Raw genomic sequence first — 254,518 nt, 5'->3', positions numbered from 1 at the left:
GACTATTTTTATTACTATTGTTGCCTTGGTCAATTGCTACCATAATTTTTTAGAGAAATCACTACTATCTCTTAAATTATCTATGGCGGGGACAGTCCTTTATTAAATCATTAAACAATTGAACTAACCACCTTTCTGAATACTGAAATCTGATTATCATCAAAGGTTAAGGTCATGTTTCACTCATATTTATTGTGATGAAAGATTATTTTTCATATGAATGAAATAAAAAGATGTGGTTAAGAAACTTGAAATGACAAAACCCAAAAAGGTTACTATTTTAAAAACATTATATTACCCCGAATCCAAGGAGGGGTAGAGGTTAAACATGTTTATTTTGATTAACCATCTATCCAAAACACATTTTTATACGCCCGTCGTCTTTTAGACGGGACGTATTATGGTATACCGTTGTCCGTCCGTCCGTCTGTCTGTCGTACCGTCCGTCTGTCCGTCCGTCGTCCACACTTCGGACAATAACTCAAAAACACTTTTACCAATTTCCATGAAACTTAAGTGAATTGTTTATATCTATTGACGTAAGCTCCCTTTCGTTTTTTTTTAATTTCAGATTTTAAGTTTTGGATTTATGGGGCTTTATTCATAAAAAAGGGGGGATTTTCAACACTTCGGACAATAACTCAAAAAGGCTTTCACCAATGTACATGAAACTTTGGTGAATTGTTTATATCTATTGATGTAAGCTCCCTTTCAATTTTTATAAATTTCAGATTTTAAGTTTTGGATTTATGGGGCTTTATTCATAAAAAAGGGGGATTTTCAACACTTCGGACAATAACTCAAAAAGGCTTTCACCAATGTCCATGAAACTTTGGTGAATTGTTTAAATCTATTGATGTAAGCTCCCTTTCAATTTTTATAAATTTCAGATTTTAAGTTTTGGATTTATGGGGCTTTATTCATAAAAAAAAGGGGGATTTTCAACACTTCGGACAATAACTCAAAAAGGCTTTCACCAATGTCCATGAAACTTTGGTGAATTGTTTATATTTATTGATGTAAGTTCCCTTTCAATTTTTATGCTTAAAAAAGGGGGGATTTTCCAATTTTGGGACAATAACTTAAATTTTATGCAACTTTGATAAATTGTTTATATTTATTGACATAAGCTCCCTTTCTATTTTTATAAATTTTAGATTTTACGTTTTCTTAAGTAATGAATTTTTATACTTAAAAAAGGGGGATTTTATGAAACTTTGGTGAATATATTAATGTAACATCCCTTTTGATTTGTATATATATTTCTAGTTGATCATATAAATTCATTTAAAGCATAAAAGACGCGTTGAAAGAGCAACGGGCATATCATGCGCTAAAGCGCAGCCCTTTATTGTTGTATGTCTCTCAGCAACTACAAGTCAAAGCTTCTTGATTTATGACACTCTCTAATATGGTTATGTCTTAAAACATGTTATACGTTTTCAGTTCTTTCCATAGAATTTCTATGTTTGCCAAAATGTATATATTATAAGTAAGATTGCCAATGAGACAACCGTTTGTCACCATTTTGATATCATGCACATTTTTTATGATTGAGAAATGGTATAATTAGTGTGCTATTAGCTCATAGCGCATCTTGTTATTACAATTTATGTTGATTTAAGAGTGTTTCACTTTTAGCAGAAGAAATATTTTCAGGTTTATGTGCCCTGTAATTTCAATAGCATTATACAAATTTACCAGTATGTGTATACCATCAATTACCACAATTTAAAGTATATGATTAAAGGCTTTAAACAATATAAATATTAGCTTAAAGTTAACTGTGCTATTTTAAAAGTGAAATCAATGTGCCAAAAGTTTAGATGTTAAAAAAACCCATTTTGTAAAAATTACTGTGTTAAACTTTTTAGATATAAAGAAAGCTTATCATCTTTATTATTTCTAAGCATTTACATCACTTTAATAATCAAATTACAATGATTTGCTTTAATAGATCGATTATTATTATATTTTCATTTATTTTCATAGTAACATTTTTGTCTTGCTTTCAAGACATAGGGATGACTTTACAGCAGCAGCAGTGTAAACAATTGCTGAACATTTCTGTACTCTAACTTTTAGTTTAGTTTGCCTCAATCCGGGGCAGTAAATGTTATGAATCTTATACACATTAACATGCTTACTTATATAACCAAAAAGGTTAGTTCAAATAAGAAATTGGGTAGCGTCACTTTTACAATTCTTGAGTTTTGTCCCATTATAACTTTATATGCAAGAGGGGTGTTGGAATAAATGTAAGGTGTACGTATTTGTCTGGCAGGTATTGTTCAACTCAAAATGACCTCATTTTCATGGTACATGGGTCAATGTTAAGTTTTGTGTTTTGGTCTATTTTTCAATAACCATAAGCAGCAGAACAACTAGATTTGGTGTATGGAATAATTGTAAGATGAACATGTCTGTCGGACAGGATTTATCTGACCTTGACCTCATTGTTGTTGATATTATTTAAAATGTTAAGTTTATGCGATACTTGAGGTAAAGCCTCAAACTTTTAAGACTTTCAACATAAAATCAATGGACAGTAATGGAGAGGAGATATATGTGTGTGCACTATTGTTATGTAATTGAATTCAAATTTTATTACTCTATAAATTGTGAAATAATTTCTTAAGTCCATTTTAAACTCATATCGACTCCAAATTAAAGTACATCCTTTTAGATTAAGAGAGTTATGGATAGGGAAATTATGGAATTCGAATACTTTGTTATTGGAAAATCATATTTTTAAATACCTTCATTTGAATCTCATAGTCTTTTCATTTTTACAGATGACCATGAAATAGATTCATCATTTGTAGCAAAATCATAAATCGTGGTTGTAACTACTTAATTGCTAAATGTAGTAAGGTATAATTTATTGTTTTCATATAATTTGAGTTAATACAGGTATTGAAATCTCAGTTGGATTTGAGTAGATACACATGTAAATCAAGCAGCGTTAACCAATAAATTGTAAATCAAGAGAATCAATACCCCTTGATGCAATTGGAGTAAATTTTTTGAAAAGATATTTAATAGTAGATTATAGATGATGATTGAAACGTGTTTTGAAGTTTTGCATGTTGTACAGATAGATTAATCTAAAATATGGTAATTAGCCAAACTACATGTATAAACATTACTAAGATACTGTTTGAGTGCATTTCTTGTTTATATTGTCAATCCCACTTCAATTTCTGTAGGTTATTGTATGTGTTGAATGTATATTTTGTAAAAGTAAACTGTGGAGGCATATAACTACAAGAAAAAAGATTATCCCATTAAATATTATAGTCAGTTCTTGATATGCTACTGAAAACGTGCAGAAAACTATCTTTAGAACCATGTATGATTAAGGTGTAACTTGAATACATTTCCTCTAAGGTACACCTCATCTTTGGTATAAAGGAAGTGCATGGAGGGTTCAGATATTTATAAAAGTTTACCTTTTAAAACCAATTCAGCCTTTAAGTATTACCGAAAGTCGTATGGGGTTACATGGGTTGTTGAATTTTTTTCCCCAAAAAATTAGTTTACAGCAAGTCCAGGTAAATTATCAAAAGGATTAAAAAAAGGTTCAAACATTATTATGTGATAAGTCTAGGTTATATTGTTATAACATTATTATGTGATAAGTCTAGGTTATATTGTTATAACATTATTACAGCCAGGTCAATGTATTTGACACCACAAAGCCATGACATGCAATTTTGTGAAAACCTGAGCAGAGTGAAGTCTGAGAATGAAGTAGACAGCTGAGAGATTGATAATCAAAGTTTCAAAGTGTCTGCTTTAAGGAGCATTGAGTACTGGCTAATAAAATGTAATACAGTAATTGATGTCTCTGTTGTTAGACAAATAATAATGGAATTATTTTTTATATGTACAATGTGATGCCATCATGGTATGTAAAATTATTATTTGATAAGTCATCCAAACTGAAAAATAACCACTGATATTGACCTTTAACTGAATAACCTTATATTAGTCCGGTCGATTTGTGAAACAATTGCTCAGAAGGTGGTAAAAGCAGTAAACTTTGCAGAGTTTTAGTTTAGGTCATAATAAACATTTATAGCTATGGACCCATTTCTAAAAAACAAAATGGCGGCTCTGGGCGGCCATTTTAAAATGGCTACCTGAAAATTAATAATAAAATATGAATAAAATTTATTAAAAAAAAATGACTTTACCTATTGTTATATAACTTGGTATATTTATAACTTATGATAAGGACTATAATCTGAGGACATCAGGTATTGAATTAATGGCGGCCATTTTGAATGGTGGCCATTTTGAAATCAAAAATTTCAAATAATATAATTTTTTCCTGTTGTATTTTATTTTATCATTTGCATTTAAACTAATGAACTGATATATATTCAAATTTAGTTTATCAAATCATTCTTATAGGACTGTTGCTATTTGTATTTGGTATTCACCATGTGGTCAAATAAGCACTATTGCACTATTAACGAAATGAAGGTATCTAATACATAATTTCTTGTAATTACAGATTTGCCTAAATAACATTTGACAACAGAATATAACATATAGATATATGACAACAGCTACTACTACGCTTCAACTTCTTGCATAGCATTTACTCATTCACTAACCTTACATTATAATCATCTCATTAATGTATGCAACATTTGGTAGCCTACAAGACACATAAGGAAATCTTCGAAGTATTAAACTATGCATGTATCTAATATTTCTGATTTGCAGATGGCTTAATCATGTACGTCAGGAGATAGAAGATGATGACACAGATAACAAGGTCAAGAATGTGACATGGTCTGCATTTCATGCAAATCTTTCTCAGACTCATGCAGTTGAAGTACCACTTTAAGACATTAGTTAAGTTTTACCATTGTTTCAAGAGGAAGCAAAATCTACTGCAATGATTCGCCACTCGATGACAATTGTTAAAGAGTGTGTGTCTTTTTTTAACCCAGGACAAATACCAGTCATGGCCTGTAATCAACCTCTTTACGCCCTTGCTAAAAACATTCAGTGGAATTGGCCTGCAAGATACGGGGAAAATCATATTGTAATAATGTTTGGTGGTCTACATATTGAGATTGCTGCTTTGAGAACAATTGGAGATTGGCTACAAAATAGTGGATGGGTGAATGCTTTGAACCAGTCAAACGTTGCATCTGCTGGAACAGCAGAATCATTCCTCAAAGCATTCCATTTGACCCGAACTCAACATGCCCATCAAGTGACTGCTTGTTCCTTACATATGCTAATGCATAAAGTTGAGAGCCCTTTGTTTCATTTCTGGTCACTTACATTGAAGCTGGAACTGATCATTCTTATATTTGTTCGATCTCTCCGTCAAGAGAATTTCAACCTCTACAAAAACTCTCACTATGTTGATACCTTGATTTTTCGCTTTAGATCACCCTAATTACGCTCGATGGCTTCCTATTCATGTTCGGGATATGTTTGCATTGGACACAATAGCACCCAGTATTGCTACAGAATTTGAGAGCAGAAATTTCTTTGTTCGCATTCGCTGCCATAGTTATTGATCATGCTCATGAACAGAACAACAAACTAGTAAAGGGCGAAGGTGGAGTTATTGGACTAACGGAGAATACATCTCCACTTCTTCGATGGATGGTGTGTGGCCCAGAAATGGCACGTGCGGTCAATGAATTCGAGTTATCACAAGAATTGATTAAGCATGAACAAAGTAAAGGTCCAGATGTTAGACACAATGAACATGTTGAAAGTAAGCAGAAGGCTTTTGTGAAATAAGTTATAGCATTGACAGCTACAATAGAGGAAAAGGGAAATCCGGTTTTGGCGGAATCAGAAGATCTTTTACTATTGGACACACGTGACATAGTAGATCCAAAAGTTGCAAACACAGTATGAAATATCGAACAAATAGGGAATGATAAGTACCATGAGTACGTGAGTGAACGTCTTGACAAGAGGAAAACACCACTATCCGATCCAATTACACAAAATAAATTACACCTCTTCAGTCGCCAGGAATTGAGAAGTGAACCAAAGGAAAACAAGACAAATTAGCTCCTTAAAGCAGAATTGCTCTTTATTTTCTCAGCTGTATGTGTCTTGCCAGGTTCGTGATAGTGATCTTGATGAGTTTTTTCGTCATGAGAACCACGCTTACCTACCTTCACTGTCCCAGTTTGGTCAGTTGAGACTTGGTTCCAAGTCTGATTTGTTAGCGCCATTAGAGAAAAGTGCGCAACTGTTACTGAGATTTCTGATGTAGATGACATTATTTTGGACCGAGCTTATTAATAACATACTGAAGCCTAGGTTTTGCAAAACCTTTGAGGATTACTCTAAGTAAGTTTTCCTTCCTCATACTACTAGTAATAATTATTTGAAGTCATGCAGTCGGATAGATGTTATATGGGATGAATACCGTCAGGACAGCTTGAAGACATCAACTTGTGGTAAGCGTGGAAAAGGTATTAGAAGACGTGTGCAGGCAGATTCTACTAATCCTGTTTATTGGGAGTCATTTCTAAGAATTGACGACAACAAGACAGAGTTATTTGCCTATCTAGCGGAACAGATATTGACGCTTACTCTAAGTATTCAGACGACAGTAGTTTCAACAAAGGTAAGCGAAGTTGTTTGCAACAAACCATATAAGAATAACGGCAACCTATCACCGTGCAATCATGAAGAGGCGGACACTCGTATAGTGTTACATGTTGCAGATGCGGTGAAAATTGGAATGCAGAAAATTACAGTGGCGGATCCAGAAATTTTAATAAGTGGGGGCCCACTGACTGACCTAAGAGGGGGCCCGCTCCAGTCACGCTTCAATGATTCCCTATATAAGCAACCAAATTTTTTCCCAAAAAGGGGGGGGCCCGGGCCCCCTGCCCCCCCCCTAAATCCGCCTCTGAATTATGATTAGAACAGTTGACCCCGACGTTGTTGTAATTGTAGTGTCAGCAGTGCACAAGTTGAATATAACGTCCTTATGGATGGAATTTGGAGTTGGAAAAAACTTCAGGTACATCCCTGTTCATGACATGGCTCTATTTATGGGGCCTTCTAAGTCCAATGCACTACTGTTCTTCCACGCATTTAGTGGTTGTGACCAAGTTTCATCGTTTTCGAATCGTGGAAAGAAAACTGCATGGGACACATGGTTATCCTTTGATTCAATGACTGAAAATTTCAAACTATTGAGTGATAAACCAAATGAAGACTGTGTTATTGAAGCTGATTTAAACATTGAGCGTTTTCTCGTCTTAATGTATGACAGGACCAGCGAGTGCTTGGGTGTAGATGCGGCAAGAAAAAATCTATTCACGAGAAAAGGACGATCTATTGAAATCATTCAATCATTCCCCCAAGCTCTGCCGCATTACACCAACACATAAAGAGAGCTGCTTACCAAGCAGGATTTTGCTGGGGACAAGCTTTTGTTCAACTCCAAGAAACACCATCACCTTCCATCTGGGGTTGGAAGCGGAAAAAGAAGGGCTATGGGAACCATTCTGGACATCGCTACAGCAAGCGTCAGAGTCTTGTGCTGAACTTATAAAATGTGGATGTAAAAGTGAAAACGGTTGCAGAGGACGATGTAAATGTGTAAAGGCATCATTAAGTTGTACTGCTCTGTGTAAATGTGGCGGACAATGTGATAGGGATTTTTGGACACCGCTATTATATCATTTGACAAAACTTGTACTACTCATTTATTTTGTGATTTTTATGATGTCATTGAGAACATATGAGCAGTTGATTTTGTTATAACATTCATTATTGTATGATATGGTACTAATTATGCTCATAATGCCCATGGAGGTTTTTTGAAAGTTTTTCTCAGATAAACAATAATAATCAAATGTTTATTTTCATCAATTTCAATTTTGAAGGTCGACCTATTTTGGCTTAAAAAAATTAAGATTTTTTTTTCAAATTGGACACAATACAATAGGCGTGTAACTAATTTTTATCAACAAAATTGAATGTTGTTCTACTCAGATACGTATTATCACTTTATTTACCAAGTTTAAAGACAATAACTTTAGTAATAAAATTTTCATGATTTTTAAAGTTTTTTTTTCAAATCCAACGTCCGCCATTTTAAAATGGCCGCCACTCCCGCAAATTTCAATTTCTAAAGTGGGTCCATAGCTAAAAATGTTGTCCATCACCTATACTACTACTATGCAAAATTTAATGCTTTTACCACAATCTGAGCAATTTTGCTTAAAATCTGCACAAATCGACTGGACTATATGTACTGTAGATCCAAGAAACTATTTGTAATAATTAAATGGAATTATGCTAAAACTACAACTGACTGAGCAAAATAAATATTCTTTAAAAAAAGTGTAAATTCAAAATGTCTATTTGCTTTGCTCATAAACTCTAATGCAATACAATCCCCGAATCAGTATAGTATCCCACAGTAGAGAATATTTGAATATGTTTACTTACATTCAACAATATGTAATAGTACTTATTAGCTTGTACATAAAAGAATGTTAATCAACAGTCTTGACTTGATAATTTGAAGTTATATTTTTCCTAACAAAATTTACATAAAAATACAAACTTTCATCAAGTACAATTTTCCAGGTTTCCAATTCCACATTATTTTTTTTATCTAATTAGTAATTACTAAAGCATTACAAAAAGTTCTCTTTCATGTAAGAGTTTTTGATATGCACTGTGCACCAAAAGTTAATTATTGCATTTCCTTTCCATGAGTCTATGTTTTGATTAGATTGACAAGCCAATTACAGAGCATCAAACCCACTGATCAAAGACTAATGTTTTATCCCTATCCTTTATTAGGTAATGTTCAATTCGATAGCATCAGTTGCCAAATGATTCCAGTAAATGAAGCCATCTTTAATAGCTGTGACATAAGGATCACTTAATTCTTGAAAGGCAATGATTGTTTGGGATATAAATTCTTTTTTTTAATGGTCTTTTCTTTTGTTGATGTTGTTTGCATCTTTTTTCCTCTTAACTTCTTTTTGTTTTTAAATCATCTTCTCAAAAGCCCAACAAACTTATTATTTTTCATGGAGGACTTATATCTGTAAATTAAGTCAGTTCTGGTAAACCACAAATGTAAATAATCAGAGAAGGATGAATTTTTGATAGCCTTATGAAGTACAAATTTTTTCAAATTCAAGAAATCAAAGCAATAATAAGTAAAAAAAAAAATCGAATTTTTATGATTTTGTAAATATTGCTTATATTCTTTTTATGCCAGGAAAACCCTAATTTGTATTTATGAACCCTAAATTTAATTTATCAAAAGTTCAAATGCTGTCTTACTTTCTGTAGCAGAAAAAAACGGTTCATGGAAAATTGAGATTCAAAAGATAATTGCTTAGTACATGTACATGCATACAAATTTCTTCCATTTATGTTAAATTAAATGATTGATTTTAGAATAACTTTTAATAATGATTTCATAATGGTTTTATTAAAATTTCTGATAAATTGAGGACCTTTATTTGTGTTTGGTGTCAGTTTCTCACTTTATTATGTTTAGCAGACAATATAGACATAAATTGTACTTTTTACAAGAATAATGGCTTATTATATTTATGAAATGCACTTAAATTGAAGGAGTGTTGATTTTTGATATCTTGTTAATGGTACTTAATTGCATTGCATAGAGAAATGTCAGTATACATACTTGATATTGAGTCATTTGCAGATGTAGTGTTGAATCTGTTAATAAAGATTTATAAGATAAAGAATGTCGATACATGATCAATGGCAAGTACCTCATCATAAGTTTCATCAAAATTTTCCTTGACATAGACTTTTGACTAATCAAATGACTTTGATAAAGAGAACAAAGACGTTGATTCATTCTTTAGAATATTGTGGGCCTTACTCTTGAGGGGCAGAAAATCCTTTTTCTGGATGTTGGGATTGTGCTTTTTTTTTTGCAGGAATCCAGGATTTTAACACTTATTGAGACTCACGAATTGATCAGTAATTTTTCAGGTTTCAGGAAAGAATGCTTTATTTTTTTTACAGGAATTGTTGATTCAGAATGTTTTAATAAAGATCATTCATTATAATCATAGGATTCCAAGTTTTGGGTGATATAGGGAAACTACAAATTCAAATACTAAAAGAAACTAAAGAAAATTTAAAACTTTGTTATCAATTTTCTGTGTTTGAAAAAAAGAAGCTTTTTGAGGGATAAATGATTTTGTCGTTTCAATAATTCACTGCTATTCAAGTTATTAAATTTCTTTATTTCTTGTAGTAAAATATAACATAAAATTTAACCAATTTAATGAAAATACTGCACATTTATGTGAGAGAAGAATACACAAGGATAGTCAAACTCTTATGTGTTTAAAAAAAACCAATTTGACAATGCCAGGACAAAAAACAAACAAAAAAAACCCAAAAGACTCATGTTAAACAACATTCTAAAACACAATAAATGAACAAAGAAACCTATAGACTGAGTAAGATGAATCCCAGGGGTTTTCTCGAGTGATCCTGCCTCACATATGGCAACTGTCATGTCTGATAGAATAAGAGTTAGATAATTCAATCCTTATTTTATTGGAAATTTCAGTTAAATTTATTAATGAATGGATAAAATATTACACATTGAGTAAATGTTTTTGAAAGCTAGATACAATCAATATGTTAAAGTTAAATAACAAGTTTGGTGCTGTTCTTCATCTTGAGGATTGTTTTCCTATATAGATATAGAAAGATGTGGTATGATTGCCAATGAGACAACTCTCCATCCAAGTCACAACTTATAAAGATAAACAATTATCAAGGTATGGACTTCTACAAGGAGCCTTGGCTCACACTGAACAGCAAGCTATAAAGCCAGGCCCCAAAAAATTACTAGTGTAAAACCATGCATTCAAATGGGAAAACCAACAGTCGAGAAAAAAACAACAATATATATATTAAAGAGGTGCTATCAAGTACAGTAATGATACATATTACAGAAATTCAACATCATTGACACACATTTCTGATAATAATTAGGTTTCTGAAATAGTAACTGTCTGAGACTGTGAAGAGGAAAAAGATGTACCTTATAGTTTTAATGGTTTGATACTGTTTTCAAAGCTTTCCATTGATTTAGATTGAGTCACTATGTTTATTATTGTAACTTTCATATGTTCAGCTTTAATTTGATTAATATTGCAGAAGTAAAACACGAGAATTGATGGTAAACAAGTTTGTAGATTAGCGTGAGAATTGGATTTTTCTGAGGTTATAAATAGTATTGATTAGATTGATTCTCTTGGTCAATATAGCGATTCAATGTTCTTTGACGAGTTATTACATGATTTGCATAATGGATTAATGTCAGAGACCTTTGGTAGAACAATCATTGGCGATACATTTGAAGGTATATAATATTTATATTGCCTATTGGTTATGTATCAGATATTTATAACAGTTCATGAAGACATTTAATAAACGTGCTCTCTGCTATTATCTATTAACAGGAATTGATCTATAAGACAAATGATGTTAGAACACTGGTTGTGAAAAGAATAATAGATGAAAACAGATGATAACCAAGACTTCAAGATCAATAGAACTTGCATTATTTAAGAGCAGAAATGTGAAAAAGATGTGAATCGCCAAACACAGGACATTTCATTTTGAATTATGTTAAGGAATCTGGAGCCAATCAATACTTGGTGAGATTGGATTGTTTGCCGCAGCATGGATCATGTAAGTATTCGACCATAAATTATATGTTAGATTTATAGGCATAAGGTCGTTATGTTCTTGTAGTTGTCTTTGATATTCCAGATTATTAAGTTTGGCTTCCATTAGAAATTCAATATGGCTTCTTGGATAGAAACCTCATCTGTATCCTCAACATGTCACTTATTAATATAACCTTCAACAGTTAATGTCAGAATAGTAGTATTACTACTGCTATTATGTTAACTTCCTGCCTTTTTATTTCTATGGGATTTCTAACAATTGCTATTGCTAAATTTCCATTAAATGTAGTGTAGGCAAATTGTTGGTACTAAGTGCATTTTGTTCCATATATAGTATAGACCACCAGCGGGAAACATTTAATCAAATTGTTATTGAATGTGATTAAAATATTTTAAGTTTGGAATGAACATTAGTTGAATGGTTCTGATATAATTTCACTCTGCATGCTAAATTAATTTTCCACTTACTGCAAAGTATGCAACACAAAAGTAAAAATATTAAATCACTTTGACAAAATGAAAAATCTGTTTTATTAAATTATTAGGAAGCTGCATTGTTGTTGTCAAATATATCTCCAATTTCAATATCAACAATTTTACAATGAAAAAAATATAAGAGAAATATTTGTTTCTTCTGTTTGCCCCTGAATTGCAATGGTTGTCCTCTCTCAATGATATAATTTAATATTTTTTATTATGATCAATTACTGACTTGTTGAAGATTACTAAAATAGAACCCGTTAACTGTTTGTCTTTTAGCATAAAGTCACATATACTTTGTATCTTTACATTGTTCCAAGAATTTCAAGAAAACATCCTCAAACAATATTTTCTGTCACCATATATGGTAATACATTTATACATTTATACCAATATTCCAAATACCAAATAGTCCTTTAATATATGTTTTAAGATAGAATTCAAATACTAGCAACACCATACCTGCCAACTTTTCAAAATGCCCATGGGGGTTTTACGTGCAAAATGGCTCTATAATAGTCTTCAACTGTTCAAAGGGCCTTCAAATATATTTTAATGTTGTTTTTTGGCTTCTTCATACTTTTACAAGCCTATAGCCATTGTAAAATTATTGCTTTGTATAAAATTGTGGACAAATTTGCTCTTTTTAAAAATTTGCATGTGTGAGCCTCCATTTGGGAAATCCCTCGCAAATAGTGACAGTTTGCAGGTATGCAACACAAGACTATACAGGTATATCAATGCTCTACACTGAGTACATATGTCTTTAAAGTAACCTCTATTATAGACACTGAAAATATATGTCTTAAATGCAGTCAAATGGTTAACTTTCTAGATTTTACAACTTACTGAAAAAGAAGGAGAATTTTTATTTGAAGAACCCAAACTAAGTATAAGATAGTATGCATAATTACCACAATTCTGGTAAATCTTTTCCCCTGTAGGAGATATGAAACATGTTGTTTGAAATAGAACAATTTATTTGATATTGACATCAGAAACTTGTGATATGACCATATTTTTTTGAATATGGCCACATTTATATGAATCATCTAACATCACAAATGAAATTGATTACGTGTATTTTTATTAACTTTTTTTTTACATAATAATTCCAAATATTGTTGAGTTTGGTTTTTTATGATTTTTTTTTGTCAGTAATCTCTTAACTGCCCACGTATGTCTGTTTCTCATTTATATTTAACCATTAAGCAGGAAAACGGGGGACATAAGAGATCATATTGTAATTGTAAAGAGAAAGCGGAGATTAATAATGCACTGACATTTCAGAGTATCATGCAGTATATTACTTTTCTCATTTTAAGTTATACGTAGAAGTAATATAACTTTATACCAAAAATGAAACCTACATCCTTAAAAAGAAATTTCATCTATAAAATGTCTATATAGGTTAATTGTAATAATAAATAAAAAAGTTGAAAATGTTCAAATGTTAAATATCTAAGTTAAAGGTCAACAATTTTTTTTACAAATAAAAAGAAGAAAATATCCTTAGAAACATAAAATTGTTTAGATTTACATTAGCCAGAGTTATAGAAAAACGCACAGAAGTTTGAAGCTCTGCTCTTGATTGTCATATTAAAGCTACTGTGTGAGGTTTGGTTGCTATCTCATTGACTTCTACACCAGGGTCATCAGTTATACAACTTAACTCCATATTCTGTGTACAAAATTTGTGCTCGTAACACTAAGTCGATAATTTTGATTGGTTGATTTCTGAGTCTTGAGTATGATGAAAGTTCCTGCATGGCAAATAACTACCTTCATTCCTATTTGTTATTTCTATCACATGCTTTTGAATCCATTTTATTATCCTTTAGTCCCCAGAAGGTCACTAAAAGAACGGAACGTCCATCTATATATATATCTCTTCTGGTCTAATTCAAGAATAAAGAGGAGACATTTTTTGAGCTAGTAATAACAAGATTTTGAATTATTTAAAATATTATCTCAAAAGAAATTTGTCTTTCATGCCTGTTGCTGTTGTTCATCTTGAAATTCACCACCAAATCATCAATATTTCAACAGACATTTTACCAATATAAGAATCTCGATTTGTACTTTTGCTTTATGTCACTAGATCTTTGAATTAATGAAAGTCAATAAATATGGTTATTGGTTTTCTTTCAATATAAGGTTACATAACCAGAAAATTAATTCAGACAATTTTCTGATGGAAATTAGATTAAGAAGAAGGTTTTCATTAATCTTACAGTTAATTACTTATTTCTGAAAGCTGTAGTTTTGAATGTCATCTAATCTTCAGCATGATCAACTAATTTGAAAACAGTTTTTAAGAATTATACTGTGTAATTATTGAAAAGAATGAACTTTTATTTAATTATACATTTATTTTGGAGTGTGGTTATTGGAATATCAATCGATGTATAATAAAACATACAAAATATGCTATTTAGTTACTTTACATGTTGTTGGTTTGCTGTCTCATTGAGGTTTACACTACATGTCCTTGTATATGTAAAAAAAAAAAAAAAAAATTGTATTAAGTTAGAATCATATCTTCATTGAAATTAATTGATTTTATTGACTGGTTGATTCTACACACTAGAGCAATGTTACTGCCAGGACAAATTTTTATACGACCCCAAAAAAATGGTATGATGTCGCCGTCTGCGTCGTCTGCGTCGTTGTCCGAAAACACATTGGTTTCCGGATAATAACTTTAGTTTAAGTTAATAGATCTTTATGAAATTTTTTCAGAAGGTTCAATACCACAAAATGAAGATGGGATTAATTTTGGGGATGATGGTCCCAACCGTTTAGGAATTAGGGGCCCAAAACAAGCATTTTTCTAGTTTCAGGATAATAACTTGTGTACAAGTATTTCAATTGCTCTGAAATTATATCACAATGTTTAAAACCACAAGTAGAAGGTTTGGATTCATTTTCAGGGTTATGGGGCCAAGTTTAGGAATTAAGGGCCAAAAAGGGGCCAAAACAAGCATTTTTCTAGTTTCCAGACAATAACTTGTGTGTAATTGTATGGATCTCTCTGAAATTGTACCACAACGTACCATATAACAAAGGGGAGGCTGGGATTAAGTTTTGGGTTAATTGCCCAAAATATGTAGGATTTAGGGGCCTAAAAAGGGCCAAAAAGAAGCATGTTTCTAATTTCCAAACAATCATGACGATAACTTGTGTTTAAGTGTATGGATCTCTCTGAAATTGTACTGCAAGGTTCAATACTACAAAAGAAAGCATGGAATTGAGTTTAAGGGTTATTGCTCCAGTGGGGGTTTCAAAAAGTGGGGGAGGTGGGGATTTTTTGTTTACCATTTTTAAAGGGATTCCTTTTTTTTCAAAATTTTTCAAATTTCAAATTTTGAAAAGTTTCAAGAAGAAATATTCAATTGCACAGTATTGTGCAATAGATTTGTTAGATCTTTGACCACATTAATTTTGTGACAAAAACCCATATTATGTAAAAAATTTGATCACAATCCAAATTCAGACAGTATCAAGCTTGAATATTGTGACCAAATTTGCCCCCACTGTTCAGGGTTCGTCCACTGGGGTCGTATATAGCTGCGCCCTGCGGAGCACCTGGTTGAAAAAATATATAAATAAAAAAATCAACATTCCCAGTGTATGTTTTAGTCCAAATATTGAACCCTTTTAGGGAACCATGAAAAAATTGGTTTGATTTTAAATGTGACAAAAGAAGTTGGCACTTCCAGCCCAAAATATGGAAATGTTTTACTCCTTAAACAACATTTTAGATCTGAAAATCTCATTGCATTCCAATACATGCACAGGCACTTACTTGTCTATGAATTTTGTTTACCTATATTACATAATGTAATATTGGGATGTATAGCTAATTTTTTTTCTGAAACAAGTGCCTGTGCGAGAAATGGTATGAAATTATACAAGCTCAAAAGATTAACAACCCAAAACTTAAAAATATTTAAAATGAAAGAAGCGTTTTGGAGACAAGTTTTTTTTTTAAATAATTAGGTGGACAGATAAAACAAATATCTATGAATTTATTGTAAAATGTAGAGAGTTAATATAGGTATTGACTAATGTTAAGGGTTGTTGAAATAGATTTACCTGAATATTTCAAGTTTATGGTGTGTTATCAGTCTAAACAGAAACTTTACAATGAATGAAATTTATAGCAGACATACATTCCTCTTCACAGTGATTGCTGTATTTTCTTCTTGTAAATTATAATATATTTGTTTTCTGTGCAACCCTTGAGACAACTACATTACATTTAAGTCAACATACATTTGTTCCTTTTGAACTTAAAAAACAACATAGATTCCAAATCCAAAATTAATATTTTATGAAAAAGTTGTTTCTAAACAATTTGGGAATGCAGTTATAAAAAAATTCTTACAGAAAATGAAAGAACATTTATTAATTTGTGGCTATCATAAAAAAAATGTATCGCCATATAGTACATTGGAACATTAATGTAGAGAGATGAAAAGTTATAACATTTTAATTGCTTTCCTATATGTATCCAACATCTTTCTTTATCCCCCTTCTACCATCAAAATATTTTTTATATACCCTCACTGACAAAATATCCCCCCACCCCCCACCAACAAAATTATTTTGCTTTCCCCCCTGACAAAATGTGAATTTATGAACAAAGAAATACTGAAGTGTTCTGTCCATCCGTCTCATCTTCTAATACCTCTCACACCTACATATCATGTCAATTTTTTTTTTAATTAATGGGGAAGATTTATATAGCAGCAATGTCTGTGAGCCACAATATCTTGGACAACTTTAAAAATAAGTCCTGATCAATTGTTTTTTCAAGAGGTATGCCAGAACAATAACTAGGCCTTTTAAAAAAAATCAGTGTGAATAAGTTTTTTTTATCGAACTCTGTTAATCCCTTTGAAAATGTTAGGTCCAACATGCCTATGTCACTCTTACTTTACTATTGCATAAAATCACAACAGTGCAACTACTCTTTAATAGGGCTCCGATATTGATAAACTTTATAGTCATTGAATACTACCTGAGGATATGCATATAGGAATATATTTTCAGCATGGGAGAAAATCAAATGTATGGGGTGGGGCATTCTTTTGTTCGTTCCAGTTTGAACAAACATCCAAACATAGGGAGAGGATAGATATGACTACGGTATTGTTTATCATTTGTTTAATGCCTATTAAATATTCTTTTATCTGACAAAGTAAATGAAGCAGAATTATTGGTTGTATGTTGTGTCTGTTAATGTTTTACAGCATATCATACAGGTGTTTTAATTAATTTATACTCTGAAAAACATGCATGGTTACATTTTGAAACTAAATAATTTAAGAACTTCTTTCGATAACCTCATACACAATGTAACAAGACTAGCTGTTAAATTATTGACATGATCTTTGTAGGAATAGTTGATTTTGCACAACATATTGCGACAAGAATGCTTTCTTGAGTAGTAGATACTTAGTCAGCAGTATTGGTTGAGCTAGAGAAGTACATTGTTAGCTCAGTCGGTTAAAACACTGACTTGTAACACATGGGTCCTTAAGTTTGAGTTCCCTATGTGATTTTTTAGTAATAACCATGCTGGATGGTTAAATTTTGCACTTAGCTTAAAACCCATGTAGTTAGAGATGATTTCTAGCCAAGGTATGTTTTGTGAGAGTCATAATGGTAAGGTCACTCTTAAAGTACTGAAAGTGTCACTTTTAAATGTGACATGAATATATTCCATTGAGTAACAGATTCTTATTTAGCCGTAAAATAGAGCTTTGAAAGTACTTCTTTAGCACGCTTGGTTATTGCCCAAACTAATGTAAAACAAAAGTCCCTGGGTCTACTCCCTTGGAGACAGATTTTATTTTCTAATAGGAATCATACTCTCCAGTTACAAAATATGAGTGAGTCATTGAGACAGAAACCAAACAACACAATAAAAACAAACATTTCATATATCTTAATCCTTATTTTTTGTTTTGCTTCTCTCAGTCTATTATATTGCTAATTGATAATTACAGAAGTCCAAGCTCATCCTATATATGCACTGAATATTTGCCAATGGATGTTAAGCAAATAACAATCCAACCAATTAAAAGATTAAGGTGTAGATTTTTAAAATATTTACTTTATACATCCCTTGTGGAATCATTTATGATTAAAATGGCTGATTTCCTGTAATGTTATTATAAAGCATTGTTTGTACATGTTGGCGGAAAGTCTATAAAGATCTGGGTACAGATGCGCATTAGTTTTTCCATAGGCCGTAATGGTAACGTTTTCTTCTGTTGTTCAGTCCATATCGTTAACTTGGATATGTGTGATGGCTCGTTTCGAAGCTGAGACATTTTGACATATGTGGTTAAATTTTCGGGGTACGAAGTGAGATTACTTTTTCCGTAAATTAGCAAACCCCGAGTATCCTTTTGTGATGCGGCTCCTCATGGTAAATAATCCCATTTTTAACACAAAAAGTTCTTTGAAAATTTAATACTTTGAACACATTTAATAGCTCCATAGATTTTACACATTTATTCTGTGTTCCCCTATTTTCTAATTAACTCAAATGGTTAAGCTCAGTCACTTGTTTATCATAGAAAAGTGTCAAATATCACTACACAGAGAATTTTTGTTTACACGTGACTTTTGAGTTCCTCATTTCAAGGCGCATTAGGGATCTTGTCCCATCTAGTACATATAGTAGCTATAATTGTAGAATCTAAGAGTCCATTTCACTCATATGAACTCATATTTAAACAATAATGAGGAGGTGTGTTATATAATGGTCAATGAGACGTATATCCTCAATAGAGAAAAGGGACTTATATATTTATGGAAATATACATTTCTTTCCTTGAGCCTGTGTCCAATACTGCTATTAAAAAAGCCTATAAGTGGATTTTCATGAATTCTATAATAGACATCTTTCTCCAGGTTCTAATTCTCACTTTAAAATGAGTTAACAATCTTTTGGGTGTTTTACAACTTACAAGTTGGAAGTTGAAATTTTTAATGTGAAAATCTCTAAAGAAAATCTATCTTAATAAAAAAAATCATAGGTATTGATGATAATTCATAAAATATTTATCTTGACTCTTGACGGAATGTAATAAGTTTTAATTTTGCTTTTCCTATTCAAATAAACTTTCAAAATTAAATATGAACTTATCAAATTCTGAACTGTCTTCTCTATATTTCTCTTTTGTGATAAAATCTTTCTGATAATAAAACAATCTTGTTGAATAATGTGCAAATTACTGTACTGAAATTAAAGACTTGTAACGCAATTTAAGACGTCACAGCATCTCCGCTTGTCATAACTTAGATATAATCAATAATCTTTCCGGGAGATTGAAAATCAAAGTTTTTTGGTGCTTAAATATGCTTCATAATGGATAAACATCAATATGACAGTATTCCAAATTAAAAAACAACTATGTGTGACGGCAATTGATTACCAAAATATATAGGCAGCAATTACATCTGAATCGCACCAGATATTAATTAGATTAAAGTTTTCCACTACTTTATTTTAACATGGATTGCTCATTTATAGTTTTAATTGAATTATTTCATTTAACAATTTATTTGTTTTTTTTACAGATTTATGTGGAGAATTTAACTATGAGTTGATTGGTTGTAGTGAAATAGTCATCCATTAGAAATCACAGAGCACTTTTATAAAATCTTTATGTTATACTCCAGCACAAACAGTGCATCAATAGCAATGATATATCCTGAAGTGCCAGAAGTTAGGTGTAATCAATAATTTTCTCCGAACTCTGATTACATTTATGGAATAGACAACTATAGACTCTTGGTCGCACAACGATATGATTTTTTATGGTAATCATAACTACAGTTTTATTAAAAAGCTGTTACATCAAAGAGATTCCAAACTTTGTCTGGATTAGAATGATTTTTCATTACAGTTCAATTTTGTATTACTTCTTCCATTGGAAATCAAGAATGGCAATATTTGTCCAAAACTAGTTGATTGGAATGAGTTCTGAAAAGAGCAAAAATTACTTTGATATTCAACCAGTTCACTTTAAGAATATAATGTGAATTTCATAATGGCTCTGTTACAAGAAATAGTATCAGCTTTATTCTGCATTGCAGCACTAGTAATAAATGTCTGCACCGCAGGATTTGAAATTAAAGGATCAGAATTCGCATTTGTTAAGTTAGAAGAATGGAAACCCTGCAGAAATGGTTCAATACAAATGGAATTTAAAACCACTTTTGAAAACGTTTTATTATTTTACACTGATGATGGGGGTATTAACGATTATTTTGAAGTCAAACTTTTAAAAGGAAAGCTACATGTAGTCTTTGATTTAGGTAGTGGAAAGATGAGACTAGTTGCTGGTGAACAATTACATGACAATATTTGGCATAAAGTACTAATAATTCGTAAAGACTCTTACATATCTCTACATGTGGATGATTCTACACATCCTAGAAAATATCAAGGCAAAGATCAACTCTTTGGTATTCAGAATAAATTTAATAATTATGTTTTTGTTGGAGGAATAGCTAAAGATTATGAAGACAGAACTCAGGCCTTGACATTGCCTTCTGTTTTCTTTGAGACTAGATTTAATGGATATATTCGAAACATTCTCTACAGTAACTGTGGTGGTCCGCTTTTCAGACCAAAGATTTTGGACTCGTTAAACATGACAATGGGTACAAAGGAGTGTTTAACAAATAGTCCATGTTTACATGGTAGTGTGTGTGTTGAAGAAGACAATGGTGTGTCATGTGACTGTTCATCGACCAACTTCAGGGGAGATAAATGTGAAATAGGTAAGTTTACATTTATATGTAATATTAGGTATGCCAAAGCTGTTGTTTTCAGTAATACTGTTAAAATAAATTGGATGGCAGTTTTGGTTGATTTCATTGGCATATTAAAAGTATGATTGGAAGATGATGACAGCTATTTAAATTTAAAATTAAAAGCTTCAAAAAACTTACTATCCAAATAGCAACCAAGCAACGGTTAATACTATTGAAATCTTATTATCCTCAGAGATGCAGTGATTTTAAAATTTTGCTCAAAGAAGCAGTTATTTTGGCTAATCAGTTCACTGTTGCCAATTTTTTGAGAAAATAAGAAAAAGGTATGAAACTAAATACAAATTGGTAAATTCCAACAGTTTTTTTTTTACACAGTGGTGAAGAAATCATGTGAAGAAAGAAATAAGGGTAATATAACTACAGTCTTCATTTCTTTCAAAATATCACCGAAAAATTCCATATTAACCATGTGTATGTATACTGTAAATGTTAGAAAGTTATAAAGAAATAGAAATAGTTTAAGTGTAAACCGTCACTGTATTGACCAAGGACAAAAAGAGTTCAGCAAGTAACTTGCAAAGAAAGTCTAAAAAGTTTGTTCGAAATTAAAATAAATCATGGCACTAGGATAATGATACCACGAGGGACTAACAATTTATCTACAGTGGAATTGACCCAGAGATGGCAAGTAAAAAAAAAAGGAATAGGATAAAAAAATCATTTTTTTGTGATTTTGCCAGGAGAGATAACTTTTACACATAATTGATCCAAGGGGAGATAATTTATCTAGACATATATCTGAAAATTAAGTGAACTTTTTTTGTCTCTGGTATATATTTTTATCAATTTTAAAGGAGGAGAGAATTAAGGATTTTGTACTAAATTTACAGGATGAAAAGCAGAACTTTGTCAATTCAGACTAAATTGTTGTTTTGGTTATCACCAAAAATTAAGATGTTGTGTCAACTTTGTTTATTAGGCAACTATATTCCAAGATACAATATTTCCATGTTTAGAATGTTAATGTAAAAATATACATACAATAAGCCTTTATAATGTCAAAGTATGAATAATTTCAGAGGTAAACATGAACTGACTATTCACTCTATCTTGAAAAAAAATGATGTGATTTCCAAGAGTCATTTATCTATCAAAGACCAAAGCATAAGAAATTAATTAGGTTTTCTATAGAGCCTCCAAGAATGAGCAAACCCATACTGCATAGTAAGCCATATATATTGGATGACTTGACTCATCCAATCTGAACAAAGATCTAGAAGTACTCCTATTACTGAATGATGAATCAAATGCTAGTTTCAATCCCAACTGAAAATAATAAATAAAGCATGTTTTCCCAGACTAAAATATCTATTAGTACACATCCAGTTGATTTAGTGTAAAGACGTCATATGTTGTCTGAGAAAGCATGACTAAATATAGGTATTGACAGAATGTAAGACCATAAGTGTTATATTTATATATACAATTGGATTGCAATACATGTTTATTTATGTATTAAACTATTGAAAATGAAATCAAATTTAGTATCAATAAGACTAACCTATGTACAAATTCAGGACACAAGCAGGGTAAACACAACAAAAATATTGTTAATACATTAATAGTCCGTGCCCAAAGGTATTGCAGGGCATATGCTTTGTTAAGTTATTTCCTGAAAGTGAATGATCGGACCTATAAAAAAATAATCAATTTCTATTGATAAGGTTTGTTTGATACATCAGAAAATGTTTTTCCTATGTAATATTCAAACATTGTTGAATTATTTCTTGAAAGTAAGTATAAAAGCTCAAGAAAACAATAGAAAATTTTTTAATATACTAATATACAAATATTTTAGAATAACATTTGCGCCAAAAATAAAACATACTATTGCACCAATTAGAAGAAAAATGACTTCCCTCCTCCTTTATTTGGACTTGGAACAGCAGTTTACACGGCAAATGTTTCCTTTTCTGAAACATACTTTCTTCTTACTGCTGCTGCATGGGTACTTCCCAATTTAATGTATGTATTAGCTTGTAACTTCACTTTATTGTCCAAAAAGACAAACATTGAAGGATGAAATGGAGAAAACAGATCATAATAATGCGGAAGATAGAGTTTCAGCCCATAGGGATGGTGGGAACAAAGCACTGTGTCATCAATATACATGTATGTGGCTAAAACATAATCAGCAAAAGCTTCTATTTTCTTCTTTTGGCATATCTTGTATTAAATATTCAGCAAACCCAAATTAATAAGTTTTCTTCTCTATATGTAAGAGGACTGTCTAATGCATTTCAAGTCAATTCTCTCCAGATGCTCATCTTCATGGTGAAATATCTCCAAACATATGATACTTTTTTAGCCAAAAATAAGAATAAATATTAATCAAAGGACTGCTACCAAACAGACAATGTCAGACATATATATGTTCAAACAGTATGGAAATAAAAACCTTAACTTAATCTTATAATAAAGAAAATGTAAACAAACAAAACTCTATATCAATACGTATTAGAAAGAAGTTGTGAAGAGATATGTTTGCAATGGTTTTATGCACTGGATTGATATCTTTTATTTAGTCTGTTTCACTTTTCAATTAAACTTTAAAGCTAAAAGAAATATTTTTTTTGTGAGTGTTTTAGAAATTGTTTGCTTATTTTTAATTATTCACTTAAAAAAAAACATTTATGTAAGAAATCTTAGGTGGTAAGAGTTTAAATTGAGTAGAAACATTTGAAGAATTTTAAATACCTTTCTCATAATAAGAATTTGATTTCAAACAGAGAAAACCAGTGCAGACTTAGAAAATGACAAAATATCTTCATTTTGTATAATGTTCTCAGATTCATTTCAAGATTGGACTCAACAAATAAAAGATATATAAAAAAATTACTGTAGATTATTTTGCCAGGATTTGATGTCTCGGGAGAGTAATATTGCTATATATGACAACAAAGTATGATGATGTATGTCTCGGAGCCAATAAACAATTACTAAGATTTGATGAGATTTTATAAATTCAATGTTGAAATCCATCTTTTGATGCATTATAGCCTAAGTCTGTGTTGTCTTTGAAGTTACATTATGAAGATGATTTTTTTAATGATGTTTTCTCAAGAGTTGTTTCTAAAACACATGATGCCCATATTTGATACATGGTACAAAATGTATATGTTTATTTATAGGATCTTTATACTAAGATATTTAATTAAAATATTGCAATTGGAGATTCCTTGAATACATGTATATTTAGAAAGTATAACAAGTATTGACCAAAGAAAAATTCAAATGGTGTTACATGATTGTGACTAAAGAATACAGCTAAAGGGGTTATTTGGGCAAAGAAAAGGAACATGTGGTAAAGTTAAACTAGTTATTTTTCAGCACTCAACCCTCCCTGATTTTTACTTCGTTAAGGGAGAACCATTTGTTTTTAATAAAATTGAGAAAGGAAATGGGGAATGTGTCAAAGCAACAACAACCCGACCATAGAGCAGACAACAGCCGAAGGCCACCAATGGGTCTTCAATGTATTGTAAAGGGGATGGGGTTGAAAATCATTAATCTTGCACAAGACAGGATTCAAAGCAATATTCTGCAACACAAATGCAGGAAACAATTACTTTATTTAAAGGAAATTTTTACAGAATTTCAAATCAGTAAAAGTATAGAAACATTTTAATTATTTTAAGCCATATTAAACTAGTAAATCAAAAATTACCCAAAGACCCATTGATTAACAACAACACTTCCGTTGTAATCTTTATCAGTTGAAGAGAAACCATTTGCTGATACGCTTGTTAGAAAACATATAAAAGTTTTTATTTTAAATAATTTTATATTATTCAAAATTTTTGCTCTAGATTGTACATGAAAACCGCATCAAGTTACATGGTAATATGGACAAAAAATTCTTCCAGATTGGAAGAGGGTTAGCACTCAGATAAAGATATGAAGCTGTTGTTTAAAACATCAGATAAAGATATGAAGCTGTTGTTTAAAACATCAGATAAAGATATGAAGCTGTTGTTTAAAACATCAGATAAAGATATGAAGCTGTTGTTTAAAATATCAGATAAAGATATGAAGCTGTTGTTTAAAACATCAGATAAAGATATGAAGCTGTTGTTTAAAACATCAGATAAAGGTATGAAGCTGTTGTTTAAAACAGTCAACAACAAAATTCAGATCATTTTCATATGTAAGTTCAGTTTATGTGAAAATCGTGTGGGTGAGAACTGCCTTTGTGACACAATCTATACAGTAGTATTTTTTTTCCAGATCAAAACACATTATTTTGTCACAATTTGAATTTCTTTCCCACAATATCAAGTTATACTATTGATTCCATATGGTAGAATGTCTTTTGTTTTAAGCTAATTTCATTATTGCGCACACAATGCTAATTTATATGTGCAATAAACAGTCTCAACAATGAATAACAGACATTCTGACGAGTTTTAGCCTTTTTTTGCTTTATTTCCTTCTGTGAATTCCTTTAGATGTAGTTTATGTTCATATGTTCATAGAATTTGCTTTTGAAGGTTGATACTATTTTCAAAGCATAATCTGTTTATGCCCTGTTGATGTTATCCTTGTTTGTTTATACAACAGTCTGTCCGTACATCCACAATTAGTTTCCATTTCCTAACTTTTGTTTGCTTTGACCAAATTAAATGTTTATTAAACTTATAAAAAATGTTTTAACCACAAAACACAGATCAAGTTTGAATATGGATGGCATGACTGTTCTAGAGTTATGCCCCTTTACAAATGGAAAAATTCCTAAATTCTTCATTTCCTTTTCTCTAAATTAAGTTTGCTTCAACCAAATGTTATGAAACTTTTACATCCCAGCTCCTTTGTTCTAACAGGGGTGATCTGAGCCGGATCACCCCTACCAGATCACCCCAGTTTGAGTTTCTTTGTTATGCATGCTTTCCTTTGTTCTGTAACATTTTGGTGGGAATGTCAAATCCACTATAAAACTTGTAATTAAATATACAATTATACGGAAAAGACTATCTATCAAAATTCACATAGAAAAATGCAGTGTATATGCTGGGATTGGAACTCAAGACCTTTAGCATATCAAGCCACAACACAACAACTACACCAGGACAACTGGATACGAACTATCAGTAATTTAACATACTTAAAGGAAGCAAGATATTTTTATAAGAGGGGCAAGTTGACAGACCTTTGTTCAGTGAGGTTTAAACCCTTTTCGTTAATAAGAGAGTTGTCAGTGATTGTTCAGTTTGATTTTACACTTTTTCAAAAGTGGGGCAAGTCGGTAACAAGAGTGGGGCGATTTTTTTCATAAAGTGGCGATTTAGGTTGGGCTGATTGGCCAGTGGGGTGAGTTGACATTGTTTGATATCTACTCATCGTGTTCGGGGGTCAAAAAGGGTATAAATCATATAATAATGTATAAAGTATATTATAATGGTCGTGTGGCGTTCTAAACTAGATTTTATGAATTGTAAATGGTTTTTTCGTCTAATCTAAAACAGCTGGGATGTAAAATAGTTATCCCACTCGGACTTGGTGTGTCAGTGTTAGATCACCCTCTGGGCTCCGGCCATCGGGATGATCTTACACTGACACACCAAGTCCGAGTGGGATAACTATTAATTACACAATGCATATTACCACAAAACTCAGATCAAGTTTAAATATGGTGTTTCTTTGAGGGTTCTTTTAATACAGTTTGTGGCTTGAAATTAAATTTTTATAATGCTATATGCAAGAGTGGGCATCATCTGTGTCCCATGGACACATTCTAAAGTTATTTTAATAAACATTAAGATTAAAACTTTAAAATAGTTACTTGCTAACAGACTTTTTCTAACAGGCCTTCTTAAGTATTTTTTTTTTTTTTAACTTCACTACAAGAAAGCACTTCATCCTCATTAGAGTTGTGAAATAACTGCTCCCATAAGCATTTTTTTCAAAAAAGAAATGAATGTAAATGTTTCAAAAATAACTTTTCATGCATTGTGATATGAGTTACTTTCCTCTATGGTTAGCAAGTTAAATTTCAATCTGTCTCTGAGTCTCTGTCCTAAGCAATATTTATATGATATAAGATAGGGTAAAGTGTCCAGAACTATTATTACTATTTGTTGTAATGGATTTGATTGTTAGATTAATCTGTATCAGACTATGGTTTATTGAATCACAAACTAGACAGTTTCTATCCCTGTCAAGTAGCATTCAGGCTTTGTTGTCAGAAACCATTTATGAAATCTCGTTTTCTGCTTCAAATTGAACTCTTAAACTTGTTTTGATTAGAAATAGATCACATACATATATGTATATGTCTGATAGACAAAGATCTGGAGGAAATTATTGTACCAAATGTTTTACTTTATGTAAGTTTGTTAAAGAGTCCACTGTTTGATTAGAAAATTTCAGAAAAAAAGTTAAAAAATAAAAATATAGAAATCTTTAAAGTTCAATTTCTGAAAAAGATTCTGGGTCCACAAATATGGTAAGATTTAACATTGACTCTCAATGAGCCATTTTCCTCTGATTTTATTTTGCTCCAAGAAAAGTCCTTCAATACTTGCTAAAATTCACCGTATTCATAGATTTATTTTTGCACTTTGTGGTTTCAACAACATTTTGGTGCATTTCCGAAAATGTGTTCACATTATAATTGCTTAGAAATGTTTCTTTAATAAAAATTGAGTATATCACAGACTAAGTAATGACTGTATTATAACACAGTACTCTTGTTGTGTTTTTGAACTGGATTACTGATGTTATTTTGGGAGAATATTTATTTTTGCTTTTTTCTGTGGGATTTCATTTAGAAAATCTCAGTAGGTTTGAAAATAATGTAGTAATGAATTTTGAAATTGGTTTTTCACTTACACATGATTACAAGAAATTTTATCAAGAATTTTGTTTTGTAGATAATCCATTGATTTTGATAAATATAATCAAGGGACCTACAGAGTAGATGTAATGAAATAGAACTTGTATCAGAATAGTTTATATTTGTCCCCTGTGATCACTGGCTTAACCATTTATAATCTAAGGCTTAACATCTACAAGCCTACGATTATTAGATTGCCGATTCTGTACCAATTCTGTGCCTAGTTGATAAAAGTTTTACAAGTTCATGATGATGTGATTAATGATGTGTAATGTCCTTACATGTCATGACATAGTCATTACTGTCCCCTTGCCTCCACCATATTGTTCTCCTACTCAGGACTAGTAAGATATACAGGTCCTTGATGAATAACGTGTAATTGTAAGAGATAAATTTGTCCTGGTAAAATATGTCTGGGTGGACACATATAACTAGTAGAAAAAGTCCATGGTTACAAAATTTACTAGTATTTTTTGTCCGATGTTAGTAATTTATGTCCCCAGACTAATTTTCCTAGGAGTTGTAGTCCATGTCATTAATATTCCTAGGTAAAAACGTCCATGTCCTCTTTATAGGAAAAATATTAATGAATCAAATCATTTAAGTTTAAACAATGGAAACTTATAAGAGTTGTTTGTTTATATTTTTAATAAAATGTATGTCCCCAGACTAATTTTCCTAGGGAATTATGTCCATGTCATTAATATTCCTAGGTAAAATCGTCCATGCCCTTTATTTTGTAATGTTAAAAAAATGTTATATTTTGATATTGTTATATAGAGTTGTGTATCAATTCTTTTAATAAAGTTTATGTTCCCAGCCTAATTTTCCTAGGAAATTTTGTCCATGTCATTAATATTCCTAGGTAAAATCGTCCATGTCCTGTATTTTAAAAGGAACGTTTTAATGAAACAAATTATTTACATGGAAATGCAATTTTGATGATTTAAAATATTGTTCGGATCAAGAGCTCGGGCATTAAAAATTTAATGCCATGAATGTCCCTGGACTAATTTTCCTAGGAAATCATGTCCATGTCAATAATATTGCTACTGCCTAGGTAAAATGTCAGACCTTTTTTTCAAAAGATTAATAAAAATTTCATGTTTCAATATTCAGTTTTACAGTTGTATATGAATATGTCCTCAGACTTATTTTCTTAGGAAATCGTGTCCATGTCAATAACATTCCTAAGGTAAAATCGTCCATGCCCTTTATTTTAAAATATCAATATAAATGTTATGTTTCAATATTCAGTTATAGAGGTGTGTATTATATTTTAATAAAATATGTCCCTAGACTTATTTTCCTAGGACATCGTGTCCATGTCATTAACATTCCTAGGTTACAAAGTCACTTTTCTTTATTCTAAATGGGAAAAAATAGTGAAACTTTCAAATCTTAACTAAAAATATGATTCTGTTTTAATTTTCAATAATTGTTATAATATAATAAAAAAATACTAGTATAACATATTAGGACAACTTTTCCTAGGAAAATATGTGCCAGACATATTTTACTACCTATGGACTTATTTTCCGAGGAAAAATTGTCCTGGGACTTACATTCCTAGTAAAATAATGATCATGGACTTGTTTTCCTAGAGAAAAAAGTCTGGCGGACAGATTTTACTACCGGACTAAATTTACTGTTACATAATGTCCTTGCATGCCATGACATAATCATTACTGTCCCACAACTCTACAATATTGTTCTCCTACACAGGACTAGTAAGATATTCAGGTCCTTGATGTTATAATTAATGAAGTGTCATGTCCTTACATGTCATGACATAATCATTACTGTCCCAGGAGGCCAGAACTCTATGATATTGTTCTCCTACACAGGACTAGTGAGATATACAGGTCCTTGATGTTATAATTTATGACGTGTATTGTCCTTACATGCCATGACATAATCATTACTGTCCTGTGACTCCACGATATTGTTCTCCTACAAAGGACTAATAAGATATACAGGACCTTGATGTTATAATTAATGAAGTGTCATGTCCTTACATGTCATGACATAATCATTACTGTCCCAGGAGGCCAGGACTCTATGATATTGTTCTCCTACACAGGACTAGTGAGATATACAGGTCCTTGCTGTTATAATTAATGACGTGTATTGTCCTTACATGTCATGTCATAATCATTAGTGTCCCACGACTCAATGATATTGTTCTGCTGCACAGGACTAGTGAGATATACAGGTCCTTGATGTTATAATTAATGACGTGTATTGTCCTTACATGTCATGACATAATCATTAGTGTCCCTGGGGGCCAGAACTCTATGATATTGTTCTCCTACATAGAACTAGTAAGATATACAGGTCCTTGCTGTTATAATTAATGACGTGTAATGTCCTTACATGTCATGGCATAATCATTACTGTCCCAGGAGGCCAGGACTCTATGATATTGTTCTCCTACATAGAACTAGTAAGATATACAGGTCCTTGCTGTTATAATTAATGACGTGTATTGTCCTTACATGTCATGCCATAATCATTACTGTCCCACGACTCTACGATATTGTTCTCCTACACAGGACTAGTAAGATATACAGGTCCTTGATGTTATAATTAATGACGTGTAATGTCCTTACATGCCATGACATAATCATTACTGTCCTGTGACTCCACGATATTGTTCTCCTACAAAGGACTAATAAGATATACAGGTCCTTGATGTTATAATTAATGACGTGTAATGTCCTTACATGTCATGCCATAATCATTACTGTCCCACGACTCTACGATATTGTTCTCCTACACAGGACTAGTGAGATATACAGGTCCTTGATGTTATAATTAATGACGTGTATTGTCCTTACATGTCATGACATAATCATTAGTGTCCCGCAACTCCACGATATTGTTTTCCTACACAGGAGCATTAAGTTTTATAGCTTTAAACATTACAATTAGAAGTAAAACTATAGATGTAGTAGTTTATTATTCCTCAGCGATCAATTGATGTGAATGAACAAAAAGAGTGGCCAGGTTGGAGATTGTTTGTGATCATTTGTAGATGAAATCGATACTGTTCTTTTTATGGATTGACAGGACTCTAGGAATTGTTATTTTTCAGTTCACTGTGCAGAAAATATGGGTTTGTCACTGGTGGTGTGATGAGAAATGAGTTCTGCCATTCTATAGTATGGCGATGAAGACACAGATATAGATCATTTATTTATATCAGTTTAAATCGGTTCTGTCCTGGAATCAGTGGGTGGCTAACAAATAATGTTATTCTGTAATTGGTTGCTGAAATAATGAGTAAACATATTTACACATGCATGAAATTTCAATGATAGAAAAGGCGGTTTACTTTTCAGATTGATTTGTATCCATTTTTTTTATCCTCAAGTTTTTATCTCTCTCAAAGTATTTCATTCATAAGATTTAAAGATAATTATGTAATAATCCAGAATCAGATGACAGACAAAATACTTTTGTGATGATAGTTAGATGAATTTATACACTGTATACATGCTGCTGTAAATTTAAAACTTAGGAGTATATATTTTTTTCACTTTACTATATGATAGTTAGATGAATTATATACACTGTATACATATCTACATATCCTTCTTGAGTCTTGACTGTAAATTTAAAATTTTGATATTAAAATTAATTTTTTTGGCTTTTATATACTATAATGACATTTTATTATCAGAAACTGAAACCGAATCACAGTCTGTGGAAATAAATAAATTTGTTTTGCAACATTTTCACCGATTCCATTATCTGACTGACGATTTTTCATTAGAATCATTCTGCTCTGGATCAATAGATCATGTAATCTAATACTCATTCTCATTCCTATAGTTTCAGTGGGCAGGAGATCTACAACTAAACTCTCTATGTTGCCATTTTTGGTGGCAAATCAAATAGATTATTGACAAGTCAGCAGGTTTTAATAGAATTAATTGACAAAAATAAATGGTTCTGGAGGAGAATTTGTCTTACCAAACATTTATTCTACAATCTCATGACCACAAAGAAAGTATATTTATTGTCTGGACCATTTTGTATTGTAAGATTTATGTTATTGATCAGGCAATGTGTCAAATGTCATACAGAACGGATATATACAGACAAGTCCTCCCGTATTTTTATGTATAAGGTTGTTGAGCAGTCAGATGTAAAGCATGCTATTTAGATATTTGTATATTATGATGCATTGTGTAAATCCTTTTAAGAGCCATTGTCATGGGAAGTATAATGGGACGTCAAACCAGTCATATATAGTTATAGTTATGCCTTGTCTGATCTTAATGCTCTCAATCCTTTATTGCATGGAACTGTTGTCTATAATTGGGCATTTTTCATCAAGTTATCTCAAGCCAAGATTGTTAAGACTAAAAGTTAGAATTGACTTTCTACTGGACAAAGTAGATGATGTCAAAATAATATAGAAGAACTAAGAGGTATTGTCTATTTAATGACATTAATCATCAATATATTGTCAGATTAGTTACTGGAATCCATCAATACACACTGTCTGTGAAGGGGGTTGGATAGTACTCGACTTTCTATTACAATATACAAATGATTATTATAAAACTACTAACCACCCTCAAAAGGACCACTGAGAATAAGGTTGTCCATCAGTCTGGCTTATTAATTTTTCAACTCTTGGAGTTAAATCATGATCAGATGCTATGTCATCAGACACAGAAATCTATGTACATGTACAGAGATAATTTTGATATCTCTGTCTTGATATTCAGACTGTAAAAAAAAAACAGGATTAAACTCAATCCCTTCATTTTCATGTACCTTCCATATCAAATAATAATTTTGGCTGCTGACTTGTACACTACTCGACCGGGCCTTGACATTTTTTAGCATTCTAGATCCATATACATGTACTTAATTCATTCCAGGTGATATTTGTAACCACCTAGAGTGTTAATTTGATTTCAGGTAATGTGTGGTATATAAATGTGAGCCTATTAAGTGAGCATGCTTTATTAGAAATGTCACAATGTATGAAAAGACTTGATCAAGCTTGCTTAACTGTCCAAAGGTGGGGGAAAAGACCAGGAATAAAAGAATAAACAGATCATCAGGTTTCCTATGAATAGGTTGCATTTCTGTAAATATAGACAATGCAATTTCTCATAGGAACTGCCGTCGAGGCTAAAACTGTGACACTTTTAGGGACGACATCAAAAGTTCAATGTAGGATAAAAAACTTAATTCACATAGTTTTTTCACTGACCCTCCCCCCCCCCCACCCCCCCTTCCCCTCTTAACTTAATTTAGGAAAAATTGATTTACCAATAGGGATATATGTAAAAATCGATTTTAGATATACAAAACTTGCAGAATGTTAGAATTTAAACTTATACTAAAATTATGTACTACCCAATCCTTTACATTTTTCATCCCAATAATATGTTTTTATACTGGTAGCAGTCCCAAGTTATGTCTCTATGAGATGAAACATAGAGATCATATCTGGGAAGTGAGTGGGAACCATTATGTTAAGAAATCAAATTATCTATGAATATTATACATCTCCCCAAAAGAGGCGTGGTTTGAGAAACAGCTGTATTTACAAAGTGCAACCTATAGATATCATTAAATATCAGCTGTTCAACACACTGCAAAGGTTTTTCTTTGTTCACACACCAAAAAGCTTTACATATTGGCTGGTGGCTGATATTTTACGACATTTAAGTGTGTAAAAACCTGGATTATCTATACCCATTTGGTCATACTAGCATTAAGTCATGTCAGAACTCAGTCCTAATGAATTAAAAGCTGAGCTTTATTGACAAACAATATAAGTTGTCAATTGAAAAATTTTGTTTTTAGATGAACAATTCCAAATCAGTTAGACTGAAGAATGTTGTAAAACCAATATTTCTTGCTTAGTTTGCATGTAATTTTAAAAGATTTTTAAATCTGACCTGACAGGCCATTCAATAGTTATTTACTCAATCAAGCTTTAAATAACTGATCTCAGAGTCCTTGCAGCAATATCAGGAATTATACGTACCTTTATTATGATTACTTCAAAATTAAAAGGCCTTACTTTGCTGATCTAGATTTTGGATAGTGCCTGCAAGCTAAGTCTACATTAATATTTCATTAACACAGCAACTCATCAACCACATAATGAAACCAGAAAAAAAATCATTTTCTTTTTAGATTTACTCAAAATGAGAAGTTGCTTTGATTTTGGCATGATAAAAGCCCATTAATTCTTACCATCCCCCAAAAAAGACAATATAGTTAGTTTTATGGCTAACAACAAAGTCTGACAAATAATTCAACTCTTTTGGTCAAGTAAATTTACATTACAATTATTCTCCCCTGTTTAACAAAGCAGTGGACTTTAATGTAGAATATGTAAAAAATATCAAACTTCAATTTAGAAAAAAAATCATCTCCGTAGAGTTTATTTAAGGAGTGAATGTCATTATAGTAAATTCCAATAAAACTCAGCCAGTCAATTTCATAGTATTGAAAAGGAGTTGATGAGGCTGACAAATCATAGTTTGAATAGAAATTAATTCCAAACCCCAATATTGGTATTAAATCAACAGAGCCAACTTGTTATTTAATCACCTTTTATGCAAGGAAAAGTTAGCTCACCAGGCAAGACTGTTTGCACTTTGCATACACGACAATAGATATTCAATCAAAATTTTCTGCTTATTGAAAATTGTTTGATTGAAGATGATGGGTGATTAACTGTAATTTGGACTATATAGGTTTCATTATTTTTTCATGTAAAATCAATACATTTTATAAATTACAAGATTCTAATGCTAAATGGAAAAATGTAGTAGTAAGTTTGACATTCAGTTTTAAATGTCATTGGGATAAGCTTTCACATAAAGACATTTTAAATTAGAAGTAAAGAATTTTATTGTATATATGCTATTTATGAAGTAATAGTTGTGGAAGATGGTATTTAATAATGCTTTATAACAAATCGTCAAAATTTAGAAAATTGAAAAAAATGATATTAAAGTTCAGGTATTGACCTAGTGACATTTAGAAAATAGGGGCGTACTTCTCTCTCCTTACATGGAACTACATGTTTAGAAAATTTCTTTTGACTATGGCCTCTCAAATTTTGCAGTTATCAACACAAGTCAAAACAAATCGGTTGTTTTTTTCAATGAAATGTGAACTTGATGATTGAAACAAAATATTTATCTGTAAGTCAATGAAATTAAAACCTTGGAATTTATTGATTGCAATATTATTTTACTGTAGGAATTTAAACATGATATAATTTATGGAAAAAGTGTATGAAAATAATATTGCAGATTGATATTGAAAAGCAACCTATTAAGGTTCTATTTCTTTAGGCATCTATATTTTTTATGAAAACTAAACATTTAGTACTAGTAAAGGCAACATCTGAATGTTGAAAAAAAAAAGATACATGCAGGGTTTGAATTTCCAAAGATAAAATCAATAAAGAGTTTCTAACAAAAATCTTTAACTGTTTAAGTACCATAAAAGAATTATTTTGTTTTAGAAAATTTCTTCCTTGTAATTTTGTTTAGAAATGATCTGTTATTGGTGTAAACATTTCGTTTTAATGATAATAGGGATCATGAGTTAGGCTGCACTGTCTACATCAATTTCATTTGATGGTATGAGTGAAGAAGAATAACATGAAGATTACAATGTTGCAGTGTGACTCTGTCAGGATATTCTGCTTTTGTCCTATTTATGCTTACTCTACAACTCAAGACTTAGACCCTGTTTACACTGACAAAAAAATCAATCTTTTTAAGATCGGTCTTTGGTCCAGTGTAAACTGCTAAGATCGATCTTCAATCGGACTTAAAAAGTCTAACTCTAGAGGGGGTTTTAAAAAGATCGATCTTATTTGAATCGATCATTTTTGTGTAAACGCTTAGATCCATCTCGACCGATCTTTATTCATATGTTTGTTATATTTAGATAGGAAAATAAAGGTCAGACCGGTTCTTTTTATGTTGAAGTGTAAATGCACTGGATTAAATAAGATAGATCTCGATCGATCTTGCTTGTACAATGTAAACGCGAACTATTCTTTTTAAGATCGATTAAAAAAAAGATTGATTCAATTTCGTTGCCAGTGTAAACGGGGTCTTAACTTGAATTCTACTGATATATGGAGCTGGGGACACTATTTTAATATCAAAGCATTTTACAAGAAACTACCACTCAATACTGGAGAAAAATTAAGGAATAACAGTACTGTAGTTGAAGAGTTGCCACCGTCAATTGTAGATTTGACGGTTGCAAATGCAGTTTTACTGGCGACGCGTAGCGGAGACAATAAAACGGAGATTTGCGACCGTCAAATCAAAATTGACGGTGGCAACTCTTCAACTACAGTACTGTTATTCCGATTCTAATGCATTTCAAAAAGAAATAATATGATAAAAATTGGAAAAAATGTCTAAATTTGACAAATAAAAAAATCCGCGAAACTTCATGAATGATTGTGGCGCCAAGACGTCATGGGTAAACCTGACGTCATACAAATGAAAACTTACAAACTGGAGGTTATTACGTTACCTGTACGCTTCAAATTCGGATAAAATAACATTAAATAGGCGAATTCGAGGTAGGTGTTGTTTTATTTTCGATTATATAGTAGTAATCGAACATTTGTTGATTCAACAATTCAAAATGGCGGGTCCATCCTTAGTTACGCCTGGTCAACTGTGGATTTGACGGCAACTTTTAGCCAATGAAAATAATTGTTACATACAAATTGCATTAGAATTATATTTTTATATAACTTTTTCTGTACATTTATAGATATATATATCACAACTTTTTAATTGATTGTATCCCTAGAAGTGGAAATTTTTTCTTTTTTATCTTCAAATTTTAATGCATACACAATTTCATAAATATCTTAAAAACGAACCATATTTTGCTTTTATACACTTATTGGACTCAATAAGTGACTTTGTCATAAAAATGTTCCAGAATATAGACAGATTTAATAAGGAGATTGTAGCATTGATATATGCAATATTTCAGTGATATAATACTAAAGGTATCAACTGCTAAAGGTAGTCGATGCTCTCCTAATTGAAAACATATCCAAATGTACTCAAACACAAATGAATATAGACAATAACTGTTTAGTGTCTTTAAATATCAGCTGTATTTGTACTAGGCTAAGAAACAAGGTGTATGCAAGCTTTTAGCGAGCTACTACACCTGTTTTGAGCCGAGTACAAATACAGCTGATATTTAAAGACACTAAACAGTTATTGTCTTTATCCTGCAATTAGTTTTGTATAGTGTTTGTGTTTTGAAAGACAAAAAAACTAACATATTAAGCATTTATATTTGATTTGTAATCCCTTGAGGCCCGCATAGTAATATCAAAATCACACATTACGCTGAAGACGGGTTCGCAAAAAAGAATCTCGAATGGTCAACAATAATACATTGCTCAAGGTGAATAATTATATATTTTAACATAACAACTAATTTCAACAGTAAAACCAAATAACAAAACATTGTCAAATTTGAAACAGAAGTGTATGTGAGTTGTCCTATGCTTCAGACTTGACATTCACTAAACATGCATGCTGAAATTGACATGGTTGATTTTGTAACATAATCATACACATTCAAGTTTTGAAATCGACAATTGTCATCGTCATTGGAATACAACTGGAATACACATTTTGAGGTCACACAGGTTCAAACAATACTCAGTCCGGCAGTGGGCGGAGCTTTAAAGCGATATCTGTATAGTATACAGATACAGCATAGCGATATCTGTAGGGCTGTATCTGTATAGTAGGACACCCAATTGCAGGATAAATGTATGTAATTATGCAATGAAACTTTATATTACAATATAAGAGTGACGTTTACTAGCACATTGTATGTCTGACATATGGATTGAAATACATTAGTGATTAACCAGTTGAAGCAGGAAATGTAGGTCAGTGTGACTCAGATATTCCAGGATTGACTTTCACTTTACATTTGTACTGAAGTTGACAAATGTCAGATATATTATCACAACAGGTGGAAACGATGCAAAGTAATATATCCCAAACATTTAAAGTCACTAATCAAGTTAACTTAATTTGGTAAAAAATTGATAAGCATCATTGTGGATGCTGTGGATTTATCTATTTTCTTTGGTACCAATTTTCATGGTTGGAGGAAAACTTGCATATTTGTGAATATTCGTAGTTTTGGCAAAGTCTACATACATTCCTTTAGAAAATTTGTAATTCATTGAACATTTAAATTCCTGGTTCTCCTGTATCCACAAAATCCACGAAAATTGGTATCCAATGAATATTGATGAATCCACAGTATTAGACATCAAAGAAAAACTCAACTGAATCACACAGATGGAGGGAGATAAGTTGCAAATTTAAAAAAAATGCGCTGTTGACTTTCATGACAGTTATAATAATGATTGGTGTTGAAGTGATGCCTGCCTTGGAAACTCTCAGATATAGCTACCTGTTTTGGCTAAACTGTAATATACCGTAGAAGTAGTTCCTTACCCAATTACATATTCATACACTAGCAAGGATATGTATGAGACCTGTATCCAGCCAACATATTTTTTATTAAAAATTCTAAGAATCAAGAATTGATTTAGCTTTGAAATGAATTTGGTGGAAAAATGCACATATGGTTTTTGCTTTTTATCAAAAATTTATAACATATATCTTAACAAGTGTTCGATGAAAACAGTTAATTTTTTAATGTTTTTTTGTAGAAAAAACTCCCACAGAAGTAACATTGCTTGGAACCCAGTATCTCATGTATAATTTTGTGAAGGATAACAACACTGATGATGGTCTACAGAGTAACGAAGACGAGATTGATCTTTATTTCCGTACTCAGCAACCTGATGGATTACTGTTTTTTATAGGTAAGAAGCTTTATATGCATACTAATAGGTTAGATTAATCAACGACAATGTGGAGGATTTTCTCTACGGTGTTAATCCCCTGTTTTGGTTTGATAACGTCTGATCAGGTTCGCTGCAGTACAAAGAGCCTACTTATATTGAACAAAATAGATACAGCTCAAATTATAAAGCTAGTTCTGTTTTATTGATTTTTAACCAGGTTTCTATAAATTATTTGTCATGAATTAATTGGAAACAATTTTCAATATACATAAATCTTCCTCAAAGCATTAATGTCAATAAAAAATATAGTATTTTATATTGTTTTATAATTTGCATGTTGATTTTATTTGAATCTTGATTTTATAAGAGATACTTCTCTGTGAAATACTATCTGTTAAAATGCTGAGTAATTAAGTTAATGGAAACCTTTATAAAATATGTCATTTATTGTTATATTGTTTGACGTTAATTAACTTTGAAAGATATCACTCAGATTTATTGCTCTGAAACTATTTTCTTCCAATAAATACTCACTGTATCAGTTAAAGTTTTTTTTCTTCAAATCTGCATGTCCAATACAATTTTCTAAATGCATATTAAACTTAAAGTACAGATATGAATTAGTTTTTAAAGAGTCTTAATGTTATATTGTATTACCCCCTTATCATTGATGTCTCTGGAAGACTTTGTGAAGGTGAATAGGATGTTTTGCCACCTTGAATTCCAAATTCACAAATCTCTATAAATCTATCAAATTGCATTATTAAGACTTTAATATAACATTAGTCAATCAGATATCAGTTATAATATATTTTAATTTTGACTTTTATATCTGCTTTAGACTTTCAAAGTTCTTCCTGTTCAGGGAAATTGCCAAAATGCCAGTATTGTCTCATTTTGTGTTACATTGTTTCATCTAAGATGGTTGTGGCAAAATGCATGACATAACTTTGCAAATCTTGCAGTGTTGACAGTGATAACTTATTTTATGAAGGTAGTACTTTTAGATTGTAGAGGAGCTTGATATTCCATATTTTGTATACAGATGTATTATGGTACATATATGTATAAAGTTTTTCCAATACGTAGAGACCTTGATCTCAATTACTTTTATTAATAACAATTTAGCAAGCTTGGCATTTCAACATGTACTCTCTTTTAATTGGTATGAAAGCTTTGGGTATTGTTAAAAATGGATGTTACCAAAGATTGTTTTTACTTGTGTAATACAGTTTACAACTTTGTTGATTGCATTAAAATAAGCAAATTTTTATTGTCATTTGTTTAGGTGATATGACAGACCATATCATCATCACTCTAAGAAATGGAGGTGTGTTTGTTCGAGTCAACTTAGGATCTGGCCCATGGGAAGAACTTTTACCAGCAAATGGCTACAGATTTGATGATAACCAGTGGCACCATCTAGTGGTGAAAAGAAAATCAAGAGAGGTAACAAAAAAAGGAGTACACTTTATTCTTAAGATGCACATTTTATTACTACACTTTAAGTATTCATAGTGCTGATTCCAAGTATACCAGTAGTACAAATCTTTTGTAATAAAAAATTGCTAAACAGAATTACACACTGTAGCTTTAGTTATGTTTTCCTCTTTCTCATATAATGTTTAGTGCATGAGGTAAATTGTTTAAAAGACTTGATGGATACCTTTTAGCTGTAGAGCTCTTGGTTATTAACACTTTACTCAGTACTCATAGTATAAAACTTTTGCTTGAAATACCAAATCCTGAATTTTGATTGGTTGATTTCTGAGTCTGAGTACAATAATTGAAATTGAAAGTTCTATGACAAAATTAAAGGTCTTGACTGTTCTTTGAAAGAATTAAACTCTGCCGACCATTTCTTGCAATGATAAAACTCTCAAAAGTAAACTTAAAATGTGATGCAAGTAATTTAAAAGATCAATTGAAGTGCCCATTACAAGAATTTTGCTAAACTTATATTCCACATGCTATTGAAGCATAAAGTTCCATGTCAATGACTGCATTGATTTCCTCCGGAGGTACTGTAACAAGCATTCTAAAAGAAAAGTAATATGCATATATTATAATGATTGTTATATTGTGTCATTAACTGACAGATTTCCTGTATAGAAGAAATGACAGTACTGAAGAGACAGTTTTCAGACTTTTTAAGTTTTAGTCTTTTATAGGAGGCACTCCACTAAGTAAGCTTCCCATAAAGTTTAATGTTAAATAGCAAATTTTGAAAATGTTTCAAAATAGAAATGTTCCGAGTATTGCCATTATGCTCATCAAATTTTACATTTAGTAATTTACAATAGAAAAAAAAGTTTCTTCTATCAATTCATTACCTGAATAATTGAATTTCAAAAATTTGCCAGAAACGTAACCAGTTTTCAACCTGTTTGATGAGTCCAATTTTAAAACACAAAATTTTTATGTTCTGTAAGCAGTTATTATACCTTGTCTTTTTGCTCCTTCAGTACAAACTGGAAATATATATTGTTGTACGATGGTTGATCAATTTGTCTCATACAAATTACTAGCAACTATGAATTATTTAGGCAATACTTTCAACATTTATTGAAGTTGCTAAATGGTGGATTGCATCCCTCTATGGGAATGACCAAATGAGAGAAATGAGACTCACTGATGCAACTGACAGAATATATATTATCACCTTTAGATTTCATAAGTAAATTAATAAAGAGAAATAAATCTAATGGACTTGGGACGTTATGATAACTTTGTCAATTATACAGTCTACTATCAGAAATCTACACGTTTTTTTAATTGGACTGTATCTACTTTATAAGTGCAAGACCCCAAAAGTTATTATATTTGTCTGCAGGAAATTAATTCTCTCTAAATTCTGTCAGAGAAAATTAATATCCTTTAGAAGAAAATCAACATAAAAAGTGAAAAATATTGGCATATTCGTTGCAGATATGCTTTATGATTGCAGTGAAGTGAATTGATATTTTATATGATCTATTTGTTGATCGAAATGTTATCCAATTTTTGTACTATCAGTGGGAAAAAATCTTTTAATTTTTGTTCGTTCATTTCTGTTAGGGATAAACATTGGTCATTTGGAATCAGCACTGTGAAATATTTTTATCTACAAGCTTTATTAATTATTATTTTTTATATTTAATTTAATAGATTATATAATGTAATACTTACACCTATTTTTAATCAATATATCACACTATAGTAACAGTAGCAAAGATGTAAAGTGGCAAATTTTTGTAAGAGGTTTATTTTTTACTATTTCGCAATTTAAGATATAATTGCAAACAATAATCTGATGTAATTATTATTATGCCCACCAAGCGACATTATGTTTTTTGGTCTATGGGTCTATTTGATCTTTGTTAGTTTAAAATAAGATCAGAATCACAGACAAGAAAAATGGAAAAAGAGGCCAGGGAAGATTAAATTGGTCTGTAAAATTGTGAAATTAAAATGATACAATAAACACTCTTAATTATTAATGGGATGACTTAGTGTTGAATGCTTACTAGTAACAAAATTTTATGAAGGACAAGATTCATTATAGAGGGGGGTAACAAAATTTTATGAAGGACAAGATTCATTATAGAGGGGGGTAACAAAATTTTATGAAGGACAAGATTCATTATAGAGGGGGGATAGGAGGGGTCCTGGTCCCAAAATCCGAGACTTAAAAACATGAAATCCTGAGGTCCAGAATTTAAAGAAATTTAAATCCCGCCTTCCAGAAATTCGAAAAAAGAATTCCCAGGTACCGAAAGGACCAATCCCAAAATCCCGAGCTTAAAAACACCCAATCCCGAAGTCCCGATAAAGGTTCGAATCCCCCTCATTATATTTACTGCAATACATGCATTAAGTTGAGAGAAATACTAACCGACAGGTCACAATGTGTCATTGGACATACCAGCTGATACGGTAAACTGTCAGTAAAAAGTACCAATCAAATTTTTATAATACCATTGTGATATTCATGCTGACTTATGGTACCTTATCTTTTTGAGATATGTTGCTTTTAAATATTTATCCATTGTAGATTTATGTGACTGATATATACAAGGAAACTAGTTGGTGTGAAGCCCTGGAACTCACTATATACATTTTTAATGAGACTTGACAGTGAAATATATATCACTGATGTAAAAGTGAAATATTTGAGAAACTATAGAATTTGAATTTAATTATTAACACCATCATAGATGAAAATAATCTGTCTTAATATTTTACATTTTACCCTGAACTTTTATTAAAGGATTGGTCCCCATTAATAAAATCCAATAATTATAACACTAAACATTAATGCTAGGATTGTTCTAAGGATGTTAATGAGTTGTGTACTTATATTTCATATATAAAATTCTAGAGAAAAATAAAGTTGAATAAAAAATGTGTAAACAAAATAACTAAAAAAATATGGAAATTTAGATTTGAATGTAGATGTGATAAGTGACTCTAGCAGTTTTTTTATCCTAAATATTGCTTGCATGTTCAAATTATGGGCACCTCTTATTGCAATTGCTAAATATTGCACATATTTAATTTGAAACCACAGTAGTATTGTATAGTTGCATCATGTTTGAGTTTTTTACTTTTTTGCCGTCAGCTCACTACAGGGAATGCTAAAGCAGTAGTAAGTAAGCATGTCCCCCACAACACTGCACGCTTTGTCTTATGTTTGTGTGTAACCCTGCATGGTCATTAGCTAATTAAATTGTATTATATGTGATTGTCAAATCAAACAGTAGAAAACAGCAAAGATTTTTGTATTACTGTGACAGAAAGATGAGTTTTTGTTCTCAGAATCAATGAATTGAGTTGTAGGGTTGTGATCATACCATTTACAGAACTACTAATTAGCAGAAAAAAGGCTGTAATTTTATTGAACATATATATAATTAGATGAAAACTGAGTTAAAAGTCAGTTGAATGGGGATAAACAAGAGAAAATCTATATAACCTAAGTGAAGTTTTAATTAGTCTGTGATCATAATTTTTGGACAAGTAATTATGTTATGAATCCAATTATTATTCTTTTTTCCATTTTATTGTATTCTCTAAAATTATAGTCTAGTTGTTAATTGAAGTTTGTCACAAACTAAATTGACCTCTGTGTTCATTTTTGTCTTTGCTTATTTTCTGTTTATAAATGGTTAGATAAATCCATTGTGTTATTGAGTTAGTTATAAACCTCCATCTAACAAAAGTATGGAGAGCGCTATGTAATTTTGAAACATTTGTGAACACAAAAAAAAAAGTTCAATTATGGCTTATCTGAACAAATTTTGTCTTACAAACAGTATAACGAGTACTAATATCTTCATACATAATATATACAGTATAACCTGTGTTTTCCTACACACTGGGGGACCAGAAATTTTTTTCAGATTAAGCAGGGTGTTGGAATACTTAGGGTTTTTTCTGCAAGGATTGGGACCAGGAAAATGTGTCTGTTAAAGCAGGATGTTGGAATACTCAGGTGTCAGATTAGACAGGTTACACTGTATATATACTTTACATGTATACCAAACAGAATATGAATCTTAAATTTTACAGATAGTATTGTGTTATACAAAAACAACACCAAAACAGCATTTAGAAATATAATGAACATTTAGCATTAAAATATCAGATGAATGTTGGCCTATACAATGTTTTTCACGCAGGATGGTTATTTCTCGTAGTTGCTTTTAGATTTAATTGTTTTATCCATTAGTGTTGGCACCTATACTTGTCACTATACACTTCAACAGTATTTTCGGTCAGGCTGAAATTGAATCCCATTATTTACTCCTTGTGTGGAAAAAAGAAGATGTAATGAAGCAAAAGTCAGTAATTTCAAATCTCAACAGGAAACTTATTCTGATGCTGTGCCCATAGTTGAAGGTTGAATTCAGATAAAATAGACATTATAATTAGCCTCATTTGTTCAGGTTATGATCAGAAACACTCCTGGTATATCGTACAGCTATGGGTTAATTTGATTAGTTTTTACTTACACTTAAGGAAGAAAACAAAAAAAAAGATTTTAGTTGACTTAATTACATCATGCAAAATCAAGGATGGTAAAAAAAATCTAAGGTTCATTTATTTTTTAAAGAATTCTCATGTCAGTCATCTATCTTGATTAAGGGCATTGTCTTAATGTACATGGCTTTGAATTATTTAATCAAAGTGTGTTTCTTTCCTGTTTTACTCTCATTGATCCAAACAAGTGTATGCTAATTGAGATACATAGCCTTGCATAGTTAATAGCAGTGATTAGCAACCATTGCATGTTAGTTGTTTTGTCAGAAATATTGTGGAAATGTTTGTTCCTTCTGACTCTGTATTCTCTATGAGATATCTGATAGGACTATTGTTAAGGGTACCTTTCCTCAAAGTACTCATTACCCTTACTTAGTGTAAAATTATAGCATAAGGGTCCCTTGATGCTAAACATCCACCTTGAGCTTTATAAAATTATAGCATAAGGGTCCCTTGATGCGAAATATCCACCTTGAGCATTATAAAATTATAGCATAAGGGTCCCTTGATGCTAAACATCCACCTTGAGCAATATAAAATTATAGCATAAGGTTCCCTTGATGCTAAACATCCACCTTGAGCAGTATAAAATTATAGCATAAGGTTCCCTTGATGCTAAACATCCACCTTGAGCAGTATAAAATTATAGCATAAGGTTCCCTTGATGCTAAACATCCACCTTGAGCAATATAAAATTATAGCATTAGGTTCCCTTGATGCTAAACATCCACCTTGAGCAATATAAAATTATAGCATAAGGGTCCCTTGATGCTAAACATCCACCTTGAGCAATATAAAATTATAGCATAAGGTTCCCTTGATGCTAAACATCCACCTTGAGCAATATAAAATTATAGCATAAGGTTCCCTTGATGCTAAACATCCACCTTGAGCAATATAAAATTATAGCATAAGGGTCCCTTGATGCTAAACATCCACCTTGAGCATTATAAAATTATAGCATAAGGTTCCCTTGATGCTAAACATCCACCTTGAGCAATATAAAATTATAGCATAAGGGTTCCTTGATGCTAAACATCCACCTTGAGCATTATAAAATTATAGCATAAGGGTCCCTTGATGCTAAACATCCACCTTGAGCAATATAAAATTATAGCATAAGGGTCCCTTGATGCTAAACATCCACCTTGAGCATTATAAAATTATTGCCGTTCTTTATTGATATCTAAGAACTTTAAGGTAACAATTTGGCAGTGTACATTCTTCATTTGAAACTGGTATTATTATACTAATTTAATAGTTTAAAAGTCCCAGTTTGAAAACAAACACTAGTATTCAAATTCCTTTACACGTTTTCCTGGGGATTTATTTTTGCTTCTGTATGCTCTTATAGACTTAGCCTATGCATTTTGTTTCCTTAGAATAATTAATAAAGATATCATTTACATCCGAAAAAAAGCCTTTCCAGCGCCAAAATACTGAAATCATTAATCTATTCAATTATTTAACTTTTTATCTAGAAACATGATCAATTTGTTGCTTCTCTAACAAGAACCCATGTTGACACGCCTGTGTTCTCTGCCTTAAATTCTTAATATACTAGAACACTTACATATAAATATTGAATAGCTATAAAACAAGTGATATGGGTATACACTCAAAACCATAGTCCAGCTAAGTAATTATGATGATACATGTAATGGTATATTTAAAAAGAAAGCATTAGCTTGTACTGATATATATATATGTTTTACAATGATGACTATCAAGAAAAGGAAAACAGGTCTTTCATTTTTCAGCATTAAGATTGATGAGTTATATAGTATTTGAACAGTACCATTGGGGAAAACAAACAGTAATTTATCTATGTCTGACAATTATTTAATTGATTTAAAAGATCATTTTCTCTATTTCCTTCTAGCATTGTCTTTATCTGTCAGATGTACAAAAATCAATTAGGAAAGTATACTTTGTCCTGTTCAAAGCTGTGATATCGCCACATTTAATCCTATGAAAATAGAACTTTTTACAGGGGAATAGAGATGTTTGACACGTTTTAAATTTAGGAGATTTACAGACTTATACATCAATTGGAGCTTTCAGAGCTGGTAACAAATTTTCAAACACATCAATTCTAATTACTAAAATTTTCAGTTAAAACTAAAAAGGTGTTGTTAAAAAAGATTGTTATGCAGTGAGCCATTGATGCTGTATACTGGATCTAATATGAATCAGAACAACAACTACTTTCCTTGACCAGAAAATCCCTGGCATTAAATTCTTAATAATAAGTACAGTAATAAGTATATGTTTTACACTTCTGCACAGTTTTCTACCAACGTTTACCTTTACAAAACTAAAGCATTAAAATAATTTGTATTCTGTGGAACTAGGAGATAAAGCTTCAATTTGATGTTTCAATTGTTACTACTTTTATGTTATAGTATGTTTAGAAGAAATAAAGTGATACAAATAATCTTTATTTCTCTATTTTACCTTGTGGAGAAAGGTATGCCTATTCATACAATGTGGGCTGTTGCTCATTGTTTAAAACTGGACAGTCAACATAAGATTTTCACTTTTTTATTAAGATGAATAAGAGCATAAAGTATTAACGGTAGACCCAGCTTAAGAAGGCTCGCAATCTTTGGAGCATAACTTAAGACAAAACACACATGAGTGTTGCGATAAAATAAAAGATATGGTTGATTCATAATTATATATTTGTTGGGTACCAAGTTTCATTGATATCATGGGTAAAAATAAACCACAAATTTAAAAGTTTAAATTTCTTTTAGGTTTGTATTCAAACTTTTGCAAAGCCTAGAGATAATACATTTTTTCCTTAAAAAACAGCAGTCTGAATAACTTTTAGAAGAAGTAAACTATAAAGTAAATGATATTCCATTTACAAAAGAACTGTCAGTATGCAAGATGGAAAGATTTAATTATGTCATAAAGTTTTGATTTCTATTTCAGATCCATGTAGAGGTGGATGGTTCACATAGACTAGACGGGACTACTTTAGGGTCATATGTCATGTTACATATCATTACATTGTATGTTGGTGGAGGTCCTAGTCCACTTTACAAAAACAGGCCTACTCACAATTTTAAAGGATGTCTAAAAAAGGTAGAGTTAATTTGTCATAAGAGGCAGTTAAAAAGTGTAGATTTTCTAGTTCATACACTGAAAATCTAAATTAGTCACGATGACTATTCAGTTAGTCAAATATCAGCCGAAAGGTAGTCAAAAGCATATATGACTACCCATCAAGTCATTATGACTACCTGCATGGTCAATTGACTATGTTAGTGGTCACAGCACCACGTGGTGTAGAGTATCGGTTTTCACGCGTACTCTTTCGCGTTCCCTTTGTTCCATAGATTGTGTAGATGTAAACAAACCAGAAGGCACGGAAACTGTTATTTTGTCAAATAAACCAATTGTTTAAAGTAAGTATGATGTATATTTGTTTAAATTCTAACTTACAAAAATTGAATTTAAGAAAAAGAAGTGTATAAATGAAAGTAATATCGGCACATGTTGACGTAACGACAATAAAAAAGGGGGATATGTATACGGGATATCAATTTTGATACACATACAACGTATTGTCGATTGAAAAGAGTATTTAGCGATATCTTTTTTTCACCTGAGCAAAAACTGTTAAAAATAAACACTGCAATCGACATTCACAACAATGAATTAAAACTCAGGGTGGCTGTCAAGATCCTGGTGCTTACATTACAAAGCTGTGATATAGGATGGGTGGCTGTCAAGATCCTGGTGCTTATATTACAATGTTTTGTTATAAGATGGGTGGCTGTCAAGATCCCGGTGCTTATATCACAATGTTGTGGTATAAGATGGGTGGCTGGCAAGATCCCGGTGCTTACATTACAATGTTGTGGTATAAGATGGGTGGCTGGCAAGATACCGGTTCTTACATTACAATGTTGTGGTATAAGATGGGTGGCTGTCAAGATTCTGGTGCTGACATTAAAATGTTGTGGTATAAGATGGGTGGCTGTCAAGATCCTGGTGCTTACACTACAATGTTACAATGTTGTGATATAGGATGGGTGGCTGTCAAGATCCCGGTGCTTATATTACAAATTAATGGTATAACATGAGTGATTAAATCACTAGATCAAAGATTTTAAAATTTGTTTTTTCTTTAAACTTTTAACATGACTGATATACTTGTTTATTGTTATATTTTAGCTTCTAAAATGATACAATTATATTTTTCAGCAAATGAAGACATTGCTATTTGTATGAACACAGCTGAGAGATTTTTTACCATAGAGAATACCACACTGACACATGCAGAGTTGATACCGACAAATTATTTGAAATATACACTTCAAATTAACAATGAGTTTATAATAAAAAAAAATTCTTTATTTGATTTTTTGACTTTAATATATGTCAGTGAGTAATGGTTACACATGGAAACTTAAGATATAGGAAGGTTTTGAACATTGAGCACTTTGTGGTCCTATACTATTGTCATTGTTAGTATTGCTGCTGTGGTATTTTTAATGATATTATATTCCAGATGTATTTGTCAATCCTATGGAAGAGAAACAACAAAAAGTAGAATAACATAAGAAATGAACCATAACAGAACGAAACGGAATGAAACGCACACAAATTAAATGGTAGAACAAAAAACACAACACAAATTAAAATTACAGTCCAACAGTCGTGACTATTCACAGTAATCATGTTGACTAACCAACATGGTCACTTCCGACTATTTCAATCAGTCATATGGACTGCGTTCAATTGTCAAACTGACAAATGTGCATAGTCAGTTGCACAATCCAATTCGTCATTACGAGTATGACATGTATAGTCATTTTGACTTCCTAACATAGTCATAATGACCACCCACTCAGTCAAATGTGACTAACCATCTAGTCAAACGACTAAGAGCATAGTCAAAATGATTAAAGTGCATTGTCATCTAGAGGACAGTCAAAATGACTAATTAAATTGGTCAAATTGACTAATTTAGATTTTCAGTGTATCTTTTTGTGAACTGTGATTGTTAAATTCCAACATGCCTTAAATTTAAGGTTTATTATCCTAATGATTGGGAAACTCTTAATTTTAAAATGATAACTTGCTTTTTGCTCCATGTCATTAGGTTTTGACCTTATGATTTCTCCCTAAAAGGTAAAAAAACAAGTTGAAGGAAGAAATAATGACATTAAAAAAATTCACCTCTTGAGTTATGAGGAGAATAATACTAGATCAGAGACACAAAGATCAGAATGTTACTAATTCCCACAAGGAAAGCTTGTTAAAGCTTGTTATTCTGCAGAATAGTAAATGTAATCTATAGTACCTGTGTACTTTGCACTTCTCAGAACTGTCTTCGCTTCATTATACTGGATTTGAATTTTTTATGTTCTGCATCTATTTTTAAAGTTCCCATGTTTGTTTGCACTTTTATGAATTAACTTAGAACCACAACCACACAGGCAGACAAAATAGGCATCTAGACAAGTGAGCATCAGGTGTTTTATCTGAAAATTGTATTTTAAAGGTGATTGAATCCTTAGCTGGGTATTTACTTCTGTTTGAAATTTTATTTTGCTTGTGGATTTTTGATTTTATCTGTGAATGTTAGTCATTATTAAAACATTAGAAATTATTCTATTGACTGACTGCATTTTTTAATCAAGATGAAATGAAACCACAGCTTCCAATTAAACAGCATGTTATTCTAATTATTTTGAAATATGAAAATTAAAAAATTTTACTCTTCAAAAGAAGAAAAAGGTTATGAGTTTTGTAAGAAAGTAATGTGTATTAAATGAATTACATCATGTACTTTTCAAATTAGATATAAAAGAAAAATTCTCTTCAAAAATAAATCATTTTTAAAATAATGCCTTTTATCATAATTTTTTAAGCCATGTCCCATGATTTTGTCATCATGACAAACATTTAGGAATGCTGTTTATTCCTGTGGGCGTAGAGCCATTTGCATTTAAGTTTATAATGAGAATACTGCCCTTGAAATTTGTAAATGAAGCATTCTTTCATTTGTTTTTAAACTATTTATTTCACAGAGAATCATGTACAACATTAGGAATAGTAATAAGAAAAGACATGTCCCAAGGGAATATTTTCCCCGTAGAAAACAATTAATGCAAGACGGATCTTCAAAAAGTTCTAATCAAATATCATGGCACATTGGAAATCATTACATGCAAAAAACCTTCAGATAAATGAACATAATGAACTAATGAATACATGGGACTTACTTCACAGGCATGAAAAACCCTTTGAATTTATAATTTACATTATTATTTCATATGTTCAAGCAGTGTTTACTTGCATGATACTAACTTGGTACTCTATATTTTATCTTGTGAGGTTACACATTATGTACAAATTAGAGGGTCTACCGTCCACTCTTCCTGTTGAAATAAGTTTTTATGTTGATCATATGTTGCTTTGGTTGATTAGGTAAAATGCTTCATATTTTGGTCATTGATTTTGAACAAAGCTTGTTTTTGTTGATATTGTAAAACAGATCATTTACACACTGAAACACATACAAATCAATTAATAAATAATATTTAATGAATATCCTTATTGGCATTAAATGATTAAAAAGAATGTTGTTTTTGAAAAGTATCAGATGTTTCTAAGAGGGTAAATTACCTGATCAAAGTACATTAAAAGTGTTGTTTACAAAATGTCTGCCAGAGTAGACTTCTTTTAAATGTTTAATGCGTAAAAATGAGAAGATATGGTATGAATGCCAATTGAGACAACACTCCCCCAGAGACAAAATGACAAAAGAAGTTTATAAGTATAGGTCAATGTACAGCCTTCAACAGTGGGTAAAACTGATACTGCATAGTTAGCTGTAAACTGGCACTGAAATGATCAATGTAAAACAATTCATGTTCATATGAAGTCAATGTGTTTGCTACTATATTGTGGACAAAAAATTGTTAAAGTGCTTTTTAACTCACCTGGCCCAAAGGGCCAAGTGAGCTTTTCTCATCACTTGGCGTCCAGCGTCCATCGTCGTCGTCCGTCGTCGTTAACTTTTACAAAAATCTTCTTCTCTGAAACTACTGGACCAAATTAAACTAAACTTGGCCACAATCATCATTGGGGTATCTAGTTTAAAAAATGTGTGGCGTGACCCGGCTAACCAACCAAGATGGCCACCATGGCTAAAAATAGAACATAGGGGTAAAATGCAGTTTTTGGCTTATAACTCAAAAACCAAAGCATTTAGAGCAAATCTGACATGGGGTAAAATTGTTTATCAGGTCAAGATGAATCGGACAACCCGTTGATAGGTTGCTGCCCCTGAATTGGTAATTTTAAGGAAATTTTACTGTTTTTGGTTATTATCTTGAATATTATTATAGATAGAGATAAACTGTAAAGAGCAATAATGTTCAGCAAAGTAAGATTTATAAATAAGTCAACATGACCGAAATGGTCAGTTGACCCCTTTAGGAGTTATTGCCCTTTATAGTCAATTTTTAACCATTTTTCGTAAATTTTAGTAATCTTTTACAAAAATCTTCTCCTCTGAAACAACTGGGCCAAATTAATCCAAACTTGGCCACAATCATCTTTGGGATATCTAGTTTTTTAAAATGTGTCTGGTGACCGGGCTATTTAACCAAGATGGCCGCCACGGCTAAAAATAGAACATAGGGTTAAATTGCAGTTTTTGGCTTATAACTCAAAAACCAAAGCATTTAGATCAAATCTGACAGTAGTTAAATTGTTTATCAGGTCAAGATCTATCTGCCCTGAAATTTTCAGATGAATCGGACAACCCGTTGATAGGTTGCTGCCCCTAAATTAGTAATTTTAAGAAAATTTTAGTTTTTTGTTATTATTTTGAATATCATTATAGATAGAGATAAACTGTAAACAGCAACAATGTACAGCAAAGTAAGAGCTAAAAATAAGTCAACATGACCAAAATGGTCAATTGACCCCCTAAGGAATTATTTTTTTTTCCTTTATAGTCAATTTTTAACAATTTTCATAAAATTTGTAAATTTTTACTAACATTTTCCACTGAAACTACTGGGTCAAGTTCATTATAGATAGAGATAATTGTAAGCAGCAAGAATGTTCAGTAAAGTAAGATGTATAAACACATCACCATCACCAAAACACAATTTTGTCATGAATCTATCTGTGCCCTTTGTTTAATATTCAAATAGACGAAGGTGAGCGACACAGGCTCTTTAGAGCCTCTAGTTTTTTGATAAGGTAATTAGTTTTAGAAAACTTATGCTCTTTTAATTCCACTTCTACTTCCATTCAGTGGACAGAAGATAACTAAAACAGCAGACCAATATGGTTTAAGCTGTGATAGCTTCAACAAATTATATCTAAAAAAAAAAATATGTATTGCATGTGTTTATGGGTAAATGGGTGCTTATGAAACAATTTATTAGGGCAAACGAAAAAAATATTGGCATAAATTAACTCGATCAGTGCAATTGTAAAACACATGTTATTTAGCTGTTTAAACTACACTGCTTCCACTTTTACTTCTCACTCATACCTTTCTTCTACCTAATTGAATACTGCATACATTGTTTAAAGGTTTATTTAGCCTACAGATATACATTAATGAAGTAAAAAACGACATCTTGGAGGGAACATGTGGTCTTCATCAAAGGACAACTTTTAAACTGTCCTTTATAGTAAAGATCATTGATTGTTGCTTACTAAATGCCTCCTTTGTAAAGACAAACTATTAAATTTTCTACTAAAGATAAGCCATTAGAAACAAAATTGTGTAAGTATAATGTTTTAACCAGAATAAAATAACAAAAACAACCACTGCCAACAGTGTCAACTAGATTTCGTTTCTAAAATTTAGATTTTCTCATATGCCATTCTTTTTATCAAGCTCCAAAGGTACAACACAAAATGTACAGTAAGAATCAGTCTAGAAAAACACAACTCTATAAAACATTTTCCATTTTTAGATGGTGATGTTCCTACAATCTGTCGATACCTGTAACTTGGCATTGCACAAGGTCATGTTTTTCTCTGGCTGTTTATGACGTCTTTACACTAAATCCATTGGATGTTGGATGTGTACGGATTGATAGTTTAGTCTTAGTTGCATGATTTTTTTATTAGTTGTTAGTGGCTTTGAACTAGCTGTCAGATAACTGTGAGTACTCTCAGATCTGTTCATTGTGTCTTTTGGTGTCGGGATGTATAAGTACCAGGCCATGTCCACTTGTATTTTTGTTCATCTGATGAGTTAAGCTTTTTTCAACAGATTTTTATAGTTCGTTCTTATGTTGTACTGTTATACCACTGTCCCAGGTTAGGGGGAGGGTTGGGATCCCGCTAACATGTTTAATCCCGCCACATTATTTATGTATGTGCCTGTCCCAAGTCAGGAGCCTGTAATTCAGTGGTTGTCGTTTGTTTATGTGTTACATATTTGTTTTTTTCGTTAATTTTTTTTACATAAATAAGGCCGTTAGTTTTCTCGTTTGAATTGTTTTACATTGTCTTATCGGAGCCTTTTATAGCTGACTATGCGGTATGGGCTTTTCTCATTGTTGAAGGCCGTACGGTGAACTATAGTTGTTAATGTCTGTGTCATTTTGGTCTTTTGTGGATAGTTGGCAATCATACCAATCTTCTTTTTTTATATGAATCAGTATATATATGTAACAGATGACAAAATGTACTTTAGTATGGGAGAACATGATTTATTTATAAGATGTAATTTATTTTTACTTTCAGTAACTGCTAGTACTCTTATAAAAGTGCTTTGTGTCTATTATTTATTATGTGAGTTTTATTGTGCTTTATTCAGGTATATTGAGTCAAGCAATTTGTGCCTGATATTTTAAAGTTTGTAATGTACTTATGTTGGGCTTTTTCGCCACTGTCTTAGGATAGGGGGAAGGTTGAGAGCTCACAAACATGTTTTACTCTGTCACCTTCTATATGTATCTGTCCTTACTCAAGAACCTGTTATTCAGTTGTTGATGTCTGTCCTTTTTACTATTTTAAATTGTATTCTAAGAAATAAGACTGTTAGTTAATGTGTTTTCATATTTTTAAAGTCTGGACAATTTATTGCTGATTTTATGATACAGATTTATTTTCATTCTTGAATGCCATTCAGGGACCAACAATTGGTTATATCTCCATCATTTAAACTCTGGTGGATAGTTGTATCATTGGTAATGATTCAACATCTTCTTATCTCTATATCTTTTTGTACTTCATGTATTAGGTAGAAAAACAATCAAACTAAATAATACATTATCAAAGATTGCTTAATCCTGGGTGGCCTCTATTACAAGACCTACATTTTGTATATATTGTTGATTTGTTCCCTTCCTGAATATGTATTAGATATTTGACACTGGATTTTTTAAAAGCAACCAACAATCAATCAAAAAGTTGCTCAGAGTTATTGAACCCAAGTTCAAAGAACTTTAAAATCTAAAGAATTGCTTTAAAAAAGCAGTCAACTGCCACTACAAATATCAACTTTTCTGTTTCAGGTTGTATACAGTAGTAATAAAATATCAATGGATATCACAACAATGGCAATAGATGGTCAATTGACTGTATTTGGTGATGTGATCTTCAACCAATGTCAGGATATGGTAGAATCCCAGCCAGTAACATTTACAACACCTGATTCTTACATCGTGTTACCAAGGTGGGAAGTTGGTATACATGGTGGCAGTATCTCATTTACTTTTCAAACTAATGAGCTAAGCGGTGTTCTAATGTATAATTATGGTTTAACAAATTTAGACTTTTTTGCATTTGAAATTTTGGACGGTTATCTGAATTTCTTGATAAATTTAGGCTCGGGAACAGAAAAAGTGAAAATGAAGTATATTAGTGATGGGAAACCACATTCAGTCTCTTTACATCATGCTGGTAAAAAGGGTCATATTCTTCTAGACGGAAATAAAATTACTTATGCACTTGGAGGGGATAGAAATCATCTAGATCTGGATAGTAAGCTGTATGTTGGTGGTATTGACAGATCTATTCAACAACGAACAATGCCAACAGGAATATGGGCTGCCATTTTGAGTAACGGGTTTGTTGGTTGTTTACATGACTTAGTTATGAATGGGAATAAGATAGACCTGATCACAGCTGCCAGAAAACAAATGATCTCAACCATTAAGGATTTCTGTAAAGTAATGGAACCTCAGTGTAACCAGGGATCCTGTCTCCATCATGGTGTGTGTCATGAAGGATGGAATAGGTATTTGTGTGACTGTCGTGGGACTGATTACACTGGACCTATCTGTCAGAAAGGTAATCAGTTTTTAGCTAATGTTTCAATGTATATCAAAATAAACACAAAGTTGATATACATGTGACAAATTTCTGAATGCTGCTACACTAGACCTTTCCAATTAAGAAACAAATTGCCATAAAACTCTCACTGGACTTTAGATAACTATCAATTTATCAATCATTTACAAATTCAGAACATATATAACTACTCCATAGAATTCTGTCTGAAGCAGATAAAGACTAAGCCAAGTATACAGGACATGATTCAATAAAATTAATAACTCAATGTTGTGCAATATATGGTTAAAAAGCTTATGTACTAGTATTTAATCTCCTGCCCACTCAGAAATTCTATGAATATGAAAGTGTTATTTTTTTTCCTCTGCAGTTCATATTTTATTGCCCTTTTTGTGTGCCCTTATATGGATTTAGATATAAGAAGATGTGGTATGAGTGCCAATGAGACAACTCTCTTTCCAATTCACGATTTGCAAATGTAAAAATTTATTCTTGTTATGAAAATGTAAAAAAAGCATTACTTGAGCAGTAAATGGAGGACAAACAAAGTCTTTAACACATTTATTTCCTAAAACTTATGGATAAAAAAGCTAAAAATCTAAAAAATCAATTTCCTTCAGTTTAAACTTGTAAGACATTTATTATATTTCTTAACCCAGTTAAAATGCATATTTTGCTGTTTCAATTTGTCTGTAGACTAGCCCTTTGAGATTTGATATGTCCATTTAAAAACATACAAAACTGATTAAGGTTTAACTTTCTGTTAAGGTGCCACAACGCTTGAATTTAATGGGAACCAGTTCTTAAAGATTACAATGGATGACACATCAATAACAGAAGCCGAAGATATCTCATTACGATTCAGGACAACTCACAAAAATGGATTATTGTTTATTACATCGTCAGATGACTCCCCTGATAAGATGGAGCTGTATTTGGAATCTGGTTCCGTGAAGCTAGATATCAAGATAGGCCAAAGCTCCAAGGTATTGATAGCATATTGTTGTGAGAGATTGTATAGCTGTTTAATATAATTCCCATGTATGGGATGCCTAGAAGACAATTCTAATAAAGGATATAATTAAGGATAATGTTTCTCGTATTAGTAAATTTGTTGGTGAATAATTATTCTGTACTTTAGAATACTAGGTTAAGAGTTCAGAAGAATTCCGAGGGGAAAAAAACTTGAAAGGTGTGTTGAATATGTATTTCCTAATAATCACTGAATCAATAAACTCAGCGATGTTTGAATTTTACATGAGCAGCTATCGTAGTCGCGTGAAAAGAGGGTATAAAACATTATCACAACTACGATATTAATTAAAAAGTCCATTTCTAACATTAATTTGTAATAGATTGCTTATCATATCTCAGATTTCAGGTGGTTAAACATCAGCCATATCGATTTTTAATTGGTTAACTTACTGGACCATGACTAATTATACATTCTTGAATGTTAAACATCAAGTGACAAAATATTATGTAAATGAGTCAAATAAAGAATGGCTCACAATCACTGATCAATTACTATATTACTAAGGTTTCTGATAGTGTTACAATCTTCAATTACATCCTGAACAAATTTAAAGACCACCTCTGTGAAACTAACAGCATTAATAACTGAGTTAATAATTTCATGTTTCAGTGTCTAAGGAGTTGTGGGCGAGTCAATTGGTTGTTCACCAAAAATAAAAGCTCAATATTTCATTGGTTACATATCCATTTCTTAAAACATTGATTACGACATTGTTAACCAATTACAAATTTGCTAATTTACATTTGATTAGACAATATCCAGCTTGACATATTTTATAGACTTGTGTCTTTTCTTTGAAAAAACGTTTCTTTTTTATGATTTGAATGTACTGTAAACATATACCCATATCTCTTTTATATAGTTTGTCAATGCCTTATCACAAGTGGGAGCATACTTTGCAGAACATTGGTGCAACCCCATATAGTTGATTATCTTGTACTAATAAGCACAACTGACATCATTTTGCGTTATATAATGTTGTCTTATTTTTGCTTCACTTTTAAGTGTTATGTCCTGTTTTTGCAGTCTGAAAACAATTTTATGAAATTGCATTCATTTAATTAAACTGATCAATTGTATAAATGTTGACTTAGAAAAAAACTGAGTCAACCATCATTTCCTTTTAGCAATGGATAGATATTGCTTTTTTGTGTGTGTAGAGTAATCTTCTAAAAAGTTAGAGATACAAGTTTGACAATTAGAGATGAAAAGTGATTTTTTCATAGTTGACCATTTTTCACTGAATTTTCACCTTTATATGGACAATTATATATATTTCTAGACATTGTAGAGACTGGTTTTGCGGAAAAACTGTCAATTTGCTTGTTTGAATGTTGAAATAACATTGATTTTAACTACTTATTTTTCAGGCATTAAGTTTTCGTAGATTAGTAAATGATGATAGATGGCATACTGTTTACCTGAAGAGAAGAGGGGAGATAATCCAGCTGAAATTAGATGAAAACCCTTATATTGAAGGTATAACCATGGTACATGTATTAGATCTAAATGAATCTGAACAATGAACCAAAATGTATACAAAGATCTCTTGTTAAATAAGATGAAAACATTATATTGAAGGTATAACCATGGTATATCTATAATAAATGAATCAGGCTGGACAAAAATATATACAAAGGTCTCTTGTTAAATAAGGTAAAAACTCTTATATTGAAGGTATAACCTAGGTATATCTAAATGAGTCAGAATAAAGAACCAAAATGTGTACAAAGATATCTGGTTAAATTAGATGAAAATCATTATATAGAAGGTATAATACAGGGGTTTCATTATCTTTCATGTTGACTGGTACCTTCCCCATTTGTAGGTAGTGCTTTTCAATGAAGACCTTATATAAAAATTCCTACATTAGTACTTGTCAATAGCAAAGGAGTTAAAAATCACAGGTACAACCACCTTATGAAACTGCCTGGACTGTATAACCATGCTTTATATGGGGTCAGTAGCAAACCATATAACTTATAATAGAGGGTTAAAAAAATCCATAGGGGATGAGTAGTTTACTGTACAACAAATTTATTGCACACTTGTCTTTTTCTGCTGCAATTTGTTGAAAAATAAACAATGAAACACAACAGCAGTAAAAGATGACGTCACCATTAAAAGTAGACGTGACATCATGAAACCCCTATGAAATTAACTAACCCCCTAGGGTTCCATAGGAGGTCACCACGTGACGGCGTTAAACCAATCAGGGTGTGATAATTTACCTGCAGTTTGATAAAAGTTTATATCAGCACTATCTCAGAGAAGTTAAAAAAATCAGTGTTGATCAATTATTTTTAAAAGAGAGATGAAATGTTAGTGCTCTCATATGTGCAATTCTTGCCTGATTTTTATCGTTTTTATATCAAAGGTTTATTTTTTCAATGTTTCTGACAAATAGATTGGTTTTCAGCCTGCATTTCTTTAAGATAATATCTTAGTTATATAGTCCGCAGTTATGAGTTTTAAGTACAGTTAAATAACTTCATTAATTAATGAATAAATGATTTTTTTCAGAGAATCTTGTTGAAAAGACACTGAATATAAAACAGATAGTGTTGGGATCAGTCAGCCCTATGTTATCAGGTAATTATATTAATTGGACAGTGATGTTCTTTTGGTCTGTTTTTTTGTGTGTATTTACGTAATCTATATATACCTGGTAAATCATTAATTCAGGGATTCAGTTATCACAAATTACCTTAAACTTTACTGAATTCTTTCACAAATTATATACAAAGATTTGGTTTGGTAGACTGAGGAGTCAGGCCATTTCCAACTGAGTTTTACAGATTGTCAACATGCTGTGTTGTATATGTCCCAAGTCAGAAGCCTTAATTCAGTTGTTCTCGTTGGTTTCTGTCTGTCATATTTGTGTTTTGTTTATTGCTTTTTAAGCTAAATTAGATTTTTTATATGCCTTTTTAATTGTTTCACATTTTGTAATTCCAGAACCCTTTTTAGCTCACAATACAGTGTGGGTTTTACTCATTGTTGAATGCAGATCTGTGACTTATGGTTGTTTATATCCTTTTCCCTTAGTCTCTGGTACATATTTGTCTTATTTGCAAGCAAGCCATATTTCTTCTTATGTCCTTTTTATGGGCATAATGTTTTTCGGTCTGTGTGTCTGTTTGTCCATCCATCTGTTTCGCTTCAGGGTAAATTTTTTGGTCTTAGTTTATTAGTTTATTTATGAATTTGAAGTCAATTCAACTTGAAACTTATATTCCCTATGATATGTTCTGTGTAATTTTAATGCCCAATTAGAGTTTTGATACCAATTTCACGGTCCACTAAACATAGAAAATGGTAGTGCTAGTGGGCATCCATGTACTATGGACACATTCTTGTTTTTTTGTTAAACTTGCCAATTCATTGTCAGCTGCAACATCATTTTCTTCTCAACCTGTGTTTATGAGTGCACACAACATAGTACAATGAGCCAAGTGGGGGTGAACATCTTTTAGATCCTATCCATTACATATTGTCATATGGAAGTGAGGTTACATTTTTTCTTACAATCATTACTGATTGTCATTGAGGAAAAGAATTGTTTGTTGGCTACTTACAATGTTGTAGAATTAGGTTGGAATGGCACTGATTGTCTCATTGAAGTATGTCCCACATCTCCTTTTATTCATATTGTCAAATTTCATGGTTGATAAAAAGTTGTTTTTAGGATTTGTTTGGTCATTGTCATTTGTATAGTGAATATATGTTACATTTTAATTACAATTATTTACTCGTAAACACAGTATTTCATCGTAAAGATTAGGTTTACTGAGTTGTTTTTTTGTCATTGTTCAAAACCTTGCTGTAGATGCTATGATAAATGACATTGTTTTGTCTTCATTGATTTTCCTGCAGTGTCAGTGACTAGATCAAAAACAGACTGAGTTCATTTTCTAAAGCATTGATAGGTAATTAATGGTTATTTTGCTTAACAAAGTCATTTGGAATGCTTTATTGAAAACCAGAATTAAGTGTAATTTCAACAGATGAAGGGATTTGACAGAGTAATTTTATACTTTGTGTAATTTTACATGGTTTGATTGAAGTTATAATTGTTTTTTTTCCGATAGTGATGATTTTAAGGTTATTTACCAGGTCAAAGTTAAGGTTCCCTGTCCAGTAATCTGCAACTGGTACACTTTACTTAACAGGAGATTGTATACAAGGTTTTATGTAAATTAAGCTTCTGTTAATCTTAGCTGATACAGATAACTTTTGTTTTACAAATAAAGTATATTGATTTTCTTACTTGATACATTTCTGTATCACTTTGATGTCTCCTTGATTTAATGCACTGTGGTGCAATATATTGATGTAGTTTTGTAAATATTATCTTTGCTCAACGGTTGTTAATACACAAGTTCTGTTCTTTTGAAATTTGAATTTTTTTAATTGAGGAATTGATTTCACAATTAAATAATTTAAAGTGATATCATATGACTGAGTTAGAGTTTTTATATTTATTTTCTAATGGCATTATTTAACTAATATGGTTGTTTTTCAGGTTAATTTTATATCGGTTTATTGATTTGAGAATCCTGACATTTATCACAGAGCAGTAATCAGTTTGAATCTTATTTTAATTTAGATTGACATGTTAAATTGGAGCTAAAAGAGGAGATTTTCCTCATTTCCTGATTGACTTTCCTTACTCAATAGTCTTAATCTGTCAAACTCTCTGAGGCTAGATGACACATTTCATCAATTGTAACGTTTCTGCTATTATAAGGCATTGGTTAACCACAATATATTCGTCAATATAAGTATATATATCGTCTTCCCTAGCTTGTAGCCTCATAATTAAAACAATGGTTTTTGTAAAAGTTTTTAATTTAGATATCTGTAAGTCATCAAGTTCAATTACAAGGTTTGAATCCTATTATTTGATTGGCTTTTCTGTCTTATTGAGTATCAAGTTTTCAGCAACAGAGCTACAGAAGTACATGTTAACTTTTTCAAGGTTTCTATGTAAGATTCAAATGCATTTGCTAATACAATATAATTCCATTTTAATTAAGGCAATTAAGTGTATGAGAACTAAGTTGACGAAGAAAAAAATTGCAGTATAAGGTGCTTTTTATGTGATCTAAATTTAATTAAATTGAACTTACTTGTAAGGGATAACTTTAAAGCTGGAAAGCAATTGGACAAAAGAAAGGCTGTGAAACTTGATAGTGAAGAAATGTCTTTAGGACAGGCTGCTTAATTTATTTAAAGGTTCAACACTACTGGTACATTGTATTACCATTTTGTTTAATTCCAACTGAAACTACTCAAATTCTTTATATAAGTGCAAGTGACATAGCACATTTTGCATAAAGCAATATGAAGGTCATTTTGATTAAAATGTACCTCATCTCTTATTTTCTTATAGTCTAAAATTTACAAAATATGCATTTGATTCTTAAATACTGTATTTACAATAAAATAAGTTAGTACATGTGTATAGTAATTATGAATCAAAACTTATATATGGTAATATAGAATTAAGGAGATGTGATATGATTGCCAATGAGACAACTCTTCATCAAAGATCAAATGACAAAAAACAACTATAGTCACTTTACAGATTTCAACAATGATGAAAACCCATACTTAATGAGCAGCTAAAAAATAAGTCTTGTTCCATTCAGTGCATACAATAGTGGTAAATGATTCAAAAAAAGTAACCAGCTTTCATCCTATTATATTTATTCCTCGTTGAAGCACAGTCTACTATCATTGTTTTCTCCTTGCTACACTTTGATACAATGTATTTTTTTAGGTTTGTTGGAATAAAAAAATGTTCATATATTATGTTGAAATAAAGTATATTAACCAGTGTTTCTATGTTATATTTTAGATGAGTATATACACAGTGAGTCTGATTTCACCAAGTCAGAGATCACAAGAATGCAGCAGGAAGATAACATACTCAGACGTCACACAGGATATATAGGTGCTATGCAACAATTTATATTTAACAACAATCACTTTTTTGACTTAGCCAAATCAAGAAAAATGGAAAATATCGAAGTAACTGCCAAATTTGACACAGAAAACCCTGTATTAATAGATCCAGTGACATTCAAATCAAAGGATGCATATGTGATACTATCTCCGTTAAATGCAAATACGCCATTTTCTATTTATCTTAAATTCAAAACAACTGAAGCAGACGGATTAATACTGTTTAACGGAGGAAGACAGGATTTTTTAGCCCTTGAACTTCAGGATGGAAACTTGCATTATATTTATGATACTGGAAATGGCGCCAGGAGGATATTTGTCAACACACGGAAGAAACTCAACGACAATTTGTGGCATGATGTCTCATTAATAAGGACAAGCGTCGAACGACAACTAATCAGGGTAGATGATAATCCTCCTACAATGGAGGACATGAATGATTTAACATCTGTACACTTTAACCTTGACGATGACCTCTATATAGGTGGTGTAAAGAGGACAATGTTCAACACTTTACCAAGTCGTATATCATCTAGACATGGATTCCAAGGATGTCTAGCTTCAATTGATTTGAATGGATTCAGACCCAATCTGTACACTTTAGCTGGACAAAACAACAATGGTATAGCAAAAAACTGTCAAGGTTGGTGTAGAAGGTTACTTTTGTAAATAGTTTTAGGATGATGTTGTCTAAAAGGCAAAATAGAGCCTCAAGATAAGACAGTCTAACAAGACGAACTCCGAAATAGCTAGACTAACATTGAGTTCTTGATAGTGATTGATTATAATAATTATTATTTATCAGTTGCCTTCCAAAGCATAGAACATAATTTTATTAGAAACAGCACAATATTATAATATTAAGATAAATGAATTTTGCTAAACCAGAACCATTTGAAATATTAGGTTTTGTTCAGATTGGTCTGGTGATCAGATTTCTGTGCAAGTTCTTATACACTAAGACCATAAACAATTAAACACTTAAAAAGGTGTCCATTTTAAACATTTTGTACAACATTAATAATCTGATTTTGTATGTCAAATAACACAATAAAAAAAACATTGAGATGCCTTAGAGGTAAAGGCAAACAAATTTAACACAGAAAAATAAAAATAAACCATAGTAAAAAGTTGTATCATCTAAAGAAACATTTTTGAATTTTATTTATTGTTGTAAACCAATTTTATTTATGTTACTATTGATGCTTTTTAGGGCCTAGCAGTGGCTGTAAATCAGAGTCTTGTCAGAACCATGGAAGATGTGTACCTCACTGGAATTCTTATACATGTGACTGTGATATGACATCGTTTACTGGTCCTACTTGTGTTGATGGTAAGTAATCACACTTGGTTTAATGTTGTGATATGACATCATTTACTGGTCCTACTTGTGTTGATGGTAGGTAATCACACTTGGTTTAATGTTGTGATATGACATCATTTACTGGTCCTACTTGTGTTGATGCTAGGTAATCACACTTTGGTTTAATGTTGTGATATGACATCGTTTACTGGTCCTACTTGTGTTGATGGTAGGTAATCACACTTGGTTTAATGTTGTGATATGACATCATTTACTGGTCCTACTTGTGTTGATGGTATGTAGTCACACCTAGTCATATGTGACTGTGATATGACATCATTTACTGGTCCTACTTGTGTTGATGGTATGTAGTCACACTTAGTCACATGTGATTGTGATATGACATCATTTACTGGTCCTACTTGTGTTGATGGTATGTAGTCACACTTAGTCACATGTGACTGTGATATGACATCATTTACTGGTCCTACTTGTGTTGATGGTATGTAGTCTCACTTAGTCACATGTGACTGTGATATGACATCATTTACTGGTCCTACTTGTGTTGATGGTAGGTAATCACACTTGGTTTAGTGTTGTGATATGACATCTTTTACTGGTCCTACTTGTGTTGATGGTATGTAGTCACACTTAGTCACATGTGACTGTGATATGACATCATTTACTGGTCCTACTTGTGTTGATGGTATGTAGTCACACTTAGTCACATGTGACTGTGATATGACATCTTTTACTGGTCCTACTTGTGTTGATGGTATGTAGTCACACTTAGTCACATGTGACTGTGATATGACATCATTTACTGGTCCTACTTGTGTTGATGATAGGTAATCACACTTGGTTTAGTGTTGTGATATGACATCATTTACTGGTCCTACTTGTGTTGATGGTAGGTAATCACACTTGGTTTAATGTTGTGATATGACATCATTTACTGGTCCTACTTGTGTTGATGGTAGGTAATCACACTTGGTTTAATGTTGTGATATGACATCATTTACTGGTCCTACTTGTGTTGATGGTAGGTAATCACACTTGGTTTAGTGTTGTGATATGACATCATTTACTGGTCCTACTTGTGTTGATGGTAGGTAATCACACTTGGTTTAATATTCAACTTTGTACTAGTTTGGGTTTATAAATATTTTTGATTTGAGCGTCACTGATGAGTCTTATGTAGACGAAACGCGCGTCTGGCGTAATAAATTATAATCCTGGTACCTTTGATAACTATTAATGTTGTGATATGACATCGTTTACTGGTCCTACGTGTGTTGATGGTAGGTAATCACACTTGGTTTAATGTTGTGATATGACATCTTTTACTGGTCCTACGTGTGTTGATGGTAGGTAATCACACTTGGTTTAATGTTGTGATATGACATCATTTACTGGTCCTACTTGTGTTGATGGTAGGTAATCACACTTGGTTTAATGTTGTGATATGACATCATTTACTGGTCCTACTTGTGTTGATGGTAGGTTATCACACTTGGTTTAATGTTGTGATATGACATTATTTACTGGTCCTACTTGTGTTGATGGTAGGTAATCACACTTAGTCATATGTTGTTGTGTTGTGACATGGTCAATATTTGTGATAACCAGGCAGGTAACCAGGCAGGACTGGCTACTGTTGTATGAATATTATACAGTGCTTAAGCCGCTGTTTCATATAATGCAAGATTTTAGTACAGATAACTTTATAAATGTATTTAAACTTATTCACAATTTTATCTTACAAATTCCAAGAATTGTTAACCATGTCAATAGAAAAAGCTTGTGTTTGTTATACACACTCTAGAAGTGGGACTATATGGCACATCTTGTGTGTCCATTGGTTTGTCCAACACTAACAGCTATTTCCTGTTCAATTATATGTTCCCAGTACTACTGAACAGGGGGACTTCATATTTGGTCAAAAGCTTGTATTTAAACTTATTCATAATATTGTCATACATTATTTTCTGTAGTTTAAACAACAGCCACTGTACTTCAAAGTATGAATATTTGTTATTGTTTTTTTACAGAGAGTGTATCCTTTTCCTTTGGTCGTAGAGGAGGATTGATAACATATGAGAGACCTAAAGGGAAATACTATGACACCACTGAAGACCAGTTTGCATTAGGCTTTGCTACATCACAACTTAATGCCTGTCTTTTTAGAGTAGAAAGTGAAAATTCTAAAGACTTCATTGAGTTTTCATTGGTAAAACATCCTTTTTGACATAACACTAGTTTAAAATATGTCAATTTCTATATGAGTTTAAAGTGTTGTTATAAAATAGGCCAACAGATTTAGGAAAATTGAGGATTAGAACAAACTTATTCTTGTATTCAGCAGCCTGTCTCTTATAATAACTCTTGTAATATTTTGAGCAGAATTTTTGGTGTAACAAGTCAGGGGAACTGATTTGTCAAGAAAGTTTTGGCAATAATATTGTTTTTTTATTTCTTTAAAAGTGACTTGACTGTTAGTGTTGCTCTCCACCTTTTGCAACTTATTCAAAATTCTGACCAAATTGCAATTTGTTTTTAAAAACCAAACTGTTCAACTGGTCAGAAATTTGAACAAACTGCTGTAGAAAATCACAGTCAAGTCGTGAAAGTGCAAAGTGTTGAAATAAAACATACTTACAATCCTATCCTATTAGACTTTATCTCCCCTTGAATGATGTTGGGACAAAATCAGTCAATCAGTTTGTATAGGTATATTATAGTCATTACCATGCAAAAGGTGAAATGTTATTTTGAATTGCTATAAAAATGTCCAAACTAAGCTTTCATATAGTTTTTCTTTCGAAAAGTCTTCTATATTCACAAGAATCAGACATTATGTGAATTAAAACATTTTATATTCAGTAAAATATGTGTGAACATTTTTATAGCAATTCAAAATTTCATTTCACCTTTTGCATGGTAATGACTATAATATACCAATACAAACTGATTGACTAATTTTGTCCCAACATCAATCAAGTGGAGTTTAAGTCTAATAGGATTGTAAGTGTATTTTATTTTATCACCTTGCACTTTCACAATTTGACTGAACAGTTTGTTCAAAATTCAGACCAGTTGAACAGTTTGGTTTTATAAAACAAATTGCAATTTGGTCAGAATTTAGAATGAGTTGCAATAGTCAGATAGCAACACTAACAGTCAAAAAAATAATTCTAACTGTAAAATTTAACTTTGCTTAAAATTTTCTTTGTCACATTAGTATAACAAAAAAAAACATCAAACTAAAAATGCCACTTTTATTTATCATTGTAGAATATGGGCAATATTTTAATCTATTACAACATGGGAACTCAAAGAGAAATTCCTATTGGTGAAATGCTGAAAACATTCAATGACAGGAAGTATCATGTGGTCCGATTTAAACGGTCTGGATCTAACGCCACACTTACCATAGACGATGATAAACCTATTGTAAAGATACCAGACAGTAAGTTCCTTATAATTTGAAGAGAATTTTTGTTGTTTTGGTTATTTTCATTTAGCCATTTATACTGTTAAACTTTTATTAGGAAGTGGCTATTTTGCCGGCACGGGCAAAATAGCAAATATGTTTTTTTGCTGGCTTGAATTGAGTTATTTTAATTAGTGCCAGCAAAATAGCATATAACTATATTTACTATTTTGCAGGTGCCGAAATAATAGCCACTGCCATTTATCATTTGTTTTTTTGAATTCATCATTCATATATCTTTGTGAAATTTTGATTATGTAAAATTTTATGCTGTTTATTTTGACTATGAAGAAGAAAAATGCAGTTTCCTTGACTGTAACAATATTGGTTTCTAAGGAAAAAAAGTAATTTTTATGGAATTCAATTTTGTTTTTTGAATTCATTAAATGTGAACTGCAGTCATGGTTTGAAAATAAATTGCTATTTGATAGAATTCCTTGAGTTACTCAAAGCAACTTACATATCTTGTTCCTTTTTTCCCTAAAATCATTGCTGCTGCATTCAAGTCATTGAAATTAATTTTCTACAAGTAATAATGAATTGACAGGGTATATAAGTTTATATTATACATATCTCAATATTTTATTGTACTTTAACAAAATTTTCTTTTGTTTGCAACCGGGAATTATATATGTCAACTATTTTATATATTTCTATATTTGTTATACATATTTTTTTAACCCATACTTTGTATGGTTACTTGGTATATTCAGGTGAACATATGCAGCAATTTTAAAATTTCTTTAAGAACAAACAAGTTAACTGTAAAAAAGATTAAAGAGTTTGACCAAACAAGTCAAATTTGGCCTGTTGAAAATGGATTTCAAAACATTTTAACAATGGTAAAAATTTACAAATCCTATAACTGCCTTACATATTAAGTTGAAAAATTATTAAGGATTTTCTTTTCCCAAATGCTGTTATTTTAAACTATAAGATCATTTCTTTTCAAAACAGCTGATTCTCATGTATTTTTCTCTTCCATTTGATTGGGCATGTTAAATTGAATGCACATACAATACCCTTTTCAAAAAACTTTGCTTTTTTCAGTCAATTTGGTTGTAAAAAAATCTGAAATCTGAAATTATTGTCTATGCAAAAATCAAAATGCAAAGTATTTTGGAAATGCAGGTCATTTAAGTGGGAGATTTAACATGCTGTAAAAAAAAGTTCATACCATCACATTCATTTAATACACTAGACAATACCAGTCAATGTTAACAAATATTTACTGAAATTCATCAGCAAACATGTTTTTTTTATACCCCACCTACGATAGTAGAGGGACATTATGTTTTCTGGTCTGTGGCTCCATTCGTCCGTCGTACCGTCCCTCCGTCTGTGGTTCCGTTCGTCCGTCCAGGTTAAAGTTTTTGGTCAAGGAAGTTTTTAAGGAAGCTGAAGTCCAATCAACTTGAAACTTAGTACACTTGTTGCTTATGAGATGATCTTTCTAATTTTTAAGCCAAATTAGACTTTTGACCCCAATTTCACGGTCCACTGAACAAAGAAAATGAAAGTGGGAGTTTCAGGTTAAAGTTTTTGGTCAAGGTAGTTTTTGATGAAGCTGAAGTCCAATCAACTTGAAACTTAGTATACTTGTTGCTTATGATATGATCTTTCTAATTTTAATGCCAAATTAGATAATTACCGAATTTCACGGTCCATGGAACATGGAAAAGGATAGTGTGAGTGGGGCATCCGTGTACTTTGGACACATTCTTGTTTTAATATACCTTGAAGGTCACTTTAAATTGTTATTCCTAATTCTTAATTTTCTTAAAAATGGACACCCACTTTTCTTCTGATCTTATGATTGTACAAAAATGAAATACTCTGTGATAGCAAAGTAGAGAAATATTGCACCAATCAGATTTTTATGTTTGCCCCAAAAAATGTGGAAGCAAATAGTTATCTGTCCTTTTAATTTGTCTGTCCTCCTTTCATCCATGTATCTGATACTAATGATTTATGCATGATAACTTGATTGTCCTTTCTTGATTAAAATAAAACTTACACAAATGGAACATAAATAGAAAAGAATGACAATTATTGATTTTTGGAGACTATGGTCAAGGTCATCGTTATCAAAAATATAGAAATAGAACATTTTAGAAAATATTTTCAGGATGGTATTCTTCCTTTGCTTGATTGGAATGAAACTTTTTCTGATAGATATATAGGGAAAGGGATGAATTCATTGATTTTGGAGTCAACAGTTCAAAGGCCAAGGTCACTATTATCTATTTTGAAAGGGTTATAGGATGATTATTAGAGATTCACTTTTCTGATTGGCATAAAACATATTCAGATGTAAGATATAAGGGAGGGGATAAGCCTGTTAATTTTTGGGGTCAAATGTGGAAAAGGTCAAGGTCATTATAATTAACAAACTGAAAATAATTTACAAAAATGGTTTCCAGATGATACCCTGACTTTCTCATCAAGTCTTGCTTAATTGTTCTAGAAACTTATATAGATTTGAGATATAGGCAAGGGGAATAATCCTACTGATTTTTTGGGTCAATAGTTCTGAAATCACTGTTTCTAAAATGAATGTTTCTAAAAAGAATCAAAGAAGCTTTTGGGATAGTATCCTGCTATGAACCTATTTACAAAGATGAAAAATTCTAATACTTGTTTATTTATCCTTCTAAGCATAGTACACATATTTTAAACCCTTGAAATAACGATGGTTATTCTCAATAAATGTGCAGTTCTTAGAGCATCAGTTAGCAGTGCCAGCTTTTTACTTGTTTATTAAACAATCAACATTGTATAGAGGAGACTAGTCCATGCAAGTTTGATATAATGAAAGTGAGAGTGGTTAACTATTTGTCGAGCCTGCAACTTTTGTTGCAGAAAGCTCGACATAGGGATAGTGATCCGTCGGCGGCGGCGGTGTTAGCTAACTTCTTAAAAGCTTTATATTTTAGAAGGTGGAAGACCTGGATGCTTCATACTTTGTATATAGATGCCTCATGTTATGAACTTTCCGTCAGTCACATGTCCAATGTCCTTGACCTCATTTTTATGGTTCAGTGACCACTTGAAAAAAAAGTTCAGATTTTTTATTATGTTGAATTCTCTCTTATTATAAGTAATAGGATAACTATATTTGATATGTGCGTACCTTGCAAGGTCCTCATGTCTGTCAGACAGTTTTCACTTGACCTCGACCTCATTTCATGGATCAGTGAACAAGGTTAAGTTTTGGTGGTCAAGTCCGTATCTCAGATACTATAAGCAATAGGGCTTGTATATTCGGTGTATGGAAGGACTGTAAGGTGTACATGTCCAACTGGTAGGTGTCATCTGACCTTGACCTCATTTTCATGGTTCAGTGGTTATAGTTAAATTTTTGTGTTTTGGTCTGTTTTTTTCATACTATATGCAATAGGTCTACTGTATTTGTTGTATGGATTGATTGTAAGGTGTACATGTCTAGCGGGCAGATGTCATCTGACCTTGACCTCATTTTCATGGTTCATTGGTCTTTGTTTAGTTATCTTGGTTAATGTTAAGTTTATGAGACAGTTGTAATAAAGCTTTATACTTAGGACTATCAACATAATATCAATGATAAGTATAGAAGGCGAGACATTTCAGCGTGTGCACTCTTGTTTTCATGTTACATAGATTTATAGCATTTATTATGTATAACAGAAGTTGTTTTGAGTAGTAAAGCTATTGTATGACATCTGATTATTTAAAATTTTGTTTGAAATGGACAGCTTGTATTTTGAAGTGCTGCAAAGGTTCATTCTAGTTGTTTATGCATTATTTTTGAAATTTGATGCTTGTAATGACATTTTCTGTACAGATAAACTTAAATCAAATTAAAACCTCAACCAAGTTGACCAAAACATATCTTGAATTGACCATACTATATTAATTTTTAGCTCACCTGGCCCGAAGGGCCAAGTGAGCTTTTCCCATCACTTTGCGTCCGTCGTCCGTCGTCGTCGTCGTCCGTCGTCCGTCGTCGTTAACTTTTACAAAAATCTTCTCCTCTGAAACTACTGGGCCAAATTGAACCAAACTTGGCCACAATCATCATTGGGGTATCTAGTTTAAAAAATGTGTGGCGTGACCCGGTCAACCAACCAAGATGGCCGCCACGGCTAAAAATAGAACATAGGGGTAAAATGCAGTTTTTGGCTTATAACTCAAAAACCAAAGCATTTAGAGGAAATCTGACATGGACTAAATATGTTTATCAGGTCAAGATCTATCTGCCCTGAAATTTTCAGATGAATCGGTCAACCCGTTGTTGGGTTGCTGCCCCTGAATTGGTCATTTTGAGGAAATTTTGCTGTTTTTGGTTATTATCTTGAATATTATTATAGATAGAGATAAACTGTAAACAGCAATAATGTTCGGCAAAGTTAGATTTACAAATAAGTCAACATGACCGAAATGGTCAGTTGACCCCTTTAGGAGTTATTGCCCTTTATAGTCAATTTTTAACCATTTTTCATAAATATAAGTAATCTTTTACAAAAATCTTCTCCTCTGAAACTACTGGGCCAAATTAATTCAAACTTGGCCACAATCATCTTTGGGGTATCTAGTTGAAAAAATGTTTGGCGTGACCCGGTCAACCAACCAAGATGGCCGCCACGGCTAAAAATAGAACATAGGGGTAAAATGCAGTTTTTGGCTTATAACTCAAAAACCAAAGCATTTAGAGGAAATCTGACATGGACTAAATATGTTTATCAGGTCAAGATCTATCTGCCCTGAAATTTTCAGATGAATCGGTCAACCCGTTGTTGGGTTGCTGCCCCTGAATTGGTCATTTTGAGGAAATTTTGCTGTTTTTGGTTATTATCTTGAATATTATTATAGATAGAGATAAACTGTAAACAGCAATAATGTTCGGCAAAGTTAGATTTACAAATAAGTCAACATGACCGAAATGGTCAGTTGACCCCTTTAGGAGTTATTGCCCTTTATAGTCAATTTTTAACCATTTTTCATAAACATAAGTAATCTTTTACAAAAATCTTCTCCTCTGAAACTACTGGGCCAAATTAATTCAAACTTGGCCACAATCATCTTTGGGGTATCTAGTTTAAAAAATGTTTGGCGTGACCCGGTCAACCAACCAAGATGGCCGCCACGGCTAAAAATAGAACATAGGGGTAAAATGCAGTTTTTGGCTTATAACTCAAAAACCAAAGCATTTAGAGGAAATCTGATGGGGGGGGGGGGGGTAAAAATGTTTATCAGGTCAAGATCTATCTGCCCTGAAATTTTCAGATGAATCGGTCAACCTGTTGTTGGGTTGCTGCCCCTGAATTGGTAATTTTGAGGAAATTTTTGCCGTTTTTGGTTATTATCTTGAATATTATTATAGATAGCGATAAACTGTAAACAGGAATAATGTTCAGCAAAGTTAGATTTACAAATAAGTCAACATGACCGAAATGGTCAGTTGACCCCTTAAGGAGTTATTGCCCTTTATAGTCAATTTTTAACCATTTTTCGTAAATCTAAGTAATCTTTTACAAAAATCTTCTCCTCTGAAACTAATGGGCCAAATTAATCCAAAGTTGGCCACAATCATCTTTGGGGTATCTAGTTTAAAAAATGTTTGGCGTGACCCGGTCAACCAACCAAGATGGCCGCCACGGCTAAAAATAGAACATAGGGGTAAAATGCAGTTTTTGGCTGATAACTCAAAAACCAAAACATTTAGAGGAAATCTGACATGAAGTAAAAATGTTTATCAGGTCAAGATCTATCTGCCCTGAAATTTTCAGATGAATCGGTCAACCTGTTGTTGAGTTGCTGCCCCTGAATTGGTAATTTTGAGGAAATTTTGCTGTTTTTGGTTATTATCTTGAATATTATTATAGATAGAGATAAACTGTAAACAGCAATAATGTTCATCAAAGTAAGATTTACAAATAAGTCAACATGACTGAAATGGTGAGTTGACCCCTTTAGGAGTTATTGCCCTTTATAGTCAATTTTTAACCATTTTTCGTAAATCTTAGTTATCTTTTACAAAAATCTTCTCCTCTGAAACTACTGGGCCAAATTAATTCAAACTTGGCCACAATCATCTTTGAGGTACCTTGTTTGAAAAATGTGTCCGATGACCTGGCCATCCAACCAAGATGGCCACCACGGCTAAAAATAGAACAGGGGTAAAATGTAGTTTTTTCCTTATAACTCTGAAACCCAAATCATTTAGAGGAAATCTGACAAGGAGTTAAATTGTTAATCAAGTCAATATATATCTGCCCTGAAATATTCAAATGAATTGGACATCCGGTTGTTGGGTTGCTGCCCTCCAATTGGTAATTTTTAAAGAAATTTTGCTGTTTTTGGTTATTATCTTGAATACTATTATAGGTAGCAATAAACTGTAAACAGCGATAATGTTCATCAAAGTAAGATCTACAAATAAGTCCACATGACCTAAATGGTCAATTGACCCCTTAAGGAGTTATTGCCCTTTATAGTCAATTTTTAACAATTTTCATTAATTTGGTAAATTTATGTAAATTTTTACCAAATATTTTTCTGTTACTAATGGGCAAAGTTCATTATAGATATAATTGTAAGAAGCAAGAATGTTCAGTAAAGTAAGTACTTCAAACACATCACCATCACCAAAATACAATTTTGTCATGAATCCATTTGTGTCCTTTGTTTAATATGCACATAGACCAAGGTGAGCGACACAGGCTCTTTAGAGCCTCTAGTTTATGTATTTCCTGCCGTCCAACCAACTTAGCGTTTAAATTGAACATATAGGTATTGAAAAAGTTTCAATTGTAATAATTTTTGTGTTCTAACCATTTGTATTTTTAAAATTTATTATTTTGTTAAAGAACATTTTCTATGTTGATGTAAGAAAATGTGCAAATGAGAAAATTCTCCATCCAAGTCATAATTGGTGAAAAAAGTAAACCGTTATAAGTCAAAGTACGGTCTTCATCACAGAGCCTTGGCTCACATTGAACAGCAAGCTATAAAGGGCCTAAAAAATGACTAGTGTAAAACCATTCAAACAGGAAAACAAACAGTCTAATCTTTATAAAAAACAACAAACAAGAAACACTTATGAACCACATTAACAAAAACAACAACTGAACAACAGGTTCTTATGTCTATATCAGAGCTGCAACTCAAACCTGTAGCTGCTACAATTCTCAGCAGACATAAACTAGTTATTCTTGACATGTAAAAGTCAACCAAAATTAAAAGACTTATTTCTATCTTATGCACATTCTATTACAGAAGCCTACAGCTTCTTGGTTAAAGATGAATATCTTATTCTACAGGCTAGTAACGACCTTGTTTTACAGTTGAGTGATTTTAAATCATAATCACCTGTACAAATCCACTCATGCGTGCATATATAAACCCGTGCACACCTGTATTCTGTCTCATTTTATTCTAAGGCTAGAACGAGTAACGTAAAGTAAAAATAAAATTGCTGAATCAGCAGACACGACTCGTGTCTATACTTTATAATGTCTAGTACGGAAGACTCCGACTCGGGTCTTTCCCAATCAAGCCAAGTGGCGGCGGACATAATGTCCATTCTAGCTTCGGGTGACGAAGCTAGTTTCTCTGGGTTTTCTGCAGTGGCTGATGAGTCAGTACACTTTTCACCACCACCCAAAAAGAGACAATTAAAGTCGGTCGTGGTCCCCCCAGAAACTGTTAAGAAATTAAAGAAAACTACCGCAAGTAAACAAAACAATGAAAGAGGCCCGGGTAAGGGACCCGGCAAGAACAAGAAGGGAAAAGCTCCCGTAAAACGGGGAAACAATGTAACACCTTCAGATAAAGATAAAGAAAGAGAAGATGAATTCAGAAGAATTTATTCTAAACTAGAACTCTTGTTAGACAGGCAAAATAGTAATGCCGACAGATATGAATTAGCGAGTACACCGGAACACCCGGTTGCACCGGAAGAAGACGAAGGTGAAGGTGAAGTTGACTTTAGTCAATATGACATTTTTGGAAACAATGCAGATGATGAGTTTGAGTCAGAGGTAAACAGCGAGGAAGAGTTCGCTTATGCTATACCAAAAATTTTTGAAGATGATGACAAGTTTGGTGACGAAACACATAAGAGTATCGCTGCTCTTGTAAACGCTGTGACAAATCGTAAGTCTGTTATTACAGAAATAGCTAAGGATTATAAAGTTCCTTCAAATAGCAAGTCTTTGGCACCTCCTAAAGTTAATCCTGAGATTTGGCATCTATTGAATCGCCAAGCCAGAAGTGATGATCTGTCCTTTCAAACCATACAAAGGATCTTGGGTTTTGGCATTGTACCAGTAATACGTACTGCAGAAGCACTGACCAAACCAGATGCAGTAAAAATGGTGGCTAAAATGAGGGTCAACATTAATAATGCCCTGTCAATGCTTTGTGCAGCATTTTTTGAAATATCATATGTTAGACGCATGACACTGAAAAACAATATGGATCAGAAGTACCACCAACTGTGTACAAGACATTTAGACGTTACCGAATATTTGTTCGGAGATGATGTGTCCAAGAAAGTTAAAGATATTAATGATGCCCAGAAGATGAAGGGAGTTGTAAATACAGCTACTTCAAAAAACTGGAGACAAGGGGGTTGCAGCTATGGTTGCCCCCCAGGTATAAACAGGGGCAGAGGAAGATACCAAAACAACAATTATGGCCAAAGAGGCATGAGAAACTCCCGCTACAGAGGGAGAGCTGGTTACAGAAACCAAAGAGGCAGGAGATATTAGAGGTAAAAAATCTATCTCCCACTTTTATAGCTGGGTCTATTCGTTTTGGTTTACATAATTGGGAAAAAATATCATACGATCCTTGGATTCTTAGTCTAGTTCAAAACGGTTATGAAATTGAATTTGAAAATAAACCGGTTCAATTTTTTATGCCAAAAATTATGAATTTTGACAAAACTGAAATAGAACTAATTGATAATGAAATTCAAATTTTATTGTCAAAAAGTGCAATACAAATTTCGAATCATGAGAAAGATGAATTTATATCAAATATTTTTCTTGTTCAGAAGAAGAATGGGAAATATAGGCCTGTAATAAATTTGAAAGGTCTGAATCAATATGTGAAATATTTTCATTTCAAACAGGAAAATTTACAGTCTGTTCTGTTGAATATTAGCAAGAATGATTATTTTACATCAATAGATTTATGCGATGCATATTTTTCAATTTCAATGAACAAAAAATGTAGAAAATATTTGAAATTTGATTGGAAAGATCAGATTTATGAATTTACTTGTCTTTGTTTTGGGTTAGCAAGTGCACCTAGAATTTTTACAAAACTTATGAAAGTAGTTTTTTCTCATATAAGGAACCAAGGAGTAGGGTCTTTTTTCTACATAGATGATTCATTATTACATAGTCCCTATGAGAACATTTGTTATGAAAATACTGTCATGTTGAGAAATCTGTTACACTCTCTAGGGTTCTTAGTAAATAAAGAAAAATCAGTATTCATTCCAACACAGAGAATAATTTTTCTAGGATATTTGATTGATTCTGTGCAATTTAAAGTGTTTCTGACAGAAGAAAAAATACAAAAGATTTTGAAAAGTGCAAACAAAATCTATAGTTTATACAATCCTGTTATCAGGGAAGTAAGTTCTTTAATAGGTTTATTTACTTCAGCTTCATGTGCTGTTTTATTAGCACCAATTTTTCATAGATATTTAGATATTGAGAAAACTTTAGCTTTGAGCAAAAACAATGACAATTATGATGGTATCATGAGTCTCTCCGAGAATTCAAGAAATGAAATTTTATGGTGGATTAAAAATGTAGATAGGAATGAAGGGAAAAGTATAAGCTTTGGTACTCCTACTGAGTATATTGAAACTGACGCTTCTAAAATTGGATGGGGAGCGGTTTATGGTAAAAATAAGACTCAAGGAAGATGGATGAAATCTGAAAGCATTTCACACATTAATATATTAGAACTTTTAGCTATAAAATATGCATTTTTTTCATTAGGAAAAAACATTTCAAATTCTCATATTTGCATTAAATCTGATAGCTCTACAGCAGTTCAATATATAAATAACATGGGAGGTAGTGTTGTAGCACTATTGGAAGTAGTAAGAGAAATATGGTTCTGGGCTGCTGATAAAAACAATTTTATAACAGCAGTCCATATTGCAGGGAAAGATAATATTACTCCTGATCAATTGTCAAGAAATTTTAGTGACTCTTCTGAATGGAAGTTGAAAGAAAATATATTTAGAAATATTTGTGGGCATTTCTTTCAACCAAATATTGATTTATTTGCTTCTAGACTTAATAAACAGTTAAGTAAATATGTCTCATGGTTTCCAGATGCTATGGCTTCTGATGCTTTTTCTTTTTCTTGGAAAAATTATTTACCATATGTTTTTCCTCCTTTCAGTATCATAGCAAGAATTTTGAACAAGGTAGAAGAGGAACAGGTGAGAATGGTTTTAATGATAGTTCCAACATGGCCATCCCAACCTTGGTTTCCAAGATTATTGAATTGTTTGGTCGATTATCCTGTTATTCTCCCTTTTTGTCAAGATCTTTTAAGACTTGTACACAACAATCAAAAGCACCCGCTAAACATGAGAAAGTTATTCCTAGTCGCTTGTGTAGTATCAGGCATTCCCTCCAAAAGAAGGGAATTTCAAAATCAGCTAGAAACATCATCACTCAGTCATGGAGAGTCTCTACCTCGCGACAATATGAATATAGTTGGCGGAAATGGTATCTTTGGTGTAATACACAAAAAATCAATACCACTTCACCAAATGAAGTACAAGTATTGAATTTTCTCGCTAGACTCTATGATGATGGCAAATCTTATAGTTGCATTAATATGAACAAATGTTCTATTGGCCAGACTCTGGCATCAATTGGCTGTAATACAGTAATCAATAGTAATCTCATTTCCAGATTTATGAAAGGAATTTTTAATGCAAGACCACCTTTGCCTAAATATTCCATCACATGGGATGTTGGTAAAGTTGTTCGTTATTTAGAAACTTTATTTCCACTGGAAAGTTTAAGTCTCAAGATGTTAACTTTAAAAATTGCAACTTTATTAGCTTTAACTACTGCTCAAAGAGCTCAAACTTTGACAAATTTGAATTTGAATTACATGGAAACATCTAGTAAAACTGTTGTTTTTACTATGAACTGTTTACAAAAAACAGACAGAATTGGTAGGATTAACCAGAACATAACTCTGGATACATACAAGAAAAAAGAACTTTGCCCAGTATACACATTGAAATATTATTTGAAGGCTACCAAAAAATTGCGCAAAGATGATTATCTCTTGGTGTCTTTTAGAACATGGCGTAAAATATCAACCTCAACTTTAGCTCGATGGTTAAAAATTGTCTTGACTTCATCTGGTATTGATGTTACAAAATTTCAGGTGCATTCTTTCAGAGGCGCCTCTACATCTGCAGCTTTTAGTGCTGGTATCACTCTAGATATAATTATGAAAACAGCTAATTGGAAATCTGCAAAAACATTTAAGAAATTTTATCTAAGAGAGGTTGAAGCTAAAAGAGGTGTAAAGACAGGTAAAAAGAAATTTATTAATGCTGTTTTGTCTGTTTAATGACAACCTAAATAATATTTTACAGGAGTTCCATTCTTTACAGAAACCGATAACTTTGTACGTGGATTGACCAGAGCCGTCGATTTTTCCAGGATTGTGTTCATGATGTTGTGTTGGATATATAAATGAACTTTATGGACTTTGTGTCATGATTATGTGATTATGATAATTGTAATATTTTATGACAGCATTAAATGTGGATGTTTCAAATCTTATATTTGTGGCCATTTTTATCTCATTTAATTGATCTCTTTGCTTTAAAGATTCATCTTTAACCAAGAAGCTGTAGGCTTCTGTAATAGAATGGACCATCATCCAAACATCCATAGGATGTGATGGATGATGGACATTCTGTAAGGAAGCCGAAGGCTTCGCGGGTTAAAGACCCGCCCTTGATTTATGGCCCACCCATTTTATATACAATTAAATGAGTTTTTTCGCTCACATCCTTTTTCGGGATACTTTAAAATGAGACAGAATACAGGTGTGCACGGGTTTATATATGCACGCATGAGTGGATTTGTACAGGTGATTATGATTTAAAATCACTCAACTGTAAAACAAGGTCGTTACTAGCCTGTAGAATAAGATATTCATCTTTAACCCGCGAAGCCTTCGGCTTCCTTACAGAATGTCATTCATCCATCACATCCTATGGATGTTTGGATGATGGTCCATTCCTTAACAGTTAATTTGTCATTCCCACTTGAGTTTTTTTTTTGTGGTTAATTTATAAATTGGTTTCTATAGTAAAGTATAACATATACTTCTTTCTTTGATACACATTTTTTTTATGTAAAAAAAACCTTGTATTTTTCTTTGAAATCCAACACTTTCATCCGTTCAAGATTTTCCAATATTTTTATGTAGGTGTGTGTATTGATTGACAAATTTTTATAATCAGTGCATAGGTGAAAGAAACCTGAAATAGAACCATTTTTATGATGAAAACCTTTTATATGTAGAAATTAATGTGATCATTATTGTATATATGTCATAAATTTGCTGTATAATTATTGATTGATATTCTCTCCCTTCTAAACAAGACATTAGAAAATGATAAAATGTTTGTAAAAGTGTTTTAGTGTAAAAAGTTACATTTTGATTAAATGATAAAATTTAACATAACAGTGTTTTACCATTTTGTACGTGAGAAAATCGTTAGAATTTATTTATTGTTTTAGTTGTGAAGAAAACAACATATAAAATGTGCAGTTATATGATTATGGGTAGTTATTTAATTACAATATAACTGGAGCTGGAAATTTACTATGATAATGATTTATGTTGGTTAACTATTGAGTTTATAGTTTCATGTTCATTTTAAGTCTATCACCCTGGCATATTTTTGAAAAGTGATTTCTAATATTGGAACAATTGTTTTGTGTTATTGGAGTAGTAATTTTGTATCACCAGACCTCTAGGGACACATAGAGACAATTTTTTAGCCTTGGCATTTGTGTCACACTTTATGTTATGCAACATATTTAGATAATTGTGTCTACCTGTTCATGTTTTTTGAAGAAGGAATGTTTTATTTTAATTTGTTAACTATTGGTATTCAATTACAAAAATGTCATCTTTATGTTATAATTTGAAGTTTCTTTGACTTTGATAAGGATTTACTTTAAAGTTTATAGTTTATAGAATCAAAAAAACCATGCAACCCTTTCCATGCGGGGGCGTAATATCACTGCCTCTACACAAAATACTGTTTTTTAGCTCCGATAATCCCCATACTTTAACTGGTCAACTGTATGGTATTTATTCCCAAATTGATGCATGTTTCCTCAACTTAAGGCTATTTATTGTGATGTTTCTCAGGTTTAAGGTGCAGTTTGAGCCCAAATACGAGGGATGGGCTTTCTATTCGTTTTTTTGGACTCACAATACAGAGGCCTAAAACTTCCAAAAATTATGTCAAACCTGAAAGCATATTAAAACTGTTCAAGCTTATTATTGAAATACACTTAAGGAACAACTGCTTCTGTTTGCAGGTCCAAGTGAAGCCAAAATTCTGGATAAATAGGGAAATTCCATATTTTTTGCAAAAAATTACCATCTTTAGACTACCATATTTAGATCAGGTTCACTTTAAACTCTGCACTTTGAGTCAATGTGTTCACTGGGAGTCAACTCAACATACAGACTACAGAAATACATATATATCAAAATTATGCTGGAGTCATTAATTCATTTGACAAAGGGAGTTTGTCTAATTTCTGAGTACTAAATCTTGACTATTTGCATCTTCAGTTATTATTTGTAAAAATTAATTTAAAGAAAATGGGGTATGTGGCCACTATAAATCCATCATTCTGCATCTGAAGAAGGTCCAATATTGGTCCGACTATTGCCAGGCAATGTGACCATATGTGTTTTGGCATTGCAAACTTTTTAGTTGTGATTTTGTTGGATACTTATGTTATCATAGAATTTTTAAAATTCAAAATAGTTATTCATGTATTGTAAATATTGATCCTTAGAAAAAGTTATTATAAAAGCAGCACTGTGTAGTAGATTAAGCTGTCCATTTCAAACATAAAAATATTGTACATTGCTTACATAAATTTTTTAATGCTCCATAGTCAGTCTGGAATCAGATCTATATGATCTTCAACTGGACGATGAAGAAGGTACAGTTCAACAGACAGAAGATGTAATACAGAACTATTACCATATCTGCATCTATCTGTTAGATCATATTTCAATTTTAATGAATCTTCGGAAAACTTCTGCTCCTGTTGATATGGAAAATATCTTGGATAGTGTTTTGAATGAAAGCATGTACTGTTTCTATAATTTTCAAAGGGATAGCAAAGAAATCAGCTACGAGGAAACTGCTGCAGTGTACTTCAAAATTTCATAAGACATTTCTGTCAAGAATAATGTGTTCTGATACAGACTGAAGCTTTTAAATTATTAAATACCTATCAAAGTAGTTGAAAATGGTGTTATGTAAGGGTCAAAATATTTTTAACTTAAGTCTATATGTATATTTTGAGTGTTGCATTCCTTTTATTAATAGTATTTGTATACTTTCAGTTCACAAACAAAGATGGAACATATTTAACAATCAAGCCAGAATATATATTGGTGGTATGAAGAGAAATAAGGGACGTTTAGAGAAAACATTCCATGGGACCATTTCTGGTAAATATTATGTCAGTTATTCTGAGCTTATCTTAAGGTATACATCTAACTACAAATGGTGGTGTGAATAATCATGGTATTCTTGTTTCGTATCCTCGTTCACATCTGACCTTGTGAAGCTTTACTTCAACTAATCAGTAGATTATAGCAAATAAAAAGTAGGTCAACAGACAAACTATATTAGGTTTAATTGTCTTTATTTTCATTGTTACCTTCATAGGTTAGCAGAAAATAAAAATTACATCATTTATAACTTCAACTTTCAGAATTACTTTGTATTGAGTTTTATCTTCCTATATTTTTTAATTAATGAAACAAAGGTTTTGCAATAGGAATTTACTAATGCTTTTCAATGAGAGTTACATTAGACTTATTTAAGCCTGTAAAAGTAGTTCAGGTGTGGTATTTAGAGAATATTTAAGATATTAGCCCTTGACCCACAATTCTTCTTCATGTACAAATTGGACTTTTATAGATTCAGTAATTTTAATATTTATGATGGTTATGTTAATCTTGGATCTATAAAACATTAACCTGATACATTAATAAAAATACAGGTGATATTTTTTTTAAATATACCTATAATGGATCTTTTTCAATTTTCTAAGAAAAGGGATTTATAAAAGCAATCTTGATAATTAATAGGGAGCAGCAACTGTAAACATTAATTTTAAGGTGGACATACAAAATACAAATATTAAATGAATGACATTAGAATTTTATATTTCCTTGTTTTATAATTAATGGCCTTTTTTTTATGTATCAGTAACCCATTATATTTTACGTTTGTAGGTCTTGTATTTAATGGGCTTCCTTTACTAGAGAAGGCAGCTGAAGGGGGAGATAGGAGAATATCTATAGAGGGAGACGTAAGGCTAAAAAGGTGAGAATAAAAATTGGGAAGAGATGAAAATGGTAGAGGGATTTATTGCAAAAAGGTCAAGGATAACACTAGTATATGTTTACCTTAATTTGCCTCATTGTTTGTCACATACCTAGTTAAATTCTAATTTTATATTATGTGCTTTAATGACTTCTAATATTATAGTTACAACTATTTGGGCATAGAAAATTTATTAAAAATTGTACTTGTATGTGTGATGTACAGTACAAGTCACAAGAAACATCTAATATTTATAAAAAAAAAAAAAAATTCTATACAAACATTTTATAATCTAACACAATCACATATCCATTCTGTATGAAAAAGGTCAGGATATGTTTTAATAATCAAAGTTATTATCTTTTAACACCTGACTTTATCACTCGTTCAAGCCAACTTCAAGGTACTGAATAGTTAAAATAAACATCTAAAAATAAAATCATCTCTGTTCTTTCATTTTCAACCCATAGAAAGTTAGAAATAAATAAGAGAGGGAAAGAAAAACCCCAAACAACACTATAACTTTAGTGAACTATATTTGTGGACAACTAGAATAAGAGTCATTGAGTGTGGTCATGGATCAGTTGTGTCACATCATGGAATATTAGAATTTTCAAAGAGTATCTTTGTATAATGATCCTAAATATAAATAACATTTTTTTTTTCTTTTTTTGAAGGAGAGAAGTAATGCAGTCAACTAGAGAAACTAGAGTAAGTTTTTATCAGAATTATTGATATCATTCTTTTAATCACCAAGTATATTGGTTTGTTCACATCCTCACATTGATGACAAACACTATTTTATAGCAAGGTGCACAGTGATTCACATTATTAATGTTCATGTATTTATACACTCTATCATGTTTTATTGTGTATATTTAGAATTATAAAATGTTTAATAATTTAACCAAGTAAACTAATTTGAAGCATTATATCCTTGTTTCTAGATTTTCAAAGTGATTGTCAGAAATTTGTTTTCTCTCATTGTAACATTTATTGTAGAAAATATTCATCAAGCAAAAAACATTCCGTAAAGACACTGTGCTCAATAACAATGAAATTAATTCCATTGTAAATACAAAGTCTAGAATTGATAAAAGGGAGGTAACAAATGACAATACAGATTATGACTTTTCCATCATACTAACTGTGGATGATGAAGATGATGTTAAAAATACACATATTGATGATTCTAGTGGAGACTCAGTTTACATTCCATTAAGAGAAGAGGATCCCGCTATTACTCTATTGCCACAAATAAATCAGTTTAAGGATATTAGTAAAGTAGAGACTGATATAAGCTTACACGTAGATTCAATTCATGAAGTAATTCCTATAGCAAACCGGCCATTGTCTCCTACAACAATATCTAATAAACTGTTACCGGATCCAGCTAAATACCCAAAAGACAGAGGGAGAGAACAATCTGTTGTTATTGATGGTACTGATAAGTTGAACATTGAAATATCTCCTGTTGTAAGTTGTTAGCGTTGGAATGACTAATCCAGAATGACTAACCCAGAATGACTTTATGTTCTGGAATGACTAATACAGGATTACTTTATGCTCATGAATGACTTATCCAGAATGACTTTATGTTCTTGAATGACTTATCCAGAATGACTTTATGTTCGATTGCTAACAATGAGTTGTTAGTTCGGAATGACTAATCGAGAATGACTTTATGTTCGATTGCTAACCATGAGTTGTTAGTTCGGAATGACTTATCCAGAATGACTTTATGTTCTGTTGCTAACAATGAGTTGTTAGCGTCAGAATGACTAATCCAGAATGACTTATCCAGAATGACTTTGTTCGATTGCTAACAATGAGTTGTTAGTTCGGAATGACTAATCCAGAATGACTTTATGTTCTGTTGCTAACAATGAGCTGTTAGCGTCAGAATGACTAATCCAGAATGACTTATCCAGAATGACTTTGTTCGATTGCTAACAATGAGTTGTTAGTTCGGAATGACTAATCCAGAATGACTTTATGTTCTGTTGCTAACAATGAGTTGTTAGCGTCGGAATGACTAATCCAGAATGACTTTATGTTATGTTGCTAACAATGAGTTGTTAGTGTCAGAATGACTAATCCAGAATGACTTTATATTCTATTTGCTAACAATGAGTTGTTAGTTCGGAATGACTAATCCCGATTGACTTTATGTTCTGTTGCTAACTGAGAGGAATGTTACTGCATTTTTGAAATAAATTATAATCCAATTGATAACATTTATCTGTTGAAATGAACTAACAATTAGTAGAGGATGTCATTATTTATTTAATGTCTTAGAGAATTTAACATAGAGTGTCAATACAAGTTAAAATTAACCAATTAATTATGTTTTTCTTTTGTATAAAATGTTTCAATTTTGTCTCTATACTATCTGTAAAACAGCAGAATTTTTATGGCTAAATCAATGAAGGGAAGCTATGAAACAGTTTTAATTATGTTTAATTGTTTGAGTGACTCAGGTTATAAAATATTTTTACATACGAGTAAAATAGCCCAAGCACTGACAAAGTTTAGACAAATCAATATTGTATTGGTAAAGCAACTAGCTTACCTTATATACTTACTGAGTTCAACTTGAGTAATTTTGGTATCATCTGATGCTTTTTTTACAGCAATAAAATAGAATTGAGCACTTGCAAGGAAGTTGGTCAACCTAAAAAAAAAAGCAAATTAATTCTAGAACCTACATACTTAAACTCCTTCCTGACAATGCAAGAAATATGGCAGTCATCAATACATGTTTAATAATTTTTATAAAAACATGCAAATGAATTTCCATATTTTTCTGTTTACAAGTTGTGATTAACTTTAATAACAAAAAAACTTAATTGCAGCGAAGACTAACTTGTTGGCATGCTGCTAAATATAAAAGATTTCAATTTTATTTAGATATAATTAACATTAATATAGGTTGTGCATGAGTTTAACTATTGACCTGAAGTTATGAAGAAAGAAGCAAATTGATTTCCATTTTCAATATCTTCACAATCTTTACTGTAACTAAACTATTCTATAATATGCTTTAAAGAGTGTCAGTGATGTTTTTGAGCATATTTGACTGTCCAACATTTAAAAGAAAAGTTTCAAAATGCTGGATACAATTTTTTTATGAAATCAAGTAGAAAAAATCCTTTATAAATGTATTGTTATAAAAGTTGAAAGTAATTTGTAACATATAATCTCAAATATTTGACATTATATAAAAAGATTTATTTATAATTAGTTAAAGTGTGTTACAAGTGCTCTTTATTTTTGTTTTGCAGCAGACAACTCCAATGCAAGGTGTTGCTGATGAAATCATAGTGTCAACAGAAGATGGCTTGGAATGCATGAGTGATGACGAGGATGAATGTGTAACGTTCAGTGGCGCTGGGTCAGCTGATGACATCATTCTACCAACGTCAACAATCATAACATTCTCTACGCCAAAACCACCAGAAACCCCTCAGCCAAGGTACTTAAATATCTACCATCAACAAAGGCCACATCAAAAAATACAGCCAAAACAACTAGACACACATAAGCCAAGGTAAATTAATGAGCATTCATGAAAATAAGGAATCAACAACTGAACCAGGTGCACTAGTTCATGGGTACAATTCATTTGAGCACAGAACAAGGAAAATGCACAACTTTTGAAGCCCTTACACAATTTCATTGTTGATGTACCATTTGATTCTTAAATATGGTAAACATATTCTGGTCTTTGAACCAGCTTTTTGTAACTTCCAGTGCTCTTACATTGGTATTTTGTGTCGCGGTTGTCTTTTGAAAGCTGATTTTTTTGTGTTTAGTGGCAATATGAAAAGTCAAGTGAACAGATTTTATTTTATGCATCTGAAATTTACTTACTGTGGATTTATTTATTTTCGTGGTTACCAATATTCATGGATTGCGGAAAACGTACACTTTCGTAGATATTTAATTTCGTGGTTTTGTTAAAAGTCTGCATACAAAGTCTATGGTAAATTTGTAATTCGTTGAACATTTAAATTTGTGGTTCATCTGTCCCAACAAAATCCATGAAAATTTGTATTCAACGCAAAATAATGAATCCACCGTATGTATTGTTATGAATTATGTACTTGCATTCATTGTTTACTATTGCTGTCAGTATCAACATTCCTCAATATATATTTCATTGCATTTTAAAAATAGAATTTTATTCTAGCTTAAAAGTCTTTATTTTGCAAATTATGACTTTTTATTGTGTTGCTATGAAGTAAACAGATACAGAATGATTATTTTTTTATTTTTTTTAGCACATTGAAAAATATGAATAGAATATGTGAAGGTGGTGCTGAAGGATGCATAGAAACAAGTCAGCCTAACATACTTGTGACTACGCTAAGAACAGAATCACAGGGTCCACCAGACCGTGAAGACGATAAGAAAAAGTTAGCACTATTTATTGGAATAGGTGTAGGTGTGGCATTTACTGTTATTATTCTAATTATAGCATTGTATAAATTCCGAAGTAGAGACAAAGGAACATATAAAGTAGATGAAAGTAAAAACTTTGCTTATTTAGAATCTAAAAGTTTACAAGGTAATGGTGCAATAATAGGGGCATCTAATATCAAGCCAGGAAAGAAGAAAGATGTAAAGGAATGGTATGTGTGAAGGAAAGAAGAATGGATGTTACAACCAATGACAATTTTAATAAGGAGATTTAAGTGTGATTGTGATGCTTGTTGATGTGATGATTGCTTACAGTTTGTTATTACTTTGCTCATATCATTATTAATGATTAGTCCCGCTAGACTGGTTCCAGTTTTGTGGATGGAAAGTCATTTGGGTACAGTGCAGTACACATTTTTAAGATTCAATAGGAATGTTGACATAATGTATGATAAATACTGAAAAGAGCTTTGAAGCTTTGCCAAAATGTTATAGATTAGGTCAGCCCAGAGTTCATAATAACACGTATGTCATTCTAAGAAAGTACAATGTAGTTTAAACTCACACAATGTTTTTATAGATGATGGTATATTATATTTGAATTTTTGGTGTAATACATTTAAAATCTTGGTTCAACTGAAAAAAAATTATATAGACATTTACTTTTGTACTTGCTGTTAGCAACAGCAAATGAGATTTCACTGTTGATAGTTTGTATAATTTGATGGAAATGCATAATATTATTGTGATCTGCAGTGAAAATAATTTATATATTCATCCATATCATATTTTGGTCTCCTTGGACATCAAATTTATAAAGTATGAATATTTTGTTATGGTTAAACATTTTAAGTTTTAGTGTATTGTTTTAGTAATGAACAACTAACTTAAAATGCAATGTTCAAGCCTGGTGCTTCAAATTTCATTTCATTTCAAAAATCCTTTCTCTATTTTCACTTATTAGATTTATATTATACTTCAACTGTAATTAACTAGAAAAATGTTGAAGGATTAACATAAATTCTTCAAAAGAAATACCATCGCCAATATAATGCCCCTCTGAAAATTAAATACCAGTCAGTAGTCTGTCAACACTGAGGTTGTTAGTTGATATCTGCATTCAACTTCTATCTTATTTGGCTAGAATTGCAGAAGGTTAGTGGTTCTTACAGGCACACTGACTTCCTCCACCGATAAAAACTGACCGCCACAGAAGGGTAGTGGTTCTTACAGGCACACTGACTTCCTCCACCGATAAAAACTGACAGCCACAAAAGGTTAGTGGTTCTCACAGGCACACTGACTTTCTCCACCGATAAAAACTGACCGCCACAAAATAGCCAACAGTGCTGAAAGTGGCATATTGAAAAAAAACTTTTAATTATGAAATTTTAATAGACAAAGAAAAGGTCCCCTTTGATGATAATATTTTTCTTGTTTGTTGATACTTGACCATATTATTAAAAATTTATCAATAAATAGCCCATCACATCTCTTTTGGCCTTTGGGATTTTTTTACAGCATGGTCCATTTTGATTGTACTGGTTTTTAGATTTCCCAGAGTTATTGGTCTTGATTTGTCAAATGTTGAGATTGTTGGTGTGTATTGAGGTCGATTGTTACTATCATGATGTTTAAGGTATAATGGGACCAGTAATTTTTTTTTTTGTTATGAATGTGCATGTTATTACTGACATATGGGTGAATAGTTATTTTCAGTATGTCATGGGTTTTTTCCTTAGCCTTTTTTTTATTTATTTGTTTAATGAATAAACCCTCTTTTCCAAAGTCTTCCCTCTTGGGCAAGTGAGCCTAACATATGTCATGATTCTAGATAGTCTCAAGTAGGTAAATAATTTGACAGAGAACTGTGCACAGAATTAGTGCCTATGTTTATCATGTCTGTTGTGTTTATTTTTTAAGCCAGTTCATGTAAGTGGTATGCCAGTTCATGAAAGTGGATAAGAGTATATTAATTCACCTTTTTTTCTACATTTTTTATTTCCGTCTGATTTTGGTTAATTTAAGTGTTTAGGTTCATTTCTCAGAAACACCAAGTCATTCTGAAAATGCCTGAAATGATGTCAATTAAACAACAATCAAAATAACGTCAGGGTACCCAAATTGCACCTATTTAACATAAACAGCTGAGAAATTCTTAAAAGTTTTCTTTGAGGCCAAACAATTTGTATTTGGATTATTTGACATTGTACACGTCTTACAGAATTTGTGTATATATTCAAATATACATTAAAAAGTTCACAATTCATATCAACAGCTGAAGTGTTTACTGAAAAAGCAAAACGTTTGGAAACGTCGCCATACGACGTCATCAAAACGTAATCTTTTTAAAATAAGCAAATACAATATGTTACAAGTAATCATTTCTTAAAAAATGAAGAGTAAGTATGGACAAACATCCGATTGTTCAAATATTTTAAAAAATTAAACAATAGCTCTGTTATTCGAATTTTGACAATGCAAATTTAAGCAAGGATGCAATTTGGGTACTGCTTATTACAGAATCATTGATGGTTTGGAGGTCAGTTCAGACTAATTTTGCTATGTTTCCATATTGATTGAATATCAAATTGGTGTACCTATATAATAAATAAGGATACAGCTACAAAATAAACCCAAAATGGAAATTTTCGTCATGATCATAAAAAATGTAGTTGAAAAAACTGTCAAAATAGGTGCAACTAGGTTACTGTCACGTTAGACACCCAAAAACTTTGGGGCCCAGGTGATATAAATATTTCTCCACATAATCTTGCCATATGGGAAAACACACAATTCAACTACATTTGGGTGATTCAACCTTAATTTATACTTTAAAAATCTACATTATGATAAATACATCTGAATGCCCATTATGGTATACATTTTAGGTCAACAAGGAAGATAAAGCACTCAAATAAAATAATTAAAATTATATTTACCTGGCTTCCAGGATGTCCTTATCTTCTAGGATGATACCAGTTTGATTTGTAGGTTGTCTATTATTTATTTGTTTATTATATCCCTATAAGTGTTATTTCTAAACTATCCAATCATTCTAGTTATTTGTTATATTAGCAACATTTACACCAGTGTATATTTCACCAAAGAGAGTGTTTGTTATTTATCATTGTTTTGTTATAGCTGGTTGTTATTTGGTTTGTCAGTTAATATCGCATATCAATTAGAATTTTAAAGTTCTTACTTTGCTCATCAGAAAGAAAATGTAGATTTTGTATATAATATTTCAATTAAGTAATTGTTGTGTGTTTAATATTAAATGATGTATATAAAATTTCTACTTCTGTTAAAGCTAGATATACACATTTATATTGTGGAACTGTCTATTTACCTAGCCTTGTTTAAATAGGGATACAAGAAAAATAGAAACATATTTATAAATATTTTTAAGAACTGTTTCTAATATAATGCTATTAGTAGTTAGCTATTTTCAGTCATAATACTGGGTACTACTAAGATTATTCATATTTTTTATGATCTCAGAAATTTTTAGAAGACATTTTAGTTCCATTTAATTTTGTTATATTTTTCTGAATATGAGGAATGTTACATTAGACCATAATTACCTAATATATAGACTGTCAATCAATGAAAGGTTCACAAATAACTAACTGAAGAAAAGTTACCTGTATTTAGACAAACAGTAATGCCATCCTATTGAATACTTTTGAATACTAATTGAAAGTATGGATCTATTCTAAGTTTTGTAAAAAAAGGGTTGAAGTTTAAATCATTTCATGTCATTTGTTGACAAAGATTTTTGTCATACAAATTTGTTTTTGGTATGCATGGGAGTGGTTGACCTCAAGGTGTATATCTTTTTTCTTGTTCGTGTGATATTTTCCTCCTAGCTATAGGCCATATTTAATACACATCTCAACCAAACCATGATGAAATATATATTTCTCTAAACGGATCTCATATCATATAGATTTTTTTTTTTACTTTTTTGTATTCACCATCATTTTTAAAAGTTTTTATTTTTAGATCAGTAATCTTTTTATGTCTGTGCCATATTTTGTTATGTATATTTTGAACAAGCAATTGTGTAAACCCTTCTTCAAAGCTTTATCTATAATTATGTTTACAGTAAATGAAAATCAAGTCTGTGCCATAAAAAATTTAAAAGTAAGGTCTATATATCAAATATATTGTCATTCATATTTAATGAAACACCACAAAGGGTCCCAATTATGCTTTTTGGCCTATTGATACTTTTTGAAATCTGTCTGTGTGCTTATCGAATAGATTTAAGGTAGATTTTTCAGTATTTGAGGGTTTTTTTTATATATTGCAAAAGACTTATGATTTCAAAACCCTTTAAAAAGGACAAAGAGTAGAATACCAACACCACACCAACAGATATAAGTAGATGACAGACATAGTGCAAACTGAAAGTATCCAGCATATTGATTCATAATTAACACCATCTATAACTACCCTGTTGTCCATGTTGCTGTGGTTTCAAGCAGTGTCGGTCTTCTTCCCAGTCTTCTTGAAACAGAGTATCTGGAATTGGAACTTTAAAAACTTGTGGCATGCAATTATATGACTAAAACACTAGAAATGTAATGCATAATTATGATTTAATACTGACACAGAAAAAATAACTTATCTGATATGTCAGACATTCCAGAATTTTATAACTGGTGTAAACTTTCATATTTGTGCTTTTTTAATGTAAAAAAAAAGAAAAAAGTAGACTTTTCAATATTCTGAAGTGTATATATTTTTTTCTAACAAATTGCTATATAAATTGTTAGTACAAGTGCATCCATTCCATTATGTTGTGAATACTTGCCTTCCATGACATAACATCATTTTAGTTATCTCATAGTAATAAATAAACTAATGTATAGTTTATGGTCAGACTAAAAGATCAACTTTTCATTTTTCTATATCTTCATTTATTTTTCATAGACATTTAGTTATTTTAATGCCTTATATTCATAACAGAATTAATTATGGCAATATTCTTCAAAGTAGATATTTTGATCTTGTAGCAGCTAATTTGTGTAATAAGTACTTTAAAAAAACTATAATTGAAAAATATATTTTTTGTCTTTCTGACAAGCATGTTTAAAATTCTGAAATTCTCTGAAAATACTATTTTATAGATACTTAGTTCCATAAAACTGTGAGTTTATTGAAATTTAGGTATTTTCTTATTGATTTTGAGCCTGAATTTACCTGTTAGGGATGAAGCATTGTAAAATTATGATATGCACATATAAAGAAAATACTCATGAAATATTCCAATGCTCTTGTATTGGCAAAGTGTTGTATGTGATCACCAGAATTTAATGGTCAGATTTCTAGTCCTATGTCCTAGTCTCATTATAGTACCAAATTGTGTGTATGTACTTACTGTCTCTTTTATACAATAAAATATGAAATAATTTACAGTTATTATTTAACAGCCTTTTCAGTCTGATATAGATATGAGGTGATAATTAACATAACCAGAATAGGTCATCATTTTATAAGCAAGCAGCTGTAAATGTTACCTGATAACTTTAAAAATAAGAAGATGACATGTGGTATAATTGCCTCTCCACAAGAGACCAAATGACTCAGAAATTAACAACTATAGATGACTGTACATTCTTCAACAACGAGTAAAACATAGTTAGCTATAAAAGGTAATGAAATGACAACTGTAAACCAATTCAAATGAGAAAGCTAAAAGGCTTAATAATGTACAAAATAATGAACAAAAAGAAGTATGATACACAGAAACAAACAACAACCCCTGAATAACAGGCTCCTGATTTGGGACAGGCACATACATAATGTGGCTATTGAAAGCTATGTTTTGTATTTCATTACAAGCATGAAAACTGTAACGTACATCTAATATTCTGGATAAGCCAAAAAAAAAACTTCTTATGCTGTCATAAGTGAAGGATCATGTTTTACTACATTGCATGTGCCTGTCCCAAGCCAGCAGCCTGTACTTAGTGGTTGTTTGTACATGATGAGTGCCATATGTGGAGCATCATCTGCTTACCTCTTCTGGAGCACCTGAGATCACCCCCAGTTTTGATGGGGTTTGTGTTACTTAGTCTTTAGTTTTCTTTGTTGTGTCATGTGTACTATTATTTGTCTGTTTGTCTTTTTCTTTTTAGCCATGACATTGTCAGTTTGCTTTCTATCTATGAGTTTGACTGTCCCTCTGGTATCTTTCGCCCCACTTTTGCAATAATTGTTGTAAAATTTATTAGTTTATACAAACTTGGTGTATGTAGTCTGTCTTTAATTAACTCATATTGTATATTATCTGAAATCTTTTATGAAATCTCTATAAATAGTTCCTTTATAGTTTAAGAAGGTGGTTGTTTATTATTTGATATTGTCCAGTGGTATGCAAAAACTCCTTTTATAAATGGCTAGTGTCAGTGAGCAAAACATTCTAGGTTATCAATGGTAGGCTTACTAAATATTTTTAGTGCTTTTTCATATACCTATCCCAAAGACCTTCCATTGATGAAATGAAAAGTTTAATGATAACACCAACCTGTAGTTTACAGCTGTACATATAATTTAGGTAAATTATTTTTTGTGTGTACTGACGAGAAGTCCTGAAGTCCAATATTTAGTTCAAGTAAACTCTCTCGACAAAGCGAATCTCAATTAAAGTCAAGACAGCAACCCAAATAAAATGTGCATTGTACACCAATTACCAGCTCCAAACACAACTAAACCAAATTTTTACATAAGGGAAATCTGTGTGTTAACCATGTGTCATACTGGCTTTAGTTTTCTCGTTTAATTGTTTTACATTGTCTTATCGGGGCCTTTTATAGCTGACTATGCGGTATGGGCTTTGCTCATTGTTGAAGGATGTATGGTGACCTATAGTTGTTAATGTCTGTGTAATGTTGGTCTCTTGTAGACAGTTGTCTCATTGGCAATCATACCACATCTTCTTTTTTATATTTAAGCAGATAGATATGTTAGAATAATAATTTTATTATAAACAATCAAATCATGTTTGGTCCTTCAGAAACACTCGACATAAAAAATAAAATTTTGAGTTCCTGTCTGAGCAAGTTAGCTGGCAACCTTCAGTGTGAGGAAGAACCTGCTTGCACACAATGTGGTGGACTCGAGGTTCTGTGAATGGTTTGTCATTGAGCAGCTGTCTAAAGAAATGCAGTGAGTACATATATCTCATTTTTTCATATTCTTGATTTTATCTATAACCGTTTTTGTGAACCAATAACTAAAATTGATGGGGGAAATGAAACGAAAGTTATCTGTGAGTGGAAATTGAAAACTGAAGCAAGATAAAAAAAAAAAAAATGTAGTATCTTTCCCTTCTATGTAAATCTGTTATCATCCCAATCCAAGATCAGACCTTTCAGATTACATACAAAGATGGTTTAAAGCTTTAGAGTGATGTACCGAATATTTTAACATCTAACATCTTGTTTATATCTGTTTAACACTGTATATATTAGCCTTCCTACTTTTGTTTGTTACCAATGAACCTGTATATCCGATCCATAGAACCTCATTTTTGTCAATATTAAGGCAGCAACCATTTGATTTTCTGGGGGGGGGGGGGGGGGGGGGGGGCTATGGTTTTTTTTGGAAAAAAAAGTTTGTTTCCAGTTTTTGGAGAAAAAAATAATTTGTTTTTGATTCTGAGAAAAAAAAATTGTTTGTTTCACCCTCAGCTGCCACTATATGTAATGCTAAAATTGAAAGAAAAAAATTGTTTTCGACTTGTCACGAAAAATATAGATTGTTTTTCAAATTTGTCCAGAAAAAAAAAACCATAGCCCCCCCCCCAGAAAATCAAATGGTTGCTGCCTAAGACTTAAACGGAATTCTATTCCTAAGCTTTTAACAGCCCTATAAACAATAACATTTACTAGTATGTTGTTTTGAATTTGTTTATTGATTATTTTGGCATTGTCTTATCTAAAGTTTTACCTTCAGAGAAAATGGCTGCCACTTGATTATAAAGCAGTGCTTTGTTTAGATTGTCCTTCCTTGAATAGTTTTCAAGCTATTTTCGTACTTTTCTGTTCTTATGGTAGCAATACAATCAAAGTATAGATCTCTGATTTTGTTAGATGTGTCAAATATGTAATCACGAATCAAATTCAGAGCTGTATCAAGCTTGAATGTAGTGTCCACACTTGACCAAACTGTTCATGATTAGACCTCTGTGGTCGTATTGTATCAAGGTGAGCCCCGCGGAGCATTACATTCAGATGTGATGCGTCATGCCATTTCAAGTGTTTTCACACCACTACCAAATGTTATTAAATGTTATAACAAACATGTTAAACACCGCCATATTCTATTCATAGGACTGTTCTGAGTCAGGAATCTTCAATTCAGTAGTTGGTGATGGTTGCTGTCTGCCATATGACAATGGAAAGGCTATAATAAGACAAAAGCTTTCAACAATGATTGGAAACCATGCCGTATAGACGCCTTCATATATTCGATTTTTTTCAAATGACGATAGCAACCAAAAAAACATCTACTGAATTGCGTAAAAACATTTATAATTACATCATTTGAAATTCTTATAATATCAGATACTTTAGTGTTTTGGAATCCTATATATCAGAAAAAAATCGGGATTTGATGGATATTGGGCGCAAAACATCTTGCATAATTATTTACTTAGTCTCCAAAATGTGTTTTATTCCATGAGCCAGTATGCCCTGAAAAAGTGTGAACTTTGAGAAAAAGAGTAATCAGTACAATTCAAATGAAAGGGTTTACTTTGAAACATGAATTTTTGTTTTGTATTTCTTGCTTATATGAAATTCTATTTTTTTAATTTTCTATTCGTATGCAAAAGTGATCGACCAATTCATCTATAATACTTAGTTTGGGCCAATTATAGGTACACGTTTTATTTGTTTTACAGTTTGATTTTCAATTAGACTGAAATTTACCTGTGACGTCACTTTTGTAGCGTTATCATCGTGTGACAATGAATGCATGGTATTTTGTGATGTTTCAGGTGCTGTCCTAGGTTGTTTTACGAGTTCTATTTATAAATTTACTTTTTGCAAAAGTACGAATTATTCTTAATATTAAGGATTTTCTTATCCCAGACATAGATAACCTTAGCCGTATTTTGCCAACTTTTTGGAATTTTGAGTCATTAGTGCTCTTCATCTTTGTACTTGTTAAGCTTTCTTTACTATTTTGATCTGCGCGTCACTGGTGAGTCTTATGTAGACGAAACGCACGTATGGTGTATTACAATTTATGCCTGGTACCTTTGATAACTATTAGCATGTCGAAATGTCCTATTGTAATGTTTATTTGTGCATTTCTCTATCCGTAATGTTTTTGTATTCATTTGTACTGTAGTCCTGTCATGAAGTATTATTGTTTTAGTGTCATATTTAACAGACATAAAACATCGAAGTTTGGCTAGCCGCAAAAACAGGTTCAACCCACATTTTTTTAAAATGTCATGTACCAAGTCAGGAATGGCAGTTGTTATCTTATAGTTCGTTTGTGTGTGTGTTGCATTGTCGGGTTTTTATTATTTCACTTTCTGTTGTTTTGTTGTTTTCCTTCTTATAGTTGATGTATTTACCTCAGTTTAAGTTTGTACCCGGATTTGTTTTCTCTCAACGATTTATGACTTTCGAACAGTGGTAAACTACTGTTCCCACTATTTATATGCTTATGTAAGTTATGAAAGATCGTACGAATAGATATAGATCGTATTGACATGTGATAAACGCTCAGAAATATTTGATTTGAAGTCGAATACACATATTTTTGTTTGTTCAAAAACATGGAATGATCCAAATAGATTATGTAAATACTTTTTAGCAGGGCCGTAGCGTAATGGAGGCAAATGAGGCAAATGCCTCACTTTTGAAACGACGATCAAACTTTAGAAGTGGCAATTTTTTTTAATTTCATGTATTTTACATTATCAATATGCGAGTTTCAAGTTTCAAACTATTTACCGGCACACTTCATACAGTGTTTCCAATCTGCAGCAGCGATTCTGAATATTAATTATTTTACATGCATAGCGGTGACGGTAACAAAAATAAGTGTCCCGATTACAAATCAAAATACACAAATTGAAACAAATCTTATTTATGTCGTTACAAAACTGGTTGAAGACGGGTGGCTTATAACTTTCTTGGTTTATTTTTGAATCTACCAATGTTTACACACTGAACAACAAACATGCCGCAAATGCAAATCGATAAAATATTTCATTGACCAAAAAATAATGATTATTTATAATTAATTTAAACAAAATCATGAAGCGCCTTTTATATGGAAGTCTTTAATGTATAAGGCAATTCATGATTTTTATTTATCTTTAATAAAAGCATGAAATATATTTTTGGTATTGTTTGAAAATATTTTTTTTGTGTTTCTTTGTTTTATTATTATTATTAGCATTGTCTGGTTGTATGATAGCGTGTTCCATCGATTATATTGCGGTAGGCCGTGGGTTCGAACCCCGAACGGTAGGTCAGACCAAAGACTTAAACTTATAATATGTTCTCGTCTTTTAGAAGCTTATAACTTGCTGTTGGACATAAATATATATATATACATCAGAACGTGTGTTGAAGCTTTTTGATAGTACAGGTCATAGGAGAATCGGAAAGTTTTGGTTGACCAACAGAGTTGAAACTTGTTTTGTTACTTGCTAATAAAAAAACCGCATTCAGTCTGTTATATATTTTTTGGTTTTTTATTTAAGATAGTAATGCTGAAATAAGCTTCTTCCGTTTCATGCATCCGAACCCCGCTAAAAAAAAAGGGCCCAAAAATTTTTCGCTTCGCTCCGCTCGGCGAAATGCCTCACTTTAAAAGAACATGCGCTACGGCCTTGTTTAGGAGATACTTCCCTGAGGACAATGTTTCAACATTGATAGTAAAAAAAAATCTGATAAAAACGTTGAATTTAAATGATATGAAACTCCGAAGTCTTACATTATAGGAATACTATGGTGGTCGGTTAAGGCCATTTCGCGTTTTCGACTTTCATATTCTATAGGTCGAAAACGCGAAATCGCGAAGTCGAAAACGCGAAAAGGCGATGTCGAAAACGCGCGAAAACTCTAAGTCGAAAACGCGAAATCGGTTTCGCGTTTTCGACTTCGCGATTTTGCATTTTCGCGTTTTCGCCCTATAGAATATGAAAGTTGAAAACGCGTAATGGCCTTAACCGGCCATCATAGAATACAGTATCGTCAACTTCACAGTATTCGATATCAATTATATTTAATTGTTGTTTGTTTTCATAGACACTGTATACTTTAGAAAAAACTAAAGCAAAGTATCAAAGTTTTGTGTATTAGTCTCGAAATTATGTTAATGTTATAAATAGAGAAAGCTCACTAGTGTCCCTTCAATGCCGTGCGGCAAAGAGTCATCGAATGCAAGAAAGATTTACATTTTGAGAATCAAAAATCGAGTTCACAAACGAAATTTATTTGCTGATTGGAAATTAAAAGACCATGAGGCTCCAACGACCTAGCTGAGGCAAATGGATTCAGCTATTCCTTTAATCGTCAGTCCCTTTTCTTCTTTGATAGCTCCCTACATTTTCAAGTATTTGTACTTCTTGGCATTCAAAGTTTTGAATTAAGACAGTCCTGTTGAATGTATAAAAGTTAATGTGATTCCCTCGTTTGTTTATGTGTTACATATTTGTTTTTCGTTCATTTTATTACATAAATAAGGCCGTTAGTTTTCTCGTTTGAATTGTTTTACATTGTCTTATCGGGGCCTTTTATAGCTGACTATGCGGTATGGGCTTTGCTCATTGTTGAAGGCCGTACGGTGACCTATAGTTGTTAATGTCTGTGTCATTTTGGTCTTTTGTAGATAGTTGTCTCATTGGCAATCATACCACATCTTCTTTTTTATAAGTTATTTCATGTATCAATAAATTCAACATATCATACATAAATAATACTTTAAGTACATACATTGATAAGCACATTCATTACAATATTCAAGAAAATCTGTTGAACATAAACAAATCAGCCAGCATGCAAATGGACATTTCATATCGGATGACATTCTCAAAATAACGGTAGAAATCGAATACATTTGAGTCCCTCAAAATTATCATCTTAACAAAATGAACATAATTAATGATCTGGTGCTTATTTCTGTACATTACTGTCACAAGCACTTGTTTCAGAATTTTTGCCCCTTATATACCTTAATGTGTTATATTAAGGTACATAGGAAAAAAATAATTTGAGACAAGTGCCTGTTATTTTTGTGTAATAGTTGATTAGAAGCAACTGTAAAAGTTTATGCTAATGGTTTAGTTCCTCTTCCTCCTCCTACTCCGCCTTTACCTTCCACAAGCATCATCACACCAGCAACAATTTCTAGCAAAAAGGCGATGATAGATAGCGCGAATGAATAACCAAATTTATAGTCCGTAACGGCATTTTCAACCCACTTGTCGTTCACTTTGGCACCAAAAATTATAATGCCGATCAAATAAAATACACCTGAAACGAAAAGTAAATGTGTTTTAAGAAATAGTTCATCTACTTTAAAAAGTTGGTGTGAACTTCCGTATCTTTTTAAATAATACCTCTTGACAACCTGGGGTGGTGTTCTCGAAAGTATCCTTAGATTTGTCCTAAGTCATAGATAAGACCAGTTGTATAATGAACTTAGGATTGACTCAGGACACTCTTAAGTTGTGTCTCGAAGCTATCTCAGACGCATCTTATGTTAGGACATCCTAAAGATATCCTACGTGCAAAATTTTAAATAGTTAAAGTAATTGTTTGATAAAACATTTATTAAAGACGAAACAATTGATAAAATTGTTTACGAAATTTCATAATTACTTGTATTTAAGTACAGCTCTTTATAAGAACCAGGCAGTGTGCCATATACATGTGATACATGGGGGGTTTCAGATTTTATCTATATTTGGCCTAGTAGAAGCAATACGTGAAAAACGCTTAAAAAATAATTTTGAGTGGGAAAATATGAGTGGTTGCCATGGTAACAGACACACAATTTTTTGGTTGTTAAGCGTTGTAAAATCTTTCAAAAATCAGCTAAATCACCACATTTCAGAGCCTGATTATGAATACAATCATGCATTTTTCATTAATTTTCATATATAACATTGATAGAACTTGGTTTAAGCTTCATTTTAGTGAAGATTGCATGTCAGCCAAATTTGTAATTTTTTTGTAAAATTTTGTGAAAAAATGCATATTTTCAACTTTTCTGAAATTGGGATTTTTGCTGAATTACCACATTTTCTCTGGTGTTTTTCAGAAAAGTGCAAATGTGTACAGAATAGTTAGCACTGTAGTTATGAAGTTTGGATACTACTTTACCAAATTTAATAGAAAAATGTGTGGGATTTTTTTTAGTTTTATCACCATAGCAACCGATTTTTTCCTTGGAAACGGAGTTTTCATTTGCAGAATATTGCAGTTTAAGAGCTTAAATGTCCTGAATTTTTCATAACCGATAAGAAAAATACATAAAGCTAACGAAAACTTTAAATAGCAATCGTGAAGTGTTGTTGACTTCAATTGTTACAATGGAAAGACATATTATCCATAGCATCATCCACCAAAAACCTGCATAAATAGAAATTTATGTACAAAAAACATATAAATAAAGCGTTCAAATTGGAATATGACTTAAGTCTTTGCTTCACTCACAGTCTTGTCTGGAATTTTTTCTTCAGATTGTTCAATAAATGTAATATGTCATGAAACATTAGGGTTGGGGGGGGGGGCTTTGGAGAATGGGGGGAGGGTATAAGTTGATTTGTTTAAATGTTGCATACATTAGTAGATACTTGAAAAGATAATTGCGTTTCGTCGTCCGAAGAATCATTGGTTTTCGCACTTTAACTTTAGTTTAAGTTAATAGAAATCTATGAAATTTATACACACGGTTATTTACCACAAAAAGAAGGTTGGGATTGATTTTAAGAGTTTTGGTCCCAATAGTTTAGGAATTAGGGGCCAAAAAAGGGCCCATTTAGACATTTGTCTTGATTTTCACACAATAACTTCAGTATAAGTAAATAGAAATATATGAAATTCAAACACAATGTTTAAGAACACAAAAGAAAGGTTGGGATTGATTTTGGGAGTTTTTGGTCCCAAAAGTTTAGGAATTAGGGGCCAAAAGGGGCCCAATTAAGCATTTTCTTGGTTTTCGCACCATAACTTTAGTATATGTAAATAGAAATCTATGAAATTTTAACACAAGGTTTATGACCATAAAGAAAGGTTAGGATTGATTTTGGGAGTTTTGGTCCCAACAGTTCAGTAATTAGGGACCAAAAGGGTCAAAATTAAACTTGAATAATTGGGGTTCTTAAATACTAGTATGCCGAATCTGAACTGTGAATGCATATTCTTAATTTTTGGTCCCGTTTTCAAATTGGTCTACATTAAGGTCTAAAGGGTCCAAAATTAAATTTACTTTGATTTTAACAAAAAATGAATTCTTGTGGTTCTTTGATATGATGAATCTAACCATGTATTTAGAATTGGGATATTGGACCATAATAGGTAAGTTTAAGTTCTTAGACCACATTCATTCTGTGTCAGAAAACTATGTTGTGTCAACTATTCGCAATCCAAATTCAGAGTTGTATCAAGGTTTAATGTTGTGTCCATACTGTTCAGGATTCGGACTCTGCGGTCGTATAAAGGTGTGCTCTGTGGAGCAACTGGTTTAAGGTTGACAGGTGATGAACTTCATGGGATTGCAAAAGCCGGGCCAACCTGGCTTATGGAAAGGCAAGATATATATGGCCCTAACAAACGTAAGACAATTCTTAATTTCTTATGGCACACATCCGTCTGAGATGTTATTCCACCAGCTTGAATCACAAAATTGACCCGTAACATAATATTAACAAACCAATAATAGAATCATTTGGTCAATGCATTTCTAAACTGAAACTGAAGTGTGATGGACGGGTGGATAAAGAGGGAAAGGCAAATTGAACACATTTTAAGTTGGTGGTGATTTAAACAAAAAATAATAGGCAATGGGTGATAGCTAATATCGGAAGTCCAGTATAATGGAAATTCTCTTAATATATACATGTAGCTATTAACATATCATTAATAACTGCTTTGTTGTACTATTATCCCGCAAATGAAATTCATGATCTACGAGATAGACAAATAGAATACATCTACTAGGTTGGAATTGTGCTAATCCCATTAAAAAATTTATGCTATTACCGGCAAAACTATCAAATCAGAATTATCAAGCAATGGGTCCAACAGCACATTAGTCCAACAGCCAATTAGTCTGACAACCCATTAGTACAACAACCCAATAGTACGACAATCCATTGCTCCGACAGCCCAATACTTCCACAATCCATAAGTCCAACACTTATCAAGTCAAGCATAAGGGTAACAGGATAAAAAAAATGTCTGTCTGTATTATTAGATATAAAAACATGTTTTTTTAAAAAATAACTCTGTATATATAACATCAGGCTTAGGTAGTTCGAATACTTTCTATATACTCAATTCGAAATCTGTATATAGAATAAAACAGAACAGAATATTTCATTTTTCCAAATTAAAGGGTCTATAAAGAGCATATAAACAACCAATGATGATGCAAACTACTGATGATACCTCGCCCAAATATTTCGTTGTTGAGTTTTGAATCTGAAAAAGCATCACACAGTATAGCTGACTAATATAAACCGCGAAACCAATTTTCAGAAATCTTTGTATTAAATTGTAGTTCTTCAGAAAAATATGACGATTTTTTTTTAACTTGGCTGTCATGTAAAAAGTGTTTGGTAAACAGGAAGTGGTTGAGTGATGAATCTGAAAACATATCACACGATATAGCCGACTTCAATAAACCTTTCAGAAATCCTTGTAATGTATACGTAGTTCATGAAAAAATTCAACGAAAATATTCATGGGACGGAGGGATGAACTGGACGGTTGGAAGGACGGACAGACAGACAGAGGAAAAACACTATACCACACTTTTTTGAAGCGGCGGTATAATGATTGGAACAACATAAAGACTTTACAACAATAATAATATGATATAATTATCTTTATAGCACCATTAGCCTCAGTCACAATCTGAGCCAAAACAAAATAGAAAAAAACCAACCAAATTTTTCAAATAACAGTCAGTATGAAGACATGTACTACATATTTCAAAAGAACTATATTTTAACAATACAATCGTCAGTATCCCACATAATAGTCAAGTTTTCTTGTGTTAACATCGAGATGTGCTAGAAATGTGCTGAAAGAGTTCCTCCCTCAAATTGTTATGAAGTGAGCATTCGATTGAAAAATGACACTCATCCTCAACTCTATCAGCTGTACATTACGATTTTTCAATTCTTAATGTAATGGGTGAGCACTGATTCTTAACTAACATATGCACTACCTTTCTTAAAATCTACGGAAACGTATTAGCGCCACACATTTTTTAAAATTTTTCTTCCAATGTTTGCGTTACAATGCAAAACTTTGCGAAATAATGCAAACCTTTGTTTTATCTTATTTCTTATTTAAGATTCAAAGGAAACAGTTGTTATTAATAGAGGAGGCTGTATATATTAAAATGTATCACTATTGTAGTCATTGCAAAGTAAAATCATTGAATAATTAGATCATATATCATTGACTTCAATAATGAGCAGAATAATATAAGAAAATGTGGTATGAATGCCAATAAGAAAACTCTTTATCTAAGTCACTATTCCTAAAAGTAAACCATCATAGGCCAAAGTACGGTTTTCAACACGGAGCATTAGCTTACACTGCATGAACAACAAACTATAAAAGCCCCCCAGAAACGATATCCTTGTTACTACTAGTATATATTAGTGTTGTCAAATCGTACACTTTTGCCTAACCGGTTACTCGGATAATCGTTCGACCGATTAACCGGTTAACCGGTAATTTAAGTTGATGATTGAAAGCCTTATCAATAGAACCCTACACATAGATATAAGGTTTGGTATGAGTGTCAATTTGACAAACTTTCATCCAAGTCTAAATACGCTTTTAGAATTAACGTTTTTCCTTTAGCATTATAAGGCTTGTCTGTGAAGATTTCTGGCGAAGTTTGACTTTTAATAATCAAATATACCGTATCAACTATAGCGTTTGTACCAACTTCGGATTAAAAATTCCAAAAAGAAATCTTAATCTCGTACAATTGAATATGTCATATGTCTGAAACTGATTATTCTTTTCCTTTTCTCTTGTTTTCTCCGAAAATAAAGGGGTGTGTTTCAATTTGAAATGATTAATTATAAAAAAGAAGATGTGGTATGATTGCCGAGTCATTTTTTCACAAGAGACCAAAATGACACAGAAATTAACAACTATAGGTCATTGTACATGCTGTACGGCCTGTTTCTTCGCTGTGTTTGTTTTTTTTTCTTTAAGCATGTTACTCGTACTTTCACGTATACATTGAGTACATTCACATGACTGGGTTTGCATTTCACAATTTTTGAATTTTAAGTAAGACTAACCCTTGCACTACGGAGGTTGCACATTTAAATGTAGGTTAACACAATATTATATCGAAAACGAAAGTATGAAGTAATTAGTACAATTAAATCTCATTACTGATTTAAAGTTACTGTTAAAAAAACATATTTACTAATTATGTTTCTTAAAGATCCTGCCCCGAACTCTAATTAATTTTATGTTGTTATGATTAACAATAGCAATCAATATACTGGACAATTGATCTGTCAAACTAATTACCATGAGGACAATTTTAAAATAAAACATAACTATTTAATGATTTGATTTTCAACACAAATTTATATCAAATCTATTGAAATTGAAAAACAGTGCGGTTAACCGGTTAGCGTTTTTGGTATTCGGTATTCGGTCGTTCGACCGATTAACCGTTAATCGTTGACAACACTAATATTGCGGTTATACGGAAAACCAAAACATCAACCCTGCTTATATAGCTATAACCCAATATAAATATACTACCAAAGTAAGCTCTCGTTTGTGTAAAGTAGGTTGGCAAGAAATATATATAGAATGGAGATGTTTTATTGATAAAATTATGTTCTCTCTATTTAAATTGCTATCCAAGCATCTTAAAAATACTTCATTATATTGAAATGAAAATTCAATGACTAAATTTCTATCAAAGAATCTTGATCATATTCTGAGATTCAAAAAAAAAATGTTTCCTTATTTAAAATTCATTTTAAAGCAGAAAGATAAAGGAGTAGGTCCAGTAAGACCCCTTTTTGGCCCCAAAATATAGCAGTTTTACAAAATTGTTAAAATGTAAACTTTTAGATATTTATTGTACAGTAGACTGGTCCTGCTACATGAAAATGGGCTGTTTTTGACAATGCAATGCACAAATATCAGGTACTAGCACCATTAAGTCAGGCTAAATTACAGAATCTTCACAATTCTAGCATTATGTTAAATTTTAGACGGTTTTCGTGTGAAACGAAAGTGGCCGCATTCGTGTTCATCATTAATATTAAAATGTAGGTTGTATTTTATGATAATACATAACATATATAAAGATTGAGGATGAACACGAATGCGGCCACTTTCACTTTTGACGAAAACCATCTGAAAAGTGACATTTTTTGGCATATTTGGTAGATTTTTCATAATTGAGCGTGAATCGGGTCGTTTTAAATGACAAAATCAGTTTAAATCTTTCACATAAACTAATTGATACAAATGAAATAGACACTGAGTTAAGTCTGCCAATTGATATTTTATCGTATGTTTTTCTTTGTTGTGATGTTATGCTATTGTTTCAGAAAAAGGGAGAAGGTTTGGATCCATTAAAACGTTTAATCCCGCTGCAAATGTTTGCACCTGTCCTAAGTCAGGAATCTGATGTACAGTAGTTGTCGTTTGTTTATGTAATATATACGTGTTTCTCGTTTCTCGTTTTGTTTATATAGATTAGACCGTTGGTTTTCCCGTTTGAATGGTTTTACACTAGTAATTTTGGGGCCCTTTATAGCTTGTTGTTCGGTGTGAGCTAAGGCTCCGTGTTGAAGGCCGTACTTTAACCTATAATGGTTTACTTTTTAAATTGTTATTTGTATGGAGAGTTGTCTCATTGGCACTCACACCACATCTTCCTATATCTACTTAAGTGTTTAAAAAGTTGTCAAAATCCTTCGTAAGATGAACCTGAAATTTGAGTCCAAAATCGGTCCTTACCGGACCTACTCCTTTGTCCATTTGACTTGGAGTTTCACAATTGTATGACATTATTTTGGATCTTTCAATTTAAATATAAGTGAATATCGATAGGGGATGATTAAAGGAATCAAAAGAGTAAAAAAATATAGAGATCAATGTGCTTGATTTCGAGATATTAGCCATTGAAATTTTGGCTGGAAAATATTCTCTTGACTTTTCGTAGCTATTTCATTGACAAGTTTACATTCTCAAAACTATCAAAGAATAATTTGAATTTAATAAGACTTTTACAGATTGCTTAATATCATTATACATGTAAAAGATTTATAAAAAGATAAATGGGGGTCAATGCCTTTTTTTTTTGGTATTCAAATGAATAAAACCTGAGGTTTCCGAAAATCTGACAAAAATCAAAAACCCTGACAAGCGAACTGCAATATACCTTAACTAACCTCTGAAGCAAAACCCAAGTTATAGATAATCGATCTTGTATATATAAAATTTCTGAAAAAAAAAATGATTCTATTTATAATCAGGCTCTCCGACCAAACATAATCTTTTCAAGAATCTACATGTATATCTTTAAAAAATAAACCTACCACCCCACCCCACCCCTTTTCTAACCTTCCAACCATAACATTACATTATATATTACATTTGTTGAACTTTATGAAATAAACAGAATAGACTGTAAGTGAAGCAAAGCAGTCATATTCCAATTTGAAAATAAACACCCTCTATTTAATATGTATTTATTACATAAGTTTCTATTTATGCAATTTCAGAGTGGATGTTGCTATGGATAATATGTGTTTCCGTGGTAACAATTGAAGTCAACAACACTTGACGATTGTAATTTAAAGTTTGCATTAGCTTTTATGTATTTTTCTTATCGGTTATGAAAAATTCAGGACATTTAAGCTCTTAAACTGCAATATTCTGCAAATGAAAACTCCGTTTCCAAGGAAAAAATCGGTTGCTATGGTGATAAAACTAAAAAAAATCCCACACATTTTTCTATTAAATTTGGTAAAGTAGTATCCAAACTTCATAACTACAGTGCTAACTATTCTGTACACATTTGCACTTTTCTGAAAAACACCAGAGAAAATGTGGTAATTCAGCAAAAATCCCATTTTCAGAAAAGTTGAAAATATGCATTTTTTCACAAAATTTTACAAAAAAGTTACAAATTTGGTTGACATGCAATCTTCACCAAAATGAAGCTTAAACCAAGTTCTATCAATGCTACATATGAAAATTAATGAAAAATGCACGATTTGATTCATAATCAGGCTCTGAATTGTGGTGATTTAGCTGATTTTTGAAAGATTTTTCCATGCTTAACAACCAAAAACTTGTGTGTCCGTTACCATGGCAACCACTCATATTTTCCCACTCAAAATTATTTTTTGAGCATTTTTCATTTATTGCTTCTACTAGACCAATTATAGAAAAAATCTGAAACATTCATGTATCGCACGCTGCCTGGTTCTTACAAAGAGCTGTACTTAATTAAATGCACGATTTCAAATGTAAATTATAAATAATATCAAAAAGGATTGTGATTTAAACTGAAAAACATTGTATTGAAATGAGAATATTGAATTCGTAGTGTCATCGTATCGTAAAACACAAAGTTTTCTTTATACGGGTGCGTTTCATTTCATGTTCATCTTCACTTAAAAAATTGAGAAAAAGCATGCACAAAGTTCGGATAAAGATATGATGATCTTAAGACACCTAATTAGGTGTCCTAAAGTTTGGACAAAAAATGTGATATATCCTAAGTTACAATAGCCTCGAGAACACGACTTAGGACAAAGAATTGTCATAAGATGGTCTCAGGACACGTCCTAATCCTAAGATAGCTTCGAAAACACCACCCCTGGACGATCAGAGTTTGGTTGATACTTCGCCAACGGTTATTGCATTTCATGAAATCATGTTTTTTTTATCAAAATTTTAGTCATTGTTTGTCAGTTTGAATTATTTTTAAAATTATTTCACGTTTTGTCTTGTCGGTTTTGTTTTTTGCCTTTTTTGCTTCACCTTCTCCTGATGTACATAATTGGTTAATGATTGGTTGTTAAAAAATCGAAATTAATATGTAGTTTGTCATTATAAAACTATATACCAATTATCAAATCAATATCTTTTCTTCAAGCATGAAGAAAAAAGTGTGGAAAACGGATTTGTGTGACTGACTGATGAACAGACTGACAGACGGATAGACGGAGTACCGCAATCTAAATTTCCTTTCGACCTGGTCGGAAGGGGAATTAAAATAAATACAAAGATCAATAGATATTTCTGATAACAAGAAGCTAACATGGTTTACCTGTGGCAATACAAATAATAGCAACTGCAATTGCAACTTCTCCATTCTTCTGACATTTGCCAACAAATATGTACAGTACAACTAGGAAAAAGGAAATTAAAATGCCAAAAAATCCAAAGGTCACAAATGCCTGAACTACGCCATACCAATCTGAAACAGATAAAACAATTCAGTAGTAAGTAATGTATACTATGACTGTATTTCTTCTAGAGACAGATTTGAAAAGTACATATTGATATATTTTGGTCATTCGCGTAATAATTTAATAACTGGCATATTCAGCAAACCAAGGCTGGCAATATTTTACATTGCAGTCTTTGTTAACTTTTAATTCTAAAAGACTGACCCAAAACTAATTTAGAAATTTTTGGTGGTGCTTTGTTCCCAATAGTGAAGTTTTATTCTTATCCGAGAGCCTTTAATGTTTTAGTATAAACTACGATCATTTATTAAAGTTTGAATGATTGACAACGAAAATTCGTATGAAACTAAGATATTCATTCTTTGATTCGAACTGAACTTTCTAGGCAATTGAGCAACCCTTTTGCTAGAACTGTACATTAAAAGTTAGGCATTAGAGCAACCCTTTTGCTAATTAAAAAAAATATCGTGTTTCAAGTAAAGTACTTAAACAATATGACTTATATCCATATTTTTCCAATTTAAAAACAAAATGAATAGATCTTTAAACTTACCATTCGCCCAGCCATCTATATGTGAACATGCACCTGGCAATTCTGCTTCTCCACAAATTCTCCATAAACCATAATGCAATGCGTCGGCTCCTATATCATCATAAACCCACTCAGTTGTCGTATAGGAAATGCATGTAAATAATGTAGCAATAAACAATAAAATAAAGGCTACTTTACAAAAAATAGTTGTTCCCTTAAAATCGTCAACCACTCCCATTATTTTATCAACGAGTTGCTCCCGAACTACACGTTATAGATTGACACTTTTGACGGAGTAAATTTACTTTTATAGATGTGTGTTGTCAAAACAAGTACTTCAACAGCAATGCACTCTATACATTATGTAAGCACTGTTAGCTAATTTTTTATACAATATTTCTTTGCACATGCACATTAAATGGTCATGGCATAGTCAAATACAAATAATAAAACAGACAATAGCATGATTTATATATGGTAGTGAAGGTGTCTTTCAAGTATGAATTAAAGAGAAAGAAATAACAAATGACTACAAAAAATAGTGTTTTCTCAAATAATTATGTATGACTGCAAGGAATAGTTTTAATCAAAGATGGATACCACAGCACTTGTCTTTAAAGATGAATTTCATTTCTGTTCGGTCTTTACAGGCTATATATATTCAACAACTACACGACATTTAGAAAGGACTGGAATCCATCATTGTTTGACAACAGATGTTATGGTTAGCAAGCCTGTATGCGTTAGGACATCATCTAATTTGAATAAATTTTTCACTCAGGGAGAACTTTTAAGATGATTTAAGAATTAAACGCTTCTTTTTGTTATTTTATTGGGTTTAAAAGCGGTTGACCGAAGCAAGCACACTTTGTATAAAGCGCGAAAGTACTCTTAAGTTATATGATACGAGTTAGGATGAGGACTGCATAATTGAATCTTTTAATGTACAGGTAACACTAGTCCCCCGAAAGCTAAATGTTTAGTTAAGTCTACATTGCTAACATGTAGCTGATATTTGGGGTCCTTTGATTGCACACTTTTTTTTCGTATTATTTATTACGAATCCATGAATTTTAATCTACAAAGAATAGTTTATCCTGTGCGTGTTGGTTAAAAATTTTACCTACAATTTTAATTCTTAGGTTTTCGTGCCAAAATTTACCTACCGATCGTAACATATTAACAAACTTAGAACCACGGAATTTAAGAAAATAAGTAAGACGCTAGAGCTACGGGGCGCCGAATGGGACTCTTGTGGTTTTGTACTCAAAATTCAATTTTGTACGGACAAAAGTGACTTTTGATCAACAAAAATGAGTTCAGTTTAACAAAATTTGTATCATACTACAAATTTAAAATGTTGTCATACAAAATTATCTATCAGCGGACAAAAGTCACTTTTGTCATGACAAAATTCTTTTTTGTTACACAGACTTGACTTTTGTTACCTAATTTGAAAATTAAGCGACAAAAGTCAATTTTGTATTCAAATTAGTTTAGTTTGGTTTCTGTGAACTTATTTGCATACAAAATCGACTTTTGTTACACAAAATTGACTTTTGTGAGACAAAATTGACAAAATTGACTTTTGTGAGACAAAATTGACCAATGTGATCAACAAAATTGACAAAATTGACTTTTGTGAGACAAAATTGACTTTTGTGAGACAAAATTGACCAATGTGAGACAAAATTGACTTTCGTCTCAACAAAATTGACAAAATTGAATTTTGTCTCAACAAAATTGACAAAATTGAATTTTGTCTCAACAAAATTGACAAAATTGACTTGTGTCTCAACAAAATTGACAAAATTGACTTCTGTCTCAACAAAATTAACAAAATTGAATTTTGTCTCAACAAAATTAACAAAATTGACTTTTGTCTCAACAAAATTGACAAAATTGACTTTTGTCTCAACAAAATTAACAAAATTGAATTTTGTCTCAACAAAATTGACAAAATTGATATTTGTCTTAACAAAATTGATTTTTGTCTCACGAAAGTCAATTCTGTCTCACGAAAGTCAATTTTGTCTCATAAAAGTCAATTTTGTTGTTACAAAATTGAATTTTGTCGTCACAAAAATGAATTTTGTCGTCACAAAATTGACTTTTGTTTCAACAAAATTGACTTTTGTTTCAACAAAATTGACAAAATTGACTTTTGTCTCAACAAAATTGACTTTTGTCTCAACAAAATTAACAAAATTGACTTTTGTCTCAACAAAATTGACAAAATTGACTTTTGTCTCAACAAAATTAACAAAATTGAATTTTGTCTCAACAAAAATGACAAAATTGAATTTTGTCTCAACAAAAATGACAAAATTGAATTTTGTCTCACAAAAGTCAATTTTGTCTCACAAAAGTCAATTTTGTCTCACAAAAGTTAATTTTGTCTCACAAAAGTTAATTTTGTTTTACAAAAGTCAATTTTGTCTCACAAAAGTTAATTTTGTCTCACAAAAGTTAATTTTGTTTTACAAAAGTCAATTTTGTCTCACAAAATTGAATCTTACCTCACACAATTGACTTTTGTGATTTAATTTCCATATCAGGTAACAAAAGTCAATTTTGTATGCAAATATGTTTATATTTGCATAACATATTTGCATACCTTTTAGACAAAATTGACTTTTGTCATGACAAATATGAATTTTGTCTACAAAAATGAATTTTGTCTACACAAATGAATTTTGTCATCACAAAATTGAAATTCTCACAAAACAAGTCTGTAGCACATAGTTTTGTAAGACAAAAATGATTTTGTTATGACAGAATTGAATTTTGTACAAAACCACAAGAGTCCCATTCGGCGCCCCGTAAGAGCGATATATATATTAGTTATTAATGTTTTCCATGCGTACCCAATTATTATTAACCTTTATAATAATAGTTGTGAAATGAAATAGTGTATTATCATTTTTGTTAATCTTAGAATCTATTAATTAATTCGTTCCATGTTTGTTTCCATTTTCTTTCAATATGCGCCGGCTTCCCCTCGCTCTCGCGCGTTCGATTATCGAAGTTCTAACGAAAAATGGCATGGTTAGGGTCACTGTATACGGAAAAGCTCCTGGTGAATTATAGTACTAGAAGACAGTACTTTTTCTGAAGATTTTATTTAAATAAATAATTTTCTTCAAATAAAGGATTTTCTTTTATAAGAAACTCAAAGTATATGTACACGTTCTGTTTTTGTAAAACTTAGCCATCGAAAAAAATAAAACATGTCAAGTCAACTTTTTAAATTTTAAGTATCATATGACTTTAAATACTAAAACTGTGTCCTTGATCACAATGATACAACCCTATAACATTACAAAAAACATTCAATTATTAAAATTATTAAAATGGTTTAATGCGTGAAATTACGACACAGTTATTTTGTTTTCCTATATGCATTGCTGTAACGTTGACACGGGAAGCGCGTGATATTTATCAACGCATATTTTATATTTGTTCCGCCTAACGGATATGATATAACAGAACCTTTCTTTTTGTGCACTCAAGTAGTTAAGTATACCTAAATCTATTGATACAAAACTATGAATGTAAAACTCAATACATATATATATGAACGTCGCAGTACCCAAATTGTACCGAGTACTCTTATTACACCGAGTATACCCGAATGGAACACATTTAGCAAAAAACAGCAGTGGAAATGATTTTACTAGAAAAGGTAAAATCGACGCAAAGTCGATTTGCGACGTAAATAAAAAATCAACTTCTAAAAATTAACAAATAAGGACAAGGAACAGTAAATGGGCAATATGTCACAAAACATTACTTAAATTTTGAATACAACTATTGCTCGTTGAACGATAACTGAAGAGCGAAAAAGATTTATTTATTAACTATGTAAATCCTTGTCAAAAGGAAGATAAGTCCTAAGTCAGGATTCTGATGTCCAGTAGTTGTCGTTTGTTGATGGGGTTCATAAGTGTTTCTTGTTTCTTCTAAAGATTAGACCGTTGGTTTTCCCGTTTGAAAGGTTTTACACTACTCATTTTTTGGGGTCCTTTATAACTTGCTGTTCGGTCTAAGCCAAGGCTCGGTGTTGAAGACCGTACTTTGACCTATAACGGTTTACTTTTACCAATTCTTCAATATTTCTACCAATAAATGACCACCATCAGTAGGTTGACTATCCTGTCACTGATTGATGTGCGCTTGCATATTTAACATTGCAAATAAATAAATGAACAGAGATGAAATTGTGGTGCTGTACAAACATTTATACATGTGCAAACCAGGTGCTCCGCAGGGCGCAGCTTTACTGATACGACCGCAGAAGGCGAACAGTTGGACACAACAGTCAAGCTTGATACAGCTCTGAATTTGGGTTGTGATCATATTTTTGACATAATATGAGTTTCTGACACAAAACAAATGTCAAGATCTTACAAATCTATTGCGCAATATTGTGCAATTAAAGATTTCTTCTTCAAACTTTTAAAAAATTTGGAATTTAAGAAATTGAAAAAAATATTGAAAACTACTACCACCCCCTTTTTTGCAATTAGTCCAAAACCTTACATTTCTTTATACATAATTTACAAGTAGTGTAAGGGAGGTAAATCTGAACATATCCAACATTGTATGTGAAATGCTTTTGAATTACCTCCCTTACACTGCATTAGATTGTCTTAATTGTCCATTGACCAGAAAAACCTAATTTTCCCCTTTTTTGGGCCCTTATTCCAAAACATTTTGAGCAATAACCTCCCAAATTCAAAACTAACCATCCCTTCATGGTATGGAAACTTGTGGTATAATTTCAGAGAGATTCATACACTTAAACACAAGTTATTGTTTGAAAATTACAAAAATGCTTATTTATGGGCTCCCTTTTTGGCCCCTCATTCCTAAACTATTGGAACCATAACCCCCAAAAATCAATCCCAACCTTCCTTTAGTGGTATTGAACCTTCTGGTAAAAATTTATAGAGATTCATTCACTAAAACAAAAGTTATTGTCCGGAAACTAAATGCGTCTTCGGACGACGACGACGCAGACGACGACGCAGACAACGACGACATTATACCATAATATATACGACGCAAAATTTGTTTTGCGGTCGTATGATAAAAACAAGAGACTTAAAATATAATGTGTGTGCAGTAGTCTCTTGAACGAGTCAGCGGTAACAGAGTTTGGTAATGTGTTCCAATCTCTTATCGTTCGTGGATAGAAAGACTCTTTCTTGATGCTGGTCTTGCAAGATGGTATTTGGAAAGAGTGAACGTCAATATGCCTGGACAATCGACAGGTGGTATCAGTTTGTCGCTAGCATTAATCTTTTACTTCCTCATTGTAAATTTTGTATAAGAGGGTTAATCTTGTGTTCTTTCTTCTTTTCTCTAGTGTTGGTCATTTTTATTTTTGCAGTATATATATTCAACTGATGATGTATTGTGGTATCCGTGTTTGTAACATACCTTGCTGATCTTCTTTGAATCATGTCTAGCTTATGCTTGTCTTTTTGTATGTGAGGATCCCATACAGAACTTGCATATTTAACTGTTGGTCTTACTAAAACATTACATGCCTTTTCCTTGATCTTGCAGTTTGATATATTTAATTTTCGTTTAAGGAATCCGATTGTCCTTTTAATTAGCTTTCTGACAGATGTTATTTATATGAGCACCCCACTTTGAATCAGATATTATGGTGACTCCTAGATATTTGGCTGATGTTACATGTTCTTAGTTGTGGCTATGGAGGGTGTAACTGTTGTGTATCGGTCCCTTCTGTTTGGTGATTAACAGAACTACACATGTATCGGGATCATGGAGAGTGGAACTGCATCATCCAAGTTTCTTCCCACGTGGCTAGCATGTTGAGGTCTACTTGTATGATGTTGCTTTCTGACGAGACAGCGAGGTACTCAATGTTATCATGACATCTGCAAATAACCTCACTGTTGGTGGCCGGGAATGTTGTCCGGCATGTCATTTATTTTATGTAGAAAAGGAACCGGTTTCGGAGGCTTGATCCCTGTGGGTACGATATCAGACTTCTCTCCTTCTGTGACAACGCGCTGTGTTCTATCAGAAAGAAAGCCTTTTATCCGGCAATCATTTGTTTTGCCTTTAATTCCATAAATTAATGTTCAAGTAAGTTTGTGAATTAAGAGACTGTGGCTCACTTTACGGTGACTTGGATGGGAGTTGTCTCATTGACACTCATACCACATCTTCTAATATCTAATAAATGTACGATTTTGAACTTTTAAATTGTGAACTAGTTTGAGAAAAAGATCAACAAAATATGTGATGATAAAAAAAAAATCGATATTTCTCACAAAATTCTCAATATATATTTTATTTCCGGACTTTATTCTAGTGTGTAAATGATAAATAAAGTATATAATGCAAAAAAAATATATAAATGTACATAATTTACAAACAAAGAAAAGAAACAAAATTAAGTACATATATTTTAAAATCTATTTTAATCTCATTTAAAAATCACTACTGATGCCAAATTATTTTATTTTATTTTATAATTACTGCAATATTTGAATAAAGTGAATATAAGACATATATATGTTAAAGGAAATATCTTCACAGTTAACATCCCAAACCACCATATTTAAAAAAAAAATAAATAAATTATCTTTTATTGTTTTAAATCACCACATCCATTAGGTATTTTACATTAGTATGAAATTGCTACTTAATATATTACAACGTATTTTACCAGTTTTTAGCGCATTTGATCATATATTACTTAATTTTATCGTTTAACATTAAATGGTTTGCTTTTATTCTAAACTTATATAAAGCAATAATAACAGATTTTTAACCTAAACATGAGATAAGATAGTTTTAAAAAAAAACACCCAAGTCCCTGTATATATGCCATGTAAAAAAAAACCAACAACTTTCTTTCTTTTATATGCATGTGCTGTACATATTTTTAATGTGTTTAAAAATTTTAATACGACATTAAGGGTATATACTCCATTCGGAGGTGCTCCTACTTAAAGGAGGCTAATACACAGAAGAAGAAGTGTACCGGATTTGCTGTTATTTATAAGTAATACTGTAGTTCCGGGTTTGATTTGTTTTGTTTTTGATTATATTGACCTCTTTCAAATCAGTGACATTTTCCAAAGTAACACGGTCCAAGCTTTATTACTAGTTCTTAAACAAGGTGATTATACACAAATTTATATTAAAAATCCCGAATATGACGAAACGTTTGTACTACCATTTCAAATGATGATAAAATCATTCAACATTTCGTCATGCATTGCTTACATCTTTATACATAATAAGGCACAAAATCCTCCATGCATGTTACATTGTTACCCTATTCTTCATGTATGTAACCATTGTAACCTGATTTCCCATGCATGTAACCATTGTAACCAGACTTTCCCAGGCTTGTTACAAATTTTTACTGAGTTCCCCATGGACAGCCATGCATGTACAGTTTGCAACAGATAAAGTCACTATTTCATATCATTTACTTAAGGTCCATGTGTGTAACCAATGTAACCAATGTAACCATTGCTTCAATGGGGGTAACAAAACAAGATACCTATATTCGGGTGCACATTTTGTGCCATATCTATCTTTATATGTATAAAAGTAAAGCTAAGTAATATAATGTTTTTATTAGCTCAAGATGTGAGATCAGTTTCGATTAATTAATTTCTGCAAAAAAGGTAAGTTAGTGTTGTCATTATAATATATTATGCATAGTTGTTTTAACGTAAATGGCCTCAGACTCCAGTCACAGGAGTGAAATCTAAGCAATAAACAGATATTAAAAGGTGTGTGTGCTTCAGTCTGAGTGCTATACTCTGACATTTTGAGACAAGACACGTCAAGAATCTGCAACAAATTAAAAAAAAAATCTTTATTGAAATTACTCTTTCCAAATAGCAAATGAAATCAATAGAAAATGATAGATGATAGATAAATGTCAAAAAAAGAAAATAAGATCAGAGAAATGACATCATATTTAGATTACTTTTATAAAAATTGTTTTAAAAGATACAATTGTAGTTTATAAAATATTTTATAACTTTATTCATCTTTGGACTCATCAGTAAAACTTTTCATAATTCACATTAGAGAACTCTGCTTTAGGGAGACTTACATGTGGGTTGATGCAACAACTGTTCATCTTTTATGAGGGCATAGTTTTAATTTGGAGCAATTTTGTTTATAGAATGTCAGATGTGACCCACTTAAAATGAAACCCTAAATTACAAATGACAAAAATGTACCAGCAGTCAGGTCTTGCAAATTTTAGCAATTTTATTTAAAGTAATTTTAACCATGTTAACCAATGGAAAAAATGTATAAGTAACACATATATAATGGAAGTAGATCCAGGGCTGCCAAGTCTCGCACATGTTCATGCTTTTTTTGGCGGCATTTTCCTTGATCTATTGATTTTTCTCTTTGATCTTTTTAATTTTAGCCAAATCTCACGCATTTGCTTCATGAAAAGTTGGCTGAGAACTGCAGATCATATATGAAAAGAGAAATACACAGTGTCTTTATTTTAGTATATTTCACCAGGCTTATTTGGACTTAATTTTAATTTTATCATTTCATTTAAAAATTGGACTTTAGAAAGTATATTGTTTTACAAATTTAAATGTTTACATGTATAGACAAATAATGTGTTAATCTTAATTAGTGACATATGATTTTCAAATGTTTGTGACAGATTTAGTTATTTATTGTGTTACAGAAATTAATATGAAAGACTTTAATTCATACTAAAGGTGTGAAAATTATTGTATGTGTAACTTAGTGTATAGAAAGGTATATACTATGAAACTAAGAGCGAGGGGCTTATAATATTAATTAATGTGAATGCTGTCACTTATAGCTTAAGGTTATGAAATGTCATATTAATTTTTAGTATTGTCATGTTAATTGAGTATTGTCTATTTTTCAATATTCAGTATAAATATTTGTTGTAAAAAAAGGAGAACATCAGTATACATTAAGTATGATCAGAGTTAGTAAGTTAGATACAGTAGGAGTCATAGTGTTATATTGACATTGTCCTTTGTATAGTTTATATTAGTACTTTGGCTTGGAATTAAAGTCTGTAACTTGAATGTGTTGGATTTTTGTGAACTGCAAAAACTAGTCCCTGATATTGGTGACTTTTAAAGCGTATTTGTTTTTCTAATGATTTTACAAATCAAAATCATGACCCCATAACCCATTTGGTTATAATATATATCATAATTCTGTATTTTGGAGCAAGTATGTCTCAAGAACAAGAATGCAATTTTTCGGTATTTTTTTCATTTTCTGTTTATTATTTCCTTCCCTTTTGATATATATAAAAAATTGCTATCTCCAGGACAAAATCTGAAAATGAAAGAATTTCAGTGAAATTTCCCAGTTTATTGTAAATTCAGCTTAGGGAAACCATCAAAATAAAACTATTGCTCAATATCTTGGCATAATAAATTATTGATAAAACAACAGTTTTTATGGTGTTTCCTTAGAATTGAATTTTAAATATTTTAAACACTGATTATATGTATATACAGTATAGAAGTCTATATAACACATATTTGTATTTTTGACCATAGGTCTAACTTATGATGGCTCTTTCATGGTTGTTTATTTCTGGATGTGTAATAGCAGTACCCGTGTGTGCTATGACTGCTGTATCAATATATCTCATCTCTGTCAGGAAGAAGTACAGTCATATTCCAGGGCCACCAAGGGATAGGTAAGATAACATTTGTGTCACAGGTAGTACAGTCATATTCTAGAGCCACATAGAGAAAGATAAGATAACATTTGTGTCACAGGTAGTACACTCATATTCCAGGGCCACCTAGAGAAAGATAAGATAACATTTGTGTCACAGGTAGTACACTCATATTCCAGGGCCACCTAGAGAAAGGTAAGATAACATTTGTGTCACAGGAAGTACAGTCATATTTCAGGACCACCAAGAGAAAGGTAAGATATCATCTGGGTCACAGGAAGTACAGTCTATTTCCAGGACTACCTAGAGAAAGGGAAGATAACATTTGTGTCACAGGAAGTACAGTCATATTCCAGGACTACCTAGAGATAGGTAAGATATCATTTGTGTCACAGGAAGTACAGTCATATTTCAGGGTCACCAAGAGATAGGTAAATAACTTTAGGGTCACAGGTAGTACAGTCATATTCCAGGACTACCTAGAAAAAGATAGGATAACATTTGTGTCACAGGTAGTACAGTCATATTCCAGGGTCACCTAGAGAAAGGTAAGATAACATTTGTTTCACAGGTAGTACAGTCATATTCCAGGACTACCTAGAAGAAGGTAAGATATCATTTGTGTCACAGGTAGTACGGTCATATTCTAGAGCCATCAAGAGAAAGGTAAGATAACATTTATGTCACAAGAAGAACAGACATATTCTAGAGCCACCAAGAGAAGGGTAAGATGACATTCGTGTCACAGGTAGTACAGACATATTCTAGAGCCACCAAGAGAAGGGTAAGATAACATTTGTGTCACAGGTAGTACACACATATTCCAGAGCCACCAAGCGAAAGGTAAGATATCATTTGTGTCACAGGTAGTACAGACATATTCCAGGACTACCTAGAAAAAAGGTAAGATAACATTTGTGTCACAGGTAGTACAGTCATATTCCAGGGCCACCTAGAGAAAAGGAAGATAACATTTGTGTCACAGGTAGTACAGTCATATTCTAGAGCCACCTAGAGAAAGATAAGATAACATTTGTGTCACAGGTAGTACAGTCATATTCCAGGGCCACCAATAGATAGGTAACATATCATTTTCACATGAAGACTTAGTACAGTAATATTGGGTACAGGTGAACTGAGAATCAAATGTTCACTGAATTGCACATTTTCTGTAGGCTTTGTATGCAGAGATTGGAAAAACCATGAAATCAAATACCCACGAAAAAGCTGGTTTTCCTCAATCCACAAAAATTGATACCTAGGAAAATAAATGAATTCACAGTATATTTTTCAGATTTTTTGAGTTATACAATGTATAGATTGAAATGATGCCAATCATTTCAAAAAGATTATATTTCTTTTGTTTTAATTTTTCAGTTTTTTCCTTGGTCATATTCCTACTTTCCAGAAATATTTAAAAGAAGGAAAGTTCTTCAGTGAAATGGCAATTGAATTGTAAGTAGAACTTAAATTTTATACTAGATCTACTAGTTCAGTTTTGTGAGGAAATTAAAACGTTTTTCTTCAGGGGCTGCAAACAAAATGAAGTTTTTGGCTAAAATCTCTTAAAAAAAAACCACTGTTACTGTAATTTTTACTGCATTCAAAATGTTAACATGACCAATTTAAATTCAGTCTAGGATTGATTTTTATACGAACGCAAAAATTAGATTTTTTTTGGTCGTATATTGGTATCACTTTGTCAGTGTTGTCCGAAAACGATGGTTTCCAGATAATAACTTTAGTATAAGTAAATAGAAATCAATAAAGTTTTAACACAATGTTTGTAACCACTAAAGGAAGGTTGGGATTGATTTATGGGGTTATGGTCCCAAGGGTTTAGAAATTAGGGGCCCAAAACAAGCATTTATCTATTTTCAGGACAATAAGTTGTCTATTAGTATTTCAATTGCTCTGATATTGTACCACAATGTTCATACTATAAAGTAGAAGGTTGGGATTTATTTTCAGGGTTATTGGGCAAATAGTCTAGGAATAAAGGGCCAAAAAGAGGCCAAAAACAAGCATTTTTGTAGTTTCGGGACAATACCTAATGTATAACTGTATGGATCTCTCTGACATTGTACCACAATGTTCCATATAACACAGGGAAGACTTTGATTAAGTTTGGGGTTAATATCCCTGAACATTTAGGAATAAGGGGCCACAAAAGGGCCAAAAAGAAGCATTTTTTTAGTTTACAGGCAATAAGTTGGGTTTAAGTGTATGGATCTCTCTGAAATTATACTACAAGGTTTCTTACTTCAACAGATAGGCTGGAATTGAGTTTTGGGGTTCTTTCACCAAGGGGGAGGGGCCCAAATAAGCATTTTTGTAGTTTTCAGTCAATAACTTGTGTTAAGTGTATGAATCTCCCTGAAATTATATTACAAGTTTCCTTACTACAAAGGGATGATTATGGATTATGCAGTGTAAGGGAGGTAATGCAATTAAAATTTAAAGAATACTGTTATGTATGTTTGACTACTTGATTACCTCCCTTACACTGCTTGTTTTTAAAAGTTTCAAGAAGAAATCTTCAATTGCACAGTCTTGTGCAATAGATTTGTTAGATCTCTGACCACATTTATTTTGTGACAAAAACCTATATTATGTCAAAAATTTGATCCCAATCCAAATTCAGAGAGTATCAAGCTTGAATATTGTGACCAAATTTGCCCCCAACTGTTCAGGGTTTGACCCCTGCGGTTGTATAAAGCTGCGCCCTGTGGAGCACCTGGTTTCCATATGTCATCCTTCTAAATTGTAATTGCAAATGTGGTGTGCTAAATTAGAAGATAGCTTCTACTTGAAAAATTAAATGCTGCCGATTGTTTGGCAGCCTCTAGTTATAAATAGTTATAAACTTATTTTGTGGTGTATTCTGATTATAAGATATAGTATCTTATTCTTCAGCTAGATTTAACATTTTATTTTTGTGTATTTGATGTAAACTGGAAGTTAGTTTTTGGTTATACATAAATCTATCGTCATCTGACTAATGTTCTACAAATTTTTTCTTTCCTATACAATTGCATTCCTTTATAAAAATATTGGCCCAGTAATAACCAGGTTAAATCAATGAGGTATCATAACTGCAATGTTGTTATGTTTTCAGATCTAGTAAGTTTAGTATGCATTAAGATATAAATGTGATATTTTTAGCATCAGAAAGTATGGTCATGTGGTAAAGATAGAATTAGCAGAAAGAATTATCGTCATAACAGCTGATCCACAATCAATCAGGGTAGGTTTTATTAAATGCTATTGAGATCCACAAGGGAACCCTAGAGGAATGAACTAATAACCTTACCAAAACTCAGTTCTGGTTTCAATTGTATATTCAATATAAGTGTGTTACAAATGTAATTCAATATTTAATATTGTGTTATTTCAACATTATTGTGTTAATTTTTATTTTTATTTTAAAGTTGGGTTGCTGCTTTGATTGCTGCATCCAACCATAATTCCCCCAAGATCTTCATTTGTGTTTTCTATATGCCTTAGCATCACTTTGCATCCTTCAATGTCTATCATAAATCGTTCCATCTAAATCAATTGAATAAAAATGGACACCGACATCTGTTTATTTGTCTTGTTTCAAATTTTATCTGATGTTTCTGGTGATCAACTAATGTAGCAGTATTTATATAAATTTTATTTGAAATAAGGATGTGCATGTTTTTGTCTCATCTTGATAGAGGCAAAAAGCGAGACATAGCCATTTATAGGTATGCTGTTTCCGGCGGCAGTGGCAACAATTGTATTAGTTTGTGATTAGATCTAGTACCAAAAAAAAAATATATGGTGAACAACTTGTGGTAGGTCAATGATATCTGGTATGTAGTTGTATTAGCATTGGCACATCTTATTAATTTGGCTCTGCCCCCTTAGTCATGGTTTATTGACTTTGAAACTTTTGCTTAGTTTCTATTATTAGTTTGTGATTAGCTCAGTTTCTGGGAAACCACTAGTGGTAGGTCAATGATATTTGGTATGCAGTTGTATAAGCATTAGCAAATCTCATTTCCAGGGAGATTTTTTTGGCTCCGCCCCTAAGTCATGGTCAATTGACTGACAGTTTTGCTTAGTTTACATGTATTAGTTTGTGATTAGGTCAGTTCAAGGGGAGCCATTAGTGGTAGGCCAATGTTAATGCAGTTGTATAAGAATTAACACATCTAATTTCGCTGACTGACCTAAGGAGGGGTGGACTGCTCCAGTCATTCTTCAGTGATTCCCTATATAATCAATCAAATTTTCTCCTTGAAAGGGGGGGGGGGTGCCAAAGGGCTCAAATGGATTCGCATAACTCTGTGTTATCAGTTTGTTATAAAATAAGAGAATATTTAAGTTAAAGAAACATGTTTTCTTCAATCTAAAAAGAAAATAGTAGGAATGTAAATAACAGATTTGTTAATTTCATTTCTGAGTATGAGAAACAGTTACAAGGTAAAAGGCTGCTTTGTCAGCTGGTGAAAGCATAACACAAGTATATAATGTCAGTTGACAAAAAATTTTAACTTGCAAGGACAAATGCAACTCAATTATTTACAGTGGGAAACACCAGAAACATTTGTCTCTGACATGTGCCCTTAGCTTTGTTAAATTTAAAGCATGACAACCCTGTATGTAAATTCCAGATATTGATTGTTTTGTTGGGTTGCTAATTAATTGTTGATTCTTAACATTTTTGCTAAAAATCACTATTGTTTATTTACTACAGGAGTTAATGATTACAGGGAACCATACTAAGTCAAAGGCTGCTTATGAAAAATTAGGCTTTTTATTTGGTGAAAGGTAAACATATCAATGTAGACAATGGCAGGGCTGCCAAGGCTAACACATTTAGAGTGAGACTCACACATTATCATGCTTATTTGGCAGGATTTTCCTTTGATCTGTTGTATTTTTTCTTTGATCAATTTTGGCCAAATCTCATGCGTTTGCTTCATGAAAACTTGGCAGAACTGCTATTTTTAACAAATTGTGAAACTTAACTCAATAGACCAATAGACCACTTACAAGTTATGTAATGTCGTTCACTGGAAAAGTTTGTCAATTTTGAACATTTTTATTAAGTAATTTACTAGATAGAGGGGATCACATATACATTACATGTGTATTATATATTCCTCAGAAATCTAGCATGCTACTACTGGTGTCTCAGACAAAAATAATAATTTGCAGCGGCTTTGTTATTACATTTCATGAGAAAGAAAAACCTGAATGATTTATACCTTGTATACAGAAGTGATTAAAACTTGTGTCTGTGTCATTGAATTAAAAGATTTTTAAATCTCAATTGTGGATAACCTATTTCGATTAAAATGTTTAAACAATGCAGTACTTACCGGTAGTCAAATATTTATCAATATTATTTAAGTTTCTTGTCAGGTGTGATTCCCTTACATAGAGATGGAAAACTAGATGTCACAAAAACTTAGAGTAGACAGAAACTGACTTGCAGGGCTCTCGTGCTTTGATTATGAGGGTGCTGTCATTTTTTATTAGAATTTATTTTTTATATTCTCTATGAAAAAACATGTTCATAGTGTTAAATTTTCATTAAAATCTGTTAAATTGTTAATTGACATTAAGTGGTTTAGTTGATTTGGTTCTGTAGCAATTAGGTGCCAAGTCAAGATTTAGGACGATGTGGTATGAGAGCCAATGAGACAACTCTCCATCCAAATAACAATTTATAAAAGTAAACATTTATAGGTCAAGGTCCGGCCTTCAACACAGAGCCTTGGCTCACACTGAACAGCAAGCTTCAAAGGGCCCCAAAAATGACTAGTGTAAAACCATTCAAATGGGAAAACCAACTGTCTAATCTGTATAAACATGTTTTTTTACAATTTCTAAAGGTAACACAATTTAAAATTATTTTTTTCTTAATTATAGATTTATAGGTAAAGGACTGGTAGTAGAAACAGATCAAAAAGTCTGGGTTTGGAGGAGAGCATTGATGAATCCTTGTTTCCAGAAAAGGTATGAGAAATATACTATTGTGTTATAAGCATCTGACCACTAAATAGGAAATATTACTATATAAACTGCTAAACATGTAAAAGAGTGACGAAAGATACCAAAGGAACAGTCAAACTCAGAAATCTAAAATAAACTGACAGCGCCATGGCCAATAATGAAAAAGACAAACAGACAAACAATAGTACACATAACACAACATAGAAAACTAAAGAAAACAAAAACATGTAAAATGTATGTTGAGTTTCTGTAGCTCTTCAATTTTTTGGTATTAGCCTACTAGACTTTGGCTTAATTCCTTCTTCACTTTTTGTATAGTTGCAGATATTCAGTTTTGGTGAAAATTTTATAGAAATATATCTGCAGTTCCATTGATACAGTATGATCTATGTATTTTGTAGTTCTTTTTATATTTTTGACAAAAGTTTGATTTTAAGTAATACAGTTGTTTGACAGTTCCTGAGGATGTGCATTTAGGAACATTATTTTGTGTTTAAAGGGAGATAATTGAACTTACTTACTTCAATACATTGTGTGAGTGTGGTGTGTGTTGGAAAAGGTAACAATGTTCATTTGGAGATATGGTAAAAATTCTTGTTGTATATCTATTTTCAAGTCTAAGACTATGCCTTGGGATCTTTAAAACAAAGGCAAAACTAAATCTTTAAGAGCTATTACACCATTTGAATCCAGCATAGAAGTAAGGTTACTTGTAAATAATGTATGAATTCAATCATTATAATCTTTCTTGTCAGATTCAAACCTTTTTGTATTTCACAGTTACATAAAAGGGCTAGAATCGGCTTTTAATACAGAAATAGATCTTCTTATTAATAAACTTGCTGGATTAGCTGATGGGAAAACTCAAGTTTCCATGTTGGAAGAGTTTAATCATCTTACTTTGGACGTCATAGGGAAGGTTTGTTTTATTGGATAAATTAGAATTAGAACCTGTTACATTTTATTCAATTAAGATTCATCCTGTTTCCAAGCAAAAATAATGGAATAAAAACATTTTTTTCCGGGATCAAAAGGGCTTCTTTAAGTTCATGATAAATTAACTATTGATCATTTGACCTATATAAAATATTAAAAAATAGTTTGCAATTTATGGTGTTTGTTTAATGTTCAAAAGTTCTTGAGAATAGAATGAGAAATATTCAAGTTTTTTTTGTGTTTTTTTTCTTGTTTAAAGCCAATATGTTTTATAGAAACAATTTAAAAAGACAAGTTACATACTTGGTAATTAGTATATTTGTATTATGTTATAGATTGGCTTTGGCATGCAGATGAACAATGTTGAAAACAGAACAGAGCCATCAGAATATACAAAAGCTATCAAATTAGCATTAGGGGGAGTGTCTGCATTTGTACGAGATCCGTTCATGAAGGTAGTTGATAAGAGCTATTTCTATTAACAATGCTTGTTATTAATACATGCTAGAGGATGAGCTTGGGTGAAATCTAAAATATCTAGAATTAAAGTTGATACTATAAATCAAAAGAGTTAAGAAACTAAATAAGCTAAAAAAATTGATAGGTTATGGAACTCCTTTTTGAGATATTTGATTTGAACAAAATGGTGAAAAAAGGCTGACTTGGACTTCCACCACATATTTAGCTTGGGCATTATTTGGGTTCTAAAAAATCTAGAATAAACTTAAATTTAGGAAATTACCTCTTTATAAGCTATTGAAGATTTAATGAAAAGAATAGTGTGTGAAATGGAGCAAAATATATTAAGCTGTATCTTAGAAAATTTCCAAGGAGTCCAAACATCTGACAAAAATTCCTAAACTTGACCCAAGTGCATCAATTACAAAAATCTAAACAACTTAGGAACCACAAGTCAAAAATGATTATTGGTATTATAAACTCCAAGCATACCATGTATTAAGAAAACACTTGTCTGAAGAAAATGTGTTTAAAGATGTCTTTATTTTGTAAAATGTTGACTCATTTTTTCAGTAAAACATTCCAACTTGTAGAAAGTATTGCTGTGGCATAAGGCCAGGATTTTTTAATTTGTTGGTTTACGGATCCGCCGACCCGATTTTTCCGATTTCCAGAATAAAAATAAAATTGACTTTTCATGCTTTTTTATTCCCGCCGACCCTAACAAATGCATTATCCCTGAAAAATAATAAAATAATTTTTTTTTATGAAATGAAATGCATTAATCACTAACAAAATTGATAACACTTTCTGTTGTGAAAAAATAAAACTTCCAGTTTACGTTTCTAAAAATAGACAAATCAATATTATAACTGACCTTGAAATGTCGTTTGCGCAAATAATATTGCGGAACGAAACTTGTTTTTAAAACCAATTACACAATAAGTTCGTTTCCCTTATTTGTCATCAGTCCGTAAGATCATCATCTCATAGAAATAGACTTGTCCAAAATTGTGGACAGGGTAAAGGCATCAAGTTGAAGTACTGAATATTAACAAATCATTTGGAATTTTCTTGTTTCATAGATAATAAAAAAATTATCGTCCATTTGGATAAAAAACGGGAATGCGAAACAACAGATTAACCCGATAATCTCGTTTTCCAGTGGACGAGTCTATTAGGTTTTTAACACGTGTGTTGAAACTTATTTTCGTACAACGTTTTTACATTTTTTTCTTTATCAGTTTTCGTGCTTGAAGATCATTATTCACCAAGTTTTCTGGAATTGATAAAGAGCTACGCGAATTTATTTTTCTTGTTTCTGATATGACGATTTAATTTCGTCTTTGTCCGTGCACCCCCCCCCCCTTTTTTACTGTAATTATTAGACAATGTCATGCGATGTTTATAACATTTGAGCAATAATATTTCATCGAACTAAAATTTAAGAAATGATGATAAAATAGCAGAACAAACATATTGTTAGAAAGGTGAAATATATATTGATTTTGCATATTTTTCTGTCTTCAAAGATGATTTTTTTTCTTTTTTTTTTCCCGACCGACCGACCCGACTTTTTCATGGGGAAAATCCGTAAACCATCAAATTAAAAAACCGTGGCCTAATAATACAATAGAATGATACTAATTTTAGTAAAGGGTAAAACTGCACAAAATCTTGACATATTTACTTATACCTGCAATGAAATATTGCATAGCACATTACTCGCCCAAAAGATATTCATGAAAGGAATTTATACATTTAAAGATAAAAGATGTGACACAACCCTCGGCCAGAGACCAAAATTATGTAAGGTCGCCTTAGTTGTTTATTTCAATATAAAAATGACCTGAATTTAATTTTCTTCAGAAAATGACAAAAATGCATTCGATAAGATATCAAAGCTCTTTTTATTTTAAGTAGCTTTTTGTTACCAGGTATGTTAGTCATTATAAGAAAATATTCTTTTATAGTTCAAATATTCCAAATGGAAATATCTAGCAGATGTGAAGAAAGCAATGAGAACCCTGAGAGTTTTATCTAAGCAAAGTTTTGATGAAAGAAAGAAACAAATAGAAAGGGGAGACTACACTCCAGATGACATACTAAATTTCCTTGTTAAAATGAAATGTGAGTAAGAAAGACACAGTAGCTTGAAAAAAAGCCATCAATGGTCATCTCAAAGAATGATGGTTTATGACTCGAATATCAATCAACTCTATTATATTAAAGTAAAATAAGAACATGAAAAATCTTTTAAATAACAAGTTGCTTTTAAAACCTTCTAGAAAGTTAAACCACTTTTACTACAATAAAAAAATTGAGGGAAAAAGTAAAGTTCTAAAAGAATATCCTGTATTGATAATTATAGGATAACGGTTGAAAACCTAAATTATCATCATATATTTCTGTCATAGTTTTAAGAAAATTTGCTACTTGATAAAATTAATTATTTATTTAACAGTAGAGAATCCTGAGTTAGATGGAGAAGTTATCCTGGATGATATCACTACATTTTTTCTTGCAGGTAAATTTTATAATTCATTAGATGCTTCAAAACACTGCAAAAGGTTTAAAAATTACCAGATTTAATTGTATTTACTTTGCCCATCATTGGTAAGTAGTAGTTCCATTTAAACTGTATTTAAAGAAAATTATTGTTGAGGGATAAAAGTGATGATACTAGATAAAATGCTCATTTCTAATTTTTCTGCATGATGGTAAATTTCCTCAGATATGCTTGAAACTTAGTTTTGAAACCCTAAAAAGCACAGAAAATGAGGACTATAAAGAAACCCCTAAAAGCATAGAAAATGAGGACTATAAAGGACAACTAAAATGTACTAAGCACTCCTATCTCAGAGTAAGAGAATCCTAGGTTTACCAAAATTTATATAAATTTATATAGAATGGTTAATTTGTAGCAAAAGTAGCTATAGTGTGAAAGGCTAGTTCTTTCTGTATGTCATTAAAACAGATCAAATTTGAATTTGACACATTTCACAAATAGCATATCTCCTGAAAGGTATGAGTTTCTTTCATCTAGATCATTTGATGTTTAAAATAGTGCAAAGAATTATGAAATGTAGTTAAAATGTATGCATACATTGGGTTAATTTGGTAATAAATGATTTGTGATATGATTTATTAACTTGCAATCAAGAGAAAGCAGAAAACCTGTATATATCAACAATAATCTTAAGAGAGGATTATCATTATTTTCTATATTTTATTTTTTTTATTAAAGGACAAGAAACCTCAGCTAACTTATTAAGCTTTGCATTGATCTGTCTCTGGCAAAATAAAGATGTACTTGAAAGGTAATTGAAAGCAATAAACATGATATGATATCGAATGAAATTTACATTGGACCATTCTCTAAAAGTAGGGGATAATAAACAAATAAACAACTGTTGCTAAAAAGCAAGGTGCAAATTCTTTAATGTAAAACATAAACTAATGCCATACATAGAACATATTAAGAAGATACCCTAAGTCAAGTGCAAAAATGACTAGACACAGAAAAAACAGAAACAATAGAAGATAAAATCGTAGCAACATTAAAAACATAGAAAGTACACCAATTTATAGTTTTTAACTTGCTTTAGACATGTGCAATTTAACATGACATGTTTTATGTTTTTAAGTTTGCTCCATTGCCTTAGAGGTCAGAGGGGTCTTGGTGGCAGAGTGGTTTAATAGTCTAATTACTATATCACTAGCTTTTAATTTACTTTGATTTTTACAAAATGGAACTGACTAGTTTCAAGTAAATATGGACATTTTTTCTGGATAATGAGAATGGTTTGATATCACTTTGTCCTGCTAATAGATATTTTATTTCAGATTGAAAGCGGAGGTTTCTGATGTAGTTGGAGATAAGCATTACATTAGCGTTGAAGACACAAACAAAATGGAGTATTTAGATATGGTAATAAAGGAAACTCTGAGACTTTATCCTCCAGCACCAAATACATTCAGAGAAAACAAGACTGACATAGAAATACAGGGATACAAAATACCTGCAGGAACTGGTATAATGGTAAGTAAATTACCATAAATTGTGTGTAACATTATTTACAATATAATATCATATTTCAATATCATGCTTCATGAACAGATGTCATATGGTATTTTGAAAAGTGAAACCGGGGTCAAAATACCATATGGAAATTGACTGTGGGTTAGATATCTTTCATAGGATAAAGCACTATTTGCTGATACTTTTACTTGTCTTAAAATTTCTATGTGGATATACATAGAAATAGAAAATTTGAATTCTACCTCTTGATTGACATTGCATTCTATTTTTCTTCATAAAGCTTGGAACACACTTAATTATAGTAGAGAGGTTTCACATAAAACAATATTTGCACACAAGCAAACAAGAGATAATTGATATGGTGGAATGGAACATGCAGGCATCAAAGCTGCAAGAATTAGAGGGACTAAAGATACCAGAGGAACAGTCAAACTCATAAATCAAATATAAAGTGACAACACCATGGCTAAAAATGAAAAAGACAAACAGACAAATAATAGTAAACAAGACACAACACAGAAAACTAAAGACTGAGCAACACGACCTCACCAAAAACTGGGGGTGATCTAAGGTGCTCCAGAAGGGTAATCAGATCCTGTTCCACATGTGGCACCTGTCGTGTTGCTCATGTTATTACAAACACTGTAAATAGTCTAATTTGGTAAGTCACATTAATGAAAAGGGAAGGGTGTTGTAGTTACGACGTATGAAACATATCCAATATCATTTGTGAAACAGTTATTCCATATTATTCCACTGCATGTTGATTTTGATAGTGAAATCAACATTTGATTGGTTGAAACTATCACACATGACACCGAAACAAAACTTCATATTCCCCTCTAAACAATAAATTCCCCTCTGTAGATTGGGACCTCGTAGTATGACGTTACGCGTGGTTAATGCAAATACCGTTTTGAAGGTGTTTTTTTTAAATAGCATTAGTAAAGTCATTACCGTGTTTAAATTTTTTCCAGCATTAAAATAAAAAGACTTCATTTACTTTTGATCCGTATTGTTTATCATTGTTTATGCCTGGTTTAGTTATTTAATCAAGCAGATAAGAAAACAAACGTATGTAAATTAATATCTTTTATTCAGAAAGTAAACAAAGCATTGACAGTGGAATAAATCATTCATTTCCCTTAGCTCCTAGAGATATGAAGATTGGTTTACCCTCGAAAAATCATATTTCCCTCGGGCATAGCCCTCGTGAAATATGAATCTTTTAGGGTGAACAAATCTTCATATCTCCCTCAGCCATGGTAAATAAATGTATAATAGTCAACCAACTCGTGATGACGTCCGTAAAATTTACGAAGGGATGATTTCAAATTCACCATTTGGAACCCTTGGTTTAATAGCTTCCTTGTGTAATCATCAATATTGCAGAAATATTTGGTTCTATATTTATTATGAAAGGATTATTGTATTAACTTTGAGGTATATTGTCCCTTGCAGTATGTCATATTTCATTCATAAGCTCATGCAATATGATACTAATTGGGAAAATATTTCTCAACATTAGTGCAATTACTCTACAGTACTGAAAATGAAATAAGAGGTTCAAATGTCTAATCATCATTCAAGTGAGATTCTGTGAAAGTTTATTTATTATATTCTGTCAAGGTGTCCAGTAGCAGCTGGAAATACAAAAGTTGGACAAAGGGATGAAGGGATGAAGGGATGAATGAACATCCCATCTCATATGTATATAATATATATACCACTCACTTCATAAACCTAGGGGTATGAGAAAAAAACAACAAGGGTCAATGTATTGGTAGACTCAGAATATTAATATAGAATACAAAATACCAGCAGGGACAATTCATTTGTAAGTTTCTCCATGTGGTTTTCTTCAGCATATAAATCCTACAGTGAATTTTCATACTGATATACAGGTATTTACCATTAAGCCATTACATTTGTAGATAAGTACCTTTGTTAGTTCAAGACTGGAGGAGTTTTTTCCAGAACCATTAAAGTTTGATCCTGAACGATTCAATCCTGCTGAGAACAGGTAATTTACTTGAATAGTAATTACAGTAGAACCCGACTTCAGTCACCAGAGATCAAGCTGGACTTTATCACTGGCGGCAATACATGAAATGCTATTTTATCTTCTATCTGACAAAAGATCTTTACATCTACCAACATTTGTGGTACAGAAAAAAAATATAATATAGCATTTAAAACATTTGCAATATCAAAAGCTTACACACACAGTACAGGTGACAATTAAAAATAAATGAATCAGTTATTATCTTAATTTACAGCTTACAATTCCTTACACAGATTAGGTGTTGACAAATCTTATGACTGAGTACACAATAAGCTAATTCCCTCATCTGGCGACAAAATTTGAAGATTTTTTATCACCCTGCCACATAGTGGTTAGGCCCATAGAGTTATACCCTTGTCCCTCATTCTGTCATTCTGCAACAAACAATTATGTGGACTTAATTTTCTAAACACCTTCACATATTGAGCTAATTTTTAGTTGCAAGTTAGGGATCAAATTTACGTTGATTCCGCTCCACTAATTTTGCTAAATTACAGACTTTGATTTTTTTTCTGAACTCCTTCACATAATGATGCTCAAGACTTTTTTGCCAGTGAAATCATTAAATGGTTTTCAAGTAAAGTTTGCATATATGATCTCAGATATCCCCCAAAAAGTTACTAGGAATCTCTTTTCAATAAACTATTTCTGAATTAAGTGTAGTCAATACTTACTTTGTTAGACTATCAAATATTAATTTGTGTTATAGAATCCCATCATACACATACTTTCCATTTACGCTGGGCCCAAGGACCTGTATCGGAAAAGATTTTGGCGTGGTAAGTATTTTCTTAAAAAAATCTTTGCAGAGCTAACTCCTTGGATGTTAAATATTTGTTTGGATTAGACATGTGTTTGACATTCACAGGGAAAAACACTGCAGAACATTAACCTGCACTGTAGTTTCTGATGCAAAAATTCAGTTAACACTAGTTTCCAGTATACATATGTTTCTGTTTATACAAGTTCCTCTTCTTGTTAAACACAAAATTACACACATAGTTTATTAGTGTCCACATAATTGTACACAATTAGAATTTTTTGTTCTTGTTTTTTAAATGGTACTTGAAATTGAATGTTACAAATATACATGTGTGTAATAGCCACAAAGAAAGTTGTAGATTAAACAAGGTTTTATGGTGCCAAATCTTTCAGAAGGATGTAAAACCACATGAAATATATATTTAGTAAACTGACAAGTATAAAATATTAAATGTAACATGCAGCCAGAAAATAAAAGGATCAGCACAATTGATAGCATAACATTGAAATATTATAATTTATTACTGTAATAAAAACCAAACAAATATTCATATCACAAATTGACATATGACATAGATGTATTGTGTTAGTGCACTTTTAAAATAAGAAAACAAATATTGAAGTAACTCTTAAATTAAACTTTTGTAGATTGAGGCAAAGATGATATTGTCAAAGATAGTGCAGAGATTTAACTTTGAGATGGATCCTAATCAGTCATTTGACATAGAAGAATCAGCCACATTGAAACCTAAAGGTGGAGCTTTTTGTTCGTTTACCTTATGCGACAGTTAGAACATTTTTTTTGTCTGTTGAACAAATTCACTTATGAACAAAAAGCTTGATCAAACTTTAGGGTAGCATAATATATTTTATGATAAACAACACTTCACCCTTGCAAATCAATTTTAGTTGCTTATGTTTGACACTTAGAGAAAGTGATTAAATTTTGTTTACTATAAAATTTAAGTATAAAAGTAAAACGATTTCAAAACAAAATCACAAAATGTTGACCATTTGATTATACACTTTTGGGTTTTATTTTGAGATGTTTGTATGAATAGAAAAAATATATATTTAAGGAATGACTGTAATATTTTTTCTGTCTATAAAGAAATAACATAAAAAATTTGGTGCACACTGAATAACGCGCGTAGCGGGTTATTTAACCGTGTGCACCACATTTTTAGCTCACCTGGCCCGAAGGGCCAAGTGAGCTTTTCTCATCACTTGGCGTCCGGCGTCCGTCGTCCGTCGTCCGTCGTCCGTCGTCGTCGTCGTCGTCGTCGTCGTCCGTCGTTAGCTTTTACAAAAATCTTCTCCTCTGAAACTACTGGGCCAATTTTTACCAAACTTGGCCACAATCATTATTAGGGTATCTAGTTTAAAAATTGTGTCCGGTGACCCGGCCAACCAACCAAGATGGCCGCCATGGCTAAAAATAGAACATAGGGGTAAAATGCAGTTTTTGGCTTATAACTCAAAAACCAAAGCATTTAGAGCAAATCTGACATGGGGTAAAATTGTTAATCAGGTCAAGATCTATCTGCCCTGAAATTTTGAGATGAATCAGACAACCCGTTGATAGGTTGCTGCCCCTGAATTGATAATTTTAAGGAAATTTTGCTGTTTTTGGTTATTATCTTGAATATTATCATAGATAGAGATAAACTGTAAACAGCAAAAATGTTCAGTAAAGTAAGATCTACAAATAAGTCAACAGGACCAAAATGGTCTGTTGACCCCTTTAGGAGTTATTGCCCTTAATAGTCAATTTTTAACCATTTTTCGTAAATCTTAGTCATCTTTTACAAAAATCTTCTCCTCTGAAACTACTGGGCCAAATTAAACCAAACTTGACCACAATCATCATTGGGGTATCTTGTTAAAAAATTGTGTCCGGTGACCTGGCCAACCAACCAAGATGGCCGCCATGGCTAAAAATAGAACATAGGGGTAAAATGCAGTTTTTGGCTTATCACTCAAAAACCAAAGTATTTAGAGCAGATCTGACAATGGTAAAATTGTTTATCAGGTCAAGATCTATCTGCCCTGAAATTTTGAGATGAATTGAACAACCCGTTGATAGGTTGCTGCCCCTGAATTGGTAATTTTAAGGACATTTTGCTGTTTTTGGTTATTATCTTGAATATTATTATAGATAGAGATAAACTGTAAACAGCAAAAATGTTCAGCAAAGTAAGATCTACAAATAAGTCAACAAAACCAAAATGGTATGTTGATTTCTTTAGGAGTTATTGCCCTTTATAGTCAATTTTTAACCATTTTTCGTAAATCTTAGTTATCTTTTACAAAAATCCTCTCCTCTGAAACTACTGGGCCAAATTAAACCAAACTTGGCCACAATCATCATTGGGGTATCTAGTTTAAAAATTGTGTCCCGTGACCTGGCCAACCAACCAAGATGGCTGCCATGGCTAAAAATAGAACATAGGGGTAAAATGCAGTTTTTGGCTTATAACTCTGAAACCGCAGCCTTTAGAGCAAATCTGACATGGGGTTAAATTGTTTATCAGGTCAAGATCTATCTGCCCTGAAATTTTCAGATGAATCTGACAACCTGTTGTTGGGTTGCTGCCCCTGAATTGGTAATTTTAAGGAAATTGTGCTGTTTTTGGTTGTTATCTTGAATATTATTATAGATAGAGATAATTTGTAAACATCAATAATGTTAAGCAAAGTAAGATTTACAAATAAGTCAACATGACGGAAATGGTCAATTGACCCCTAAGGAGTTATTGTCCTTTGTAGTCAATTTTTAACAATTTTCATAAAATTTGTAAATTTTAACTAACATTTTCCACTGAAACTACTGGGCCAAGTTCATTATAGATAGAGATAATTGTAAGTAGCAAGAATGTTCAGTAAAGTAAGATGTACAAACACATCTCCATCACCAAAATACAATTTTGTCATGAATCCATCTGCTTCCTTTGTTTAATAGTCACATAGACCAAGGTGAGCGACACAGGCTCTTTAGAGCCTCTAGTTTATGTTATTTCGAATAGACAGAAAAAAATATTACAGTCATTTCTTATAATTTAATTCTAAATTCCATTTTAAACCGTAGAAAACCATGAAAAAACGTTGATGACGTCACGGTCACATGACTAAATTATGTCTATGGGCTCATAACAAAATAACGTCAGCCAATCAGAAGACGCGTTACATCCAAAATTAAATTATTGTGTTTTGTTTAAAAATAATTAAAAAAAAAGTTATCAAATTCTTTTAAATTAATGTAAATTTTATTGAATACCTTAAGAATAAAATTAGATAGATATTTTCTAAAAACATGTATTTTTAAACATATAGTTATTATAGTGAGAAGTTAATGTAATTAGATCAAATCAAGTCATTATTAATCGGCGCGGGATGTTTGCGCTTTTTCATAGGACATTTGCGCTTTTATTTTTGGACACTTGCCCTTCAAATCATAGGACATTTGCGCTTTTTTCATAGGACATTTGCACTTTTGTAATATTTGGTTTTTATTACTATCCTATTTTATCTGAGCTTGGAACTGGCAGGTTTGACCAGGCAGAGTTAAAAGTTTAAAAATCATTGCATAGCACATTTCATAGCTTATTGATATATATGTTTAAAAGTTTATATACAGCTAAAACTAGTAAAAGAAAAAACTCTGTTTTCACTTGATATCTGAAGCCCAAGTACTGAAAAAAATTAGCTCTTGTTATCTGTTCTTACTGGTTTTTCGCCTATATTTCAAATAATTAATCATGTTTCTCAATTCTGGGGTGTATGTTCATCAATATAACAAATGTTAATGTATTTCAACGACTGTTGTTAAAAGATAGCAGAATGAGTGAGTAGAACTGTTCATTGAAGTGGGCATGGAAGGATTCTGCACCATTTGTCCTAATAATAACAAATTTTAAGTTATTCATCTACGTACTATTACTTCTCTTTAAAATTACAGGTGGACGACTATAGGTAAAAAGTGCAAATGTCCGGTCAATTTAATACAGGTGAATCAAAATTTAAAGCACAAATGTCCATAGTAATTGAAGGGCAAATGTCCATAGTAATTGAAGGGCAAATGTCCTATTGTTTCACAGGTAAAAAAGCACAAACGTCCTGTGCCCTTATTAATGTACTACCATGCTAGCTATATAATGCCTATCTGTTAAGGGCTGGTTTTCATTTTAACTAATTTGAAAGAGATTATCAGATTTCTGTGATAGAAAAGTAGGAAAGATTTTTAAAACATGTATATAGTAATTCATTTCTGTTTGCTATATTTTTGTCGAGCCTGCAACTTTTGTTGCAGAAAGCTCGACATAGGGATAGTGATCCGGCGGCGGCTACGGCGGCGGCTTTAGCTCACTTCTTAAAAGCTTTATATTTTAGAAGGTGGAAGACCTGGATGCTTCATACTTTGTATATAGATGCTTCATGTTACGAAGTTTCCGTCAGTAACATGTCCAATGTCCTTGACCTCATTTTCATGGTTCAGTGACCACTTGAAAAAAAAGTTCAAATTTTTTGTAATGTTGAATTCTCTCTTATTATATATAATAGGATAACTATATTTGATATGTGCGTACCTTGCAAGGTCCTCGTGTCTGTCAGACAGGTTTCACTTGACCTTGACCTCATTTCATGGATCAGTGAACAAGGTTAAGTTTTGGTGGTCAAGTCCATATCTCAGATACTATAAGCAATAGGGCTAGTATATTCGGTGTATGGAAGGACTGTAAGGTGTACATGTCCATCTGGCAGGTGTCATCTGACCTTGACCTCATTTTCATGGTTCAGTGGTTATAGTTAAATAAATGTGTTTTGGTCTGTTTTTCTCATACCATATGCAATAGGTCTACTATATTTGTTGTATGGAATGATTGTTAAGTGTATATATCTAGCGGGCAGATGTCATGTGACCTTGACCTCATTTTCATGGTTCAGTGGTCAAAGTTAAGTTTTTGAGTTTTGGTCTTTTTATCTAATGCTATATGCCATATGTCAACTATATTTGGTGTATGGAAATATTTTATGATCTTTATGTCAGTCGAGCAGGTTTTATTTAACCGTGACCTCATTTTCACAGTTCATTGCACAGTGTTAAGATTTTGTGTTATGGTCTATTTTTCTTAAACTATAAGTAATGTGTCAACTATATATGTTGTATAGAAGCATTGTTAGCTGTACCTGTCTGCCTGGCATGGTTCATCTGACCTGGACCTCTTTTTCAAGGTTCATTGGTCTTTGTTTAGTTATCTTGGTTAATGTTAAGTTTATGTGACAGTTGTAATAAAGCTTAGCTTTATACTTAGGACTATCAACATAATATCAATGATTAGTATAGAAGGCGAGACATTTCAGCGTGTGCACTCTTGTAACTATTATTTTCTATTATACATTTTTAATCATTTTATATTTATTTAAAAATTATGAAAAGGAATATACTGTATTATACATTTTAATATCATATATTACAAATGTTACCATAACCATTTTATTATAAATATTTTTGCAGTGACTTTTTTAAAAAGCTTTATGGCAGATTTTAAGTTTAAACTACGGTTAATACCATAATGAATATAAAGAGATTGATAATTTTCTTTAAGGTGGTACCTAATAACTCTACAGGGAGATAACTCTGTTAAATCAGCTAAACGTTTTATTCCCATTGTATTGTTAAGGAATACTAAGATTCTCAATGATCAAAATTATTGTTTGTCAAACTGCTATATATATCCAACCATTTTTTTCTGAGAAAGTGAATGGTTCAAGTTTTTTGAATTTTTTATATTTTTGTCAAGGTCAAAGTAAATATTTTGTCAAAATTTTATGAAAATTAAACGAGCCAAATTAATTTTAGTCAAGGTGTTGGGTACCAGCTTTAAAAACATTCTGTGTAAATATGAAGTTATTTGACAAGTAATGACTCTACTAAATGAAACACATCTATTTTTGACAAAGGGTTTATATATATATCTTTTTTTGACATTTTAAATATAATTTAACTAGTGACGTAGTCTGAACAGACTTGTTTGAAATGGCTTTGAAATTCTGCAACTCAATGTGTTTTTAGCTCATCTGGCCCGAAGGGACTACAAACAAGAAGGGGTTATTTATATTTAGTGAAAAATGTATTTAATCAGAATCAGTGGCTATTGAATTACTGTGAAAGAAAAATATAAAGAGTTAACAGCTTTCAAGTGCTAAAAATGCAAGTTCTAAACAATGTAGTTCCTGAACTTCTTAAAGGAGGCCTTAATATGGACTTATAACAGATTGTACTCTTATATGTATTCCGATTTGCTGTTATGCCTCAGAAATATGTATTGCACAAGACTTCATATAATCTTCTGTTGATCCAGTATTTATTGTGTGGTACATAATTGGTGGGTATAGATGTATCACAAATTTTAGTAGTCAACAAAATAAAAATAATGTGAAGTATTTTATGCAGAATTTGTTAAAACCCCACAACAAAAAACCATTAAACAACATTTTGTTTTGTACAATCCATGAAATACGTTTACACCAATGAATTCACAGCATTTGAAATGTTAAATATATAAATAAACAAAGAATTTGAATCAGTTTTTGTTGCTTTCAGTGTTAAAGCTCTGTCTTGGTGCTATTTTTTTTTAAACCTATTTTTAAATACATACAACTGAAAAAATCTTTTGAAAAGTTTAAATGCTTTCTCGTGAAAGGAAAATTTTCCAACATACAAACAAGTCTTTATTTAATTTTCATTAAGCAGTAAAGACTTTCCAAGTGTCATGTAGTCATTCCACTTTAAAAATACATATTTATTATATTTTTGTACATTTGTGTCTGAAGAAGGCATCAACCAACCTTTTCATGACAAAGATTAAGACAACAAATCATTTGTTGAATCAGAGACATATAAAACATGTCTCTGGTTCAAAGCTGACTTTTAAGGCAATGGCATATTCCTGCACACACTCCTTCACTCTTTTTTGTCAAAAGAAAATTAATTATCCTGGCAACTTGAAGTGGTTGTGCATTACACATCTGACAAATATGATAGCCATTGTATTCTCTTGTTGCACTCATGAATTGGTTCACCAATGATAGCCATTGCGTTCTATGCCATACTTTCCTGGTTCAATCATGAATTGTTTCACCAACCATGCTGCTCAATTTTTCAGAATATGGCTACCTTGGGAAAAAATAGATATTTATCCATAAAATATAAATGAATAGTTTCTGTTGACAGGATTCTGAATATAAGCATAATCAGTATTATATATTTGTCTTACATCAAGAAATGTTTGGTGTTGGATATTTATCCATTACATTAATTTGTATATTGTTTTAGAATTTATATAATTATATAGATTTATAATTAGAAGTTGTGATATTTTTATAATATTTGTTTTATTTACTGGAGATATGTTGCCATATAGCAACAATATGTTACTTAATAAATATATTAACACATCTGGGGTATCTTTCTCTACAATTGAATTGTTAGTTATTACATTAAGAGGATTACAGGGATAACCAAAGTATTGGACAGTACAACATGTTGTCTAATTATCAACAACCCATTACTGCAACAAAATAAGGATACTAGCAAAACGCAACAACATTTGGTTAAACCAGTTTGGATTTGCACAAACATTCCACCTTTGTTTTCTCAACCTTGTGTTATGAAAGATAAACACACAATTATAAACCCTGTACGGTCCAGCTTTCAACAGCATGTCCACTTACTTGAACAAGGACATAAAAAGATTGCTCTTAATTTGGAAAATAGGGCCAAAATGGAATGCTACTAGTATACTGGCTTATATTATTATTATTTTTTTTATAGGAGACTAATTATAGATATAATGCTGATATGTAGTCCTCTGATATATGTATTCAAAAGTTTATGATATCTGCAATCATATAAAATTTACTATTCTGTTAATGCAAGGTCATGCTGAAAGAAGTCCTCTACATTCGAAATTGTTTAACAATGCAAGTATTGATAGTTGCAGCCCATATGATTCATTTTAAGGAAATTAAGATCTAAATTAGAGGATTTTATGAACCAGAAACACTCAATTGGACTCTTCTTACCCAAATAACAGAAACAAACTATCTAAGAAAGAAAGTTATAACATACAGTAAGTACTGCCTAAAGAAAAAAGTTCAGCATAGTTTGTTTTCATGGCCTTTTATCCGTTTTTTTTATAAGACTACAAAAATTGGGCGTATTTTGGTATCACATCGTCATCATCAGAAGACAGTTGGTTTCCAGACCATAACTTTAGTATAAGTAAAAAGAAATCTATGAAATCTAAACACAAGGTTTATAACCACAAAAGGAAGGTCAAGATTAATTGTGGGGGTTATGGTTCCAATAATTGAGAATAAGGTGCCCAAATAAGCATTTTTGTAGTTTCCAGACAATAACTTGTGTTTAAGTTTAATGTATGAATCTCTCTGAAATTATACCACAAGTTTCCATACCACAAAGTGATTGTTAGGATTGACTTCAAGGGGTTATAGCTCAAACCATTTAGGAATTAGGGGTAAAAAAAGTGAGAAAAACCAGGTTTCATGGTTATTGTACAATTAAGACAATTTCAAAGCAGTGTAAGGGAGGTAATTCATGCACATTTTAAGTACAATGTTGTGTTACTTGTGTATATTTGGATTACCTCCCTTACACTTCTTGTAAATTATGTATAAAGAAATGTTGTATTGTCTTGAGGTGATTAGCTGTCAATATTTTTTTGGGAAGTTACTATTGATTAATATTAGTTTTAGCCATGCTTATGTATGTCATTTTCTACTTTAAGACTTTTATGATGTATCTAAATGGGTAATTAAGGTTGCAAACTCTATTACAAATTTGAATTCTGATTACGACCATAACTTGGGGAAATAATATTTTCTTTGGAAAAAGGGAAAAGGGGGAGGAGGTAAATAAGAAATTGTGGGGGGGACAATTTTTTCTCATTTCAGATTTCTGAAATTTTTGCAAAAAAAAGAGGGGGAGGTTCAATACGCAACAGCAGAGTGTATTGCACAAAAGCCAAAAAAATGGGTGTAATAAATGGGGGGGGGGGGGGGTGTAGGGGGTCAATTTGCAACAGCATAGTGTATTGCACAAAATCAAAATATTGAATACAGTTATCCTGTGTCAGAAACCTCAGTTATGTGTCAAATATTTAATTACATAGACAATAACTGTTTAGTGTCTTTAAATATCAGCTGTATTTGTACGAGGCTAGGAAACAAGGTGTATGCGAGCTTTTAGCGAGCTACTACACCTGTTTCGAGCTGAGTACAAATACAGCGGATATTTAAAGACACTAAACAGTTATTGTCTTTATCCTGCAATTAATTCTGTATATTGTTAGTGTTTTGAAAGACACAAAAACTAACATATTTAACATTTATTTTCGATTTGTTATCCCTTGAGGCCCGCGTAGTAATATCAAAATCAGACATTACGCTGAAGACGGGTTCGCAAAAAAAGAATCTCGAATGGTCAACAATAATACATCGCTCAAGGTGAATAATTATCTATTTTAACATAACAACTAATTTCAACAGTAAAAACAAATAACAAAACATTGTCAAATTTGAAACAGAAGTGTACGAGTTGTCCAACGCTTCAGACTTGACGCATTCACTAAATATGCATGCTGAAATTGACATGGTTGATTTTGTAACACAATCATACACATTCAAGTTTTGAAATCGACAATTGTCATCGTCATTGGAATGCAACTGGAATACACATTCTAAGGTCACACAGGTTCAAACAATACTCAGTCCGGCAGTGGGCGGAGCTTAAAGCGATATCTGTATAGTATACAGATACAGCATAGCGATATCTGTAGGGCTGTATCTGTATAGTAGGACACCCAATTGCAGGATAAAATCCAAATTCAGACCTGTATCAAGCGCAAATATTGTGTTCATTTTTGCCCCAATTGTTCAGGGTTGGACCTCTGTGGTCGTATCCAGCTGCACTCAGCGAAGCAATTTATTTAAGCTGAAATCAAAATGTAATTTCCAATAGTGTTTCATAGTAGACAATGACTGCTGAAAGCCATTTTTTAATTTTTTAATGTTACAACACATGTCCCCTGTTATGTTTTGTTTCGATTGGTTTATATTTCTGAACAATGGCTCCTATTTTTGGTTCCTTGAAGCCTTATGGAGTTTTCATTATAACCAAAGTAACACTGCTTGTTAAGTACCTTGGGACAGAAACATAATACAATGTTATTTTACAATTGTATTACATGTATCTTCTTTGGAGAAATGTTTCTCCAGGGTTTGTTTTCATTTCACTACATCTAGAACGACCATTTTTAATAAGAAAAACGTATTTTCCTATAGGGTTGGAGGCCATATTGAATTTCTGATAGAAAAGTTGCAATGCTTGCTTAAGACCATATCTTACAAGTTTATGATCACTTCGTTCCTTAGTTCTTAAGAAAAAGATCCTTGAAAATCTGTATCATTGAACTCCGTTTGAGGCATATTGAATTTCTGATAGAAAAGTTAAAATGCTTGCTTAAGACCATATCTTACAAGTTAATGATCACTTCGTTCCTTAGTTCTTAAGAAAAAGATCCTTGAAAATCTGACCAATTCCATCCCTTTTCTCTCCCTTGAAGTCGCATATCGGGATTTTTTTTAACAAGACCAAAGCATAACACTTCTTAGCACCCTCTTAGGAACCTTTACTGCATGGTTTCTTTTTAGGCACTGGCTACGGTTACATGGAAATGTAACAATAATAAAAATATTATTATTACATTGGAGACTAATTGCCGGAATGCAAAGTTGGGTGAGGAACCGATTAATTACAAATGTAACAATAATTACTGAGGCTACGGTTACATTACGTTATTGTTACATGAAAAACAGCAATGTACGCTAGATTGATCAAACTTAAATCTTCTATAGTTGTATTGCTTCATTCTTTCATATGTACTAAACAATACTTGTAATTTAATACTGATAAATAATAAAATATTATTATTCAACAAATGGTGTACAACTTGAATAGTTTTACTACGTATTAATGGGTTTGATGTTCTTAAAGATACTACTCAAGATTAGGAGTGTGACTTCAAAGGCGAAAAATATAGTTCAATGGTTTCACTTTTTTAAAGTATTTAACAGCACACCTACTCTTATTACTGTCATTATACTTTGGACCAAATTTGTTTATGGTGAAAAAAATAAAACTTGGGATGCGTTTTAAACGAAAATGAAACAATATCAAGACATACATTTCATACAGCTTTATAACTTGACGCAAATTGATAATCAAAAGCAAAGTTTGCTTACTGTAACTTAAATACTAAGAAATTCTGTATGTACACGTATCCGTGGAGGACGTAATATCGTTCATCAAAAATGTGTCGGACTTTAAAAACAACTTACTGGATTTGTAGAAATGGTCATTGTAAATAACAAATTACAGTAAATAAATTGTATGTTATAAATGTCCTCAACTTTTATTATTTAGTACATATTACTAGTCCCATCGTACATTGCTTTTTTCATGTAACAATAACGCAATGTAACCGTAGCCTCAATAATTATTGTTACATTCGTAATTAAACAGGTCCTTACCCGACCATGCATTCCGGCATTTAGTCTCCAATGTAACAATAATATTTTTATTATTGTTACATTTCCATGTAACCGTAGCCAGTGCCTTCTTTTTAAATCCTTGTCATCGGTTCTTGTAAAGAATTTTAAGCAAAAAATAACTCCGAATTTGGTTTTAATGGAAACTTTGGTTACCAGTTTGAATTTCCAATCGGCATATCCAATGGTTATTGTCTGCTTTATTTCTTTCTTTTTTTTTAGCATTAATTTCGCTTGCATTGTTTAACACCAGTTTGTCATGCTTGGACTTTTATAGATTACTACAGAGTTCAATCGTTCTTAGTTAAAATCTGTCCTGGTTTTACTCTTTTTATATAATAAGTGGTTGTAAAAAAAAGGAAGGCTCAAAATATAGAGTTTGGAGCGATTAACCATCCCTCTGCGAACCTTGGATAGTGGCATAACAGCACAACATGACGAGGCAAAAAATCTGTAAAAATCAAATGGAAATTGCTCTCAGTTTGACATGAAGTACAAAAAAAATCTTACATAAAGATACAAAATATGACGTGCCGATCTAAAATTACTCTCAGTGATGAACTGAAAACTAGTTCAAAGACCAATGACAACTTTACAATAAATCTTTTCTCCAAGACTAAAGTATTTATCACGGTACACTGTTTTGTTTCCTTATAACACATGTATACAACCTTGTGGAATTTAAAACAACAAACCCCAAGTCCACAACAAACATATCAAGATCAGTCAACAAAAAAACCCCACTTAAAACCAGGCTTATTTCATTTTCCACTAGATACAACTGTGTTAGTAAGCCGATTCGTTCCTTTAATCATTTGCGGATGACTTCATACAAGAGCTTCTTATGAAGAATGAAAAGAACCTAGCCTGATCCTTTCACGTTCTGCTATATAGATGATGTCCTCTAACTAAATGATAATTAAAAGTTCAACAAAACCCTCGCTTGAAACCAGGCTAAATGCATGTTCCATTAGATACAACCGTTGTTTTGCTAAAGGGGACAAGATAATTTCTGTTGAGGTGTTTTAGCCGTGGCACTTTTTTATATTTTATTTTAAATATGTGCTATAATATGTTTTTGTTTATTAACCATGTCAACTGTTATCCGTTTTTTTTAAATTGGCATTGTGAACAAATGACCTTTTTTTGTTTTTGTTTCTTTTCACTGTTATCGGTCATCAGTATTTTAAATTGAATGTTGTCTGTGTTGATCAAAATCAAAAATTGTTAATCTGTTAATGGACGATCTCTCGCCACCCTTCTTAATAAATCGACTTGTTCTTTTATTCATTTGAGGATGACTTCATACAAGAGTTATTAGTAAGTAAGGAAATATGAAAAGAAGCCAGCCTCATATTTATTATCCTTTTAACTTCACCTTCTGTTATTTAGATTTTATCCTCTTACTAAATAATAATTAATTATATTTATTATCCTTTTTAACTTCACCTTCTGTTATTTAGATTTTATCCTCTTACTAAATAATAATTAAACGTTTGGTGACTATGTGCATCTATCCTACCGAACTTAAAATAAAGTAAACAACATATACAGTTAAAGTGGCCACATATTTTGACTTGCATTCAAAAACTGACAATGAAGGAGGATTGATAACAAAACTTTTCGACATGTGATGGTTCCAGCTTATCAATTGTGAACTTTCCGTTTCTATGTTTGGTATTTGTCGCCTCTCTTTTACTTAAAAGAAAGTCACATACACCATGATTTCCACAAAAACTAAAGAATGTAAGCCATATATATAACCATCACATCTCAGCTGTAAAACAGCGGCAACATAAACGGTCAACAATAGAGGATATACCGACGACAGAAAGAACACACATTATCAAAGTAATTAAAATATAGTTCTCTGATTTCAAACGAAGTATGCAATATAACGAAATCAGAGTTCTATATTCTAACTAGATTGTTATTATATCTCAGTATGCATTTTTTTTTATAGAATTAAAACAAACGAATGAATTTACTAATTTTGTCGAGCCTGCGACTTTAGTTGCAGAAAGCTCGACATATAGGGAGAGTGATGCGGCGGCGGCGATAACAAACTTCTTAGAAGCTTTATATTTTAGAAGGTGGAAGACCTGGATGCTTCATACTTTGTATATATTGCATTATGTTACGAAGTTTCCGTCTGTCATATGTTCATTGTCCTTGACCTCATTTTCATGGTTAAGTAACTTCTTGAAAAAAGTTAAGATTTTTTGTAATGTTAATTTCTCTCTTATTATGAGTAATCACGAGGATAAATATATTTGGTATTGCAATGTCCTCATACCGGTTAGTCGGTTTTTACTTGACCTCGACCTCATTTCATGGATCAGTGAACAAGCTTAAGTTTTGGTGGTCTAGTCCATATTTTAGAAAAGCAATAGGTTTAGTATATTTGGTGTACGGAAGAATCGTAAGGTGTACATCTGACATTGACCTCATTTTCATGGTTCAGTTGTTATAGTAAAGTTTTTTGTTTTGTTTTGGTCTGTTTTTCTTATACTGCAATAGGTCTACTATATTTGGTGTATATAATGATTGTAAGGTATACATGTCCAACTGGCAGGTGCCATCTGACCTTGACTTCATTTTCGTGGTACAGTGGTCAAAGTTAAGTTTTGGTCTTTTTTTCTAATAATATATGCAGTAGGTCAACTATATTTGGTGCATGAAAATATTTTATGATGTACATGGTCAACTATATTTGGTGTATGGAAATATTTTATGATGTACATGTGAGTCTTGCATATTTTATTTGACCTTGACCTCATTTTCATGGTTTTTTGCTCAGTGTTAAGTTTTTGTGTTTTGGACTGTTTTTCATAAACTATAATATAGCAATAGGTCAACTATTACTATATATTTGTTGTGTGGAAGGATTGTACGCTGTAAATATCTGTCTCGCATGGTTCATCCGACCTTGACCTCATTTTCATGGTTTATTGGGCAATGTTTTACTTTAGTTTTCTTGATTAAGTCTTATTCTTAGCAATTGGTCAACTATATTTAGTGTATTGAATGATTGTAAGGTGTAAATGTATTTCTTGTTTGGTTTATATGAATATGGCCTCATTTTCATGGATCAAGTTAAGTTTATGTGATAGTTGTAGTAAATCTTTATATTTAGGACTATATATCAACATAACATAAATGATTTGTAAAGAAGGCGAGACATTTCAGCGTGTGCACTCTTGTTACTAAATTGTCTCAAAGATAACATTGATAATGGAACAGGAATGAGTCAAAGAGACAACAAACCGACCAAAGTCAAGAGCAGAAAACAGCCCAATGTTTTAAAGAACATTAACCGGTTTACAGCAGAATGCATCGAGTGTGTAGGTAAAGGTTATATCTTTGGTTAGCTTGCTTTCTAGCTGAACCGTGAAGTCATTCTTAGGTAAGGTAAACTATCCCCTTTAATAGTAGACTAGTCCGACAAATAACAAATCTATCTAATGAATTCATGGTTCAGCTAACCAAAGTTATCAATATGAATATGAATATACAAGAAATAATTTGTATCTTCTATTTACTATAAATTCCAAGTTTACTATCCACAGCTGTCACTGATATATTATATGTTATATATATTAGATACACTGTGTCCTTAAGAGCTGGGAATGCTTACTATATATATCATGTCCACATGCACTTGTATATGATTTTTTGTCATACATGTATACCCTACTATAACAGTGTCATATTTACTTATATTATAATACATAGGCAGATACAGAGGGCGGGGCGCCCCCTCCCTTAAATGTGGAAACAATTTGGTTTATTATATAGGGAATCTATGGTGGCCGTTTAAAGGCCATTTCGCGTTTTCGCCCTCCATATTACGCAAAATCGGGAAAATGCGAAAACGCAGAAAACGCGAAATCGCGAAAATGCGTGGATGCGAATGCGGAATCGCGAAAACATGAAGTCGAAAACGAGAAATGAGAAAGAAAAAAATAGTTCGCGTTTTTGCGTTTTCCACTCTGCGTTTTCGCGTTTTCGCCCTATAGAATATGAAGGGCAAACAAGCGAAATGGCTTTAAACGGCCAACATAGGAATCTCTTCTTCACTTCTTTATAATTCAGCACTCCATCAACATACTGATAATAACGTGCCGGGCACTGATTTAACTATGCCGCGGGTGTGTGAGTTCTCGTAATTTCTATTTACAGTGAATACCAGTGCATCTACATCGTACGACGATCCATCAGTGTATTGATGACTATACGTCGGCGCATCGCAAACAGACACTTGATAAAAAGTAACAATCTAATGAGTGCATTAATCAAAAATTAAATTTGTGCAAAAATAAAAAAACAAAATTAACTCGTTTACATATATGTACAAACAGGGTGGATGACTAAATATACTGACTTTGGATCAGTATTTTAAACTGATCCAAAGAGCTTACACTAATGATGTTTTATGGTAGTGAATTCCAGAGTACAACTGTGTATGGAAAAAGCTGTACTTAAAGTAATCTGTTCAGGTGCTGAAAGTTTGATATTGTAGTGAATTGGTGAATCTGGTGTTTTTGACTGGCTGTGCTGAGAAGTAAAGGTTTGGGTCGACTGCTATAAGTTGGTGTGTGATCTTATACATCATTGTTACTCGATTGATGTTTCTGCGAGTTTCCAGTGACTTCCATTTAAGATGGTCAATCATGGAAGTGACACTACTGGTGTTATGATACCTGTTGGTGACGTAACGTGCTGCCCTTTTTTGTACCTTTTCAATATTATTTTTTTGTTTTTGAGTGTTAGGGGACCAAACTGACGAGCAGTATTCGAGGTTTGATCGTACCATAGATTTATAAGCCAAACTTTTTGTTTCTTCCTGATTAACTTTTAAGTTTCTTCGTAAAAAGCCTAAGATCTTGTTTGCTTTAGCTGTGATGTTGTTGATATGGGTATCCCATGACATGTTGTTGGATAAGGTGATACCGAGATATTTTGCTGTGTTGACTGATTCTAGAATGTGGCCTTTAAGTACATAGTTATGTTTGTAAGGTGACTGAGATCTTGTTACAGTTAGTGAGTTGCATTTTTCTGGGTGGAATTGCATACCCCAAGTTTGTTCCCATTTGGCTAGGCAGTCTAAGTCAGTTTGTAAGATGGTACAATCATGTTGGTTTTTAATTGTTCTGTACAAAATACAGTCATCTGCGAACAAGCGTGTTTTTGATGTTACTGTTGCAGGTAGGTCATTTATGAATATCAGAAAAAGAAGGGGCCCCAAGACAGAGCCTTGAGGCACCCCGCTTACCACAGGCATTTGACAAGATACCTCCCCATCAAGGACAACCTGTTGCATTCTATTACTAAGGAAGGCTGATACCCAATTCGAGGTATTTCCCCTTATGCCATAATTGTCCATCTTCTTTAATAATTTATTGTGAGGTACCTTGTCAAATGCCTTGGAAAAGTCTAATATTATTAGATCAGTTTGTATGCCACTATAGAGATTACTGAGTAATTCATGACTTAATGTCAGAAGTTAATTGTGTTTCGCAGCTGCGTTTTGCTCTGAAGCCATGCTGATTGTCCACTAGTATGTTATATGTGTCCAGATGTTTTAGTATGTTACTTACTACAATGTGTTCTAGTAATTTGCAGCATATACATGTTAGGGAGACTGGCCTGTAGTTACTGGCTAGGTATTTTTCCCCTTTCTTAAAAATAGGAATTACATTTGCCTGTCTCCAGTCTGATGGTACGTCTCCTTTCAAAAAAGATGTATTAAAAATGAAGGTGAGATGAGGTGCAAATTCAGGTGCAAATTGTTTAAGTATTCGTGCTGGTATTTCGTCTGGACCTGTGGCTTTAGATGGATCAAGATTTTTTTAAAGTTTTTCTATGCCATTTGATGTTACATGTATTTCTGACATGGATGGATTATTGTCAGAAAGAGTTGGTATTTGTTCTTCCTCATTTTCAGGTGTAAAAACAGAGTGATATTGTTTGTTTCGGCCTTTTGTTTTGTGTCATCTATTAACATGCCCTCAGATCTTAACGGTGCAACTCCTGAACTGTCTTTTTTTGTGGATCTGATGTAATTCCAAATTTATTTATTTTTTTGAGATATTTCTAGGCTTTCGTCATAGCTAATGATGTTTTCTAAATATGTCCAGTAGTCTTTTCTTGTCTCTTTCTGAAGATTTTTTTTTGTTTCTATGTACTGTTTACCAATTTTATTGTGTAAGTCTGTTTTCATTCTTTTAAATAGTTTATTCCTTTTTTTCTAATAAGTGATTTTATCTCTTTATTAATCCATGGTAATTTCTGTTTTGTGTTGTTTATCATTTTAGTTGGAATTGACTCTTCCATGGTTTTTAATACCATTGTTTTAAAATTGTCCCAAAGTTGATCCATTGTGAGTTCTTCTAATTTTGCAATATTGTTTAGATTTATGTTGTTTATCTTTTCTTTAATTTGCTCAGTATTTGCTTTGTTGTTTATGAATACTTTTCTAGGTGTTTTTTTTTTTGCTCTTCTAGGCTTTAAATTTGATTCAATGTATACAATTTCGTGATCTGATATTCCGGGAATTACTTCAGTTTTATTTACTGGAGAGCTGTTATTAGTAAAAAAAAGAGATCAAGAATGGCCTGTGATGTTTCTGTAAAGTGTGTTGGTGTTGTTACAACTTGTTCTAGGTAGTTGTCTTGGCATATGTCTATTAATTGCTGACATTGTTTTGAGTTGTATGCCTTTTGTTTTATGGAGTAATTATTCCAGTCTATTCCACCCAGATTAAAATCACCACCTAACCAGAGGTGACAATTATCGCTTTGCCTTATTCTGGAGATAGTTTTTCCTAAGTGTTAAACAGTCCTCCTCAGTTTTATTTGGAGGTTTATAAAAACTACCTATGTATATGTACTTAGGTGAGGTTAGGTAAAAATTGATAAATTAAGAAATTAAAATTGATACTATAAGTTGGTAGAGCATCAATTAAGGATAAAGATAAGCTAAGAATATTGATAGGTCATGGACCTCCTTTTCGAGATATTTGAGATTTAAAATATGGAGGGAGAAGGCTGTCTCGGACTTTTACCTTATATTTGCATTGATATTATTTGGGTCTCAAAAAAATAGAAAGAAAATCAAGAATCTTCTAAAATTTTAGTAAATGACCTTTCATGAGCTATTAAGTTTTAAATTAAAAAATAAATGGATATTATGGGGCAAAATATTTTACATTGTATTGTATGGAAAAAAAACAAGGAGTCCGAACATTTGACACAAATTCCAAAACATCACCTAAGTACATCTTTAACCCACAGTTGAGGGGGGGGGGGGGGGTAGGAGGGGCACCTGATCCCGAAATCCCGGGCTTAAAAACATGAAATCCCAAGGGTCCCGAAATTCGAAAAAAAGAATTCCCTGATCCCGAAAGGGTCAATCCCGAAATCCCGAGCTTAAAAAACCCCGATCCCGAAGTCCCGATAAAGGTCCTATCCCCCCCTCACAGTTGTTCACTAGTATCATCAGATTTTAAATCAGGTGGTTCTGAGCTGAGATATTTGTCAGATATAAGAATGAATACCCCGCAACGGGCGTCTGTTTTACGGTCTTTTCTGTATGCAATATACACTTGTATAACGGGAAGGATTGTGCCTGATGTTCATATGATGAAATCATAATCTTTCAGTCAGTTTAATTGAAGTCTGGAGCTGGCATGTCAGTTAACTGCTAGTAGTCTGTTGTTATTTATGTATTATTGTCATTTTGTTTATTTTCTTTGGTTACATCTTCTGACATCAGACTCGGATTTCTCTTGAACTGAATTTTAATGTGCGTATTGTTATGCGTTTACTTTACTACATTGGTTAGAGGTATAGGGGGAGGGTTGAGATCTCACAAACATGTTTAACCCCGCCGCATTTTTGCGCCTGTCCCAAGTCAGGAGCCTCTGGCCTTTGTTAGTCTTGTATTATTTTAATTTTAGTTTCTTGTGTACAATTTGGAAATTAGTATGGCGTTCATTATCACTGGACTAGTATATATTTGTTTAGGGGCCAGCTGAAGGACGCCTCCGGGTGCGGGAATTTCTCGCTACATTGAAGACCTGTTGGTGACCCTCTGCTGTTGTTTTTTATTTGGTCGGGTTGTTGTCTCTTTGACACATTCCCGATTTCCATTCTCAATTTTACTTGTGATCACTTGTGGGTACAGTGAGTTATATACAAAATAAAATAAAGCGAAATTCCAACAGAATATCTTTTTCTTCTGTTTCGTACTTAACATTTTGATTAAAACTATATACACGAAGCATGACTCTGGGAATATAGTATAATATATATGTTCCTGCATGACTGGAGCAGTCAGTGCCCCTCCCTCTTTTTAGTTTATGAAAATTTCTCGCCACTCACGGCATATCTATGGTAAACACAAATTCAGAGAGAATTGGGATCAGAGACATATATGCATAAAATTGCCATTATGTCAAAATCAGAGAAAATTAGTGCATATGATTTCTGAGTTAAAAAAAAAATTGCGTAAATGAGTAACACCGTAGTTGTTGATGTTTACAATACTTTCGGGTGTTCCGGTATCTGGTTTGACAACATATATTTTACCTTTTTAATTATATGGCAAGTACTTTTTGACATGCAAACCTTGAATGACAATGCAAAAAGTATGAAGTTTTAAGCATCTCCTGTAGATGACAATACTTATGTTAATCTGATATTAACAGAAATAGTAAATGCAACTTTTGTAACTTTGCGCATTTGGTTTAGTTATTCCTTTTTTCTTCCTCTTCTCAAGTACACACTGTAGTGCATGCTTCAACTTGGTCCAAATAATTGTGAAGTCTAGGAAAGTTATTGTAAGTACTGCTTTGCACATGAAACTACTACTGACTGTAAAATAGTAGTTTCAAATTGCACTAAACAAAAATATTATTTAAAGAATTATCTCCCCTTATATACTAAGAATCCAACAAAACATATATTCGGTATGTGAAAAAACAGTCTAAATAAGGCAATTAATCAATTATTTTCTTTATTTAAATTAACAATCTTACATATAAATTGCCATGACAATATAAGGCTTTCAAAGGATAGGTGAAAAATTGACATTTCAAAGGGAGATTATAGTTTGTTCACAGGAGTTTGAAATCCTATCAATAAGGGGGTAAAAATATACCAAAGTCGACTATCACAGTAGAGCTTCTCTCGAAGAGAGAAAAAATTTGTCACATTCTGTATTATTATACCTTACATATATTTTAAACAATTCTATTGGATAAAACACATGTACAGAACCTGGTCATGTTTAGCTGGACCATCTGAACCAATTTAAGAATTCTATGATATGTAAAGGACCACTCGCCCAATTTTAATAATTGTATAGGAAATTTTTATTTTTTTAAAATTTTGGTGAAAATATGAGGAGTGCAAATAGTTCGATGATATTTCTGTCTTACATGTTTTTGTGAGGCAATCAATGATTTGATATTCATGCTGTCAATAGGGTACAATTTCTAAATGAAATCAGGATTTGAAAATTTGTCACATTCTGTATTATTATACCTTACATATATTTTAAACAATTCTATTGGATAAAACACTATCACGTGACATGGAATAATTCAGTTAATTTTCGTTCAATTGTAAGGAAGGACGAATAACCCTAAAAATTTACACCTAGCATTTGCCTAGCGATGAATAACCCTAAAAATTAACACCCAGCGGTGAATAACCCTATTATTCAACGGCGAATAACCTTTTCAGCCTCTTTGTTTCTGCACGAGTTATTTCCCGTAAGAATGACGTCATCAACGTTTGTAAACAAAATGGCAAGCCAGCGTTTTGGGAACTCTACGGAGGACGATTTACAAAGACTTCTTTGTGACAAGGACGCCAAAAACACCAAAAAAGCAACCAAAGCAGCTTTAACATGTTTGATGCAATTCATGTTATCCACTGAAAGGGATAACTTGGTACTTGAAACACCAGAACAGCTCAACGAATGTTTAATCAAATTTTACGCAGACGCCAGAAAAAAAGATGGATCGCTTTACAAACTTTCGGCTCTGAAAGGATTGAGATTCGGACTTGCAAGACATTTCCTCAAAGAAATGGATGTTGACATTATAAAAGACGTTAGATTTAAAAGGGCAAATGATATATTTAAGGCCGTTTCTGTGCAACTGAAGCGGGAAGGACTTGGGAGCATTGACCACACCCCATCATTGGATCAACAAGACTTGAAAAAGTTATATGGAAGTGTTGCGATGAAAGTTGACACCCCTGCAGGACTCCTACACAAAGTATGGTTTGATATTATGTTTCACTTGTGTCGACGAGGACGAGAGAACCTACGAGAAATGAATAAAAGCACCTTTGCAATACAAACAGATGCCAGCGGACAGGAGTATGTTTTCCAGGCCCGTGATGAACTTGACAAGAACCATAGGGAGAATTCAGATAGCTGCATTACTGAAGGTCGCATGTACGCAGTACCAGGTAAGGAATAACTATATATATACAAAGACAAAAGTTCGGCAAGTTTCAAACAAATAAAAAAAATTAGCATTTTTAAATGACACACACAAAAAAGAAAAAGTTAATGCGGGTATGAGCAGACACTGCCCTTCATGCCCTTGTCAAATTATGAAATAGTCTATTGAAACTGAAATAGCTTTAATTCGTTTGTTGTATCATTTTTCAGTTGTTGGAAATATTCGGTTAACTTGCATGAAAAGACATTGATCACGATAAAAATAGTAAAATACCAAATCGGCAAATGAAAAACAAACGCTTAAATCATCACTTGATTAATATGAGCATATCCAAACAGTGAATGTATTTATAATTATATTAACATGAGAAACTGACAGATGTGTTATATTATAATTTTCTTTTTAGGTCACCCTCTATGCCCTGTGGCAACCTTCAAAAAGTACTTGTCCAAGCTAAATCCAAAAAGAGATGATTTGTGGCAGTGTCCGTTAAATTCTTATGACGACTCCAGTGAAATCTGGTATATGAACCAGGTGTTAGGAAAAAACACGTTGTCAACCCTAATGAAAGTAATCTCCAGACAAGCTGGTCTGTCTCAAGAGTTTACTAACCACTCCATAAGAGCAACTAGCATTACTGTCTTAGATGTTAACAAGTTTTCTGATCGAGATATAATGAGTGTTTCCGGGCACAGATCTGAAACTTCCATAAAAAATTACACAGGAAAGGTAACAACCAAAAGGAAATTCGAAATGAGCCGTGCACTATGCGCATCTGTCATAAATTCAGAAGAGATGGTTGAAATTGTTACCCTCTCACAAGAACAAATTGAAGTTGAAGGAGAAATAAATCTCTCCCAAGAACAAATTGACAAGCTTATGGAACCAATGATTGACCAAAATTTAGAACAAACTACTGTCAATGTTTCAGTAAATGTTAACGCAGATCATGAAGCACAACCACAACCAGCAAATAACTTAATGGATAATGTACTCAAACCTCTAGAGAACTTACCATTTACACCAATGATCAGCATATTTAAGGCCGTTTCTGTGCAACTGAAGCGGGAAGGACTTGGGAGCATTGACCACACCCCATCATTGGATCAACAAGACTTGAAAAAGTTATATGGAAGTGTTGCGATGAGCAATGTAACATTCAATGTAAATTTAATTTCTAAGTGAACTTGAAATGATCATGGTTACTTGCACTGTCTGTTCGTATTTGTATTAAATGTTCAATTCCAGGTATTTCAATAAATACTGATTAAATAAAATACTCTCTTTAACTTGGAGTTTGTCAAATATCCGACAATTTGAAAAGAAAATTCAAGAAATATCCAAACACTGTTTATTCGGTATAATAAATCAATTGTGGCCCTTATTGCGGTGAATATCCAAAATTGTCAACCCTAAAAGATTATTTCCCTTCGGGCTTCGCCCTCATGGAAATAACCTTTTAAGGGTTGACAATTTTGGATATTCACCTTTCCTAAGGGCCATAATTGTATATTATTCATTTATTTTCAGACTATATAGGACAACAATGGATTGGTTATTTGTACTTGGAGTTGTTATCTCAGTTGTCCTATGTGTGCTTACATTCATCTCAATATATATAATACATGGAAGAAGAAAATACAGTCATATTCCTGGACCTCCAATAGATAAGTAAATATGGAAAGGAATTTATTTTAGCCTAAGATTAAGAATATGAAAAGACATGCATGTATGATTAGATGTGATAATATATTGTGAAGAGCAGCTCTTAATAGACAAAAAAATCTTTGTACAATTTGCTTTAATAAACATACATTGTAGGGAGTGACTCCCATGATTTCTGGGAAAGTTTTGTTTTTGAAAATTTGATAAAACAAACCAAATTAATAAAAATGTGCTACACATATAAATGTATGGTTTTGTCCAGTTTTAAATATTTATCCCTCTTGATAAATATCTCTTTACATGCTGTAGTAGTTTTCACAAATTTTCATTCTCAATAATTTTGAATTAGAAATAATTTATTTGTACCACCAGCTTCCTGTTGGCATGCATGTATATGGAGGTGTAGGTGGGAACAAATTTGATTTGGGGATTTATTTTTTTGCTTCATTTACGAGGCCCCTCATGGGGGGGGGGGGGGTCCTAGTAATCACACAATCACCATTTTTTTGCCAATATAATCACATAATCATTAAATATTTGCTTATCTTTAGTAATCAAATAATCATAAACTAAAAATACAGTCCTAGGTAATCAAATAATCATGAAATATTTGGCTTAATAATCAAATAATCATTAAAAAAACGGCCAAGTAATCACATAATCAAAAACCCCATGAGGGCCCTCATTTACTGTGAAAGTACTTTTATTCGTGGGGTACCAATTTTCGTGGTTTTCGTGGGTGACTTTATCCATGAATTTAAGTGTCCAACGAAATAAAACAACCATTGTCCAAATCAAGACATGGAAAGATCCCCATCTGTAGGTTTGACCACTGATATGATCTAGAGAATATATTGAATAACGCCAAATCTGAGAATACTTTAATAGCAGTCACAGAACTACAACCGGATGCAGGATTATACCCATTTAATCTTTAATAACCGAAACTGTACAACTTTTGATCCTTTAATTCTCATAAAAAACATTTTTGATCGATGAAAGTCAGATTTCCGGTATTGATATGCTACTATGATAAAGTGTTCATTTTATATCCTCATAGTACTCGTACATATGGAAAATAATAATTTCATGCTGGGCTTGATTTTGGTAAGAATTATTTGACAATTCAAGATACATTGATAGCATTTGTTTATGTTACTATTTTCAATAGGTAACATGTTTATGGCCTAATTAACACCTTAGGCCTTAATCTGTTGATCACTTTATCATGGGTTAATTAGTGTTATCACTATGATTTACACGGGTCAATGTTTACTTTGCAAATTCCTTCAATCCAGACTATTTGTAACATTTGTTTCTAAAGGCTTTAATTTTTCAATTTTTATTTTAGAAAACTAAAATCCACGAATTTAAAAACCCACAAACATGTGAATATTGTTCAATCCACGAAAATTGATACCCACGAATTAAAGTACTTTCACAGTAGTCTCATATAATTTTTTACGGTCAGGGCTAGATTAAATGTCAATTAATTTTATAAGATGAAAAAGGTTATACCTATTCCTCTGTAAGAACATTTGTTAATTTTTTTAGTGGTTTATTGACATGGTATTCAAGTCACTGTTGACTGTCACTGCATTAGGCTACTATCATATTTGATATATCCCACACTAAGGAGTCTTTATATTGTACAATGATCCCTATTAAATATAATAAGAAGATGTGGTATGATTACCAATAAGACTACTCCTCACAAGATTCCAAATGACACAGAAATTAACAACTTAAGGTCACTGTATGACAACAATCAACAATGAGCAAAGCCCATACCGCATAATCCGATACAAAAGGTCCTGACATGACAAATGTAAAAAAAATCAAATGAGAAAAAAACAACCCAAATTATGTACAAAATAAGGAACGAAAAACAAATATGTTACGCAGCAACAAACGACAACCACTGAATTACAGGCTCCTAACTTAGGACAGGCACATACAGAATGTGGCAGGGTTAAACTAGTTTGAAAGGTAATTTGAAGGCACCAAACACCCCCTATCCTGGTACAGTGGTTTTATAGTGCACCATAAGAAGAAACTATAAAATTCAGTTGAAAAGGGCTTAACTCATCAGTTTGATACAAATAGAAATACATCTAACTAAAACACAGAGAGGACGTGGCCGGGTACTTATAGATCCCCAAAACTAAAAGTACAGATCAGCTGAGAGTACTGTTGTTTAATGTTAGAGGCTTTTGTTATTTAAAAACAATTTCATCCTTTTGTAGCTTTTTCCTTGGAAATTTTCCTTTATTCAATAAATATATGAAGGAAGGAATGTTCTTTAGTGCAATGACATTGGATCTGTAAGTATAGTGTGCTAAATATATACATGAAATATTTAATAAGTACCTTATGCTAGTATTTAAAAAGAGGTTACATACTTTTTATGACTGAAAATCAAAAGCACTAATTACTTAGACTAATAAATAAGGTTATTGATTCCAGCTTATATGTACATGTACCATGTGACATATTTGCTGCATGACAGGCTTTAATGTGTCAAGTTTCATTTTATCTGTCATAACCATTGAAAAACTCCAAACCCTGTAGTTCTGTATATAGGAACCTTCTCAGCTCACCTGCGGGGGATGATTTGAGCTATTGCCATCACTTGGTGTCAGCTGTAAACTTTGGAAAATATCTTCTTATCTGAATTCATCGGTTCAATTTCAACCAAACATGGTTGGGATGATCCAATGATATTTAGTATTTAAATTGATTATAAACAAGAATGTGTCCATAGTACAGGGAGACCCCACTTGCACGATAATTTTCATTGGACCTTGAAGTTGGGGTCAAAACTCTAAGTTAGAAAGATCATATCATAGGGAACATGTGTACTAAGTTTCAAGTTGATTGGACTTCAACTTCATCAAGAACTACCTTGACCAAAAAGTTTAACATGATGCCAAACAGACGGAAGAACAGACAAACAGACAAAAAGACGTACAGACCAGAAAACATATTATCCCTCTACTATTGTAGTTGGGGCATAAAAAGAAGATGTGGTATGATTTCCAATGAGACAACTCTTCACAAGAGACCACATGACACAGTAGCAAATATTGGTCACAGTACGTTCATCAACAATGGGTTTTCTGCTGAGACATTTTCTTTTGATTTCTGATTTGATGCCTTCTACCTTATACATTTATCAACAAGAGAGTCATATCATGGATGCACTCTTGGTACAGCTGTTTATAACATTGATATATGATGTATTTCTGACATGGGAGATGAAAAATTAATGGCCTTGATTTTTCTTGACTGCTTTTGTAAAAAAAAAAGGTTTCTAGGGAGGGGAAAAACAGTAAAAAATGTCCAGATGAGTGATTCAGTTTTAAATCATCTTTCAATTATATTATGCTGCATTTCTTTTGTTCTATTCATTCTAGGTGTAAAAAGTATGGACCTGTATTCAAAATGAGCTTCATGCAGGGTACATTTGTTTTTACTTCTGATCCACAGGCTGTCAGGGTAAAATATATTAGAATAGACATGTCATATTTTACTGTATTTAAGGTTAAATAAATGATGTTAACAAGTGATCAAGGTTAAAGATAGGTCACATCAAATCAGTATCTCAGATACTATAAGAAATAGGTCAATTATATTTGATGTATGGAATGATTATAAGATTTACATTTGTACAAATTGCAGCTTTCATCTAACCTTGTCCTCAATTTCATGGTTCTTTGGACAATGTTTAGTTTTTGTGGTTAAGTCTATTTCTCAGATACAATAAGGAATAATTATATGATATAAACAGCAATAGGTCAATTATATTTTGGTGTATGGAAGGATTATAAGATGTACATGTCCGTATTACAGGGTTCATATGACCTTGACCTCATTTTCATAATCCATTAGTCAATGTTAAGATTTTGTTGTTTGATCTGTTTCTCATGTACATGTACATGTACTGTTAGCGATAGACCCATTATATTTTGGTGTATGTAATGATTATAAGGTTGACATGTCTGTCTGGCTTGGTTCATCTGATCTTTGCCTCATTTTCATAGAACATTCTTAAATGTTAAGTATATATGTGATACTTGCAGTAAAACCTTCATATTACAGACTTTAAACATGAATTTAATGATACTGTGGATTTATTTATATTCATTGGACACCAATTTTCGTGGATTTCGTTGGATCAGATGAACCACGAAATTAAATGTTCAACGAATGATAAATTTTCTACAGGCTTGACACAGACTTCAGCAAAACCATGAAATTAAATATCCACGAACATGCAAGTTTTACCTAATCCACGAAAATTGGTACCCACGAATATAAATCAATCCACAGTAAGTTAAAAAGTCAAAACATTTCACCATGTACATTTGTGTATATTTAGAAAACATTTTATTTGGGATTTGTTATGACCTAAACATTGACATGAAAAAATTGGACTTAAAAAGGATGTGACTATTGCTCCACATTACATGGGTAAGTGTCCTGGAAGATTCAAAGATCCATAAGTTTTCCAGAAAGATATATAACAAACTTATTGATCTAAGCATTTAATGAGCAACTGGAAGCGAAAGAATAGGATTCTAATATTAGTAAGTTTCCTAGCAAGGGACAAACAGCAGAGAGTCTGTAAAATTTGCAATTCAGATGGTTGATCTTTTAATTTCTGTATTTTTTTGTTTTTTATTATGGTTTTGCTCCTAAAACAAATGTATAGCCTTTATACATATTGCTATCAGACGAAAGTAAAATTTATTAGTTCTATTCCTGCACTGTTGGAATAATTGCAGAAAATGACATGTATTTGATAAAGAACTCAGGAAAAAGTATGATTACATATGAATTCCTTTCAGGAATTACAGATCACAGGAAATCATCCAAAATCCTACATTACATTGGAAGGAATTATTTATTTATTTAGAGAAAGGTAAAGACATAACTAGAATTATGCTATTGTATATGACAGTATTTCATGCCAGTACATAAATACATATGCCTAAGTATCAATGTTCCATCTGTGAAATCTTCAGACTTAAATGTCTTGATTTAATTTGTTTTTGGGTTGCTGTATCATTTATGTATACCTTTACTTCAATAACTTTACTAGTGCAGAAAACCATTTGATTAAAAATTATATAAATTGCAGATTTTATTGAATGGTGAATGAACCTATCTGTTCCACTAACAACTATGGAGGAAGTAATGGCTTTATCCTTTTGTGATCACAAAAACTTGGATAAGTATAAGTGATGTGTACAAATTAAAGAACAAGAACAATAGATACAAATTATTGTTTTTCTTTTGAATTTTAGATTTTTTGGAAAAAGTCTTGTGTCCGAAATTGACCAAAAAGTTTGGGTATGGAGAAGGCAATTGATGAACCCTTGTTTTCAAAAAAGGTAGGTGATCTGCTATAATAACAGACTTACTCGCACCTCAGGTTGTGATTGGTTTAAAGCTGTCACATGGTGACCCCCTATGAATCTGTAGGGGTTAGTAAATTTCATAGGGGGTTCATGCATCACATTTCTGTTAATGGTGACGTCATCTATTAATGTTGTTGTATTTCATTGTTTATTTTCTTACAAAATGAAGCAGAAAAAGTCCTCTGTTTGATTAATTTGTTGTAAGGTTCACTTCTGACCTCCTTTGGACCATAGAGGGTGAATAATAGGAGATTCTGCCTTCTGCCTCTCCCCCTATGAGGTTATGATATGAATAAAGGATTAAAACAGTAACAATCTTCTTGTTAAAACCAGAGATCTTCAGCCTTTGATTCAATCATTATTGAGCACCATTGAATATTTGGACATCAAATGCATGAATTGTTAGGAATTTTAGGGCCCAATTGTAGATATGCAATTGTGGATATGTAATTGTAGATATGTAATTGTAGATTTTCTCTGTTTTCAGTTATCTGAGAGGACTTGAATCTGCATTAAATACAGAAATAGACTTATTGATATCTAGACTTGCTGGACTGGCAGACGGCAAAACAAAAGTGTCAATGCTGGATGAATTTAATCATCTGACTCTTGACATCATAGGAAAAGTATGTATTGAAATATACAGTATTAAGGTTACTAGGTATATCTATGTAATTTTTGTAACCATTATTTTTGGACAGGGGTCACTGTTTATGGCCTGGTGGTTTCTGTATTTGCTCTATGACACTAGAAACATTTAGGACTAGTTCAGCTGTCTTAGGGCCCTTTGCCTGAGACAAAGAACATCTGAAAACAATTACAGATAGCCCACACTTTAGAATAGCAATTTTTTGCCATTAATATCTGTTTGTCTTCTGTCTGACTATAAACTTTTAAAAACTTATTCTCAGATGAATGTTTTTAGGAGTTATTGCCCTTTAAAGAAGAATTTTGACAAAATTTAGTGTTTTTTGCATATTTATTTCTTTAAAAATTGTAATCTTAATTGAACAAAAAACCATACCATATACATGTAGTAAGTTTATCATGGCTGTTCAAGAGGCTAGACTCATCAAATCAGCAGTAAGCACACAAAAAAACCCAAACAAAACGACACAAAAAGGTATATCCATGACCACTCCTAGTTTAACTTTGCCAAGAATAAAATTTCTTTCAGTACACGTATAACAGATTAAATATACAGACACCAAAAACAGCATGGGCTTGTGCAATTCAAAAATATATTTATAAACATAATGAAGCCTTCATTAGAACTAAAAGTGTTCATAGCTGTACAGCCATATATATTTTATGTTTTGATTTAGTTAAAACAATATTTATGTTCTCACCTATACGTGACAATATTCAAAGATCTCACAACAGTGTTTTAAATAAATAACCTTTCAGCATAAGTTTATTTCAGGATAAATCATTGATCCTATCTAAATTTATGAACTCTATAAATAACATCACCTTTGTTATGTGATTGCTGGTTGTAACTTGTAATAAAATGGTAGCCAAACCAATTATTATGTTCATTTCATTTTAGATTGCTTTTGGGATGGAAATGAACAATGTTGTCAATAGGACAGAAAAATCAGAATTTACCAAAGCCATACAGCTGTGTTTTAGGGGAATATCAGAAAACGTTACGGACCCTTTTTTTATGGTGAGATAAATAAAAAGTAAAAAAATTACGTGGAAATGGATGCCATTTTTTAAATTTCTTCATATGATATATAAAACATATCGGATTAAATTTGACAATATGAAGTGAAACTTATACATACAAACAGTGGCATAATAAAAGGAAAGGATTGAATGATGATGATTATTTGAAAATATAGAGGTCAATTCAATGAGAGTATGAGATTGAAAAAAACTAAGTGTAACATCTGGAGGTCCAGTGAAGCTCACAATAAATAGTCAAAAGCCCAAATCATATTGAAATCTATATTTTTTAAAACATAGAGAGAAGATATTTCGAGGCATTCAAAAATAATAACTCTTGACATTTTGTGAATGAAAAAGCAGAAAGGCACAGATCTGTCAGACAACACTTAATTCTTTATAACAAAAAAAATTGTGTCCACATTTTTAAGTTGGGAATGATTCTGGACCTTGAGTTAATTAAACCTACCTTTTATTCTGTGAGAAATATGACCTTTGTTCTACCTGTTTATTATTTATTCAAATGGTTGTAGATATTATGTTTTTTAATTTGCATAATAGGGTTAAATTAATGATAATTTTGTTCTCGATAGATACAAATTTGGCCAACATGAGAGCCTTAAATCTCTGGAACATGAAGATTTTGTACATTGTTTTATTACATATTGTTTTAGTAAATAGCATTTTTCTGAAAACAGGATATATTTTAGTAAATTGACGTTTTTGAATTAGGAACACATGATTATCACTTTTTACTTTTCAGTATTGTATATCTTCTGTGATGAAAAATAGCTGATATGGTAAATAAGTTCAGGACTCAAATTTCTGTACACAAGCTAAAAAGCATAGATGTTATTGCTAACAGGGCCTTCAACATGAGGCTTAAACATCACTCAAAGTTTTACCCCTACCCTAGTTAACTGAGTAAATGATCTTCTTGATATGAATCATGCATGATCTGTGCATTGAAGAACACTGCCCCATCAGGGTAATATCAACGTGTCATAATATATTGATTATTATGCTGATAAACAATGCTATCATCATTCATACGTTCTGTCATTTTATTTGTTTATCTTGTTGCACATGTGTAGCAGGATCTGCATAACCTTTAGGAGCAGATAACCCCTATGTTTTGGTATGGTTCTTGTTGCTCAGTCTTTAGTTTTAACCTTTAGGAACAGATAACCCCTATGTTTTGGTACGGTTCTTGTTGCTCAGTCTTTAGTTTTAACCTTTAGGAACAGATAACCCCTATGTTTTGGTACGGTTCTTGTTGCTCAGTCTTTAGTTTTAACCTTTAGGAGCAGATAACCCCTATGTTTTGGTACGGTTCTTGTTGCTCAGTCTTTAGTTTTAACCTTTAGGAGCAGATAACCCCTATGTTTTGGTACGGTTCTTGTTGCTCAGTCTTTAGTTTTAACCTTTAGGAGCAGATAACCCCTATGTTTTGGTACGGTTCTTGTTGCTCAGTCTTTAGTTTTAACCTTTAGGAGCAGATAACCCCTATGTTTTGGTACGGTTCTTGTTGCTCAGTCTTTAGTTTTAACCTTTAGGAGCAGATAACCCCTATGTTTTGGTACGGTTCTTGTTGCTCAGTCTTTAGTTTTAACCTTTAGGAGCAGATAACCCCTATGTTTTGGTACGGTTCTTGTTGCTCAGTCTTTAGTTTTATATGTTTTGTTTTGTGTACTATTGACTGTTGTTTGTCTGTTGGTCCTTTTCTATAAAAAGTATTTTAGCCATGGCATTGTCAGTTTATTTAAGAATTGAATGCTTCTTTTTGTAAATTTATTGGGGTGTAAAAGCGTTGACCGAAGTACATTTTGTATGAAGCGCGGAAGCGCTTCATGCTAAAAATGTGCACACGGTCAACGCTTTTACAACCCTATAAAGTTACAAAAAGAAGCATTCAATACTTATAATTACATTTTTTAGCTATGATCATGAAAACACGAATTTTATATATTTTTTTATTTAATTCACCTGTGCACTTTATTGTTGGACCACGTGTTATCATGAATGAAAAGTTGTATTGAGCAATGCAACTGCTTAAGGAATAACATGTGATGTGCAGTAAGCCAATCAGAATAAAGTATTACAATGAAACATACATCTAATGTAATTATTTCGACTTATGAGTTTGAATGTCCCTCTCTTTTACAGTATAAATTTTCCAACTGGAGTTTTATAAAAGATGTGAGGAAAGCTTTGAGATTCCTGCGAGTATTTTCTAAGCAGTGCTTCGAAGAGAGAAAGGCAGCTATAGAAAGGGGAGATTACACACCAGATGATATATTAAATCACATTGTGAAAATGAAATGTAAGCTTATAAAATTCAAACGATATTTGTTCTCATTAAATTTGCTGCACAAGATATTCTTCTTTGCATTAAGTTTTCAAATTAAGGATCATTTTGTGTTTTTATACCCACCAACACTAGAAGGTGTATATGCATGTTGCCTGGTCTGTGCATTTTTCTGTTCACTTCGTTGTTCTGTTACATTCAATATATACAAAGCTGTTAGAATAACAAATTTTGATAACTTATTGGTCAAGTCAGTGGAATTGCTTTTTATTAAATTGAAAAAAATCATTTGAATTTAAAAAATGAGGATTGTCAATGTAACATAGTGTAAACGGATGTGGATTACAATAAAAAACTCAACAACATGCAAGTTTTATGTAAATAAAAGAAGAAAATGTGGTATAATTACAAGTGAGACAACTCTCCACCAGAAATCAAATGAAGCAAAAATTAACAACTATAGGTTTCTGTGATAGGTACAAATTACTTTTAAACCACAGAAATATTTTTATGTCCCATTTATGGGCATTCTGTTTTCTGGTCTGTGTGTCGGTTCGTCTGTAAACGTTTTGGTTAAAGTTTTTGGTCAAGGTAGTTTTTGATGAAGTTGAAGTCCAATCGACTTGAAACTTCGAATTGGCTAATTCGAATTAGAAATACGTTTTGGTTAATACGAATTAAAAGTTAACGTCGTTTGGACAGTAAAGCGAATTTGGCGCGCATTGTAATTCAAATTAGAATGGACGTTAGGACGTAAATCGTTTTGAATGCGAATTAAACTAATTCGAACTAGTTAATAATGCGAATCGAATTCGAATTACGTGTGAAGTCAGCATTAGTACACATGTTCCCTATGATATGATCTTTCTAATTTTAATTCCAAATTAGAGATTTTCCCCAATTTTCATGGTCAATTTACCATAGAAAATGATAGTGCGGATAGGGCATCTGTGTACTGGGGACACATTCTTGTTTTTTTACATTTTTGTACGGTAAAAAAATGTTCCCAATGCATGTAGTAGGTGATAGTAGGTCAAATTTATATGAACTCTCTTCTTGTGGTGATGAATAGAATGGTGTATGTTAGTTTGTTCCCCTTGCTGTGTTGATAAAAAGTAGTTTTTTAGATAATTTCTTATTTATTAGTAGAGAATCCAGAGTTAGATGATGAAGTTATAGTGGATGATATAATTGTATTTTTTGTGGCAGGTAAAGTTAAATTCCAATTGAGTCAATGATCACCTGGATAGATCCTTTTTGAGATTTAGCATTTATTTATTAATTGTTGTTATATTTTTTTTTTAATACAAGCTTGCTATCATATTTTTAAAAAATATATATTCAGAAATTCACATTTTTCAAGAAGTATAATGAAAATTCTTTTTCATTTGAATTTCGGTTGATTCCTTGATGCCTCCTGCTTGAAGCACCAAGTGAGCTTTTCTCATCACTTGGTGTCTGTCGTCCATCGTCCGTCGTTATTAACTTTTTACATTTTGAACTTTTTCTAGAGAACCACTGAATGGAATGAAACCAAACTTGGCATGAATATTCCTTATGATGTGCTGACCAAGTGTTGTTACTTTGTAGACGATCCATCATCCAAGATGGCTGCCAGCTGGGGACTTAGTTTAACAAAGAATCCCATGAGAAATACATACAAAAGTCTTCTTTAGAAAACTACAGAATGGAATGCAATATTAAACCAATTTTATCTTTTTTTTTATATGATTTCAAAAACCCAAGTAGAGTCAGTTGAGCAACACAGGCTCATAAGAGCCTCTAGTTTTTTTATTGCTTTAGTGCTGTCTCATGACATATATTCAATGTGTCCTAAGTATTTATCTATTAATTCTTCAAATATTTTGTTTTTAAAGGACAAGAAACAACAGCTTGTTTATTGAGTTTTACCATGATCTGTTTATGGCAGAATAAAGATGTACTTAAAAGGTAGTTGTTTAATTCAATTCTTTGGAAAGTTTACATCTGAAGCAACAATTGTCTAGATTAACAGTCAATATACTTGCTAGTTATACAAATGTATTTCTATAAATTCACAAACTTTAATAATGTTGTTGTTATATGGAAAAATTTGGTAAGATACTTACATTTTGATTTTTTATGACAAAACACAGCAACCAATGGCAATCACTCAATTAGAACAGGCACATATAGAATGTGGTATGGTTAAACATGTTTCTGAGGGCTAAACCATCACAGAGATCTGTGATATTTGGTATGTATACAGTTAAATTGGAGTGCCAATTTGATCCTTAAACTTTGCACAATTATGTTACTCTTTTTAAAAATTATTGCTTTTTAGGCTACGCACAGAGGTATATGATGCTGTTGGTATGAAATCTTATCTCAGCATTGAAGATGTGAATAAAATGAAATACTTAGACATGGTAATAAAGGAAAGTCTGCGGCTTTATCCTCCTGGACCAAATACATTCAGAGAGCCAAAACATGACATAGAAATCCTTGGATTCAAGATTCCAGCTGGAACACCAATAGCTGTAAGATTTGACTTATGGTCATTTACTGGCTTCTGCAAAAATATGCCAAAATTTTGATCAACTTATTTGATGGTCAAGACTGAAATCTTAAATTTTAAAGCTGAAAAGGTCATCTGACTTATAGTAGGATTGCATTTTAAATGAGTACCAAGGGTAATGTTGAATGCGTCTTTTTTCCTGTTTTATATATAATACCAGTAAACTGTATTTTTCCTTTTGTCTGGCCTTTGATTAATTGTGTTGAATGACAGGCTATACATATACAATTCCAGTCCTAGCTTAAGAAGGTCAAACAAATTTACATGTGCAATAAGTAGAAAAGCGTAAAGTTATATATAGATGCCAGCTTTTTCAGAAGATTCAGTCTAGAATATATTTGTTGTACTAAACATTGCACATTATATTCCTAAATCTATGATTTCATCATATCTTTATCATGTTTTCATGAACAAGTAATTGTCTCATTAACCATAATGTTTAGGCCACAATATTAAGTCTTTATATGTTTCACGATTTCAGTTGTACACAGAGCAGTGACTTGAAAATTATCATTTCACTTACCGGGTACTATCATTTTCATAACATGATGGACAACGGTAATACTAATGTTGGTAATAATACTGAATCATTTACCTTCAATTTGTTGGTCATTGGCAATTTATAACAGTGATTTTACACTCACTCAGTCTGTCAGAGGCCTTCTAATTGGGATTTAAAAAGAATAAAAAAGTACATTGCATGCAGGTGCACTAGAAGAAAAATATATAGTTAAAGTATTCATCAATTAAATCAACATACAAGGTTAAGTCCTTTGCTAGTTATTCATATTATTTGATTTACCTTAGACGTTTAGATGGTCATTTTAATAAATTTCCTGTTGACAAAACTTTAAATTTTTTGTAAAAATAAGAATTTTCTTATCCAAGGAATAGATTACCTAGCCGTATTTAGCACAACTTTTTGGAATTTCAGGTCCTTAATGCTCTTCAACTTTGTACTTGGCTTTATAACTATTTTGATCTGAGCCTTACTGATGTGTCTTATGTAGATGAAACCTGCGTCGGGCGTATTAAATTATAATCCCAGTACCTTTGATTACTACTTAGAACCTTTGGTGACCCCACAGTTTAAATTTCTATAACACGTCCAATATGACAAGTGGGTGTTTCAGATATACGTTCACCTAACCTGACCCAGTCATTTGATAACCGGAACGCGCCAAGAAATGGTCTTGTCCACGCTTTTAAGAAAAGGGTTCTATATCTGTTTGCTAGCCAAAAAGCATTTGAAAAGTTTATGAATGAAAAGGGAAATGTTTATTATAAAAAAACACATTGTATATAGATAAACTTATTTTTATAGATGAGTACTTATGTAAGTTCAAGGCTGGAGCAATACTTCCCTGATCCATTGAAGTTTTTCCCTGATAGATTCAGTCCAGATGCTGAAAACAAGTAAGCAAACAGAATAATAGAAGTTTAAATTTTCATACCTTTATAACAATGAAAGAAATTTTCTGTAAAAGATTTAGATACTACTGTGAATTCATTATAATGCATTGGATACAAATTTATGTGGTTTTGGTGGGTATAAGTGAACCATGAATTCAAATGTCCAACAAAGTATGTATTTTATATTATAGTTTAATATGCCAACTTTGTAAAAATAATGAAATCAAATATCGACTAAAATATATTTTTTACTCCTTCCACATAAATTAGTAGCTATAAAAATTAAATGAATCCACAGTATATGGTCATGAGTTTATTATACATCATTGATTTACCAAATAACAACTAAAATAATTCAAATGTTGTATTCAGACATTCTTTTCATCTAGAATAACATATATTTAATAATAGTGTTAATGTAATAAATCTAATGTAATAACTCCATGCCTATATGAGTGTTCATGTCTGTTTTCAGAATTACATCATACACCTACTATCCATTTACACTAGGCCCAAGAACTTGTATTGGAAAATCATTTGCTGAAGTAAGTATTATAATCTTTACTTTACTTTAAATATCAATGCTTGTGTGATCTTTTAATAGAAAACAAGCCAAAAAAAAAAAATAAATATTGGAACTAGACTACTGGTAGTACTAAAGTGAGTTGTTGGTTTGGTTCATTTCAAGGTTAAACCAAGAAATTAAAAAAAAGGAAAAATTGCATGGTTTGACCGCTTGCACCTACATGCATTTCCTTGTAAGAATTACAGGATAGAACTTTATGATGCAGATAGTTTGTATACAAATTAAGGATATGCATAATTTTTGGATTTCGATTTTTCGTTAAATTTACAACTAATAATATGATGTTGAATTTGCCATTTTTTGTAAGATTTGCATATATAGGATACATTGTTTGTGCAAATTGCAGACTTGTGTTATGATGTATATAACTTTACTTCATCAATTTCAGATTGAGGCAAAAATAATACTTGCCAAAATAATACAGAGATTCAACTTTGAGATGGACCCAGGACAGTCTTTTGATATAGAAGAGAGTACAACATTAAAACCAAAAGGTGGTGCTGTTTGTACATTGACTTTATGTGACAGTTTTGAAGGATAAATAATCTTGTTATTGAAGTATGAAGATGTGCTGGTTACAGTGACTGTGGAATATTTCACATGTTTTTCCTTGTGAAATCAAATTTGAACAATACCCTTGACTTAATTGACAAGTATTGGAGTATCCTTGGCTTCAACATTCATTTCTAGGAAGATTTGTTCTTTCATTCAAAAACAAACACAATAAAAACATGAAAAAGACATCATAATAAACAACAAATTATATAAATGTTGTATACAAGTTGTAATTTTATGCAAATTATATTTTATACAGACTTTTGTACAAGTTATCAGTAAAGTGCATTCGGGTTATTTGCATATCCTATTTGTCAGACAAATTGATGCAATTAAGCGGAGTATGCTTATAACCAAATTCATGATTTGGGGTTGACGTCAGTCCGGAAGTAAAGGAAAATAGGAGAATAAACTTGGATCCAAACATATCCCATAAACTGTTCATTATAAATTGTATCATTGATGTTATATGATCTTGTATCCATGTTAATTTAAAGTGCTGTTCTACCGGAGAATTGATTTTTGTGTTATCTGGATCAGTGACATTGTTACCTTTTCCATGTGTGAAGTTTGAAAGGGGCTCCTTTAGGGTAATAATTAATTCAAATAAGAATGAGATGTTAATTGTATCTCTAATCAATCATACATATAAGATAATTTATTGACTGAGATTTAAAATATTTAAAGCAAATAGTCATTAAAAAACAATATTTTATGTCATACAATAGCACAGTTTAATTTTCATAAAAGCACATATAATTGTCACAGCACTAGTCTCTACAGAGTTAAAAATTGATGTCACTATGGTATCCAGTTAACAAACTCGGTAATCTTACATTGCCGTCTTGTGACTGTGCAAACATCTTTAGAATTTTGGCTTCCATCTTGTAGTATGTTGAGAAGTCAGTACTTTGGTGTTCCTCCATAGCACAGCGTAAACCAGCCAGAAGTGTGTTAGCCTGGGAGAAATTCACGGGAACGATGCTTTCTTCTAATTCGTCTTTACTATCGGAATCATCTACTGGGTCTGAATTCCTCATAGATTCGTCTTGTAGAGTAGATGCCGCATTGTCGGCGTCGGTTAGCTCTCGATAACATTCAGTGTTGTAATCGTGATCGACGTACTCAATGAACTCATCTTCTGTCATGCTGGGTGGATTTTCAATGTCCTTTATCTCTGGGATAAGTTCTTCTTCATGAGTGTCTATAAAACCAGCCTTTCTGAAGCAGTTCACTATTGTTGTTGTTTTTACTTTCTTCCACGCATTGGTTGCCATATGAATAGCATCAAGGAGTGTGACTTTCTTGGCTATTTCGACAACAGTAGCAGTTGTTGTATCTGTCTCGGTCAATTTTTTCTGTACTAACTGACTTTGGTTATGTCCTTTAAGATTACGAATTATCCCTTGGTCACATGGCTGAATTATGGCAGTGGTATTTGGTGGTAGAAATTCAAGAACATATTCAAGTCTATCAGCGGCATATTTTGGGCGGTCGCTACAATTGTCGACAAGCATTAATATTTTCCGGTTCTGACAGCGCATATCTTTCTTTAAGTCTTTCAACCACTCTTTTAATATCTTGGATGTCATCCAGGAGTTTTTGTTGTCTTTGTAGATCACGGGTAGACTCTTTTTACCTTTGAAGCACCTTGGGTCTTCACTTTTACCAATTATGAGTAGTTGACGCTTATCAGTACCGGTCATGTTGCAGACAACCATGGTAGTTATTCTATTTTTTAGCTTTTTACCAACAGCAACATCGTCATCTTTTCTGGTAAGTGTGTTCTCAAGTAGTGCCCTGTAACCCTGTAATGCAGCCCCATCTCATCTGCATTGTAGACATCATTTGGGTTGAACTGTTCTAGTAGGTTTGGTAGGATGTGCTCTAGGTAGTTTTCAGCAGCTTTAACATTGGAGTCTTTCTTTTCACCATGCAACTTTGTATAAAATTATCATATTGTGGTTCTTCCAACGTGATAGCCAGTCTGATGTTGGATTGAAGTCGGCATTGCCAAATTCAACAGCAAGGTCTTTTGCTTTTCCTTCCAATATTGGACCACTGAGTGGGCTGTCTCTTGACCTTGAGTCATAAAACCAAGTAGTAAGTGCTGTTTCAACATCAGCAGGTTTGCCAGTCCTCTGGTGTTTTCTCTCTGGGTTGGTGTTTGAGTGATACTGGTCTCGTATAAGATTTACGTGAGATCTGGGATTGGGAACATCCCAGTTTCTTTGAAATTTCTGTTTGAGAGATTTTCTGGTCAAGATACACAGCTTCTTTTCTTAAGATTATCTTCAATGATTATCCAGATTGACGTTTTCTCACAAAGGTATAAATTTCAACCTTACACTATAAACCATTCTCTTAGCATAAAGCTGCAAGTGAAGATATAAGATTTGGTTGGATTCTATATATTAAGTTCTTTGAATGCATCAGATTCTCAATCCCCAATATGAAAAAGACTATTGTTAGTGTGATTGGATAGCTAATAAGAATTGCTTGCTAAATTGTTATTGAGGTATTAGTTATTTATATATTGACATATATTTTTTACAGTTAGGATTTTTTGCTTCTGAGAGAGCTATATATCTACATATTTTTTGTATTCCATTATATTAATGGTCATTTGGTCTCTTGTGGAAAGTTGTCTCATTTGCAATCATACCACATTCTCTTTTTTTATGATTTATATAAGAACTGAATGACTGCTTTTTTTGTTGTTAGTAAAATTATACTACCACAGGTATATTAAGTAAATATGTCAATCAATTATATATGTGTATCATTTGAACAGTTTGTTCAACCCAGAGTTAATCATTGATGTAATTTATTTAATCTTGACTTTATATCATTTTAATATAATAAACTTTATTATACAAGATTTTCTGTTAACCTTGTATGTTGTTAAATTTTATATGCACAGTATAACCTATCTAATCCGACACACGAGTATTCCAACATCCTGGTTTAACAGACACATTTTTATGGTCCTAAAATATGCCTATCCTTGCAGAAAAAACCTGAATATTCCTACCCCTACTTAGTCGGACATTTTTTTCTGGTCCGCCAGTGTGTCAGATAATACAGGTTACACACTGTACTTTACTTTATGTGCCATTACAGTTGATATGTGCTATGTTAATGACTGCAAGATCAATGATTCTGAATTTATTTTTATACTAATAAGGTTGTCTGGCTATGTATGCAGATTTGTTATTATATTTTTTTATTGCTCTGACAGTACTAAGGATCTGTGGTTTTGAGAATTATTACAGTATATAATAGAAAATATGTTATGTTGATCTTATCCTTTTGCAATAAATGTTATTATTTTGGAAGTTGCCATTACATTTTGTTGTTTCTGATTAAAAAAAACTAGTTCTGTATCCCTTGAATAGGCTTGATTGTACATAAAAAATGATGACATGATTACTATATCTTTTGGACATTCAATTACCACAGCACACATACAAGTAATTGTAATGCAACATTGTTTGTATTGTTCACTAATTTTCATGACATCAATTCACAATTGATGATATGAAAACGTACATGGAAGACCAAACAATGTATGACAGATTTTAAATGAATGATTTGACATTGTTTTCTATCAGCATCATTAGAATGAAGATAACAATATTGTATTTTAAGCTCGACAGCATCAATTGGTCATTTGATTGTTGCAAATACTATTAATCTATTCCGCTAAAGTGTCCTCACTTAACTTAATTTGCAACCATTAAAAAATCATCACCAATTGAAGTCATCTCCTGAATGGTTATCAGGATGCTACTTGCTCTGTTTTACAAGTTTCCTGTATTGAAATTTATGCAGTAGTAGACCATGATCATTTCTGTGAATATTTGTTATAATCCTTGCAATTACTTCTTTTACTGGAGTAGTATTATTATATTTTATATAGGGGTGACTTGTGTTAATCCTTTGTTTTAATTAATCAGGTTGTTATTCAGAAATGTTATATTCTTAATACATTAATCCAGGGTGATGTATATATACATTGTTATGTCATTTTTAACATGTAAAAATATATCAATGTCACTTATATTTGATCTGTATGAATGCAACTTATATTTTATTTGTATCAATGCAACTTATATTTCATTTGTTTTAGTATCCATTGTAATGTCATTTTTAACATGTAAAATATATCAATGCAACTTATATTTTATCTGTATCAATTCAACTTATATCATATTCGTATTAACAGAATGAATATTTGAAAAAAAATTGAAAACATTTTGTGGGTCTTGACTTTAGGGTTATTTTTGATTTATATATAATAAATTTTATGTATTTGTTATTTTAATTGATTGATATTTTTACATTGCATGCAAACATTTTGCAACATTTTGTGACTTGGACACACAGTTATGTAACATTTCAAGGCTATATCCAGGATTTTGCATTAAAGGATTCATTTAAAATCAATATGTTTGTGACTTTTGATAAGTAAATATGTTTTGCAAATATTTGACCTTTCCTGCATATCGAAAATAGTAAAATAACAAAAATACTGAACTCCAAGGACAATTAAAAAAGATGGTCCCTTATCAAATGGCAAATTGAAATTGATTGAATCGGATCTTAATTTGTGCTAAGACCTATGAAAACTGAGATAGGTACTGTCAATAAATCATAAATAAGACACAAATCTAAAATTAAAATAAAAACCAAAACTACCAATTATATAATATGTATACAATGGACTACAATGAAATAGAAAGCTTGCCTGAATCATGAGAGATAGTAACAACATAAACAAATACACAGTTTTTCATTGGTATACCTAATATAAAGAAATTAATCTACAGTATTTCATCCTAAATTCTTTTATAAACAAATACATTTACAGAAGAGCACTAGAAATTTGATAAAAACAAATACTAAAAAAACTACTGTTGCTCATTGAATAATCCAACAAAAACAAAAAAGTCACTGACCTTCAATTTAACCCCTTATTTAGTTATTAAGAGGAAAAGAATCTCAAAATGAAAAAAGGGTAAACAATTTAATTAACTGATTAGATCCCCAAAGTCTCATTCTTATACAGGTTGAAATTGTTACATTTATGATTTCATGGCCTTTTACAACTCACTATGCAGTATAGGCTTTGCTCAGTGTTGAAGGCCATACTTTGATCTATAGCTGTTAATTCCTGTGTCATTTTGGTCCCTTGTGAAGAGAAGTCTCATTGGAAATCATACCATATCTTTGTTTTATATATAAAAAGGATGATGAACATATTTTTTTATTATGATGTAAAGATTTAAACATGAATATGATTCTTTGGTTGTATGAATGCAATTAGCCTTATGATACTAGAAGTTGTAATTTTGTAAGTACCCTGTAATCTTCCACTTTTACCATTTTGAATTTGCAGCTATTTTTTTTAACTTTTGAATAAACATTAGAATGGATGATACCTCAGATGACAAATCCAAATGTTGGAAACTTGCAATAAAAAGCCATGACACCTTTATATATACATAACCCATTATATACATTTTAAATCATATTGATTATTTTTATATTTATATATATCTATATCTGGTTATGAATAAAATATCCTTATAATGAATTTGTTTATAATTAATTTATAATTAATTTTTAAATCATTGTCCACTTACAAAGTTGTTCACATTATACATGAACTTGTTAAGCAGTCATTTCCTGTTGTTCAGCAACAAAAGTCCACTTTGCATGCAATCCAATCTTTATTCAATTTCTTTCATTGAATAAACTATCTGTATTAGATGTCAACGTCACAACATAATTTTGATGTTAGAAATTTGCAAGTTTCTATTTTCAATTTCAAGGTCATAACATTATTTTTTAAGGTCAGAAGTTCACATCTAAACTTGGAGATTCATAGCATGTTGTAGGATTCTACTGATATACTTTAAAACAAAAATTTATGTCCAGAGGGTACAATGTCCTGCATTAAATTTAACATTTCCATGTTCAGATAAAAGAAAAGAAAAGAAAATACGGGTGGTCAAAACCAAAATTTAGCATATATTCTAAAAAGTCTCAGAATCAGATACTCAAATGTGTTAAAACCATCATATTGGCTGATGTCGATTTGTTTATCAGCTCATAGACATAATTTAGTCATGTGCTTGTGACATCATCAACGTTTTTTCATGGCTTACTCCAGTTAAAATGGAATTTAGGATTAAATTATCATGTATAAAAGAGGGACGAAAGATACCAAAGGGACAGTCAAACTCATAAATCTAAAACAAACTGACAACTCCATGGCTAAAAATGAAAAAGACCAACAGAAAAACAATAGTACACACGACACAACATAGAAAACTAAAGAATAAACAACACGAACCCCACCAAAAACTAGGGGTGATCTCAGGTGCTCCGGAAGGGTAAGCAGATCCTGCTCCACATGTGGCACCCGTCGTGTTGCTTATGTGATTACAAATCCGGTAAATAGTCTAATTCGGTAGGTCATATTCATGAAAGGGAAGGGGATTGTAGTTACGACGTAAGGAACATATCCGATATCATTTGTGAAACGGTTATTCCATAACGGTCAACCAACTCGTGATGGCGTCCGTAAAATTTACGAAGGGATGATTTCAACTTCACTATTTAGAACTCTTGGTTTAATAGCTTCCTTGTGAGCAGCAAACCTCTATCAAGAAAATCATGATAGGAAATGCAAGCACGGGAATATCGTATCAATTGGGAGATATATACCCCGTATGCAGGTGCTGCTGGAATGTTGCTACTTAGAAATGGAAAGTTCACAATTGGAAAGCTGAAATCATCTCTTTTGTCGTAAAGTTTTGTTTTCAACCGACCCTCATTGTCAATTTCTAGATGTAAGTCAAGATATGAAGCCGACTTAATTGTATCTGTAGTATCCTTTATCTCTAGTTCGATTGGATAGATGCGTTCCACATAGTCACCAAATTTTGAATTGTTTAGTGAAAGAACATCATCTATATAGCGGAAAGTAGAGTTAAAGGATATTGCTAACTTCTTGTCTTTCTTCCTAAGAAGTTCCTGCATGAAGTCAGCCTCATAATAATAAAGAAACAAGTCGGCGAGTAGAGGGGCACAGTTTGTTCCCATTGGAATGCCGACAGTCTGTTGAAAAACACGTCCTCCGAACGTAACAAATATGTTGTCAATCAAGAAATCAAGCATCTTGATAATATCAGTTTCAGAGAATTTTTTGTTTGAATCAGAGTGATTCTTTACAAAGTAGGATTTATCCCTCCCTAAGACAAGATACTTGTATCTACGTTGGCCATTCTTTTTTATGAAGCAAAGTAATACCAACTGACTTTAAAGATATGACTTTAATATTTTATCTGTCTATTCTAGATAACATAGAAAATGAGGTGCACACTTTGAAATAACCCGCTATGCGAGTTATTCAGTCTGCACCACAGTTTTTATGTTATTTCTTCATAGTTAGAAAAAATATTACAGTCATTCTCTATGATAACCAAACGTTTTTAATTTTCCGAAAAAATAAGGATTTTCTTATCCCAAGAATAGATTACCTTAGCCGTATTTGGCACATTTTTTTTAAATTTTGGACCCTCAATGCTCTTCAACTTTGTAATTGTTTGGCTTATATAACTATTTTGATATGAGCGTCACTGATGAGTCTTATGTAGACGAAACGAGCGTCTGGCGTACTAAATTATAATCCTGATACCTTTGATAACTATTTGGTACAGGTGTTTAATCTGGCGATCTGGAAATATTTGACTTTACGTCCATCAATCTTTCAAGGATACTTTTTTCAAGTTTAATCAACCATATTCTACATAAGGAAATGCCTGTACTAAGTCAATATGACAGTTGTTTTCCATTGGTTTGTTGTGTTTGATCTTTTGATTTTGACATTCCGTTTTTAATTTTCATTGGAGATCGGTATTCTAGTTATTTTATTTTTTTTGTCATGGCACATCGGCTCATGTTAATAGCAGTGATTTAACCTCACTTCAGAGCTAAAACATATAGTTTTTTAAACGACACAGACTATTAAAGCTTTCAGAATAAATTATTATAACACAGTGAAAGTGTTAAAGAAAGCGTAATTTTGTATACAAATTGTGTCACTATTTATTAAAAACTACCACAAGCGCCGCATTCTCGATTATAAATCGAACAAAATAAACATACTACTCATACGATATAGTAAAAAAAAAAAACAATACTGGAACACAAATAGAAGGACATATCCACACATTCAAGCAACCGTATAATTGAATTACAAAGGTACCTGAAGACGATGCTGGTCTTTGCTTGTTCATCAGTGTTCAAGATCATACAATGAACTTAAAAAAAATGCTTGTCTGTTAAGGATATAATTTATACAAAATTTCAGGACACCTCCGAGTCTGCTTATGTTTTTAGTGATGGTCTCTTTATACATCCAATCCTTATTACATCTATTCTTTATACTTTTTCTCAGCTTAGTGTACTTTTCCTTTTTATATTTCTGATAAACAATTTCAGCTCAAGGCAAAATTTAAAGACAGAAAAGGGCATGAACGAGAGTACCTTTAACGGTACTGAACCGAACGGCATTTAATTGTGTGTTCCTTTGGCACCATCATTTGATATATCTCATCTTTTTTTATTCATTTGTGTATATAAAAACGTATTTTATTTAAATAAATGAAATCTCTGGATTACTGAAAAATAATTACAGTAGGCATTTCAATATCACAATAGTTAAAAATGTACCATGATTATAATTTAATACGCCAGACTCACCAGTGTCTACACAAGACTCATCAGTGACGTTCTTATCAAAATAGTTATATAAGCGAAACAAGTACAAAGTTGAAGACTATTAAGGACCCGAAATTCCTAAAAGTTGTGCCAAATAAGGCTAAGGTAATATATGCCCGGGATAAGAAAATCCTTAGTTTTTCGGAAAATTCAAAGTTTTGTATACAGAAAATTGATAAAAATGACCATATAATTGATATTCATGTCAACACCGAAGTGCTGACTACTGGGCTGGTGATACCCTCGGGGATGAAACGTCCACAAGCAGTGGCATCGACCCAGTGGTTTAAATAGTCACAAACTTTTCAAAACTATTACTACATTTTATCATCGTTACATGGACATCATTCGTTAATATAAATCGAAGTGGAGACATTTATACGTTCATTTTTGAAAGATTAAAAAATAGACAATAGATTTTTCTACTCACAAGAGAAAGCTATTGTATTAGACCAGATCATTGATATGTTGATAATACATTATTCTGACAGATAGAATGAAATTCAAAACAGTGTGGCTTAATTAAAGGCGTTAAGAAACCTTTGGTGACCCCACAGTTTAAATGTCTATCGTAGGTACGTCGTGAACAGTGGTCGTTACAAACGTTCACGTAAATTGTCCCAGTCAATGGATGAATGTAATGTGTCAATCAATGGCCACAGCCACACTGTTTTGAATTTCATTCTATAAGTACATGTACATGCATTTGTTTTTTTTTGTTAATTTGTCTTCCATAATTGTAATAGAGATCATACTTCTTGTAGTTAAGCATTTCTCGGTGATTTTGTCATTAACATTATCTTGTTTGATTACATTTTGATGTAATAGAACGTAAGATGCCAGAGTTTATATAAAATTCATAAGTTGGAGATAAACTTCATTGAAAAAACGATCAAAAGACAACACCAGTGCATATAACACATCATGTAAAACCAAAGACGGAGAACCGCGAACCTCACCGAATAACCAGGGGAGATCTCAAGTGCTCCGGATGGGTAAGCGGATCCTTCTTCACATGAACAAGCCTTGGTATTGCTCATGTAGGTACACATCAAATTTAACATAACAAATCAAATTAGATGATGTCACATCCGGGGAAAAGAGAACGGAATTGTGGTTGCGACACTTTAAACATACATGTATTCTTCGTCATCTGTGAAACAGACATTGCGAACGGTCAGCCAACTAATAATGACGTCCATACAATGTAAAACATTATGAACAAACATACCGAGTTCAGAGATCAATTTCAAACGCGGGAAAGTCCATAAAAACTGGTAAATTCAAAGGTAGACTTTGTCAATTACTGTTTTAATTCAACTTCACCACTTAGTTTAACAGCTTCATTTTAAGCAGAAACACTCTATGAAGGAAATTATAATAAGAAAAGCAAGCTGTAAATTACATGTATTATATCAATTGGACTTGAATGATAAACAATTTCTAAATATCTGTTAGAGTACATACAATCTAATCTTCTAGTGCAATACAGACTTTTCTGATAAAACATATGAGGAGTATGCTTCTACGACATCATCACGGCGATAGTGGATCACCAGTCGGTTGTTCATCAGTTTCTTTATTTTGGCAGTCAACAAAGACATCGTGATCAGTTGATTACTTTTAGAATAGATATTTCTGAATTACAAATAATAATAATAAAGGACTACAGGTATTTATTTGTCCACATATAAAAACGATACATAATAACAATAACGGTACCATTTTTTTCTGCACCAGATGCGCATTTCGACAATACATGTCTCTTCAGTGATGCTCGTGGCCAAAATATGTGAAATCCAAAGCTTATATAAAAGATGAAGAGCTATAAAACCACAAACATATTTAATTTACTAAGTGTTAAGGTATTTATAATGTAATTACGATATCTGAAAATGAGTGTCTCATTTTAATCAAATACAAGGTTCTACTGATCACATCTACAACTCTGAATACCTGCTTTGCTGATTCTCTGAATGATTGGATACTAAAATTGTACATGAAGATCAATGTTGAATATAAAAAAATAATTGATTGTAGTAAAAGGATATTAAGTGAATTTAAATAGTCAACTAATTTGATTTCATTATTATAAACTATTGAAGTAGATATCAACAAATACCACTGTCAATACTAACATTGTGTATATCATCGTCATGATAAAAACAGAACGTAGGACACGTATATTTCTAGCAGTGGCTGCTGTGTGCGAACTATTTTCCCTTCTCCAACGAATCATTAGTACCATTTTCACATTCAAACATACGTCAATAACTACCATTGCAGAATACATAATTAAATTCATTACTGGTTTCACAATAATGGACAGTGAATCTCTAAAAATAGGTAATTCCAGCCATTCTTTAAACAAACATGTCTGAACTTGTTTACTGTGGTCCATATATGAATGAAAAGATATAAAATCTATCTTGAAAACAATTAAATTAATTTTCCTTACACCAATGACCACTAAAACCAACAGCGTCATGAAAGGCCATAATCGTCTTTGAAACAATATATATTCGCAAGTAAAGGAAATGATACAAGGATAAACCATTGGAATGCCAAAAGACTAAGTAAAACTGTCTTTAACGAAAAAACTAAATCGTGAGCAACTAAAAAACTTTGAAGCATAACACACGAAACATGGTCCAAATATTTGATACCGTCATCAACGTAGAACAACTTTATCAAAGTCGGTACTGAACCGACCGATACAACTAAATCCAGTGCGCACAAAGCGAACATGAGTGTATCCCCAGTATGGACAGAACGTGTCCCTTTACATCGGATTAATAACAACGACATAATCGACACTACTGCTAAAATAGCAATCGGAAATATGAAATATTTATAAACCCCAAAAATCCTTTATTATGAAATATACAAGACGCAAGGAAAACACTCCTTCTTGTGTCATTTTGTTCTCCTCGGAAAAAGTAGCAAGTCACATGTTCAGCATAGAATATTGTATTATCGTGTTTTGTAAAAAGGACAGGTGTGGTTTATTTTCATTAGTCAAGGCATACGCAGATTCATTTATTATGATTGGATATTTTTATTGATGTTATTGTCTTGATTTCTCTGTCAATCATTGACAATATGATGATAGAAAAAAGTAAAATCACAAAAATACTGAGCTCTGAGGAAAATTCAAAACGGAAAGTCCCTAATCAATTGGCAAAATCAAATGATAAAACACATCAAACGAATGGACAACTGTCATAGTCCTGACTTGGTATTGGCATTTTCAAATGTAGAAAATGATGGATTGAACCTGGTTTTATAGCGCTTAACCTCTCATTTGTACGACAGTCGATTATCATAAGGATGCAAGTAGGTGTGTCTTTTGATTGTTGAACTAACAATCAAAATAAAAAAAAAAAAACATCTAGAGTGCAAAACGAAGTCTACAACAATTGTGGGAGTCTAAACACTATCTGAACCTCTTAATCGTCCAGAGTGTACAACAAGTTCTTCATATATTGAACGGGAACCATCACATATCTACAAACTAAAATCCCCTTATCTAAAGAACAATATGAACAAAGAACATTCTGATATGAACAGAGACAACCACTGACAAATTAGTACATGCACATGATTATGTGTCGGAGTTTAATGACTTTTTAGATCTGAACCTCTATTTGTATATACTAGTATTTGATAGTCGATTCTATTATATGGAAAATTGCGTATATAAAATGAAAGAAAGGTCAATGGTCAATGATGAATTTAAATACATGTACACCGTAAATAGATGACATAGCAACTTTTTATCAATTAGACTTGATGCGATTAGTTTGCTACGTCAAATTCGAGTTTTGTTTCTTCTGTTACAATCGAGTTAAAACAAATAGTAGTGACAAATGAAACACAATTTGGAAAAGCTATGCAACAAATACTACTACGAAAAAATTCAAAATATCTGTTTGAGTACATACAATCTAAGTCTCTGTTCTAGACAAAACATTTTCAGAAATTGATATTACAAATGTATGTTTTGAAGACGTAATTTGTCAAGCAAGAAGAAAAAGTAAGTACCAAATTATCATTGATTAAATTACTATTGATCAAACCATGAAGATACGAGGAGTATACGACATCATCACGCCGATAGTATATGACCGGTCGGTTGTTAATCCTGTTCTTTATTTTTGCAGTTAATATACAGATTGAATTAATGTCATCTTCCTCGGTTGATTAATTTAAGGATAGATATTGCTAAATTACAATTAATAATAATAAAGGACTACATATATTTATTTTTCTACATAAAAAAAAAAAAAAACTACATAAAACCTCAAAAATATTCAATACACCACGTGTTTAAGTGTGTTTGAAAAATCTAAAAAGATATGTCTCACCTAAATCTAATGGTAGCACGGTAGTCCTTGCATTTCAGAATTTGGGTCAATGTATCTGAACAATGTGATTGGACAAAAAATACAGTATCAACTGAAGATACTTTCCAAAACTAAGGAATGAATCAGGTGTAGAAAAATATGAAATAATTTTACATACAGATGAAAACGAATTTTTGAGATTTTGTATTCACTGCACGATAAAAGACCTAAAAGCACTAGTGGCCTCAGATTTTAAAAAATAGCAAAAAAAGTAAACGGTCACGATACACGTTCAAATTCATTTCTGAATAGTAAAATGAAAAAACTTCAGTTTACTGTGAATGTAGAATTTTTGGCAGTGTTAAAAAGTGGTGAATCAAGAGTAATGTTGAATGTACAAAATTAATTGATTGTAGTAAAATGATATCAAGTGAATTTAGATAGTCTTTGATTATATTTTATTAATATCAACGCATCTTCTGTCAACACTTATGAAATATATATATATATATATCATTATACGCCACTGGCAATACTACGGGGCGCCGAATGGGACTCTTGTGGTTTTGTACCCGAAATTCAATTTTGTACGGACAAAAGTGAGTTTTGTTCAACAAAAATGAGTTCAGTTTAACAAAATTTGTAGCATACTACAAATTTAAATTTTGTCATACAAAATTTTCTTTCAGTGGAAAAAATTTAGTTTTGTCATGACAAAATTCATTTTTGTAACAGACTTTACTTTTGTTACCTAATTTGAAAATTGGGCGACAAAAGTCAATTTTGTATGCAAATTAGTTTAAAATTCTATTGCAATTATTTTGTATCAATGGTGTCTGATTGGATGACAGTTAGCGTAAAATTCTCTATCTCCTTGTCTGTAACTAAGGAAGCCGACATTTTGAATTGCTGAATGTATTGACATGTAATTTCTACAATAATAAGCCAAAAAACTCACTTGTTGTAGCTAAAAATCTTCTTTTTATCAATTTTTATTACATTCTGATGGACGTCCGCAAAGCTTCAAATACAATACAGTTATCTCTATTCTAATGCAAAACAAGTTCATAATTAAATTTCAATCATTATTTTAGTGTAAAATCTTCATTAAAGAAAAATCCGCGAAAATATGTTAACTTCTTTGGTCCCTACACTAGGTGACGTCATAGGTATGCTTCCGGCGTCAAACATAAACACCGGGCGTTGGCTGGCTTTTGTGCCGCTTCAGAATGTAATAAAAATTGATAAAAAGAAGATTTTTAGCTACAACAAGTGAGTTTTTTGGCTTATTATTGTAGAAATTACATGTCAATACATTCAGCAATTCAAAATGTCGGCTTCCTTAGTTACAGACAAGGAGATAGAGAATTTTACGCTAACTGTCATCCAATCAGAACCATTGATACAAAATAATTGCATTAGAATATTTGTTTACTATATGGTGACAATCGGTCAACTTCGGCTTCAAAACACGGCATTTAATGAGCAGCCATATTTGTTAAATCATAACAGACAGAGAGAAAAAAAATGACGATTATACGATATATTTGCGTAAAAAATGATAAAATCGTGCACAGAGGACTAAGTTTATGATATATATATATATATATATATATATATATATATGCATTGGTTCAAGAATTGGATAAACATTATTTTTCACCACTCATTCGTTTCATATGACTTTAACAAAAGTGTTATTTCTAAAATGGTAAAAATCAGAATTAGTTATAGAAAATTACTAGTAGAAGTTGGTAGATATACTAGAACACCTTTAGAACAGAGAATTTCTCCAATTTGCAAGGATGGAAGTGAAGATGAGTTCCATTTCCTCATTCAATGTAAAGCGTAAGAACTTAATAGAAATGTACTCTTTCGAAATTTAAGTGATAAAGTTCCATCTTTTAATATGTGTGAACAAGATAAGTTTAGTTTCATTTTGAAAAGTAGTGATACGGACATTTGTACTGTATGTGTAGCTGGAATAAGCGATATGTATGATTTGAACATTCATTTAAAGCAAACATAATGTTGTTAAGAGCTTTTATAGTATTAAAGCTTATTGTAATAGCTTGAATTAATAAAATTATATGAATAACACCTCCGCGCAATGTAAATATAAAATATGTATCTCTTATTATTAATAACATATGGTTTTTGTTTGTTTGTTTGTTTGTTTGTTTACTTTTGTATTTGTATTTGTATTTTTTAAATGTCGGCTGGTAACATTTCTGTCTACTATAGGAATTTACACCAAAAAAAATTATTTGATTTGATTTGATTTGTGATGTTACCTGTCTCTTTGAAATAAACATGCACGCCTCCGGGTGCGGGCATTTCTCGCTGTTGGTGACCTTCTGTTGTTGTCTGTTCTGTGGTCGGGTTGTTGTCTCTTTGACACATTCCCCATTTCCATTCTCAATTTTATGCTATGGAAATAGATAGGTTTTTGTTGCTCTTAAGCGAATATAACTAAATCGGCACGGGGAGGCAACTACATATCCCTCATGTACGTAATATTGGAAGCATTTTCACGATCGTACATGTATACGTTCATGACCACCATTGCAGAATACAAAATTAAATTCATTACTGGTGTCACACAATGGACAGTGAATCTTAGAAATAGGTAAATCTATCCATCCAGTGAGCTCACATGTCTGAACTTGTTTACCGTGGTCTGTGTACGAATGGAAACATGAAATTGACCTTAAAGTGAGGTAAATAAGTTGTCATTGCACCAACGACCAATACATGCAGTAGCACTATGAAAGGCATTCATACTCATTTTTGAGCAATTTCTTCGCAGCTAATGGAACTGTTGAAATGCCATAAGAGTTAGTAAACTTGTCTTAAAGGAATAAACAAAATCGTGAGCTACAAAAAAACTGAACTGAATAACACATGAAACATGGTCCAAATATTCAATACCATCATCTACGAAGAACAATGCGATCGAGGTCGGTACGGAACAGACCGATATAACTAAATCAATAACGCGTAAAGGTATCTCCAGTACGAATAGAACGTTTCCCTTTACATCGGATTATGAAGAACACAAAAATCGACATTATAGCTAAAATAGCAATCGGAAGAATTTATAAACCACATTAACAAATCCTTTATTATAAAATATTCAAGGAGCCCATCCTCTCTGGTGTCATCTTTTTCCTCTGAAAAAGAAGCAATACATTTATGTATATATTACGTGGTCACTATAAACTATTATTCAATAATTAAATCGTGTTTCGTAAAAGAAAAGGTGTGGTTTCATTTTAATACTCATGACATAGGCTTTATTTATTTCGAAAAATGCGTTGTCATAATTGTCATTTATTCCTATGTGGAACAGATTAATAATCATAAATTACCTTACAAATACAAGTGAATCTGTGTATGGATCATAGAATCAACAAATGGATAACAAAAATAGAAGAAAAAAAAAACATTTAGAGGGCAACCTATTGTATACAGCAATAGTTAAGTGTCTATACAATATCCAAAGCTTTGAATCGTCCTAAGTGTAAAATACGTTTAGATAAGCTGAAACTTTCTACAAACATGATCAGTTAACACCAAATTCTTAAAAAGAAAAGAAAAAGAGAAAGAAATCTTTGGATATGAATAAGACAACCTCTTACGAATTACTATATTGGTATAAGCACATGATTAATTGGCATGATTAAACATCATCTTTTAGCACCCAACAAGTATTGTATGTATATAAATGTAAATAAACTCATCATAGAAACCAGCATAAATTTTGTATTTACGCCAGACGCGCGTTTCGTCTACAAAAGACTCACGAGTGACCCACGATTCAAAAAAAGTTAAAAAGGTCAAATAAAGTACGAAGTTGAAGAGCATTGAGAACTAAAATTCCTAAAAGTTTTGCAAAATACAGCAAAAATAATCTATTTCTGAGGTAGAAAGCCTTAGTATTTCAAAAATTCAAAAGTTTTGTAAACAGTTAATTTATAAATATGACCATATCAATGATAATTCATGTCAGCACAGAAGTATATATTCAATACTAGGATAAAAAAAAATGGCGTTAATAAATGTTTAGTAAGATCAATGATCAGGTAATGACATTAAACACATGTACGCTAAAAAAAAAGGCGTTACAACGTTTTATCATAAAACATGTTATAACTGTATAAGTTGCGAACGAATTTAGAATTTGAAATGCCAAGTAAAACAAAAAGTAACGTGCATTACAACTATAAAAAGTTGTGCTAAATATGGCTTATGCGATCTATGTCTAATGGCAGAATAAAACGTAATGCTTCGAATAACTCAAAACTTAATGAACATCAAAATTACAGAACATTATCATATCAAACATATTTGACTTCTGAGCTGATGATACACACACTGCCCTAGCAGTTACATCGATCCAGTGGTTGTAAAACTCTTCAACGATACCAGACGTATATTTTTTTACACATATAAATGTTATATTATGCTGTATATTAGCTATTGGATATTTATATTGTGTAAATCCAATAAGCTATATTTGCTTACGGAAATAAAGTATTATTATAGACAATATCTTTACTTGAAGTTTTTCGTTTTTACAACACTGATGCTGGTGGACTATCAAGCTCCGATCGGTACTGAAATGATTTTTGAAATGGTTTGTCTTGTGTGGACGAGACGCACTTCTGGCGTATTAAATTTTAAACCTGGTGCCTTTTGTTAGCTATAATTCGTTTGTCATATATGTTCACCTATTTATTTGTATTGTGGTCCTGTCATGTTGTGTTGTCGCCAGCTTTAATGTTATAATTAACATTGCCCTTGCCATTAAAGCGGGAGGTTTGGCATGCCACAAAACCAGGTTCAAGCCACCATTTTTTCTTTAAAAAATGTCCTGTACCAAGTCAGGAAAATGACCCGATTGTTATATTATAGTTCGTTTCTGTGTGTGTTATATTTTAATGTTATGTTTCTGTTGTGTCGTTTGTTTCTTCTTATATTTGAGTGTGAATTCGCATTGTTATAAGACTTGTCACGGTACTTTTCTATCTCAAATTCATGTATTTAGTTTTCATGTTATATTTGTTATTCTCATCAGATTTTGTCTAATGCTTAGTTCGTTTCTGTGTGTGTTACATTTTAATGTTGTGTTTCTGTTGTGTCTGGTGATCAGTCAGGCAGAGAACATGCCTCTGTCTAGATCCCTAAATGCAAAGAACTGTTTCATGATATACCCCCCCCCCCCCAAAAAAAAAAAATTCCAAACTTGTATATATATATAATATATATATATATATATATAATATATATATATATATATATATATAAAGATAAATATATTAACTTATGTAAGCCATTTTTGAATTTTTTGTTTGTTGAAATAGTCTATTTATGGCTTGTATAATCATCAATTAAACTATTTTATCTGTCAGAAAAATAACCACTGACACCACTGCCTATTTTTTTTTTTTTTTTTTTTTTTTTTTTATCAAAACGTATATAGCAAAAGTCTAAGTTTATTATTGTTATTAATTTTTGTATAGTCATATATTTTGGTTTTTTCATTTTTTTTTTTTTTTTTTATATTTACAATTTTTCTTTGTTTTTAGCTTATACATGTTATACTTTTTTCTGTATTTTTTTGTAACTTTACATTTTTATTATTTTTTTTTAGACAAGGAGGTTATATAACCATGTAAACTCCTTGTTTATGATAAACACATGATTGTCTGTTTATTTCAGGTGTGGGTAAGTATCAAAGAGCTTTTGAAATTTTATAATGAAAAAAAAGTCGATTCAATAAGAGCTTGTTGGAAACTTGGAGCTTCTAGTTTATTTACATCAGAGTTACGTCCCCTAACGATGCGTGCGCAGTATTAAGAATTTTAGCGTGGTAAGGAAAGTCAATTAAAAATTTACTTTTATATTTCCCAATACCCTTTTATTAAACAACCCTAACCAAGATAAACGACGAATATTGAATTACTCATATTTCAATAGGTATTAATCACTTTGCATCTCTAGACATGTGAAAGTAGAACCAAATAATTACAAATTGACTGAAGTTGAGAGGGAGACAAAGGGCACCCAGTCCATGTTTGTTTACTGTATCCTGCGAAAAATCTTCTTTTTTGAAGCAATCGATTAAGCTATTAGGTTGCTGAAAGCATTCGGGTTTATAAAATATGAACTTGAGGTCCTCTTGCAGTGCAATGTGAATCTGCAGCTGAAAATGATACTGATAAATTATCTCCCTTTATAAATTTGTTTAGTAGGGAATTTCTATTTTCATTTTTGATTATTTGGAAGTGCAATTTTTCATTTGGTATATACAATATGGAACCATCATTACCATTTATTTGAATAGGACTGCTAATTTCCTTATCTTCACTTTTTGGCAAATAAATCAGTATTTACAAATTACAGACAGCAAACTTTACCTCTTATAATTTATAAAAGTTCACATTGTTTTAAACCAAATGAACGGTATGTACAGTATTTGGCATATCCAAACTTATGTATGCGTGCTCTGAAGATACCAACTGTGGCTTTTATTGAACCTTCTGTACTTTTATCCTTTAGCAAAATTGCCTTGGCAGGCTCTTTAGTACGATAGGTGTCTGGTGATGAGTTCAATCCCTGGCTGGTTCAAACCCAAGACTTAAAAGATATTTTCTGCTTTCCTTTGAACCACAAGAATTTAAGATTAAAAGCAAAGAATTGTGAGCACAAAGGAGTCTGTGCTTCAGTCTGCACGGTAAGCCACTAGTCCGATGCCCCAGACTAGTAAAATTTCATTCGGACTGGTAAATTTTTGCAAAACTTTGTTTGGACCAATAAAAAAAATGTCGGAATATAGGTCTTTAGACTAGTAGTTGAAAAAGTTTTTGGTGCAGACTGGTGCTTGTCTTTAATATATTTATTGCTATTGAAAATGCATGTTTTATTTACTTTTTCAGATCAAAACTCCAAAATGCCGCCACAAATATCAACAAAGATTTACATTGGTAATTTACCAGAAACATGTCGGAGAGTGGAACTTCAAAAGATGTTTGAACTTTATGGAAAAGTTATTGAATGTGACATAGTCAGAAACTATGCCTTTGTAGTAAGTTAATTTAGAATGAAATTCAAAACAGTGTGGTTGTGGCCATTGATTGACACATTAAATTCATCCATTGACTGGGACAATTTACGTGAACGTTTGTCTGGAACGACCACTGTTCACGACGTACCTACGATAGACATTTAAACTTTGGGGTCACCAAAGGTTTCTTAACGCCTTTAATTATAAAATAATTCGAAAAATTAATCAGGAATAACCTTTATGTTTTGATTTATATAATTGATATAAATCAAAACATCGTGTTATTTCTGATTAATTTTTCGAATTACTTTATTAAGGTGTTGAGAACCTTTGTTGACCCCATAGTTTAAGTGTCTTTAAAAAGTACATAGTGAGCAGTGGTCGTTACATACAAAGGTTCACCTAAATTGTCCCAGTCAATGGATGAATTTAATGTGTCAATCAATGGCCACAGCCACACTGTTTTGAATTTCATTCTAATAGGCTTTACATTGTTATTTTTGTTTCATCATTATAATGAAGTTAAAAAAGCAAGATTTAAGAGGGCTTTTTCCAGTGGCAGCAGCATCAACAATGTTGAAGTTTGTGATTAGGTTAGTTTAAGGGGAACCGGTATTGTTATGATATTGATATTTAGTTATTTACATGTCATTTGCAGTTGTTTAAGCATTGCTACATCTCATTTACATTGAAAGTATTTTACCCTGCCGCAACACATCTTATTTGGCCCTGCAACTTTAGTCATGGATCTTTCACTTTGATATGCTGTTTAGCATGATACAGTGAAGTTTAATTGTTTTTAGTATAGCTTTTTGCATTTCAACATTTGCATTTATATACATGTACATGTACATTCATTTTACTATCAAAAAGACACAAAGGTGAGACAGTAACATGTATCTCTGTGTGAAAAGAATGACTTGACTTAAAACAGGATATCTTTACATGTACCAGTATTAAAATATTAGAATGATACTTCGGTTAGCAATTAATTGACAGAATTTTTTTTAAAGATTGATATTATGGATATGTTGATGTTGGTCTTAGCATCTACATTTTGTAAGATTATTTCCAATTGTTTTTCAGCACTTTGAAAATCCAGATGAAGCTAAGATGGCACAAGCAAATTTAGATGGAACAGATTTTGAAGGTTCAAAACTAAAAGTTGAGGTATGTTAAACTTTTATCATTAAGCTTGTGATTAAGTAAATCAAATAGAAACACTATGTATTCAATGTAACTTTTTTTTTATGTAACAGCTGTTTTCATGTTGAAATGTGACTTTTTTTCATGTGATAGGCAGCTTCTTTTAAGCAAAGCAGATGTATTGTTTTGATCTTTTTTTGAAATTCTGAAAAAGAAAAGAAAAGAACACATAAAATCATGTTTTCTGCATGTATTGATGCCAATGCAATACCTCATTACTGCTTTAAGTTAATACAAAAGGGTCTGTTTTTGGTACAATCAAAGTTGATTAAAGCCCTAAATTCCTAGCTTGAACTTTGTTTAGGAACTACAAAGGTATAACTAACCTCTTTATTTTGCAGTTATCACACAGTAAAGTCCGACAGAAACCAGGCATGGGTGGTAAAGGTGAATGCTACAGATGTGGAAAAGAAGGCCATTGGTATGTATATAATTTACACATATAATAAGAATAAGATGATTTTGAAAGATTTTCTATGAGACTCTTACCACCAGTGTTCAAATGGCATGTATATAAGTAATAATAGGTCACCCTCCAGCCTTCAACAATGATAAAAAGCCATAAGTTATATTTGGCCTTGCTACTGAAAATTCAATATACAAAGAAGTAGGTCCAGTAAGGGCCAATTTTGGCCTCAAAATTCAGGTTCATCTGATGAAAGATTTTGGACACTTTTTAAACACTACATGTAAGTGTCTACTTCAGTGGATTCAATTAGTTAATGTAAAAGATTTGAACTTATTTAGTCATGAAATGGCTGCATTCGTGTTCATTCTCAGCCCATATTTATGTAACAGAAGTATTTGACTTTCCAATAAATAGCTAAAGTTTACATTTTAACAATTTTCGTAAAACTGCTATATTTTGGGGCCTACTACTATATGTATGTCAGTTTGTTCTCTCTTATTTTTTTTTCTTCATGAAAGTAGAGCATGTGATTTTAATTCTTTTATCAAAATACTATAAAGATAATATTTTACTCTGAAATGATCTGCTTATTGCTTTGGTTAATTCTTAAATTAAGATTTGTTTCCTTCTTTAGAGAAATGTGCATATAAGTTGAATTCAAATGCATATAAGAAAGTGTAAAATAATTTGAATTGAATAACTAATGTTTTTGTTTACTTCCAGGTCAAAAGATTGTCCCAAGGGTCCGTAAGTATTTACATTCAATGTAGTCAGAGTGTATTGATATAGAGCTGCTTTACTTAACTGTAATAAAGTACACCTTAAAAATAGTTTGAGCAAAACTTTCATGTGTCACAGAAAAAAAAGAAAAGAGATTTGCTGATAGCAATATTCATCAAGAAGACATTTTACATGTTAGACATGTTAAATGAAGTGTTGATTTATTTGTGACCTGGTGTGAATTTGCATGATATTCATGTGTGTATTTAGTAGATAAGCAATATATTTGACATAAATGAAAGTTTCTAGTTATGATCACACACATAAAGTATAATCAAATCACAACATCCCAAATACTTTGAATTCATAAGAAATTTTATTACTAGAAAAAAATGACAGAAATGAAATTGTAGTTCCAAAGAACATTAATAATTTGATGTGATTTATGTAAATGTAAACAAAATATCAACAAGAAGAGACCATCAACAATTTGGAAAAAAATATATTTATGAATAGGTATACAAGTGATACATGTAGATAAGATAGTGATCCAATAGCACAGATTTTTAAAATGTTTTACTTTTTGCACACTCAGTTTAATAGAATTTCAAGACACTACACACTTTAGCCACCAACAAATTTATAATGATATAATTAATTAAATAGTGTTTAAAAAAGATTGAATTAAAGAATTGGCTATTTCATGATTGCGTATAGGATTTCTAACGACAGATCGAGACCCAAAGGGGGAGCCCCAATGAGAGACATGTATCCCAGGGATCCTTATCCTAGAGACCCCTATGATGCCTACTACAGAGACCGATACCTGCCTCCACCACCAATGGACAGATTTGATAGATACAGACCATATCCAGATCCTTACGACAGACGACCTCTACCACCTGCAAGAGATCCACGGGATCCATTTATGAGAGAAAGAGACCCTTACGCAAGACCCCCTCCAGAGTATTATGGAGCCTCAGGAGGAAGAAGATCCCCTGTTGCACCTGCACCACTTCCAACAAGGTAAAAATGCAAAATGAGATATGTCAATATAAAGTATGCACATATTGGTTCAGAATTATCCTTGTTAGTTTTAATAAATGTTACTGAGTTGATGATAGAAATTTTTTGATTTTATTTCTTTTTGTGTGCAACTGTTTTGTAGATGAATTAATAACATTTGTTTAAAATAGTTCTTTACATACCTCTATATGAAGTTTGAAACCAAGTTTTTATTTTATAAGAAAAATAATAGTTATAGATTTTTCAGTGTTTAGTCATTGAAGGAAAAATGGAAAAGCTTCTTTACAACCACTATTGGAATTGAAATTAAATTTGATCATTATCTTCCTAAATTGTCTAGTTTTAGATTTGTTCCTTATATTTTACTAGTTACAAACAGTTCAACATATTCACTGAGTGTTCTTTAAATTTTGAATATACTCCATGCTTTACTTTTCCATTTGTTAATTAAACTTTTCCAAAACAGTTGTTAAATGATTTGGTGTATTTAATTAATAATCAATTATTATTACTATTTACCTTCCAGTGCATGTTACTTATTTTACATTCATTTATACTGGTTTTCCCTCTTGTTTTTGCTTTTGGCCGACTAAAGTTCTAAAGAGAGGACTATAAGTGAAGGTCACTGCAATCAGAAGAATATTTGTGTTTCAGGAGTAAGGGAAGAAAATAGTTCATTACCAGTACATTCTTATTCCTATACAAGAAAGTCCACATGCATTTAATTTATAGTAAAACTTAGCCATTCAATTTCAGTTATTACATGTAAGTTATCATTTTTGTGCTCTTAAAGAGTACCTCCAGTTGGATTTCTGCAAGAAAAATATCCAAAAAACAATTATCTTATGGAAAAATGTAGCATTTTCTTTGCAGAAAAACTACTGAGTATGCTTTGATCAAATTTATCAGGAAAGGTCTTTTGATTTTGATGAAGTCTAAGCATGTATTGCATGTTATTCATTACTTTTTGGGGTAAAAATTGCATGAAATTCAATAAAAATCCTATCGTTACTGGTTTGATAGCACTTATAATTCAGTGCAGTGTGGTGAACATTCTTCAAAGCCGATCATTGTCCATTTCATATGATATATTAATGATATATATTTAGATATTTAAGTTAAAAAATGATCTGTATGTGTATGACCATACTTGTGAAGAAAACTCTTTTATTGAAAATTACATAAGTTGTGGATGGTGTATAAGTCTGTTCTTGAAAATCATTCAACTAAAATAACAATATATAGAAAGATAGCTCCAATTCAAAATATTGGTTTTCATCGCATAATTTACATATAAATTGAAGTTTTGATTTTAAGTTCTAATTGCTAATTGATAATAAAATTACCCCTCAGTAGTCACAGCATTTTGATTTATTTCACTTTCTTCACACAATACTATTTGTATTTACAGGGATCCGTACTATGACCATTACTATGAAAGAAGAACAAAGTAAGTTTCTTGTTTTCCTATCTTTAGATTATTTTTTTGTTCATCCATGCTGGATCTATGTGTTATTGATTTTGACCTGATATATTCATTTTTGGTGAATCATTTATCATCTGGTTGTGTGATGGTTCACAATTAATTCAGGTTCAATGGTAATTTGAAGTCATTTAAGAAAATACATGTATTAAATACAAGTATTTGTAATGATTCACATTGAAAGTTTTGTATTATAAATGCAGACACAATTCTCTAGTGATGTCAAACTTTTAATTCATTAAAGACCCTTTCACTGTTTGAAAATTTAAAAAAGATAACATTTATAAAAGTTCAAGTTAGTCATCACGAAGTCCTTGTATGTAACATAATATAATGTTTGAAAAAAAAGGAACTTATTTGGAATGTAATTGTCTTAATTTTATGTTGTCTCATTTCATGCCAGCAGAAAATAAATATTCCATTAATTTTATTTTTCATTCAGACAGTATTTCATCATTTTAGTAAACTCTAGCATTGAAATTTATATTTGTTTGAAATTTTATTTTATGAATTGAACCATTTGTTAGAAAATGAATGATATTCATTAATATTTGATTTGACATGTTTTCCTATTTGTTAATCGTACAGCTATCCCATTCCACCACCACCGCCGGGAACCACTCGCATGTCGCCACCTAGAAGTCGCATTCCGGCACCATATTGACTGTCGTAGCGGGAGAGAATGCGCGGATGAATGTGATTAAGGAGAAAGACTTGACAGCGGATAATCGTGTGTTAATGAAGACGGAATTGGATTAAAGTCGCAATCATTGTAATATATCGCCTTTCATGACATTAATGTAATTATCGTGTTATCAGAAATTTTACACATCTTTTAAATGAAGTGTACATAGAACTCATTGGTTACATTTTTATGAATTCATATTGTCGCTATGTATCATCGGAATAAATTTGTCTCGTGATTCGAGCTTGTTTTTCTATGTATTTAGTTCGCTTTATATGCTGATTGTTACGTGCTCTACAACAGCAGAGTGTCAATATCGCTACATTATTATTAAGGTGTTCCATCGAGGGGTGAAGAATGAATTTATCTGCAAGGCTTTCATTGTAATTTTGTAAAAAAAAAAAGCCATATAAAATAAGAATAGATTCTAAATCTTCATACTCCAGCAAATTAAGAGAGCTTATAATTTTTTTATCATCTGAAATTTTGATTTTATGTTTCTGTATTGGACATAAATGTAAAATTTGTCTTGTTTCCATTCATCATTGCTGTATAGTGACCATAGAAGATCATAGCATTATAATGGAATGTCAATTAATATTTCAAGTATGAAGAAATGACAAGTTTTTATACGACCGCAAAATTTTTGCGGTCGTATATTGGTATCATGTCGTCGTCGTCCAAAGATGGAGGGTTTCAGGATAATAACTTTAGTATTAGTAAAAAGAAATCAATAAAATTTTTACACAATGTTTATAACCACAAAAGGAAGCTGTGGATTGATTTTGGGGGTTATGGTCCCTAAGGTTTAGGAATAAGGGGCCTAAAACAAGCATTTATCTAGTGTCAGTACAAAAAGGTGTGTATAAGTAATTTAATTGTACCACAATGTTTAATACCATAAGTCGAAGGTTGGGATATATTTTGTGGGCTATGGGGCAATATAAAGGGCCAAAAACAAGCATGTTTGTAGTTTCAAGACAATAAATTGGAGTTATCTTTTTTTTGTCCAGAATGGTTGTTGAATCACCTAAAACCAATGCTTTATGAAATCTTTGAAAATTGGAGTTATCTTTATTTGTCCAGAATAGTAGTTGAATCAACTTAAATCAATGCTATATACAATATACAATGCAATATTCACTTTTACTACCAACTGATAAATTAAAGCAGTCTTTACCATTCAGTGATTACAAGCACTTTGATTACCATTCTAGGGTTATGCCCCTTTACAAATGGAAAAATTGAAGAATTTTTTAGTGTCTGTTCTCTTAACTTAAGTTTGTCTCAACTAAATTTAATGAAATGTGTATATAATGCTTATTACCTCTAAACTCAGTTTAAGTTCAATATTTGGCAGCTTCAGTTTTACAGTTCTTGAGTTATGTCCTTTTATAACGTTATATGCTAGCGGGGGCATCATCTGTGTCCCTTTGGACACATTCCCCATTTATTTTTTCTAAAAGTTACTGTTAATTGATATTAATTTTAACCATGACTGTATAACCTTTTATATTTTAATATTTTATGATGTATTTAAATGAGTAGTAATTGTTGCAAACTCTATTAGAAATTTGAATTGAGATCATTGTTGGAATAGCGGAAAGGGGGGGGGGGGTGAAAAAAAAGGGGGGGGTCAATTTTTTCTCATTTCAGATTTCAGAAATTAAATCTGAATTTCTTCAAATATTTTTTTTTGAGAGGATAAATATTCAACGGCATAGTGAATTGCTCAAAAGCAAAAAAAAAATGTTAAAGTTCATTAGACCACATTCATTCTGTGTGAGAAACCTGCTGTGTCAAATATTTAATCACAATCCAAATTCAGAGCTATATCAAGCTTAAATGTTGTGTCCATACTAGCCCCAACAGTCAGGGTTGGACCTCTGCGGTCGTATAAAGCTGTGCCCTGCGAAGCATCTGGTTTCAAGTTTTGTTTATCCTTTATCAAAATATATCTATCAGAATAGATGTGTAAGTTTTTATTAAAAATAAATCATGTTAATTGACATTTTTTGATGAGCAACAGCAATAATGTGAGTACTGGTAGTTTTTCATTCAGGACATGTTGTACAATCATAGCATACATGTAATTTATGTTCATATTCATTTAATTCATTTTCATTAGGCCACAATGAATTCATTTTTTTTTTTGTTTCATCTATAATTTTCCATTATTTCCTAGCAGTCAAAAAGAGTAGGTTAAAAAAAAGAGTGTTTCTTTCAACCTTAAAAGAATAAAAAAATCAGTTCATTGTGGGCCTACTTCATTTAATTCATGATCATGTTCATTTTAAAAATCATTGACAACAATACAACAAAAAACTCAGAGGTTTGGTTATTCTTAACTTGTGTGTTGTTTTAATGAGGAAACTGGCTTTCCTATGTCATGCGTTTTGTTATGTCAGTGTTTATATATTTGGATTGTTAAAGAAGTACATGTACAGTGCTTTTATATTGTTGATAAAATATTCATGGCTGGCAAAAGATCATAGAAATTTTGAAAATATCTGAAAAATTATCAATTTGTTGAAAATGGAACAGAAGGTTACCTATCCACATGGATTTGATGACTATTTATAGCTCATCGAACGCTAATGAAGAACATTATTAGTTACATAGTGTGCTAGTGACCTAATACGGTGTATATGGGGTGAGAGCGAAGCTCGAATCCCCATATGGAATTTACTGACCCCATATATACCGTATTACGTCACTAGCACACTATGTAGCAAATTTATCTTACCGACTATCTTAACGTGAAAAATATAGACTTATGATCTATCAAAATGAGCAAGCCAGGCTTCAATACTGTTAGCATTAAGAAACTACTTGCATTGATCCTACAAGAACAATAGCTAACGATAACAACTTGTTAGGTTTAAATGTGTTTAATGAATTTATTTCAATCTTAATCATCAATTTCGTCGTCTGTTGAAACCTTTAAGATTTTTTCTCAGTTCCTATTATTTATAAAGGGACGTAACACCACTAGTAACTGTGTATGAATAAGCCACACCTCCCTACTACCTAATATGGAACATAATGGGACGTAACTCCACTACTTACCGTGTATGAAATAAGCCCCGCCTCCCTACTTACCTAATATCAAATATACACGGTCTTCAAGCTGACGCTTTTGACCAATCACATTCCTAGAAATGTATAGGAGGTAAGATAAATTAAGATATTATCATTACTTTGCATCCATTGTTGTCTAGCCCCTTTCCTTAAATAACTGAATTAAGTCATAGCAGACTGTAACGAATATATCTTACTGACTATCTTAATGCGGTATATATATAGACTAATGGCTTATCAAAATAATCAAGTCTTCAATACTGAGTATTTAGAATCTACTTCTATTTGTCCATTTATATATAAAGAAAATGCCAACAATACCAACTTGTAAGTTTTAAATGTTTTATGAATTTATTTCAATCGTTTATCACCAATTTCTTTGTCTGTTGAAACCTTATAGGTTTTCCTTCAACACTGTGTTGTGCTTTTTAAAGGGATGTAACATCACTAATAAACGTGCATTTATTGAAATAATAAATAATAAGTGCAGCTTTTGGGTCACAAAGAACTTGTGAATCATGTACAAGGTAATTTACAAAATTTTTTGAATTAAGGCCATTCAAGATAAAAGTATATGCTATTAGATTGATATTCTATTTCATTTCCAAAAGAAAACAAATAATTAAGGTAAGGCACATTCAGATTCTAGTAGTAGTATTGAAGTAATATTTCTAAACCTGAATAATGATAAATAATATCTGAGAAATATGGAAGTTGTCTGAAACATTTTATCCATTTTCTACGTTTATATCCCAGTTTTGGAATTTGGTATTGGCTAATTTATGCCAGATGCAACTTTATAATGAGGGTGTATTGTAAAATCAAAACAAGTTCATTTATGCTAAAGGAAATGAATATCTGAGATAGAAACAACAGATGAACGTCAATCTGCAACCACGAGTAAATGATGAAATATGAAAAAAAACAAATTGTTAATAAACAGTACATCTACAACTGTAAATAAAAATGCAACTTTGAGATATATAGTAGAAAGGTTGTAAACTTCTTTTTACAAAATAATAGAAAAAACAGCAAAAAATGAATGATCAAAATCAAAGCTTAAGCCTTGGTGTACACAGTTGGTCTTTTGACCAAAAGAAGGCCAATTAAGCAGGAAAAGAAATTTTAATCGTAAATATGCGTGGTGTAGGGAATGTTTAATTTGGTGCAACTTGACTGAGGTAAATCACATTTTGTCAATTTACTAAATTATCAACTCATCTGTGTTCATGCTCGTCTGTCCCAAATGCCATGTGATATATTGCAATTTCTCTCTCTGTATATAGATATAAGAAGACGTGGTATGAGTGCCAACGAGACAACTCTCCATCCAAGTCACAATTTATAAAAAGTTATAAGTCAAAGTACGGCCTTTAACACAGAGCCTTGGCACTCACCAAACAGCAAGCTATAAGAGGCTCCAAAAATTACTAGTGTAAAACCATTCAAACTGGAAAATCTAATCTATATAAAAAATGAGTATCAAGTGGAAGCACTGTCTTTGCTCGTCCTTGTAAGCTTTGACAAAAAATGTCTCTGAAACCAATGGACCAATTTAAACCAAACTCTAAACTAAATCTTCAGCATAACATTTGCTTAATTTTTGAACCAGCCATTCAACCTACATGGTTGAAATAGAAAATCAAGGTTAAATACATTTATTGTCCAGTATCTCATTAAACTCAAAATGGATTAGTAATACGTGATCTACAAAGATGCAAAATTGTTTGAAACCATTTAATGACTTCTTACAGTAGTTATTTCCTTCAATTGACAATTTTTGACATGTGCTTAAGTTTTTGGCTTAGGGAGCTACCATTTGATTTTTATGGGGGGGGGGGCTAGGATGAAAAATGTTGTCCTGCTTTTTTTTTTAGTTGTAATCTCTGTCCTGCCTTTTTATTTTTTACTCTATTCGGTCCTGCCTTTTTTTACTAGTTTATCCTGACTGTTTTTACCCAAATTGTCATCCTGCCTTCTTTTTTTTTTGCCAAGATGCTCATCCTGCCTTTTTTTTTACTCAAAACTCCTGTCCTGCCTATTTTTTTCAAATTTCATCCTAGCCCCCCCATAAAAATCAAATGGTAGCTCCCTTATCAAATTGTGACAGGTGATCGATTCAGGCTCTCAGGAACCGCTTTTTGTCGATATATCTGGCTGTTTTTATAACATTTTATCCACCAGCTGATTTGAAGATATTTAGCAGGGGATCTTGAACTTAAACTTAGGTAAGGCATTTAGATGAAGTGTTTTCCGTCAGCTTTTTTACAACGTCTTTTATCATGTTGGCACATGTAGTTTACGGAAGTCTAATTATTTGTTGTGTGTAATAAATATTCTTTGGAAAAAAAATGCTGTCCCTAATTTAAAAACATCAAAAGGACAAGAAAATGACACTAAAAAATGCATGATATAAAGTAAGCTTTAAAGGGACTCGGGGTACACATGATGTTATGTCTTGCGCTAACAATAAATATAATATATGAATTATAGTGAGACGATGGTGTGTAATTCAAAGGTGCAGCATATGAAAAACAATTGACAAACAAAGGCCATTTAGACATAACATAAATCGTATTGAGGGCAGATGTATGATTCAATAACAGTAAAGCAAGTCTTCGATAAAGAATTTCATTCAAAGTAATTTTCTGTGATATTTGAGTTGATGTGGAAACAGATTCTAAACGGGTAAATGAGACTAAAAGTATAGCCACTCACTTTGAAGACCGTAACTTTTCGATGTAATATATTAATTCTACGGCCTAGCCAAGATCAGATGTGCATTTTGTGTTTCACATGAAGTCAAAAATGAGTATCACCTCAGGGAAAAACTCTTTTGATATTTTGGTTCAAAAATGGTTTAAATTATGAAAAATTGCTATCGTTAGGCTAACACTGGAAGCATTTATATAATTACATGCAGTTTTTGGAAGAAATATTTAATATTTTTATTAAATAAATGGTGTTTAAAAAATGTATAATTTTCTATAATGGTTGGCTTCAAGACATGGTCACCAGTGTCAGATTTTAGGTCAATGAAAAAGACAACAAAATATGTTAAGAATTATTGAATATCAAACATTTTAATTGAAAAAAAAATGACAAGAACATGTTTAACTCACAGTTATTTCAAACAACAGTAGCTTTCTTTGATCATTAATCTTATCTGATAAAACTGTATCTAAAATTATCTATAAATAACAAAACTTCCAAAAAAAAACTTTCTTTTGGTGTATAGAACATTAAAATAACTTGATGCATATTCTTACAATAAACAATCAAACTTAGCAATACAATTTATATGTTTTGTCTACGGACTAGACATTGTTTTCATATTTAATGAAATGCATTATTAAAACCTAATTTTGATAAAGCTGAAAGTGTTCTCTTGAAAAAAAAAAACATACATTTTATTAGGTTTATCTATCAAATGATGCTTAACTTCAAGGAAAATGGAAACAAATACATTTTGATAATGTCTACGGACAAGACATTTTATTGATATTCAATTAAATGCTTTCAAAGATGATTGTTAAAGTTAAGATTAAAAGTTACTAATTATATTTTAAGCTGTGTTTTTAAAATTTTGGAAAATATAAAAATGTACCCATAATTCTTTACATATATCTCAATAATTTATTGATTTAGCCAAACTGAAGACATTCTTTTAAGTGAAATCCATATATCTGACTGCTTAAAACAATCAAACTATTATTAAAACTCAATTTTGACATAGTTGAATGTGTTCTCTTAAAAAAATAACATACAATTTACCTATCAAATTAGGCTGAAATCAAGGAAATTGGATACAAATATATTGTGGTAATGTCTACGGACAAGACAATTTCAGTTAAAAAAAAGATCTGTTAGAATTAATTGTGACTATATTCATGTTGAAAATACTGAGTTTTAATTTGAATAGATAACTTTCATCACCTATAAATAAGATTTAAGTTCCATAGCAGACAAATAATTGAATTTAATACTTGTTATGTACAAGTGTCTTGTCCGTAGACACTTCCTCATCTGCTGTTAATACTGAAATGCAAAAGATAGAGTTAGAGAGAGAGAAATACTTTTTCTTCATTTGATTTAGTTAATCTTTTAAGGTATGCATCAACTGGAATAAACAATATTGAAGTAAAATAAGGTATGCTTTTTATGACTGATAATCTGACACTTTTTAAAATCCACTGCTGTAAAGTAATTTTACAAAAATTGAGAACACTTAAATTACCATTTATTTATTAAAAATAAGATATTTCTAAGTTTAAACAACACATAGAACTAATTAAGACCCTTAAAGCCAAGCAATATTGATAAAAAGACATGTCTACGGACAAGACATGTGTCTACGGACAAGACATTCTGACATATTTTTGAATTTTTTCCTCTATTAATAGATGGTAGCAAAAAATGTTAGTAGTGGTTTCATATCTACAAAAGAACAGGAACTTAGCAATGCAACATTAATGTAATTATGCTTCCAGTTTACTAGGGAATGCATGTCTACGGACAAGACATTTTTTCACTTTATTTGTATATCCAACTTTAATGGCATATATCTCCAGCTAGGGTACTGCAATTTTGATAAATGAGGTAGTTTTTGATAATGTATATACTAGAAGAGAAAACAAAACACATAATAGCTTAAATTTGATTTATTTTTCTCTTTTATCACTACACTGAGCAAGCTAAAAACAAAAGTACAAAATTGCATAACAAGCGCATAGTATTCAACTTTTTATCATAACTTTGTAACCACTGAAGATTTTTTGTTGCAACAACCAGCAAAAGAAAGAAGAATAAATTGTCTATAACAGTGAACCAATAATGTAGTTCAAATTAAGTTCACTTATTAACTATCAATTGATAAAAACAGGTAAATTTTAAATGAAACAACATAACGTGTAATTTTGCCCATTTTCAGCGTGTATTTTAGTGTTTTTTTTCAAAACGGTAACACCTATACATGATATTTGATATTCATTGTGAAACCCTACATTCTCTTCTTCAGTTCAAAGATGTATTACTTATGTAAAGTTCATCTTTTTGTCTTTACAAGCCTATAACATAGACCCAATATGAAATGCACATCTGATCTTGGCTAGGCCGCTAGTAAGATCATGTTGAAAATTTGATCCTATCCACAGTTTGGTATAATACATAATCTGGTATTGTATGGAACATTGTGAGGTGTCTGTTTACATTGTAATGTCCTTCAAATACTGATAAAATTATGGTTCAACCGCAAATACTGATGGGTCTTCCATTTTCATAAAAAAAAAAAAAAAAAGTTTTAATACAATGACAAAGACTGTTAAATTGGTATTGCTAAGCACGCGCCATTAAAGAGTAAGATCAACGACTGGTCAACTCGAAACCGGGGGTGGCATGTTGTCCAACGCACTATTAACTTGTGAACAAGCACGTAAACAAATCCGATGCAGCATGTTGGTTGAGCAGTGTTCATATAAGTGTTGATATCGCCCACTTAAATGTCCTCTTCCGGAAATAGGCAATTAATTTGCCACTGGATGTTAATCAGCAACCCATCCTTTCATCAACTTTCCTCACAAAAATAATACAACGCTGTTGGTCTACACTTTAACTCTCTACTTTCTCTCAGAAATGCATTTGAATTAGCTTTGTACGTCTGTGTTTCAGAAGCATTTGTTATATCACTTACATTCCATCATTAACAACATCTTTCGGACAGCGCGGTTAGTAAAATTTTGATTTCCGTAATTTACCAGTTACAAATGGCATTTCATCTCTTCAAAAATCAGTACGATACAACCTGTACAATGTATTAATCCCTAGGTTACCATGACCTATATCTTACGCCTGCGAACTTGGTTTATATAGTTTAATGATGCCTTTTATATCTTTGAGTTTTGTTGAAATATTGTCCCAAGATTTATAACAGCAATATCATTGACTAGACAGTCGGTGTCGATTGAATATGTTTGTGCCCCATTGGAAGTGTAAGTTAGCATATAAGAAAAATCAACATTGTATGTGCAATTATCCAACATTTTTCATTGGAGCTAGATGATAACGGTCTATCTCAAAGATTAACACCAGAAATATATAAGACTAGTTGGAAACAGTTCACGTTGGGATTCGGCAGAACCCAGAATCATGCTAGTTCAAATTGGAGATTAAATATCTACTTTAATCTTCTATAAGAATTGGAATATTCAGATTTGATCAAAGTTATTTTTTACCATCTTTTTAGGTTGCGTGTTCGGAGATACGCCAAAATATTGTTGAAGACTGAATTTTAAAATAAAAAAAAAAAGAAGAAACAATTGCGTTTAACGTTTGCTGAGCAAAACATAAAAAAAAATTGTTTTGATTTTCAGCAACAAAAATATTTGATCTTTAAATAGGCCGTTAATTCTTTGATTCATTGCAGTAAAGAAACAAGACTACAAAAAATGGACACCCATGGCAACGATCGCTCAATACTTTTACCTTCAAAATATGTACGATTCTCTGTTGCCGATTGGTCTAAGTCAGATATCACTAGCCTGTCGACGCTGATGTTGTGAATTCGAAGACCGCACATTGGTGGTGCGTTCGGCTCCAATCGAAATTGACTAAGATTGACAGTTTTTATACGCCCGTCGTCTTTTAGACGGGACGTATTATGGTATACCGTTGTCCGTCCGTCCGTCGTCCACACTTCGGACAATAACTCGAAAACACTTTCACCAATTTCCATGAAACTTAAGTGAATTGTTTATATCTATTGACGTAAGCTCCCTTTCGTTTTTTTTTTAATTTCAGATTTTAAGTTTTGGATTTATGGGGCTTTATTCATAAAAAAAGGGGGGATTTTCAACACTTCGGACAATAACTCAAAAAGACCTTCACCAATGTCCATGAAACTTTGGTGAATTGTTTATATCTATTGATGTAAGCTCCCTTTCAATTTTTATAAATTTCAGATTTTAAGTTTTGGATTTAAGGGGCTTTATTCATAAAAAAAAGGGGGATTTTCAACACTTCGGACAATAACTCAAAAAGGCTTTCACCAATGTCCATGAAACTTTGGTGAATTGTTTATATCTATTGATGTAAGCTCCCTTTCAATTTTTATAAATTTCAGATTTTAAGTTTTGGATTTATGGTGCTTTATTCATAAAAAAAGGGGGGTTTTCAACACTTCGGACAATAACTCCAAAAGGCTTTCACCAATGTCCATGAAACTTTGGTGAATTGTTTATATCTATTGATGTAAGCTCCCTTTCAATTTTTATAAATTTCAGATTTTAAGTTTTGGATTTATGGGGCTTTATTCATAAAAAAAAGGGGGATTTTCAACACAGTGGACAATAACTCAAAAAGGCTTTCACCAATGTCCATGAGACTTTGGTGAATTGCTTATATCTATTGATGTAAGCTCCCTTTCAATTTTTATAAATTTCAGATTTTACATTTCCGTGTTATGAATTTTTATGCTTAAAAAAGGGGGGATTTTCCAATTTTGGGACAATAACTAACACTTTCACAAAATTTTATGCAACTTCGATAAATTGTTTATATCTATTGACATAAGCTCCCTTTCCATTTTTATAAATTTTAGATTTTACGTTTTCTTAAGTAATGAATTTTTATACTTAAAAAAAGGGGGATTTTATGAAACTTTGGTGAATATATTAATGTAACATCCCTTTTAATTTGTATATATATTTCTAGTTGATCATATAAATTCATTTAAAGCATAAAAGACAAGTTAAAAGAGCAACGGGCGTATCATGCGCTAAAGCGCAGCCCTTTATTCTACTGAATGTCGATCGTTCTATATGATTATGCTAAGTGTCTAATGTAAATAGAAGAGAGATGTGCATTTTCATCGGATTTTTTTTTGTCCATACGAATTTTAAAACTTTAAATGGAAGTAATAGAAATTGGTTTTTTTCTATTAATTTAACATATATGCGTACACGACAAACAACGACATTTTTGGCTGCTTTGTCTTGCGATGTAAATAGGAAATGATTTCTGTGAGTAATTTATTTATCAAGTTATTGTCGAGACCGGCTTTTGTCGCAGAAAGCTCGACATAGGGATATTTATCCGGCGGCGGCGTTAGCTAACTTCTTAAAACTTTATATTTAAAAAGGTGAAAGACCTAGATGCTTCATACTTTGTATATAAATGATAGGTGCCTTATGTTACGAAGTTTCCGTCTGTCACATGTCCATTGTCCTTGACCTTATTTTCATAGTTCAGTAACCTCTTTGAAAACAAAGGTAACGATTTTTTGTAATGTTAATTTCTCGATCATTATGAGTAATAGGATAACTGTGTTTTTACATGTGCGTAACTTGCAAGGTCTTCATGCCCGTCACACAGTTTTCAGTTGGCCTCGACCTCATTTCATTGATCAGTGAACAAGGTTAAGTTTTTGTGTCAAGTCCATATCTCGTATACTTTAAGCAATAGGTCTAGTATATTCGGTGTACGGAAGGACTGTTAGGTATTCATATCCAACTGACCTTGACCTCATTTTCATGGTTCGTGGTTGTAGTTGAGTTGTTGTGTTTTGATCTGTTTATCTTATACTGTGTGCATTAAGGTCTACTATGTTTGGTGTATGTAATGATTGTAAGGTTTACATGTCTAGCCGGCAGATGTCATTTGACCTTGACCTCATTTTCATGGTTCAGTGGTGAATGTGAAGTTTTTTAGTGTTGGTCATTTTTTCTTATGCATATACTATATGCAATATGTCAACTTTATTTGGTGTATGGAAAATATTTTATGATGTACATGTCAGTCTCGCAGGTTTTAATTGACCTTGAGATCATTTTCAGGATTCATTGCCCAGTGTTTAGTTTTGTGTTTTGGTCTGTTTTTCTTAAACTATAAGCAATAGGTTTAGTTTTCTTGGTTAAGTCTGTTTCTAAGAAACTAAAAGCAATTAGTATATTGAATGATTGTAAGGTGTACATTGTACATGTATTTCTTGTTTGGTTTATAATACCTTCACATCATTTTCTTGGACCATGTTGAGTTTATGTGATAGTTGTAGTAAAGCTTTATATCTACGACTATCAACATAATATCAATGATTAGTGAAAAGGGCGAGATATTTCAGCGTGTACACTCGTCGTTTAAATAGAAAAAAACTGTTGAAATTTGAAATACTAGAAGTTGGAGTAAATTTCTGATATCTTGTCTGCACCAAAACTTGCAGTTGATTTAAGCAGGTCGACGATATCAAGTTATCTATAATCTCGCAACAGGACGAAAAGATCTGATGTGACACCATGGCTAATTTCTAAATCTTAACCCTTCACTGTTAGATGAGTTTTTCTCAATATCAACAATGAAACAAATGAAATATAATTGATCATTTTATAAGTATAACACTGAAAAGGTAAGATGTATGTATGGTCCTCTTTTAACACTTAGAAAAGACATTTCGACTTCGCTAGAATTGTCTCCACATCTGACATCTTAAACTTAAAAGCAAGTCTAGAAACGACCGCATCACTCCGTCCATCCAAAAGAGCTTTTGTAGAATGCTTCATCGAAAGCTTTATTGGCTTCTTTTCAAGGAAATGATTCTACATTTGGTCTGCAACTTGATAGTGTTGGATGCGTGTAAGCAAGTTTTACGTATGCCGTGCAGCTAGCAGCTTCCTATTTATCTATAGTTTGAAATTGTACAATACTCGTTGTGTACAAGGAACATTTTACTCGAAGTTTTTTTTTTGCTTTTATCCAAGGAATAGTTTTATATATGGTGTGTAGCTTAATGCGGAGTTTTAAGTGGGTAAGCCATTTTTATCGTATCAGCTTTGATGTCGTCGTTGGTTTCGGTAGGCGGCTTACTTATGTAGTAATTGCACCTTAAATTCGTATAACATAAATATCATGTATTTTCAGTCCCTTATTTATTTTTAGTATTACATTTTGGCGAGTAATTATATGAAACTGTGCAATTTAGGAATTAGTGGCCAAAAAGGGACACACATAAGCATTTTTCTTGGTTATCGCACAAATACTTTAGTACAAGTAAATAGAAATCTATGAAAGGAGTAAGTTCGGTAAGGGTCCTATTTGGCCCCGATTATAAAATTCAATGTTGCAAGATAAAAAAAAAAACGTTTTAAGTTGACTTAGGGGACAACCATTTGATATTCTGGGGGGGGGGGGGGGGGGGGTATGACAGGAGGATTTGTTTTTAATCGGTTATTTATTTTTGTAAACTAAGAGGACAGGTTATTCAGCAAGGGACTGATTATTTATTTTCACAACTATATTTATGATATTCGAAAACATTTTTTTGAAGGGTTTTGGAGCCACTGAAGACCCAAGAAGCTATAGAACAAATGGTGCAAAATCATGCTTTCTGGGTGTTCCGAAGACCCTTTCTTAATCAGAAAGTGCAAGTTTTGTTTTAATAATTTTTTTTTTTGACGATATTTTGGTCTCAAAGAAAAATGTATAAATTCAGGTTTCTAGGGACAACATAAAAAGACCAATGTGCATGATAAAGCAAAAATGGAATTTACATAGTATGTGGTTAGTTACTGTTTTTTTAAACTAATAATCAAGTTCATAACAAAATTACTAGATTACAAAAGGAATGCAAGCCTCACAGAATACAGAAGGCAACCAATGAACAAAAGACAAATAAATAAGAAACATTGATCTCGAAAAATCGGCTACGTCTGAGGGAAAACAGAACTTGCTTATTGCAAGGCACTCGCCGTGAACACAATTTGATATGGAGACGAGCGTTTGGTTTTGAAATTTCCTACATGAGGCATTGCATCAATGTAGTTACGGCCCTGTTAAAATAAAAGTGAGGTAAGGTTTCCTGAGACAATATATCACAAGTTAAATAAAAACAATTTTCAGACATTTCAGGTATATTTGAATAATATTTATACTTTTATTATTTAAAAAAAAATGGGCAGTGTTTCCCAATTTTTTTTTTGGGGGGGGGGGGGGGGGGGAATGAATTTATGAAGAATCTGGTGCCATCTCATACTCTCATTACAAACTGCCACAGAACAAACCATAATAAACAAACTAAATATTCTAGAAGTATGACATGTAAAATGTCATAACAAACATTATTTTCCAAAATCTTTCTTTTTGTCGACGTATACGCTCTGTTTCCTGTCCCAATAATCAATGGAAATTTAGCCACTTTCATTGATTTTTCGTGAAAATCAAAATGAGTACTATTTGTGACGTCATGAATGAAACACAGGAACGTCATTTTTCAACAAAAGACACATTTCCTATCTAGTCAAATGTATTTGTATAAGAAATAATCATTGTAATATTGGCCGATAAATCCTAATTTAAAATTAAAGCCAACAAAGGGGGCCATTTTAGGGCCTTATCGAACCTACTCCTTTAAACAAGGTTTATGACCACAAAATGGAATGTTGGGATTGATTTTGGATGTTTGGGTCCCAACTGTTTAGGAATTTGGGCCCGAAAAGGTGCACAAATAAGCATTTTTTTCTTGTTTTTTTTTGCACAATAACTTTAGTATAAGTAAATAGATATCTATGAAATTCAAACACCAAGTATATGACCACAAAAGGAAGGTTGGATTATTTTTTGGAGTTTTGGTCCCAACAGTTTAGAAATTAGTGGCCAAAAGGGTCCAAAATTAAACTTTGTTTGATTTAATCAAAAATTGAATTGTTTGGGTTATTTGATATGCTGAATCGAACCGTGTATTTAGATTCATAATTTTTGGTCCCGTTTTCAAATTGGTCTACATTAAGGTCTAAAGGTTCCAAAAATAGAACTGTATTTGATTTCATCAAAAATAGAGTTCTTAGGGTTCTTTGATATGCTAAATCTAACCTTGTATTTAGATTTGGGATATTGGACCATAAATAGGTAAATGTCCAATTTGAATGTTTTAAGTTAGACCACATTCATTCTGTGTCAACTATTTAATCACAATCCAAATTCATACCTGTATCAAGCTTGAATGATGTGTCCATACTTGCCCAACTGTTCAGGGTTCGACCTCTGCGGTCGTATAAAGCTGCGTCCTGTGGAGCATCTGGTTAAGATCTTTGACCACATTTATTTTGTGTCAGAAATCTATAGTATGTCATCGATTTGATCACAATCCAAATTCAGACAGTTATTGAAGCTTGAATATTGTGTCAAAACTTGCCCCAACTGTTCAGGGTTCGACATCTGCGGTCGTATAAGTCTGCGCTCAGCGAAGCGTTTGATTACTTCTGCCGTGCGGCCAACCATTTTCTGCATTTTGCGCTGATAGTTTAAAATTTTACAACGCTCATTGTACACTATACTTGAAAGTGTCTTTAAACAGACAAAAAGTTTTACTTCCTATAGTAAGCCCCATTTAACATGTACGTTATTATATTACATCAAATATTTGTCGGATTGGTTCTCGGTACGCTTTTTTGGAAAGTTTAATAAAACATTTCTTGAAAGAGAATTCTTGAAATTTTAGGAAATTAAAGACCATAGATAACGTTCATTTTTAGCTCACCTGGCCCAAAGGGCCAAGTGAGCTTTTCCCATCACTTGGCGTCCGTTGTCCGTCGTCGTTAACTTTTACAAAAATCTTCTCCTCTGAAACTACTGAGCCAAATTTAACCAAACTTGGCCACAATCATCACTAGGGTATCTAGTTTAAAAATTGTGTCCGGTGACCCGGCAAACCAACCAAGATGGCTGCCATGGCTAAAAATAGACCATAGAGGTAAAATGTAGATTTTGGCTTATAACTCTGAAACGAAAGCATTTAGAGCAAAATCTGACATGGGGCCAAATTGTTTATTAGGGCAAGATCTATCAGCCCTGAAATTTTCAGATGAATTGGACAACCGGTTGTAGGGTTGCTGCCCCTAAATTGGTAATTTTAAGGAAATTTTGCCGTTTATATACGACCGCAAAAATTGAAAATTTTTTGGTCGTATATTGGGTCACGTTGGTGTCGTCGTTGTCGTCGTCCGAAGACATTTGGTTTTCGCACTCTAACTTAAGTAAAAGTAAATAAAAATCTATGAAATTTAAAAAAACAAGGTTTATGACCATAAAAGGAAGGTTGGGATTGATTTTTGGTGTTTTGGGCCCAACAGTTTAGGAATTAGGGACCAAAAAGGGCCCAAATAAGCATTTTTCTTGGTTTTCGCACAACAACTTTAGTATAAGTTAACAGAAATCTATGAAATTTTAACTTAAGGTCTATGACCACAAAAGTAAGATTAGGAATGATTTTGGGAGTTTCAGTCCCAACAGAGTTTCAGTCCCAACAGTTTAGGAATTGGGGGCCAAAAACAGGTCCCAATTAAGCATTTTTCTTGTTTTTTGCACCATCACTTTAGTATAAATTAATAGAAATCTATGAAATTTTAACACAAGGTTTATGACCACAAAAGGAAGGTTTGGATTGATTTTGTGAGATTTGGTCCTAACGTATTGGGGGCCAAAAGGGTCCAAAATTAAACTTTGTTTGATTTTATCAAAAAATAAATTATTGGATTTCTGTGATATGCCAAATCTTACCGTGTATTCATATTCTTAATTTTTGGCCCCGTTTTCAAATTGGTCTACATTAAGGTCCAAATGGTTCAAAATTAAACTTAGCTTGATTTTAATAAAAATTGAATTCTTGGGGTTCTTTGATATGCTGAATCTAAACATGTACTTAGATTTTTGATTATGGGCCTAGTTTTCAAGTTGGTCCAAATCGCGGTCCAAAATTATTATATTAAGTATTGTGCAATAGCAAGAAATTTTCAATTGCACAGTATTCCGCAATATCAAGAAATCTTCAATTGCACAGTATTGCGCAATAGCAAGAAATATCTAATTGCACAATATTTCCCAATAGCAAAAAAATGTTCAATTGCACAGTTTTGCGCAATAGCAAGAAATATTCAATTGCACAGTATTGTACCGTTTACAAATTGGTCTACATTAAGGTCCAAAGGGTCAAAAATTGAATATATGGGGTTCTTCATTATGCTGAATTCTAACCACGTATTTAGATTTTTAATATTTTGGCCCGGTTATCAAATTGGTCACATTGAGGTCTAACGGGTCTAAAATTGAACATTATTTTGATTTCATCAAAAATTTAATTCTTGGGGTTCTATGATATGCTGAATTTAACCATGTATTTAGATTTTGGATATTGGACCATAATAGGTAAATGTCCAATTTAAAAATTTTAAGTTTAAGTTCTTAGACCACATTCATTCTGTGTCAGAAACCTATGTTGTGGCAACTATTTAATACAAATCCAAATTCAGAGCTGTATCAAGCTTAAATGTTGTCCATACTTGCCCCAACTGTTCAGGGTTTGACCTCTGCGGTCGTATAAAGCTGCGCCCTGTGGAGCATCTGGTTGGTTATTATCTTGAATATTGTTATAGATAGAGATAAACTGTAAACAGCAATAATGTACAGCAGAGTAAGCTCTACAAATAAGTCAACATGACCAAAATGGCCAGTTGACCCCTTATGGAGTTATCTTTTACAAAAATCTTATCCTCTGAAACTACTGGGTCAAATTTAATTTAACCAAACTTAGCCACAATCCTTATTAGGGTACCTAGTTTAAAAAATGTGTGCGGTGATCCAGCCAACCAATCAAGATGGCTGCCATGGCTAAAAATAGAACACCGGGGTAAAATGTAGATTTTGGCTTATAACTCGTAAACCACAGCGTTTAGAGCAAATCTGACCAGTTTATCAAGTCATTTTCAGATGAATATAACTTGAAAACTGTAAGTGATAGATACATGCAGTCTTCAGAAATGATTATAGGACAATAAAACAAATCACATGAAATATAGAGGGAGTCCTAGGGGGTCATCCCCATCCCCTTCAATCTGAGAATATGTTTTTAACTTGTAAACGATCCAGATCCCCACCCCTAAACCATATATATTCTTGAATGGGACGATAAAACAAATCAAATAAAAGTAAAGGGAAGTCCCCAGGGGTCATCCCCACCCCGTTCAATTTGAGAATGTGCTATTATCTTGTAAACGGTCCAGATCCCCACCCCTAAACCATATATTCTTGTAGGGGACAATAAAACAAATGAAATGATATAAAAGGGAAGTCCCTAGGGGGTCATCCCGACCCCTCTTGTTTGAAAACTTGTAAACGGTCAACATCCCCATCCCTAAACCATATATATTCTTGTATGGGACAATAAAACTAATCAAATGAAATTAAAGGGAAGTTCCTGGGGGTCACCCCCACTCCGTTCAATTTGAGAATGTGCTATTATCTTGTAAACGGTCCAGATCCCCACCCCTAAACCATATATGTTATTGTAGGAGACAATAAAACAAATGAAATAAAAGCGAAGTCCCGAGGGGGTCACCCCACCCCCTCTTGTTTGAAAACTTGTCAGCGGTCAACATCACCACCCCTAAACCATATATATTCTTGTATGGGACAATAAAACAAATCAAATGAAATGTAGGTAAAGTACCTGAGGGTCAACACCACCACCTCCTGTTTGAATACTTGTAAATGGTGGAGATCCCTACCCCTAAGCCCTATATATTCTTGTATGGGACAAAAAATCAAATCAAATCAATATGGGACCATATGAATGGCGAGTTATGGGAGCTTTGTTTGGGAGACTTCGTAACAGCATCCTGTTACAATTACTTCTTGTTTTTAAAGAAATTTTGCCGTTTTTAACCGGATTTTTGTGACAAAAATGTTGGTTATTTATGTGGGGATTTACGGCGGGCGGCCGGGCAGTCGGGCGGGCGGCAACCAAATGTTGTCCGTGCATTAACTCATAAACCGTTCAACCAAAACTGTTAAAATTTTAATATGTTGTTACTGACAACAAAATGGAGGTCAAGTTCAATAGTGACGATTTTGAATTTTACGGTTCTTGAGTTATGGTTCTTGAAAGATTGAAAAATGGCGTTTCCAGTCCTGTCCGTACATTAACTCATGAACCGTTCAAGCAAAGCTTTTAAAATTTTAATATGTTGTTACTGATAACAAAATGGAGGTCAAGTTCAATATGACATTTTGACTTTTACGGTTCTGGAGTTATGGTTCTTGAAAGATTAAAAAATGGTGTTTCCAGTCCTGTCAGTGCATTAACTCATGAACCATTCAACCAAAGCTTTTCAAATTTTAATATGTTGTTACTGACAACAAAACGGAGGCCAAGTTCAATAATGGCGATTTTGGTTTTTCGTTTGACTTTTACGTTCTGGAGTTATGGTTCTTTAAGATTGAAAAATTGTGTTACCAGTCATGCTGTTGCATTTACTCATGAACCATTGAACAAAAGCTTTTTAAATTTTAATATGTTGTTACTGATGACAAAATGGAGGTCAATTTTGATATTGATGATTTTCACTTTATCCGTGCATCAGTTATGGTTCTTGTGATATTGAAATCTGCCAGGACAAAAATAAATATTAATAAATCCGGTTTGCTGTCGCTCTGACAGCCTCTTGTTGGTTATTATCTTGAATACTATTATAGATAAAGATAAACTGTAAACAGCAATAATAATCAGCAAAGTAAGACCTAAAAATAAGTCAACATGACCAAAATGGTATGTTGATCCCTTAAGGAGTTATTGCCCTTTATAGTCAATTATTAACAATTTCATTAATTAGGTAAATTTTTTAAAAAAATTTACAAAATATTTTCCTTTAAATCTAAAGGGCCAAGTTTATTATAGATAAAGAAAATTGTAAGTAGCAAGAATGCTCAGTAAAGTAAGATCTACAAACACATCACCATCACTAAAACGCAATTTTGTCATGAATCCATCTGTGTCCTTTGTTTAATATGCACATAGACCAAGGTGAGCGACACAGTCTCTTCAGAGCCTCTAGTTCATTAGTCTTGTCATCAAGTCTGTTACGGTGTCTAAATTTTACTTTGACGATGTATCATGTCAGATGAAAGTTTACAATTAAATCGCTTACAAGGTTTTAATAGTTATTGTAGCACAGGGAATTTTGTTATTCAGACGCACTGACTCATTATAAAGGTATTGCTACTTGTAAAATTTTGCATCAAATGATTGATTGATGTTTTTTTTTCCAGTGACAAATACTTCATACATGAAAAGACGTTTTTTTTTCAACCAACGTAATATTTACTTTAAATCTTAAAGAATCCCAAAATTATTTGCATTTAACAAATTCTATCCTGTCGACCAAATGCTATTTGATATATTCTCGTTTTGATATTTTTTGGCTTATTGTCAGCATTCCGTATGTTCTTAACTTAATACAATAATAAATCACATAGCTCTCCTTCGTATAACACGATTGAATGGAATTGAGAATGGAGCAGGGAATTTGCCAAAGAGACGACAGTCCAACAAAGAGCAGAAAGCAACCATATGCAATCAATTGGTCTTCAACGCAATGAGAAAATCTCGCAGCGGCCGGAGGTGGCGACTATTTTAACTGTGCGCAGATCTTTTGATGAATTTGTTTGTATGAGCCACCGGAAAAACCTTATGAAGAGATATATGAAGCCGGGTATTTTGGGGTAATGATTGCATGAAATACAATCAACCTTTATGAAACTGACTTGATATCTAAATCTTCCCAAGATTTATCACTTCTTTTGAGATACCCAAAATATAGAGCATTGATCATAACATTCTATACATCCTATCCCTGAACATTTCCAGCAATTTATCAACGAAATATGTGCTCAGATATTCATGTTATTAAATAATGTTATACTCAGAAACGAAAATTAAATGTGGTGCAAGGTGCTGGAATCTAATACTAGTAATTGTTCTAAAAATATCAATGATGTCATTGTTATAGTCATGTTTAAAATTGGAGTTATCTTCCTTTGTCCCCAATTGTAGCTGAATCAACTTCGACAATGCAATATTAAATTATACTTCCTAATGAAAAATTAAAACCAAATTTTACCCTTCAGTGCTTTTAAGCACTTTGATTTTGTATTTCCGATTAACACCTGCAGGGGTGTGGAAATACTTTTCGAATTGGGGACTCTAATATTTCCATTCCCCAACCATGTAGACCAGAAAAAAATACAAACCCTAACTAGTGTGTAGATTATTAATAGAACAATGGAAACATGACAAAACACTTTAATATTGCTCAAACCTTTTTTGTTTCCGTGATTAGGGAACATATGAATGATCATCCAAATTTGAAAACCATTCCAGACGCAGAATCTCGAAGTTAAGTTTTTTTTCTCAATTACTATAATCAATAGATTAACTATGGAATTATGGTAAGGTGTTTTAGTCTATTGAGCAGGGGTCTTCTGGCCTTGGGTTCATTTACACGGACCATTGAATTCATATAAATAGCTGATTATACCTATAGTAAAACCTTTATCTTTAAGAATTTAAAAATAAATTCAATCATAAGCAAAACAGGCGATATTTTCCATCAAAATTCCCTAGCTTATAACATTAAATGGAATCAATTTAACTACAACAAAATGCGCATTTCCATAATAATTGTCTCTTCGGTGATGCTCGAGGCTTAAAAACAAATGAAATGCTGATAAACAAAAGAGGACAAACCAGTATAACCAAAGTGGGTAAGAAATCAGAACTTAGCATGAGGGTGACCACAGTGGGCAATAAATCTAAACTTTACATGAGGGTAGCCAAAGTGGGCAAGGGATCAGAGCTTTGTATGAGGGTAACAAATGTGAGCAAGTGATCAGAACTTTGCATTAGGGTAACCAAAGTGGGCAAGGGATCAGAACTTTGTATTAGGGTAACCAAAGTGGGCAAGGAATCAGAGCTTTGTATGAGTGTAACCAAAGTGTGCAAGGGATCAGAACTTTACATGAGGGTAACCAAAGTGAGGAAGGAATGAGAACTTCGCATGAGGGTAACCAAAGTGGGCAAGGAATCATAGATTAACACGAGGGTAACCAAAGAGGGCAAGGAATCAGAACTTTGTATGAGAGTAACCAAAGTGGGAAGGAATTAGAACTTTGCATGAGGGTAACCAAAGTGTGCAAGGAATCATAGGTTAACATGAGGGTAACCAAATGGGGCAAAGAATCAGAACTTTGGATGAGGGTAAACAAAGTGAGCAAGGAAAAAGAACTGTTCATGAGGGTTACCAAATTGGCAAGGAATCAGAACGTTGCATGAGGGTAACCAAAGTGGGCAAGGAATAAGCTTTGCATGAGGGTAAGGAAACAGAACTTTACATGGGGGTAATCAAAGTGGGTAAGGAAACAGAACTTTGCATGAGGGTAACCAAAGTGGGTAAGGAATCAGAGCTTTTCATATGGGTAACCAAAGTGGGTAAGGAATCAAAGCTTTGCATAAAGGGTTACCAAAGTGGGAAAGGAATCAAAGCTTACATGAGGTTAGCGAAAGTGAGCAAAGAATCAGAGCTTTGTATGAGGGTAACCAAAGTGAGCAAGGAATCAGAACGTTGAATCAGGGTAACCTAAGTGGGCAAGGAATAAGCTTTGCATGAGGGTAACCAAAGTGGGTAAGGAAACAGAACTTTACATGAGGATAACCAAAATGCACAAGGAATCAGAGCTTTGTATGAGGGTAACCAAAGTGGGTAAGGAATCAGAGCTTTGTATGAGGGTAACCAAAGTGGGTAAGGAATCAGAGCTTTGTATGAGGGTAACCAAAGTGGGCAAGGAATCAGAACTTTGCATGAGTGTAACCAAAGTGGGCAAGGAATCAGAGCTTTGTATGAGGGTAACCAAAGTGGATAAGGAATCAGAGCTTTGTATGAGGCTAACCAAGGTGGGCAAGAAATCAGAGCTTTGTATGAGGGTAACCAAAGTGGGCAAAGAATCAAAGTTTTGCATGAGGGTAGCCAAAGTGGGCAAGGAATCAAATTTTTGCATGAGGGTAACCAAAGTGGGCAAGGAATCAGAGCTTTGCATGAGGGTAACCAAAGTGGGCAAGGAATCATAGATTAACACGAGGGTAACCAAAGAGGGCAAGGAATCAGAACTTTGTATGAGAGTAACCAAAGTGGGAAGAAATTAGAACTTTGCATGAGGGTAACCAAAGTGTGCAAGGAATCATAGGTTAACATGAGGGTAATCAAAGTGGGCAAAGAGTCAGAACTTTGGATGAGGGTAAACAAAGTGAGCAAGGAAACAGAACTGTTCATGAGGGTTACCAAATTGGCAAGGAATCAGAACGATGCATGAGGGTAACCAAAGTGGGCAAGGAATAAGCTTTGCATGAGGTTAAGGAAACAGAACTTTACATGGGGTAACCAAAGTGGGTAAGGAAACAGAACTTTGCATGAGGGTAACCAGAGTGGGTAAGGAATCAGAGCTTTGCATATGGGTGACCAAAGTGGGCAAGGAATCAAAGCTTACATGAGGGTAGCGAAAGTGAGCAAAGAATCAGAGCTTTGTATAAAGGTAACCAAAGTGAGCAAGGAATCAGAACGTGGAATGAGGGTAACCAAAGTGGGCAAGGAATAAGCTTTGCATGAGGGTAACCAAAGTGGGTAAGGAAACAGAACTTTACATGAGGATAACCAAAATGCGCAAGGAATCAGAGCTTTGTATGAGGGTAACCAAAGTGGGCAAGGGAAATAGAACTTTGCACGAGGGTAACCAAAGTGGGCAAGGAATCATAGCTTTGTAAAAGGGTTACCAAAGTGGTTAAGGAATCAAAGATTTGTATGAGGGTTACGAAAGTGGGTAAGGAATCAGAACATAGCATGAGGGTAACCAAAGTGGGCAGGGAATCCGAGCTTTGTATGAGGGTTACCAAAGTGGGCAAGGAATCAGAGCTTTGTATGAGGATAACCAAAGTGGGCAAGGCATCAGAGCTTTGTATGAGGGTAACGAAAGTGGGCAATGAATCAGAACTTTGCATGAGGGTAACCAAAGTGGAAGGAATCAGAACTTAAGGGGGATCTATTCCTCAATATGATACACGAGGCTTTTGTTATAAATATAAGTTTTGCTATATATGGGCTTTTGATATAGTTACATACTAATATAGTTAGATTCAAACTTCTTATTCGAATGAGTTTTTAGTTTTAGTTTAAACATATTTTATTTGCTGAATTAAAGTAAAATCGATTAGACACAAGTAAATCATACTTATGAAGTCTTTTCCATAATACAATATAAAGTTACAATAATAGTATAATATAATGGACATGCATATAAAACAAACAGTTTATTGTCGAGCCTGTAACTTTTGTTGCAGAAAGCTCGACATAGGGATAGTGATCCGGCGGCGGCGGCGGCGGCGTTAGCTCACTTCTTAAAAGCTTGATATTTTAGAAGGTGGAAGACCTGGATGCTTCATACTTTGTATATAGATGCTTCATGTTACGAAGTTTCCGTCAGTCACATGTCCAATGTCCTTGACCTCATTTTCATGGTTCAGTGACCACTTGAAAAAAAAGTTCAGATTTTTTGTAATGTTGAATTCTCTCTTATTATAAGTAATAGGATAACTATATTTGATATGTGCGTACCTTGCAAGGTCCTCGTGTCTGTCAGACAGTTTTCACTTGACCTCGACCTCATTTCATGGATCAGTGAACAAGGTTAAGTTTTGGTGGTCAAGTCCATATCTCAGATACTATAAGCAATAGGGCTAGTATATTCGGTGTATGGAAGGACTGTAAGGTGTACATGCCCAACTGGCAGGTGTCATCTGACCTTGACCTCATTTTCATGGTTCAGTGGTTATAGTTAAATTTTTGTGTTTTGGTCTGTTTTTCTCATACTATATGCAATAGGTCTACTATATTTGTTGTATGGAATGATTGTAAAGTGTACATGTCTAGCGGGCAGATGTCATGTGACCTTGACCTCATTTTCACGGTTCATTGCACAGTGTTAAGTTTTCGTGTTTTGGTCTATTTTTCTTAAACTATAAGTAATGTGTCAACTATATATGTTGTATAGAATCATTGTTAGCTGTACATGTCTGCCTGGCATGGTTCATCTGACCTTGACCTCATTTTCAAGGTTCATTGGTCTCTGTTAAGTTATCTTGATTAATGTTAAGTTTATGTGACAGTTGTAATAAAGCTTAGCTTTATACTTAGGACTATCAACATAATATCAATGATTAGTATAGAAGGCGAGAATTTCAGCGTGTGCACTCTTGTTCAATATAATACTAGCTTTCATATGTGAACAAAGAGGAGAGAAAGTAAAAAGAGAAAAAGAAAGTTTGAAAAGTCGTATAATTCAGAGACGATGACTTGTGAATTGATGACAACGATGACGTTCCGTGTCAGTAATAATAACGCTCTATCAAGGCATAAGAAATCTGTTGTAAGTGATACCTACTCCCATGTATACGCAATAATGAATAACCTGAATTAAAAATGTCGGATGTACTTCAATGATAAAACAATCCAACAAAAAAAAAAGGAAATCTACAAAGATATTTTGTAGTTCACGAGAACTAATTAGAGGATTGGGTTTGTATGACCTTACTTTTGTAAATGAAATAAAGATGACGAATAAAGTACGGGACCTGAATAATATTCCTATCACTCTTGATATCTACTTTCATGTTACACGTCAAGTTTTGTGTGTAACGGTTAGTGGTATAACACGAGTGACGGAACTATCGACGAGAATATAATATGGTACTGGAAGACGTTTGTGAATTCAAAAACAACCAAAAACTAGATTGAAAAAGGAAACACGGGATCGGAACTCGAGGTAAGATAGATAAAGATGAATATTTTTGAGATTTACAAGAGACAATTAAAATTGCAACGCCCTCCTGATAAATCGCAACCTTCAGAAAAGTTCCTTACAAAAAGAACAATGAATAGAATTGAGAAAGGAAATGGGGAATGTGTCAAAGCGACAACAACCCGACCATAGAGCAGACTACAGCCGAAGGCCACCAATGAACCCTTTCAACCTCGACAAAAAGTTTGAAATGGTTGTCATAGAACAGTAAGCAGTAAACGAAAGTGTAGTGCAAAAATAGAATTAATTCCACAAGCTTTGGCACATCGACACATGACTGTGCATTTATACATCATGAAGAGGAGAAACTAACACCAATGTGTATACCCTCTGAATGCCTGGTTATAGATACATTTTTCATGTTTATTCACCGGTCCTTATTGATTACCCTGTGAGCCTGTGTATCCCCTGAAGCATGGGATTGGTAGATGGAATCAATCGTGGAGGATAATCAATCCTTTCTCATGTAAAACCTTACCTTTGGTGCCTAGGAATACTTTATATTCAATTTGCAAAAACAGATAAGCAAATAAGATTTTAATTAATTATCAGGAGGTTAATTTAGGTGTTTGTTCTGTTAAATTATACTTGTTCAGTAATCTGATAACACTTTGAAATACCCTAAATATGCAGTATCTTTACAAAACATTACCAATTTGTCCAAATACACGCAAACAGTCCTTAATTAAGTATTCAGTCCCGTTCTTTTATGTTTTACTTTAATCACATTAATTCGTAGTTTGAAGCAAGATGTCGAAAGATTAAATTGTCGCAAAACTATTGAGTGGTATATCATGCCTATGTACAAAATGTGCATTCGTTAAGTTGAGTAATTCTTAATTGCTGTGTTCTAAGACATTTATAGAAGAAAGGATTCTATAAACCATTATCCGACACTATTACTGAGCTATACAATTTTAATATACATATTTCTAAATTTGCAAATCAAAATAGGTTCCGTTTGTGCTTCATAGCTAAGCCAATCTCATTACTACCAGTTAAATGTTGAACGAAGGAACACAGCATGCAACGGATCTAGGAGATAAACTGAATTGACGATAAAATTAGTCGGAGATAAGCCATATTACGTGACAACAAGGAATCTGATAGCCCAAGCATGCAACCATTTGCATTCGTCTTTGGTAATTTATGTCTCAAAAGGATATAATTTAATTTAATAGATCTTTGATATTTGTTGCACACGGTGTATTGGGGAACATATTCCGCCCATTAAAAAAGAGTTCTACGTAGATAGCTTGTCATCCAATATCGTTTGGCTAAATACGTAATTTCGTTTTACTATTGCTGTAAAAATTGATACCAGTTTAGAAAACGAACGCTTCATTCAATAATGTAATCAAATAACTATTTATTTATTGCTCTATAAGGACCTCACAACCGTCATTGTATAGACGTATCAGTTCAGATGGTGTAGAAATTGAAAAGGACAAACTTAAATAGAAAAGATAATAATTGAAAGTAAACAAATCATTTATGAGGTAACGTCCAGGCGATTGGTTTATCAACATTTCACAAATTTTCTGTGTATTCAACCGAATGGAGATAAAACACAACATTTGATAGTTATAGCCAGTGTTGAATATATTTGTCATTTGATATTAAATTATAGTTATGAATTGAGAGCACGAATGATTTGCCCTGATATAAAGAACTCCTTTTATGAACCCACCTCGCCGGAGGGAGCATTTTAAAAGTGTCACCCTTGTCCGGCCGTTCGTACGTCACAAAATTGCTTTTCGTTCTATAACTTTAGGTTGCCTCAATGTATATTATCACAAAACATAGATCGGGTTTGAATTTTGGATTGTGTCACTTTTAACACTTTATAACGTTATAGATGCAAGCGGGGACAGCATCTGTGTTTCATGGACACATTCTTCATTTCTTATTTTCCCTTCATTTTCATGTCTCGTAATGTTTCAAGTAATGTCGCGAAGCAAGACGCATGTGGTCGTCGTTGATCATGTCATCGGAGTTAACATCTAACAAGTTATTATCACGCCTTGGACGAATGTCGCCAAAAGTTTGACAAATTTTTGTTGATTTGGTATTGTATATAGTTTTATCGCAGAAAGCTCGACAACGGGGCAATGATCCGGCGGCGGCGTTAGCTAACTTCTTAAAAGCTTTTTATTTAAAAGGTGGAAGACCTGGATGTTTCATGCTTTGTATATAGATGCCTCATGTTATGAAGTTTCCGTTATTCACATGTCCAATGTCCTTGACCTCATTTTCATGGTCTCCGGTTTCCTCCAGTAATAAAACTGTCCGCCACGAAATAGTCTAAATCCGGTGCTTAAAAGTGGCGTTAAAACACCAAAAATCAACCAATCAATCATTTTCATGGTTCAGTGACTACTTGAAAAAAGTGAAGATTTTTAGTAATGTTAAATTCTGTCTTATTATGTGTAATATGATAACTATATTTGGTATGTGGTATGTGCGTACCTTGCAAGCTCCTCATGCCCGTCAGACAGTTTTTCACTTGTCCTCGACCTCATTTCATGGATCAATGAACAAGGTTACTTGCTTAACCCCGCCACATTATGAATGTATGTATGTGTGCGTCCTAAGCCTGCAATATAGTGGCTGTTGTTTGTTTATGTGTTACATATTTGTTTTTCGTCCATTTTTTAAGATAAATGAGGCCGTTAGATTTCTCGTTTGAAATGTTTTACATTGTCATTTCGGGGACTTTCATAGCTGACTATGTGGTATGGGCTTTGCTCATTGTTTAAGGCCGTACGGTGACCTATAGTTGTCCATTTCTGTGTCATTTTGGTCTCTTCTGGAGAGTTGTCTCATTGGCAATCATACCACATCTTCTTTTTTATATATAAGTTTTGGTGGTCATGTCCATATCTCAGATACTATAAGCAACAGATCTAGTATATTCGGTGTATGGAAGGACTGTTAGGTGTACATGTCCAACTGGCAGGTATTATCTAATACTATATTATATAGGTCAACTTTATTTGGTGTATGGAAATATTTTATGATCTACATGTCAGTCTTGCAGGCTTTATTTGACCTTGACCTCATTTTCACTGCTGAGTGCTTAGTTTTTGTGTTTTGGTCTGTTTTCCTTATCTATAAGCAATAGGTCCACTAAATTTGTTGTATGGAAGAATTGTTAGCTGTACATGTCTGCCTGGCATGGTTCATCTGACCTTAACCTCATTTTCATGGTTCCGATTGGTCAATGTATAGTTTTCTTGGTTAATGTTAAGTAAATGTGACAGTTGTAATAAAGCTTTATATTTAGGACTATCACCATTATATCGATGATTAGTAAAGAAGGCGAATCATTTCAGCGTGTACACTCTTGCATTGACTAGTTCAAGTTCGAATTTTGTTCCGGCCTGATGATTTTGTGAAGAGTTATGGTCCTAGGTAAAAACAGGAAAGTCATCATTTTCCCGCATTTTTTTCATCATATACTTGAAGGCATTGGTTTGAAATTATGTATATAGGTTTACCATGACAAGTTACAGATCAAGTTTAAATTTCGTTCGGTTCAGATGATTTGTTTTTGCAGAGTTATGGTCCTTGGACGTAAATAATCAGTTTTCCACTATTTTTTATTTTTATGTTTAAAGATCATGATTTTGATAAGTTTTATAAAGTTTACATCATAACAAGTTATAGATTAAGTTAGCATTTTGTTCAAGTAAAATGAATTTTTAACCGTCAGGGGACTATGTATTGCCATGCAATACTCTCGGAATGCTTTTTATGTATGTTATTTAATAATGTTTGCTGTACGTTTACTAAACAATTGCTATTTGATCTGCTGTTGCACCATTAGTATCCCTTTCAAAGCAGAATGTTTTGCTTCAACTGATTCAGTGACTGATTTGTTTTTTATTGTCATATGTTATCATTTTTAATACGGTTAAGAGTTTTTGAAGTACTTGTACGAGACCATTGGTATTTTGCAATTTATTATAACACTATTCCATTTGCAAGGATTTATTCAGTCATTGTATACTGACTTTGAAGTAATTACATCATTGGATGTGAAGTTTCCTGATCTAAATGGATATCCAATTCTTATATAATCATCGCAGTTTATAAAATTATTGCGGTTTTTGATTTTGCTAAAGTGCAAGCGAGACATTTCTGTGTTAAAATTCTTATTTTGGCAAGCGAACTGTCGCCTATATTTCCTTTGGATGCTTTGGTGTTTCTTATATTCTAACACATTACATGTTGTCTCGTGTAAAGATGAAATCAAGCTTTGGTTACACTGTAGATCTTTCAACGCCACTTGATCGGTATTTGAAAGCTTGATTTCTGTTTGATGGTTTTTTTTCAATGGTCATCATTGCCAGTTAAACGGAGTGAATCAAACTTGGAAGTACCACTTGATTTCGATTTGGGATGGAGTCGTACGTTATCAATGCTACAAAAAAAGTAGAGCTCTTTTGGGATTGGCCCTTAACCATTTTCTGATTTCAGAGAACCTTAAAATTGCAGAATTTGTTTATACCTTGCCAAAGTGCAATTTATTTCAGATATTTTCAAAATAACGAGTCATAAATATCCTAGGACTAAGGTTACCGACCTCGCTTTTAAGCTACAGGTTTTGCAAAATTGACGCATTTTGTGAGGATTTTGAATAGGGAAGGCATTGCTCCCTTTATGCAAACAGAAAGAAAACTTCCTGACTGAAAATTTAAAAAAAAGAAGAAGATTGCTCTCTTAAGTTTAAGAAAATCTTTATGTATTTCTTGCTATACTACCTTACTATATATTCCTTTTTTTAAATTATGAGATTATCTGAGTTTATTTTCAATTAAATGGCTAGTTAATTTTTCATATCAATATCAAAATATTCTCTTTTTTTTTTTGGAAAAGAAGTCTTAATAATCAGATGATTTTATATATCTATTTGTATATATTTATATAGTATGAAATTCAAAACAGTGTAGCTGTGGCCATTGATTGACACATTAAAATCATTCATTGACTGGGACATTCGTATTGTATACGAAATGAAATTTACTAATATGTTATAATAGATTATTATATTGAATTGAGTAGTCTCTCTTTGAATAAAAAAAAAACCAAGCAGTTGACAGACTTTGACAAGATGGTTTATCCATTCATGGGGGAATCTGAACGAAATATAATATTCTTATAAATTAAAAGAAGATGTGGTATGATTGCCAATGAGACAACTGTCCACAAGAGACTAAAATGACACAGACATTAACAACTATAGATCACAATACGGCCTTCAACCATGAGCATAGTCAGCTATAAAAGGCCCTGATATTACAATGTAAAACAATTCAAACGAGAAAACTAACGGCCTTACTCATATTAAAAAAATGGATGCTGGATGTGTATGGATTGATAGTTTAATCTTAGATACATGATTTTTTTTATTAGTTGTTAGTGGCTTTGAACTAGCTGTCAGATTACTGCGAGTACGGCCTTATTCATATGTATGTGCCTGTCCCAAGTCAGGAGCCTGTAATTCAGTGGTTGTCGTTTGTTTATGTGTTACATATTTGATTTTCGTTCATTTTTTTAATATGAATAAGGCCGTACTCGCAGTTATCTGACAGCTAGTTCAAAGCCACTAACAACTAATAAAAAAATCATGTATCTAAGACTAAACTATCAATCCATACACATCCAGCATCCAATGGGTTTAGTGTAAAGACGTCATAAACAGTCAGAGAAAAACGTGGTAATCTGTTCTGACAGTAATAAACTTTTATGATCACTATTTTTTTTTTAACCCTGTTGTAGACAAAGGGTGCATTTAAAAGTGTTACCCTTTACCATTCTATACACAGCGGGATTCCAACACTCCCCTAACCTGGGACTGTGTATGCCCATTTTTTTTTAAATGGGATAATGCAAATCATGAGCGGGGGCATTATTGTCACCAGAGACATACTTCTTTTATTAACAACTGCCATTAATGTGTAATTCTTTCAGAAATTGTATGTTTAAATATTCATGAACAATTCAAGGTATCATCCTTTTGCACACAAAAAAATAATTTCTGCAATAAAAAGACCAGGTCTGTCACGACACTACAATGTTTCTTTATGTTCTTCATTCTAATCCTACGAAGATTTTATTTGTTTCGGCACTGCTGCTTTACTTGATATTTTTGTATGACGAACTGTAAATACAGACGGGATAATTCATCATTTCAGGATGGAAGACGATTAAACTAATGACTATATGTTTTTGCTTTCAATTTATTGTACTCTGTCCAAGAGAAAGCAAAAGAAAAAAAAAAACTGTGTATAAATTTACTTTGTCTAATTCCATCAGAAAAATTATATTTCAGCCTTGAAAAAATTGCGAAAGAGAAATATAATGATGATGGTGATTTTATGTCAAAAATTTAGGGTTACTAAAAATTGGTAAGATAAAGTTATTTCATCAAATGAAAAAAAAAATAGCATGTATATTCAGGATGAAAAAAGGTTAACGATATACTTTAAATGGTCGAGTCTGAAATCTAGAATGACACTAAGAAAGGTGCATTTCCATCGCAAAATTAAGGACAAAGTTACTATAAATCAAATACGGACATTATTAAGAGTTGATGCAAAGGTTCTGTAAATTAACGGATGCTGTCTCATTTGCAATCATGACACGTCTTATTATATACTAGTATATATACTCTTACTACAGATCAAACACAATTGGATGTCGTAGAAAACATTTGTTTGAATTGCTGTTTCACTTAATTTCATCAATCTTAAAACTTGCTTTGAAGATGTCAGCAATATAGTACACCGTGCAGAACATCCAACTCCAATTGTTTCATTTACCTTCAGTGGCTATAAACCACTACTAGAGTTCAGCAATATTCTAGGCTTGAAGTTCTTTCCTAGGGTACCAAATGTTAACAGAAGGAAAATAGGATGGTAGAAATAACACAATTGTTTGCAATATAGATTCGTCTGTAGTCAACAAGAGTGTATTGATTTGTAATTCATTTTCCATAGGTTACCAATGATGTTACAATCATTCGTTTTAAGAATAATCAAACTAGATCAAAACAGGATTATATCAAGTCCTGTTTTAGAAATGTCAGTAAAAGGTATAGTATACGGTAAAAGTTGACATTAAATGCAGTTGAAAAAAAACTCAAGAGTCTTTTTTGCATGAAGTGACAAGGCAAAAATTCAATTGCTCCTTCGTATAATACATTAATGTATGTTCTAAGCTTTGTTAAAATGGAATATCATTTTCTAAATCTTTAAAATCTGAATGGATATGCTTTCAAATTATTCTGATTCTGGTTGATCAAGTCTTTGCTTATTCTAAAATTCTAAAATGCCGTGGTTGCCTATTGAAGATGCTTTAAATAACTAAAAGATTTTGGGAGTTGCCCCATGGGAAATTGAACCCACAAAGTTTCTGAGAGTTGCCTCACCGGGAATTGAACCCACAAACCTCCCGCTCTCGACGAGTAGTTGCGAGCACGGTAAATCGAGTCGAGGCTTACTGATGGCTTTATTTAGTTAGGATTTGACAATTGAAATACATATACAGTTTAGTTTCCTCCAATAACACATGTCATGCTTTTTTTTTATTAAGATTAAAAGTAAGTACGCTTACAAGTCAAATGAATATAATCAGCTTTGTTATAGTTTGACCTGCTGAATCGGATTATCAGTGTTCTTTAAAATAACAAGTTCTGAAAACTGATACATGATACATTTATTTAGAAATATTGCGATAATTATCAATTAAATATAATTTTATTTGAATGAAATACTATTGTAATAAAACCATGCATTTTTAATATTTTTCACTGATCTAGGGCATTGATAGCTTTAATTGCGCAGTTCTAATGGACCTAAAAATAAAAAAATAAGTGGGATCTTCGATACTTTTATCCATTCCATGCAGTCGCTCTAGTGCCCTATTTTTATAGTATTATATGAAAGTAAAATTACCAGGCAGCATTTATAGTTGTAAATCCATATTAAAAAAACCAACAATAACAAGTTTGCGAACACAAAATCATCCCCTTATAGAACTCTTCCACGTAGAAAATGAAATAAGTTTATAACAAGGTTCCAACATGATTAAGGTGAATTCTGTTGATGAGTAGTTCCTGTCTTCGGCATATGTTGGAATTGTGTATCTCAGTCTTCAGTTTTCTGTGTAATGTTTTGTGGACTGATACTTTTCCTTCTTTTTCTGCTCATTGTTATAGATGTTCAGTCTCAAAGACAGATAGTATCGTCTTACATCTATTTCATCATGATATATACATGGCCAATGAAACAACTTTCCGTTAAAGACCAAACGACAATGATGTGAACGAGAACAGGTTGTCATATTGCCATCAACAGTGATAAAAACTCCTAACATATCGTATGCTTTTATAGGACCCGAGATGGTAATTCGGAACAATTCAGAACCTTAAACAAACGGCCTGATTTATACTGAACTATAACGAATGGTCTGCAATCTTCTGATTCGAAATTAGATCTTCAGTTAACAGAAAAGTCGTCAGATTTGTAAATTAATCACTAGTGTCTTTTCCAGGTTGCGGCATATCGACTGTTTGTGGATTCGTATGGCAGTTGAAGCAGGCATAAAAGCAGACGCTTACCCTCTCCTTTTTGGGTTCATTTGATACCATAAAATTTAACACTCTGATTGTATTTTCATAATGAATTTATGAAATTTAACCATCAGTAAACAACTGTTGCCTGTAATTTGAGACAGTCACATATAGAATGTGGAGTGAAGTGGTTAAACATGTCTTGTAAGTACTCAAACCTCCCCGAACTTATCTAAGAGTACTTGTTGGATGCTAGTAATACGCCCATCAATCAATCAGTATATTTGCAACGGATTTAGTATGAAAATGCAATTATCATCAGAATAAGGAAAGCATAACCTTGAAAATGATCGAAAAAGGTAAATTAAAAAAAAAAAAAAAACAGAAAAAAATATAGAAATGTGATTTAGGATGATATGTCTTGTGTTAATTTTTTGGTTGTTCTTGGTGTGTATTTAGTTCTATCCACCGTCTATGTTTAGGTATGTGCTGACTTATTAACTTATTTTCCTGTTCTATTAGTCAACAGGCTCATGGATGGTTGTGCTTTCTTTTCCCCATCATTCCTTTTTGTTTTGTTTTATTTTTTAGTATGTGTCTATTTGTGTTCTGTCAGGAAAGCACGTGTTACTCTCATTTCTAAGCTCGGGTAGTTTTGAAATGAAATCAATGCCAGAACACATAAAGGCAAAATTCAAATATTCAGTTTACTACATGTATTTTGCGAATTGAGAACCTTTTAGAATTAGTTTATTCAAAGGACCTTTAACTTTATAGGTATCGTAGCATAATTTTACGAGCTATATAAACAGCATTATCGTAAACAAGATTGGGATGTGTTATTACTATTATAAGACGATTTCTACTCGTGCGGCCTAACTTCCAAAGAAAAACCTTTTATCTTTTAAATAATTCAGGATGTTTTAAGTATTCGGGCTAACGAAATCCTTGACTTTATAATAAATCAGTTATGTATAGTTTTCTTTTTTTCTCATTGCAGTAATGACAATAACGACCAAGTTGTGGAATATACACACCTTAAGAATGAACGGTCTAATATTATCGAGGAAAGTTACCAAAAGAGATGAAAAAAATAAATCGGCTAATTTGAATTTAATGTTAGTATACAGGTTCACATGACATGACTATCAAAGTCAACTTGAAGGTGCCGAAGTTTGGCTGTATCGCATATTTCAGTTGAACGCTTTTATGTACAGACTGTACAAGATTAATCACCAATTACTCTGCAAAAAAAAAGGGTTCAGGAGAGAGATGCTACCATATGAGATTGTTTATTTATACACGAACAATCTATCTTCATATTAAATCTTCTGAGGTATATTTCGAAATTGTAAAATTCTTGCATATAAGAAAATTGTGTCTATTTTCGGGAAACTTTGTTAACTGAGACAAAGCAATGTCAGTGTCTCCATTTAAACGACAATTAATCAATCAACTTATGTGATTTTTAGCTCACCTTTCCAAAAGGAAATGTGAGCTTTTGCCATCACTTGGCGTCCGTCGTCGCCCGTCGTCGTCCGTCCGTCGTAAACTATTTCAAAGATCTTCTCCTCTGAAACTACTGAACCAATTCAAACCAAACTTCATCTGATTGATTCCTAGGGTATCTAGAATAAAGATTGTGTTTTAATTCCCATTTCATCAAAAAACATGGCCGCCATGGCTAAAAATAGAACATAGGGGTAAAATGCAGTTTTTAGCTTATAACTCAAAAACCAAAGCATTTAGAGCAAATCTGACAGGGGTAAAATTGTTTATCAGGTCAAGATCTATCTGCCCTGAAATTTTCAGATGGTTGCCGCCCCTGAATTGGTAATTTTAAGGAAATTTTGCTGTTTTTGGTTATTATCTTGAATATTATTATAGATGTAGATAAACTGTAAACAGCAATAATGTAATGCTTGGGGAATACAATGTTTTTTTATACTTTCATCATAAATTATATTATGAACACGAGACAAACGAGACATTTCAGTGTGTCCACTCTTGTTTTTGCTTTTGAAGAAGATATGACAGAATCGAAGAACCATTTATATAAATTAAAAACCCAAAATAATCATTGATGGAAGATTTAAGCAAAAAATTTAAGGTGAGCGATTCAGGCTCTTGAGAGCCTCTTGTTATAATGTAATAAAGTTGGTTAATATCAGAATAGAACATACCTATCGCATTTAGGTATTCTTGTTTACCTGTAAATGTTTAACTTTCATGTATGTGGAGGGTAATTGGTTTCAATCAAACTAAATATGTATAACTTAGTGTCCATTTTCACTGAACAAGTACACATTTTTGTTTAAGGGCCCGTTGAATTCCATCTCTGGGTGCTGAATTTTCTCGCTGTAATGAAGACCTATTGCTGATTTTTTACTCTTTGATCGGGTTGTTGTCTCTTTGACCCAACCCATAAGGATGAAAAACATAAATGTTTACATTCCTTAAAAAATCTACAAAATGGCTTTCATTCCTCGAGTCTGAGTTTCAAAAAGAAAAAGACAGCACTAAGGGACAAAGACAGCACTAAGGGACAATCACAACTCATATTTCGAAATAGGACAGACAATACTATAAAAATTAAAAAAAAAATGGACAGACATGACAAACCAATGGACAGACATGACAAACCAATATACAGACATGACAAACCAAAATCGACAACAAGTAAAGAGAGCAAAGAAAGATAAAAACTCAACTGAAGACGAGGCTACTTTTGAAACATCATATTGCAAAGTTGTCACGTTATAACAAAAACATTTTCCTATACATTGATTATGTAAATATTTTCTTAATTTTTATTATAGATTTGAATATGATTTAATACAAGTTTTCACATTAAGGTTTGATCTCTTTGACGACATAAAAATTTCCACGTTCACCTTAGACATGTCTATAGTCATATTAGCTGTATTGCAAATTAGTTTGTAATTTACGAAGACTAGATATCTTATCTTTAAGTGCCAAGCGGAAAATTGTCCGTTAAAGAGTGTACAAGGATATTAAATGATGACTACAAGATAATGTGTCCAGGAAAAAAAACAAATCATGAATTACACATTGTCTTAACATCCTGACTGTCTGCTTTATCCGGTAAATTTTCATTCTCTGTCCTTTCATATACTGAATTTAATGGAAATTTGCCATGATGTGGATTTAATTCACTTCCTAGTGTGGCGTCATTATCTGGTATGGAGGCTGCATTGTCCCCACACTCCTCGTCTGAACTTGAACATAACCGACTGTCTGACACAATACTTTCCTCGTCATCTACGGAGATTGTCATATCCTCTCCCATCTCCTCATTTGAGGGGTTTGTATCATTAACTACTGTTTCACATTTTTGTGTTTTTGTCTCTGTTTTGGTTGTCTTTTGTTTTGCAGCTTCCTCCTCACGCTTTTGTTTTCGCCACTTTGCCCTTCTGTTTTTAAACCATACCTGCAAAGATCAAACAAAACTGTACATGGCAATTACTGCATGTGAAACATTATCTTCATAATTCTTAAAACGTGTCGTATCTAATTCAAACACAATTTCCGCAAATTGATTGCTTTCTGCATAATTTATCGAGCCTCGTCAGTTATATATTATATTTTTATTAACACCTTTTATCTAATAGCATTATCGAAATACCATGAAATGTTTTTATGGCTTTTTCATATTTTTATGTAAAACAAAGCTGCTTTCCTGTATTCGTCTGAAACCGTTTAGCTAAATTATGAGTCAAACGTCTTATTAAAGTTACACTATAAATATAAAGTGAGAATTAATGTTCATTTCAACCACGTAGCAAGCTGTACATTTCAACAAGGTAGCAAACAAACAGCATTTAAAGGGGGGAAAATTAAGGACTTCTAGAGTTCAGTTATACATGAAAGACAATAGGAATTTTGAAAAATTCTAAACTGCATCAACTACCAACACTCGGCTCTCCCTCTAAACAATAGTTATATACACAGAAGAAGAAAAACCAACAACTAACACATGGTCCAGATAGCATGATGTAAAATTAGTACACAATCTATGGAATAAATCAGATTTGTGTGGGCATTGGCTTTGCCTATATCAAAACCAAATGTTTAAAAAAGTAAAACTTAATAATAAAAATGATAAGAAGACCAACTAAATTGACAAAGTAAATGAAAAATCACATGAGTCAAAAAGTGCTCAATAATACAGATATTTATTCATTTTTAGATCCCTGTGGAACTCTTCAAAATTGTAAAGAGACATTGTTGTGCTTTGCAATGACAAATAACTGCATGAAGCAATTTTCATTCACCTGTTATTCAACAGCTAGCAAGAGGAACATTTTAACACTTCGAATTAAGGTTAAAACTATTTTATTTTTATTTTAATATTAAATAAGTAATCAAACATTCAAAATCATGATTTGTCTGTGCACATGCCCCTCTCTCTCGGTCTCATTTATGATCACGCAATCAGAGATTAGTTAAATTATCTCCAAATGTCTAATATGTTTCAAAATAAATAATATTGTATACTTTTAAAGAGGTATTTGAAAAACAACCGAGCAAAATAAAGAATTGCTTTCTACGGGAACGATTTGCCGTCAAAATGAGAAAAGTGGATGTACTCGTATGTCGGACGGACAGACGTAAAGCTGAGATAACGCGCGGGGACGCTTAGTCGTGGAAATAGCTTTCACTGGTCAATTTATATCAAGTGAATTAAAAATAGTTGAGGATGTTATTTTAAATAAATATATTTGGTTTTTTTTTATCACTTTAAATTTATTCCTCGCAGTGAAATCAGAGCACGTGTTCAATATTTACAATGATATTTCAGCAGGATTCATATCGGAATAATTTTGATTACTCATATTTAACAAGTTTAAGCTGAATAATAATTTTTCACACTAGTGTGAATTTTGTCTATGATCAATAAAGAGCAGTAGCTAGAAGACGCTAAAAGTTAATGCCCCAAAACTAGTTACGAAAAAAAAATTCCAAATATATCTTTTGTCAAGATTAATGATTTAGAAAATGTCAGATAAGTGAGAATTACATCAGATGAACAGACTACATACAATTTATTAAAATTTTTAAAGGTTTACAATTATTTAATAGTCCACTAATGTTCGTAACATGTGTTATGATATTTGTTGATATTCTGATGTTTCTTGATAAAATTTAGATCTAAACACAATACGTTGCTTCCTATTTAAAATACCTTAATCATAATATTTCTTGATAAAATATAGATAGGAACACATAAATATGCTGACAGTGGTCATAAATGCACTGGATTACACTTGAAGTCCATCATTTACACGTATCAGTACCTTTTCAGTATATAACTATGTACTGTGAGTCATTGTTTAATTTTTTCATTTTACCAAAAGAAAACTTCATTAAAAAATATATATATTACTTTATTCACTACCGACATTTTTATAACACTTCTAAAAAATACTCGTTTGTTTTAAAAGATTTCTTCCATTTACCGGTAGAAATGATTTAAATATTTTACTTATAAATGGTTGTAATTGTAAAATAATTTTATGATATATAGAATTAAACTTTAAGTTCTTTTTCGTAGTTATGCTTTTGTGATTCAAGTCCTATGTACAAACATTATAGTTTGAATTAACAATGTGTATCATAGTAAATCAGATGTTATGATTGGTTAATGCCCTACTAACAAAAGACAAATGTAACCATAAAACACGTGCAACTGCTCAAGTTTTTATCCGGTCCATCCTTCATTTCCTATGAGTTTCTTTTCACCTTTCATATTTTACACAGACAATAAATTTAATATAATAAAAAGAATAAAATAATTCGAAGCCGAACAAATCAGGTGCAAAATTACCATAAACATTTTTTTTATTAGATTATTTCTGTAAAAAATGTATTGCATGAAAACTTTTAAATCTGGTGCAAAATGGAACAAAACAAAATCATAAACAGTACATCAAAATGGTGTTAAATTTAAGTAGAGGCCACACATGGTCTTCGTAAATGACTGTTGTCATATAAACTGAATGAAGACATGCAAATTCCAAACTTTCTTCGGTGATTGGTTATTATTTCCGAACATTAAATCTTTGAAAATTATGATATTAATAGTCCCTAGTTTCAACACAGATCGTTTTAATGAATAGAACCTCTTAATGTCTTATATGGATTTAGTGTGTTGTTTGGTTGCTGTCACAATGGGTACAAATCCCATATATCGTCGCTGTTTATATAGATTATAATGATGATATTTCGGATAGAAAATATCAACAATAAATGGTTAAAGTATTTCGTCTTGTTTAGCATATGTGCTTTTAGAAGATATAAGAATTAATATTGTATTATGATAGTTTTATGAACTCGTGAGTTGTTTCAGTAATACTTTAATGTTAAGTTGAGAAAACTTAGGCGGTGGTTCCCATAATCTACATTCTATAAGGGCTTTCTGTCCACACGGATGTTATCTTTTGACGTCCCTTTGGTCTCGTTTAATATATAATCAAGGTTTAATATTTTTATGCTAATTTACTGCTTTTCCATTTAGCAATGACAATACATTAAAGCGATAATCGCAAATGATGATGTATTTAAAATTCTTACACGGTTTATCATAAATGAATTTGAGTATTAACAATAGAAGTTATGATAATATCCATGTTTTCATTTTGATATGGGTAATTTGAAGAAATATCCTTTTATCTTCATCTCGATAGCTCTAAATTTTGTCTTTACCCTCTCGAGTAACGATGAAAAGCGTTTCAAGATATGATCTGTAATTCTAAACTCTTTGAAACGTTTTCATATATAGCCACTTCAGGGTTAAGCTATTTTACTTAATAATAAAATATAAAAGCCTCATTTGAAGTTCATATTCCACGCAAAGTTAGTTCCTAAGTGACTTAAACGAAATTCTCTTTTATAGTGGCTTGTCTTGAAGCCGATCTTTTGATATTTGTGATTTGGATGTTGTTTTCAGTAATTCGGAGATCGTGTGGCCATGATAGGACAGTGTAAAACCAATTCCCATTTGTATGATTATACTGTGTTGGATTATAAATATCAAATCTTTCTGGATTGTTCATCTTTGATTATTATGCATTTATGGAACAATTTACTGGTGGCCATCTTGTAATATTTTCTCTTATCTCAGAAATACAGTTTTGATATTAAATAAAAACAACTTATACACTTTCTATTAGTTTTTTATTTAATTATTTAGTTATTTATTGATAGAGAAAATATTGTAAAATGATTCAATCGTAAACTAATTTTATGAGGGCTTTATACATCAATCGACAATCATGTATAATGAAGCAATAGAAAGAACATGATGGACGATTTGATAAAAAGTTTACTGAAATGGAATTTGATTTTTTTTTTAGAAAATACCAACAAAAAAGCAGCAAATTATATAAAGTCACTTTTATAATTCTATTTAATTCAATTATTCCAAGATTACTGTAAGTGGACAGACGATACCATGTACTTTGACCTATATAATGGTCTACTTTTTACACATTGTGACTTGGATGGAGAGTTGTCTCGTTGGCACTTATACCACTTCTAAAAGAATTCTTGCTCAATATATGCATTGCTGATAATCATCTTGTGTTCATTTAATATCAAAAGTAATTTTATTTTTAACTTTTTAACATGTGAAATTGAACATAACTGAAACTCTAAACCTATGTAAGAAAATACGAATACATGTCAATAATAAAAATAAAATGAGCGAAAAAAAAAAAAAAAAAAAAAAATCTATCCAAATTTTTCTAAACTGAATATACAGCAACCAATACTTTAACATAACATATGATTGAGAATTATCAAAATAAATAAATAAAAAAAAAAAAAAAAAAAAAACCATTTAAGCTTATCATGTACATAATTATTGAAATCACCCCTTTACATTATTTAAACTAGAAGGAACATTGGAAACTGTAACAAGTAATATGTACATGTTGATTGGATGGTCAGACTCCTAAATTTTCTATTCTAAACCTTTTTTTCATTACTTTCATAATACGATATTCATGATCATCATTTTGGACCTTCGACTAAAGTTCTAAATAGCTCGGAAATGTTTGTTTTAACAAAATGTATTCTTCTGTTTAATGTTCTAACAAAAAAATAAAAAAAGACGACAATATCTTTTTACGAAAGGACCTATTTCCAGCTTTGCATAAGTTTTAATTTGAATTCAAATTTATGGACACATAAACAAACAATGAAAAACAAAATAGAATCGACCGGTATGTTGAATGTTCAGTTGATAGGCATTTTTATTCAAAGCGTGTGAGAAAAGCATAACTAACGACATTTTAGACACAACTAGTATAGTAAACTATGCCTAATGCTGTTGTTCTTTATAATCGTGTCTATTTTAAATTTATATTGTTCTTATCATGATTTAGGGAATAATTTTATGTTTTATTGCAGATTGTTTGCCTTGATTCTGTATTTATTAAGCGCCATCTTGAACCATATGTTACCATTATGGATTTAGTCATGGTCTCCTTCATAATTTACATAATTAACGTTTTCAGCAATATCACGTCAATGAAATTTCTTGATTGTACAATTTACATGTTTCCACGTAAGTTTCTAAACATTTGAAACCCTCAAAAAGCCCAATCACATTTGGTGTTTCAGTTGAGTGCAGATTGCTTTGATGACCGTTCATATACAAATGCTCTTTATGTGACTTTTTTGTGTTTAGTATTTTATTACTCAAACGTAGCTTTCAGACCATATTTCAAAGGTTTACTATGTATATTAATTCTTTGTTCAGCTGAACACTATTATAATATCTTTAAACTGATTTCATTATAAAGAAGAAAATCGACACGATAACTAAAATATTATATTTAATATAAAATAACAGACAGATAATAAGCAAGCGGTAACACGTAAGGCGTATTATCATATTAGCTATTTACTGATCTTCTATTTGGCAAATACGCAAGGACGAGGTGTTCTAAAAGTTCATCATTGCAGGCCATTTGGTCTGGGTATTACAATGATTGACGGATGTATGATTGTTTTAAAACTCTGTGGTGGGTGTGACTTTTTACCATTTCGTTTGTACGGTTGTTTAAGAACACCGTGGTGTCTTTGCCTTTGAATCATTGAAAGATGTACGTTGTATGCAACTCTGTGATGTCTGGTCCTTTAAATCATTTCGGTTGTATGATTGTGTTTGAACACTGGTGGCTTGACCTTTTAATCATTGACGGCCGTGCCGTTGTTTTAAAACACTGTGGTGTCTTGGCCTTTTAATCATTGACGATTGTACGGTTGTTTTAGAAATATGTGGTGTCTGTGTTTTTGTGGTTGTATGGTTGTGTTAGAAAACTGCATTTTTGGCCTTTTATCATTGACAGTCGTACCGTTGTTTTAGAACACTTCGGTGTCTGTGACTTTTAGTCATTAAGAGTTCTTCGGTTGTTTTAGAAATCTGTGATGTCTGTGTCTTTAAATCATTGTGGTTGTATGGTTGTGTTAGAACACTGTGTATTATTGGCCTTTTAATTATTGACGGTCGTACCGTTGTTTTAGAACACTATGGTGTTTTGACTTTTTAGTCATTGACGGTCGTACCGTTGTTTAAGAACACTTCGGTGTCTGCGACTTTTAATTATCGACGGTTATACTGGTGTTTTAGAACTATGTGTTGTCAGAGCCTTTTAATCATTGACCGTTGTACGATAGTTTTAGAACATTACACATGCTGTCGGTGCCTTTGAATCACTAGCGGTTGTACGGTAGTTTTAGAACTCTATGGAGTCTGTGACTTTTAATCATTGCGGTCGTATGGCTGTTTTAAAACACTGTACATAGAATATCGCATAGTTGTTTTAGCACTTTGTAATGCAAGTGCTTTTCAATCAGTGAAGGCAATCAGATTGTTTCAAAACTCTGTTGTCGTTGTATCTGTGCCCTTTAATCATTGTGTTTGTATTGATGTTTTAAAACTCTGTTGTATTTGTGCCAATTTTTACCGAATGTCGTAAGGTTGTTTAAAAGCTCAGTTGTATATATATCGTTTACCCATTGAAGGCGATATGACTGTTTAAAGACATCTAGTGCTTCTGTGCCTTTTAATTTTAATTATTGCAGATCCTCATATGGTGACATGTTAATAATGATACTTTCTGAATATGTTTGGCTTATATCTTACTGGTGTTAAACCCATATGTCCTTGTATTCAAATGGCCTGTGATCAAGCAGACTAGTAGAAATTGATTAAACGTGGTAAAAATTATATGCTTTATCATGCTTTAGTTCTCTGTGATGTCAAGACATTTAAAAAACTTTTTTGCGTGACGATTATATTTTTTTCTCATTTTATTTCATTCATTTATTTTTATCCATTTGAGAATCTTCTTTTCCAAATTAACTAACTTGTTTTAATTATTGGATTAACCACATGTTTATATACGTTCCCCGAAATTAGAGGAATTATATTTATTTTTGTAGTGAAATGTATGTGTTATTCCCATTTTGCAGATAAGAATGACTTTATATGTTTGTAACGCGTGTTCACTCTTACTATTTCTCCAGGCTTAAAAGCTTTTACATGTATGACCTAATAATTTAGTTAATGCCTCTTTGTCTTGGTAATATTTATACAAGGACCGTTCTGATGATGATATTTTAATGATCAAAAGAATGTTTTTTTCCGGTAATTTTGAAACTGTATAATTTACAAATGAGGAATAAAATATCAGATAATCCCATTTTGGAATATTAAATCGGTAGAGACAGAGTGGTCATTTGCCAAAACGGTTTCTGAACAACAAACGTCAAGTTATTGCAAACATATAAAAGAGGACATTGACAAGAGATTTGTCGAGAAAATGGATCTATTTTACTCATTAATGTCTTTGAAATTACAGCGACATTTTTATAAATTAGGAATAATAATATCATATCTCGTTCCAGGTGATAGCCCGATGAATATTTTGTTCCTTTATTGCGTTATGTTCTCATTAAAGTATAATCGAAACTGATTTTAATTCAAAAAGGTGGAAGTTTTAAATGGTGGCCTAATTAATTATTAAAGTAACAAACAATTATATAAATTGGAGATATCGAGTAAAGGATGATGATGCACATTTCATCATTCTAATATAGTTTTTAGAATGTTCACGCACTATGATGTGTATACTTGATAAACAATTACCAATACTTATCTTAGTTTAAATAGTACTGCGGAGTAATATACCAACTAATTCCCGACTATGCACAGTCTTAAATTTGTAATTTGTGACTGTTATACTCACAGATCTATACGTTATAAAACATTTTAACCTACGTTAAATCTTAACCGTCTGAAAGAAGTACCTAGTCTAGTCTGTTTGGTTCTCACAAAATTCGTTCTTACTGATGATTGTGACTATCAGGATCGAATGAAGAGAGTTGAGCAAAACTATAGACATATCATTAATAGACTTTGACTCTTTGAAATCTTAAAGTTGAATGCATTTGGTATTCGCTAATATTATGAGACTAGAACGCATAACCAGTAGATGAAGGATCCGTGAGTTTTTTTTTTAAATTTAGGCTGCAAATATCAGTGTTCTTTTTTTACAAGTCCAAATGCATGTATATATGTTTTCAAAAATTTAGGTGGCCAAAAATTTCTTGAAAACGAAAACAGATTTTTGCTTTATGTGCATATAAAAGCGCACATTGGAGCTCAAATTATAAATCATACTATTGTATTTACATATTAAGCTTATTTTTTCATGAGTATCCACTTATTCGTCCTCTTAAATTCAGTTTTAAATACCATGATATGGTCAAGGATGGTCTTGAAACATTGAAGGTAATTTATAGAATGTGTCCCATATATGCACCTTTAAAAGTCAGATGTATACACCAAAACTATATCATTACATCCTCCTGAGACGAAAAAATAGTGTTTGTCCAATCACATCAACGTTTAACTGGTCCCTGGGCTCTGGACAGAAAGTATAGAAAAGTAACGGAGTTTATAGGTGCATACTTTGTGGGACAGCCGTCTCAGTGGTATGAATCAGATAAACAGACTACTCTTGCTATTTTTAGTAGTTTTATAGACATTGTAAATAATCGTGTACTTTTCAGGGTACAACTTTCCAGATATGGGAACAGTCGAGTTGTAGAAGAATAGGGAATAATTATAAATATTTTATTTTAACCTTGAAAATATCGCTTGAAAAATTATACTGAATTTTATTGGTTAATGAATCCTGTAAAAACCACAAGTTGCAAGATAATATATAAAATTTCGTATTTTTAATCTGGAAGATAACAGAGTTTACCTTTGAAAAATTCAGGTAAAAACAACAGTAAAATAGTAATTTTGCTCGTCCAGTTACTTTTACTAATACAATAATTGCGCTAGTGACTTCCTACCGCGCATGTCAAATGTTCCCCGGTGATTCCAATATAAATTATATAAGTGAAATGTAGATGCTCAGAGTATTTGATTCTATATATAGCCCAAAAATGATTAACATTTTACACACCAAAATTAAGAAAGACCACTCCCGGTCTGACAATATATAATAATAATTACATTAGATGTATGTTTCATTATAATACTTTATTCTGATTGGCTTACTGCACATCACGTGTTATTCCGTAAACAGTTGCATTGCTCAATACAACTTATCATTCATGATAACACGTGGTCCAACAATAAAGTGCACAGGTGAATTAAATAAAAAAGATATATAAAATTCGTGTTTTCATGATCATAGCTAAAAAATGTAATTATAAGTATTGAATGCTTCTTTTTATAACTGTATAGGGTTGTAAAAGCGTTGACCGTGCGCACATTTTTAGAATGAAGCGCTTTCGAGCTTCATACAAAATGTACTTCGGTCACCGCTTTTACACCCCAATAAATTTACAAAAAGAAGCATTCAATTCTTAATTATTTAAATTTTTAAGTCAGCTAATTCCTAATATTTTTATTGTTTCATGAAAACCGGTTTAAAGAGTTTGGAAAGAAATATCCTTCAGGATCAAATTCAAAAAATATACCATACAGGCGATGAAATTCATAATATTTGCTTACTCGTAGGATTACAAGCGAATTTTCATGATGTATTTCAATATTAAAAGAGTAATTTCTTATTAAAATTAAGCTTAAAAATGGATGAATATCTGATTCCTTAAAAAGATTTTAAATAAACTCATACACATCCTTTAAAATTAGACAACATTCTGAAAGACCTCTACATTTCTATATTTAGAAATAAAAATTCGAACTTTTAAATGTTGTTTGCAACTTAAAATACGAATAGTATGTCTTCCTGTTTTAAATAATTCAAATTTAACAATTTGTTACTCATAAAAATGAAATTGTCATTTCCAAAGACGTATACTAACCTCTACTCTTTCCTCTTTCAACTCTACTTTCATGGCAAGTTCTTCTCTTAACATCACATCCGGGTAATGGGTTTTATTAAATGTTCCTTCAAGTTCTTCAAGTTGTTCTTCTGTGAAAATTGTTCTGTGTCTCCGTTTACGTTTCTGTCCCATTTTCTCCAAGTCAAGTGCATTCAAAAACCCATGGAAAGGGTAGTGATACCGTACTACAAGGAAAATTAAATATACAAAAAATACAATTAAAACGAAAAACCAGGCGTTGTTTTATAAGAATAAATTTATCGTGTTATGTTTGTGAGCATAAGTATTAGATTGACTGTCGATTTGGCCCATTGATCTCGACCATGACTGGTAACGAAAAAAGTAAAATCACAAAAATAATGAACTCCGAGGAAAATTCAAAACGGAAAGTCCCTAATCAAATGGCAAAATCAATAATAAAACACATCAAACGAATAGACAACAACGGTCATATTCCTGACTTGGTACAGGCTTTTTCAAATGTAGAAAATGGTGGATTGAATCTGGTTTTATAGCGCTAAACCTCTCACTTGTATGACAGTCGAATGTACTTTTTCAACGCATGCATATTGAAAATTTGTTCATTAACCTTTAGAACACGATATCATTAGAAATCCCGGAACTTGTAATGTGTTCCTTCTTTATTTTTATCAGGTGAATAACAACGAGGTCCTATTTAACATTCGCAAATTGGCAATGTAGAATTAGCTGATAAATATTTATTGAAAATTCAGGAATATCCATAAATTGGAGAAAACATTTCCGTTATCTTTTAACATTTAACATTTTTAAAAAAGCCGGATAAAAAAGTATTTAAACTTAAGAATTATCTTTAAATTAAACAATATATTACGTATACATTTTTTTTTACATTTGAAGCTTTTCGTTTCAAAATTGGCCGGTTAATAATTGTAGAAAATTAAGATATATCTTTGAATTCTATTATACAAATCGGATAAATTTCGATAAATCTCATAATTTTGGGTATTTATATGTATGTTAATATTATTTCATTTTATTTCATGCATTGCAAAATATCCATCAAACTGTTATCCATATGTAGTGTTTCAAATGTCATTTCAAAAATGACATTCATTTTTTGTTTCATTCTGAGTAATTGGTATTGAAATACGTCTATCCGTACCAATTTCTAAAAAATATTTTTTCCTTAACCCAAAATAAATAATTGGAAAGGCTGGTATTTCTTCTCTATTTCTATAGGGTTACAGTTGTTGAAAATATTGTTTAAAGTAGCTTAAAGTCACGAAGAAATATAAAGATATGTTCTCTGTTCAATTTAGTCTTGTGCTCATAACATATAGAAATGTAGAATCATTTATATACATCAGTTAAGCGGCATAATGGACTGAGAAAAGAATTATGTGTATTCCCTTTCCAAAATTACGTCGTGTTCGAAAATATTGCAATAAAAACCATAGAAAAATATGCACTTTATGCCCCGAAAAATAAAAATTTCTTAAATAATTTTAAAAATCAAAACCCTTAAAAGAGTATAGACTAAAATAATTACTCATATTGGGTTTTTTAAATGCTTATTTTTGTATAATGCTTATATTTAAAATGCTTATTTTTGTATAATGTTTATTTTTTTTTTATAATTCTTTTTTTTTTGTAAAATGCTTATTTAGGTATAATGCTTTTTTTCATTATACTTTTTTTATATACTTTTTTATACTGCTTATATTTTATAATGCTTCTTTAAACAATTTAATTGAAATAAATGACAGATTTGACATTTTTTGGTGTAAAGTGAAATTTGTAAAAGACATGTACTAATCCCTAATGAACTTTGTATGACAGTATTGTACCGTTAATCTTCAATGACAGGGATTTGTTTGCTTAATTTTGTCTTATCACTAAACGATAAAAAAGCTGTTCAGCAAACTTCTTTTGAGGGTTACTTGTTATTTTTTTAAAACCTTTTCAATTGTAAAATGATTAATAAGCTGAGGATGTGTTTATGAGCTGAGGAAATAGGCCACCTTTTAATTAAACCATGTTTTCTTTTTATTAATAGTCAAGAAAATAAGAGGCGATTAATCTTATCATAGAAATTAAAATCTTTCAATAGCAATACGCTCATTTCTTTTAAATAAAATTTGATTTCATATCGTTGAAGTGGAATTTTAATGTTGATTTTACACCGTACCAATTTTTAAGATATGAATCTGTGTTTGCCGCGGGATGAACATCATAGCGATCATCAAATGATAAAACAACTTATTTAAAAGATTTACGTTCAAATCCTATACACTAGTCAATCAACAGTTTAGTGCATATATGTCTAACGCGTCTGTAATTTTATATGATAATTTCTAAATTTTTTAACACCGATTAATTGAGATTATCAAGTTGATCTTAAAAGCAGTCTTCATTTCTATTCAAATCTAATTCAGATAAAATTAAGGAGTAGATTTGTCCTTAAGATTTTCTTGTACCATTAAATTTAAATATAACTTCAATCATATACAAGTACTGTTAATCTTTCTGTAAACAGGAATAAAAAAAAATATGTGAGCTTATCATAACGCATCAGAAAGTAATAAGATAGTCAGTCAAATCTCATTGACATTTTCTTTTTCTTAATATATATCCCAAAAAATGGCGAATTGAAAAATGTTTCACTTGTATTTTATTTCGGGTTGATGTACATAGTGTAAAGCTAAATAGTCTTATTTTTTTATATATTAAAAATCTTGGTAAAAAAAACCCTCTTAAATAATTGATTTTTTTTTGCTCTTAAATATGTAAATTTTCCCTTTTTTAGTATGTATTTTTTTCGCTCTTAAATATGTAATTTTTTGCTCTTTAATATCTAAAAAAAAGTATATTTGCAAAAATGGATATCATAATTGCGGGTGTAAGACATGATAATTTTATTAAAAAGAGAAATCAAACAACTGAAATAAATATTGCATTTTTCAGTGTACATACATTCAAATAAAAATGCTTTTTTTAAGATAAAATGTGTAATTTTGATATAATTAATAAAACGGCAAAGGTTACAGCAACTATGGCACTATAAATAATAATTGAAAATATATACGCTGTTTATAAAAAATTGAAAGCGTGGAACCATTGCAATGTATGTAATACAATCTCGAAAAGACCACTTTTTATCCTGAGATAGTGTAACTACTGATCTTGTCTTACTTACCAAAGCAGTCTCTCTGTAGCTGTGACATACTAGGTAGTTGGAATGGAGTCGGTCTTGGTGGATGCTGGACAGGTCTAGGTGATAGAATGTTCTCTATGGTGAACAAAGAAGAGTTAGACTGACTGTTAGCAGCTAATAATCCAAGCTGGTAATTCCTAAGACAAGCCAACTGTTCATTGTGGTAGTGATATGGAAAATGCTGCATTCTCAGTGTTAGGATTGTTTTCAAATATTAAAAATTTTATATCTCACTAGATTTCAACACGATGTTTTTCTTAAATTGTCAAACTTGTAAGTTTGCGTTCAAAGCTCTTTGCAGCTTTCTAATACTTGCTCCTACGTTTGAATGGTTTAACTTCTGTCTGCTTCAAGGACAGCTATAGCATTTTATATAATATTGAGGTAACAAAATTAAATTTTCCCTTTAAATTCGGCTCATCTTACAAAGAACGATCTACGGATTATGGTGAATACTGGGCTGATCAAGTTACTTTAAGAACCAAGACGTGTCTAGCTAATCGTCAGGTATCCAGTTAATCACACTTTAGAATATTCATCGATAATTCACAAAATAATCCAAACAAATCCTTAATAGGTAGTTTTATTGCTTTAATTTGTTTACACTTTGTAAAAGGTCCAATGATTTTTGTCCAAATCCGTTAAAACTTGGCCAGTGCCATAAAAACTAAACCAATGAAAACAAAACATAATTATAAGCCCCGCCCAGACGTTTTAGCACAAATGATATACATTGGCAAAACATCACAATTTGACGCAAGACGAACCATATTCATTTTCCATTTCTTTAAAGAAAACTTCAAGGCAACCTATTTTTCTCTTTTTTGTCCCCATACGTTATCTTATAATCAAGATTTTTCAATTTTACGGTAGAAATATATGTTATAAAATAAAACAAAAATATCATATTTAAGTTCAGGACTAATCCAGAGCCATGGAATAGATGTTGCTAGAATATTCAATAATAAAAATACGGGTATGTCTTAAAACATTTTCTGATTTGAATTATTTGCACCAGGTGGTAAATAGTTTCTTGTGATATAGACAAAATTCAACTTAATCTTACAAAAAGTTGGGTACAATGACAAGCAACAGAAAACGCACAGAAAATTTAGCGATATTGTTAGCATGGAGATGTTTACTTAGATAGCGTTAATTGCAGTTGATTTCAGCCATTTTTTTCAACTGTTGGTACCCAGTGCTTTAGCTTTACTGTCAAATGTCATATTACTTCTAAGCGTCAAATGAACGTTACTTCCCAATTTTAAAGAACTGCTTTTCGCATGCATATTTATTTTTATAACAACGGAAACAAATATTTACTAAAAGGTCACTATTTAGCACTATTTAGCACTATTATCGCTAATATTTTCTATTTTTAAAACTGATTTTGTTTTAATATCATCGGTGACTGTTGTCAGTTATTAAAAAAACCCAGAAATTTCACCCCTTTTAATACTGAATGTTATCCATTTCAAATATGATGTTATCACATTTTCAAATAATCATAAATGAAATGTAGTGTGAAAACGTTTATCACATAAACATTTATAATTTGTTAAAACATCTGAGATTTTTTTATACGATTGGATTAATATTATTCCAAGTCATAATGTACAACAATTGTCATCTAAAGGAAATACATTTCAAATCGAATGTACATAGCAGATGTCATTTTAAGTGCTATTAAATATTTTTTTAATCAAGCACTGTATAAATATATATTGTCATTACATATTTGGACAGGAATCCGTTACCAGAGAATTTTCACGGGCTGTAAGCATCCGTTTCAGCGTACATAAAATTTATTTAAACGATAATTTTCAAATTTCAATTTCCATAATCATAATATTTTATTTTCCCAAATATGGCAGAGTGTTAGACTAAGTAAATGCTTTTTATTCTTTCTTCAGAAAATTATCAAATGAAAAATAATCGTTCTGATTTCTCTCAACCGATAAAAGTATGTTTATGTCAAGGTATTATTATACCATGCCTTCACCATTCAACATCTTGTTATTTTTTTGTTATATAACCTTTGCTTACACTTTATATTGTATCAATGAAATATATCCTTGTTTCGGACAAATGGAAAAGTTTTAGATAATACGTGAAACAAATCATGATATTGAGACAACTGCATGACTTGGCTTTTCATGAATGCATATACCTCTTATCAAAAATAATAATAAAAAAACTACACATACACATACATACAATAAAATATCTTATATGATTTTACTACTAAACTTTATACTACCGTCTTTTTCAGTAAAAGGTGCTTAAAAGCAGCAATTTCGACACCCAAATTCAAGTCTTTTTACCCAAATATTACACTTTCTAAATTTTCAAAGTTAAGATTTAAGTTGACGAAATCCAATAAAAAATGTAAGAATTCTGAAATCGCAACGTAAGGAATATACTTTTTTCTATTTAAAAACCACCCGTCAGTCTTGAGATTCAAGTCATGGTAAAAAAAAATGGCGAATTAAAATCGATGACAAACGAGCCTTGAAAACCTATGTTAATGTCACCGTAGTAGTCGCAAGACCGTGACATGTTATATCGCCAAATCAATTAGATTTCGCCTCCGTAGTAAGAAATTGATACGCTTTTATTATTAAAAAGGTTAATATTTTAACCCATTGGAGGATAACCAATTCAGCATTTCTATTACACAGAGCCAAGCATATATTTTGAATCACATGACATATTAACGTTTTTTTTTCTAAAAGAGTTTATCATACACAATAATTAACAATAAATTGGCAAGACAATAACAACAATGAAATAGGCAAGCATACATCCAAAATTCGGCAATACGATATATAAGAAGACATTTCAATATTATCAATAAAACGCACACTATTTCATTGGAAGGTATAAATATTGCGGAAGTCTGTAAAAGACGGTTTATATTTTTTCTCTGATTTTCGACATAATACTACATGTAACTTCTTTTAAGAAAAATGGGATGTTTTTCATAGATAATACCCCTAATTTAGAGTTAACAGATATAAGAAGATGTGGTATGAATGTCTATGAGACAACTTATCATTCAAGTCACATTATGTGAAAAGTAAACAAAAAATCGTTTACCTTGATTCCCACCGAAACCGTAAGATATTTAAGAATCTTCAAAACTATCCGGTTTTTTTCAAATTGTGGTATTTTTATAAAAGTAACTTGGTCGATTTTCCTTTTAAATACGACTTATTCTAACGTCTTTAAATTTTCACGATTTCATTGTACAATAACACACCATGTCTTCCATTCATTTAATTTGAGTTAAGTCAAATTTTCAGACCCTACCAGCCAGCCAGGCAGCTATTATAGTCACAAACAAAAACAAAAAACACACTTATTAACAGAGCATGCATTACAAATTGAAGCAATTTTAACTTCCAGATTATAGTGTTAATAATATTTATCTAGTAAATTCTCCAAGACTTAAAATTTGTAACAAAATAATAATGAATGATGAAAAAATAAAATAACGTAAATACCGAACTCCAAGGAATATTCTAAACAGAAATTCCAGAAGCAAATGGCAAAATCAAAAGCTCATCAAACGAACGGTTAATAACTGTCATATTCCTGACTTTGTTCAGGCATTTTCTTATGTAGAAAATATTGGATTGAACCTGGTACTTTAAATATAGATATTCGATTAACCGAAGAGCCCCATTAACAACCCATATTGTTGTTTATTTCAAATGATTTTCTAAAATATTTGTTTGTGTTAGGTTTTTTTTTAAATATCAAAGACTTCCAGAAACCTACTAGTAAGCGGACACAAAACAAACAAAAGTTTTACTCATTGTTGAAGGCTATATGGTTACTTATAGTTTCTGTGTCGTTTTGTCACTTCTTGAGAGTTGTCTTATTGGAAATCATACCACATCTTCTTATTTCTATAAAAGCCCACATCTAATATAATTAAAATTCAGATCTATCGCTAGATTACCCTTCTTAGTGGTAAGCCTATCGAAATCATATATTATTATTTTTTAAAGGTGTCGAGATAAATCTAAAATAGCCATTTCTTTTTTTCTTCTCTAATTTGGTCAGATATTCAGTGCAGTTTATAAAAATCATATGATGAATTTTACACAGTTTCAGAATCTTCAAACTTTTGTAAATTTCAAGAAAATAGTTAAATAAGTATACGACAGGTGACTCTACAGGTCTTGAAAATAATACATTTTTACGGGTCTTTTTCTTTTTGTTGCCGTTTAGAGAAATTAGTTCCTTCAATAGTTTAAAATCTTTTTTCAATGTGTGTATGAGACAAACAAATCTTGGTATTTTAAAGAAAATCCTTTGACTTTATCTTTGTCGTAATCTTAAAAGATGTACTGCTAACGAATTATGGTCTCCCCGTGCATTAATATGTCGACAGCTTTCTGTATGATGTGACCTGTTAGAACTTCAGCAACCACACAGCGCAAGTGCGAGGGGAAACCGCGATAAAAGAAAAAGGAAACAAACGTTGAAGTTTAAAAGTGTTAAAGAGTCTGAATGCCTTATCATTTAACAACTGTTATGACAAAGTTAAATTAACAAATGGATACGCATGGGAAATGCAAAAAAAAATAATGAAAATAAACAACGTTCTATTTCACGTGTTCGGTGATTCTTGTGTGTTGATTGTTTATCAGTGATCAGTAAACTTTGCAACAAAAATCAGAAACTTAACAAGCATTCAAAAATGTGTATATTTTTTTTTCAATTAAACGTTATGAATTCGAATTTGATGAAAAGAAAAATGCACAAAGGACTTGGTTAAGTATATACATGCATAAGAAGATGTAGTATGAGTGCCGATGAGACAACTCTCCATCCATGTAACAATGTATGAAAAGTTAACAATTATAGATCAAAGTACGGTCTTCAATACGGAGTCTCGATTAACACCGCACAGCAAACTAACAAAAAGACTTGTTTGGAACAATTAAAATAGGAAAGCCATTATAAAAACTAGAAACGAGCAACACTAATGAACCACACCGACAAACGACAACCACTGAAAAACAGGTTCTTGACTTAGGAAAGGTGCATACAAATGCAGCGGGTTTTAACGTTTTAACAGGCGCCAACCATCAACCAACACGAGACAGTAGTGTGACATTACAACATAAAAAGACACACTGTAGAGTATCAATTGAAACGGCTTAACTCCATGAAAAATACATTGAAACACAATCATATAACCAAACACTGAACGAATAAGTTTGATCTATCGCACACTATAAATAAAATATTACCTAGAGGCTTTAAAGAGCCTGCGTCGCTCACCGTGGTTCGTGAGCATATAAAACAAAGGACACATTATAGACAAAAATAAAATTGAAGACAAAATTCTCTG

General features: G+C 32.0%; 6 protein-coding genes and 1 long non-coding RNA gene across 9 annotated transcripts; 5 read left to right on the top strand and 2 right to left on the bottom strand.

Moving 5' to 3' along the window:
* Window positions 1-11,291: 11,291 nt before the first annotated feature.
* On the top strand, window positions 11,292-90,979 carry LOC143068280 (neurexin 1-like). The gene is made up of 20 exons (XM_076242201.1): window positions 11,292-11,389; window positions 11,490-11,721; window positions 19,800-21,008; window positions 38,639-38,794; window positions 40,065-40,225; window positions 43,377-43,403; window positions 47,738-47,890; window positions 55,315-56,092; window positions 56,861-57,078; window positions 58,499-58,607; window positions 59,652-59,720; window positions 62,992-63,741; window positions 64,312-64,431; window positions 66,453-66,631; window positions 67,696-67,870; window positions 82,550-82,657; window positions 83,450-83,540; window positions 84,218-84,251; window positions 86,825-87,090; window positions 87,824-90,979. The coding sequence occupies exons 3-20, from the start codon at window positions 20,273-20,275 to the stop codon at window positions 88,182-88,184; spliced, it is 4,491 nt and encodes a 1,496-aa protein (XP_076098316.1). The 5' UTR covers window positions 11,292-11,389; window positions 11,490-11,721; window positions 19,800-20,272; the 3' UTR covers window positions 88,185-90,979.
* LOC143068282 (uncharacterized) lies at window positions 75,333-79,714 on the top strand. Its single transcript, XR_012976148.1, has 3 exons — window positions 75,333-76,649; window positions 78,308-78,347; window positions 79,530-79,714. It is a non-coding gene; the product is annotated as an uncharacterized LOC143068282 (long non-coding RNA).
* An 8,928-nt stretch (window positions 90,980-99,907) lies between the features above and the next one.
* LOC143068279 (voltage-dependent calcium channel gamma-5 subunit-like) lies at window positions 99,908-110,544 on the bottom strand. Its single transcript, XM_076242200.1, has 3 exons — window positions 110,213-110,544; window positions 109,518-109,667; window positions 99,908-100,477 (listed from the first exon to the last, which is right to left on the bottom strand). Exons 1-3 carry the CDS (start codon window positions 110,427-110,429, stop codon window positions 100,272-100,274), a joined length of 573 nt encoding a protein of 190 aa, XP_076098315.1. The 5' UTR covers window positions 110,430-110,544; the 3' UTR covers window positions 99,908-100,271.
* A 6,685-nt stretch (window positions 110,545-117,229) lies between these two features.
* On the top strand, window positions 117,230-141,613 carry LOC143068278 (cholesterol 24-hydroxylase-like). 2 transcript variants are annotated; one of them, XM_076242198.1, is made up of 15 exons: window positions 117,230-117,356; window positions 119,776-119,918; window positions 121,278-121,355; window positions 123,066-123,147; window positions 124,627-124,700; window positions 125,808-125,894; window positions 126,672-126,810; window positions 127,163-127,282; window positions 129,260-129,416; window positions 129,751-129,813; window positions 130,534-130,606; window positions 131,133-131,328; window positions 133,263-133,351; window positions 134,103-134,172; window positions 134,804-141,613. In XM_076242198.1, the coding sequence occupies exons 2-15, from the start codon at window positions 119,785-119,787 to the stop codon at window positions 134,945-134,947; spliced, it is 1,506 nt and encodes a 501-aa protein (XP_076098313.1). In that variant the 5' UTR covers window positions 117,230-117,356; window positions 119,776-119,784; the 3' UTR covers window positions 134,948-141,613. The 2 variants fall into 2 exon arrangements, with proteins under 2 accessions (XP_076098313.1, XP_076098314.1); XM_076242199.1 differs by lacking the exon at window positions 117,230-117,356 and adding an exon at window positions 117,772-117,873.
* A 12,998-nt stretch (window positions 141,614-154,611) lies between these two features.
* Window positions 154,612-172,582, top strand: LOC143068277 (cholesterol 24-hydroxylase-like). The gene is made up of 15 exons (XM_076242197.1): window positions 154,612-154,628; window positions 157,797-157,937; window positions 160,178-160,255; window positions 161,348-161,429; window positions 162,782-162,855; window positions 163,241-163,327; window positions 163,842-163,980; window positions 164,904-165,023; window positions 167,192-167,348; window positions 168,480-168,542; window positions 169,211-169,283; window positions 169,657-169,852; window positions 171,215-171,306; window positions 171,779-171,848; window positions 172,278-172,582. The coding sequence occupies exons 2-15, from the start codon at window positions 157,813-157,815 to the stop codon at window positions 172,428-172,430; spliced, it is 1,509 nt and encodes a 502-aa protein (XP_076098312.1). The 5' UTR covers window positions 154,612-154,628; window positions 157,797-157,812; the 3' UTR covers window positions 172,431-172,582.
* An 18,783-nt stretch (window positions 172,583-191,365) lies between these two features.
* On the top strand, window positions 191,366-198,419 carry LOC143068276 (RNA-binding protein lark-like). 2 transcript variants are annotated; one of them, XM_076242196.1, is made up of 8 exons: window positions 191,366-191,458; window positions 192,525-192,673; window positions 193,739-193,822; window positions 194,200-194,279; window positions 194,991-195,014; window positions 195,720-196,013; window positions 197,425-197,463; window positions 198,085-198,419. In XM_076242196.1, exons 2-8 carry the CDS (start codon window positions 192,539-192,541, stop codon window positions 198,158-198,160), a joined length of 732 nt encoding a protein of 243 aa, XP_076098311.1. In that variant the 5' UTR covers window positions 191,366-191,458; window positions 192,525-192,538; the 3' UTR covers window positions 198,161-198,419. The 2 variants fall into 2 exon arrangements, with proteins under 2 accessions (XP_076098311.1, XP_076098310.1); XM_076242195.1 differs by having other exon boundaries at window positions 191,368-191,458; window positions 195,705-196,013.
* A 36,933-nt stretch (window positions 198,420-235,352) lies between these two features.
* On the bottom strand, window positions 235,353-249,687 carry LOC143068274 (uncharacterized). The gene is made up of 3 exons (XM_076242192.1): window positions 249,133-249,687; window positions 245,934-246,139; window positions 235,353-236,007 (listed from the first exon to the last, which is right to left on the bottom strand). Exons 1-3 carry the CDS (start codon window positions 249,335-249,337, stop codon window positions 235,615-235,617), a joined length of 804 nt encoding a protein of 267 aa, XP_076098307.1. The 5' UTR covers window positions 249,338-249,687; the 3' UTR covers window positions 235,353-235,614.
* Between the last annotated feature and the right edge of the window lie 4,831 nt (window positions 249,688-254,518).

Source organism: Mytilus galloprovincialis, chromosome 3 (assembly GCF_965363235.1).
Source record: "Mytilus galloprovincialis chromosome 3, xbMytGall1.hap1.1, whole genome shotgun sequence".
Taxonomy (NCBI): Eukaryota; Metazoa; Mollusca; class Bivalvia; order Mytilida; family Mytilidae; genus Mytilus; species Mytilus galloprovincialis.
This window is presented reverse-complemented; position numbering and strand designations above follow the sequence as displayed.

Bases quoted from the DNA above. Each gene is read 5' to 3' on its own strand.
- LOC143068280 (XM_076242201.1), top strand. From the start codon at position 20,273: ATGGCTCTGTTACAAGAAATAGTATCAGCTTTATTCTGCATTGCAGCA. The intron at 59,721-62,991 runs GTAATTATATTA...GTTATATTTTAG, and splicing joins AGTCAGCCCTATGTTATCAG to ATGAGTATATACACAGTGAG. The intron at 67,871-82,549 runs GTAAGTTCCTTA...GTATACTTTCAG, and splicing joins TATTGTAAAGATACCAGACA to TTCACAAACAAAGATGGAAC.
- LOC143068279 (XM_076242200.1), bottom strand. From the start codon at position 110,429: ATGGGAGTGGTTGACGATTTTAAGGGAACAACTATTTTTTGTAAAGTA. The intron at 109,668-110,212 runs GTAAGTTTAAAG...TATCTGTTTCAG, and splicing joins TATAGATGGCTGGGCGAATG to ATTGGTATGGCGTAGTTCAG. The intron at 100,478-109,517 runs GTAAACCATGTT...TTTTCGTTTCAG, and splicing joins TATTATTTGTATTGCCACAG to GTGTATTTTATTTGATCGGC.
- LOC143068278 (XM_076242198.1), top strand. From the start codon at position 119,785: ATGATGGCTCTTTCATGGTTGTTTATTTCTGGATGTGTAATAGCAGTA. The intron at 127,283-129,259 runs GTAGTTGATAAG...ATTCTTTTATAG, and splicing joins TACGAGATCCGTTCATGAAG to TTCAAATATTCCAAATGGAA. The intron at 129,417-129,750 runs GTGAGTAAGAAA...TTTATTTAACAG, and splicing joins TTTCCTTGTTAAAATGAAAT to TAGAGAATCCTGAGTTAGAT.
- LOC143068277 (XM_076242197.1), top strand. From the start codon at position 157,813: ATGGATTGGTTATTTGTACTTGGAGTTGTTATCTCAGTTGTCCTATGT. The intron at 162,856-163,240 runs GTAAAGACATAA...TTTGAATTTTAG, and splicing joins ATTTATTTATTTAGAGAAAG to ATTTTTTGGAAAAAGTCTTG. The intron at 171,307-171,778 runs GTAAGCAAACAG...GTCTGTTTTCAG, and splicing joins AGTCCAGATGCTGAAAACAA to AATTACATCATACACCTACT.
- LOC143068276 (XM_076242195.1), top strand. From the start codon at position 192,539: ATGCCGCCACAAATATCAACAAAGATTTACATTGGTAATTTACCAGAA. The intron at 192,674-193,738 runs GTAAGTTAATTT...ATTGTTTTTCAG, and splicing joins TCAGAAACTATGCCTTTGTA to CACTTTGAAAATCCAGATGA. The intron at 196,014-197,424 runs GTAAAAATGCAA...TTGTATTTACAG, and splicing joins CCTGCACCACTTCCAACAAG to GGATCCGTACTATGACCATT.
- LOC143068274 (XM_076242192.1), bottom strand. From the start codon at position 249,337: ATGCAGCATTTTCCATATCACTACCACAATGAACAGTTGGCTTGTCTT. The intron at 246,140-249,132 runs GTAAGTAAGACA...TTTTCCTTGTAG, and splicing joins GCTACAGAGAGACTGCTTTG to TACGGTATCACTACCCTTTC. The intron at 236,008-245,933 runs GTTAGTATACGT...TGATCTTTGCAG, and splicing joins TGAAAGAGGAAAGAGTAGAG to GTATGGTTTAAAAACAGAAG.